This window comes from Macrosteles quadrilineatus, unplaced genomic scaffold, assembly GCF_028750875.1.
Source record: "Macrosteles quadrilineatus isolate MER2022 unplaced genomic scaffold, UCM_ALF_1.0 Scaffold_9__3_contigs__length_116548681, whole genome shotgun sequence".
Lineage (NCBI taxonomy): Eukaryota > Metazoa > Arthropoda > Insecta > Hemiptera > Cicadellidae > Macrosteles > Macrosteles quadrilineatus.
The window spans coordinates 105,664,313-105,909,252 of NW_026542602.1; the positions used below are offsets into that span (position 1 = coordinate 105,664,313).

General features: G+C 32.9%; 4 protein-coding genes and 1 pseudogene across 4 annotated transcripts; 3 read left to right on the forward strand and 2 right to left on the reverse strand.

The window, feature by feature from the left end:
- The first annotated feature begins 1,112 nt into the window (after positions 1–1,112).
- LOC129002212 (dnaJ homolog subfamily C member 2-like) lies at positions 1,113–33,412 on the forward strand. The gene is made up of 2 exons (XM_054429859.1): positions 1,113–1,226; positions 28,427–33,412. Exon 2 carries the CDS (start codon positions 28,433–28,435, stop codon positions 30,290–30,292), a length of 1,860 nt encoding a protein of 619 aa, XP_054285834.1. The 5' UTR covers positions 1,113–1,226; positions 28,427–28,432; the 3' UTR covers positions 30,293–33,412.
- LOC129003707 (cell division cycle 5-like protein) lies at positions 18,102–19,123 on the reverse strand (annotated as a pseudogene).
- Positions 33,413–40,726: 7,314 nt separating the features above from the next.
- LOC129004468 (uncharacterized) lies at positions 40,727–199,372 on the reverse strand. The gene is made up of 11 exons (XM_054433063.1): positions 199,328–199,372; positions 112,425–112,461; positions 67,774–67,869; positions 67,447–67,582; positions 64,127–64,266; positions 51,496–51,599; positions 50,605–50,766; positions 49,695–49,769; positions 48,848–48,898; positions 44,141–44,203; positions 40,727–41,086 (listed from the first exon to the last, which is right to left on the reverse strand). Exons 3-11 carry the CDS (start codon positions 67,817–67,819, stop codon positions 40,778–40,780), a joined length of 1,086 nt encoding a protein of 361 aa, XP_054289038.1. The 5' UTR covers positions 67,820–67,869; positions 112,425–112,461; positions 199,328–199,372; the 3' UTR covers positions 40,727–40,777.
- A 6,754-nt stretch (positions 199,373–206,126) lies between these two features.
- LOC129003196 (long-chain fatty acid transport protein 4-like) lies at positions 206,127–216,762 on the forward strand. Its single transcript, XM_054431478.1, has 10 exons — positions 206,127–206,199; positions 207,899–208,049; positions 209,935–210,172; positions 211,226–211,424; positions 211,769–211,970; positions 213,205–213,403; positions 214,423–214,563; positions 215,201–215,317; positions 215,805–215,871; positions 216,693–216,762. The coding sequence occupies exons 1-10, from the start codon at positions 206,144–206,146 to the stop codon at positions 216,706–216,708; spliced, it is 1,386 nt and encodes a 461-aa protein (XP_054287453.1). The 5' UTR covers positions 206,127–206,143; the 3' UTR covers positions 216,709–216,762.
- Positions 216,763–224,973: 8,211 nt separating this feature from the next.
- On the forward strand, positions 224,974–236,731 carry LOC129002825 (acyl-CoA-binding protein homolog). The gene is made up of 4 exons (XM_054430903.1): positions 224,974–225,276; positions 229,312–229,350; positions 235,019–235,133; positions 236,482–236,731. The coding sequence occupies exons 2-4, from the start codon at positions 229,336–229,338 to the stop codon at positions 236,619–236,621; spliced, it is 270 nt and encodes an 89-aa protein (XP_054286878.1). The 5' UTR covers positions 224,974–225,276; positions 229,312–229,335; the 3' UTR covers positions 236,622–236,731.
- The last annotated feature ends 8,209 nt before the right edge of the window (positions 236,732–244,940 follow it).

Consider the following 244,940-nt stretch of genomic DNA (forward strand, 5'->3'; position numbering starts at 1 on the left):
AACCTAGTTAACCGAAAAATTGGTTATCCGAAACGGTTCTTCCCCCATTATTTTGGTTAACCGGGTTTCTACTGTATTTTTAGCGAATTTCCCATAGGGAATAAGCTATTACCGTAGTACTCATGGTAAGACCTGGACCCGGGACCGATTTACTTTTTTGTTTTGAGGTCCCTAGAGGCCAAAAACACCATCCGTCCAAATTCATATGTATGTATATATATATATATATATATATATATATATATATATATATATATACTATTAATAAATGAAATAAATAATTATACATTTAGTACCCTTTTTTAAGTTATTACTTTATTGAATAAACTTACATGTTTCGGCTCTTAGGCCATGATCACAGTTATGAACAAATAGTAAATAAATATATATATATTTATATGTGTCCGTTAGTGCGATAACTCGCAAAAATCATCCGATTTTGATGAAATTTGGTACAAACGTGTAAACCTACGTTTATTCGAACGAGTTCGCGAACCAGCATGACCGGACCATGGGAACAGGGGTTTATAGGGGATTTTATGGGATAAAAATTGATTTTTCCCATTTTTGACCCTATAAACTAAAAATTTAGCAATTTCTTTTCAAACCATTTTGTAGAGCTTAAAAAAACAAATAATTTAGTATATTGAAGCGTTAATTATGCGCCTAATGGTTACGGAGAAAAATCTTAAAATCGGTCAATTTAAAATTCCCAAGTTAATCTTATGGGGAATAAGTAAACTGTTTTATTTTGCTTGTTTATGAACATATTTTGATCAAATTTTGAAAATGCATTCATTTCATACTAAACTATTAACATTTTACAAAAAACACCTTTTTACCCTCCCTGTTTGCAGCAAACCTAAGTACTCGTTAAACTAGTGTTATTTAAATAGGGAATAAAATGTGACATTTTAAAGGAGACATTTTAGTGTAAATCCAATCAGGCAAATGGAAATTTGCTTAGTCTGCAGGTTTGCTGCGGCGGGGGTATCTTATTTGCTTTTGGTCTGTTATTTCCTCCATGTATTTGTCTTCACTCTTCTCTTCACTTCTACTCACTCTTCTCTCTTCTGTCTTCTTCTGGTTTTATACTTTTTGGTGGCCGTGGCGGTATGGTGGTATCAATGTCCTTATCCAGAGCATTTGCAAGAATATCTCAGAACTAAGAAGTTTTTCACATTAATTTTTAGATTATAATCCATTTTTTAACTAAGCCAAAACAGGTAAAATACTGCTTTCCTAGTTGAACCTTGTTTGTTCTTATGTTATGACATTTTCTGTATCGTAGATTGTAATTCTATTCTTAATTTTAGGTTAGGTCTAAATCCCTTTAAATATATTTTAAAGCTTGTAAAATTCCGAGGGCATAATGGATAAAATATATTCAACACTCGTTTTTTTACACAAATACAACGGTTTTGATACAATAAAATCCATAATTTAAATTAACTAGGTTATGATTCTACAAGCAATAGGCATAAACTTACTTAAGTTAGGGCCTGGTGGCATTTTAACCTCTACAACATAAGTTCATTCATTTATTTATTCATTTTCAACGGTAAACACCATTTAACAAACAATACATTAATTTATTAAGTGCAGACATGGAAGTGAACTAACAAGCAGATAGTAGCAAAATTCTAAAGTAGGCCTAACTTATATCTATGAAAAGCAAACAGTAGTAGGCTAATATAAATAAACAAGAAAAGAGCTGAGCAATACTCAAAATTAAACAATAAAGTTCATGTAAGGTTAGGAAGTTGTGTCCCAGCATAAAATTGTTAAAACATAGGCCTATAAACATATTTTTAAACCCATCTTTGTTCTACTGCAGATTAGTGATGTGACGAGTCGAGTACTTTCCCTACTCGAGTCAATTCGACTCGATACCACAACTACTTGAGTCGGTACTCGAGTACTGGACTTGATTCTTACCTGTATAGCACCGAAGCTCTTTTGACTCGTAGCTGCCGTGCGAATACTGGAAATGGAACTTGTTTGACTCGGACTCGAGTCCCTTTACTCGAGTCGGACGGACTTGGCTCGGACTCGTTTTATACTCTGTGTAGATTTAAGATGAGAGCGAGATTTTTCTCACATTGAGTTGATAATTAATTATGGATTTTATTCGTCATTATAAAACTTAGATTAATAACAAACAGTGTCTTGACTCGAGTAAGCAAATTACTCGAGCGCTATGTACTCGTAGCGGATAGTTTTGAAACTATATCTTGAACATTCAGCAGTGTATTAATACGAACTGTCAGTGTCAAGCACACAAGCGCTGTCGACTCGTAGTGGCAAAATCTGGAACAACATCCGAGTCTCGACTCGAGTAGTAGACATGCACCATGCACCCAACCCAAGCGCTATGGACTCGTAGCGGCGTATCTAGTAAGCTTTAGTTCACGAGTAATAGTACTCGAGTATCGCCGATTCGGTATCGAGTCGACTCGATACTTCATTGGACTCGATACTCAACGAGTCAAGTACGGTACTCGACTCGTCACATCACTAACTGCAGATTCCTCTGTCAGTGCCTTCAAGATGGGAATGAGTATTGATAGGTTAACCATCGATGGTAGGCCTAATATTGGCACCTACCATCAATGTAGGACTACCGATAACATTAATGTGAAAACATGAACTTTTAGTGAAAATATCATGTAAGTTAATAAGTAGCCTAGGTGTTTTTCTGTGGCGGCGCTTCCATAAGGGCCAAGTAAGCCGGGCCCACCCAAAATAAACAGTAAAGTATATTTTTAAATACTTGTAGGTTATTTGGTTGATATTATTTGATAAACTGTGATATAAATTAATTTTGAACTTTCTACGGGTCATAGCTTTTGTTGAAATACAATACAATCATCTCGTAATACATTGGAGGGCCATGGAGTTCGGGCCCTTCTAGCCACCATAAAAAATGTAATGGACTAGGCAACGCCAGCCGGCGGCGCATGACTATCAGGGAACAATGCATTGGTATATAGAGCAGGGTGGGCCGATTTGAGCTGATCCACTGGACGTTCATTCTCAATATTCTCGCTGGGAGTGCTGAGCGCTAGAGTAGCTATGTTTACATCCTGCCATGTATTTTGTATGGGGGGCCACCAGTTGACCGACAAGATACTTGGTCGTCTTGCCACTAGACCGTCTTTTTTAATTAAATAGATAATTACTGAAAACCAGTACGTCGACAAGTTATTTCATCGTCAGTCCAGTTGACCGGCCTGTAAATCTAAATTATTATACACAAGAAACCAACTTGTCGTCAATCCTCCCGACCGACTTACCACTTGCTCGTCTTTTAGGTGGGGATGTGTTGAGCGGCAGTGCCAGCGGCGCGCGCAGCTGTGGAGGGCCCTGCAGGCGTACCAACTTCTGTATCTTGTAGCGGCGGTTTTCATTCCGACGATTTTCAGCTATCACAATGCAGCGGACTAGTGAGGTTTTTATTACGTGTAATTGTTTGTTTCTCAATCGATATTTTGTTATACACAGTACAGTGAATATAAATAGGCCTATATTAGTTTACTTCAATGAAATAAATGTTTTATTTAACTAAATAAATAAAAATACGCCGATTGAAAAAATAAAATTGTTACAGACAACAGGAAGTCCTTAATATGATCAAAAAGGTGTTTATCTTTATTAAAAAATTACTGAAATTTGTAAACTTACTGCTGGCGACAAGGGTGGTGCCATGCATAGGTTTATCAATAAATAAGATAAACATGGACAACCTTATGCAGCTATAAGTCAGGAAACATTTGTAGAAACATTAAAATGCAATACCAATTTATGAAATATGATAAAATATTTACAGGAAATGTTGATTACTGTATATACATCGTGAGTATCTCCAGCAGTTACACACTGGTGATCTTTGAGTTGACTCTTTTAAACTCATTGAATATTACTTTTTTTCGTTTTGAAATAAATTCTGTAATACTTTGAAATTGCTCGAATTTGAGCAACATGTACACGAGTTTGTATATTAAATTAACTAACATATTTATGTAATAGGAGGGTCAAATATTGTGAACAGTGGTGAGGTAACTACCGTTACATTTATTCAATTGAGAGATAAATACAAATTGATAATACCGGTTATTTAAAGCTTTGTTGTCTATTTTTCCCTCTCTTAAAAAAATAAAATAAAGAATGAATTTAGACTTTTGGTGACATTAGTTTGTACTATTTCTCCTTAAATGACACTGCTGTCTTTGTAAGCAATAGTTATCTCGGTAAACTATTTATTTGCTGAAGTGCACAGTGTGCTACTTAGCCTGAGAAACATCTTTTGTTTTATGATTTTGTTGTAGGCCTATTGAAAACCTTGTCTAGAAGGAATTCCCATTTCCTGTGTTACCGGGGAGAAGTTTTTCTTAGTAAAGTCTGTAGACGTCTTCGGTTTTACACAGAAACATGTAATTATAATTGAAGAAGTACATGTTTTATCCTCTCACGTTGTTGCATGGACAATACTATGGTGATTCAATTCTGTGTACTTCAATTGTCTAACTGGCCCTAACTGACGCATCCTTGTTCTTTTTTTTACTAAATAATGTAGTCTTTACTTCCGTAGATCTTTGCGTTTTATTGTGTAACTGTCCTCAAGTAAGTCTGTGTTCTGAGTAAGTACTTCAAATGCACGGCACTACTGTATATTCAGATTTTCTAATGAACTAATATAAGGATAAAAGGAGTATAGACATGTATGTATGACAGAGTATGTCTACTCCTTTTATCTATGGTACTATTTCCAAGTTCATCTGGACGACCCTGCAAATCGTTTCTAGTAAAAAAAAAATATTTGGTTTATGTTTATGAACTTGTATGAGTGTTGTTAACTAAAGCTAAATTCACATCAAATTAATTAATTTAATTTATTTTAATAGTTTTCTAATTAATTTCAGTTTTAAGAACATATAGTAAATAAATCCTTGTTGAAACGGCTGTACTATCCATGCACTTATTGTCAAACTATATGTTCAAAGATTCCTGGACGGCAATGTTATAATACTAGTTGGAGCAGAGGTACTGGATCTAGGGTTAATACAGTTTTGTGACGTAAGGTATATCATTGCAGAAGTAGTTAGCTCAAGAATTATGACGCGGATGACAAAGATTGGTAGTTTTTGCTATAATAATAAAAAAAAATATCAAACCCCAAGTACATAAAATAATTCACAGTTTTTTTCACAGTCTATTGAATAGCCTGCAGTTAAGTTCACTCTAATGAAGAATATAGACGTGGCCAGAGTTCCAAACTATTTAAGTAACAACTGTTTACATGAACTATCCTAGTGTGCAATGTACTTATTGAATTTTCATTAGTAATATATCATGGCTATATCGTTTATGTAAAAGTATCAAAAGATAGTAAAACGAAAACGAAACAATCAACCAAGACCAGTGACCGAAACAAGTGTCGAGCTGGCGGCGCCGCGCCTACCTCGGGATTCCCCGAGGGCATTAATTCATCTTTGAAGTAACACCGGTAACACTGACTCACTGGCCGACACGGATACCCGCCTACCACCCCGTTTGTGTCGTCACCCTATGACCACCGGTCGGTCAGCCACCCATCCAAGGAAACTCTAGACATCGGCGGCTCTTTGTCGTTCGTTGACCAGCGTATTTTCTAGAGTTGAATGTATACCCTCACTCACACCAGGGAATAAGTAAACTGTAGTAGTTTTCTTGTTTATGAAAATATTTGCATCAAATTAGAAAAAAATCATTTATTTATTTATAAAATGTTATTATTTTACACAAAAAAACACACTTTTACCCTCCCTGTTGCAGCAAACCTAAGTACTTGTTAAACTTATTCTATTTAAATATGGAATAACTGTGATATTTTCAAGAAGTCATTTTAGTGTAAATCCAATCAGGCAAATAGAAATTTGCTTAGTCTGCAGGTTTGTTGCGGTGGGGGTATATTTCGTCATAAACTCTTTTTCCACTTAAGAGTCTTCAATAGTAAAGTGGCAACTAAAACACGACTCCAGCGACCCAATTCTGGCGGCGCTCTAGAACTACCCGAAGGCCTTTTCCGGTATTACGCGTGCCGCATCACACAAGTAGTTTTCCCGCGCCCCTATTCAAACGCTTGTAGGCGAAGAAAAAGAAAGCGAGTTGACGACCGAGGCTAGGTCGACCCGATCGACTTCGACAGCTGTTTTACTCTCTCTCTCTCTCTCTCTCTCTCTCTCTGTCTTTGGATGTGTAGGGTTGGCGAGGGTTGTAAAATTGCTGAAAGTGAAAGGGACGTGGCTGGCGCTACGTTCCTAGTTTTTGGCCTCTTGATGCTAACACTGGGTCGGCTACTCGAGATCAAACAACAGCGTGTGTTTAGTACAAAATTGGGTCCACAGTCACATCTATCTATATCTATCTATCTATATATTAATAGGCAAGCATGTTTCTTTAAAACCTTTTTTCTCAGCTCGTGTACATCGCAGGAAAAAATCTACGCATGTTGTTAGAAAGATATTTTCCTGTAGATGTGCAGAATCCCTTTAAAAATTAAAATAGGCTCAGAAATAAGAACAAAATATTATTTTGAAATTTGAAAAAAATTAACATGGGCTTTATGGGTTGTCATGCTGGTAACGAAATAATAACGAAATGTAAACAGAAAATCAAAACAAATTGAAGAAACTCCAACCACATGTTTTATTTACAGTATGGGGTGAAAATAGATAAGTCTGTACATTACAAATTTTTGGTCGAGTTTCGACCACTGGACGACCTCTAGTACTTATTTAATACGCAAGCAGGATTTTTGTGACAATTACTCATCCGAAACTACTGAACCGATTGACATGTTTTTGGTGTCATTGGAAAGAGCGTAACGTGAAGTTGTGCAGGAAACTTTCTTTTTAGGTAAATAATTAGAGAGTGAGGCCCTGGGACCCTTTAAAGTTTCGTATTTCTCCATAAGATTAACATGGGAAACAAACATTGTTTTGAAACTCCAGCTGTTGTCAGGAATTAAATATTAATAATTAATTGCTCCCCATGGAAGCATGAGAGTTCTGTAGAGTTTAAAGTAGCCTACACCTTATTGTCTACAAATTGGCTAAATAACTTAGGTACAGTACATTATAAAAGCTGACAGACTTTTTATGTTGACTTAAATTGTAAGCTTACCATTTCCCGTCCATGGGCAGTTTGATAGTTAAAAAAATAACCCTTTAAACTGGAATAGGACTGTTATGTAAATTGTGAGTATTTCCATTAGTTAATAATCTTTTAGTTGACTCTTTTAAAATCATCGGAAATTATGACTGTTATTAGTTTTTTAACAAGTCATTTGTTTATATGTAACTCCTGTACTTCTTTGCAATTGCTCGATTTCGAGCAACATGTACACTAGTTAACCTATAATTTTATACAATAGCTAAAATATTCCACATTCCAACCAAATTTCTGGCCGAAAGTAGTTTTTAATTGCATTTTAATTGAATGATTTGTAACGAATCGAATTGAACCATAATTAATTGTGGTTAATACTAGGGACTAACAATTAAGGGACACTAGGTTCTAAATACTACAAGTGCAGAAGGGCACGGTACCCATTCGAGCCGTGTCCATATTTTGTTAAATTAATAGTAGTTTACAGCAACTGGATAAACATTTTACAATATTTATGTAGAAATATGTGCATGATTTAGAAAGTCATTAAGCTGGAAAACTGCAATATACTACAGACTTTTCAGAGAGGTTACGTTCATTCAGCTTAGTGAAAACATAATATAGATACGTATACAAATAAGAACTTGAACTCTTTGAGAGCCATTGAATGTTATTAGACGAAAAGGGTTGTGCATGTTTACTAGCGCTACTCAGCAACAAAAACCATTTAATTTATCTCTAAAATGTATATTATTAAAGTGCACTGAGCAGCAGCCTAAAAAATCTATGTAACTTACCTATATAGTTACAAAATACTCAAACTCGCATTGTGACATTATAATTCGGCTAATATTTCTCCAACAGATAATTCATCTACAGAGAAGAATTTTATTGTACTCTTACCGTGTCTAATAACATCCAAAGACAAAAACCTTGCCTAAAAATGGTACCTGTCTTAACAAATTATTTGCAGTGGCCTATATTACGGACCGTGGCTCACTGGTTGGTAACATTATTGAAAATAACACGACATTTTGGCTGTAAAAATGGCCCAATTAGTAAATACTATTTAAGCAGCTACTGTCATAACAGAAAGGTCATATTCCTTTTAAACTAGATCACATCATCCTTTATAAGATACGTTGATTAACAATGCATGTAAACGTCAATAAATTACGTAACAGCCAATTTATTTTTTTGCTTTTTGGAAATGCCAAATTTCTATGTAATTTCCATTATTTGTTGCCAATGAAGCCACACACCCATATAAATGAGGAGACCCCTAACAGTTCAAGAATAAAAGCTAACTTCACTTCAAGTATATTCCACTACACCTAACATTCCGTAGAGAGATTATATTGACATCTTTATGAAATTGATAAGGCTGAGACAATTAACTGACATCCCCCATGTCAAGGAATTCCAGTTTTAACAGTAACCCCACAACCAATTAATTTCTCCCACCAATACTATTTTAATACTATTTAAAGGTTCTTTCAAAGGAAGAGATACCAGATTAACATATTAATAAAAACTCCGATTACGTACAGTATGGGAAATATTTTATTCATTGAATGATCAACTATATTTGGCAACTAACGCAATTAATATCATTTTAGCGAATTTCCCCTATAGGGAATAAGCTATTACCGTAGTACTCATGGTAAGACCTGGACCCAGGACCGATTTACTTTTTCGTTTTGAGGTCCCTAGAGACCAAAAACACTATCCGTTCAAATGTATATATATATATAGATATATATATATATCTATACATAAATATACATATACATATTTATATATATATTTTTGGATTGGTTTTTCTATGATTATTCTAAAAAAACTCCCTCCAAAAAGTTAACATAAAACAATATAACGAATAGAGACTAATCACACTATAACACTGGAACAGTTCCAGAATTTGTGTAAAACTGGTTTACAAATTGTTATACTGTACTGTATATACAACTTTATTTTACTTGGGGTTTTCTACGAAATAAACTAAAACAAAACTATAATGCGACAAGATGGTAAGGTCATAAGAATACTAGAATGATAAAATCGTCCATAAAACAACTAAAAAAAAAAAACAAAAAAAAAAAAAACTAAAAACCCCGCCTATGCCGTTTGAGTTCCAGTAGGGGATGGGACTGGTTCTGAAGACTAGGAGTTTCCTTGTTTGTTAGGCATTTCTAGGAAGAGGCACTTTCTAGTTTACAGCCCCAATGTGCGGCTGTTTAGTTTGATCACATTGTTGCCGCCCTTTTCGGGACACTAAATCATAATATCCACAAAGGCAACACACAACACTACTAAACTTACCCATATTCGAAACAGATGGCTTTTAAAAACATTGGGCCCAATCAATAGATTTTAAAGTACAGAATTTAATTATGACATTTAATATGATTAAAATCTAATCTCTAATTAAATTTTAATTAGAGTACAGGTAAAATAAGCATCGCAACGTAAACAATGTCAAGCGTAAGTATTTTATGACGGTTTGCTAAAAAAATTTTAATTTAAATGTGTTAAAATTTTGGTAGCATGAACTAACGTTTCGGAATCCAGACAGATAACGCAAAACTTATACAGTACGGTATGACATAAATTATAAATTAAATGTAACATGACTGTAAAAAATAAGATGGGACAACAACGATAATTAAGTTGTAAATAGTGATTTTGTGTTGTCTTCACTTGATGTTGATGTTCATTATCTGACAAGGTCATTTGTTTCTGTTTAGTAATGTAAAATGTGACAATGTTTGATTAAAACACAAGTATCAGGAGACCAAGCTTGCTCGAGGTGTCAGGTTATTTCATAAGTAGCGATGCATATTTGGCTAAATACACTCTCGCCAATTCAGTCAATACAAAAAGACTATTTTAATGTCTATCGTATTTCGTATTCGTATTTCAGGAGAAGACCTCTCGTTCATCTTTACATGCAAACACTACGTAAAATACCTTCTGGGCCGTGACAGACAGACAGAAATTGAGATAAAACACTAAAAGCTTTTTAATGTATAAACGCAAAAATAACCGAAAATAAATAATTCTGAACAGTGTACAGACAAAACTCTAATTTTATTTGTGATCAACTACCGTACATTAAAGTAAACAAAAATCAGCTGTGTGTGGTTTCTAATGCTATTCTTATGGAGACAATGTTACGTTATATATAATTTTGTGTTGAAATTTGGGGAAATTAACTATTTTTCCCGCCATCACGGGATCGAGTCCTTTAATTTGAGCCCTCTCCCGTCCTTCTACGACTTCCCAGTCACCCACAATTTTGAGGTAAAGACCGCGGCTTACGTAATAACGTAATTAATATATAGATATGAGGAGTTTACTTGTATGGTATAATGTACCAATCGTAATAGATGAAATGATTGAATCCATTGCTAAACAGCTGCTTATTTGCTATAGCAGAATTGAAAACAAGCTCATTTTGATAGGTTATCTATACACAAAACCTTATTCGTTTTCTAGTTTAGTTTGTTAATTAATGATGCATATGACGAAAAATATAGTTCACCACACGGGCAATTTTCAACTCTCGCTCATTTACCGACCTCGGCTTTGCCTAGGTCGTAAAACTTGACCTCGGGTCAAAAAGAGTCACTTGAGGTCCTAGTGATTGAATATTCTAATAAGATAATTGTTTTTACGCTAATATGCAGTTTGTAACAACTGTAAAAAATAAAGATGTTTGAGTAGCCGACCCTGTAAGTCAACATAAAGTTTAAATGAGTGTTTTAAAGTTTGTTTGATATTTATGCCAATGTTAGTAATTAACAATGTTTAATATTTAGAAAATCATAAAAAAATCTTACTTTAATAAAAACAATTGTTATTGTAGGCGTACCACTATCACACACTGTACACTACTGCAATGTCTTGTTTGTGTTTTTATGCCATATATTTGGGTCTTTTGTCTTATATATCCTTTTGTGTTCCTTGTTCACTTATAATAAATCAACATTAACAATTCATTATAATTAACAAGGGAAATCTAATTTTTTAACACCTTTTACAACTAAAATTAAGTCTATTTGAATGATTAGCCAGCTGTACACTTTAATAACCCCAGTATTATGTATTCGATATTGTTACTTATGCATTGTAATTACATTTTAACGTTGGTCAATTTTAGGAAAGGGTTTGTCAATCATTAAATTTTAAGTTGTTATTTCATGACAACGTAATACGAAGTTGACGTACCACTTTAGCATTGCTCTGCATTTTACCCAGAACTGAAAGAGTAATATTTTTTTTATTACAATTAAATAATATCTCATGAACTGCCATGCTGTAATAGCTAGTTTCCGGCGTAGGGCTATGGGAGTAATAACACCCTGGATGCCCCAAACTCGTGCCGATTATTAAGTATTGTGTGAACCCAAATCAGCTATTATTATTTCTTTTTCTTCGCCTCCATACTAGGTACATGGCTAAAACCTTCTTTTGCCATGGTGTTAGCATCGCAACTACTGAGCCAGAAAATAATAAATAAGAACAGAAAATAATAAATATTCAGGCGTGAATAATATTCTAATTAATAACTATAAACTTTTTAAAACCTCATACCATCAAAAGAGTACTAGTTGGAGCAAGGTAATAAGAAAAAAAACCTATAGTTTACCCAAGAATTGAGAGTTTTAAAGCAGGAAAGAGCTAAAGACCACCTACAGTGACAGTTCCATGTGACGTCAGGCCTCTGCCAGACCATAGGACACTATACATACAACATACAACCATGATATGAGTCATGATGACATACTGTTTTTTTGGTCAGATATTGTAGAGATTTAAATCATATACATTGTATACTTATTACCATACTGATGGGTTGAGGCGTTCGAAAGTTATGGGACTTTGAAATCTCAAATTTAGACAACTTTCTTCACCCAGAAAATCATATTTTCAGTCTTACAGTATTTTCAATTAAATTCTCAACAGTTGATACAATTTGTCCTCTTGATTTAATGTTTAAAGGTATTTCAAACCTACATCCTTATTCCTTATAAAGTAAAATTCAGAGACATGCCGGGAGACAGCTATAGTGTAAGAGTTCCTTATCTATTATCAGGCTCATGTAACCTATATCCTTGTCCTTCTACTGTCTGTGCTGTAGTTTGACCAAGTTCATACAGCACAGGTCAGTTTCATACAGCACGGACAGGATATAGGAATATTCTCAAGTCATTAAACAAGCCAAGTACAGTTTAAAAAAAAAAATAAAATCGAAGATGCAGACGGAGACTCCAGAAAATTGCGGCACATCGTAAATAAGGTTGCAGGACGTCCAAGTAGGAAAGAAAAATTCCCAATAGAAGCATTCTGCGCGCACGATGGCACTGCCACCTCTGTCCAGATAATAATTGTATGCAATAATTTAGATTCAATTTAATTATTAATTAAATTAATTTAATTATTAATCATTCCCTAAGACTTTTGAAGCATGGCTTTGCATAATTCCATATTCACTTGACATTTCCCACCCTCCAACTTGCCTCCACTTCCTCTACGTCGTGGACCTGTTTCCATCATTCCTCAAGCCTTTTTAAGCATGGTGTTGTATATTTCCATAGTCACTTGATATTTCCCACACTCCAGACCTTTTGCCCTTGCAACTTGCCTCCACTTCCTCTACGTCGTGGACCTGTTTCCATCATTCCTCAAGCCTTTTTAAGCATGGTGTTGTATATTTCCATAGTCACTTTATATTCCCCACACTCCAGACCTTTTGCCCTTGCAACTTCCCTCCACTTCCTCTACGTCGTGGGCCTGTTTCCATCACTCCCTAAGCCTTTTTAAGCATGGTTTTGTATTATTCCATTGTCACTTGATATCTCCCACACTCCAGACCTTTTGCCCTTGCAACTTGCCTCCATTTCCTCTACGTCGCAGACCTGTTTCCATCATTCCCTAAGCCTTTTTAAGCATGGCGTTGTATAATTCCATCGTCACTTGACATGTCCCACACTCCAGACCTTTTGTCCTTGCAACTTACCTCCACTTCCTCTACGTCGTGAACCTGTTTCCATCATTCCTCAAGCCTTTTTAAGTATGGTGTTGTATATTTCCATAGTCACTTTATATTTCCCACACTCCAGACCTTTTGTCCTTGCAACTTCCCTCCACTTCCTCTACGTCGTGGGCCTGTTTCCATCACTCCCTAAGCATTTTTAAGCATGGTTTTGTATTATTCTATAGTCGCTTGGCATTTCCCACACTCCAGACCTTTTGCCTTTGCAACTTCCCTCCACTTCCTCTACGTCGTGGACCAGTTTCCACCACTCTGATACGTCTCAGGAAGCAAGTGATACAAAATATGCCACAGAACATGAACAAGACGCAAGTGATACAACTTACCACGAGAGAGCTCAATGACGAATCTGACGAAAAATCCAACGCAAAACCTGGTACATATATATATATGTATATATATGTATATACTAGCTGTTGTACCCGTGCTTTGCAACGGGAAGAAGACACAAAATACAAACATTTTGATCTTTACATTTGTTGTATAAAATAGTTACACATATAGGCTACCACTTTTAGAAACAAAATTTGGCTGCACTTTAGTATCTGTCCTACACTCATAACAATGAAAAATATCGATATAGGCTATGGATTATTCTATATATTCATTTAAATTAATAGTACTGTACCCTGTCAGTAAACTTTATCTATACTTATTTAATACGCAAGCACGATTTTTGTGACAATTACTCCTCCGAAACTACTGAACCGATTGACATGATTTTGGTGTCATTGGAAAGAGCGTAACGTGAAGTTGTGCAGGAAACCTTCTTTTTAAGGAAATAATTAGAGAGTGAGGTCCTGGGGCCCTTTAAAGTTTTGTATTTCTCCATAAGGATAACAAGGGAGATAATTTTTATTTACAGAAAAATATGTTTGTTACTTGAAAATAGTCAAAGTCTACTACATAATAATTGCTGTGTATTATGACTGTTAATGTATACTACATTTCAATCAAGGATTGTGTGCCTTAAACTTTACTCACAATGGATCTCACTACTTTATTTTAATGCTGGGAATAGTAAAATTTAGTTGAGAATAAGTTACCATATTTAGAAAATTTTACTATAATAATTGATGTATTTAAAATCACAAATCTTTGACATTATTAATTCATTAGAAACGAAACAGCTGATCGAGAAATCAAACAAATCATCTACTTCATGTGAATAATGTTTTTACACAAACATAGTTTTTTTTAACCAATAACATGATTATATTTTACTTGTGGGTATATTTTGAGTTTGCAGTTATGAAAGCACCAAGCCAAGTACCTTTCATCTAATTTTCTTTATAAACTAACAGTATTAATGAATTACTACATGAACTTTACAAGTTAGGTAATTAATTGTCAGTATGCCAAGGGGAAGAGTGGGTCCTCGAAAACAGTAGAAGGCAGAGGCACCCATCTAGAAAATCCAACTGAGTTTTTAAATATAGAGGTCAGTGGATTGCCAAGACACAGATTATACAAATAAAAGGAGGCAGTGGTTTTATTGATATTAATACATAAAAAAGGGCCTCATTAATGGCACAAGGCTTCATGTGATCAGAACGGTTAACAACAATGTAAAGTAGAATCTAAAGTCCTAACATGGAACAAGTGAGTAAGGACATATTTTGATTTCGAGGATAACATATTTGCCCGTCTGAAACAAAGTTACCTTTTAAAATGGAAAGATGCTAATTTCTGTTATCTTTGGCATTTGCAGCACAAGCACTTTAATGAAAGAGCAGCAATGTTCTTAGCCAGTCCAATTTCAGTCATGAGCAACTATATACTGTATATGTAGGCCTATATGTTGTTTTAATAGTAGGATAAGCATATTCATTACGGAAAATTCTGACCAGGGTAATATTCCTGAAGGTAACTTTAAGACTAAAATCGTAGTATTTATGGAAGTGCTTTTGTGAAAAAATATTGTTTTTAGTGTTTATTTTTAGAAGTGTTTTCTTCAACTAACATTTTATGACCCTCAAAATATGCTACATAGGTATATGCTACATTCACTGCCTATTGGTTTGATATGATAAAATGTTTTGTTAAATGTGTTTTTAGAAGTCTTAAAAAAATAACTACCCTGTAACATACTTGAACTTGAACACTTATTAATTTACTAAATATAATACGCATACAGCTAGAAAATGGCTGGATTGCTTCCCTTCTAATGCTTTATTATTACTGTATTTAATTTTCGACGAGTCAATATATAACACGATGAATTTGTTTTCTTAATTAATATGTTTTTGCGGGGCATTGAGCCGCACAGGTTCACTAGTAACTTGTTAATACGAATTTAATATCACAGAACCAACTTGTGTATTTGAAACAGCTGACGAAATTCTTTTATTCGTTTTAAATATTACTCATAAGGTTAACATGGGAAATTCCAGAGCCACTGGGGCGGAGCCCGAACGGACTTTTGAGATAAGAATGCGTCTATATGTTAATCGGGAATGTGAGCTATCATCACACCAAATTTCAGCCCAATCCGGCCAGTATTTTCTGCGTTTACTTGTCACAAACATACATCCATACATCCAAACTTTCTCATTTATAATATTAGTAGGATTAGTAGGATATATATATATATATATACCATAATACCATATAACCACACTACAAATTTAATTCTACAATATACGGTACGTAGTTTTATCCAAACAAACGATCAAAAACCCCGAATGAAATTTTTAATTGACTTAAAGTCAATGCATATAAGCGAGTCTTATCTTTCGATGCAGATTAAATAATACAAAGGCAGAGGAATGCGCGAGACCAAGGACAATGTCACGGCACGGTTGCTATAGAAACGACGCAACGAGAATTGCGCGCCAACGTCAACTTAACGCCAGACTGTGTAAACACGCCGCGTGTGTAGTGTTCGACGGAGCTATAGTACTTTCAGTTGGCAATACTGGCTTCTAGCCTCGAGTGAGGTGGTTCAACCATGAGAAGCGCCTCAAACTCCTGGGTAATCCCCGGTTAGCTCCTCCCACTCTGCCCCCTATCCCCACCTAAAAGACGAGCAAGTGGTAAGTCGGTCGGGAGGATTGACGACAAGTTGGTTTCTCGAATATAATAATTTAGTTTTACAGGCCGGTCAACTGGACTGACGATGAAATAACTTGTCGACGTACTGGTTTTCAGCATTTATCTATTTAATTAAAAAAGACGGTCTAGTGGCCAGACGACAAAGTATCTTGTCGGTCTACTGGTAGGCTCCCATTTTGTATACTAACTGGCAAACGGGTTGTAGTTGTAATATTTAATTAAATAATAATTTAACACCTTTAGTTAGTTTTGTAATTTTATTTTGTACAGATTTATTAGAGTAGCCATATTACGGTTTTAGTGATCATAAATTTAAAGGTGTGATAATGATGTTATTGTGAAGTGTGTTTGTGTTCCTGGTTGAAATGGGGTTAGGCCTACCTTACTTCAACGGTACTGCAATCTTCAGAATTAATTGTGAGTTAATTATAAAAAAATGCAGTTCTTGCCATGATTTCAATAGTAAAAAAAAAATAATACCAGAAAATAACGTACCATTTTTAACCAACAACCCAACTTCTAATCAGGTGCTTCAAATGATAAAAATTTAGGCCTACCTATGTAAAAAATTCAAAAAAACCTATTATCAAAATTCCATTACCCCCAAAAAAAACCCTGAAATGATCCCACCCCGCAATGTCCCACCAATGGCCCACCCTACTGTTCAGGTAAAGCGCCGCCACTGGTGTTTTTATTATAGGCCTATAGCCTTTTAAGTTAGTTGAAGATACTGACATTTCCACTTTTTCGAGAATCAAATTGTATTCTTACTTAGGCTAAATTATTTACCCTTCTCATTCATCCTACTTAATATTTAAAGATCCCCCACCGGTAGCGTCACCCAAAATAGTGTCAATTTCAACTCTTTTCCTCAAAATACTTTTCCAGTAACTTAAGTTTATGGCCTCTTCAAAAAATTTTTGAAATGCAATTTTCTATATCTTTAATAACATACATTTTATTTCATTTCCAGGATCTTCTTGAAGCCCTATACTTAGGGCAATTTTTTGTTACGTGAAATTGATATGATGAGTTATAGTATTGTACGTTAGTTGTAAAACACTGCATTTTTAAAGAATTATTGTTGATTTTTCCTTACGCTCAGTACTGACTCAATTGAAAAGTGCTGTCTTGAGGACCTTGGCCTCTCGAAACAATAGCTTAAGCCACAATTGATGAAATTACATGCCGGGTTATTTTAACTTTTGTACTTAATCCGTGTCTATACGAGGCTCCAGTTAGTAGGCAGGCAGGCTACTTTCCTCTATTGTATCTCTAGTGTGTCTCTAGCTTTGTCATATATATTTTCTGTAATATATTTAATTAGACCTAGGTAGCAGGGTTTAAGCTGCGGTAGCATTTTTAGCATTTTGCTAAACACAACTTGAAAACGCTACCGGTACATTTTTTTTCAGGCTATAGCAAATTTGCTACAAATAAAATTGAAGATGTAATGTTCAAACATGTAATATTACTAGACATTTTTAAAAAAATTCTTAAAGAAGGAATAATGTTTTTGCTACAGTTGTTGTTGTCGGTCAGTTTGTAGGATTTTTGCTAAAACAAATTTCATCCCATCCTATAGGCCTACCCTGCAGGTGGCCTACATTATAATAATATCAATAAACATGTTTTTTTTTATATACTGTGTAATGAATAGGCTATTATATTACTAACTAAAGAAATTTTTAACTAAAATAATATACAGAAAGAGCATTACAGTTGATCACCCTTTAGAAGATCACAACTAAATTCAAATAGCTCAGAAACATCAAATCACACATAAAAACTGTTAATGTGTGTACTAAAGATAAATAGCACAGTAAAGGAGTAGTTAAACTTATTTGCTTCCTTCATCTTTTAGCTTCAGTTCCTCCAATAGCTCCTGCAACTCGCCATACTTTTTATGAAGAGTTCTTTCTCGTTCCATTTGCCGACTAACATCATCAGTGAGAGACTCAATTCTGCGAGGTATGGCCGCCTCCTCCTGCTCCTTGAGGAACTTAAATGTGGACAGCTCCATGCGGGCTTGCTCTATCTGGTCATGTAAGCCCTGCAGCTGCTTGATCACTGCTGCCGCTCTCGTCTGATAGCCTCCTGTTATGATTTTGATTTTCCGTTCCATTTTTGCTGCTCTTTTAGCTTCTTTTGTCATGTGAGTTCTATTTTGCTCTAATCGCTTTTCTAAGGACTCCAATCCATCTTTCTTACTAGGCTAGCCAGATTAGCTCTGGTGTACCTATTTTGATTTGCAAGAAACAATAAAAATAACCAAAAACTGCATGATTCTAAGCAATGTACAGACAAAACTCTAATTTTATTTATATAGATTTTTTTTCTATTTTTCAGGTCACCAAGTACAGTACGGTCACACCTATTGTTATTAAAAAAAAAACAGTAAATATTGTTCAATAAAAAAAAAACAAACATATTGATGATTAGGAAATAACACTATTTCAACAGGTTTTATAGTTTTATAAGACTAAATGTTTGTTTTTTTCATGAAAAGTGGTTGATAAAGGTGAAATTAAATAGAAACTCCTCTTAAAAGTCAACAAAATCCAACATAGTTAATTAAATATTTTTACTTGTATTTGAGAAAAGTTCAGTGTCTGATATCAATTCCGAAGGACAACCCCGTCTTGCTGCAAATCTCCTGATCGCAAGAATTGCCGAGTCCGTATTGAGAGAAGCTGCAATCTCCAAGTGTACCGCTCGCACTGACAGACATGTGAACAACACTCCATATCGCTTTTCTCTTCTGCGACCTATAGTGACTTCCAGAGGCCCAAAATAATCCACAGCCACACAGGTGAATGGACGTCCATAAGGTTCTAATCTGTTTGCCGGAAGAGGAGCCATCTCAGGATTTTAAGGTGTGTTTCTGCGCAGCTGACACTTCTTACAATTTGCCCAACAGCCCTTAATTGCTCGCTTCAAACGGATTACCCAAAATCGTTGTCTCAAATTATTTGCCACAGTTTCTTGACCTTGATGAGCTGCCTGTTCATGTTCATGTTGGATCAATAGGACTGTAAGTCGATGTTTAAAATATAAAATTATGGGATTTTTCAAGTCTTGACTGATTTGGTTCCCATACTCAGTCCTTCCTCTCATTTTCAATAAGTTCCCTGACAAAATAGGGCTTAGCTTAAAAAGTCGACTTTCTCGAGGAACTGGCTTGTTCTCCTCAAGGTTCTTCATTTCTTTGGGAAATGATTCTAATTGTGCAAGTCTGAAGCAGATTTCTTCAGCTTGTTGAAGCTCTTCAACACCAAGACTCATATCCGTATTTCTCTCAGATTTACATCTAGTATTGGAAATGAAGCGTTACATCCATGCTACTGCTCTTATGAGCCTGGAGTATTTTGAAAATCTCTCCATATCGATAACATTTACCTTGTTATCAGGTAAAATTGCTAAGGCTACTTCATTGCAGTCTTCTTTTCTCGAAATGCTTTCAATTTTTGGCCATTCTTTTTCTTTTTTAAGTAAGAAGGCTGGACCTTGAAGCCAACGGCAACCGTTCGTTAATGGAGTTGATGATTCCCACATTTTCTGTCGTAGGTAACCACCTCCATTGATTTCTGTCTGAGTTTCTCAGTATTTTATCAACACGATTAGCAACGTAGGCTGACTTTTGCTTTTGAGTTGCTTGAATCCAGCACCACACAATTCTTGAGTCCGTCCAAAAGTATGTTTGGTCTATTTCCATTTTGTGAAACTGATAGATCAAAGATGCAATTTGACTGCCTAATACAGCTGCTTGCAGTTCAAGTTTAGGTATGGTGGACGACTTTAGGGGAGCAACACGTGATCTTGCCAGTACAAATGTAGCCTCAACTTGATCTCCTTTTCCCACTCTGAAATAGGCCACTGAACAAAATCCTTTTTCACTCGCATCACAAAATATATGTAGCTGCAAGGAGCAATTTGAAGTTAGGTTGTAGCAACGTTGTATTTTCAAGTTTTCTTGACTTCTATTTCCTTCAGCTTGGCTTCTTCTTGCACTTGAGCCAGTCTTTTGTCAGCCTCATCCTCAGCCATAGCCTTTTCAGCTAAAGCATTTGCTTGTGCATAAGAGATTATTACAGCTGTCTCCTCTTCCTGTATCTTTGTAAGCTCATCAACAACTTCTGTAACACTTCTATTTCTACTTTGACTTGAACTAGTTTTGTGAGATTTTGCTGTGTTAGGAACTGACTTACCACTTAATTTATCTTCACCATCTTGTTGTCTTACAAGTGACATTTTGGCTTTGGACCTTGTAACAATTCCTTGACATTTAGTTGATTCCTAAGGGTTTTCGGCACCAATGTTCAAAATGAATAGTTTAAATTAGTTAGCTAATAAAACTCATGTTCTTTTCATTACATTTATTTTTAAACCAATAATCCAGCTGATCAATATAATTATTAAATTATACCAAATAATTGTTCCAATGCATATTAATTCTGCACTAGTGGTCGTCCTGTGGTCGAAACTCGACCAAAAATAATTAATGTACAGACTTCTCTATTTTCTCCTCACACTGTAAATAAAACATGTGATTGGAATTTCTTACCTTTGTTTTGATTTTCTGTTTACATTTTGTTGTTATTTCGTCACCATTATGGCAACTCATATGGTCCATGTTAATTTTTTGAAGTTTTCAAATTCATTTTTTGTTCTTATTTGTTAGCCTATTTTAATTTTTAAAGGCATTCTGCACATCTACAGGAAAATATCTTTCTAACAGTATGCGTAGATTTTCCCTGCGATGCACACGAGCTGAGAAAAAAGGTTTTAAAGAAACATGCTTGCCTATTAATATATAGATAGATAGATTCAGCCCACTATAACACACTATAATAAAAAAACTATCTAACAGCTATTAAATATATATAACAAAGAACTAAAACGGAAACACATTCATACCTGGATATTTTGGAAACAAATTTCTCATAACAATTTAGTTTTTTTTAAACTATTTTTAGTTTATGTTTAATATTTGTGTTGTTAGTTAAATTTAGAATATCAAATAACATAATAAAATAAACGCAACCTGCGTTTATTATACATTTTGGCACTATATTACAGCCCGGTCACGGAAAAACAGCTCCGGTAACGTGACCGGACTGCTCGTGACCGGACTGCTCGTGACCGGACTGTAATCTTACTATATTACGAGTATTTATATAGCTCCTAGGCTAGTTGACGAGACTAGGCCTCATTTTCAGGATATGCTCTGTGCACAATTCTACAGCTAGTCCAACGTTTGATTTGCCAGTTTTATTGGAATATATCAGATTAGTGTGAGTGGCCTAACTGTAACATAATTAAGGTACGATGTGTTTCTTACCATCGGATTCCACTATAAACTGTAGGTCCCTTAGTTGCCATTAGCTGTATGGGTTATTAATTAACAGCTGTGTCTAAGGATTATGTCGGCCTTAGTCACTAACAAGACTACAAGATCGCGCCACTCATCCCACACTCATCTCCATTCATACTTGGTTTAAAATACCTACATTTGTATGGTCACCATTTCAAAGAAAAGTATAAAAAGTAAGTAAGTTGTTTTGATTATAATTTCTAAATCAACACTTCTTCTAGCGAAAACTTCAACTCACAGCAACTTTACAAAGGTACTCACAAGGCTGGGCTTGCCACGCTTTACAACTTTTTTTGCTGCATTGGCGGGCTACGTCATTCTCACAGTCCATATCTCGGTGGCATTTAGAGACTGACGTATTAGGTCGAAAAATCAATATTCCGACCAATTGAACGGGTCCGCTGAATAACGTTCCAAGCGACAAAATTTCTGAAATGAAGATATTCGGTGTACAAGGTTCTAAACGACATTCCCTACACGTAGGTATATTTAGCGTTGAAGATTTTCAATTTGGTAGCACTGATTTCGCCTCTCGAAATTGGCGGGATTTTTGTGTCTCGCCAGGGCGCGTGCAGACAACGTTCTAACCGCCCACCGATGGATGCCCCGCCTAGCGTGTCGCTGTCACCCGGTGACCAGAAACGGCTGAATAATGGGAAAAAAACGTAAACTTAATGTGTGCAGATGGAAAAACAAGATACGGAAGGAATCAAGGAACGCTGGATTGCCGTATACAACGAAAAAGAATAAACCCATTCCAGGAAAACTGCCACCAGGAGAGGTACGTTGAATAACGTTTTAAGCGCCACCTGTTGTAAAAATAAAATAAACGCTGTTATGTAATTTAGCATGTAAGATATGTAATTTATTTATAAGTGACCATAAATTTAAATGAACGACCTTTATATTTTATTAATTTTGAAAATTTAGATTTTAACAATCCATTTATTTTATAATATCTTCAAAATTCGTTATAAATTCGCAAACTGTTTTGCAATGCATAGTCTATAGCCTAGATTTTTGTTCACAATGCTAGTGTAGGTACCTAAATTGTTATATTCATACAGCTAGTTTATATTTTAATCACGTATTTATTTTTTTTCAGGAAAGAGTATGTTCCTGCCAGTTTGAATGTGGTAAACTAAGCTATGATGAGAAGAGGAAGCAGTTTGGTGAATTCTACAAGCTGGACTACAACGGCCAATCTACGTTCTTAGCCAAGGCTTGTATAAAGGTGGGAGGAATTAATCGGCGAAGGGTAAGTGAAGATATTTCCAAAAGACATTGTACCGTCCAGTACTTCATTCCACGGAAAGACAGCAACGTTCGTGTATGTAGAAAAACGTTATGTACAATTTTTAATGTCACGCCACGCCGTGTCCAGATACTTGTGGACAAGATCAAATTTGACAGAACTTTGTCTGATGGACGAGGTTTACATGGAAATCATCCTCACAAAGTAACAGATGAAACTAAGGACCTTATAAGGCAACACATTTCGTCTTTTCCATTGCAGGAAAACCATTACTCTCGCTCCCAGAGCAAAAAAAATTGCTTGAACCCTAACCTTAACATAAGAAGAATGTGGAAGCTCTTTGTTAACAACCATCCCGAGACGCAAGTAACTCTTCACATGTATAGAGATATTTTTAATTCGGATTTTAATTTAAGGTTTGGCGTGCCAAGGTCTGATACTTGCGCTTATTGCGATCGGCTCTACATCAAATTAGTAGCAGCTAACGATGAAACCGAAAGAAAAAAAGTCGAAAGAGAAAGTCAAGTTCACCACTCAAAGGCAGATCTTGCCTATAAGTCATTGGCAGAAGACACTACATTTGCTAAAGCTAACCCAAACACAATTGTGCTGTGTGTTGATCTTCAACAGGTTCTTTTTTGTCCAAACCTTACGCACAACAATGTCTTTTATCAAAGACAACTTTCATGTTACAATTTAGCCATACACAATGCAGGTACGAATAAGGCCATGATGTGTTTTTGGGATGAGACTGTTGGGAAAAGAGGTTCAGCCGAAGTTGCTTCATGTGTTTTAAAATACATAACTCTACATTTTTCTAAACTCAAGGAAGGTGAAATACGGAACTTGGTTATTTGGTCCGATAGATGCGTTGGCCAGAACAATAACTGGCGCATGATTGCTTTGCTACAACATCTCCTTGTAAATGAATATTTTTCGACTGTGGAACAAAAGTTTTTGACCACAGGCCACAGTTTCCTTCCTTGTGACCGAGACTTTGCAATGATCGAAAAAGCAAAAAAAGGGGAAAAAGTGTACATCCCCTTTCATTTTGTCGAAATCATTGCAAACGCTAAGGATTATTCCCGACCATTTGAAGTAAATGTTATGGATGGCGAGGACTTTAAAAATATGGATATAGTCTTGAATTCATTGTGTACAACTAAGTTTAACATAACAGACCACGTATGGTACCAGATCACCAAAGACGACCCAATTACACTACGTGCAAGACCATCACATAATGTCTTGCAACCATGGACGTCACACTGTTTGGGAAAGAAAATGAAAAACACCAAAAGGTTCTACCCCCCTGTAAAGGTAGCAGCGTTTACTAACTTGTATACCAGTTCCTTAGGAATAAAGCCTGCAAAGAAGAAGGATTTAGATGATATGTCCCGATATATGCCAGAAGAGTTTAAAGCTTTCTATGACAATATCAAGGTTGAATAGACTAATATGAATTAAGAGTCGGATTGAAACTCACACATGTTTTGAAGCTTAAGACAAGTTTGAAAACCATGACCCTTTGCTGACAATGTTTTTAAACAATATAGGCTGTTAAGATTTTTGACATATTTTTGTGTTAAAACAATATTTTAATATATTGTATTGGGCCTGGTTGTCACAGTGTTCTTTGAATATGTTTTAGGTTATTACGTATACCTCACGTTTAGGCCTTACAGAATATGTTTTGGATTTATGAATATTTTTATAATATGTTATTGTACTATAATAAATTAGATGATATGTCCCGATATATGCCAGAAGAGTTTAAAGCTTTCTATGACAGTATCAAGGTTGAATAGACTAATATGTATTAAGAGTCGGATTGAAAGTCACACATGTTTTGAAGCTAAGACAAGTTTTAAAACCACGACCCTTTGCTGACAATGTATTTAAACAATATAGGCTGTTAAGATTTTTTACATATTTTTGTGTTAAAACAATATTTTAATATATTGTATTGGGCCTGGTTGTCACAGTGTTCTTTGAATATGTTTTAGGTTATTACGTATAGGCTACCTCACGTTTAGGCCTTACAGAATATGTTTTGGATTTATGAATATTTTTATAATATGTTATTGTACTATAATAAATTAGATGATATGTCCCGATATATGCCAGAAGAGTTTAAAGCTTTCTATGACAGTATCAAGGTTGAATAGACTAATATGTATTAAGAGTCGGATTGAAAGTCACACATGTTTTGAAGCTAAGACAAGTTTTAAAACCACGACCCTTTGCTGACAATGTATTTAAACAATATAGGCTATTAAGATTTTTTACACATTAAAATATTGTATTGGGGCTGGTTGTCACTGTGTTCTTTGAATATGTTTTAGGTTATTACGTATTTCTCACGTTTAGGCCTTACAGAATATGTTTTGAATTTCACGAATATTTTTATACTATGTTATTACTATAATATGTGCTGACAAAAAATTTGATGGCTTAGTCATAAAACTTTTACTACTTTTATATATTTGTAATAATAAACATAATTTCATACAGTACAAGTTTTATTTAAGGTTCAATTCCTACTTTCCTGAACTTTTCAGTGATTATTTAGGTGACGTCCCTGGAACAACGTTTCAAACGACTGTCGTTTGGAACGTATTACCACACGAAAAAAGATAAAAAATGTTTTATGGTGTATAAAAGTTTGTTGAAGTATAATTTACTACTAAATAATGTTATTGTACATAAAAACACAACTTATTAAGTGCAAACAAATTTATAACCTTCAAAACTAAAAAAGACTTTGATTGCGACATTCTTAGGGTGGTTACTCAAAACTGCATATTTGTCGATTAGAACGTTATTCGGCGGACCCATTCAATTGTAACATTGAACAGATGACGTATTCGAATAATAAGTATTATGTATAACCTATATTCAAAGCTCTGTCGTGTTTTTAGAGTTTTTCCATATTTGACATCTCATTAGATGTTTAGGTTAGTGACCAGAGACAAGTGACCGGACTGTAAATATGCATCTGTAACCTATAAAACTTTTAAATTATGCATGTAGTTGCTAAAATAAAGGAATATATTATTGGGAAATAAGGTAAATAAGTAAGTACGGTACACACATTTAATTATTTTTTATTCAGTTTTATTTTTTATTCATACCTGAGACATAACTTATCCCATTCTGTGACATTGACCCTACTCAAAATGACGAACCTTAATTTATTGCTTAGTAAAATGTTTAAATTCTTTTTCTTATCGCTCCTATTCCATTATAATTATTGTTAATTGACCAGGATTGTTGCTGCTGTAATTAAACAAAATGTTTTTTAGTATATTATCGAGTGCAGGGTCGAGTGCCGATTGCCTAAACACTTTGACGAGGGTCATTTTACAGCCTGAGGCTTGGCGGGGCGAGTGCCGGCCAGGTATCAGTGACCGGTTCCACGGTGCAGCGGGTAGGGGAGTGGAAAGATCCATCAGGGGATGAGCAAAATTAGTTTTAGGGATGAAATTAAACTGTTATACCCTAACCTAACCTAACCAAACTTGCTGATAATGAAAAAAATTGGTTTACTAATCGAATCGATATTAATTTTCAATCGTACCCTGTCTCTGTGAAATCCTGCCCACTAAACCCCTTTTTGTTCATTTTTTTCTTAAATTTATTGTATAATAAAAAAAATTGTTTTCACTAAAAAGATTTTTAATTAAATTTCTTACTCTTCTAGAAAAAACATTTCTAGTACATATTGGTTAAAAATATAATATATAATTAATAAAATTATGTTTTTACGAAGATTAATTATGTTATCTGACAATCAAATATAGGCCTAACAATAACTGTCGTAATAATTGGCAGATATATCCAATTACCGTCCGCAGGGCCCAAAACGATAACGGGATATTTCCGTCTACCGTCCGCTATGCACAAAATGCTAGCAGATATATCCGCCTCTATAGTCCTGAAGGGTTAATAGGGAACTAGTAAGCGTATAACTCAGTGGTATTTCCATGCATTCTCTAAATTAAGTCGACATTGAGGTGTTCCGTCTCAATTATGTGTATGGATAATCAACAATTTTAAACAGATTACAAATTCATCTGTGGGGGTGAGAATTATGATCGGACCTCAAAATTAGTGTGACATGTTCAAAGCGATGCTAGTTTTCGGGCGGGCCTACAAGGACTGTTTTCCACAGCAGCACGAATTCTATCGAATGTTAGTTGTCAGGCGTCCGACCCGACTTTGGATGGCTTGTCTGCTTCTTTTTTAAAGCAGTAGCTGTTGTTCTAATTTGGTTTCCACCACATGATTGTGCTACGTAACGGATTCCACGTCACCCTAATTAAAAGAATGTTCGGAACTTCCCCCAAGTTGCAATGACTGAATAATTTTTTTTTAAATTAGACTCGAAAATAAACGTGCGTTGCTCAGGTGACCCTTGCTCTATGACCACAGATAATAAATGGCATCGTGTGGGCTTTCCAACGAGCCTAACCCCACCACTTTCAGACGACCTGTCGCTGAACAGTGTGCTGCAGAAAATAGATAGGTTTTTTTTTGTCGCACCCTGTAAAATGACTTGATTTCTATCAAAGACGCTAAATTTTTTACCCACCCAAAAACTGGTAGGACAACTTATTGTAAACTATAGCATCTTTTACGACATAATAATCTATCAAAGTATCAAAAATTGATACAGCTTTCCCTTAAAAGTGTTTGACTTCATGCTTCATTACAAAAATGCCACTGGCGTAGATACGAGCAAAAAAAAAAAAAAAAAACAAAAAAAAATTAAGGGAGAAAGTATGAATAATTATGACAGTAGCGCAGTCTATGAGTGGCTCTAACAATGTTCTTTTTTATGGAAAATAAGCTACTGGTGGTTCATTTAGATGGGATTTCATCTTCAGTTTCCAATAGGCCTATACAATGGTTATAGTTATTGAAATTCATATTTTTTACCCCTGGACTAAAAAAAATAGGCTTAACATATCCTTGTCAAAAAAGTACAACGGTTCAATTTCTGCCGGGACTAACAGAGGTTGACCATTTTACCATTGACCATTTTAGCCTCCATTCCTTTTCAAAATGGACTGGCTAATATATTTATTTAGGATATAGGCCTACTATAGAATTTCAGTGCACTAAACCTCCAGTTGTATGCTTATTGTAAGGCTGTGGCATTTAACATTTCCAAATCAGCCCACAGCTAAAGAATCTAGGCTATTCAAAACATACCAAAATCCGTGTTTTAAACTAACCAAATTGAACTCTTCCAGTAACTTATGACCTCTTCAATAAATACTCCTTAAATATAGGCCTACTGTACCGTAATTTGAATTGTTAATTAATTTTTAATATTAGTTATATAGATTAATTGTGAATATAATCTTAATTAGTAATTTAGCAATTAATATTAAATGCCAACTGTTTCAATAACTAAAGTTCTTACTTTTTTGGTTTAGTTAAATAAATGTTTAAAGCAAGGGTGTCCTTTTGCAGATTAACAGATGTTTAATAATTTTTTTTTATAAATGCATCGCTCATTCTGTTGCAGGTGACAATGGGGGAAAATAAAGAACCAGTCAACCCGGGCAGTGCAACTGATACTAGTATAAATGAAGAAAAAAAGAATATAGGAGAGTCAGACGAGAGGCAACTGGCTGTTAAGCTGCGTCGTGTGGAGTGTGTCGGACCTTGGTTCCTTCGATATATCCGTGAAAAAGATGCGGAACATCACCATTGTGAATCGCAAGAGGCAGATGAAGAGGAGTATGAAATTGAAAATGATGATACATACTTGAAGAGCCTTGATCCAAAATTGTGGAAAAATCAAGACCACTACGCAGTGTTGGGCTTAGCAAAGATAAGACACCGTGCACCTGACGCTCTCATTAGAAAGGCTTACAAACAAAAAGTGTTGCTGCACCACCCTGATAAAAGAGCAAATGCAGGAAAGATAGATATTAATAATGATTACTTTACTTGTATCACAAAGGCTTGGGAAATTCTTGGGTCAAAAGACAAGAGAAGAGCTTTTGATTCGGTTGATCCTGAATTTGACAATACAATACCTTATGATAATGAACATGTAAGAAAACATTTCTTTGAGGAATTTGGTCCAATCTTTGAGCGAAATGCTAGATGGAGTGATAAAAAGAATGTACCTAGACTGGGAGGTCCTGATGCCACTAAAGATGAAGTTGAGAGATTTTACAACTTCTGGTTTAATTTTGAATCATGGAGAGAGTTTTCTTATTGGGATTCAGAGGCCAAAGAATCCGGTCAAGATCGTGATGAAAGAAAATGGATAGAAAAACAAAATAAAGTTGACAGAGCAAAAAAGAAAAAGGATGAAATGGCTAGAATAAGAAGATTAATCGACTTGGCCTACAATCTAGATCCACGAATTGTGCAGTTTAGGAATGAAGAAAAAGAACGAAAATTGGCTATGAAGAAAGCAAAACAAGATGCTGCTAGAGAAAGAGCTGAAGAGTTGAAGCGAATTGAAAGAGAAGCTGAGGAGAAAGCGAGACGGGAAAAAGAGGAAGAAGAAGCCAAGGAAAAAGCAAAAGCTGAAGCATTAAAAGCAGAACGGGAAGCTGAAAAACGTATTGTGAAAAAAGAGAGGAAAAAGATTAGAGATATATGCAAGGCCAATAATTATTTTATATCGAATGATAATGAATTAGTACAAAATATGACAGCAATAGAAAAAGCACTTACTGTTTACAGTAAGACAGAATTGATAGAGCTAACCAAAACTTTAGAAACCAAGGGTAAGGATGGATTTATGGAGATGATGGCTTCAGTTGAAAAACAGTCTGAACAAGAGAGAAAACAAGATGAAAGTCTTATCAATAAACATAATACATCTCAATCAAATGACTCCAAGGGCACAGCTTGTTGGTCTAAGGAAGATGTTCAAATTCTCATTAGAGCTGTTAACCTCTTTCCAGCTGGCACAGTACAGCGATGGGAAGCCGTTACAAACTTCATAAATCAGCATTATAATGGACTGCCTGGAGTAAAAGTAGTCAGAAACAAAAAGGAGGTTTTATCAAAGGTCAAGGAGTTGCAAAATACCTCTGGAGATCAGTTGAAAGAAACCATCAATAAAAATGCTTATGAAAGTTTTGAAAAGGAGAAGAAGGCTTCGTTGGCTGTTGCATCAGAAGCATCTGAACGTGTTGACGCCGTAGCAGCAGCTACAAGTACAACACCGTGGACCTCGGAGGAGCAGAAACTTTTAGAGCAAGCCTTGAAGAGCTATCCCAACGGGACACCAGAACGATGGGACAGAATTTCTGAGTGTGTCAAGTCTAGGAGTAAGAAAGAGTGTATGCTCCGTTGCAAAGAACTGGCTGAAATAGTAAAAGCGAAAAAAGCTGCCCAAGCAACAAAAAGTGCTACTGGTAAATAACAAAGTACGTTTTTATAGTAATAAATTCATTTTTGTGCTTTACTGATACGATACGGTTTTAACTTCATAAAATGGTTTTGTGCTCTGGAATGTAAAAATTAAAGTCAAAGCAAAAATATAATTTAGATTTACATTGCTCATGTGGATTCCAGCTATAGGTCTCCCAATTTAACTATATGCCATTTGACGTTTGAGATAGTATTTTTTTCAGTTAGAAGCCTAATTTGTTGTTGTTAAGGTTGGTAACTTTTTCAGTTCGTAATAGTACCTACATTTTTAAAGATTAATGGCCATTTTATTGGTTTTATAAGCCATTAGGTCCTATAGTCTTAACTGCTTAAGTTTTTAATAGGATTGTTAAATTTTATTTGTTTTAATAGGCCTAAGTTGAAAGATTTTAAAGTTTTTTTATAATACACTACCGGTATTTAAAAAGTGAATAACTGAATTTTTTGTGTTTTAGAGAAAATCATGTGCGTTTTTGCAATGTTTAATGAAGACTATTAAGATATATTACACTCATTTCCTTACAATCTTGTTATGATGAAATCTTTAAAATCGTCAGTCCACAACTAAATGTATTTAAATCATTTTTTTGATGTCCTAAAATATTGAAACAACAGTGTAACTTAAATATTAAACCTTTACGCACCAGTCCATTGTCACCCTACTTCAGAGTACATGTATATCTGTTGGTATTAAGTTTTAAGTATTAAGATCTGCTGCACCCTGCAACTAACCCTTTTGTTGTTTAAAATATATTTTGAAATGTTGCTGACTGTTAACACTAAAATAATTTTCAAAAAGTGGCTGTTAACCAGTTTGTACAATATTTTTTTAAAGTCTTTAAACAACCAAACCATGGTTACCTAGAATACTGTACTAATATCACACTACAAGCATAATTTACTGAATGAGACTAATACAGCCCCTGATCAGAAGCTCAAAGTAGATTTCACATCCTGTTGCAAACCCTGAAGCCTGTTTTCCCCCAATTTCCCACGGAACAAGCTATTACGTAGGTCTCAGGGCAAGACGTGGATCCAAGCCCGCTTTTGTAAACGGGCCCAGGCTCAGGAGCGCAAGCAACAGAACATACTTTGAAAATATTTTAAGTCGTGCGAGAATAGAATGCTCTCCGCGGTTCTCGCTCATCACTCATCACTCCCACTGCTTGTATGTTACTACTTGTTCATCGACTTATCTTTATTTGTAATTTGTAATGTAATTCTTTCACTACTTACTAATTACAGTTCCTTTTGTTCAATTAAATTTTTATTTTATGAATCCTATCAAAGAAAAATGAGGGGGCGAAACTACCTCTCGAGCCCATAGCACGTCACATGCTAACTGCTGGCCTGCCTGGATACGGTATTGTTTTAATGTCCACAGATGCCAAAAACACTATCCATTTAAACTCATGTAATATGTAGGCATATATAAAAAAAATGTGTCCATTGATAAATCAAGTAAAAAGGATCTCATTTCGATGATATTCGGTACTAACAAGTAAACCTACATTTATTCAAACAAGTTCGCGAACCAGCATGATTGGACTATGGAAACTGGGTTTTATGTGGTAGAAATTTGTTTTATCCCAGTTTTGACCCTAAAAACATAAAATTTACCAATTTCTTGCTAAACAATTTTATTTAGCTTAAATAAATAGGCCTAATTAAATTGTATGAAGAAAACTCAAGAAATTATAAATTTCAATTCTGATGTTAGCCTGTTCTTATTGGGAATAAGTAAACTGTTGGCTTGTTTACGGATATATTTTGACCGAACTTGGCAAATTTGTATATTTTATACTGAGCTAACAACATAAAAATAAAATAATAAAAAAATACACTTTATAACCATCCATGTAGCAGCAAACCTAAGTATTTGTTAAAACTAAATATTTAAGTGAAAATCCAATGAGTTAAATGGAAATTTGCTTGGTCTGTAGGTTTGCTGGACAGGGTTATTATATGTTTTTTATGTCCGGTTTGTTTTGTGTGCATTGTGTCAAGAACAGTTCTTCTACTTTAGATTAATTTTTTTCTGCTTTTGTTGATAATTAATAATAACCTGGAGAAAACTGATGTACATATAACTTAGATTGACTTATTTGATCATTATAGAAATTGATCGAGTCTTTAGCTTAGTCGGTAGCATGACAAAGTTATGGTAGTGATGTTATGGGTGATTGTGTCTCGTGTCTCTCTTGCACTGTACAGGCTCAGCCTTTGCTTTTCTTGATAACTTTGACTAAGAACAAGAACCAAACATTCCTTCTCCTTGTTAAAGTCGTATCTAGTTTTTAAATAAAAATGGATGTAGGCCTAGATGGATAGAGCCATGTTGGAAGGAAAAACATAGGTGTAATGCTCCCGTCATAGGTTGACGTCACACAGATTGCAAACAGAAAATGGCCTGATTCTAACTAACATATAAGTATATGGTATATGTTTTGATTTGATTGTTATTGTTTTTATAAATTGTTTCTAAATAGCGAGATGGTGTTTGCAATCTGGGTGACGTCAGCATATGACGGGAATATCACACCTATGTTTTTTCCTTCCACTATGGGCTACAGCGGGTCCGTATGGGATGTCTAGTTTACTTCTGTATCTAAAAAAAGAAAAAGGAGCCTACTGTACTTAAAATAATAATGTAGTTTGTTGCCCCAAATATCACAATCTAAGTACTGTAGACTAAATTTCAACAGCTGTGTGTTGCCCCATTGTGCATAGTGCAGCATTATGGTGAGGGACATGTGCATGGCTCCATGTGTATAGTGCAGCATTATGGTTAGGGACATGTGCATTGCTATGTCCCTTACCAATGTTTGTTAATCTATGTATTGATCTTTCCCCTATCTTTTGATAGGCACTTCCATCTGCTATACATACACTAGGTATCCATGGTTCAGATATTGTGTTACTGTTTTCATGAGTTGTGATTATGTTATTGTTTGTTTTAATGTGATATAGGTTAATAGAGAATGAGGAGGAATGTGGCATAGACAACCAACATTGAAATATAAAAAAATATTTTTGTAACACTTGCAATATATGTAATGTAAATAACTCATGACATTTGTTTGTATCAATTGAAAATAAAATTTTAAACCAATCAGCTTTGAAATAATTTATTTTCCCTTAAATGTGTTTACCATATACCTAGTACCTATAGCCGAAGTCATCTTCATTATTTTATGTTAGGTTATTCAACCTTCCAAGTTTACCGACCTAGAGGAAGATCAATCACCGTGAATTGATGTTCGAACGCTGATCTTGTCTGTTGTTTTAGGCGCTGTATTTTCTGATTGTTTAAGTGCACTGCACAAGCATTTAAACATACCTACCTTCAAATCTCTTTGTCTCCGGTCCAGACTACACTGGTGTGAAAGAGGTAATATACACACAAATTGTGCTGTTTTTATATTAGTGCCTAATTTTTAAAACAGGAAGAAAAATACCACAATTAAACTCATATTATATTTCAAAATTTCATTTTTACACTCAACATTATACATCAGGGAAAATATCTGATATAGTATTTACAACAATATTTTTCAATATGGTCGTGAAGAGTAAAAAACTAGCTTCTATAGTGATAGGGTAAATGATATGATGGTTAACATAATTATATTTACAATCAGTAAATTAATTCGGCGAAAGTATTGTGGCAAATTGACATTCCATGTAAGATGCACACTGTACGTATAGTCAGTGGCGGTTCCAGGACCTTGTCAAGTGGGGGGTGTTCCACACCTACTAAGAAAGAGAATGGTCCAGGGGTTCTCCCCAGCAAAATTTGGTATTTTTAAGCGGTTCGATGGCTTTCTTTAGCCATTTTAACGTCTAAACTATGTTCAATAATCTCAGTTCATTTTTAGGACAATTTTGTATTTGATATCTATATTTTCCAGAATCCAATGGAGGGGCTTTAGACCCTTGGAACTGCCACTGTATGGTTACAGAATTTTTGGAAACTTTTGATTTAGTTTTTGCCAAATTTAATACACAAAAGAAGTAGTTTATGAAATAGTAGTACACTTATAAAGTTGTTAGGAACAGAATTACAACCCAACAATGAGATATATTATTGCTGAATTGATAATTTTTTTTACTAAATATACACTGCGGTTAAGTATAGATATTCTATTCCCTTGTTTTAAGTAGTAGCAATTTTTTTTGTAAAAAGAGCTTAATTCATTGAGCCACCAAAGAGTGTTCACCGTAAAACACAATTTTCTTTCTTTACTCCAAGATTTAAACCATGCGGAACTTAAAGCCGAACAGTTAGTAGTTATGTTTACTATAGCAGCATTCGTTTTTGAAGGAAAATAAATGTTATGTTCCATCTATGATAAATATTATTATTTAGCAGTCTCAATCCAAAAGATAAAAGAGAACTTCAATAGGAGTGAATTTAATGAAGGGCTCGTCCAACTATGGTCTCTTAGCAAAAAAAATGGCTATGGCTGGTCCATGTACAGTACAGTAGATGTTATGTATTCTTCAGTACCGGTATCCATAGACTATAATAATAGGTTCATAGAAATACATTAGTACAGAGTGTTATATTTTAATAATCTAAATGATCAATTTTCTTATTGTAAGAGTTAGGCACTAAAAAATGTGATGATCCATTTAAGTACTGTATTGTGTCAAATTAATCTAAAATTACCAGTGGAAATAAGTTATTGAAAGACAAAGTACATTCAACATTAGAAACAGTCCAATGCTTCAACTTTGCTTTGGTTGAACAATTTAAACCATACAATAAAATAGAGCGATGATCATCGTGTATCTCAGAAATTGACCTCAGATATGATGATGATTCAAACACAAATGTATTAGTTTATTCATAGTTTAAGGCGATAGTTATTGCATTGTAGAGGTTGTCTTAACATTTAGAATACTTTCAGTCTATTCTACCTGATAATGTTGGTAAATTTAAATGATTTAGATTTTTACTGTTTTTTATAAATTTTCTGATAACCAGCCAGTTGCCGATTTGCAGTGGAATGGAAATCCGGTACCTCTCTTTCGAAAAGATAAAAATATTGGAATAAATAAGTACATAAATACTAATTGATAAGTACATAGGTACTGATCACATTAAATACATTACAGTTCCGGCACCTTGTTTTTTTACAAACCGTGCTCTGCCGATCCCTATAGAAAATATCAATAGAAATCATTTTAGTTACAACTAAAAGAATAACAGTCGTTGACAACTCATGTTTGGTGTTACATTTGTTTTTAAGGCCAAGGACATCTTGAATACTTAGTGAATTCACACTTTAAAGCACTAAAGCTGAAATCAATTATATTCAGTCCAACAATACACTCTTTTATACTTAAGGATTTGTTCATGTAGAATAGACTGCATTGTCACAATCTAACATGTAAATATATTTATATTAAATAGTAAAAAGGCTGATTTCAGAATTTCAGCTTCTCTGTATAAATCGGTTTCGTACATCTATTGCGATTATATGATATCCACATGTAGAATACTACAACAATCACTCTACACACGAACAGTAATTCATATTGTTTGGTAGAAATTACATGTTGAAGTTACTATTCTAGTAGTTTTATAAGAATTTAAAATGTTTTGTGAAGTTTAGGTTTGTGACAAATGTTTGAGAAGTAAGACATTGTAAAGGCTTTCACATTATTTGAACACACAATGTTCTTTAGAACTCTTTAGATGCCAAAGTTGACAGTAAAAGTAAAGTTACCTGTATAAATGAAATAATGGGTTTAAAAAAGGTTAAGATTTTGTTGGATTGGTCTAGAGAAACTTTGAATGAGGAAATGGATTAATAACGATATACAAAATGCTAACACAAATTTTATCTATCAATAGAACTTTCAAACCCATCCAACCAGTTTTATATTTCAAAGATTTTAATTACAAAAATATTAGTTAACAAATACTTATTAGTAAAATAAATAGTTAACTTAATAAAACCTTCGTGCAAATTGTAAGTAATTTGTTTAGGAATAATTTATATTATACAGATTATCAAAAAAGGATAACAACTACATTAATAACAACAGTGTATCAAGAAAAGTTACAAAGTCGTTGTCAATATGCATTACACATGATCTTTAGGAATAATATATCGGTGTTTGATGTAAACATTCAATAGTAACTTCAATCAAACGCTTAAAGAGAAGAGTGAATACATAGTCTCTGTCTAAATACTAGGTTATTAAATAAATTGCACCTATCTACTTATGAATTGGGCCATAATTTCTGTCTCAAAGCTGTAAACTCAAAAATAATTTTCACCCTATTGGGCAAAATTTGCGTTTTCTGTTTATTTTTGCAAAATGATTAAACATATTGATTTATTGACTATTTTTTTTTGTATCAACTAATTGGTATTTCACTTTTTATTTTTTTACATTCTTGTTATTTCAAAATGACCATAACTTCTGAATAGTCATTCTGGTATTATATTGTTTGAGTTAAATCTATTGTATCATCAATTTAATTGGTTCAAACATTGTATTGAAATGATTAGACCAGGCATATGCTGAGACGCACGTGGCGCAACACAGGATTTCACAATTCAAATAGAGAAGTATTCAATTTTCATATCAGACCCAGAAGAGTTGCTTCTATCGTTGATCTTGGCGATTGTGTAGTGTGTGTGTTGCATGTGCTGCAGCCCAACATGAGGCATGTGCTAGTCACATTCGTGTGCTGTGTGGCTTACGTTGGGAAACTTGGCTTGTGTGTTGTGTCACTTGGGTCTCAACTTACGCCCTTCCTTAGAGCAGTCTATCAGTTAATAGGTTTTTAAGCGGTAAATAACATCACCATTTTAATAATTAAACAAATTTTAAATCAACTAGAGATGATTAGTACCGGCACCTTCATACCAAATAATATGAAACCATTGTTAATCCATCTCAAAAATTGTTACAATGATACTTCCTTCATATACTAATGTATAGGGAGAGAAAGTAAAAATTGTATTCTAAAAAGTATTTTTGTTCAATGCCTTGCAATGAATTAAGCTTCATGAAGTGCTAATTATTTTACCTACGACCGAATACTGAGTTTTAGCTAGCGAATTTCCCATAATAGGAATAAGCTATTACCGAAGGTCTCATGGTAAGACCTAGACCCGGGACCGATTTACTTTTTCGTTTTGAGGTCCCCAGAGGCAAAAAACACCATCCGTTCAAATTCATATATAGGTCTGTATAATATATATGTATGTGTCCGTTAGCACGATAACTTGAGCAAAAATAATCCGATTTTGATGAAATTTGGTACAAATGTGTAAACCTACGTTTATTTGAAGAAGTTCACGAACCAGCATAATTAGATTATGGGAACGGGGGTTTATAGGGGGTTTTATGGAGTAAAAATTGAGTTTTCCCATTTTTGACCCTTAAAACACAAAATTTCTTTTCAAACCATTTTGTAGAGCTTAAAAAAAGAAATAATTTTGTATATTGAAGCGTTGTTGTATGCCTAACGGTTACGGAGATAGTAAAAAAAATGTTAGTTTAAAATTCTCATGTTATTGTTATGGAAGAAAACATCATCTCTCTTAGTTTTGAGTTTTGAGTAGTGATTATTAGTAATTAAAAACCGGTCGTAGGTTAAGCAGTGTAGGCTACACAACTCTAGTGTTAACGACACTCATAAAAGTTAAATTTTCTACTCATGACACCACTATCCTTACTCGATCGTTGCGCAAACTACTAATTTACAATTATTCAAATTTGAGGATGTAGACTTGCTCATAACCATGTGTAGCAGACTGGATGACAATTTTTGGGATAAGAATATTGTTTGATTTTATTCTACAGGACGAACCAACCCACATTGGCTTTTTGATTACTTAACTGTGTTTAAAATATATCACTTTCTAAAATGTTTGGAGGGTGATATACATCTAAAAAAAAATACTTGTCTCCATTTATATTGTTGCAATGAAATAAATAAAATTTAATTGTGGTTTGAAAGTTATTAATATACAAATTTATGTTTGGTTTATCTTTTTAAAGAATTGTAGGCATATATTTATGAGGTAAACTATATTTGATGTCCAAATTACATTTATATTGGGGCTCTTATCTTTCTCTAACTTTGCCAAGTCATAAAATGAATTATTTGTAAAACTTCAGTTTCAGGTACTACAACAGTTTCAAAATCTACATTTAAGGTTGATTTAAAAATGTGGTACCTATTTATAGTAGTTTACGCAACGATTGCGTTAAGTTAGTCTTTACGACACGATTAGTAAATTTAAGGCACAAGCCTTGGCGAATGCCTTAAAAACTTCTATGAGTGTCGTAAAGACTATTAAGTTGCGTACACTACTTTACCTACGACCGTTTTTTAACTACTAAAAATTTGGTTTTTAATTACTAACAATCACTACTTATAACTTCTTAGAGGGGTTATGTTTTCGTTTATTGTCATTGGCACTGAAATTGATGCAACGACTTATTATATATAATCAGCTGATTGCATGTAATTACGTGTTTGTAAAACGTCGTTAAATAATGCGTTACTTTTTTCAGGGACTAGGTTCTGCCAGCAGCATTCTTACCATAAATACTGTATCAGGTACAATTAGGGAAATATTGCATCTTTTTTTGGACAACTGAGTAATATAGTGAAACAGTTAATTTACAGTTAGATCTTAGCATCGAATATGTAGTCCACAACGAGTTGGGTGAAAAAGTGGTTAAGAGGGTTTCAAAATAAACCAGAAGCACATTTTCATTTATCAATATAACCTTATTTTGTTTCGTCCATTTAATGAATTGCTGGTATGTAAATTCATACCTTTGTTTCGATTTTGGTGGCAAAAGATTAGCACAAACAGTTTGTGCTCTCATTTCCATCTCGTCAACTTCACTTTCACTAACTGGCATTTTTAAATCAGTTTAATCTACCTTCCTTTAACTTCCACGAACTTGGGTTAAGAATACGCGAGTATCAACAGGAACAAGTCGGATCAACAATTAAAATTGTCAACTGATCAGCTGACCAGCTGATTAGTTGACGAAGCATTACAATTTTACTTATTTTCTCTCAATCCTTGAACCTCATTGGTTACCCGTGTTGTTATGAGAAAAACTATGCTGTTATGAAATGAAACTATGCTGTTATGAAAGTAAACAGCTGTTAAGTGAAACTTTACAGAACTGAACTGAAATGGCCACTTTAAAAAACGGTCATAGGTAAAAATATTTAAGTTAAATTATGTTTTCTTCATAGGAAACACTTTTACGATAATATGATAGTAATATACTTTTGGCTAAATTGTGAAATGTAGGATCTCATTTTAGACATTGTACTTTAAAGGTATAAGATCTTGAAGAGCATCGATTGTATTTCAAGCTATTCAACCTGTTTCTTGAATTGTTATCTCTTGATCTTCAAACCGTAATTTCATTAAACTTGACAAAAAATAATGTGTTCTTCAGAATATTATGTGTGGTTGGCTTTAACTGAACTGAAGTTTTTTTTTTAAATATCTGTGCCTGTAATTATAACCATCATCTACAATCCATGAAAATCGTATTGGATATATCAAAACACAATTGAACTTAAATGGAACCAGTAACAGTTTAACTATGTATTTCTTAGTTTTTTGTAGACTAAAAAGTTTGTAAAACGTTGTTTAGTAACAAAAAATGTAAAAATAACTCAATATAAATAAAAAATGCAATAGAAACATATAACTTAAATCCTAAAAATATATATTACAGTTTTCCAGGATTCACAAATCCTATTTCTTAAATAACATTCTCCTTGATAGGTGTAGTTTGATTTTTACTGTACATTTATACAAAAAAACAACAGGTACTACATTGGAAACCATAGATATTATTCCGTTTCACCTTCTTAGCATAATGCATAGTACCACTAAATTATCACTTAAAAAATGGTTTACATGGTTTAAGTTTTAAAGTGGGAAAACAATATGTGGCTCTAGTACTTTATACAACTATTGATACGGTTTTTAATTGGCTTTAGTTTTCCTTAATACTTTATTTATCATAGTTGTAGTTTAGTTAAGTTGCCAGCAGAACACTAACAATAAGTAATGTAATTGGTTGTGGTTATCCAAGATACTAGTATAAAAAGAGACTGAAAATCACAAACAACGTTATCTTTTAATTTAATGTCAAAATCATATTTGAATGACGATTTGTTGATGCAAAACTTTTTTTATTTATTATTTACAAAGTTAAAATAATTTTTAACTGACAAAAACTAAAATATCTATGGGGAGAGATTTGTAACATCCTACTCTATTTACAAGGAATACATACATTCAAGTAAATTTTGGTTTTAAAATACTATAGTTTGGTCTTGATAATCTAAATGTCTTGATGTTTTACATGAATCAACAGGAAATCACATGAGCTAAGAAGTTGAAACTGGAACTATTAAAAAATTAATTAGTTGAGTTTTTCTACCACTCAATGTTGTAAGTTTCTACAAGTGTTGTTCAACAAAAGGTTTCTCCGAGGCTTCAGAGATGGAGAGGACGGGTAGTTCAAAACGATGTCCCGCAGGCTCAGAGTCTTGCCGCGTGAAGTCACAATCTCGGCTGTCATGGTCGCGCTCCCGTAAGTTACCCGCACTGACTGTGCGACGCATGGTGACTGCGTGCTCAGGCGGCACTAGAGGATCCCTCTCTGCTGACGAGTGCGCAATGTAAACGGCAGAGTTGATACGAGACCGAGACAATCGGGATCTCCAGCCTGGAACCGGGTCATCCATCCCGAAGTGATGGAGGTGTCTCTGTAAATTGAGGATCCTTTAATTTTTTCATCAGTTGGCTAGTGTTTATGCTTTGCTTATGACTGTATTTGAGTCTGCAGTGATCCTTTTTTACGTAAAAAAATCACACCCTGTTTCTGTGAAATGAGCAAAAATCCAAGTGGCAGCTAGTGAATTTAGAAAGAGGGCGAAAAATAGAAAAGAGGGACAGTGAAAAAGTACGTATTAGTCCACAACAAGTCCCTAAAGTAGTTTTTTAAATGAATTAAAATCATTTAATGATCATATGTACCGAAAGTTATTGCTAAAAATTAACTTTTATGATAATATTAACGAGTTTACAATAAATATTTAGGGAAAAAATCAAGAGTTGTGTAGTTACATCTTAGATAAAACAAGATTTGTTTAAATTCAAACTTTTTATAACTAAACCCATTTTACTTTTCTAAAATCTGCCCTTGGAAATAAAAATGTGATCCTATGTCAGTAAAAGTTAAAACTTATTGTACCTATTTAATTGACTTTTGTCATTTTTACTTTACTATGAACTCTTATAAATGATCAAAAATAAAAACAACCTGCATCGTTGTTATGTTGCAGATGTGTGTGTACAATCGTAAAAAGTCTATTTTTGTTTGATTATTCAATGAAAGGGGAAAGGGGCTGGGCCATATTTAGTTCCTAGATGCTCAAGCCATAGAGGCCCTTCTATGCTAATTTTTTGATGGCTGGATTGTAAGAGGTTTAGAAACAGAAATACACGTTGTAACGCTTCAACTGGATGAACTCCATCCTTCGTTAAACCGCTTTTTTCGATGATCTGATCAGGGAATGGACCTAGGAGGTTAGGGCACCTAATAATAAATAATTTTATTTTATTTTTCAATAATTTTTACGATCCAAATCTTCCGGAATCATCTTCTTTGATCGCGGTCGTGACAAAATCCTGGAACAATCGTGAAATTATGCTTGCAGCGAAATAGTGAACATTTTCCGTGATCACAAGGACAACTCTTATTGTCATGCACTGTGGATGCGATACTCCCTGGTGTGGATTAACGAGTGAGTACTACGACTATCCGCAGTACTATCCTGAAAATTAGACTAATTCGTATATACCAAGGCAAAAATGTGGTTCGGATTCCACTATAAACTGTAGGTCCCTTAGTTGCCATTAGCTGTATGGGCTATTAATTTTTCATTTATTTATTCATTTATTACATGCACGGCAAATGCCATTTTACAAGAGAGTTGAGTTGAGATTGATAAAAATTTATGTGACTTAAAGTGAAATAGTTATAGTGCGATCAATAATTAAATATCATAACAAATATGAAATGATAATAAATAATATGAAATATAATAATATGAAATACGATAACAGCACAGTTTTGATGAATAAATATACATGATTTACAAGACGTAACAGCTATACAGGCATTTTTTGCACGAAAAAATAGACAATTTAACAACAATAAACAATTATAAATTATATAAATTAACAGCTGTGTCTAATTAAGAAATAAGTCGGCATAAGTCACTAACAAGACTACAAGATCGCGCCACTCATCCTACACTCATCTCCATTCATACTTGGCTTAAAATACCTACTTTGCATGGTCGCCATTTCATTGAAATGTAATGTCTTTCAAAATCATGATCACAAAACCGAAATAGAAAATATTAATAAACGGCCTTGGTCACGACAAAATCGTAAACATCTCCTGCGGGGTCGCAACGAAGGTTAATCGTGGTTATCTTCTGCAATTGTGGAGGAAACCAGAACGTGTTCTACGTTCACGGCAAAAATATTAAACATTTTGAACCATCGTGAAGACATTACTCTCCCTTACAATCGTGGAAAAATTGTGAACATCTTCCACATTTGTGAGGACATCATCTTCGTCTCTCACGATAGTGAAAAAATCATGAACGTCTCTGTGGTCTTGTAGGAATCGTAAACAACTTCCATGATCACTGCAAGTCTTGATTATCGATCGTGCAATATCCGCAGATGCTTTCAGCGATCGTGGGAATATACTACTAAAACCGTACTTGTAAAATCATGCTAGGCTAGAAAATCGTATCCCCAAATGAACAGATTTTCAGCAAAAATCATTTTCCAAGAAGAACATTCTGTTGAGGTCCCGAGTGAGCACCATCCCCTTGGGCCCAAAGCGTGTCAAGTGCTAACTGCCGGCCTGGTTGCTATGGTTCTATGTATTTACCATACCATCTGGCTAGATCAATTCAATTTTATTTGTATTTGTTACAACTCTATAGTCCTGAAAACTATATAAGGACAGCATAGACATTCAAAAGATTCATTTACTAGCCTAACTAAACACCAAGACGATATATTTTTTGCAACAATACTTTCGGAGGAGAAGAGTCAACAAAAAGTAACTTGTGTTCTGGCTGACACTCATTAGTACCACTTGCATCTTGAATCACTGGTTAACTTGTTCACAGACTAACGCATTAGATCTTACATCTAGTGTAGACACTCAATATGGTCAATATGTACAATTGCTCATTTTTAAAGACAATATAATATTATACTTAAAAGGGTTTTTCAAAATGAAAATGTTTCTAGTACATTTGCAACACTAGTTATTGTTATTGATAAAAAATAAGTAAATTTAATTCGATTTATGAAATAAATCAAATGTAAAACTATATTGTTTGAAGGTCCTAAGACGTTTTGAAATGTTAATGAGTATGATCGTACCGAAGAAAAGGTTCAAAGAGCAGACACTAAGCAGAAATGTAGGCTTCATGCAAGATGATATAAAGAAGGTTAACAATCTAACATAACACACTGTTAGGGATTCCTCACGCAAACTATAAGCAAACAATTGATAGCAACCAGCAATAACAAGAAGTGTAATAAAAAAGCTAACACACAGAACAAGAATACACCAATAGTGAATCTAACCAATGTTACTTACTGCTACAAAGCATTAATAATGTGTTGTTTGATGTTTCTGCATATGAATAATAATGTCTTTGTGTCCTACTTACTATGAAAATGTTGTGGTAAATGTAAACGAGAGAGGTTCAAACATTATTTACCTGAGTGTCAAAAATATCTTGTTTTTCCTGAGGATTGGACCCCTCCTCTTGAACTGGGAATGGCTAAAAATTCATTAAACGTGTCACAGTTCATTAACTACTGGGTTTCAAAATGAAAAATCCTTGATTGAACTTTTTTTAATGAGTGTGAGTGTTCAAATTTATAATACTGGGCAGCAATGTGTGGTGTAAAATGTATCAATAATCTCACCCAATTCATGTCAATGTGCAGGTACCATATATATACAGTTCAACAATGGACAAACAGACCAGCACTACCACATGAAATTAATATTGTTTGTAATTACACCACAGCAACACCAATGTAACAACAACATGTGATCAACAACAATGCAACAACGAGTCAACGTGTCAGCGATGATAGCACATCCGGAGGTGAGCGAAGCCTGAAACTACAAGCAATGAAGCATTAGTTCACCTCGGTAGTGTATGGGATAGGGTAGGAGTTTGCGGATTCAGGTCAACCTTAGGACTTGTGAAACTACAACACCTTTCAACCAAGGATTAGGGGGAGACTTTCAAATTATAAATTATAACACAGTTTCATTAACATTATTTAAAAATAAGGCAGACTATGATACACACTTTAACGAGGTTATACAAGAACCAGGAGTAAACTTCTCAAACTATGAAACTCTTCAACGGGGGAGTTGTCAAACTACAATCATTTCTTATCCAAAGGTTAAGCTAAGCTTCGGTTGAGCTTTCTAAAACTAACACTCTTCAACCAAGAGTTATACCAAGTGGTACAAGAGCAATACTGAATACAAATGTATGGCTGACGATTCTAATCCGAAGCTAGAAGCCAAATAAGTGGATACCTAATACCTTTATTTAGTTTTGTTCAAAGAGGTTAAACTTAAAAGATATAAGCAATTTTTAACTTTATCCCTAACCAGTGTAAATAGCATTGGCACTAATAAAGATATACTTGAAGCTACATTAACATAAACACTAGTTTTGACTGAATTTAATAAGACAAACAATCACGTTAGACTTGACAATGTATTTTTTAATTTGTTAATAAATTTATGCCTTTTTATGGTTACATGGGAGTCAAGGTACTGCATTTTGACAATATCTTGATAAATTAACCAATACAATGTAGAATAATAATGCAATGCTTATAAATTGTTCGTTGTTTTGACTAAACGAATTTGATACAATAAAAATTTGCAAACAAGTAAAAAAACAGATTTTTGGAGTACATATCCCATTCTAAGCCTTCTTCCCATTGTTGGATTGGGCTTGTTTGCAAATTAATTTGAATAATCAGTGATTGTGACCTCTTGAATTTTTTTATAATGTAGAAATCCAAAACTAAAGATTTCTTAGCCTTACTTTTCTTTATTTAAAAAAAAAATCAAACCCTAAAACTAGTTTCAGATTTGTGCAAGCAGATTTCAGGAACCCAGAATTGAACCTTAGCGACACTTGGTAATACTGAACCAACAATCCTCCCAAGGGTTAGGTCAGGGTTAGGGTTAGGTTAAAGGACAACTACCTCGAGGTGATACATTATATGCTTACTGGGAGCTAGGGATCTCCGACTCGATGTAGGAGGGCGAAACGGCAGTTGCAGTCTCTTGAATGAGAAGTGGGAGGCGAATATTTGAAGCAGTGATCAAGCAAGCAGCAGCCCTGGAACAGTACACTCTGGGAATGGCCGTATCGTCAGCCGCAGACAATGAATACTTTAAAACCCATCTTTAAAGTATTAACTTTTTGTTTTAACGCCATTATAATTTTTTAATGTTTCAGTTAGGTAACAGTCCAAACCCTGGTGATGTTACTGTTACTCCTACTAAACTAGACCTCACATTAGACATCATCATTAATTGATAGCCTAATAAAAATGACATCTGGATACAGGATTAACCTCATTATGAGATTGAAACCAGCAACCTTCAGAATTCAAGATAGTTTATAGTTGTTTGAATAGTACTTGAATAATAGTAGTTTGTGATGACAGTTAACCTCCAAGTTAGATAGGTAACCTTCTATTTTGTTTTGTTAGTGTTTCATTTTGTATGAATCATCACACAACTTTCAAAGAAAGTGAACCAAATAATCTAAAATTTTGTGAGTTCAAGTTTTAATTTCACAATTGCACGTGAATTGCGATATTTTATTAGGATTGTTTGTTAGACATTTGTTCCCATAGGAAACAATTAGAAGAGTTTGAAATCTATATAATTAAAGCTAAAATTCTTGTGAATACAGTAGAGTCCCGCAAACTCAGCACTCGATAACCCGGCAGTCTGGATAACTCGGCCATCACCTGGCTCAGAAAATTAGTGATTTTTTGAGTCCGAGTTAAAAGTGGACTCAAGCCAGCGCTAGACAAATCATTCGCAACTCATACCAAGGATTTGTTGTACTAAATCTGATGACTTAATACTGACTTGTAATAAAAATATTAATAAAAAAGGCAGTTAAAAAGCTTAAAAATTGTATTGTTCTTATTTTTAACCCTAGTTCCTGATAACCCGGCATTTCACAAACTCGGCACCCTTCCAGTCCACATTACGCCGAGTTTGCGGGACTCTACTGTAAATATTTTAGGTTTTATTTGGCACACTTGAGTAATATGAAAAGCTTGTTGTAGTTTTACTTTATTTTTAAAATAAGATAACTATAATCAAAGATAACAATGAAATTGAGTTGCTATACAAATTTAAGTACCACCCCCATATACTATATTGATTTTTATTGAAAACCAATTGAATAAGTTATTGAACCATTCAATTTTTTTAAGTATAGCAAATCTGGCAAATGTATCACACAGTTAGAAGACTAAACTCTTAAAATCACTCTCGTTTTCAATAATTAAACTAAACAAATAAACAAAACAATTAAATATATGAGGCAACTGAAAAAAGTGTTTACATCAGAGTTTTTAAAATGTAAACCAAATTGAAGTACACCTGTAAAAAAAACTAAATATCACATTATGGCATATTACCAACATCGTACATTTTATGTTTATGATTAAGTATTAAAGTATTACCATAAGTATTAAATTCATAAAAGTATTCTTTATTTTTTCACTCTAAGTGGTCATACAATATTAAAATCATAAAAATAGTTATACACATATTACAGCCAACAATCTATGCTTAGATAACTACTACCTACATTTTTCGTGATAAGAATAGAGATTTAGGCTCGATGCATATTGAAATATTGTGCAACAACTTAACATTTTCTTTGTGACATCTATGGACACCAATATCTGCATTTTTGGAACATGCAGGAAGAAAACGTAAATATAGATGGATAGGTTTTGTTACAGAAACATTCACATGAAATGCAAACACCCATCTGCAAGCAACATAGGGTAAGACACTTGGTATTAAAATGTGGGTTTACTAACAGAAGTAGGGAAAATTTAATAAATATTTAAGTTTACTAGAGCTGAATTGATTACTAAAACTAATCTACGGATAGGTCAAAATTTCAGTTTACCATTATCTGGCTGGTAACCGCTATTGCTTATTACTTTTAGGAAGGTTTATTACACTATTGAAGGTTTTGGTAGTTTTATCAATATTCTTTTTAGGAAAATAATATAAAAATATGTACCTTATCTACTTTTATTTAAATAATTTCTACGTCTTTACTCTATTGCTATTAGGGTTGAAACTAAGATGTGTGAAAGAAAAGTATATAGTAATGTACATTTAAGTTTAATGTAGATGATGATGTTACTATTCAACAAAAAATTTAAGTGGTGCACTACCTAAGGGAATTTTCTGTATTGAATTCTAATTTTAGTTATTGAGTCATTCTTTAGATACAAAAACATTGTCCGGAAAACAGCCGTTTTTAGCTCTCTAAATCGTCCGCAAAATCATCGTTTTTGGGTAACTTCTAATAGGGAAAAGAAATAAGGGATATGGAATATAAAAAGGGATATGGTAATTCTGGTATATGGTTATCTCAAAGTTATGGCACATTATAAATGTAACACAAATTATAAAAATGCTGCTAATCTCACAACATTTTAAGTTATATTTATAAACAACAGAAATAATATGCAAACATATTGATGCCGACTTTGTATAACCTTAAAATTATTTCTATTTGGTCTAATTTTGTAACAATTAGCAGGTTATTTCCATGTAAAGTATGATGAAAATAGTTGTTCATCACACAAAGCGAAAGTATTTTTTGGTAAGTAATCGTATTTAAAAGCGAGGTGCACGATTGCGTACCAAAAAGAGCCACTTTTGCTCCCAGTGATGAAAAAAACTGTTTTGTAACATTTATTTAATTTCTTCATTTTAATTTAAAAGAGACTCCTAACCATAGACTGAATCTAGACTAAATCTCTTGAAATTTATAATGCTTTATTAATATCTTAACAGAAATTTTGTATGAAATCCACCTACAAGGTAATCCTAAAAATGTTCCTAAAAATCACTAGTTGAGTCATTTTAAAATCTACGAATCAATAATTATTTTAATAAAACACATTGTACTTTTAAAACTTACGGAACTTAGGTAATTCCTTGCATCATTTCTATGAAAATTGATATTGATTTCTTTTAATTTGTTAAATAGCAAAACTAAATATTAGCTTTAAATACTCTAGTGTGACTAAGCTATTACTATGAGTGGAGATGAAAAACTAATCTTTTCATTGGTTCTAATGTGGGGGTGTTGTGAAGATTAACATTTTACCTTTCCTCCGCAGCTAAATTTTCTTTTGCTGCAAATAGGGCACGAGCAAATCTGTTTGTGGAAAAATCATATTATGGGTTGAGGGATTTTGGTATTACCTGTTGTTAAGCTGACATGCCATAATTTGGAAAGCCTCTTTATTTAAATTGTAAAGCTTATAAACTGGAAATAGGTACAGAATGTTTTTACTATTATTTGTGATGAAATATTGACAAAATCAGCATATACAGTGTGTGGTAGAATGGAATAACACAGTTTGACTCAGGTAGTACTCTGGCTGACAGAGGAGATGGACAAAATTGGTCTTGTTGTCATCGGCCACTCATATCATTTCAGTTACCTTCATGGTTTGGACCAGACAGCAAAGACATTATGCTGCCCTCCCCTTCAAAAGCCAAAGTATTATGTGGATAAAACAACTTTGATCCGTTCTACCCCACCCTAGTAAGCAGAACTAACTTCTTTAAAAAGTGTGTTATATTAACTTTACAGATATATCAAGAAATGGGTTTTGACCAATATAGACCCTTGTTTTATGTCTTTATACACAGTTCATAGCAAAACCAGCGATGCAATAACTGAAGAATATGTTTTACTCATTTTTAGATTATTTTCTTGCTGCAAAAACCCACTTGTACTGTTTAGTTGATTAGTGCCACAGCTTTATTTTGACGCTTTCACCATACCATTGATGTTTAATGACAACAATTATTTATAAACATATAATTCTGTGAAATACCATTTTTTTTTTATTTGTAAGGACAGTCATATATAGTATGACATAATAGTTTAAGTTTTGGAACAATTTTCTTTCAAAATTGGAAGGATCAAAACGGTTATGTCTTACCTGTGAGCAACAGAAGGTGTTGCCTTGGGTGCTCTGGCATGCTTGGGCGGCAGCACAGGCTCCAGTACCCGGCACCTTCAAACACACTCATACAGTAAAGGTACAGGATGAATATGATAGTAGTGAATGGAAACATGATAATAGTAAGATTTCAGGATCAACAAGCAAAAACCAAATAATCACACAGGATCAATAAAACCTTCAAACAGACTAATGAAATTACCAGTCTAAAGGGGAATTGTAGCGGAAAAGATAGTTAAGTTATTAACCATTAACAGTAACTTAGAATAAAAGCCTTTAAAAGGTAATTATAGAGGAAGGGATTTACAGTGGCTGAAAATTTGCCTATAGTACTCATAAACGTTTTGGTTCCTAACCTAGGAAATTTTATAAGCTGTTTTGTGAAATTCTTCAGTATGGCTGTTACATTATGCAAATTCAGAAAAGATTTCCATAACAAATGTAACCAGGAGTGGTGATAAAAAGAGCTACAACTAATACTAGAATAAAATAACAGCACATAGATTGATACATTTTTAAACAGTCTTGATAATGACTACTAATACATTTTTTACACTATTTTAAAAGCTGCTAAGAAGAATTAAAAACCATATCCTAAAAATAATGTTCTTAATACATTTCTAAAAGCGTAGTATAACGATGGAATTTTTCTAAAAAAATTAATGTTTTCAAACGTCCAAAGCTAATGGTAGTGACTTGCAACATTGGTTCCAAGAAGAAAAATTGCTGGGCTAGATTATTTAGCATAACCTTTTTCATTATTTTTATGGGAGGAATCAACATACTGCAATATCAAATACTGTAATGTAAGCTTACTTATCTGTAACAGGATGAAAAATATACTGAATCTACTTTATTGTAAAGAAAGAGTAATGAAATGTTTAGGAACCTCTGATGCAGTCACCTTGGTCACCTTGAGTTGGGTCTCCTTGTAGTCTGGTTGATAAGGTAGCAGCATTCGGATCTTCCCCCAGCGGTTGAAGAACAAAATGATGGCTGCTACCCAGACCATCAATACTAGCACTACAATGCCCACCTCCACCCCACGCACCTGTAAGTAGAGGGATGTAAACTATGTCTTTCCTTCATCATTGGGTTTTTAATAAATTATCCTAACGAAACAGCTGATGTTAATCATTAATACAGCTGTTAGTCATTGAGACAGCTGATGTTAATCATAGGTAATCTCATCCCATTATCACTTGTCCTCTCATTCACCTTAAAATACAAGTACATTGCTTTTAATGTGAAGCAATTAAGTGGGTTAACCGGCAGCCAATAGCCAGTTTAAGACAGTGGATTATCGGATAGTTTCGCCCCAGTTTGAGCTTAAGAGTTGTGAGAGTAGCTGCCAGGTGCGCTAGTTACCCTGACATTGTCAACCCCTTATTAGAGGAAAAAATTAAAACTACCGCTTGTGAGGAAAAACTACAACAGCCTCTTTTGTCAGACGCTGTTATCTCTCTCACTGTCGTAGGTCTACTTACTACACACGGAACCAGCAGCTTAAAGAGGTGTTCAGTAAGTGCATCTAACTGTATAGAAGCTTATTGGTTATAACAATTTTGAAATATCTTGTTAAGGGTGCAACCATGTTTTATCACCTACATTCTGTCATTGTGTAATCACAAAAAATAACAGTGCAGTAAAAAAACTTGTCACATTTAGGCCTCTATTGTGTAGTAAAAAGCTAATTTCCATGAAACAGCTTCATTAGCAGAAGCCTAAGGTTATCTGTATAGTGTATATAATTATTATTGGGTTATGGATAAGAAGTTACCTGTATATAAGTTGGGGGCATGTTGGTAAGGGGGGGCACTCCTCGCGGGCCCCCCCCTCTGACCCCCGGGGGTGTGATTTGTACCTCGTTCGTTCTGGGTAACTCTGGAACAAACCAAAAATGAACAGTTAAAAAAATAAAAATAATAAGCTAAATTTATACTCACAGAATAAAATTTGGTATGTCATATGTAAAAAACAACAGAAATTCCTTGGGTTTTACTCTTTTTGTTCAGCAATAGTGTATAATGCATTATAGTGTAAATCTTATTATGCGGTTATAAAATATTCTACGATTTTGAACAGTTGTAATCATCTCATTGCTAAATAAAACACCCCAAGTGTATTAAATAACCAATGCTAATTGGTATTTTTGGGAATGACCTTTTCTTTTGTACTTTGTTTAGTAATTTGCCACTGTAATGTATATGATTTGGTATATGACAGTTCATTTATTTACATTTTCGTACATCGGTCAGTCATGGCTACCTAGCTTTCTAAAAGACCAATGTTAAAAATATTAAATTTTCATTTAAAGTTTTTAACGAAAACCGAATTTTCCCAGAACAGGGGCTAGCATGGATAAGTGTTTTTAGCCTGAAACTGATATTCCTAACATTTAAGAGGAAATCATAGGAGCCGTTTTTGAAATCATTTTGCGCAAATGTTACTCCTATTATAGTATAGTATAGATATAATTTAACAGCCATATCCTCTTCTTTAATCTGTTAAATACATAAATTATGGTATGTATTTTAGATGAGTAGGCCCCCTACTGATGTTTTCTCAGAAAATGGCAATGCTAACAATATGCATTGAGGATTGATTAGACTATACCAGCTTTGACAGAAATGCCATCCTAGATCAAAGTTGATGAGCTCGTGTCATTTTACTGAGCTGTATGATTATTGTACATAGCAATATACAGTTTTGATTCATGTAGCAGTATAAGAGCTTTTTCTGGTTATACCAAACCATTTGTTAAGGGAGGGAATTTGGGCAAGGAAATGGAAATGGATGGGGAATTTGGGGTAGAATTGTGAAGACAAATTAGTCTATTTACGTCAATACGAGAGTTCCAGGATTCATTTACAAATTGCTAAAGCACCAATGCAATCAATTTGTGGTTAGAAATCAATTAATTTAGGGGGACTGAAATGAACTGCATGTACGGTATTTAGCTACCAAACAGATGAATTTGTGCATGTCATATTCTCTCTCAGTAGAATGAAGGATAATATTTTTTGTACTGTACAAAAATATTATTTTTATTTCATTTTAAATTTTCTAAAATATTTTTTATTTATTTATGTATTTCCATTTGTGACTGCTATATACATATTTAGTGGATTTCTAATTACTGTTGTGTTGTATTTTTCAGAGTTACAAAATATTCAAGATTGTTAATTTACATTATGGCACCCAAAGAGAAATAAATATACTATTGAAACAAAGCTGCTGCAATCTAAGTGAATTTAGGGTTACTTAGTGAGTTTACACACTGGTTTATGACAAAAAAAAAGAGAATTTACACTTAAATCCGACCGACGGACCTTCCTTAAGCATATACAAAAAACACCAACTTGTTAAAAAAATATTTGTTCAAAAAGTCTTTAGGTTTGCTGCTTTAAACAACAGTTTTTTATTTAATTTTCAAAGCCAAATATAAAATAACAAAATTTGCTAAATTTTGAGAAAACATATTTAAATAAAGTAATCGGCATTACAGCAATCATTTATCTTTGAAGAATAACATGGAGGACAGTGTACAGAATTCAGCACTTTTAACATATCGGTATTGACATATAAAAAAAATTGTTTTTCTTTGCTGAATTGAATAGTGAAAAGAGTGTTTATGAAAAAAAAACACAGCGCTAATAAATTAATAATTGCTTGAGAGGTAAATGTTCTAAAATCACAAAACCCTTGAGGAACATCACAGTTGAAAACTATATCACAAATGTCAATTACAAATATCTAGATTACATTGCAAGATTGGCTTACATATCCATTAAAATAAAGACATAAAATTCCACTTTAAAGTTGACAAAGCATACAGTACTTAACATTTTACCTCAAGCAAAGACACAATGGAAGCTCCCACTGACCAGCTATAGCTTCTACCATTGACCATTGACTATATAACACTACTAGATTGAAGACTATGCGGGAGGACGCGTGAACAGGAAATTTCTACAATGTACTGTGTTGTGCACGGTGGATGCACGTAGTACTGACCCCTCTACTTAGATCGCAGCACCGTCACCACGAAGTTCATGGAACCGTCGCCTGGCGCGCTGCAGTTGCTGCCAACTGGACTGGACTGAGCTTAGCGGCGGACTAGACTAGACTAAACTGTTGGACTAGACTCGGCGATGCGGAGTGAACGATTGCCCGCGCTCGCGATGTACTCGGCAGCGGGCGGCGGCGCAGCTGTGTGAATGCGATGTAGGTCATTGCTCCTGATGTAGTAGGCTAGGCTACTGCTGCGCGCGCGATACCGCGTTTTGTTTACTCATAGTCATTTGCACGTACCGTTTGTATGCTTGGTACGGTACGAGTTTATTCAGGAGGGTATAGCAAATCTTTGACAACTTATTTTTAATTTCTCCCCATATTAATTAGTACATGGATAAAGTATTGTTTACCCCAACATTTTCGAGTATGAGTTTTGAGTGGATATATCCACTGAATTGATGTCTGAAATCACCGAACGATTTTGAAAAATAGTACTGTAGTATGTTGTAACCCTTTAAATTCAGAACAAAATAGTATAACTCCAATTTCTGTAAAAATTACGGTTAAAATTCCATTATAAATTATGGTATTTCAACAAAATATCCCTTAATACAAGAAACAAATCTTAATTTCTAAAAAAAAACATGTTTTGATTGAATTAAGTACTCGTATGTAATAATCCTTTTTATTCTTAACAACATCTAGTGCAGCCCCATATTCCGGTAAAAACTACGGTTCAAAAGTTCTTGAAACTTATGTTATTTTCCCATAAAACTATGACAAAACCGAGAAAAGGATTAAAAAAAAATTAATTCTGATTGATTGAAATTCTTCTGTGATGGTCCTTATAATTCTAAAGCAAATAGTGCAAAATGTATTCATTATAAAAATTGTCATCGTAAAAATCTTTAAAATTAACAACGCTTAGTGAAGGTTAGTAATTTCTTTACTCCAAACAAATAATCGAAAGATACATTAAATTAACAGAAAAATGATTTCTTATTTGCTTATGTACAGTACAAAGAAAACTTGTTGAGTCCAAACTGTTGTTTGGATCTCCCAGACTGTAAAAAACACCCCCGCTGCATAGTCAATGCCCACAGGTACGTGACCGCGAGGATATCTCGGCTTTTGTAAGCTGGGGTACGGTGAAAGTTTACGATCCCTCGTTTATGGTCCTATGATTTAGCAAATGAAGACCCCACATCGGCAGCTACAGACAACCCAATGTATAAAAATATAAAACACCCTGGTCAAAGATTTGGTTCTGCTGTATACAAATAAATGCTTGTTAAATGCGTTAAAAGAAAATATAGGCATACTCCTACATACGCTGGGGTTCTCGTTATCTGGTTTGAAAAATAATGTGACAAATCTGCATTGCAAAATAATTCAGGCATTTTGCATTACACTTTTTACAAAGTGATGTGATACTTAAATTGAAATAGTGTTAAATGAAATTTAAAAAATGTGTAAAAATAATATTTATTACGTATAACCATGAATATAATTAGTGTAAATAGTAGTGAAAAAGTCAAACATATGTAACATATGTATCAAACATATGTAAATATATTTAAGCATTAACTGAAAAGTTAACATTTAACAGATGCTACTTTTCTTGTACGGCAATAACAGTTGTGTTTCAAAGGTGTCTCCAGTAACTCAAGTATATACAACAACGGAAAGTGTTGTAATCATAAACAATACATCTGTGTTCTACTGGTGTTGAGGAATCAAATTAGGGTTATTTAATTGTATAGTACGTAAATACTTTTCAATAAATTAAAAAAATAAATGTTTGTATTTTAGTCTAAAAAATGCTAATAATTATCTTATTACTAAAATATAATATGATATATTGCTGTATTGGATTTAAGAGTAAAATGAAGACGTTATGTAGTGATAATCGTGTCTGTCTAGAGGTATCAAAACATGACATAGATGAACTATTGAGTCGTACTATCGAGTTCATTTCATTAATGTTAGTTGATACTGACTGCACAATATTTTTCGTAGTTGTCAGCTGATATGTTTCAATTTGTTAATATCGATATATCGAGAAAAAATCATCGATAATAATGAATGTTCCCTTTAACAGGAAAGTACCGTATGGGTACTGTTAATTGTCAAACTTATTTCGGTAATATCATTGACTATATAACACTACATTTTATATATGTAGTGTTATATAGTCAATGGTAATATGTTTTATTTTCTATTTTTTACAATATTCAGGTTTTACATTTAATTCGGTAATTTACAATATTCATTCAGCTAGGACCACTTGTCATTCAACTAGGGCTTTTAGCAGGGTAATAAAAGTTTCTCTTCTGTGAACGCTTCCCTCGCCAGTCCTTGGAAATTTGTAATCCCAATCTTGGGTGAGCGAGGTTTCTTTTTCAAAGCGTAAAAGATTAGCATGCAAGAATGATGCAAGTGTTTTATATTTTATTGTTATACGAACAATGGTTTAAAAAATAAAGAATTGTAAACTTTGTTCTGCTGTATGTACACAGTGGAGAAGTATACATGCGAAATGTCAATTCTATCTCTGAAATCACCAAACAAAGGATATTGTTTAGGTAATGAACTTCAATTATGTATGAAACACACTTGTGATATAGTAAATCACCATGTTGGGGGTGAAGGTCGTTTCGGATTTTTAATAGTTTGTAATATATTCCCGCTGTTAAAAATTTCAAATAACCATTTTGGTTATTTTTTCCCATTGATTTGTGAACATTTTTAACATCTAGTATTATAAAAGGCTGTGTATTTTGAAGGCTATTTCAATTATACGTTAAGCAGTGTAAATTTGATATCACAATATCAAAATCGTCCAAAACACAGAGACTTTGTACAGTTCCCTACTGCTTTCGTAAACAAATATTCACAAGACTATTGTTACACCATTATTATTATTTGAACTTCATCAATGTTTCTTGTGTTTTGGGATACTCAACGTTTCTGGAGTTGGATCAACTCCAACCGTTTAAAGTAATAATAATTAACAATTAGTTTGCAGTATTATTTCTTAAAGTCCAAATAATAATAGTTACATGTTTTAGAACCAAATTAATTATGATATTTTCCCCACTACACAGTTTTAATAGACTTTCCACGTACGAAATTTGTCCAAGTACCGGTAAGGGTAGTTAATAAACCTAAAACGTTCATAAGTCTTCATATTGACTACATCGGTTTAACATTTTTAGCGGTTGCAAAAAATGGATGTGATATAGTGGAGACAGACTGACTCTCACCACCACGTTTTATAATACTGTAGTATAGATACATATTTTTTAATGAGAAAGGATGGAGTTCTGGTCTCTGGGGACATCGAAACGAAAAAGTAAATCGATCACAGGCTGAGCCCCTATGGCGATAGTTTATTATAAATATAAAATTGGCTGATAACGGAACTAAAGAACATGTAACAGTTATATCACACTTCTAAATTAAAACTGAGGCTTACCATAGGCCTATCAAATATTTAACCCCGTTTTACAGCAGCAATGTCTCATATTACTGACACATCAACTGGTGCCTGTTTCCCTTTAGCAGACAGATGTTGTAAATCATAGTGTAGCCAAGGGGTTGTCGGGTATTGTGTGAAGGCAATGCCCTTATACCCGAACTGAACGAACGCTCTGCCACCCCCCATGTTCTGTCATTCCACTTTCTCTTTTCTCTGAGCACATTTTGCAGTTTTTATTTGCTTTGGGCGTTTTGTGTGGTCGTTATTTCAAGCTCGTTCACTAGTTTCAAAGTGTTAGGTGGATGTATTCTACTATACTTAATAGATTAAAATTTAATTGTGATATGTGGATAAATCAATTTATTTATTTATAAAATATCACACTTTCTTAATTCCAATTAAATCTTTTATTATAAATTCTTCCAACAAAACATTTACAACATGACGGGTTTGATTACGCAAATTTGTATTTAAGTTATTCTCATCGGCGTTTTAAATTTGATTAGATAGGAAATTGACACATATCTACAGGACATCTTTTTTATCAATCAAATTCACTAACCACTAAAATATCACGATAAATATTAGGATACGAGTCCCTGTCTAATATCTCAGATTCTTAGCGAAGCAGTTAAATTAATGATCAGTCGCGCTTCACTTCTAACAACACGAATTCGAGGCGAGCGGGGAGCGGATGTGCAGTTCCGGCAAGTCACGTGGGCGCGGGTAGCATGGCTCAGCTGTCGGCTGTCTGTACATTGCGTCGTAACAGCAGACAGCACTATGTTTTCATTGCCCGCCACATCGTGGCAGCACCTACTGGTCGGTGACGTCAGCGCTATGATCGCCCCTTCCCGCCAGAGTGTGCTGATTGCTTGTTCACAACCAAATGCATGGGGCTTTCAATCTATATAGTCAATGCTTCTACTGACCAAGTCTGACCACAACCTAGGTCGATGAAGAATACCTTATTGATCAACCGTCAGTAGTGGCATGTCTTCGCCATGTAATTTATTCATCGGTGCCACTTCGTTACGCCTGTCTGCCACTAGCTTATCTTTCAATTGGCCTTTCCTTTACTGTTGTAACACTACTAAACCCTCTAAATGCTTGAGATTCATTGGAATGTTAATTTGAGATTTTGAGAAAAGAATTTCCTTTGAACTTTTTGATAAATATGAGTTGCTACTATACAATTTTAATTGCATACATCACTCTCAGTGTAATTAGTTTATTTGTTTAATTATTGACTTAATTTACTGTGGAAAATATATTTTAAATTGTTGGATTGGATATGACGTCGCCTCGCCACTCATCTGAGTGTGTGATTTGGAGTGTTGTAGTGTTTTTGTGAGTGTTGCGGATGGGGTCCTCCTGCAGCCTATGAGGGCCTATAAGTTTTGTTTTTGTTGGCCGCAGGTAGGTCCCATCCCTGACCCCCTTTGTCATTTGAAAAAACCACGACCACCTTTAACTCCAGACCGCGGCCATTGTGGCAACATCGCAAGTAGTGTTGTAACAGCTGTTTTGTTTGGAGGAAGCTAATGGTTTGTGTACTTTTTAAGAACCAATACGAAAGCTTGGTTACTGGGCTATGCAAATATTGATTCCATTTTAATTGTACAGAAATAGATTTTCAATTTATATTGTTTTGGTTTTCAATTCTATATGTCTTATTTTCAATCGTTTGGTAAATGTATATTAATAAATTTGAATTTAAATAATTAATACGCTAATTAATGAGCTGGTGTCACCTGTCTACCATCTAATTTTTTGAGACGTTTAGTGCTAAGCAACACTACTTCCGACGTTGCCAATTCTACCAGGCTACGATATACATTCTCATAGTTTGTTACTATGACCGTGCTAAACTCCATGCGGATCGCTTCAGCCATTCAGGAGGGGCAATTAATTGTAGAACAAAAGCTGGAGTTTAATTTAAGAGCAATGCTCGATCTGCTCGATAATATTAATCAGGACAACAATTGAAACATATTTGTCGTAACATTATCCAAACACAATTTTTCCAAACAGGTGGCATGTAGTAACAAGTGAGATACGCAATAGCATTGATAAAAAAATTAAATAATACTTGTCCACTACGAAACTTTGGTTTAATAATCATCTCAAAACAACACAGTACTATGATTTCAACTGATTACTTAATAAAGGGTATGATAAAAAGTTAATTAATACGGTGGGCTAGTTACAGCATGTTGGTTTTATTCACAAACATTAGTATGAGCTCTTGCGTGTTGTCACATGATGGATAGCAACTCTCATGCTACCAAATGCAACAGGCTGGGCCAGGTGACATTTACCTGTTTACATTGAGCTGTGTGTGTTGTTAAAAATAAAAACAAAACCCAAATGATTTGATCATAGTGTTTAAATTATTAACTTTATATTTACAGTATATTTTGTTTTTAGAAACTAGTTTGACCCGTGCTTAGTGTTAGGTCGAATACAGAAAAATGAATAATATAGTTTTAAACTCTACAATTCATAACAGAATTTCATTTAACTCGCTTTTATAAGGATTAACTTAGTTCGCTTGATTTCAATCAGCTCTCTGACAGTATAAAACTAAAACTTACTAAATTTGGCAATACCAATGGGCAACATGGGAAAGTAATTGTTGTATTGATGACCATGATTGATTTTATACTTTCAGGTTGAAAAGGTTTCAGAGTCTTGGTTACTAAGATCTTCTAATTTTCTAGTTTAAACAATTTGCAAATACATGCTATCCTTTTGACTTTGTGCAACAGGTATTTTGGGGTTAACAGCTAGACCTATTTATTTAACTAAATTCAGTTATTTTATAAGTTCAATAACTTATTTATAAGTTTAATAAGTTTTAAAACTATGATTGACTAGCAATCCTTGTAAATTTCAAAGAAATTGAGATTTATAAGGATGGCCTTAAACTGTGGTCAGCTAAAACAGTCTTAAATTATATTTCAATTAAAAATAAAAATACATTAGCAACAGTGTTTTTTTCGACCCTTGCTCATTTTCCGAGCTCGGGTTGAAAAGAGTCACTTTACGCCCTAGTGATGATACTATTTTATCCAGATGGGTTTTACTGTATTCATGAGTTAATATTAATATAATATTAATATATATTAATATATATTAATATAATATTAATATTCATGAGTTAATACCTAGAATAGTCTTGCTGTGACCATATTGAGTATTGAGAAGAGATATATTATTTGCTGGTTTGTAAAAGGTACATGTTGACAGGCCATAAAGCGCATTAAATATAATAGCAATTATCGTTAAAATGGAATGGCTTTGAACAACAGAGCGTGTTATTTAACAACATGTGGTGATAATAGAGACTTTGCATGACTAGTTCCAATACACTGAAAATATGACCTTTATGCTTTGAACTGTTATTCATGTAAAACGTATCCAGAAAAGCTATATTTTGGCATCATGGGGTTGGTAGAGAACTCCTTATAAAATATCTCTCAATTTTGTATCCTTTATTAAAATATTACACCCACCCTTTCTCAATAATTTTTCATGTAACAGCTTAAACGTTTTTATAAAAACTTAAAGGTTATTGTTTGATAAGGAAACAAAAGGGATTGTAACTACCCAACTAAAATACTACTCAATAAAAAATACTCAAGTTATCGCATTCACTGACATATATATATATATATATAAATCGATAGTGCATATTTATATATTTATACAAATACTAGCTGTTGTACCCGTGCTTTGCAACGGGAAGAGGACACAAAATAGAAACATTTTAATCTTTACATCAGTTGCATATAGTAATTACACATCCGCCAAAGCTTTTAGAAACAAAATTAAACTTTTATGGCCTTAATAGAAAGGTTTAAGTTATGATTTTTAAATCTCGTAAGTAGTGGATACCACCATTTTGGTTTTGATTAATTTTAAATCTTGTGTAGGCTGATATGAGAAAAACTGACCAAATTTTCGAATTAAACTTTCACATACGATTTACCTTCATCTCCCTTAATTACATATCTTTTTATTTATAATTGGCATTTTAAATTTCAATTTTGAAGTTGCAAAAATACTTATTATTAAATTTAAATGGACATTTTTTTTTTAATTTCACTCTTCTTCATAATAAATAACAAATCCTTCAATCTTCAGTTTCTTCACTCACAATAAATCATTAGCAAAACTAAGTCAGCTGTTATAAACTTTAGAAATATTCTTGTGCCTTATCAATACAGTCTTTTGAAATATTAAAGAAACTATATATATACTATAAAAAATGTTAAACAAATAATTTAGCTCTAAAGACAGCAGACAAAACTAATATGATTATCAAAGCGTCGAGGACTAAAAATGTAATAGCAAATACAGTATATGTTTCATTGCATCTCTGATTCTACTCTACAAAAATATCAACAAACAACTTAATATACAAACCAGTTCTTTTAATCAGTTCCATCATCCATTGCCTTTAAATTTTCACACTTACCATTAAGTAAACATAGGTAGTAACAGATATTTTATTGATTTTATAAACAAAAGAACACTGTGTACTGCTTAGTTTTATGATACTTTCCTTGGTTTAATTTAATCAGTGGTGTGGCAAAACACAAATAATAAATTTATCAAATAAAGTAAATGTGAACTGAAAGCTATGTTAAGATAAATAAGAGTATTTTGTATTACCATTTGATAATTTAATATAGTTACACATATACAACAGATTTTAGAACACAAAATCAATGACGTACAATTTTGTTATTGATGATATTCTTTAGTTTAATTTAAGCATAGTTTTAGCAAAAAACAATAACTAAATTTACCTAAATATACATATAAAAAACCATGTGATGTGCAAGTTATGTTAAGTTAATCTAACACATGTAAAGCAGTTCAAATTTATTTAAAATAGCCTCCAAATTCATACAAAAAATCTATAGGGATTGTAATTTTCATACTGTATCCATGAAAACATATCAATAACATTATTTTCATAACTGAGACGAAAAATCCAAAGCAGAGCCGGAGTTGATACAGCAACGGTTATAGAATTTTTTTTCTATAATCATTGACAGTTTTAGAATAAATAATCCATGATAAAAGGTTAGATTAAAATAAACCTACCTCATAGTTATGGAAAATATTATATTTAACTTCTTTGTATCAGCTGTCTGAAATTGTGAAATATGCAATTTAGCAGTTCTTCTTGTTTACATTGAATTGAATCAAATGTAAACAAACATTGTTAGTGTTCTAATCGCAGTCATGGAGACCAATCAATATTTACTTTTAAAATCCTCACCTCAGAACTGTAAAAGCCAAAGGGGCAAAGCCTACGGTCAGTATCGAAATGTGAATAGTCCTATAATGGTCCTTGGTATGTTAGCTATATTTTTGTAAAATATAAGCTTAGTTGGTTCAGTAGTTTTTGTACCTATTAGTAATACACATACAGACAGACACCATTAGATTTTTATATAATAGTATAGATATAAATTTTAACGAATAGTGTTTTTGGCCTCTGGGGACATCAAAATGAAAAAGTAAATCGGTCCCGGGCCTAGGTCTTACCATGCCACGTACCGTTATAGCTACTTCCCTATAGGGAAATTCGCTAAAAGAGCTATATTACTTTTTCTAAAATTAAACAGCAACTAATTGGCAAGTGCTGAATTGATCCTTTGTAGGATAACTAACAACCTTAACCTTCAGATTTGAAGGCCAGACCTTTTCATCACTGTACTACTCAGTCAATATTTCACTCATCCAAACCTTTTAGTTAGAGATATTTTGATAAGTTATGAAGTCTTGAATGAAATATTTTGATATTTCATTCATTTAAACTTTATTTTAGAAATATTTTGAAAAGTATTAAAATATTAATATTAATGACTTGATTGGCCAAAGTTTGAATTGAAGTTTGGTAACTTAATTTGATTATTTACTAAGCTATCAACATTTCAATAAAAAAACATTAATCATTACCTTCCCTGTAGCAGCAAACCTAAGTACCTACTCATTAAAACAAATGTTATTGAAATAGGAAAAAATCTGACAATTTTAAGGGAATATTTTAGTAGAAATCCAGTCAGGTAAATGGAAATTCTTTTAGTCTACAGGTTTGCTGCGGCCGGGGTACTCCCATTTTTCATTGAAAATTAATGCAGAAATCAATAAACTGATTAGGTTGACAGCCCCTTTTAAGCTTGCATTGGCCCGTCCACATATGGCTGTAAAGCAAGGGATGATACTACAATACAAGGGTGAACTGTAGAGATAAAAAGTAGTGGCAGATACCAGGGTCGAGTACTAGGGAAGTTGAACGTAAATCCAATTTTCATACAAATCTGTGCTGTACCGGTTTGGGATGAATACACAGTTTACACTTTTTTACTATGAAATAATGAAATGAAATAATGAGTTTATTCCTTCAAAACAAATAAATACAAAATAATACATTCACTTGGAACTACGTTGCCACATTATCAAACAAAAAATTAAACAATTATATTTACAACTTGAGTCCAGTCTCTTCACTTGAAAAATACATGTTGCCGCTCTCTGTGGCATAATGATTTACTATCATTTATGGAATGATTTGTCGTCTGATAGTATCCAAGAGACAGCTATCTGACACATTTTTGGGTTAAAATACCCACCGAGGCGGTGTCCCCATTTAAATTAATAGAGATAATGACTTGCTGTAAAATTCAATCTACTCGGTTGGTACGTTTACGTTGTGCAGGTTGAAATACAAGTAAAAGATCTCTTTTTAATTTAATCTCCATTTTTAATCTCCACTGTATAATAAACCTGTGTGTAGCCTCAAAAACCCAAACACAAAACACACCAATGTAGCAAATACCCTTAGAAGAAATAAGAACAGTAGTTGGATATTAATGTAGTGCTGAAAGCTCACCTAACGTTCTGAACACTATGGGTCTGCTCTTGTACTTCTTGCCGTCGCGCACGGCCGTCACTGTGATCTGGTACTGCGTGTCGGCCATCAGACCACTCAGCGTGACGGAATCTGAGTTGCCTGCGACTACTGCCACTACCCTGTAACTGTTCAGAACCACCTGAAGAGGCTTGTTGTGGGACTGGATTAGAAACTGGGCTAGAGACTGGGTCAGAAACTGAAATAGAGGCTGGGTTGGAGACAGGATTAAAAACTGGGTTAAAGACTGGGTCAGAAACTTAGTTAAAAATTGAAATAGAGGGTGGGATGGAGACTGGGCCAGACTGGTTGAAATCTGAATTAGAGGCTGGTTTGAAGACTGGATTAGAAACTGGGTTAGGAATTGGGTTGGAAATTGTATAGAGTGTAGATTATACGTAGGCCTACATACTGAATAGTCTCTTACCAATCATAAATGTAGGACCAGGACACTGTCTGATTAAATAATAAGTTAACGTACACATCCAATTATTCAGTCAGGGTCAGCAACTTAGTTAGAAACTGAAATAGAGGCTGGGAGACTGGGTCAGAAAGTGATTGGAAACTGAATTAGAGGCTGGGGTGAAGACTGGATTAGAAACTGGGTTAGAGATTTGGTCAAGAACTTAGTTAGAAACTGAAATAGAGGCTGGAATGGAGACTGGATTAGAAACTGGTTTAGAGATTGGGTCAAGAACTTAGTTAGAAACTGAAATAGAGGCTGGGATGAAGACTGAATTAGAAACTGGGTTAGAGATTTAGCCAGGAACTTTGTTAGAAACTGAAATAGAGGCTATGGCTTGAAGACTGGATTAGAAACTGGGCTAGGAATAAATTGTGTACAGTGTAGATTATGTACATACTGAATAGTCTCTTACCAATCGTACACATGTGGGACTAGGGCACTGTCTGATTGAATAAAAACATACATAACCAATTACTGTATTGTAGTTACTGAACTTCAGAAGACTTGACCCACCTTACAATTGGCCTCAGTGCCCAATAAGTTTCTCTTCTTTTTGCTGGATTTTACCTTTTACATAACAAGCATAACATTGTTTTCTAATATGGAATTTATAGCTGTTTATTATCAATCAAGGACACCTGCGAGTAACCGATCAAAGAGTGTTGTGAAAAGATTTTTCTGTTAAAAAAATTTATATTTTATTCTGCCTTGCATGGCTTGCAGCTTGTAGTTTTTATTTTTTTCATTTTTAGTATGCATGCATTGGTTTTGCATGTTTTATATAAATGAGATCCTGCATGTGTTTATTTCTGCATTGTTATTGTTTGACTTAGCCTATTGTCTGTACAAACTGAATGGCCTAATAAATCATTTGAATCATTTGATTATGAGCTCACGGAAAACTGTAGTTTAATTGAAAGAGTTTAATACAATTGAACATAAGTTTGGCTAGCAACATTTTTATGTAGCTGCAGTGTCAGTCCAGAGGAGACCAGTTAGGTTGGTAGGCGCAATACGGGCACCCCGGGTAAATTTACTGTCTGTGTTATGAATGCTATACGATATTTTACTTATGTCAATATATTTGTTTATAGTATTTTTCAAATATGTACAGACAAATATAGTATGTTTTTTCTCTTTTTTGGTGAAAGAGTTATAACTGATTTGAAAGTAAGAGCATATATGTCGACAGAAAAGAAATAAAATATTCTTTACTAAATTATTCAATAGAAACAAATAAAAAGCTTGAGCCAAATGAACAAAAAACAAAAAAAACATAACCTAGCTTAAGTGGAATAAAGTTGACGGGGCAAGGAAACAGTTGTGGGACAAAGCTGTATTGTTTGTCTGGCTTTAACAGATTAGCAAAGTGCTCCATGAGATTATCTCATCCCTGCATTAGCTGAGTTGTTCTCTTTATCCTCGGCAAAATGGAAAATTTCTTTTATTCGGCTCAAAGCTTTATTGGAGCACAAAGAGAGAATTGTTAACCATAACTCTGTGTGGATTAGCAAACAATCCAAATGCAAAGGGGGAAAATAAATTAAAGTCTTGAATACCTATTTTAATACTTCTTTGATTAAATTATTGCAGAAAACGAGTTCACCAGTTAAATAAAAGCTTATAGCTAATAATTGAGCCTGTATTGGAAATAGCTTTAAAAGACTCAGTGTATATTGAAAAGTTATGAAATTTGAAGGATTATTTAGAACACATTTACATATAATTTATTCATTACCCATACCAAATTCCAACCATTCCCTATCTCTTAAAGGCATACTAGACTCAAATATGCGACTTACATGGCTCTATTCACAGAAAACATACTACTATAACATACATTTTCAAAGATGAAAAATTGATTTTGCTATTGCCAGTTTTGCAGTAGGTATATATAGCCTACAGCGTGTCCATAACAACGTTTCAGGACGTTTGGAAATGAAACCTCATACTAAAAAAAAAGAAGGTTTCTGTGAAGGTACGTCCGAAAATGCATATTTACCCAAGTCATCCGCCATTTTGTTTTTTGTACAAAAATATTTTTATATGTGAAGTTTTGCATTCGATGATTATGAAATTTGGTAACCATGTTAACATACACAAGACCTATAATAGAAAAAATAATACAGTTAGTTGTTCCGATTGTAAATTTCAAAATGGCGGCCGTTTGAATTTTTTTAACTTAAATAACTCAAAAATGGCTAACTCTATGAAAAAATGTTAAGAATACTTTTTTTAGCAATTTTAATGCCCTATCAAACGATTCCAAGATAAAAAAGTCGGACAAAATATAACTAAAAAAAAAAAGGTTTTGTGTAAAAATAAGGCAAAATTAAGGGTTTCCTGACTAACTTTGCCTTATTTTGACACAAAAACGTTATATATATTTTGACCGATCTCTTTGATCTTGGTATCGTTTGATAGAAAATTAAAAATGTTAAAAAAGTATATTCTTGAAATTTTTTCATAGAATTAGCCGTTTTTGAGTTACCGTATTTAAGTTAGAAAAAATTCAAACGGCCGCCATTTTGTTTGAAATTTACAATCGGAACAACTGTATTATTTTTTCTATTATAGGTCTTGTGTATGTTAACAAGGTTACCAATTTTCATAATCCTCGAATGAAAAACTTCACAGATAAAAATATTTTTGTATAAAAACAAAATGGCGGATAGCTGGGTAAATATCCATTTTCGGACATACCTTCACATAAATTTTTTTCTTGCTTTTAGTATGAGGATTCATTTCCCAAAGTCTTGAAACGTTTTTTATGGACACCCTGTATACTGTATAGTATATCAATAATCTTTTGTGTAACTGTATCAATGACACTGACCTGGCGTCTGTTGGCTTGTAGGTAACATCATACTTCTCTACATGGTCTATGGACGTGTGCCACGACACTTTGACTGACGTTGGACTGAGGAACATTATGGTTATATTTTCTGGTGATCCTGCTGATGGCATAGACCCTGCAACACATTTACAAGGAAATATAAGTGATGTATTACCTAGAGAAGTTTTGAAGTTATGTTGGTGATTGGTTTGAGTTATTTGTTTCGTAAAGTATGGAAAATAAAAGGTAGACAATTTATGGTAGAGATGGCGGGAGTCTCATTTGAGCAACCAGCTTTATTTGATAGCTCTGTTGAAACAAACTTACCAACAAAACTTGCTCCATTGATAAGGAACAGAGTGGCCCAAAGCATGTCTGGGGAGCTACCTCTCAGGCATTGCTACGAGGTCTCGGCCACCACCTCTGAAACAACAAATATACAGTATGAATATGAAAAATCATCTCAACTCAAAATTAAGGAAAACTTAATTCAATATTTGTTTTTGAGGTAATAGTTAGTTTAGGTATGTTATTTGAAAGTTCAAAGGTAATATAGCAAATATCATACATTACCAGCATTGTAAATGTTTGCAAAGTTTCGGTATCCGGAATGTTTTTGTTCCATTATCTCACATATACTCAGTCCATTATCTCACTACACAGACAGTATACATGGCTATGTATTTTAATATGTGATTCGACGACCTCCAGCTGATGAAGTGATCATGACATCCTTTGAAACCTAAAGATGACTTCTTGATAGGCCTAGTTAAAACTAGTTGTGACTTCGTAACAATTTGGATTAAATCATAGCAGGTATTTACTCCAATTGTTAGCTATGTTAAACGTAATCCGGAGCCCACATCAATATGAAAAATAGTTAAAAACTCATGAAGAGGGGTTTATCAACTTTATTACAATACAGTATCAGGAAATACCCCTGCCACAGGGAACCTGTAGACTAAGGGCATTTCCATTTGCCTTATTAGATTTCCAATTAAATCTATTTAAATAGCATTAGGTTTAACAAGTTACAGTACCTAGGTTTGCTGAAGGGAGGTTAATAAAGTGTGTCTTAAGTAAAATTAGCTTATTATAAAATAAATAAATATGCAACGTGAGATCAAAATATATCCATAAGAATTACATGTAAATTTTTAATTAATATTGTTTTTGAATTTTCTTTGTAACCAATAACCCTACAATATACAGTATTAAATTATTGCTTCAAAATGGTTTAGAGAGAAATCCGGAAATTTTATATTTTAAGGGGAAAAAATTAGAAAATTCCATTTTTACCCCATAAAACCCCGTTCCCATGACCCAATCTCGCTGGTTTACGAACTCATCCAAGTTTATCTTGCCATACATATTCAAATCAACTTTCATCAAAATCAGACCAAGATTACTCAAGATATGGTGTTCAATTATCAAGAAAGTTCCATTACAATCTGTCGAGCGGTTTCTGAGTCCATAAAGGACAAACAAACAAACATACATTGGATGTTATATAGATAGATATAACATATATTTTATATACATATATAACAGTTGAATGAATAGTGTTGTTTTTAGTCTCTGGGGACATCAAAATGAAATAGTAAATCTGTCCTGGGCCAAGGACTTACCGTGCCAAATACGGTAATATCTAATCTATACTTCCCTATAGGGAAATTCACTAAAAAGGACAAAAAATGTGTAGCCTATGGTATGGAATCATGAATTGTAATCAAACACTTTTTGCACCATTACACTCAGTAAATGATTCCAAAACTGATAAATTATTAATGGTGTTTGACATGGAGGATTTTGGTGTTAGACCACAGTGGGTAGCTGAATACTTTATGACTAAGGATAAACAGAGAATATTTTTACTATAAAAATGACTCCAAGAGTATGGAAATAAAATATGAGGATTCTATCATCATGAGAAAACCTTTTTTTAAAGAAAACCAAGTTTTAATAAGCTTAAGTAAAATTAAAAAAATATATATTATTTTATAATATGAATCATAAAACAAAAATCATCCAGTGTACCGTTGATCCTTAAATGATGATGTGAAGAATAACAGCTTAGAGTAACGCTATGACAATCAATTTCGAAATAGTGAAATGTTATAGTTAAAAAAATTACCTATTGTAATGATTAACTCAGTTCAATGCGTTTAAGTGCTCTCGTCTAAAAAAAGTAGTTTATTTGTTTGGAATAAAAATCATGATAAATGATTTTCTGGGAATAGACTGTGCAAGTAAAAAAGTCATGAAATAAGTTTCTTTTGAATAATCAGCAAATACAGATAAAATTATTGTGAAAGTTTTATAGGTAAACAAAACACTATTTTGAATGTTTCCAAACCATGTATTGCTAAAAAAATTGTGACATAACAACGGAGTAGAAATACCTCTATAGATCTAAAAAAAAAACATTCTTGATAGAATCAAAGTTCCTAGAAACAAGCTATTTAGCAAGAAGTTATATCAAAATTCTTTATTTTCTAAGTTTCTTGACATGACAACTAGAAGAATCCATTACTGCTTTTTGTTCATATAACAAAACGAGATGGAAAATGATGAGAATTAACTTATAAAGATGAACAATATGGAAGTGTTTTATTGCAAACTAGGGGGACTATAACACAAAATTTAGTTCATCACACATACCAAAAGGTCTTTTCGACCCTTGCACATTTTCTAACATAGGATTTGCCATGCTTGAGTGAGAGTCTTAAACCTTACTTTAGTCCATATAAACTACTAAAATCCACTAGCCAAAGTAATGTTTGGTAATGTTGTAAAATTATACAAATCAAAATTACCTTAAAAGTAAAGCAGTTAACTTAGCACCCACCGCTCAACATCCTAAGACGAAGCCCCGGTGGTTGGAAGTCTTACAACGGCAAATATTCACTTTTCCGCTTGGCCGGTATACAGTGGCAATTGCCGAAGCTAATGTGCGAACAACTTCAAACAATAGTTATGTTCCAATAAATTCAACAACATTGCATCAATCCTCAGTGGACCGTTTTCATTCAGTCACGTTCGGCAAGTCAAGTTGTTGAGCATAACATAACATTGGCAAAGGGCATAAAGAGCAATTTTCAGTTTTAAATCTAAACCCATGATCTCTGGACCATTTACAAATCTTTGAAGGGCCATTGACATTCATTAAGCTGCAACGTCTCTTCATCAAGAGTAGGCCTGGCTAGAACAATTTGGTAGTAATCTGCATACGAATGCATAGATCTACAAATTAATGTTGATCACTACGACACAGAAGTTAAACACTGCGTTTCACTCTGTTTGAAGCTTTTAATATGGATTATTACGTCCTTCACAGTTAAATAACAAATATCTGAATTAGACGTAAACTCAAGTTTTTCATCTACTTTTGGGAGTTTTGTAAATCAACATTCTTTCAATTATAATAAGATTTTAACACCAATAAGGGGAAAATAGTCATACGCACTTATTTACTACAAAAGGCAATCAATGAAATGATTTAACAGATTCTCTAGTAAGCTGTTCAATACAGAACCAGTGTTAGTACAGGTAAAATTATACTAAAAAACCATTAGAAAACATAAAAATTAGTCCATTCATGAAACTTGCAGGAAACGTAGTAATTACCATTAGGTTTTAAAATCTGAAGAGTCCCTAGTGATTGTGGGGGTGGAAGTACCATTTTATGGGGGTTAAAGTTTATGGGGGTAGTGATTTTGAGAAAATTTTTATTTACGGGATCCAAGCAAGTGAGGTGTCGTTTTCTATGTTTCTTAGGATGCAGAATCGAAAAAGAACATAATAAAAGCAATACAACCGACGGTTTATTAGAAAAAGACTAATTTATTAATGAAAAACTAAATATGACAAATTAATTAAGGTAAAATAACCCAGTTAATATCAATTATTACAAAACTGACCATGAGTCTGTGTCACATGTTAAAGTTGTGAGGAAAATTAACCAAGAAACTGGTAAAAAAAATTTTCTCAAAATCACTACCCCCATAAACTTTAACCCCCATAAAATGGTACCTCCACCCCCACAATCACTAGGGACTCTTCAGATTTCAAAACCTAATGGTAATTACTACGTTTCCTGCAAGTTTCATGAATGGACTAATTTTTATGTTTTCTTAGGTGAGTTTTACCTGTACTATGTTGATAAATCCAGATTGTTTCAGTGGTTTATTTATAAACAATGCTAACTGCTTCACACACAACTTCAAATTGAATGTGGCTTTAGAATGTGAACTTTGTAATTACAGTTGGGCAAAGTTGTTGACTGTCTGAATTATACCGGAGAAACAAATTAATCCACGTCCTAAATGTGAGGGGTTGATAAAATATTGTAAATCAAATTATAATATTCTTTATTCTGTCAAGTAAAAATGATTTTTAAAACATCACTTGAATTTCTTTTCAAAAATTTCAAACACCTGTTTTGCTGCATAACCAAATTGGTAACAGTGCTATGAAACCGTTCCATTTCAGTGTTTAAATGTTCGGTTGATTTAACAAACAGAAAGCCGCAAACAGAGTAGTAAATAGTGCGGTCGCTGCAAACAGAATTTGTAATTAGTCAGGTCAAAGTTTGGGCAAATGAGGTCAATTTACAGCTCAAAACATCGAGTACACTGTTCCAACCGATATTGTTACTGCACTTTAGGAAGAATAACCTAAATCATTCGTTTTGTTGAAAACTGATATTGCAAAACCTATCTGACTCAATTCTGTCCAGCCCTATTATAGAACACGTAAAACAAACCATAAATAATGCTATGAGAATAAAGCAAATTACTCAATCGGTTTTTGCACTTGCAATTAATTGCAATTGCAATCCACTCCAACGTATGAAGATGGATCATGTTTACATATAGCCTCCACGAACACCACGCCAAAACAATTTTTACCATTGGGGGTTTACGAGACGCAGTGTGTATAAAAAGAATCCTCTAGAAGTTCAACCGTCCAACTCCTCAAGTTTTAAAAACAGGGCTGACTTATCTGTTGCAAATGGTAATAATGCAACTCAAATATCGGGTCTTGTTTTTGCTCCAAATAGTCATAACAAAATCCATTTCAGTTCCACTTTCCATTGATGTAAGGGAGGGTTAAAGATTCTATATTCTTAAGATATACCACGTATTAAAGATATTCTGAAATAACACAGTTATATAAATTCAAATGTATTTTTTAAATTGAGAATTTACTGCACATTGACGTCTGCTGTAGAATAAATAATAATCCTACTAATATTATAAATGAGAAAGTTTGGATGTATGGAACCGTATGTTTGTGACAAGTAAACACGAAAAATACTGGTCGGATTGGGCTGAAATTTGGCATGATGATAGCTCACATTCCCGATTAACATATAGGCATATTCTTATCTCAAAAATCCTTTTGGGCTCCGCCCCAGTGGCTCTGCAGTTCCCCATGTTAACCTTATGAGTATTCATATTTGAAGGGGATTAAAGAATTTAGCCAGCTGTTTCAACTAAAAGAGTTGGTTCTATGATATGCAAAAAAAATTAAAAAATTAAAATATTTACCAACAGGGTGCAGCACTATTATTTTTTTTCATTATTTATGAAAACAGCTAATTTGAACAAAGCAGCAACAAAAAACTGTGATACACAATGAGAACTGTCAAAGTAGGATTGTTCACAATTATGTTTATGTTTTTAATTTCATGAATAATTTATGAAATTTTGCGAATTTTTAATAATCTATCTTTCTCTATTGTGTAGGTGAAGTAGTAGAACATTATGGCTATGGTAGATGTGTAATACTATCGCATACCGTAAATTTGAGGAAGCAAATTGTCTCAAACCGTGTTTTCTCACATCGCAAACGCAAAGATCGGGTATAACTGCAATAAGCATTTTATACTTATTTGCCAACCCCGTACGAAGGACGGGTACTCTGCTAGTATAACATAACAATTTTACAAGTTTGTCCAAACCTAATTTTGATGATTAATAATTAATATTAAATTTCAATATTTCAATTTTTCAATATTTGACGGTAAAAACATATACAGTTTGGTCTATTCTGGTTCCTCAACTGTAAGTGAACTCATTACAATGGTACGGTTAAGTACCATAGTTGTTTATCATACATAGTTGTGCAATTATGTACTATTACAATTCAAAAGGTTACTGATTTTCCATATACCCTTCAAATATGGTGCCATTGAGCCTTTGGGAAAATGTACATTATTGAAGATTTTACTTTACTAGACAGTACGAGTACAGGGTCATTTTGGTAACGTTTATGAAACCAAAAGAAGTTGATTTATTAAAGAAATAAGTGTAAAAACTTGCATGTAGTGTTCTGGAAAAAACTTTAACTCAAGATGAGCAAGACACGAAAAACAAGTTCAGAAGTATTTATATATTAAAGTATTACTATATTTTTCATAACGATGGACTAATATCGGTTACATTACAAAGATAATATAATGCACATTTAGTTCAGGCCGTGAACACGACCTTTTAGTTCGTGAACTAGCCGTTAAGTTCAGAGATATATTTAATTATGAATTACTATTCTTACAAGTTTCCTTTTGCGGTCTTTGTCTTTATACGAAACAGCATTATGTAACGACAATAGGGGCTTTATGTAAAGCTTGCTGGTTTACAAAGAATAATGTCACACGATTGATTGTATACGTATACACTTTTACGTGTATACTCAATGGTCACAAGTAAGGCCAACATATTAAAATATATTTTCCATAAATAATTTCAGTACAATATTGTTGACAAATTACTACGGTTGAACGTTCAATCCTTTTACCCTCGTCAAAAAATATTTGACTATGCTGCTACAAAAGATACAGAACACTATAGTAAAGTCACTATTATCGTATGAGTAAAGTTTCATAATTGTTGCAGTACATAATTGCGTCTGTAAAAGTTAATGATAAGAACATATCCAGTTCAAGGTTAGCTTCGGAAAACAAAGAAAGAGCATTCTACAATCTATAATCTTTGACTATTATCCAATTAGTCAATGCTATAATCTTCTTGCATTTTATGATCAAACAACATTGAAAGACGTACCTGCCATTTAGGTATAGGTTTTTAAGATTAAACTGTTTATATCTGAACATGTTCAAGTCTTTATTCGTGGAGATGGTTTTTACAATTTCACTCATTATTGATCTAGATACGTGAACAAATGCATAGGCCTAACAGATTTTTTATTAAATGGACAATTTTTAAATTTTATAATTTATAGAAACAAGTTTTCGCAGTCCTCCAAGCTCTGTTTAATACTCTTTTAGAAGTTATTAACGCAAAAATATGTAAATTTTCCATAAAATAGATAGTTGAGATACAAAACCTTGAAAGGTTTACTATAGATCTAGTCTACTTTTGTATTCCTAATTTGTATGTAACAATTATACCAACTAGATAGTTTCATCAGTGGCATTAATCAAGAGCTAATTATCAAATCAATCAGTCAGTTCCAGAGAAGGTTTCTTTGAAGCTTCAGCATTCTACATTGTCAGTTCTGAATATTGACAGTTTGACAAAGTGATGTATTGATTTTGTGTCAGCAATTATGAAGCTCAACTTTCAAGGGTCATTTTAATCTCAGTCTTCAAGAATAACACAGAATGTCAAGCTACAAGCAAAGAGATATAATCCATAAATAAATCAAATACCTATGTCTAAATGTATGTGCGTATCCACAGTGCATTAAAAAGCCAAAAGAAACTTTGTTCGAAACTTTTGTTGGAACTGAAAACGACATATTCCAGATTTTAAAATACAGTTTGGCTCTATTCACGTTGCTTTCAATGGTGGAATACTAATCTTGCGAGAAGGTTGGATTCTTTGAAAACCGTAGACAAATTTTGTGATTCATTTTTTTGCTTGTCGATTTGATTATATTTTCCAGATACATGTCATTCAACTCTGCTACATAGCTCATTAAAAGATTTAATAGGATCTGTTCAATTAATTAATGAATTGAAGTTTATCAATTCATTATTTGATGATATGGTTCTATTCATGGTCTTTAATAATCAATGATAATAAATATTTTGTAATGCTTTCCTGCATTGTTATTAAAAGACAATCTTTTTGCTCTAGATTCATTCTCCGTTGCCCTACACGGGTAAAACTACAAATATCAAACTACTGTATTTAGCTTTCAGTTATTTTCCTTTAACCAACCAAAAGTTTTACCATAAAGGAACTTTCATTACTTACTATGTTGAACATTGATCAACGAAATTTTAAACATGAAAAATATTTCATAAGTTTTCTAAGTAAAGCGTAAAGCAAAGAGAGACGACATAAAGTAAAGCAAAGCAGATTACGGCCGTGCTTTGTAGTTACATTAAACACACAGTCAAAGTTAAACATCTTCCTTTTACATATCAGCCTGGAAAACGGTAACATAAAGTTGTCTCTTGGTTTTGCATCACACATGACATATTGCTCGTCTCGGTATGGATAAGTTAATAGTTATATGTATTTTTGCAAGTAGACTTTACTATTGAAAACCCTTCGTATAAATCCCCAGTATGGTTTTTATTGGACTCAACACTCCCTAATAAGGCATTGACTAGATCTTATTTAATTATTTAATTTTATAATTCACAATAATTAATTATAATTGTTATATACAAATAATTATGCTTCATAACTCAATAAAATGTAGTACAATGTATCTATATTAGAACAACCTCAAAAGATTGGGAAGTCATAAAAAAAGTTAAGGTTGAATCAGGTTAAGATTTTCATCAACGATTTTACATTGTATGTGGACTACACTTCAGAAAATGATTATTTGGTACGATCATGCATACCATTTTTGAGCGATAGAGTGGATGATAAATTCAATTACTGTAATTTTAAGTTAACTCAACTAAATGTCATGCTCTGTCGGGATTATTTCAACATAAATTATGCTGTAGTAAATGCAAACGTTGATAACTTTGCAGAAATTGTTCCAACGAAAAAATACAAAAATTAAATTCTATAGGGATCGCACATTGACACATTACTCATGTTAATGTGTGATGGATGATGCATTAGACATTTGCATGTGTGTATGTGAATATACAAATGTGAGTGTGCAAACGTTCCATCACTGTTATGTACATTTCATTCGCTTTTAGGAAATTAAATAATGAACTAGTTAGCTATTATGATAAGTATAATAAAGATGTCAGTTCAATAACATACTTATAATATAGTTAGCAGATATTAGAATTTAAAGCACGTAGTTAGTTATCATCATACAAAGAAAATAATTGGGTTTTCTATCATTCTACACAATTCAAATATTTAGACGGATGTCAGAACGTTTAGATAGTGATTTATTAAATTTAAAATATTCACATACTGATTTGGTTGGCTAACTATGATAAAAAAAATAAAAATAGGCTTTTTCACCACCATAAGTACATAGTCTAAATTAAATAAAAAAGGCTGACTAGTTTGCTAGTTTTTAGGAAGCGCAACATCATCTAAGCCTTCAATACGTCAAAACGAATGACGTTGCAACAAAAATAATTCGCAGTTTGTTGAAACTACATTACATATGGAGGTAAAGAAGCAAATTCTGTGCTCTATAATAATGCCATTCAGTATACACATATAATGCATTGGTAATCAATTAGACTTTTTAGATACCAAGTTAGTAATTTATTAGAGTATAAGGATAATAACATAGTTAGTTTTTAACTACAAATAAATAATTTATTTAGCTAAAAGACAGTAAAATAATGACTTTTATTCAGCCATTATACTGTTACAATAATGAATTATAACGATCTGTCAATCCATTATCTAGACTAGTGTCCCTGTTGCTCGAATTCGAGCAATTCGTTATTTTAAAACGAATTTCAACCAAGTCAGCAAATATCTTTAGCAAACTTGTTAAATTAGCAAACTTATTGACTGTTTACAATTAACATATGCTCTTCTTCTCACTTTTGATTTCTGACAACAGCTGAAGTTTCATAACAATTTTTGTTTCCAATGTTAATCTTATGGAGAAATACGAAACTTTAAAGGGCTCCATGGCCTCACTCTCTCATTATTTCCCTAAACAGAAAGTTTCCTGCACAACTTCACGTTACGCTCTTTCCAATGACACCAAAAACATGACAATCGGTTCAGTAGTTTCGGAGGAGTAATTGTCACAAAAAATCTGCTTGCGTATTAAATAAGTACTAGTGTCCCTGTTGCTCGAACTCGAGCAATTGCTAAGTAAATATTTGTAGCAAACTGTTATAATACTATATTAGCAAACTTATTGACTGTTTAGGATTAACCTATGCTCTTCTTCTCACTTTTGATTTCTGACAACAGCTGGAGTGTTGTTTCATAACAATTTTTGTTTCCAATGTTAATCTTATGGAGAAATATGAAAATTTAAAGGGCTCCAGGGCCTCACTCTCTCATTATTTCCCTAAAAAGAAAGTTTCCTGCACAACTTCACGCTACGCTCTTTCCAATGACACCAAAAACATGACAATCGGTTCAGTAGTTTCGGAGGAGTAATTGTCACAAAAAATCTGCTTGCGTATTAAATAAGTATAGATAGATATATAGATTAGTCTTCTTTACTTCCTAATTATTGAGAACTATAATTTGCTTTGTTATTATTCTATTACGATAGTGATTTTTGCAGATAAAGGTATTAATAAGAAAAAATATACTGTTTTATGTTTATTCAAAGTTGACAATTGGCAATACTATTTACACGAAAGTTAGTAAGGAAAACTAATCTATATATACTATTATAAAAAAGAGGTGGTGTCTGTGTGTATGGGAAAAGTAAACGCGAAAACTACTGGTCGGATCGGGCTGAAATTCGGCATGATGATAGCTCATATTCCCGATTAACATATAGGCATATTTTTATCCCAAAAATCCTTCCGGGCTCCGCCCCAGTGGCTCTGGAGCAAAGGTTCCCATGTTAACCTTATGAGAAATGGAATTAATGAATCTTAACAGCTGTTTCAATTAAACAAGTTGGTTCTGTTCTATGATTTTCAATAGCATTAAAGTTACAAGGATTACCAACAGGGTGCAGCACTAGCATTATTTCTTTTACATTTATGACAACAGCTAATTTGCAACCAAAAGGTGAGTGAGCGTAGCGAACGAACTTCAACTTGGAGGCGAGTGAGCGTAGCGAACGAGCTAACCTGAAGGCAAGTGAGCGTAGCGAACGAGCTAACCTGAAGGAAAGTGAGCGCAGCGAACGAGCTCCAACCTAAAGGTGAGTGAGCGTAGCGAACGAACTTCAAAAAGAACCGAAATTTCTTAAACCATGTCCTCACTCATAACTGCTATAAGCATTTGATACTTATATGCCAACCCCGTACGAAGGACGGGTACTCTGCTAGTAAACAATAAATTTACATTGCATATTCTAAAAAAAGTTTTGAGTTTGAATAAACAATCAATCCAAACAACATTCCTCCCCAAACGCTATATTGAAATATGGCATTTCATTTCACAGCAAAGATCAACATTTTGCAGCAAAAATTACCAAGACCTTTAAATGTCAGAGCTACCTGACTGCCTTAATTATTTTAGTTTTCCGATACTTCGTGTGTCGTTGGAATACCAAAACTTCAATTTACACAATTATATTTGTAAAAAAATGGCCAGTTAAAAAATATGCATTTTCTTATAAATGATAACATTAAACTCACTTGACATTACTACGAGAGGCTTAACTTGTTACTAAAAAAACATCGATAATCAGCTTAAATAAACGATTAGTATTGCCTAATTATTTTAAACCCATTTATAAAAAAATTGTTATTAAAGGTTTACACATTTTAACGCATTATTGTTGTCTAGACGGATTATGTCAATTTATTTAGACTTTTACGTGACAAGGAATACGAGTTAAAGTTTACCTAAATTTCAGGATTATTTTTCGAAAAAGATAGAAACTAACATTTTTACCTTAAATCTAGATTCAGTGCTAATGTAATGTTAAGTTTAGTTTAGGCCTATAATACATATTTTAAATGTACAACAATAACATCTATTGAGAATGTTGTACTACATTTTGCTTTTTGTTAAGTTATACAACAAATAGTTTCATCAACCATAGAAAATACAATTATCTTATGGAGATAAAGCCATAACGCATGGCTTGTGTGGCTAGAAGCTCTGACAAAGTACGAAATAATTTTATTGTAAGTAATAGTTTGGACTGAAACAGAATACGCTAAGTATTTACATTACATATTATAAATTGTAATAATTTCTGTACGTTTTGTGATACATAAGTTACCTACTACTTACGTTTGATAATAAAAAATAATTTTATATAGACATATCAAGATAAACATTATAAATCTTTGTATTAATATTACAAAATGGTTTAGAGAAACTAAATAGCATTAAATGTATTAATGGAATCATCCAGTAAAAGAATCCATAAAAAACGTAAATTATTCAAGTAAATTGTTAAGTAAATTAATTAAGTAAATGGTTTTAGTTTGCTTGTTTATAAACATATTTTGATTAAATTTGGAAAATGCATTGATTTCTTACTAAACTATTAACATTTAAAAAAAAAAGACACACACTTACAATTATCTTAAACATCGACAAGCCTGTTGCAGCAAACCTAAGTCCTCGTTAAACTAATTCTATCTAAATAGGTAATAAATGGACACATTTTAGTTTAAATCCAATCAGGCAAAGGGAAATTGGTTTAATCTGCTGGTTTGCTGCGGCGGGGGTATTATATTATCTTTTAGAAATCGTTTAAATCATTAATGATACCAGTAACTGCTGTAAATGATATTAAAACATTTTATTGAAGTTGAATATCTTCTAAAATTACTTATAGAAAAAGATAGTAGGAACCGTATTTTAAATTTAAACTTTAGAAGAAAACAAAACAAGGAAAAGAAAAAAAATTAAATATTGAAAAATCAGGTAAAAAGATTGAAGTACATTTACTATCAAGTTCTTAAGTTGCTGTACCTATAGAAACTACCAACCAATCGGAAAATGTTTTTTTTAAAGTTCAATTAGTATCAAGCACAAGTAGTTTAGTTTACAAACTTTACAATTTTACCCATGAAGTTAAAATGTTTCGTAAGGGAGAGATGTGTAGGTGAAACATAACAAATCAATGTTTTGCTCTGTGCGGACCGAGCTCATCAAGGTCACAAACATTTGCACAATAATCAACAGACTTGTCTATGCTTTCTCACGATTTTGTGCATTTTCTATAGCATAAATAGCTCAACTACAATTTTCCCGAAAGTAAGAAGTCTTTTATCCAATAGTAAAATACGCAAAATCCAAATTAAGAATATGTGTTAAAATACCTTTACCCGTTCATTATGTTTATTGTTTAATCATGGCCGCTCTACTGCAATGCATTTGATTGAATTTTTTCAACATTTCATTTAAAATCTTTTTATTAACAATTTGAACAGTTATTAAAAATTATAAACATGGCAGTTTAATAATTTACACTCTAAGTGTATTCACGTAAAACTAAACAGTTCTCACAGTTTTAATTATTTCACAACCTTCATACGTCGAGTCGACGGTTTTTGAAAGTGGCATCACTTTTTTGTCAAGTAGGTTAATGCCAGGACATAAGATGTTTTTAAATTCGATTTTTAAGTTTTGTAGCTTCTTGTTTATTGAAATGTATTATAGTGCCGTGTTGGATAACTTGATTACGAACACACCACGGTAGGCCTAATACAACATTTTTCATTATATTTTTGATAAACATTTCTGGAATGAAATACTAATGATTGATTTCAAAGTAATGCTAAATATTGTATCTCCAAATAGGTCTTGATATGGCTTTATACATTAAAATAATTTTTAATTATGACCAATATGTTAATTCTTTTGGATTTAGTATTTTGTTCCAAAATGTGGGAGTACCATCATTTTTCAATGGTACCATGCAAGTCATCTCCGTATACCAAGGTATTGGATTTTACTAATGTGATCGAGAAAACATCGGGGGGGGGGGGACAAGTTCATGTAGACAAAGTAAATACGTAACTTGAAGGAGATCTAGTTTGAAAAATAAGACAATGATACAATAACAATCAATATCCAAAGAAGTGAATAACCAACTCGTTAGATTTTTCGTCATGGAGAGGGTTCTTGTCCCCAATATCCAGCAATGAAAATATTGTTCAGAAGATCTTTTTGTTTTAAACAAAAGTTTTCTAAAAGATCTTCACACTCCCAACAATAAACTTTATACTGTAACTTCCTAGTTTCACTTCCCCACGCCACTTTTACCAGTTTCAAGGCTAGAATTGCCCCAAGTCTTTGTGAACTTTACCATTTGCGTGAGGGAAACACTTTATTATCAAGCCACGATGATTTCCTGCTGTCTGTCCCTTCTCTCTTGAATATCGTTTTTACAATCTTCAATTTCATTCAACTTTCCCTAAGTAACTTTTGTTAAAAACTAAAACGTAAATATTTTCTAAATGGTTTTAAATATGTATCGCATACAATTCGTTGTGAATATAGAATTTTTTTAGATATGGTTTTGTGTAAGAACTTTTTAAGCATGTAGCATTTGGCAGCATATAATTTCGCTTTTATTGTAAAATGCTCATCCTATCGCTGAAGAAAAAAAAAAACTATTCTGTCAACGTATAAACCTTTAATAAACTTTGTATGAAATTCACGAATGTATACTCTTGTTATCCTTATTGGTAAGCCGGGTAAAATTTGAGACAATTTTGCCTGGTAATATGTATATTTTTCATGAATAGAATACATATAGTAATCCAACTTAACATACCTAAATTATGTAAGGCAGGATTTTCAAAAATATTGCCAAATGGAACTCAAAATGATGGAACATCAAAAGTAAAGTTTAAAATTAAATTCGTGCAATCTGTTAACGGACATTGGTTTCTGTTATATTAGTTTGTTAATGAAATCACTTAACGCTATTCAGTTAGACCATAATAGGTATACAATACACACCCTCAGTTTGTTACTTTCCTTCTGTGACCTTTTTTTAGCATAATCAATTGATCCTGTATTAAAATGACAATCGACACCTGGGTCCAGAGTCAACCTCTAGAACCCAGCCAAGTTCAAGTTGAAAGGCGAGCACTAAAACCACTTTATTAATGGCTACCCAGAAAAGCAACGTAAGCAATGTATATCATCGATAAGGGGGTTTTGACTTTGACTCGATACCGTAACTGTGATTTGATCTACTTTAAGAAAAACCAAGAATACGTAGGGATGTACAATAAGCAGTGCACCTGTTTGGTCTCTATTTACTCAAAAGCGCCCTGTAATAAAGATTACAGTTTCAGGGTTGTAACTGCTCAGTGTTGTTCGCATGTTACTCAGGAGTTACTCAGGATTTGCACGCCACGGCCATCTTGACATTGTAGACGCAGTGACCTTGATGATAAGCGGATCTCTTATCATTATAGCAACCCTTATTCCTGGTTTATGGCTTATTTCCGCTGCTAAAGTATAACCTTAGTTTCCTAAGGTGAATAAAGTCAAGTAAACGCTTACATGCTCTATACTTAAATGCTATTTGACTTAAACTAAGCATGGTTTGATTTTATTGTTAACCAATCTCTGATGATGGTTTATTTTTATTTACTGAATTATGTATTGACATAGCCTATTATGTAATGTTTAATGGCCAAATAAACAATTTGAATTTGAATTTGAATTACTTTTGTAAGCGTTTACTTGACTTTATTCACCTTAGGAAACTTAGTAAAGGATGAAAAAATAGTTAGTATATTAGGGGACTTTAAATTACGACTTTTTTAAAACAATTAAGTACTTAATTAAGTTGTTTTATGTGTCTAATTAGAGTCAAAAGTGCTATAAAAACCGCCGTAACTGGTTTAAAAGAGATGAGTTGAAAAAATACTGGAACGATGGTTTTGAATGGATTTTTAATAGTTGTAGGCTATACACCTGAAAGAGATAATAATTTTTACTTTCTTCTTCTACCGATTTATAGTTGGAGAAAAGTGATTAACTGTCGAATATAGACACTAAACGCATTAAAAGTTTGTAATTTATTTTTACAGATAATTTCAAACTTCAACATTTTGTCCAAACCTAAAAGGGTCACTTTTACCTATTCAACACTTCTCGTATGGACGCAAACCACTCTTGACAAATGCGTAACCAGCGAGCTAATAAAGATATCGCAGATAAAAGATTAGGTGTTGATAAAAGTCATTCATCACGCTGCCGTCAAAGGCCAACGGCGGAACGGTTCCTTTACAAGCCTTTGGTGTCGGCCTCATCAAAGTTGGATGTGTTTCGCGGAACGTTGCTTATGAATATGACGTCAGTCAATGGAGCTCTCTTAATAAACCAGTTTTAAGTAGTTTGAAAACTTCCGTTAATCTTACAATTGACTTTGAACACAGTGTATAGAATTTACTTCAATTTTCAATTATGGGCGCAGTAAAGTTTTAAAGTTAAATCCATTTTTCGATAAAAGTGTTTAAGGTTACCAGCTATTCATTGCTTTGTAAACCATCTACTAAAACCTGTAGACCATACTGTAAGTAGGCCTAGTCGTGTTGTTAAATTGTAATATAAATATCACGCATGTGTTTTGATGTTGAGTTTCAAGCGTGAGTGCAGAAGATTAAAAATGATCCTATTTTTAAGTAAAGTTTAAGTAGGCATTTAAATTCTTTCCTGAAAATATAATGTAAGCTATTTATTTTTCAGTGGCCAAACAAGGTATTCCTAAATATGAAAATTATAACTGATAAAAGAGCTATCTATTTTATCTACCTTGAAAATAAATTACCTAATTATTGTACCAAAGAAACAAAATTTGTTGCCTTTGAATAGAAAATCTGTTTTTCAATAAAGGTGGGTTGGTTTATACATAAATACATACATCCAAAATTTAAATATCGATTATAACAAATTCTGTTACTGATTCTCTAAAATCAAAAGTAGCATTTTTACTTTTTTTACTGAAAAATAATAATTTTTGTGTTGGGGGAAACATGTTACTGATTAAAGGCCTGATATTTTATCCTCCTCAAAAAAAGAAAGTGCTTCCAATTTTTACAACAAAATAAAAATTACTGTGCTTTGATAAAACTCTGAAAATTTAATCAGGAAAGGGCGGGGCCTCTGTTCGTTAGGTGGGTAAAAGCCCGATAATGGCAGATATCTACCCATGGACAAATAGCCTCCCGAAACTATAATTCAATCATCGCTATTTCTAATTCATATTAGGTTTACCAGATTTTCTGCTCGTAATAAAGATATTAAATATATTACATTAAAATAATTTAGTCTATACTGAGATTCTGTTTTTTCTTACAGAACACTATTTGATTTACTGTATAATGATTTAATATATGGTTAAATTAACTAAATATACTTTTAATCTTGAATAATTAGTAATTGTTTTTTATTACCTACTGTATTGCCGTACTGATTTTTACATGAGGTAGTTATGCAATATAGAATATGTTCTTACCTAAAAAAACCTGCAAGCCAACCTATTTTATTTCCTAGAAGGTAGACCTACGAATTCAGGTGACTTTCTATGTACATACGCTTGTCTTTGGAGGGGTTTAAAGCCAGGCTTTCAGTACAGAGGCTCTTGCTCTAACGCTTATCTAGTTGCCTGATGGTTATACCGTAATGAAGAAGTTTTATCTTGTTTCAAGGGAATAATGAGCCAATGCCCCCCATAATTCTTCATAAGAGAACGCAAACTATACACAAAAGTTATATCACTAACATAAGCTTAGAACAAAAATATGAAAACGTGTTTCATAAATAAAATATGAAAAAATATCATTTCAGTAAAGCGTAGCGGGCTATGCAGATACAGATTCTACATGCAAAAATAAGTAAAACAATGTTGAGTACATTTTTTCGATTTCGGCTTAGCCGTAATCCACCATTTTGTTTTTTTTTAATAATTTATAGCCTAAAAGCCTTTAAAGATATTTTATGAAACTTGGTATAAACTTTAAATCTACAGCTATAAACATTCTTCCAAAAAATATCTTTGATCAGGCTAATCAAATTTTAAAATGGCGGCCATTAACAATTTTTAAAGTTAAATTCGATGGAAACCAGCATTAAAGACGACAACATTTTGCAACACATTATTTAAAGTCCTTTCTTTTACAAATCGAATTACACTTTATTTGCAAAAATCGGTTTTAAAAGAAATAAAATACCCCCGCCACAGCAAACCTGCAGACTAAGCGAATTTCCATTTGCCTGATTGGATACTAAAATGTCTCCTTAAAAAATATCACATTATATTCCCTATTTAAATAACATTAGTTTAACGAGTACTTAGGTTTGCTGCAACAGGGAGGGTAGAATGTAAAAATAGTTACATACAAAATGTGGTGTTTATACAAAATGGTACGACAGTTGCTAAAGCTCTTAATAAGTCATTCTATAAGTTTGACTTGGTAGAAATTAACGTGTATTCGAGAGAAATTAGTCATTTAGACCAGCGCAATCTGTTGGTGGCCCACATCAACTACGACAAATTTGATTAAAACTGGCGACAACTTTAATATAGGGATGGAATATCTAGTTGTCAGTCAAAGCATAGATAAAACATACTCCATGTTTTATCTATGGTCAAAGGTACACACTTCTCTATTTTCATCCCACGCTGTAGAAAAAAAATGTGATTAGAATTTCTTCTATTTGTATTGATTTTCTGTTTATATTTAGTTGTTATTTCGTCACCAGCATGGCAACCCATAAAGCACATGTCCATTTTTTAAATTTCAAATGAATGTTTTGTGCTTATATTTGAGCCTATTTTAATTTTTAAAGAGATTCTGCACATCTACAGGAACATATCTTTTCAACAGTATGCTAGATTTTCCCTGCGATTCACACGAGCTGAGGAAAAATGTTTTAAAGAAACATGCTTGCCTATTAATATAAAGAAGATTATCAAAATGGTGGTCATTTTGAAATCACAAAGTTAATTTCAAATCAAATCAAATCATTTATTGCCAAAACAAATAATACATTGTATAGCAATGTCAAGGTAAAAGTTTAAAAACTATTTAAGGAACTTAGATGATCTAAAAATTCATCAACATTGTATACAGCTAAACTACATAACATTGATACTATGGTGTTCTTGAAAGACTTTGAATTCAGACATTTGATATTACTTGGCAACAAGTTAAAAGCTTTTTTTCCAAACTCACAAAAACTCCCAATTGTAGACTTAAAATTACACTGGTTTAATCTGAGAAAAGAGTGCTGCCTGGTGTTGTGGTAATGTACAGATTCGTTTGTAGGGAAATCATTCAAGTTATTTCTGATATACATTAAACAATCCAATATATACAAAGACACAACAGTTAATATTTTATGCTCCCTAAACAAAGGCTGACAATGAGTCCTAGATCTAACATTAAGCATCACTCTAACTGCTCTTTTCTGCACTTTTCCATAGAAACTAGTGACAAAAACATTATAAAAGTACCTAACATTTTTTTGATTAATTATCCGATTTTCGTAAATAAAGTGTCATTTGATTTGTAATAAAAATAAAATTAAATAATGTGTTGCAAAGTTCTGTTTTAATTGCTGGTTTTCATGGAATTTGACTTTACAAATCTTAAATGGCCACCATTTTGAAATTCGATGAGTGTGATCAAATATATTTTCGGAGAATGTTTCTAGCTGTAGACTTAAAGCTTAAAGTTTATACCAAGTTTCACAAAAATATCTCTAAGGGCTTTTGAGTTACCTATAAATTATAAAAAATGCAAAATGGCGGATTACGGCTAAACTAAGCCGAAATGGAAAAAAAGTTATTCTACATTTTCGACTTATTTTTATCTGCATAGTTATAAGGTCACTACGCTTTACTGAAACACCCTGTACAATTTTAAAGTTTCAAATCTGGTATATATCATAGTTAATTTTAGGTTATCTAACATTTTAAGGCTGAGCAACATTCCAAAGAACGCATTTTAGAGAACGCACACAACTATATAGTTATCACAGAAATATTGACAAACATATTATATAAAATACACATACCAAACATTTTTTTCATCAGTAATGTGAACACGTTAATATAACTCAAAGAATATATTTTAATTTAGTCAAGCTAAATATTTTATACATGTTAACATGTGTTACAAATATTGATGTGCTGTTCTATTTTGTTAATGTAGGACAGTTTTATTCCAATGTATTATTTACCGCACGCAACGCGGTCCCGCTGGCTGCCCTCAATAGGTCACTAGTCGCCACTGAGGCTGTATGAATGCCAATAAAATAAGTTTATGAGTGAATGAATTGCATTTACAACTTTATTGTAAGGCTGCCAAAATAGTAGTTTTCATCACTAGGGGCGTAAGTGTCTCTTTTTTAGCGAATTTCCTTATAGGGAAGTAGCTATTACCGTAGGTGGCACGGTAAGACCTAGACCCGGGACCGATTTACTTTTTCATTTTGATGTCCCCAGAGGCCAAAAACACCATTCGTTCAAATTTTTATATATGTATATATATATATATATATATATATAGACATATATACAGGGTGAGTTTTAATTGTCCCCCCCCCAACTTTTTTCTACATTTTTTCAAATATCAATCCCAGACCACTTCCAAACATTGTTGGGTAGTAAGTACTTCATTTTGACAAGGTGGCCATTTCCGGCCGCCATCTTGGATCCACCATATTGGATGCAAAATTTTTTTTCAAATGTAAAGGTGGGGTTGTGACCCATTATTTCGAACTAAATTTTTACCCTGATTACAATGCCGCAAACCGTTTAAAAAAATCTTGATTCATTCTAAAGTTATGAGGGCTTTTTAAAACTTTATTTTTAGCCCATTTTAACATTGTGCATTTACAAACTAAGACCATAATCTCAAAATAGTGCTAGATAAAGATAAGTATACACTACCAGTAATTGTCGACCTATTTTCACTTGGTTATGACTGATGTATTTTTTTCGGCCGCCATCTTGGATCCGCCATTTTGAAATGTGATAAATTATTTTAAATATGAAGGGGGCGTTGTGACCCATCATTTCGAACTACTTTTTTAAGCTGAACTTAATTCCATGATCCGTTTTTCATTTTCATTTTTTGATTTTGAAATATTGACATTTTTAACAAAAAAATTTCAATATTTCATAAATAAAACTTGATAACAAAAAATGGATTGCGGCATTGTCTTCAGCTTAAAAAAGTAGTTCGAAATGATGGGTCACAACACCCCCTTCATATTTAAAATAATTTATCACATTTCAAAATGGCGGATCCAAGATGGCGGCCGAAAAAAATACATCAGTCATAACCAAGTGAAAATAGGTCGACAATTACTGGTAGTGTATACTTATCTTTATCTAGCACTATTTTGAGATTATGGTCTTAGTTTGTAAATGCACAATGTTAAAATGGGCTAAAAATAAAGTTTTAAAAAGCCCTCATAACTTTAGAATGAATCAAGATTTTTTTTAACAATTTGCGGCATTGTAATCAGAGTAAAAATTTAGTTCGAAATAATGGGTCACAACCCCACCTTTACATTTGAAAAAAAAATTTTGCATCCAATATGGCGGATCCAAGATGGCGGCCGGAAATGGCCACCTTGTCAAAATGAAGTACTTACTACCCAACAATGTTTGGAAGTGGTCTGGGATTGATATTTGAAAAAATGTAGAAAAAAGTTGGGGGGGGGGGACAATTAAAACTCACCCTGTATATAGACATATATATATATATATATACGTCCGTGAACGCGATAACTTGAGTAATTTTTGTCCGATTTTGATGAAATTTGGTTTAAAGGTGTAAAGCGGGATAAACTTGAATGAGTTCGCGAACCAGCATGATTGGACCATGGGAACGGGGCTTTACGGGGGGTTTTATGGGGTAAAAATTGGTTTTTCTCACTTTTGACCCTCAAAACAAAAAAATTTCCGATTTATCTTTAGACCTTTTTAAAGAGCTTAAAAAAAACAAATAATTTAGTATATAAAAGTATTTTTGTTCAATTATTAGTAACGGAGAAAATTAAAAAAATTGTAAATTTAAAATTCCCATGTTATTCTTATGGAGAATATTGTCAAATGTTGTAGTTTGCTTGTTTATGGATATATTTCGATCAAACTTGGCAAATTTATTTATTTTGTACTAAGCTATCAATATTTTACTCAAAAACACACTTTATTAGTTTCCTTGTAGCAGCAAACCTAGGTACTCGTTAAACCTAATGTTACTAAAATATATTTAACTGAAAATCAATTTAGACAAATGGAAATTCGCTTAGTCGGCAGGTTTGCTGCGGCGGGGGTATCTTTCAAAAAGACACTTTTACTCAGTGTGATGAACAACTATTTTCATCATACTGTGGACATAACCTTCTAACCGTTGCAAAATAATACCACATAATTTAAGGTTACACAAATTCGTCACCAATGTTTAAATTTCTATTGTTTCACACATAAATTGAAATATAGTGTGATTAGTAGCGTATCAATAATGTACTAATACAATTTGCAGATTGGCAAACAGAAAGATTTACCTTTATGATTTTTTCTTATTTGAAGTTACCCGAAAACGATCATTTTTCAACGATTTAGAAAACGAATAACGGCTGTTTTTGACGACCAGTATGATGATTTTTTTCAACTTATTAGGCTTCTTTTGCTGTAACGGGCTCGGAAAAATCCCTGAAACAACACCCTCTTGTTGTATTTAACTTCAAACTATTGTTAAGTGAAATCATTAATTGATAGCCTAAAGACAAACCCCTTCTATACAATATAAAGAAGTAAAAATTAAACTTGGTGAGGGCACGATTGAAAATAAATAAGCCCTCATAATTAAAACAGTAGCTTTATTCATGCTTCTAACTAGCTGCATGCTATCCTAAAATTGATTTTACGAAGTCCTTGAAAACTGATACGAAAACAAGTGTTACAATATAAAATTTCGTATATGAGTGTTTTCTACGAATAATGCAATCACAATAGACGGATGAAAATTAGATTAATTTCGTATGACTTATGTATATGACCTAAGCGACAGTGGGAAGTAAACAGTTGAAAATGATTAAGGGAATTCTTAGAGAAAAAATAAGTCATAAGACTAACACGGTAACCCTGACAAACAGGGATACAGTGATATGAAGGGTTTTTAGATCTGTAATGAGACAGACTCTTTTTTAGACACAGAAAGGGCTCATATGAATTCCAAAATGGTATAAGTTGAAGACACACAAACATAAATTTTATAAAATGTACACCATTAAACAGATAACACAAAAATATTCTTCACAGACACATATATAAAAATTTGAACGGATAGTGTTTTTGGCCTCTCTGGGGATCCCAAAACGAAAAAGTAAATCGGTCTCGGGTCCAGGTCTTACCATGAGACCTACGGTAATAGCTTATTCCGTATATGCGCTAAAAAGAGTCGACTATTGAGACTTCTTGTGATCATTGTGATAATTTACAAAAGGACCAAACCTCGCTTTAACGCGTATTTAACATACCAGTAGGTCTACTAATATAATTTAAAAAATCTAAAACTAATACAATATCTATAACCTGATTAATAATAACCCAATAACCGGTTACTAATATGATACCGATGTTCATGAGGCATTTTATACGTAAACTACCCTGGTAGAAGCTGCCTCGTCATTATAAGGCAAAGGAATGGTAATTCAAACTTTATCAAAAAGCAAGGAAGGGAGGCAAGATAAGTTTGCGCAGGGTACGACATCACGCAACCCTGCAGCCCCCCTCAGCACCTACCCCCCCCCCCTGACCCCCTACAATAATGCTGATGAGACAAACTTGCGTGCACCGTGCAGGCATAATATACAACTAGTCAGAGGCGAAGCGGAGACTAGTTTGTATTCAAACTTAGATCGTAATTCCTAGCGTAGTTTGGTGATATAATGACTTTTCAAATATAAACCTCGGCTGACATATAACGATGGACATTTGCGGTAGCGGAAGGATTTAAAAACTTCTATTACATATCCAAATGAGTTTATTGTTTGTAATTTATTGCAGTAGGATGGGGTCAGCAGAAATTTCTTTCATTTTAACCGTTTTATGAACGATTATATATCGACAACTAAAATTGTGTAACTTAAATGTTTAATTTAAATTTAGTAAAAATTGCCAACAAAGCCATTTACATATGTAAAATTATTTTAGTTTTTTTGTACTTTTCATAAAGATTGAAGTAGATAATATATAAAGGGGGGTGAGTCATACTAATGGCAATATTCTTACTAGATTCCTAAATTAAAATGGTGTTTACCGTTTAGATTGAATAAATAAATAAATCAATTTGTATTGGGTTGACTCAATTAAAGACTACTAAAATTAGAACAAAAGAATAATGTCTAATTTACATTGTTGTGATTTTGATAGATTTTATAGTTCCAAGAATCAGAATAAAATGGCAAAACGCAAAATAACTATTGAATTATAAACTTATGGTTATACCAAAGGAAAAATTCGAATGAAACAACCGAATTTAATTACAATAATTAGTAAATACAGTAATACTACAATATATCAAATCAAAATCGATATATTGCCAAATAGATACTGTTGCTGGATGTTTTGCAAAGCGGCAAGAAAATGCAGTTCCATAAAATATGAATGATTTATATATTTAACTTAATACTTGCTAATTAATGTCCAAAGCCTCATTCTAGCCTCAATGCTCCATAAAAATGATAAGTGAAAAATGAAATTGATGCCTCCTTTCCTTATGATACCTTCCATCAAAAAATACCTTTGATTGTAAAATAAATAAATTAGCTTTCATTATGTTTCTTTTTACTAGGCAAACATGATCCTCATTTATTTTTATTTTCGCCATTTCCATAATAATTACATTTTTCCGTGCACAAAGGAACCTTCCAAGTGCTGACTGACTTCGACCTTTTGTTATACAGTTAGTATATTAATTAGTGACCCAATAACAAACGGCAACTGAATGCAGGACAGACACCGCAAAGGATTTAACCAGTAGGCCTAACCTCCATATATTAAGGTGATCGCTGTAACCACTGGTCAATACTTAACAAGAAGTTTAAGTACCAGATTTAAAAACAAATACCCCCGCCGCAGCAAACCTGCAGACTAAGCGAATTTCCATTTGACTGATTGGATTTACACTGAAATGTCTACTTAAAAATATAACATTTATTCCCGATTTAAATAGAATTAGTTTAACAAGTACTTAGGTTTGCTGCATCAGGGAGGGTAAAATTGTTTTTTTTTTGTAAAATTTTAATAGTTAGTAAGAAATAAAAACATTTTCCAAATTTGATCAAAATATGTTCATAAACAAGCAAACTACAACAGTTTACTTATTCTCCATAAGAATAACATGGGAATTTTAAATTTACAATTTTTTGGAATTTTCTCCGTAACCGTTAGGCGCATAATAACGCTTCAATATACTAAATTATTTGTTTTTTTTAAGCTCTACAAAATGGTTTGGAAATAAATTGCAAAATTTTAAGTTTTTTGGGTCAAAAATGGGAAAAACCTATTTTTACCCCATAAAACCCCCCGTAAACACCCGTTCCCATGGTCCGATCATGCTGGATCGCGAACTCGTTCGAATAAACGTAGGTTTACACGTTTGTACCAAATTTCATCAAAATCGGATCGTTTTTGCTTGAGTTATCGTGCTGACGGACACATATATATATATATAAATATATAAATATATAAATATATAAATATATAAATAAATAAATATATAAATAAATAAATATATAAATATATATATATATATATATATATATATATATATGAATTTGAACGGATGGTGTTTTTGGCCTCTAGGGACCTCAAAACGAAAAAAAAAAATCGGTCCCGCGTCCAGGTCTTACCATGAGTACTACGGTAATAGCTTATTCCCTATATGGGAAATTCGCTAAAAACAAAACTCAATTGACAACATTCACATAAACTCATAACTTATAAGCTGTCGCCGTTCCTGTCTACTTTACTTCATGGTTTCGTTCTTCTTTCTTTAAAAAATTTTAAATTGCATATAAATAGCTGATATTATAACAGAAACTGTAGGGATCATAATCATAAATAAATGGCATCACCGGCTCGAATGTAAACAAGTGATTCTAAAATCTGGTACAATTTATGCTACGGCTGTCCAACATTATTTCGTTCTAATCATAAACTTTGTTTTTAAAGCTAATGACGTCATTTGTTTATGTTTATGATCCCTACCGTTTCTGTTATAGTTTCCATGATACATAACATAAATCGTAAATCCTTACCTTACCAGTTATTAATATTAAGCAGACTGTTCTACCGGTCATAAAATACTCCGTCCTGAAACTTAAAAGCGGCAGTTTCAGACTAACAAAATTAAGATTGCTCTTATGGCGGACAAATACAAGGTGGCCGTTAGCTTCCCTTGGAGAACATTAAAAACTAAAAAGTACCTTTCTAGTCCCACAGTATATTAGATATTAAAATTATAATCACTTTGGTGTTTGAAAAAATATTTTTGGACAATAAATAAAATAACTGCGAAGTCCTAAGGAGAAGCTTTAGGAAGTAAATATCGTATTGACCAGTTAACGTATTAACAAAGGTAGAACTAAATTTTTACACTGGCTTTGTCTTTGTCATTTCAGAATCTATACACATTCCACTTTCAAGCATTAACTCATCCTTAACTGTTCCTTTAGTTTTTCAAGATAAAACACCCTTGATTATAGTGTCTATGTTATGTTAAATAATAAGTTATGATACTTAGCTGTTTCTAAAGCTACTTAAAAAAACTTTAGGGGATAAAATACTTGTATTCAATTTTAAAGCAATCGCTTTTCAGCCAGTCATGTTTTTATTTGTCTTTGCTCTGTCAGTGGAATGGAACGAATAATCTTTTTTAAGGTTGAATTCTCGAAAAGAAAAAGCAATTACACACTGAAACATTCTCGTTTGGTGCACTGCTTCTGCGAACAGTCATCAATAAACGAAATCCATCACACGGTGTGGTTGTCAAAGTAGACTCAACAACAAACATCTGGCTTTGAAGGGCAATACGGCTTGTATACAGATACATTGTTCTGTCATTGAGCTGGCAGAAATTTAAACAGAGGATAGTAAAATTCTGTTACTAACGATACTAGGCTACGATTACTATCACTACTCTCCACTAAATACAGGAAAAAACAAATAGGCAAAAACATCTAGAGTCAAAAATACTATTTTTAATGTCTAGAATCTAGACATTAAAAATAGTATTTTTGATATATTTTCAAATGTTGGCATACATCAGTATATCTTTACAACATCTTTGTAGACGATGGGAGCCGGATGGGCGCAACGGATCCATGCTAGCGATGTCGTGGGTTCGCTTCCAAATGCGGACACAAAAATATTAGATTGCAAAATTCCATTTGTTACTGAAGAAGTTACGAGCTGCAGTAAAAAATACATCTCAAAGCTTGAGTATCATCCGAACCATTTGGCCCTCAACCTCCTGGACAACAGTCAACATGTCTACAGACTAAAAAGAGAAAATGTTTTAGACCTACCGACTCGATTTGTACAGCAGCTCTGAAATTTATTTTTGTTGTTGTTTTTTTTTGTTAGTGATAAAGCTGTTTAGCTGCTAACTCATGCATTCCAATTTGTATTTTATTGTTAAAAATGCCAGCATATTTGCTTACTGTTTAATGCAAAATAGATTGTAAATAAAACTATGTTAAAAAAAAACAATTGGTTGTTGTAACCGACTAAGCTCTTGCTTTGACTTATATGCCCCACGCCCTGGCCCTTATTTGAGGGTCCATATTTATATGCCCCACGCCCTGGCCCTTATTTGAGGGCCCTTATTTATATGCCACATAGGCCTGAGACCCTTGAGGACAAAATGCAAGATTAAAAGAGGGTCTAAAAACAAGAAAAGTTTATTATTGAAGAGGAGTTTTTTCTGTAATCCCCATTTTCATAGTTTGAGCATAATGGTTCATAGGATTATTCAATTAGATGTTGGTTTACATGGGTGATTAAAATATCAACGAGGAGAATTTCACAAGATTTTTCATTTATTTACATGGACTATTAAGCAATAAAATGCAATTGCCCCATATTTTCTAACATGAACTATGGAGTTTCACATTTTTTCATTAAAATTTTATAACTAATGCAAATCAGCAAAATACCATCGTACATTTGGTTAAATTAAAGTAAACCTACTTGTATTTTGCTATTATTTGTCAGCATTTGCTTTCACATGTGGTCTGCTGGCGGTCTAATCTAAATCCGTCAATAAAATTATTTCCAAAGGGATTAAACATCAACGTGACCATAAATACAGAGTATATGAAATCGGTAATTTAGTGAAACATAGTTCGATTATCGATATATAAGTATTTCTCGATGGCATAATATACAGTAACAAGCTTGCAATCGAAATTAATTATATCCCACTAAAGCGCCAATGAAAACAAAATACAAAGCTTGGATAGCTTTTGATGCATATGATTAGCTGAACTGGGTTTATATGACAAACGATTAACATTACCATCATTTGACACATTTATCAGTCGAGATATTTTGCATTAATAGTTTAATACAACACCTGGATTTACACTAAAGCGTTATATCGATGGATGAATCGCGCATGGTTTGTTACGTATATTGCTCCATCTCCGACCTTGACTAAGCTATTTGTATGTTATAAATGTCTGCTTGTACGACCAGCCATTAGCAGTTAACGTAACGAAAGTGATAAAATTATAAACTACAAAATGAAAATTGATGAAAAATTAAGAAAGTTATGGCGTACTGACATAAAGACACTTTAGAAATAATAATATACAGGGTGATTGGTACTCAGTGTTACAAAACTTTTTTGGTGTAAGTACAAAGTAAATGAAGTGTGATGATGCATATAAGAAGTCCCAAGTCTAAAAATTGGCGTCCCTAAGAGTTATTTTAAGTTTTTCAAAAATAATCATGTTTTTAAACTTAAAACAGCAATTTCTTAATAACCTGTAAATGGATTTGAGTAGATAATATCATTTTCGTGTTCTACATTAAATTTTGAATAAGAATAATAGAAAACGATGGGGAATCAATAGTAAAAACCCCCATTGTAAATAGATCCAAAGATAAAAATTAACGTGTTTGATAAAAAATTAAAAAAAAATTGTCTATTACATTTGTTTACACCCTGTATACAAAAAGGTGTCCAAATATGTTAAAAACTGCGCCATTTTATAAGCTTTTCAACCATATGCTACACTATTGAGGTTTAAGATATAATTTTGTTTGTTTTAGTGGTTTGAATACTAGAAAACAGGGAACCTTTTACTGTTGTTAATGTTCGAACTGAAAGAAAAAAACAAGTTTTGCTTGATACATGCCAACTTTCTATATGTTAAATGTTAAAGACACCATGTTTTGTAGTCTTCAAACCACTAAAGCGTACACAAGCAGACCTAACGCTCAATAGTGTAGCATATGGTTGGAAAGCTTATAAAATGGCGCAGTTATTAACATATTTGGACACCTTCTTGTATACAAGGTGTAAACAAATGCAATAGGCCAATGTTTTTTTTTTAATTTTTATCAAACACCTTAATTTTTATCTTTGGATCTATTTACAATGGGGTTTTTACTATTGATCCTTCATAGTTTTATATTATTCTTATTTAACATTTAATGTAGAACACGAAAATGATATTATCTACTCAAATCCATTTACAGGTTATTGAGAAATTGTTGTGTTAGGTTTAAAAATATGATTATTTTTGAAAAACTTAAAATAATTTTTTGGTAATCCAATTTTTAGACTTGGTACTTCTTATATGCATCATCACACTTCATTTGTACTTACACCAAAAAAATGATGTCACACTGAGTACCAATCACCCTGTATAGACATTTTGTTAATATCGAGAAAGTTAAACAGTGTTGAAGTTATAGGTATGTCAGGATATAAAACAGACAACCTCATTAATATAAGAATGGAACATTATTGTAAATAATTGGCTGTAAATAATTGGTGTAAAAACCTAGACAAAATCAAACAATAATTATTTGAGGGCATTTTACTTATTGACCCTCTAATACCATATACCCAACCCAAATGCAAAATCTTTGTGTTGAAGATAAAATCTCAAGTTCAAAAAGTAAATTGAAGCGCTTTTAAGCGCTTTTAAGCCCCTAATGGGAGACAATTCAAACAAATTTTGAATTTATGTGGACTGTGACTGAAAAATGGCTGAAAATTGTAAAATTATTTCCCATTATCACATATTTTATACATAACATACTAGTTCCTAACAAAAGGATTTTATTTATGCAACCCACAATATTTAAAAACACATTTAATAAGTAAGTTTCTAGCAAAACGATAGTAATTTTTTGAAAATTCCAAAAAGAACACTTAGAGTATATATATTTTTTAAATCTCCCATGAAGAACTAAATAAACATTTGATCTTTAAAATAAAATAAAACAAAGGCTATATCTCTTATAGTTCTCTAGATATATAGCATACAGTTAACATTGTATACAATAGGCAGTCACAGTCCACTTAAAAACATCTATGTTATTCTTATAGAAAAAGGTAAATTGTTGTGTTTTCACTTTTGTGAACATATTTTGATGAAACTTAAACAAATTCGTTTATTTCATATTGCACTACATATTAATATTTCTCCAAAAATACTGTACATTCATTGTAGCAGCAAGTACCTGTTAAATTAATGTTATTTAAATAGTGAATAAATCTGGTATTTTAAGGGAACTTTTTAGTGAAAATATTATCAGGCAAACAGAAATTCGCTTAGGCTGCAGATCTGCTGCGGCGGGGGTATTTCTCGATCCAGCCTTGAGAGCTAAGGTGCATATTTTGTGCGTGCGTATGACAATCGATACCAAGATTGACACATACATTCATATTCCATTTCAGTTCCGACATTGAGCACGGTGGCGTCAAACTCTGACGACGCATAATGATTCCCACTTTAATTTCACTTTTATAAGAACTTCACTTCAAAGTTCCTTTGATTACTGGGGCACAGTTGTACACAACACAAATAATTTCTCTTCAATTTTACGTTAATGAACTCATGAAAATTAAACGTAAATAGAACACATCACATTCCAAACACACGTTTTAAAAATTGTGACAAAATTTCATCTGTAGATGTGACTTTCTATATTTCATTTCAATTTCACTTTTCAGATCCCAAGAGAGGACATATCTAGATAGGACAGGTATGTCGCACAATACTACATAATTTCATCTTTGAGAACTAAATTAAGGATGTGTTTGAATACACATATCTCATTCACATATCCTGTTCCAAATTGGACCTTTTAAAAAATGTCAAATACCGTCAACATTTTTATTTGAGAAACAAAGTTTCATTACAATGTCGCCTTTGGACAATAAGAATGTGTTTAAATATATTTCTTCTATGTATTTTTCGTAGATTTGCACATGACCGGTGGCGTTGTTTCACTTTCATTCTGTAAATCAACTATTGCTATGTAATATTGTAAAACAAAACATTACGCAAAACCCATATCCTACAACGAGGAACAGTATACATTGTTAAGGCCTGTTTCCCGAGTCGATATAACATATTTGTACAATGCTCGAACAATCTCAGTAATGAAATGAGAATGTACAAAATTAGCACATTTTGTACCTTTGTTTGTTATCTATTACGATGATACCCTATGTAGTATGTAGATGGACTTGCAAACATTTTGATTTGGCACTTGATGGTTTTTCATTTGCTAAGTGAATCATCCTTAGTTTTGTTGCGTCAACACTTTTAATGAACTAGAAGCTTTCAGAATCATTAGGTCTAGTAATTGGTCGTTGTTAGTTAATTAGGTTATAATTCCGAATAAACACACAAATTATCATTTCTCCACACTATACAGTAAGCGAATGGTTTCCGTACTATTTATAGGCGAATATGTCGTTTTACAGAAAACGTCTGGTTAAGTCAGCTAGAGCAGAGTTCGGAAATCACTCTCCCGAGCACATGACACGTTAAAAAAAAAAATTGAGTTTCTTTAGCGTACTTAACGAAGAATAAACAATAAATATATGACATGTTTGTCCAGAAACATTGCACTTTTACAAATAAATATTGGGGAAATTTTAGTACGATACATTAATTTGACGATTCTGATAAAATGACCACTCTCTTGCGAAAGCAGTAAAAACTGCTTAAACGATATGGCACTGAAAAAAAGGTGGATGCAAAGCAATGGGAGGTCGAAATGGGCAATGAAAGACGATATACCTGTGGTACGGAGTTTTAGACTACGAATCATCGTCAACAATCGTTTTTGACAGCAATTCCTCTTGTGGATTGCCCTGCTTCGAAGTACTTCTTTGGCTTGATTTTTTGTTGTTTGGCCTTATATATAGATTTAGCCTTGTGATTCTATTTCTTTGGTTTTAAATACAATTTTAAGAATAATTCACGCAAGTTCAAGGTATTAAAGATATTTTAAAATTTTAATCATCCCTAGCGACTGGGTCACGCCCAATAGAACGTTATTTGACTTTAAAATCGCCAGGCTTTAACAAGCGACGTTACTATTGGCCACAAACAGTATTTCAGGGAATGTATTTCAAGACAAATGTCAAGGGACACATAATGGCTGTGTATTTGCACTGCACGCAAAGGTAAAATTGAATCGTCAATTTGCTGCATTGTTTCCCTCGCTCAAAAGTGTAGTGGACAGAAAAACTCGTGGACGACAAAGTGAACGAAGTGCTGTTCTGGCGAGTCCCTATCCAATACTGATGTGTGAGTTCTGCTGTTGACAGTTTTGTAACTAAGAAATATTGCTTGATTTATTATCTACCTCTCTATTTATTTTGAGTTTTTTTTTACTGGGATTAAAAACAATAAGTAAAACAGTTGGTTTTATTTTCAACCTTGCTGTTTATAGGAATCTATCGCCAGGGAAAAACATAGTGTTTTTTTTTATATTTTACTGTATCTTTAGCTTTGACTGTACAAATTAGAGGACCTTCCACTACCATTTAGAGGTTGTCAGTTTTAGAATAAGAATTCGTGTATTTGACTTGATCCACTGGTAGTTTGCTGCAGTCACTTACTCAAACACATAGACTTTTTAAACGAGCCTAACTTCCTACAGTAACCTTTTAAATATTTTATGTGAAGTAAATAATAAAAGGATCTAAAATGAGAGAGAAACAGAACTCGACAGTACACTATCTGTAGATGGCCATTCAACTAAGTTATCTTATAGTAAAAAAACTGGTGAACGCTGGTTCATATAAATGGAATGTCTACAACTGTATTCAGTCAGGTGAAAAAACTATTACAAACATAGACTAACCAACACAAGTAGACTTTTCATCCCATTGTAAATTTTGAAGCTCGTTTTTGAATCTATTTCATGTTGGTGACACTGATCGATAGTGTTGACGAAATTATGTTTATATTATTTTAGCAATTTCATGATTTGTGCTTTACTGTTTGCTTGTATGCCTAGGGAATGAGTTAATGTTTATGATTAGATCGTTTTATTTGGTTAAGCGAGGTTTTAAATTACTTAAAAAACAAGAAACATATTGTAAACAAAACACGACCTCTGCAGTGCACCGGACGGAACTAACAATAAAACTGTTCAAGCTAATCCATAAGGATGAGAAATAAAAAATGAGTCCCCATCAACTTTCGCAGTATTAAAAATTAAATACATAGGTAACATACTATATAAATGCTCATTCAAGTATTTACATTTGATTTATAACGGTTGTAAAATGTATAATTTACAAGCATAACCTAGTAAAAATTAAACTTGATTTAAAAATCTTTGAGGAAAAAACAGTCCACAATTGACTCATACAGACGGCGTGTTATCCTTAACACTATCTTCAGCAAAACATACTTTCAAACTAGTTTTTCATGATAAACCAAAATCAACGTTATCACGCCTACTCAAAGTGTTAAATATTATTGAACGTAATGATGAACAACAATGTTTGACTGGTTAAGGATAGAGCCCGTGAAACCAACTGATTGATATCGATAGAAATTAATTAAAGTGGTAACACCACCACCGCCCCTCCCACAACAGTAGGAGGAGAGGGGAGGACATGATGACCTTTAACCTTCGCCCTCTTGAAAAGGAATGGTTTTGAATTATTATGTATTATTCAAATACAGCTGCATTTAACAGCACGCTGTGTGAGTTACTTGGACTGTATTTTTATGACCTTGATTTAGACGATGGTATTTATAAAATTACAACAATATTCAAGTTTTATGGCAATTGTTTGATGGTTGCACACATTTTTAGAGCTAAAACTTACAAATGTTTTTTACTTGGTATCGTTGTCGTACATTTGACGGGTATAAAAAAAATATAAATTTAAAATGTTCATGTTATTTTTATAGAGGTTAAATAAACTGCTGTAGTTTGCTTGTTCATGGATATACTTTGATTAAATTTCAAAATGATATTCATCCCATAAAAGCTATCAACAGCTCCATAAAAAACTGTATTACCTTCCCTCTAGCAGAAAACATGAGAACTCTATAAAACTAATGTCATTTAAATAGGGAATGAATCTGAATGCTTAAAAAAATATTTTATTAAAAATATAATCAGACAAATGCAAATTCGCCTAGTCTGTAAACACGGCGGGGGTTATTAAAGGTTGTCCACATTAATTGATGGATCTATTAAAGTTTTTGAATTTCTATAAACAACTATTTTTGAACTTAAAACGAGTTTTTAGGTGAGTATAACCCAAACGTAATTTCATGACGTTATTGTGTATTTCAGCTATTTAGGTTATATATAAATAGCATATCCAAAAATGCTATTTACTGTACTTTTCAATGAAAACTTATTAATTTGAATTTTTAAATGAGTAATAAACGTCAATAATAGTTAATAAGTAGTTAACCAGTAAGTTTGAACGTTTTTATCATTTTGTAAAGTAAACGGTATTCCTCAAGAGAAAATGAGCAAAGCTGACCGCAGACACCATTTTCCTTGTTATGAGGTAATAAATATTTATAGACGAGTTGAATTTAACACCATCCTCTACGGAAGGTGGCAACACCAGGTAATCGAGGTAAGAACCCTTGGACCTAGTAAATATCACTGTTATGTTTTCATCAAGTATGTTGTAACATTTATCAAGGAAGTTTTTTTTATCTCAGTTACTAAACCAACGGATCAACATGATTACCAATGGCGTCCATCACCAATTGGAGGAAAAACAACATGTTGATGGTGTGGTGAGGATAAAAAGTAAAACAAAAATTAAAATAATAAATAATTACACAAAGTTTGTCTAAAGAGCCTATTTTCTAACTGATGAAAGAAACAATTTCTTAGCATTCTAACATTTTACATAAACAGCATGCTTTTATACTTGAAAGGAATATCTTACAACGTAGGATATCATAAAATATCATCAAAAATGCGTCGATCATCAAAACTATTTTAAAGGTTTATGGTTATTATTTTTGTTCATTTTTATGTTCCTTTATTTCCATTTCATAGTTATCTTGTACAGGTTTTTTGGAAATCGCCTTATATTTTATAATTTATATTATTTTGTTATTTATTTTTATTTTATTTTATAATTTTGTATCGAGCAAGAATATAACTACAGTATTATTTATGGTTAGGTTATGTGTTTTCGTTTAGGCTATTTACATTTAACCACTTTCAGATTTTTATAACCCATAATGTTATGATGTTATTTTTCATTTCCTTTTTTCGTTTCATTCCAGTTGTTATGCATGTATAATATATATCTATTGCCTCGTATTTATATGAAACGTAATAGTATATTACATAACAAGAGTAGAAAGTGAGTCATTATGTACTTTTACTTGGGCTTCGAACGTTTCGTGTGTGTTTTGAACGTGTTTTGAACGTTACATTTCGATACACCACAAAGATAATTATCTTCTTAATTGAAACAGACATGGGATATTCCTTTATTACAGTTAGGAACAATATAAAACTCGTAGCATTTTTTAAGCTATGCCTTAGATTTAAAGTTAATATTTACATTGATTGTACAGTTTTGGTTGTTGTAAATTGAAACGGTTGACACAACAATAACAAAAATCTTGGTTTGTTTACGTAGGCAAAATCCAACAAGGATAGTAAACATTACTTTCGCATAGTAAACATTCTTTTTCCTTAGTATACAATGTCTTGATGATTTTTCGCAGGGGATAAACATGTTACGAAAACAGGTAATCTCACAATTAGTGTAACGAAAAAAGGGGGTTTCATACTGGATGGATACATATATAAATATAGTTTTGCTACTAAGCAGAATTTAGCTCGGAGTGCATAGACCATTAATTCTGTACCGAATAAAAGAACACACAAGAATCACAACAATCAATCAATGCAACACGTCGCACTTCTATCACAATGCCATGTACTCTTGTTTGTAGAGCTTGTTTGCATGGCGGATAGTTGCAAAAGCAAATTTACGTAGACAACTCATTTGCCGATTGTGGAAAACTATATTATTGAAATGTATCGTTGGTTTGCCTGAAAATCTTTTAAAGGAATAGTTACTGCATAAAGCTTACATGTTAAAATAATATTTTGTTCAGGATTAACAATGTTCTTTCTTTATTTTTTTATAAAACTAAAAGCGTTTATTTTCGGAAAGCTTGACCTTTCTTGAATTGCGATCTCGTGTCAACCTTTGTATTGATTTGTTATGTACTGTATTAAACGTTAATTTTGTAATACAGTAGCTGGAATAACTTGGATTATTAGTGTAAAATAGTTTATTAAGTGATGATATTTATTCACTCATACACTTTCCCCACAGTGATATATGATACAAAATTGCTAGTAGACATGTGTACAACGCTCGATCTGTAATGTTTACACTGCAGAAAGAAACATATTGACGTCCCAAAATTGTTTTGAAGACTTTAACGTAAAAACATATTGCTATAAAAATAACAAGTGATTAATAACTACGAATAAAATAATAGGAATTTAATGAGAACTGTAACATTCTATGTAGAAAACAGTTTATTCGCATTTTAAACATTGAGAAACGTCATATTGAACAATCAACGAGATTTAAATTAGCTGTTTCCAATTTACCTGTATGTATTGTCCAACTTGCAATGGGGGAGGACATAGTTTGATAAAATTTGGTTCTTTAAGTTTACAAATATGATATAGTAATATATCTACCATAGCCATAACGTTCTACCACTGCACATTAACAATAGACAAAAATGGATTATCAAACATTTGCACAATATCAAAAGTTATTCATTAAATTAAAAACATAAACATAACTGTAAGCAATCCTGCTTTGACAGTTCTACACCTTGTTGCTGCTTAGTTCAAATTGAAAAAAAGAAAAAAAACAGTGCTTCACCCTGTTGGTAAACCTTTTAACTTTTTAATCTATTGCATATCATAGAACCTACCTGACTAAATTCATTAATCTATCCATCTATCTTTTATATTATTGATACGCTACATAAAACTTAGTGAACAATAAGGCTTTTTAGTTTTAAGATCTACGAGGTGTTAGCCCGTCCTACGTACGGGAATTCAGTAGTCAGTTAAGTAAAACCGTGTACAATTCAGATCAGCTAGTTTACACAAAGACAAAGTTTCTTGCAGTTTTAATGAGAAAAATCATCTTGTAAACAAAATGTTGTGTGACCAAATATGTTTTTATTCCATCATATCATACGATATGTATTTTAAATCAGATAATTTTACAATAAAACAGCAATTCTGCAATTTTTACGAAGTTAAAACCGTTGAAGTGAGATTTGCAGCCGTTTCGCACAGACGCACACTGATTATAAGTAGCCTACAGTAGAGAGAGTAATAGTCAAATGAGAAGTGTATAGACCTAGTCAACGATACCACCTTCCATAGCATACCTGCCTCTTCCGTAATTATTATCACCACAATACAACTACTATACACAATTTCCAGTAGGTCTGAATAGAAACTACCTAAAATAAAACGATAATATCCAATAAAATTCACAGTACACATAATTTAACTTTGGTGTCCTAACATCAAAACTAATCGTCACACCTATCACTGCATTAATTGCTAAATAAATAAGCGTAAACAAAGAAAAGAAAAAACAATAACAGTTTGTTTTGAAACAGCTGTTTGGTTCAAATAACATCAATTGAAAAAATAACTGGTCACATGTAGCAGGAATATAAAAAGTAAACACGCTAGTAAAGCTAATGACGAAATTGTCAATGATTATTATCCATACCGTTATCAGTTCTATCCTTGATAATTACCCACCCTCATTGAATAAATGTACATCGTAATTAGTTAATTTAAACTACAATATATTCATCGTTGAAATAAAAGTGATATTTTCACGTTTGGGGGCGCTGATATAGGCGCCCCAAACGTAACCACAACTGAACACGATTTCATAAAAGGATGGTTTGTCTAATTGCAGTATCCTAGGTCAATGTTGACGTTGTGTTCAATCTATGTCATCCATCTATTTATCTTTGTATAAAACCCGGCTGAGGTTGTGGTGGTAATTTAAAATCGTGATTCCTGATTATTCTTGATCTTCTTTTTATGACATCAATATTTCCGCGCCTAATCCAAACAAAGTTAAACCAGACAAACATTAATTGTAAACAAAAAGCGTAGCAAAAGTGCTTGAAAAGTGTAGCAGTAAAATAATTTGCATTTATCATTTTTTATTAAGTGTACAGAGCCTCGATTTGTACTGTGGTTTAATTAATTTTTGTTAAAACTGTGGTCTAATTATCTCTACTAATCTTACTTATTTACTATAATCAATGACAAAATAAGAGTAAATAAAATAACCTCATAGTTCCATAGTTTATATTTAACCAGCTGTTAGTTAAAACAAATTATATTGCTCTTAAACAAATCGAAGATTACACAGATTGCTTTTAAATATAATTTGAACATCCTAGTATTTTACTATGTATATTTAATTAATCTGTCATCCTCTTACAGAAGAATTGAACGTATCAATGATTAGCATTACACATAGTATAAATAAGTCAACCCTAAGTATGTCTTTACATTTTTATCCAAATGCTGAATTTGTGACACAAAAGCTGAATGTTTACAGCTGTTATGTTAAGCAAATTATTTTATGCCAAAAGCTAGTTTAGAATCTTAGCGTCGGCTGCTAGACTTTTTAAAAATTAAAACTTAATTTCTAAAAATCTGGGGCCCTAAACTAAAATTATGGCTTCGACATTCCCTAGTTCTCAAAATTATCTTACTTTCAACACAAAAATCATGAAAATCCGTCGAGTGGTTGATTCAGAATCGTGAAATAAAAAAACACTGTTTCGTTTTAATATTATAGATAGATAGATTCCCTCATATTATATACCAAAATGTTCGGCTAGGTGTGTAGATTTGCAAACTGACCTTACATTTTTGAAAAAGTTCCTTGGGCACTACCCCAGTGGCTTTGAAAGTTCCCATGTTATCCTTATGAAGAACATACTTGTTTACATTATGATCAACTATATAATTTAATTGCTGTTAATATTTTAGTTACAATTGGAAACGTGTGCTATAAACATTACTGACTTGGTTGAAATGAAATATTTACCATTTGAATTTGGGTTGACGTAAATATTACAATAGAAAGAAGCGAGAAAGCCTGGACAGTTTGATACTCTAATTTTAAAATACCACCTGTAATACTTCGCAATTGCTCGAATTTGAGCAATAGGTACACTAGTTTCCTTTTAAATATGATACTCATAAGCTTTACATGGGGAACTACAGAGCCACTGGGGCGGAGCCCAAAAGGATTTTTGAGATAAGAATAGGCTTATATTGGGTTATTGAGCTATCACCATGCAAAATTTCAGCCCAATCCGTCCAGTAGTTGATGCGTGATTGAACTTCAAACAAACAAACACACAAACATTCACATTTATAATATAGTAAGATTTTATAAGCCATTATCATTTTTTTGCATTAGCATTTTTTTAGTTAGTAACATTTAAAAACGGGAAATTAACATTTTGTTTCATGGTGTAATTTACTACGGTAAATACAAAACTGCATGTAGATGCCCGTCTACACTTGAGCATGTAAATTATTCTATACAAATAAAAATATTATTTTTTACTATTAAGGGTCAAACCCACCAAGTTTCATCACAAGTTTTCAATCCTGTGCTCAATTCCATTCCGCCGCAATTATTTTTTACAGTAGAAATGAATAAACTTCGATATCGGTTGGTTGAGAGGCATTCGGCAGAAGGATGAAATAGGACTCCACGCTCAATTATTTTTCATCCTCTAGAGAATTTTCCCAGGATCTGGTACAAGGTGTACGTCCTATCACATAACTTGTGACTTCGTATTGACAAATAATATAATGTATTGTTATTAAAAACGGATAGTGTGATTGACATACTCAACAATATAATCCATACAGTTAATTGATCTTCTTTCAACATCACAGTAAAAATATCCAATTAAAGAATAAAAAATGCGATTCTTATGATTCAGGTGAAATGTATATTATACTTATATAGTGTACTTATTGACTTTGTGCTAATCAGACACTCATCATTATTCAAAGTTAGGGTAATCAACTTAAATTCTTTACACCATTCTCAACGAACTGTACAACAACTATTATGCCCTAACTATTTTCGTATCTTGGTCGAGAACATAAAATTTAAGTGGTAATACCCTATACAAATTTTCATAAGAAGTGACATAATAACCAGAGGCATTTTCCTTATTTTCAAAAAAAAAAAAAAAAAAATGGTATAAGCTATACCCTTGACGTTGATATTTTTCCTTAAATAAAGATTATGTTTTTCATTGATCTTTTAAACGTGATACAGCTAAAGTTCTAGTTGTCAGCAGTATTTAGAAGACCTTCTTTTGTATGAGTAATGCATTGTGTACACTGAAAATAATTGGTAGAAAAATGCCATACTTATTCTATCAACTCATAACAGGGGACATAGAAAGAACAACGAAGCTGGTCAACCAAAACCGCCTCAAAGCGTATAAAAAAATTAAAACCTGATTAACAAATTTAATTTAATAGGTTTTTGCAACTAGCCTACCTTGTGTATGGACCAAATTAAATTATCTATAATTAAAACTGAGGTCTCCCTGTAGATTGCAATTATCACTCGATATTATAATTGTTAAGTAATTAATTAAAATTTTTAAATTTTCTTACCTTTAACCCCGAGCATTTTAGTTTTTTTTTATTAATTTACACGATGTGTCAAAATATGACAAAATAATTGTCCTTCGCTTTAACAATAGGAGATATTTAGAAACAAAAACACTCACGAGATGTTTTTAATTAAGTAACTCTCATTATTAGTCAGCATTGAATGCACAGTTAAGGTTAATTTTAGGACAATAAGAAATATGTAAAGTTCAATAGGTTAACTTTTAACGTTTATACACTATCCGAGGCTCTTTTCTTTAAAATTTTGTGGTGGAATTTAGTAATTTACTAGTTTTATTTAATTAATTTCAAACTAAATAATATTTATAGCTATTCCACATTTTTTTTTAAAGAATCTTACATACAAATCCCAAAGGCAAAAACGTTCCTTCAAATTACAAATATTTAATCAACATTAAAGTATGATTAAAATAATTATATTCTTCTAAGTTATAGTCGCCCATCCGTGATCATTGTTATGAACAACAGAAGTGAATCAACCTTGTTTTTTTGTTTGAAGGAGGATCAGCAAGGGATGACATAGGACTCAACACTCAATTATTTTCAAACATCCAGGGACTTTTCTGAGGATTTTGTATGCAATGTCCAAATATAAACACAGACTAATGGTAGAGAAAATAAAAAGTCTACTCTTTATTCTATGATATTACTTAACCAGTCACATGTTATTCAATCTAGGTAGCGATATAATCGTAGTTAAAACAACAAGAGTTGGTCAAGTTATTTCGCTGCGTAAGCCTTATTGGCTATGTAAAATGTTGCATTATATTTTTCCTGTAAAACGGATATTTTTTTAAGGGAAATCTTTCATAGAAATAAAGCACGTAATATTCGTGGTTCATACCTACGAGATTATATTGTTTTTTTGGAACTACAAAAATACCCTTTCTAATGAAACAGCTGATCCTAGCCAGTAAGTTACATTAGTCTATGGTTACACAGAACATCTTACTCCTCTCTACACTCATCCTTCACTCATGAGGTCAATACGAACATACGAACATACGAACATACGAACATACGAACAATACGAACAATACGAACATAATATGTGGCGTCCCCATTTCAATTGATAATAATCATATATACAGGGTGATTGGTACTCAGTGTGACAAACCCAAATCTAAACATTAGCTTCCCAAAGAATGATTTTGTTTTTAAAAAATAACTATGTTTTTAAACTTAATACATCAATTTATCAATTACCTGTATATGGATTTGAGCAGATAATGCAATTTTCGTGTTCTACATTAAATTTTTAATAAGAATAATAGAAAATAACAAATTTTCGGCGGGTAATGCAAATGTCAACTGGTGTTGTAGTAGGTCTCTAGAAAACTGAAACTGTCTAATAAGCTGCTAGGTGTCAGTAGAAATAAAATTCGATTCATACTATACCATATCATCCCAGTAGTACTGTATGGTTCAGAAACTTAAGCCCTGACCATGGAACCGAAAAACCTTATCGCTGGGTTTGAGAATAGAGTGTGCCAGTGCCAAGGAAATATACAGATAACAGCGGTTGAGATACGAAAGCTAAGAGGAATGTGTAAACACCTAGGTGTGGGGGACATCAGACTAGTGTCTGTAAATCGACCAATTGCACTTCAAGGCTTTTGAAATCAACGCAATCTCTGTTTTATTGTAAAATTATCGGATCTAAAATGCATATCGTATAGGCCTATATTCAGATAAAAGAAATAGGTGGTCACGTGATTGTTTACAAAATGGTTTCCCTATTTAAACTGCCACAATTTTTCTCTATGCATGTAAACTAGCTGTTTGAATTAAATCACGTTTTAATTGACTACTGGATTCCCGTACATAGGACGGGCCAACAGCTAGTAATAATAATAATAATCATAATAATAATAATAATAATAATAATCAACTTTAAATGCTAAATAACCAGGCCAATGTGTTATCACAAAGAATTGGCTAATGGTGGGATATGGCCCTGGACATCTAGAACGGAATTCCTCATCTCTTACCATATAAGGTGCACTTATTCACTGTTTCAATAAACCAGTTCACCTGCCATAAAAATCTAATTGATAATAATAATGTGTTGTGATCAAAATAGCAAAACAATTGAAACAATTTTGATAGCGGCCTTCCCAGGTTATTGATTGACCTAATACTGCCACTGACGTCAATGACATAATTAGGTATTATGTTGTACAATGTTAGAAGATTAGCCTACTTCTCAATAATTAAAGCCAGTATTTCCTATATTTGTTGTCACAGTAGTTTTGGATTAAATGTTTGCCTTAAAGTTTCCCATATTGAAGAGTATAAGATATACGGTAGAATATTTCAAGTATGGTATTGAATACTAGTAGCTTTATCTTGATTTGAAACGGGGTGCGAGCATAAAAATATACATATGAGTAATTTAAAACCAAAACATGCAATGTCACCAATTGTACTGTAGACATTACTTATTTTCTACAATCAATTGTATCACCATAGAATACATTTTGTTAAAAGTGAAAATTTGACTAAGTATTGAATAATATAAATTTCAACAACTCGTGCGACGATATACAAAGCCAAAAGCTTTCGAAAATGTAGATAAGCGTATGAAACATTGTATGTCTCTCTGTTTGCTCGTCATAAAATGGTAAAATGTTAAAATTTAAGCGTAGAATAAATAACTCTTAAGTGATTTAATCATAGGTTCATTATTATCTTATATAAATAATGGGAAAATTAAACGTTTTGGATATGTTGTCCGAGTTAATGTTTCGATAACCAAGAGAAATTACCTAAGGATAACACGTGTAATATAAGTCATAGTAATAGTGCTGCAGTCGTCGAAATATCATCCAGAGGTAAAAAACGTTACTCAACGGAAATGCAAAGTTTAACATCAACTAGAGGATTTCAACTCTAGGGGATGCCGCGTCCGGATGTTGTACTCTTAAATTTACTTAGATTTTAAGCCCTTGCGCTTTAATTAGTTAAGTTCTTTATCATTTTATTGTTTTCACTATTGTTTAGGTTTTACATTTTTGAAATTACTGCATGAAGGGTAAGCCTAATTATGTGGGTTTACTTTAAAATTATATTTATGCTAAAGCACTTGTAAATTTGATGGTTAATTTCGATTGTTGATTTTTCTTTATATATCTAATACTGTGGATAGTTATTATAGTTAGTCAATTTAATTAACTGTCTGAATTTTTCATACTACGTTGAATGTTCTTCCAAAAAAATTTACATTGAAGCATAATTTTAGTCTTTTGAAAGAAATGTTAAGACATTCTTTATCGAGATTTGTTAGTTTCTACTTGAAACATACATTTTAGCCAGAATAGGTAAGGGAGTAGTATTTTACTAGACTAGTACTCTTCTTTTGTGTTTGATTCAATGCAATATTTTAGCTAAGTCAATATAAAAAAGGTTTCATAGAGATACATAATAGGTGATTCCATTGCTTTGTAATAAAAAAAAATGACAGTGACTCACAAAATGCACAGAATTGTTTTGGTGTGGTTTCATATTTATTTACCTTCTTGATCCTCTTTAATTCTTGATACTCTTGGTTGATCTTAAAAATAGCTGTATTGTTGATCAATATTACATTTACGCCAAAGAAAACCCAACGTATGCATCCATAAATATAACAACTAGCAAAATTTAACAATAATGTAAAACTAAATAGATTTACTTACAGAGAACGAAGCTCTCAACTCCTCGATGTTTAGAAATCTGGAAAAAAGAAATACATTAGAGAGACAAATTATCTGTACCCAACGGCAACGCTTAATTTTGCACTGTTTCATTTACCACCTTAAGCGAGTGGTTTATATTTTTACTGTACCAAATGACAGTTTAAAAAGGACTGTTTGGAACAAAATCATAAACACAATGTAAATTCTTATATGCCTAAATCTAACAGTTAAAAACATATGTAACCTCATACCTTAAAAGTAACTTTATTAATGAATAGGGCTTATATTTAATTCGATAAAATTAAGTGATTTACAATTTTTAATAGGATATTCCTCTTACCTACCAAGCAACACAGAATGAAAAAGTTCACACATTGTGTCCTAGATATATTCAGAACTCATTTTAACATCACTGATAATTGTCAATGCCATTCACAGCCTAGAGAACAAATTACCTCCACATTTGCAATCCATTTGCAAGTTGGCGTTCGTGGAATGCATTGGACTGCCATTCCTGATTAATGGATCCTCGGATGAGATTGGTGGATGTGACGATTAATATCACCATCTCTGACTTGATATTATCTCTCAGTTTCAGGCATCGTCGTCAAGCCTTAATCACATACTTGATTTAGTTGCAACTGTATACCACATTTAAGACTACTATTTATTTCTATTTGTATATTTTAATACTTGAATGGATGTGAAAACATCAACTAGGTTAGGTTAGGTTAGGTTAGGTTGATAAATTGTCCTGACTAATGAATCGGCTAGTTAAGACCAGTATTACAGCCAAACAATATTGCACTCTATTCTGCACTCATGCTTCACTTATATTCAGTACGACGCTTCATTGTGTTATTGTCTCCACATAATGATATAAACCCCATAGTTGCGTTCACTTTAGTCAGTTAAGAATAATATATTCAATTGTTTAATATAAAATTGTGTACCGTAATTTTTAATTATACAAAAAAATACTAACTATGTTTTGTCGTTTTTCTAGTCCACCCGAAAAGTCTGGAGATCTGTTCACAAATACACAACGAAAGACGAATTATTGTTTTCGGGAGACGAAAGCAATAAAAGATCCAAAAAATAGACTAAAAACTTTTGATATTTGAAAGGTTAATTTTATTTTACCGTTTAAAATTAAAAAAACCTTGAATGACTCTCTTCATATTTTTGGAATGAATGAGTCATCATCCCTAAGAAAGTCTCATACAAATACATTTTGAGAAACCTGATTTTTGTAAGACATTAAAATTAAATAGGCCCTAATAAATCTTATCATACGAAATATAATTTTCTTCAATCTCTGTTATTCAAACACTGTCCTTGTGAATAAACAATATGTACGGATTTAAAACGTACAACAAATAAATATACTAAAGTTTAACCAAACCTAACAGTAAACCTAGATTCAGCCTACCTCTACTTAAAAACAATATTGATGTATTTGGTGACTGCTTTTAAACATAGTTCTACAGCATTATATTGAGAAGTAAAGAGTAGGTAGTAAAATAATAAAAAGAAATAGTTATTTGTGTAACTAGTGGTGAAAGTGGCACTTTGCTGCACACGAGAGCAATGTTTACGCACGAGCCGCAGGCGAGTGCGGAATGATCTCGAGTGCAGCAAAGGCCTTTTTCACTCGTGTTACACATTATATTTTTCCTACAGTCACTATAAAGCATATAAATAATTAGTCTTTCAAACACTATACAACACGTTTTTAGGTTCAACTGGCAACACAAATGGTGCCCTAGAGAAAGTAGTACCCGCGGTTCGTATCACTCCGCTATTTTTCCTCGGCAAGAAATGTGCTCAGCGTTTTGAGAATATAGTTCCGTATGTTTTTGTAATTTGAAGTGGTTTCCACGCCTAAAAAAATGCTATAAAGGTATTTTCTTGTTTATTAAGATCGTAGGAATGTTTTAAAAACATTTAAAAGAAAAGTCCAGAAAGTTTAGAAATACCGAAACTATAAACACGAAATGACAGGTTAAATCGTAGTTATAATAGTCAATCAGCTGCTCATTGTATTATTATCTTTAAGTGTTGCCAACCTATTTACAAGCGTACACGGATTACGTGCATAATAGAACCACGCTGTTTTGTGTTGTTTCGTTGGAATCCTGATGTGCGGCAAAGTATAAACCGTACGACAAAGTATAAACCGTACGGCAAAGTATAAATATGCAGCAATTAGCAGCTTTCTGTACTATAAACAGTACAAGGAAGCCAACTTTGTCGGGTGACTGAAGGAAAAAATCGTTTCATATTATTTGACTCAGTATTTGTATTGAAAATGTCGGATCAGTCAATAAACACGTCGTTTAGATAATAAATACAAACTAGGAGTGTATTAGTTCTACCTAGTTAAGGTGCGATGTGAAAAGCGAGGTTTTAATCTCCAAAGATAAGTGCCTACTCGGATATCTGTCTAGAACAAGATGTATTATACATCCCTCCAGGTACCTAATTGACACGTGACCCAGCTTTAGATTATTCAAGTCTTCACTCCGAGCTGTCCAAAATGATCTTGTTTACGTAGAACTCCTTGATGACGTCGGAATATGGTAGAACCAATGCCAGTCCAGGGAAGTAGTGGAGAACTGCCGGTTTTACCTCACTTTAGACACGTTTTTCCCATGTTATTCTTATGGGGATCATTTTTTGGCCACCAATTCCAAAAATCCTGATCTTTGCCCAAATATCCCTATAAAATTGTCAAACCTTATTTCTTAGTTATTCCCTATAAATATATTCGATATTAAGCAAAAAATAAAAAAAAACTAATTATTTCATTTATTGACCCATGCATGTGTATATGTATAGTAGTATAGTTTGTCGCCGCCGTTTTTTGCGGCACGAGGTTTTTGGGCCAACTCCCCGCCCATGCCTAATTGCTAGTACATTTACCATTCCCCTTTCTAGTTGATGTATTATATTTCTGTCTTATCTTATCTATATATTAGACGTATGAGTTGTTTAATATTGTTAGTATAGTTTGTCGCCGCCGTTTTTTGAGGTTCGACATTTTTGGGCCAACTCCCCCCCCCCTCACCCCTCACCCCCTCACCACTCCCCTCTGCCCCATGCACAATTGCTAGTACATCTACCATTCCCCTTTCCAGTTGATATATTATATTTCTATTTCAAAATCATGTATGTGCGAACTCGGCTCATGGCGTGGGCGCGCTCCTGGTCGCGGGCATGCTCCCTTGGACATCCTTAGTGGAAATCCATGAATTCTGGCTACTTGGGAACCCAAGCCATTTGACATACAATAAATCACCTTTTCTCCTAATTACCTTTTCTACTAAATACATGTCTTTATATTTGGTCTTTAACAACTCCTCTGTATAGAAGCCTCCTCTGATTATATTACCATTTTCATCTTTCAAGATATAAGTCACAGGCTTTGTATTCTTAACTTCTGATATTGTAAATAGTTCCCCTGTCCAATTTGGGGTATATCCTTTACTAAAAACATGTTTATACTTGGAAATTCTCACGCTATCACCTACCTTATATCTTGGCTTTTTAACTTGCACTACTTTAGAAGTCCTTTCATGCAACCTCTCATGCACATATTTACTGTTCTTAATATTCACTTGGTTAGGCTTCATACCTATAGATCTATGCACTTTATTATTATATTTTCGAATTAACTTTGGGAGTAAATCCAACCATTTATAACTCCCCTGAGCACTAAATTCTCTATATAACCAATTCTTTAAAGTTCTCTGAAACCTCTCCACAATTGCAGCCTTAGTTGTAGAAAATGTGTGATAGTGATTAATATTTAATTTTTTCATTAGTTTGCTAAAATATTGATTAAAAAATTCTTTTCCATTGTCGGATTGAATGTTTTTAACCCCCTTTGGTAGAATGGTTTTAATGGCTTCTGTAACCACCAACCCTGTCTTATTCTTTAGTGGAGCAGCATAAGCTTTTTTAGAAAATGTATCTATTAAAGTTAAAATATATTTATTGCCAGAATTTTCTCTAGCATAGTTTTGCATATCAATTAAATCTATTTGTACAGTTTCATTTATACCCAATACTTTAAAAGACCTTCTAATGAAATTCTTTCTTGCAGGCTTATGAAGTTCGTATGCAATTTCATTCATTTTTTATAACATCATCCTTTCCTGTAACTCTAAATACATCACCATTAGCCCCAATCAATAGATTATCTTCCATTCTTTTAAATACATAGTTTTCTGGTATATATGGTCTATTATCTATATACTTAAATCCACTCAAAGATGTGGGGTCAGCAACTAATAAATCAGGATTATATTCCATCAAATTAAAATTTTTTTCTCCATATACAAATTTTGATCCATCGTAATGCATAGCTTGTGACATTAGACAAATATCATCCGAATGTTCTCCCTCTGGTAGATTCCTTATAAATTGTTTTTTGGCATCCCAACATTTTTCTTTTTTATCAAAAGTTATAGTCTGTTCTTTTATAACACAGTCAGTTTCATCAATGGCAGGTTTAACACGTACTAACCGTTTATTATAAAAACTCCAATAGCCTGCTTCCATTTTTGGAACTTGTGAAACATTCACAGCATCTTTACTATCTGTACCTTCCATCAAATTGCTAAGTTTCTGTTTCTTAGCATTCCAAACACCATTCTCTGATTCTAAAAATTCATAATTATTATCATCTTGTATAAATTTACCATCTTCTTTTCGTATTAAAGTCTGTTGTAAAGTGGGCACATCATCTAAACTCTCACCCTTTTCTACATTAGTAATTTTCCGTTTCTTAGCATTCCAAACACCATTCTCTGATTCTAAAAATTCATAATTTTTATTGTCTTGTACAAATGTACCACCATCTGTTCGTATTAAAGTCTGTTGTAAAGTGGGCACATCATCTAAACTTTCACCCTTTTCCACATTAGCAATTTTCTGTTTTTTAGCATTCCACTTTTTATTCTTAGATTCTAAAAACTCATATTTAGTTTTACCTTGTAAAAAGACATCACCTTTTCTAGTTAATGTCTGTCCTAAAGTTGATACATCATCTACAAACTCCCCATCTTTAACATTACCAATTTTACGGTTTAAACAATTCCAACTATCATCTTGTAAATTTAAAGTAGGTTCACTACTCATGGTTGCCGCCCTGGGTTCTGCAGGCTTATTATATGGATTATATAAACGATAAAATTTATCTATAAACATATTTTTATTTAATAAATAATTCCACTTTCTCTCAATTCCTCAATAATGGAATCTATTTCATTATCCACTCCTGAGTTACCGGCTTGGCGACTTAGCCAAAGAAGTCTTAACCTATCTACAAGCTCATTAGGATCATCCCAATAAATATAGTCTATTTTATTACCAGTCACTTGTCTCAAACCTTCACCAACAGATTTAAATAGAGGTTTAATTATATTAAGATATTTAGTATGTCTATTACTTGAAATTGGTGCACCATCTTTGTAACTCTTTAAATGTCCATTTGTAGCTTCCAAAATCTCTTTATAATTTTGCAAATCAGCCTGAGTATAGTTCTCAGGTTCTTTTAACGTTAACAATTCCCATAAACCTTTTGTCCCCTTGTAGGTTTTATTTGCAACTGTAACATCATCATTGCCAATATCAACTTCCTTATTTCCAATAAAAAATTTATTTGCTTCTCGTCTAATACCATATGTAGTGTCTGTCATACTAATTTTACTGAGGTAATTTCCTAAATAGTCTGATGCTAAAAGACCAAAATCTAATTTCTGTGGGGTGGATGGTTGTAATGGTTGTAATGGTTGTAATCTTGGTATCATTGATATTCTAGATGGAGTCATTGGGAGTATTCGAGGCCTCTCTGATGTGATTTTCTTTAATTCTTGTAATGGCTCTATTAAAGGTTGGAATGTTTGGAACCTCTCTTCAGCCTCTAGAAACTTGCCACGTTTTAAAGCTCTATATTTCTCTCGTATTTGATTTGCAGAGTCAACCAATTCTTGTTGAATGTTTTTCATCTTTTATTTACATTTTATTTATCTCATTTGACAAAGGATTGTACTCAAACACTTTATCATGTATTATCAAACAATATGCAGATGTATTTGCTGGCACATTTTCTGCAGTTTCAATCTCTAATTTAATATCAACAATTCCTTCTTTCACTGTTTCGTTCTGTCTAGAACAGTCTATTACAATTAGTGGATATTTCTTCATAAACTCAGCCCTACTAATCATAGGATCTGGGATAGTATTATAGTAAGTCTCTCTAAACCTCATAAACATCTCATAAGCTTTAGAGACATCTCCATTTTCAAAGTCAAGATTTAAATCACTATAAGGATAATATTCAGAGTTAAGAAATACTTTGAGATTTTTTAATTTACAGTGATCAAATTCATCAGTTCTTTTTCGTGCACTATTATCCCTAGCTGTTTGGAAACCAAATATAATATACCTAGGCTTCTCTAAACTTGAAGATGTCTTTACTGACCATGTATGTCTTGTGGTATTGGGATATGATGGAAGTTCATGCAGCTCTAAACTTCTAAATGCAATTTGCAAATTTTTATTTTGCAATAACATCTTTTGTAATTGTAACTTCTCTCCATCTGATGGTATTACATGTGGCATCACCCATTGAATTGAGTTAAGTGTAATTTTAGGAATCAAATCAGCAGTGCCACTGGCTGGAGCACTAGCGGTTGTTAATATACAATTCAAATCATTTTTGGATCTTTTCAACACCAATTCTTGTTTGACATTTACTAATACCTTATTAAAATCCTCAAATACACCCATTAACAGCTCTAATGGTAAACATGTACTAAACTTGCCACCTTTATGGAACTCTTTTAAATTCGTGTCAGAATCAAATGCTACATTTGACAATTTAGTTGTTTTATTGTAAGAGCTCAATATTTTCATAAGACTAGAAATTCCTGGGTTTCTTACAATATCTATTTCTTTACCTGCGACTTCGTATCTAATTTCATCAAATAAGAACGCAAATGCATTATTTATAAAATGACCTTTATCATGATTCTCAATTTCTCCCTTAATATACAGATAACTCCTACACGGGAGAGTTAGCAAATCTTGATTATTAATACATATTCGAATTTCATCAGAATTATTTATTGCTAAAGTATTGTGGGGAACATAGGAGTGATTTGTAATTTTAACCACACTATCGTCGAATTGGGATTTCCCTGTAACGTCTAGAAAATCTTCCATTTTTATTAATAGAAAATTTTAACTTTAGTCCTATTGACTTTAGGAACCTAGCATTTTGTACACTTATAGATAAATTCTTATAAATTCTCATATCTTTTTTATATGACAAGTAATTGTAGTTTCTTCTCCGTTAAAGTCAATTGCCTTGTCATGTTGATCGGCAAATGTAATACTGACAACATCTAAACTTCTCTTATTTACAGGAAAATATATAATATTTCTTGGAACTTCAATAATTTTGTAGCCAGGAGGAGCTTCTGGATAAAAGCTATGTATGGTGTGTGATTTGTTGCCATTTAAATAGGACCCGTTTGCAATATTACATTTTACTCTAATCACATTTACATTATTAATGTTTATTTTATTTGTAGATTCAAACTGAACACCAGGAGTAGAAACACCTTTAAATCCTAATAAAATAGACCCTAAACATGGTTTTGTAAAATCAAACACGTGGCTAGAAAGTAGTGTCGCTTTCATAGTTTTATTATTAGCTGTAAGGAAAAAGTCTGGGACTTGCTTTTGAATTTCCTTTGCAAGCTCAACCACCTCATATGTTCCTTCAGAAATTTCTATTGTAACTGGAGCATTGTGGTCATAATAGAAAACATCATCACCTTCACTAATGGTTAATTTTTTTCCTTTAAGTTGATTTAATTTTGGAATAAGCCCTTTGAATAAAAGTTTGGATTTAGTATTAATTAATGCTTCTCCATTTTTATCTATTATAACTTTAAGTTTACCATTTAATAACTGGTTTAAATCATCAACTGAGATCTCTCCCTTTGGTAATGTTTTTTTCTCTACTTTGTAATATGTTAAAGTATTTAGAGGTTTTTTAACATTAAATATAGAATTATAACTTTGAAAATCTACTAATCCAATTACATAATCATCATTTAATTCTATGGGAGGAAAGAACACTGACTTTAGCTCTGGCTCTGTACCCGAAAATGTTATAGTAAATGAATCCATTTTTATAAAGAAATATTTTTTATGAATGATAAACATAAAATTCCACAAATAGAACTATTTAAATCTTGTATTTGATCAGTTGTATAGAATATTTTATATCCCTCAAAATATTTAATTACTTCTTTTGGAGGTTGGATTCCAAATGGGTCAAAATAAATTACAATATCTTTATTTTTACGATATGCTGTCCAATGTGTGCCAGATGAGCTATCTAAATTAACTATTCCGCACTCTTTTACTCTTGGTGTTAGATTTTTTAGCTCGCTTTTTAGGTACACTCCCCTGAAGTGAGGCACGTCTTTTGCGGCCTCTAACAGCTGGTAGTTGTCCATCTTTTTTATTAAATTTTAATCCCATTCCCATCTTTGCTTTTGCCTTCATCAAATTTGTCACGGCATAAGCAGCAGCTTTTTCAGCAAGATTTGCATCATTGGCCGTTACTCTAGTCCAAGCTAAGTCTGCTAATCTCATGTCTGCTTTGTTCCGAGCAGCAGTATCGGGATTATTCATGTAGAATATGTCATGCTCTTTACAATAAGAGTCTAGTTTATTTTTTGGAGGTACATTTTTAGCTATATTTTCACGTATATTCGTTCCAGGTCCACAGTATTGATATGATGGTATGTGAAGTGGGAATGGAAGGTTATTTATAAGAGTATTCAATAACCCTCGACCCCTGTAAGGCTTTAGGAATAAACCTTTGCCCTTTTTACATGTTTTCTTATTATCATTTTTTACCATTTTTATTATATAAAAAATGTCTTTTATTCAACAAAAACATAAATTTAAAATAGTACATACTAAGGAAAATATACCAAAGAAGTTGGGTCTATTTCCTACCAATATTCGATGTGTTATTTGCGGTCCAAGTGGAAGTGGGAAGACGGTTGTAATTTACAATTTAATTGTAAGAAAGGAAGGATTAAAATTTACAAACTTATATTTAATATCCAAATCGTTAGAACAAGAAAAATATAAAAAAATAATTGAAATATTTAGTTTGTGTGATGAAGTGAAATTACACACGTTTACTGACTGTGAAATCACACCAAATGATGTAAAATCACAGTCAGTTGTTGTATTTGATGACATAAATAGTCCAAATATTACACAATTTTTCTCAATGGGTCGACATAAAAATATTAACTGTTTTTACTTGTGTCAATCTTACAGCAAAGTACACAAACATTTACGTGATAATGTAAATTTCCTAATATTATTCAAACAAGATGATTTAAATTTAAAACATGTATATCACAATCATGTTGGTAATGACTTTTCATTTGACCAATTTAAAAATCTCTGTCATCAATGTTGGGATCAAACTAAATATGGCTTTTTCGTAATAGACAAAGAAAGGTCAAAGAATAATGGCAAATATAGATTTATGTTTGACCAATTCTATCAAGAGGATGGTAAGGGTAAATAAATGAAAGATTTTTTTTAACATTTGCATTTATTATACATCTACACATTTTGAACATCGATTTTATAATGACCGAACGCAAGAGTATTGATGCCATCTTCTAGAATAAACCTCTTGTCATCGTCAAAGGATAGTACTTTTTTATTCATGGTTAAGGTTTGAAGATGATGATTTATAGATTTAATTCTTGTCACATTCTCATAGTAATCTTGCCCAGTTGCAAGACAGTTCAAATAATGTTGATGTCTAAGGAGATGTTTAACAGTGGCACCATCAGCTCCTTTAGCTTTCTTCACCTCTAAAGCTTGCTTGTCTTCTTCATATAACCATTTTAGAGGAATGTAAGAATATAACTTTGGTCTTAAACCACAATATTCATACATAATATGACCACCTAATTCATCTTTAAACTTTCCAGTGACTTTTTTATTTTTATCAGAGTATAAGAAATGGTCTTTACTATATCCAGAGGTATCAAAATAGTGTAAGTCACATTCTATTTCCTTGTAAAAGTCCTCTGTAACTATAGCATACATTAATGAATCTGTATCTGTCATTAGAAATCTTTTATTCTTAAATTTTGACATATAATTATAGTGGAAATCATACATTATTACTTTACTGATATCCAAAATCGTCATTCCTAAATATATTGGTTTATTAAACTTTACAACTAATTTATTTAAATGTATAGCATGTAAATTGTTATCAAACTTTTTGCTACAGTCAAACCTTGGATTAGTGACATATTTTGTTAATAGTGACTCATCCTTGAGATATATATCACGAAACTTGCGTTGATTCATGATTGTTCGACCAAAGAGACTATTATTTAACAATTTATAAAAGTCTTTTTCGAAATCAGTTTTAGCACATTTGCGTTTTTCAATATTAAAATTAATATAGGGCGCAAGCCATTTAGACTGTCTAAATTTTAAAATTCTATGGTATTTTGTTACAATCAAACCCAATTCCTCATATTTTTGTAATGCTTTATAATGTAAAATATATTTAGTTTTGTCATTTAAATTAGGTATTAATTTGCCATTCATTTTCTCTGGTGCTAATGGATAGTCATTATGTAAATCATGTAAGCTTTTATCATATTTTAAATCAACTTCTAAAATGTATCCAAACTCATCATTTTGATTATATTTGTAGTCTATCTCATTAGTCCAACTGAATCCATCCACAGGCAGTGGCTCGCACATTGCTGTAGAGTATAGTGAGTTACAATCTAAATATATTAAATAGACACTCTCTTGATTGGGATCATAGTGTTCACCCATATATCTATTATTTGCTTTAGCGTAACGTGTAGAAATCATACTGACTCCTCCTCTGATCGCACTTTCTATGAACAAATGCATGTCAACATCTTTGAATATTTGTAATTTTATTCCTGTCATTCTAAGACAGGCCTCCCATGTAAGTCCAGGAAGTGAATACATATGTACAGGGTCAAGTTTGTAATCCTTTAAACATAGGTCTCTAAATGTCTCGAACACATCAGCCAGTAGCAATACATCTATTTTAAGATATAAATCATGATATTCTTGTAAATTATTTATATTAAAATGGGTCCATACATTTTTAGCATGTTCATATTCATTGGGAGAGATATGTTCTTTAGTTATAGAACTGTAAAATGTTTCAATTGGGGGTAGAGACTCTGCAAACTTATCTGGTCCCGTCATATATTCATAGGGATATACACCTTTACGTTGTAGTAGTGGATTTTGTATGAATCTAAATGTGTTCAAATTGGAAGCCAATTTATATAATGGAAGGGACAGAAAGTTGTATGAATCTAAAAATACTAAATCATCAACAGAGAATGATATATATTTTTCCATATCTTTAGCTATACAATTAATTTTACGATTATTAAATTTTCCCAAATGTTGCATTATTATGTGACCATCATAATTTTTCAAGTTATGGAAGAATACTGGTATTTTCTTTGTTACTTTATAGTTTAAATTACAATCATTGTGGGCAGCTCCACGGTATTGTCCAGAGGAATGGCAATGATCTCTCACCCTATCAAAATATAGGGGCTTTTCACAAATGTGACAATGTGTTGAGTTTTGGAAAGATACCTCTTGCTCAGGGGTCATTTGAAGAGGAATATATATTGCCATTTGATTTTTAATATAATCATAAGCCTGAAATAATCTTTCAAAAAACACATCCATAACATTTGTGCCACTGTACAACTCTTCAGAAATAATTTTTGAATCTTTTACTACGACAAATGCAAATCCCGATGGAATATGTATATTAGAGTTTATAAAGCATTCAAAATCTGCATAAATTACATATGGGGCTTTAAGTTGATATTTATAGTTTTTAAATTGTAATGTATCTTGTTTAGACATTTCCACTCGTTGAGCATCAAAGTTTTTACAATATGTTACATGACGTTCTAATATATCATTAGTGTAAAAATGTTGTAAACACAACTTGCAAAAATGCTGCTTATGGCCATGTTTTGTAGAGTGGAACATTAACCTATCAAAATCACGAATTAAACAATAATGTGATTTACGACCTTCTTGTAATAATAATAAATCTATGTGAGTATTACTATTTAGTTTAGTCGTTCTTAATGGATATATAAATTTATCATATTCAACCCCAAATACATTAATACTTATATCATTCTGTGTTTCAAATTTATCTATATCAGATATTTTCACAGGATACTTTATGTTTGTCATATTCAACTGACTTTCATAGGGTACATAATTAGAAACCCTTTCAGCATTGTTTTCATACCTTGGATGTAAAGCTGCTAAAATCGACCAAAGAAAGCATCTATTGTCAGAATTCTTTATATTTAAAACAGCATGTTTTGATTGAATACTTTTTGGTGTGGGGATATATGACTTTGGAGTTAGGGGTTTATACTTGTAAACATGCAACTGCCAATATTTAGTATGGTCATATATCCATCCACTGCCTTGGGCTTGATATTTGTGTATGGAAGCATCAATCTTTGAAAGTGCATTTTCAATTTGAGGCTTTAAATCTCTCTTCTCAATAGTTAAGGTAGTAAGACTTCGAAAATCTGCTATACATTCTTTTTCATTAACTAATTTACCATTTTGATCCATTGAATATTTTATAAATTTGATTCTCCTAACTAAAGTCCATTTTATCGGTAGAGGACAAGACTTCAGAGTATTTTCAAGGTCAGTTCTAATCGATTCACCAACAAATTTAATCATTGTGTATGGACATTTCATGCAAGAATTAACATGTCTTTTAAAATGTCCAACAATATTCGTTTTACAGAAATTACAACTCTTGTGACTTTGTAATATATGCGATTTTAGAGCAATGTTACTATCACAGATTAAATTACAAACTTTGCACAGTTTCACCTTCATTTGATGAATTACCTTGTAGTGACGAATCATATTACTTTTGGTGGAGAGCGACACGGAGCAGTGTTGACAGGTGGGCCTCATTTTTATATATAACAAAAAAAATTTGTGTCACTTCTATTTATAGACTTTTCGAAAATTTCAAAATTTTGGAAATTTTAATAATTTTCAGCTAGAAATTAAAAATTTGTAAAAATTACTTCAACAGATCCAAGACTAGCAAGGAACAAGCCCAAGTGAGTGACGTTTTCACCACGTCACCACTAGAGGCAAGAAACAACCATGAGTCAGGATCGCGCCCACGCCATGAGCCGAGTTCGCACATACATGATTTTGAAATAGAAATATAATATATCAACTGGAAAGGGGAATGGTAGATGTACTAGCAATTGTGCATGGGGCAGAGGGGAGTGGTGAGGGGGTGAGGGGTGAGGGGGGGGGAGTTGGCCCAAAAATGTCGAACCTCAAAAAACGGCGGCGACAAACTATACTAACAATATTAAACAACTCATACGTCTAATATATAGATAAGATAAGACAGAAATATAATACATCAACTAGAAAGGGGAATGGTAAATGTACTAGCAATTAGGCATGGGCGGGGAGTTGGCCCAAAAACCTCGTGCCGCAAAAAACGGCGGCGACAAACTATACTACTATACATATACACATGCATGGGTCAATAAATGAAATAATTAGTTTTTTTTTATTTTTTGCTTAATATCGAATATATTTATAGGGAATAACTAAGAAATAAGGTTTGACAATTTTATAGGGATATTTGGGCAAAGATCAGGATTTTTGGAATTGGTGGCCAAAAAATGATCCCCATAAGAATAACATGGGAAAAACGTGTCTAAAGTGAGGTAAAACCGGCAGTTCTCCACTACTCAGGGACAAATTCTTTTTGTAAAAATCTATATTTATAAAAGAGGAAGTTTGTATGTTTGAACGTTATGAGCTCGGACACCGTTGGACCGATTGCCACGAAACTTGGAACATACGTATAGAATATCATGGAATAGGTTTATACACCATCAATTTCGTGATCCGTCCAATCGACTCCGCCCCAGTGGCTCTGGAATTTCCCCGTGTTAACCTTTTGAATACATTCAAATGGAATTAAATAATCTTAACAGCTGGTTTAACTAAACAATTTGATTCTGTGATGTTCAGTAGCATTAAAAAGTTAATAGGTTTACCAAAAGGGTGCAGCACTATAATTTTTTTTTTTTATTTATGACAACAGCTAATTTGTAACCATAAGGTGAGTGAGCGTAGCGAATGAGCTAAACCTGAAGGCAAGTGAGTGCAGCTACGAGCTCCAACCTAAAGGCGAGTAAGTTTAGCAAACAAATTTCATCCAGCACGTGATCGAACGATGCAAACGAGCTCATCTTGAAAATGAAGGAGCATTTGACATAAAACCACATTAGGACAGGACGACGTTTGTCGGGCCAGCTAGTGTTGTATATAATATGAAATGGTTTAGATAGGTAATTTGTCAGTTTAATAGAAACGCCAGTTTTATTTTCATTTGAGGACAGTTGAATGAACATTCTTCCACTAAAGATTTAATATTTAATTTGTATTTATAAATACTTATATTTCGCAGAATATATTTGATGGCCAAAGTTTAATTTGAATGCTAGAAAGATACTAAATGACAACAAGACGAGTAATTGTGGAGAATGTCGTTGAAACAAAGCCCAGACTTGGCACTTGACAGAGGTTGGACACTTCCTCAGGCGTCCTTCATTTAAAGGGGGTCTTATATGGTACTGGGAACCTTAAATGGGTGGGTTTGAAGTATAAAATTTGTATTCAGTTATCTAATTTGAATTTATATAATAATGATAATCATAAGAAATTATATTAAAGAAATTGGAAATTATATTATTAGCCTTAAATGCTTTTACAAAAAAAAACAGTTTTTTTCGTTTAAAGAGTGACCATAGACAATTATTGTTCTGTAATGCAGAAACCGTTAAATCTTTACATATTGATAATGTGTTTTCAATTCTCTTCATATTGACACTTAATACTGGTTTCTTATTATTCGTTTACCAGCAATTGTTAGTTATACTACAACAAAAAACACGCCAAATAAGCCTCTCATATACGGTACATCGTGCTTCTGTCAAACTATATTTTTCTCACTTAGTATTTCATACTATAAAAGTTGTTGGAGACATGACAGAAGCTATAGTTTACAATGATAAAAACCAGTTTGATTCAGTTAAATATTAATTGGAGGACAAGAAAATAAATGTATTTCAAGCAGCCCATTATGTCATTGGCTCAATTTAATGGGATTCTTTTTTATTCCATTGCTACAACTTTAACCATACAGTATATTGGATTTATACCTCACGTTTTGTGTAAGTGTGTTAAAGGTGTACCTACCTAAGTGTTATATATTTTTCCTTTCCTCCGTTACGAGATCTTTTTTGTATGGCTTAAACATTTTCAAAAATGTTTCTTGGTCAAATTAACAATACAAATTATATCCAGCTTATGAGTAGAATGATGAACCTTACTGAGTAGAAGCACAGAAAACATAGTATGTTTTCTGTGGTAGAAGGCTAACCCAAGCCAAACCATTGGCCATTCTTCATGTATTCAAATTTCAAGCACACCTAAGTTTTCCTAGATTTTCATAATTCAAATAATAAAATCTTAGGTTTCATGGCAGAGTATCTTTAGTTCAGGTTGCATGTAACAATATAGAGTATTTCCATTAACACGCAGCTCAAGATTAAGCAAAGTAGTGTCCATAAATAGTCGCCGAACGGTGATCGATTGCTTGATAAGTGTACCTCGTGATTTGGACATGTAGGTCAGAGAAGGCGTGTGTACACAGTTAACGCACAAATCGTTGGAAATGGAAATTTAAGTTTAAGTTTACTATAGTTGGAATCCTAAGAAGAAAATTACTAAATTAGCCTATACTCTTATATCTATCTTACTTACATCTTATATCAGCAATGTTTGCTTACATGCTGTACATGTAACATGCTTGTACGTTTGCACAAAGATCTCGTAACTTGTCTTGACGATTTTCTTCAAAAAAATTATTTCAAAAAACGAGGCAGTCAAAACTGCCAAAAAAATCTAATTACGTAAAACATGAAATTAAAACTCAAAATTGTTTAACATTGGCCTTATTGCCGTGTAACCATGTTGGTTGAACAAAATAACAAAGAAAAAGTAAACAAAAGACTTGTAACATGTGTTTATAACAAGCTATCCACGTATGTAACATGCTTTACGTTTGCACAAAGATCTCGTGACTTGTCTTAACGATTTTCTTCAAATAATTTATTTCAAAAAACTAGTTTAAGCAGTTAAAACTGCCAAAAAATCTAATTACGTAAAACATTAAATTGAAAGTCAAAATTGTTTGACATTGGCCTTATTGCCGTGTAACCATGTTGGTTGAACAAAATAACAAAGAAAAAGTAAACAAAAGACTTGTAACATGTGTTTATAACAAGCTATCCACAGTCTACTAGCAAACTAAAAAAATACAGTACAAAGGGGAAAACATCAGCTGTTACAATTGAGCAATTTTTACTCTGAAGATTAATCGATATAGGGGAAAATAGTTGAAAATACTACCGATCAAAATACTTATTATTTTACTTTGATCTCTCCTACCAAAACTTTTTCCCCTACCCCGAAGTACCGAGTCTTTTTTAGCGAATTTCCCATATAGGGAATAAGCTATTACCGTAGTACTCATGGTAAGATCTGGACCCGAGACCGATCTAATTTTTCATTTTGAGGTCCCTAGAGGCCAAAAACACCATCCGTTCAAATTCATATATATATATATATATTTATATATATATATATATATGTGTCCGTTAGCGCGATAACTCGAGCAAAAATGATCCGATTTTGATGAAATTTGGTACAAACGTGTAAACCTACGTTTATTCGAACGAGTTCGCGATCCAGCATAATCGGACCATGGGAACAGGGGTTTATGGGGGGTTTTATGGTGTAAAAATGTGTTTTTCCCATTCTTTACCCTAAAAACAAAAAATTTTGCAATTTCTTTCTGAACCGTTTTGTAGAGCTTAAAAAAAGAAATAATTTAGTATATTGAAGCGCTGTTGTATGCCTAACGGTCACGGAGAAAATTCAAAAATAGTTTAATTTAAAATTCCCATGTTATTCCTTATGGAGAAAATAAAAATGTTTGTAGTTTACTTGTTTATGGATATATATTGATAAAATTTGGCAAATTTATTTATTTATCCCATACTATTCACGTATGATCAAAAAACACTTTTTACCTTCCCCGTAGCAGCAAACCTAAGCACTTGTTAAATCTAATGTTATTTAAATAGGGAATAAATATGTCTTATTTATGGAAATATTTTAGTAAAAATGTAATCAGACAAGTTGAAATTCGCTTAGTCTGCAGGTTTGCTGCGGCGGGGGTATTTTGGCAAACTTTGGTTCTAACAGTGAAATAAATATTTATTAAAATTACAGTAGGCTATATTTATTTTATGTAAATAAACACAAATTTTCAATCAGCTGTTTTAATTTGAACAAACTGTCAAACCATGTTAATGCAAGTATAAGCTATGCTATTATAAACCATTGATTTTCACCATCGACTGTAAAATAAATTAATGTGTTTTAAGTTGCCAGGTTAAAATGTACATCATAATAAATTTAAATTCCACTGAAACGTAAATAACAAAAGCCAAAATTAGTTATAAATAAAAAGCAAGTTTCCTTTATATTGCTCTTAAAATGAAAATAAACTACACCAAGCCATTGCTTGGTCCCCAGGTACTAAATAGTTTAAGTATTAAAGAACTATAATTTTTAAAGTATAATTTCACATCTAGTCAACCGTTGGCAGTATTTAGCACAGAAAAAGAAACATTTATAAAACATTTGACGTGCTATTAATTACTTTATTTATATCTTATTAATGCTACGTGTTTGAACCCTGTGGGAAATTATTACTTGACCTTACCGGTTTATATGGAATTGACATTTGACATTGAGGTTGGCACGTATCAACTGCAGAATCTTTCTACTCAGTGAGGCAATAGGGGATTAGTAACTCATATAGTGTTTTACTGTCGATATAACATGAAACAGTTAAAAAAGTTGCTCTTTTAGTTTCAATGATTTAAATTTTAGGAACAACCCCATGTTCATAGTGACACACTTTTCTGGGGGACTAAATTGGGTAACATTATACATATTTTTTAATTGTCTACAGCTTTGTCACAAGGAAGAGATTTTTCCTTCCCAGAGTATCTGCAGCGTGTCTTCAGGTGTGTGTGTGTGTGTATTCCAAAAGAATAAATAAGACAAATGAAATGCCGATAGCCATGAGTCATTTTCTTTGCAGGTTACCATCCATATTATGAAATGTTTTGGTATTTTAATTAGCAACTGCTGCGTCTAGGAAGCAATTTCGAATGTGTTTTGCTCAGCTAAGAAAAAGTGTCGTAAGTAACGAAAAGTGGATTTTGAATAACTCAATTCAGTTCACTATATTGCTGAATATTTCCCTGTGGTCCTATTTTATTTTTATTTTTACCAGTTGGTAGATACATTCATGTAGAATAAATGTTGCAAGTTTATTTGAATGTTCTTGATATTAAATAAGTGAATAAAATGGTTGACAACTTATCACCTTGAATTCAAACACCGTGAAATTTAACAGGATATTAGAAGGAAGTAGGTCCACACTATATGACTCCACTAAAATAGTGGAGGACCCTCTGTTCTATTACCCTTTCTACAACTTCTTCTAACTACTTCCTAAATTCTTCTATGATACATAGATTATCCACAGTTGATGCATGCACAAATCGATAATTTAAATCTACGAGTGAGTGTAGTAAGTGTGAGGAGTGTAGGAGTTTTGCCAACGGGTATCAGGTAGAAAGGGTCCCCATCCATGAATTCCACATACTGCGGAGTTTTGCCAACGGTTGTGGGTTGCGCGAGAGGGGGAGGGGGAGAGAGAGAGATTACACGTGACCGTGAGGGTGGCTTCAGCTAGGGGTGGACAAACCAGGCAGGATGCTGACTGTGTTCAAAGTAATGGATTTATGTACCTCTGACTGTGAAAGGAAATGTATTGAATTTTTAACCTAACCTAACCTAACCTAACCTAACCTAACCTAACCCACTGCGACAAGCGCACAACTGCCAAGCGTAGACAACCCTGACAATCGCTCTCCCTCCCTCCGTCACACTCTTTCTCCCACCACCACCGTTGGCAAATCTCCGCACCAAGAGGTGGCCGAAGGCATCCCCCCCATCTACCTGACACCCGTTGGCAAAACTCCGGTTCCCAGTGTGAGAACTATTATACAATAAGGCAGCAATCGCGCGCATGGTTAGGCCTAGTTCTGGCTGAATGTTTGTGAGGCTTCGTCTCACGCAAGGCTTCTGTTGCCCGCACACCGAGTAACGTGAACAACTCTAGTGAACATAAAACCCGCCAATCGATATAAACCCACTCACTTTCCCTCCAAAATTACGTAGAATTATTGTATAGATGCAGGTTCAGTGTCGTCGTATTGGTTAATTAATGTATAACTATTCATATAAACTAGGTGTTTAATTCCTTCCGTAATGACGGTTAGTCGGTACATAGACAAAAGAATTAAATTTATTTTATATGTCTATGTTCAGTAGCACTATGACGTAGGGTCCAAGGCAGCGAAGTCAAAGATTCGGACCCTGGTAAATCCTACTTTTTATCAGTACAGTTCACGTTTATACTGTATCGGCTCATCCCCATGCTTTGCAGGAAACGTTCCGTGTACAGGACTCTGTGGCTCATGTGGACAGGAAAATGCAAGGTAAAAAGAGGGCGCCGACTTCTTTAAAATAAAAAAAAACCTTGTCTCTGTCCATGCTTGGTTCATGATGAGGTAGCATTTGACAATATCTGTAATAAGTTAACTTTAATATTATTGTGTTTTGTTTACAATCATTACACATCAGGTGTAGTAAGTAGCTTGTTGGATGCTGCTTGGTGTAGGTAGAGCATAGCTAATGCTAATCCCCTTGCCTCTGTCCATGCTTGTATGATGAGGTGGCACATTACAATATCTGTAATGCGTTGCCTTTAATATTATTGTGTTTTGTATACAATCATATACACATCAGGTGTAGTAAGTAGCTTGTTGGATGTTGGGTGATGTAGGTAGAGCATAGCTAATGCTAATCCCCTTGTCTCTGTCCATGCTTGCATGATGAGGTGGCACATTACAATATCTGTAATGCGTTGCCTTTAATATTATTGTGTTTTGTATACAATCATATATACATCAGGTGTAGTAAGTAGCTTGTTGGATGTTGGGTGATGTAGGTAGAGCATAGCTAATGCTAATCCCCTTGTCTCTGTCCATGCTTGCATGATGAGGTGGCACATTACAATATCTGTAATGCGTTGCCTTTAATATTATTGTGTTTTGTATACAATCATATACACATCAGGTGTAGTAAGTAGCTTGTTGGATGTTGGGTGATGTAGGTAGAGCATAGCTAATGCTAATCCCCTTGTCTCTGTCCATGCTTGCATGATGAGGTGGCGCATTACAATATCTGTAATGCGTTGCCTTTAATATTATTGTGTTTTGTATACAATCATATACACATCAGGTGTAGTATGTAGCTTGTTGGATGTTGGGTGATGTAGGTAGAGCATAGCTAATGCTAATCCCCTTGTCTCTGTCCGTGCTTGCATGATGAGGTGGCGCATTACAATATCTGTAATGCGTTGCCTTTAATATTATTGTGTTTTGTTTACAATCATTACACATCAGGTGTAGTAAGTAGCTTGTTGTATGCTGGTTGGTGTCCATGCTTGCATGATGAGGTGGCACATTACAATAACTGTAATGAGTTGCCTTTAATATAACTGTGTTTTGTATACAACCGTATATACATCAGGTGTAGTAATTAGCTTGTTGGATGTTGGGTGATGTAGGTAGAGCATAGCTAATGCTAATCCCCTTGTCTCTGTCCATGCTTGCATGATGAGGTGGCGCATTACAATATCTGTAATGCGTTGCCTTTAATATTATTGTGTTTTGTATACAATCATATACACATCAGGTGTAGTAAGTAGCTTGTTGGATGTTGGGTGATGTAGGTAGAGCATAGCTAATGCTAATGCCCTTGTCTCTGTCCGTGCTTGCATGATGAGGTGGCACATTACAATAACTGTAATGAGTTGCCTTTAATATAACTGTGTTTTGTATACAACCGTATATACATCAGGTGTAGTAATTAGCTTGTTGGATGTTGGGTGATGTAGGTAGAGCAGAGCTAATGCTAATCCCCTTGTCTCTGTCCATGCTTGCATGATGAGGTTGCACATTACAATACCTGTGAAACTTCATGCATAAAGCACAAGACAGTTTACTACTGTTTACCGAACATTATCGAATAACTGGATATTATATTTTTGTAGTTAAATGCGCAGCATATAAATTCAGGTAGCTTACGTAATCTTTTTTTATATTTTCGAAAATGTTTTGAGAAAGTTCCAGTAATTTTTTTCATAATCACTTTTTGAAACTTTAATATCAAATTTTTAGTGATTGAAATAGTTAATAAACAAATTTGACAAAAATAAAGTACACCAATCTAGGATTAGTCCTCAAACCGTATTACAAAGCACATTCACAGAAAACTATTACATCGTATCCCTTTTGTATGGTCTGCCTAAACGCATCTAAGATCACGGGATTTGTGTAAGTATTCAAGAGATTTTGAATTACAGTCCAAAATTAAAATAAATGTCAACAGAATTAAAATTAGTGATGCAGAGATTAACACAATAAAAACTTTTAAACAATATCGCATTGTTAAAGATAAAGAAGATTAATTGGCTTCTGCCAGTAACATTATTTAGTCAGTGACTAAGGAACCGCTAACGCACGTTTTATTGAGCTACTTTGCTATTCAATTATAACGAATGGAATTAAGCGAAATCATTTCAATCATCCAAATTAGATGCACAGGTAAAATTAATACAGACTATCAAGGGCATTTTCTTTACTATAAATCTATAAAATAATCTTTATACTTAATTTACTTACATGTTTTATCTGTGACATTTTACATCAATTTTCCAGCAGTCCTACTAGACCGATTTTCACGATTGAGGTGTCATTTTAAAGCTCATGATCCAGCGCGTTTGCAAAATGGTAAATAAAAGGTAATTTCCATGAGTTCAACTTCAAATATTCAGTGTGGTTGACAAACTTTTATAAATTGAAATCTAAAAGTCGATCCTTTAAATGAATAATTAACCACAGTCAAATTGAGTGCAGTGCCGAGTGCCGTTTGCCTAAACACTTTGACGAGGATCATTTTACAGCCTGAGGCTTGGCGGGGCGAGTGCCAGCCAGGTATCAGTGACCGTTTCCACGGTGTAGCGGGTATGGGGGTGGAAAGATCGAAAAGGGGGGGGCGATGAGCAACATTCGTTTTAGGGATAAAATAAAACCATTATAACCTAACCTAACCTATCCAAACTTGCTGATTACGAAAAATTTAATGAATTTTTAGTAATCGAATCGATATTAATTTTCAATCGATATTAGGGTAGCTCAGTTAAGAAACTGTACCCGGTCTTCGTTACATCCTGCCCACTACACCCCCTTCCACTAATATTCCTCCCCTGAATCACTCATACGCGCTGATGAGTCAATCGGCACTCGGGCCTATCTGACAGTGTTGGCAGTTTATAATCCCCACGGCAAAGAATAGAACGGCACTCACTCCGTTTCCTAGGCAAAATGTAAACAAGAGACAGCCGACAAAGTAAAAAATTTGAACCCTCTTTAAAAGGGGAATTGGCTCATGAGTCCCATTGTATTATTTATTAAATTCCAATTCACCCTGTTAAAAGAAAGTACTGTAAAAAATGTCATCATATTGAAAAATATACCTATACGAGCTAAAAAAAAAAAAACAACTTGTAAAAAGGGGACGTTAATTAAAAAATACCGGTTCATTTGGATTACTCTTTTGGGTTTTATTGTGATTTGGAATCCGGGTCTAGTTAATTAAATACGTATAACATTGAAGTATAAGAAATGCTAAATAGTCGTTGAGGAACTATTTAATTTATTAACAAAAAAAGCGAAGTCTGAAGTAGGCTCCAGAAATCAAATTCTACTATGGTAAATAAATATTTTTCTCATATATTTATAAGTTTTTTGTCTACCCGTTCTTCAGCGGACTTTGACCGTGAATGTTGCTGTAAAATGCCGAAAACCCCTTCAATAATGCTGTAATTTGCGTTTGCAATACTAAAATTGCAGAAAGATTACCTACTGGAAAGCAAATGGAGATTGTTATATCATTTTGAATTCGAATATGGTTGAAATTAAAATATCATTTTATACTGTGATTTCGATTTTATATTAAAACTAAAAAGTTATGTCAAATTATTATTTTTGTGAGCCGACGATGAAAACATTTTGTATGTTTTTATTTTAATGAAAATTAATATGATTTCGACCAACAATAAATCTATGTTTTGAACATCAGGGGATAATAATTTCTTATGTGTACACCATGGAATCCAAAATTGATTACACATTCGAACTTTATAAAATCTTCTGTATCCAATAGTCAATGATAAAATCTACCCAGGTATTCCGAAAAAAAAGGAAAACTGAGCAGTCAAAGTGGTTTTTAATTCTTGTAGATTTTTAAGAATGTAATTTATGTTTGCCTGTAAATAAAGTGTTTAATTTATTCTATATATATATACTTATTTAATACGCAAGCAGATTTTTTGTGACAATTACTCCTCCGAAACTACTGAACCGATTGTCATGTTTTTGGTGTCATTGGAAAGAGCGTAGCGTGAAGTTGTGCAGGAAACTTTCTTTTTGGGGAAATTATGAGAGAGTGAGGCCCTGGAGCCCTTTAAAGTTTCGTATTTCTCCATAAGATTAACATTGGAAACAAAAATTGTTATGAAACTGCAGCTATTGTCAGAAATCAAAAGTGAGAAGAAGAGCATAGGTTAATCCTAAACAGTCAATAAGTTTGCTAATATAACAGTTTGCTACAAATATTTGCTGACTTGGTTGAAATTCGTTTTAAAATAACGCCTGTAATACTTAGCAATTGCTCGAATTCGAGCAACAGGGGCACTAGTTTATATTTAATCTATGTTTTGTACAGTAAATGGGACTAAAATAGCTTTTCCTCGAAAATTTATTTTTTACATTAATCACGACATAATATTTAGCCTCTACTCATTGTGTTTTACATCAAGTAAAACCTTTTTAAATGGTCTAACTTTCGTTTGCTAATCGCAACAGTTTGAAAATATAACCACTTATAAGTTGCTAAAAATATTAATGTTTTATGTAGAATAAAATTAAAAAGTACTACTGTATTTGAATCTTTAGCGTGTTGTAGACGGCAGTTTATGACTTGGATGCCTCTTCATTCCACAAAATCCGCGTACGAAGCAAAAACACTACTTTATAAACTCAAAAAACACACCAACTTACCAAAAATGTAACACCATTGTAGACAAATATCACTTAAATTAAAATATAAGTTTTTCAGGTACACCAACACTGAACAACTATCAGAACAAACTCAAGCGTCGCACTGTTGTGTTGTGTTGACCAACCTGAGGGTGGTGCAGGGAGGCAAACTGTTGCCCGAAAAATATCGTTCCCTGTAATACCAACATAAAACAACCAAATGATGGTGCGGGTGAAATCTACCTGTTGGTTTGGAAGTTTAGGCTTAGACTGCATGAAAGTTCGCCGTTTTTTGTGTAGGATTTTATTTATTAAATTTAATCCCAATTCAATAAAAAAATAAGTAATTTTAGAGATAAATATTCATTATTACAATTTACAGTAATCCACACGTTGAATTTGGAATTATTCATCAAACTACTGCAACTACAAACGTGGGTTGAATGAATAGTGAATGATATTGACACTGATGTACTTTATTTGTTTACAATATTTTTTTTATTTTTTATTTTATCTTAAATACAGTGAAGTACCGCTTAAGGTACAATGATTAATAATAAGTAAGCGGTACCACAGTGAAGTGGTGGTCTTGAACCAGCATTCCACGGTCCATCAACCTACGACGCTATGCTACCATTGAGCGTGGCGACTGTCCAGTTAAACAGTGTACAAGCTGTAAAACTGTTGAACACTAATACAGTTGAAGCACATTACTTAAAAAAATTCAGAAATCTCAAAAAGTTCAAACTAAAAAAAAGAAAAAAAAACTATTAAGAGTGCAAAAACTAATTATTGTGCGATTGGTGTAAATTTATTTTCTTTGGGTGGTTTTAATATGACTTGAAGCTGTAAAACTGTTAAACACTAATACAGTTGAAACACATTACTTAAAAAAATTCAGAAATCTCTTAAGATGTAAAAAAAAAAACTATTAAGAGTGCAAAAACTAATTATTGTGCGATTGGTGTAAATTTATTTTGCTTGGGTGGTTTTAATATGACTAAAAAAAGAAAAAACTATTAAGAGTGCAAAAACTAATTATTGTGCGATTGATGTAAATTTATCTTCTTTGTGGTGGTTTTAATATGACTTGATATGTAGTAGAGTTTATACCAAAGCAACATAGATGAATACAATACATTTTATGATACATTTTTCATCTACCTTGTTTATTTATCCAGCGTGATGTGGATAAACTTGATCTTTAAAACCTAAAAGTGATTCTTACATTCTTTGAATGTAACATTTTGTAGCTTTCCCAGATAAAGGTTGTTTTTCATAAGAAATTAAATGCAGTGTATATCTCTTATTACTCAGTTTTATTATCCAGGTAAACCTTTTTATTTGACACTGTAGAACTCTGACAAGTTACAAGATCTAACCAAACAAATGCGAAAAGAGGAACACCTAGAAAAATTTGCTTAAACAACCACCCTTATCATCAGCTTCCTTTCAATTCTTTGATCCTAGTCTGATGATGGATACGGGTAGTTGTAGGCTGCGGGCAACTCTTAAGAGCACAAAGTTTCGAGCAACAGTGATCCAATGTTTATAGAATTTGGTATAAACGTGTAAACCTACATTTATTCGAATTAGTTCGTGAGCCAGCATGATCGAACTATGTGAAGAGGAGTTTATGGCGGATCTTTGTGGGGTGAAAATAATAGATTTCCCATTTTGAACCTAAAAACATAATAAAATCCGGCAATTTCTTTCTAAATCATTTTGTGTAGCTTAAAAACAAATAGCTAAGTATATTGAAGCGTTGTTTTTAGCTTACCGTAATAGCATAGATTAAAAGAAGTAGACATACTCCTTTTATCTATGGTAATAGTTCAAAATTCCAAAAAAACAGTAAATTTAAAAGTTCTATGTTATTCTTATGGAGAATAAAAGTAAACGGTTGTAGTTTGTTTGATTATGGACATATTTTGATCATATTTGGACATTTATACATCTCATACTAAACTTCCTTATAGCAGCAAACATAAGTACTCGTTAAACTAATGATATTAAAATAGAGAATAAGAAATCAAATTTTTAAGGAGATTTTTTAATGAAACCCCAATCAGGCAAATGGAAATTTGCTTATCCTGCAGGTTTGCTATGGCGTGGGTATTAATACTTATTACTGGGTGACATTTTTGGGTTGCTGGCCGCTTCACTTCTCAAGTCCCTAGTCAAGAAGTTCACTAATCCCCTCAACTAGAAAGGGTTTTAGTGGTTTGGTAGTGCCTTGACCAATTCAGAAACCTCCTTATAAGCTGTATATAAAGAGCTATTTACCCTCCACTTATGTTGATAGAGAAGTAACTCGGTCTATGAGAGTACTCTCTGCTTTGGAGGACTCCCTTCAATAAAAACTATTCAACAGTTAAATAGTGTATAGTATTCTCTTATGTCCACAAAGTTATGCAATAAGCTTGATATAACTCCAAGCAAACGAAATTTCAATTAAAATGCACTATCTACAACGGAAACGTCTTTGGATGCAATATTAATAATCCGGCATAAGACTGCAGCAATCAAAGCCAAAGCTAATGAAAACGCTGGTGGCTATTTATATCCAAGACTTGGATGTCTGGATAAATTGCTTGGTTATTTGTTTCTGCCATCAAAAGAATCCTTTGAGAAAGTTTGGAACGCAAAAAAAATCTGAATCCTCTGTTGTCATAAACATTTGTCTTGTTCAATTATCAATAATTTAATACAAGACCTGATTCTCAAATTACAATTTGTGTTGTTAAATACCGTAATAAATAAATTAGCAATTTGTTTCAAAAATATGATTAATTTATAAATTATCTTTTCTATGCCACCTTGTCTATTATTGTTGTAATACATTTTCAAGTTGTAAACTATGACATAGGCTACTCTTTAACCTTTCTTGATGAAAGGAAGTTAGGCGTTACCTAGTATACACATCTTTATGAATCAAGCTTAGGTGCGTTGTTTTAGGATCAGTTTGAGTTCTATTCAAGTCTTAATTCAATCGCCCTAATCCATAGTTTTGTGATGAACAATTTGGTTTTTGCTCAAATCGTCAAAAAAATTAGTATGTAACGGAAATCAGTGGGAGAAGGAATTAATTTTAATGAAAGCAAAGAACGAGAAGAGTTTTAATTATCATGAAAAATAACAATCCACATCAATGTAATGGGGATCTTCTGTATAAAAAGGACTTTAAGGACTTTAAAACAGTACAAATTATTTACTATTTATTTAGTTAAAATTTAATGTTAGTTGGGATATTGAACAAAGTTTTCCGTCACCCCACACTATAAAAATTGGGTGTTATTACAGACAAAGGAATTCCCCATGGTGTTATGGAATGGTGACCATAGAATACAATTTCATCAACAAGAGTTAAACAGAAAGCCTCCAATAGCAGCAAAGCTGGTGAATGACAATACTAATCTAATCACTAGAGCCTGTATGTACGCTCTGCGAATCCTTTGAACATAATGGAAAATCGCCTTTGTCTGCCATACAGGGGAGTAATTCCAGCCGTGCATAGTATGGTTTTATCGGGAAAGAATAGTTTCTACCTATAAATAATGAATCTATCTACGTTATAAATTGTATAATAACATACATTTAGGAGGCAGAGGATAAATGACGAAAGATAATAATCGTAATTGCACGTAAATTAGTAGGTTACAAAGGTGACATTTTCACACGAATGTATGACAAACAGTAGTTGAGATCGATGAATGATTGTTTGATGACTCTGTGGAGGAAATGTGTCACTATTATAGTTCATGTTGTTGATTGTAGATAGGCATCTAAATGTTTAAGCCATTTCATATTGAAAACTTTTCATAACAAATTAATTGTTTTAAAATAGGCAATATTAAGAATCGAAACAACAATTTCTCGAATAACTTTATTTCTTAGTTGTCAAGTGGCTGAATGTATCTATCACAGCAAACCTGCAGACTAACGGGATGTCTTGTAACTTATTGAGATTTAATTAATTCAAACGAAGATTTGGGCAGTAGTATTTTAATGAAATGGCCCGTGTTATTAATCATATTCTCCGTCATATTGCCTAATTAATTAATTAAAAAACCAACATAGAAAACGAAAATAGTTTTAATGTTAAGATAAAATCTCAAAAATAATTCCTGCTTTTGTTCAATTCCGCGGATGTTCTGCAGTTGTTTATAGTAAGTGAATTTATTTCGTTTATTTATCGCTTCAGTACTATCCATGTTATTTAAATAAAAAAATGACTGTTCATTATTTCAGATTGAACCAAGATTTTGCATCAGAGTTGAAAGAGGATAAAAATCAAGTTAATAATAACAAGAGGAAGAGCTCTCTTCAGTTCCCTACCTGCCAACTTTTTATTTAACGTAAATTTCTTTCTGTGAGTCTCGTTTAAATCTGGACCTTCCAAATAACCGAGTGAAGCCCTAAAATTTTCCAAGATTTGTATTTGGCAAAGTTTGTATAGGCGCCATGGTAAACATCTTGTTTTGAATCATTATAATTTCTTTTGGAATGATAATTGTCTAAAATCTTTAATATTTCTTCAAGTGAGTTTCTAGCAGTTTAATATACTAAACATTTTAATTGACTAAATGAAAAAGGTTAAGCCCTTGTTTGCTGCACATTAAATATATATCCTTGCTTTGAATCTATAACATTTACATAGAGAAGTCTTAGTATTACAAATTATTTAATCAATATACTATATTTGAATGGGTTAAAACCCCATCCAAACGAACAGCCAGTTTACAAGGTCTACATGATAACGGTGATCTACTCATATTAAATAACCGACAATGGTCATTTTAATTTAACAACCTCTGGACCTAAACCGTTTCATGCTTTTATTATTCCACTTGCTGAGTAACTGTACGTTTAAGACAGTTAGTTGCTTCATCATTAGTATATAATTTTATTGAATTAAACCGATTAACTGCCTAATATTAAGTCAGCTACTCTTTGTTAGATTTTAGTAATTTTGACTAATTTAACTAGGAGTTAAGTAAATTAAAAATATTCAGGTTAATTGTTTTTTCTCTTAGCTAATCATTCACCTGAGCGTTTGAACAATCGCACTAATCACTGGCATAGCTTGAGATAACGACTATTCCAGTGTCCCTGCCTCTGACCGCTCGTGTTGCCTTGTCATTGTAAACACATTACAATCCATATATAAAGCCCAAAGTGCCCATAAGCTTTTGAGAAAACTACAAGTCACACCCCCATAATTCATAAACCGTATTTAAGAGTTTTTCTTATACCATTCACGTTATAATATTTATCACAAACACAAAAACCCCTATTTCTTCGTTTTGTATTTTTTCCTTAGTGTCCTTAACCTGTGGCTCAGTACCACTGTGTGTTATAATGTCCAATGATTTCAATGATTGTATGACTTGTATTTGTCAGTCAGTAATATAGTGCTATCTGATTATTTGAAATCACATAAATGAAAACCTATGTTAAGCATATCTTTGGTGGTGTGTATTTTTAAAAAGTGATAAGATCACTTAGCAAAAAGAAATGCTACGCATCCCAACAGTTTATCTTTCGAGAGATAAACTGTTTTAAATGCCCTTATTATCAAACAAAACTTGATAAGAAAAATGTTCTATTGAATTTAGGAATCGAACATAACAGTAACTTTTTGGTTTCCACATGTTATTATGAGTAATGACGAAACAAAATGTTGTGGAGTATAAAATAAATCTTTAGAATACCTATAAATAACAATGCAATATTTACTCGGCCTATTAATTTAGTAGAAGCTATAAAGCCTGCTAGCATATACCATTTTCCATTAAGTTTGTCGTAATTGAGTTTGAAACCCCTTTAAATGCTATTAACGTTAACTGTATACACCTGAGCCATAACTTCAAAACCATTTAACCTTCGTATACTTCGAACTGTTTTTTTTACACAAAATGCCTTATCTGATTGATCAAGGTCACATGTATCATTCCTTGTAATAAAAAAAATAAAAAATAAACAATTGGGATAAAGAGTCCAAGACGAGTTTAACACTTAACTTTTGCTGGTTACAAATGCCCTGAGGCAATTAGGCACAACACTTCCAAAACGATACAAACATAACAATATGAGTTTAGAGTTACAAATATTTTCGACTGAATAAAGCAAAAATATATACGTCTAAAAACACTTGTAATAATATATTTACACTTATACAAGTGTTATTAGACGTATATATTTTTTTTCGGGTAGTTTAATAACACGTACGATGCTGATCAAGAAGCTAAATATTTTTGGTAAACTTTGGAAACCCGTTTGGCATTTTCAGGGATCAATTCGATAATTATTCAAATTAAAACTGTAGAAATCATTGAAATACGAATGAAGCCGTTAAATGTCCGTAAATTATATTTATTATGACGTTATGAAGAAATATTTAATATATAAAATAATATTTTTTAGCTTTAACTTAACATTTTGTATTAGAAATAATTCAACAATGCTCCTTCAAGGTATAAATATTTTTAAAAATCTAGTGCATATATTAGAACTGGTAGTGCATTTACCTTTTGCATTTCATATCCAGTATGCAAATTTTCCATATAGAAAGTAGGCTATTACCGTAGGTCTCATGGTAAACCCTAGACCCGGGCATTATATACGAATTCATATGAATTAATTACATATATTAAATGGGTTTTGTTATTGGCCTCCGGGGACATCAAAACGTAAAATTAAATCCTAAAAAAATTCAAGTCTTCTAATTATATATATGTGTGTGTTATTGATGTGTGTCCGTTAGCACGAAAATTCGAGTAAAATTCATTAGATTTTGATTAAATTTGCTATAAATGAAATACATTTAAAACTCCCATTTTTGTCTTTTGGCGAGAAAGTAAACTGTTTTAGTTAGCTGGTTTACGGATATGTGTTAATACAATTTGACAAATTTGTTTATTTCGTACTATACTACAGTATTAACATTTTAACAATAACACATTTTTTACCTTTCCTGTAGCAGCAAACCTAACTATTCATTACCATTATTGTTTTTAAATAGGGAACATTTCTGATATGCTAAAGGTAATATTAGAGTAAAAATCCAACCAGATAAAATGGGAATTTGCTTAGTCTGCAGGTTTGCTGAGGTGGGAGTATTTTGATCATTTTCAGAGTGGCTCATTTTCTTCAGTACATAAAGCTTCATGCAGCTAATTAATACTTAAAATTTAGGTCATATGTTTACTATAGGCTAAGTCTAAGGATCCTATAAGGTGAGCTAATAATCACTTAAATACGACGGGATCTCTTAATAAGTCAGCCAATATTGACTTGCAGAACGTTCTTCTACTTTACTCTTGGTTTTCATTTCGTTGTAATAACTATCTACTTCTCATATCCTCCTTTGCTAAATTATACCTGCCTGACATTACTGCATATTATTCTGATGCATTTCATAAAATATCGAAAGGAAAAGTCTATAACAATCACCTTGTCATCAAATAAATATTGTAATAAATGGCGGCCAAGATACATCGTGAACCGTAATGGTAATTTATTACATGTAAGTTTTTCCTAATTTATCTTTTACACAATAAACAGGAAAAAAGGATACTCCTGCAGTTTGGCTCTATTAAAAAGATGGTGGGTAAGGAAGAACGTAGTATTTTTAAGCTGCACTATTTGTTATTAGGTTCAATTGAATGGTTATACTCTATATGACTTGACACGTTTTATTATAGAATGGAATTCATGATGTTAAGTATTTATATCTATGGTATTTATTAGTTTTCTCTATTCAATTCAGTAACGATTCAATCAAAATGAATTAACCAATGTTTATGTTTACAGTTTATTGTAATTAAAGGTTAAATTACAATTATTCATTTTCAATATTAAAAATCATCATATGTTATTACTTCAAATTCTATTATATCACATATTATTATTATTATTATTATTATTATTATTATTATTATTATTATTATTAATATTATTATTATGAATATTCGTGTAAGCCTTTTAATTTACTGGAAAATAAATGTTCAACAGTTAAATTATTTGAATAAAAACATCTGTGACATGTGACTGTGAAGATCAGAAGGAAGCCAGAATGAATATCCTTTTTATGTGTACATACAATTTTATCAGTAAGAATACAGTAAACTTTTTCCTGAATTTAAAACTTTTATCATTATCTTTTTAGCCATAAACTTACCCAAACAAAATTATCACAACTTTATGACACATACATTACAGTAGTGTATCCCTTGATACACTTTTATTTATTTAGTAGTCATAACTACATACATTTTTAAGACACAATTTTTTACATGGCTGGCGAAAATATTTAATCCCATGCAGCATCATACGTTTTGTTTAGCTACATTTTGTTATTTTTATTTAGTTTGTGCATGTGCTGCGTTTTCGTGTGTAAGTGTTGGTTTAATATATTCATGCTCAAAAAAATATGTTTTTAATCTTCCGATTTAAAAACCGTCCATAAGTTTCACAGTATCATCTAAGACCCCTTTAAATGAAGGACGCCTGAGGAAGTGTGATACATCTGTCAAGTGCCAGGCTTTGTTTCAACGAGATTCTCCACAATTACTCTTCTTGTTGTTATTTAGCATCTTTCTAGCATTTTAATCAAACGGGACTCACTATAATATACACTGTGTTGTCGGATGGGAAGGCTTTCTGCCAACAATAGTTAGTCACCTAAAGTCACTTTAAAGGCCTACTATCTAGATACTATAATGGATCACACCATTTCGTTAAAACACGTTAGGTGCTATAACTAATAGTCCATTCAAAATGTCAAGAAAATAGGGGGATGCTGTGCAAAAGGTCGGGTAGTTTTGATTTTTGTATATGTTTTTAGTGTTGGCTCATAACATAAAATCAAAGTTATCCTCCTCGAGATACCAAGGCGTATCTTACTACTCTGGTATTTTACTGTATATATGTGGACAGGTTCATCATTATGCGGATGATCTTTGTGTACAAGGTCTCTCGAACTCTTGAGGCAAACCTTGGTGCTTTAAAAGAGCCTACTAACCAAATTTAAAGAATGAAAATACTTCTAACGAATTAAATCAGATCTACTGTCTATGATTGTCAAAATTGTAAAAAGAACAAAAGTGAGAGTTTTTCTATAGAGTGTTTTACAATGTACTCGTCGTTTAACAATGATTACCAGATAAGCTGGATAATACATTAAGCTTAAAATGCTCAATTAGTCTTTATGAGAGTCCGAGTATTAAAATGCGTGATAATACTTATTTAGTTTCCATTCAGTTTCTATTCAGTTTTCAAGTTTTGACTTTTGTTCCAAATTGTGATATATCTTGAAAAATAATACTCTTCATCGTCAATATAGTTTCAAAGTTACTGGAATATTTCGGATACTTTTATGTTGAATATTGAAGTGATAAAATCATATTGAAATATTAGGTTCGTTCCTTTATCCTCTTGTTTTTACTGATATAATTCCCAGAAACAATATACGAACTGAGTGATCTTGTAATTATGTGTGGTAGCAATTACAAGTAGTGTATTTCAAGTGCATCATTATTTCTACCTCCTTCCTCATTGTATACTCTTGCCATCGGTGTTTCTCTGATGCCTATACATTGTAAACTACACAAAAATTGAGCATAGTTTAACATTTTAAAACACTTGTTGTGTTCAAACATAGCAAGTTTAAATTAACAAAATAGTTTGCCACTGTAATATAGGGCAAAGACGTAATTGATAATAATCAAAATAATCTAAGCTCTGTAATAGTAGTTTACGCAACGATTGCGTTAAGTTAGTCTTTACGATACGAGTATAAAATTTAAAAACTTCTACGAGTGTCGTAAAGACTATTAACGCGAGTTGCGTACACTACTTTACCTACGACAGTTTTTAATTACAAACAATCTGGTTTTTAGTTACTGACAATCACTACTCATAACTTCTTAGAGAGGTTATGTTTTCGTTTATTGTCAGTGCCACTGAAAGTGATGCAACGACTTATTGTATAATCTGCTGATTTCATGTAATTACGTGTTTGTAAAACTTCGTTTAATAATAAGTTACCTTTTCACGGAATAGGTTCTGCTAGCAGCATTCTTACCATAAATACTGTATCAGGTACAATTAGGGAAATATTGCATTTAAATTTTTTTGACAACTGAATGATTATAGTGAAAGAGTTAATTTACAGTTAGATCTCAGCATCGAATATTATAGAATGTTATATAAGCAGTTTGTGCTCTCATTTCCATGTCGTCAACTTCACTTTCACTAACTGACATTTTTAAAACAGTTTAATCTACCTTCCTTTAACTTCCACCAACTTAGGTTAAGAATACGCGAGTATCAACAGGAACAAGTAAGATCAACAATTAAAATTGTCAACTGATCAGCTAATCAGCTGATTAGTTGACGTTCGAAGCATTACAATTTTACTTCTTTTCCCTCAATTCTTGAACCTCATTGGTCCGTTACCCGTGTTGTTATTGAGAAAAACTATGCTGTTATGAAAGTAAACAGCTGTTAAGTGAAACTTTTCAATTCTAAGAACTGAACTGAAATGTCTACTTTAAAAAACGGTCGTAGGTAAAAGTTTATAACACCACCGATCTTACTCGTATTCGTACGTCAAAAATCCAATACGTTAATTTAAAAGTATAAAGTATTTTAGTTAAGATATCATTACCGGTACTTAGAAGGTAACCAAATAGTTAACATGTTTTTCGTTTATACGGGTCATAGTTTGTATTCGAGTTACAGAAAACAGCAATCAATATTCCAAGCAGTTGAGATGCTATAAAAGTGTGGCCACTAAGGTCTCATACATAACATAGCAACATTTGTGACTGCTCTTCCGACCTATGAATACAAAAGTGTTACACTCTATGAAATACGGTTCACATAGGTATTCCATAAATAAAAATTCCAAAGGACATGAGGTGTGTTTATAATATAAACTTTCTAATAATAATACAACTAAGGAACATTTTTCAATAATAATCTGCTTGACTATTAATTAAATCTATATAGATTTCTTAGAATATAGACACATTCACTTAGAAAAACACATTGAGATAACGTCATCCTCCAAATTTTAAAATGCTAATTCTATAATAAAATCTCTCTGGAAACAACATTTATTGTATGGTATCCATTTTGGTAAATTCCTTGGTCTTTATTTGATTCTAGTACTATTTTAACATCATCTGGCCGTTTTACCCGGCTGAACGCAACATAAAGTTGACAATGGGTAAACACTGGGTTTTTCAAATAAATGCCAACTTTTGTGAAGGTTCGGCCTTGTGCTTTTTTATAGTAATAACGAAAACTAATCGCAATGGGAATCGAATCCTTGTATACTTAAACGGCATATTAGGATCTGTAGATATTAGTTTTATTTTAGGCATGAAAAATATGTTCCCATTGCCTACTTATGTAATTACTTCTACGTGGTGGTCTTCCAACATTATACACTAATAATTTCCTAAAGAACAATCCATTGTAAAGTATTAAGTTGAAAAATATCAAACTGTTTGTTCACTTTTTTGGTGCATGATTAAGAAAAGTGAATAATTTTCCCCAAAATTTCATGCTCAGACCATTAAAATGAGACCTCTCCCAGCTTTCTATGGCCCTCCCGTTTGCTCACAATTTCATTGTAAACTTTTGGGCTTACTGAATTAGATATATAGATGTACGAGCCATCGTATTTTATCTTTTTATAGACGTACTGGTAGCACAATTTTACAGAAATGTTGGTATGATATAGATGTTCTGTGGAGTCTAGATGTAGATATTAGTAAGTGAGTAAAAAATGTAGTCCCAATATTGTTATGTAGTCCCTGGACAGATCCCGTCAACCACATTGCCTTTACCAAATGAAAACTTCAGATTTGGGAAGTTAAAGCCCATTTAAAGCTTTAGGTTCCCCTATTTACATAGATAATTTTAGAAATGATCCCTGACGTGAGGAAAAAGCACCTTAAAGCCAACTAATGATTAATTAACATTGTTACAAAGCACCCCATAGGTTTGTCTGACCAACTCAACATTTGGTTGATATTCAAACACAAAGTAATCTTACTAATATTATAAATCTGAAAGTTTGTGAGTTTGTGTGTATGTTTGTGTGTGTGTTTGTGTGTGTGTTTGTTGCTCAAAACGTAAAATTAAATTTAAAAAAAAATTTAGTCTTCTAGTTCTATACATATTATGTGTGTTGGTATGTGTCCGTTAGCACGACAATTCGAGTAAAACTCATTTGATTTATATTAAATTTGGTACAAGTGTAATAAATTTTAAATTTCCATTTTTCTTTTGGAGAGAAAGTAATAAATTGTTGTAGTTTGCTTGTTTACGGATGTTTGTTAATAAAATGTAACAAATTTGTTAATTTCGTACTATGCTACAGTATTAACCTTTTAACAATATCACATTTTTACCTTTCCTGTAGCAGCAAACCTAACTATTAATTACCATTATTGTTTTTAAATAGATAACATTCCTGATATGATAAAGGTATTATTATAGTAAAAATCCAATTAGATAAAATGGGAATTTGCTAAGTCTGCAGGTTTGCTGAGGTGGGAGTATTTTGATCACTTTCAGAGTGGCTCTTTTTCTTCAGTACATAAAGATTCATGCAGCAAATTAATACTTAAAATTTAGGTCGTATGTTTACTATATGCTAAGTCTATGGATCCTATAAGGATGAGCTAATAATCACTTAAATACGACGAGATCTCTTAATAAGTCAGCCAATATTGACTTGCAGAACGTTCTTCTACTTTACTCTTGGTTTTCATTTCGTTGTAATAACTACCTACTTCTCATACCATCCTTTGCTCAATTATACCTGCCTGACATTACTGCATATTATTCTGATGCATTTAATAAAATATCGAAAGGAAAAGTCTATAACCATCACCTTATCATCAAATTAATATTGTATTAAATGGCGGCCAACATACATTGTAAACCGATCATTTATTACATGTAGGTTTTTCCTAACTTATCTTTTAAACAATAAAAAGGAAAAAAAGGATACTCCTGCAGTTTGGCTCTATTAAAAAGATGGTGGGTAAGGAAGAACGTAGTATTTTTAAGCTGCACTATTTGTTATTAGGTTCAATTGAATGGTTATACTCTATATGACTTGACACGTTTTATTATAGAATGGAATTCATTATGTTAAGTATTTATATCTATTGTGTTTATTAGTTTTCTCTATTCAATTCAGTAACGATTCAATCAAAATGAATTAACCAATGTTTATGTTTTCAGTTTATTGTAATTAAAGGTTAAATTACAATTATTCATTTTCAATATTAAAAATCATCATATGTTATTACTTCAAATTCTATTATATCACATATATAACTAAAAAATATTATTAAGATTAATGCAAGCCTTTTAATTTACTCGAAAATAAATGTTCAACAATTATTATTTGAAGAAAAAAAAAACATCTCTGACATGTGAAGAAAGCCAGAATGAACATTCTTTTATGTGTACATAAGTATCAGTAAAAATACAGTCCAATTTTTCCTGAATTAAAAACTTTTATCAAATTAAATGTTATCTTTTTAGCCATAAGCTTACCCAAAAAAAATTATCACAACTTTATGACACGTACTTTACAGTAGTGTATCCCTTGACAAACTTTTATTTATTTAGTAGTCATAACTACATACATTTTTAAGACACAATTTTTTGGCTGGCGAAAATATTTAATCCCATGCAGCATCATACGTTTTGTTTGGCTACATTTTGTTATTTAGTTTGTGCATGTGCTGCGTTTTCGTGTGTAAGTGTTGGTTTAATATATTCATGCTCAAAAAAATATGTTTTTAATCTTCCGATTTAAAAACCGTCCATAAGTTTCACAGTATCATCTAAGACCCCTTTAAATGAAGGACGCCTGAGGAAGTGTGATACATCTGTCAAGTGCCAGGCTTTGTTTCAACGAGATTCTCCACAATTACTCTTCTTGTTGTTATTTAGCATCTTTCTAGCATTTTAATCAAACGGGACTCACTATAATATACACTGTGTTGTCGGATGGGAAGGCTTTCTGCCAACAATAAGTTAGTCACCTAACAGGTGATAGTCACTTTATAGGCCTACTATCCAGATCACATCATTTCTTTAAAACACGTTAGGCGCTATAACTAATAGTCCATTCAAAATGTCAAGAAAATAGGGGGTTGCTGTACAAAAACGTCGAGTAGTTTTGATTTTTGCATATGTTTTTAGTGTTGGCTCATAACATAAAATCAAAGTTATCCACCTCGAGATACCAAGGCGTATCTTACTGCTCTGGTATTTTACTGTAAATATGTGGACAGGTTCATCATTATGCGGATGATCTTTGTGCACAAGGTCTCTCGAACTCTTGAAGCAAACATTATGTGTTTTATCTAAATGAGCCTACTTACCAAAGTTTAAGAATGAAAATACTTCTAACGAATTAAATCAGATAATTTTTTAAAAATTGCGAGAAACTTTGATAACAATAATTTATAAGCGAGAGTGTTTAGAGAAATATGATACTATTCTAGAAAATGCATAAGAATCTACATCGGGAGTTATGACAGAGGAAACGTTCCGAAAAAACAAAACAAATCGCTGGTTTTAGTTAGTATCAAAGGGGATCATCTCATAACTCCAAGGTTTCATAACTCCAAGTGATCATAACTCCAAGGTTTCATAAGTCCAAGAGATCATAACTCCAAATTATATTTAATCCAAAGTTTCAAAACTACAAGTACCCGAAAAGGGATAATTTCATTACTCCAAGAAGAATAAAAGTGCAAGTGATCATAACTCCAAAGTTTCATAAGTCCAAGATATCATAACTCCAAAGTTTCATAAGTCCAAGTAAAAATTAAACCAGAGTGTCATAACTCCAAAAGTTGAGTGGAGTCTCATATCTCCAAGTGGAATGCGTGGTACAGTCAGCGCCACAAGTTCCTGCGCTGTCCGCTCCGCTGTAATACTGTCAGCAGCCTTTGCCGCATCATTGTATCCATATGGGCTACCTACCGTCGCCTGTCAAACGATTATGTAATTTTGTTATATACTTACAGATTAATTAATTGCTATACTTCTTACTTCTATGCTAAAGGTACTTTAACCTTTAACTACTCGCGCGGGTTTTACTAACGTATGTACTCGCGTGGGGTGTTTTTGATACCCCGTTATTACATATTTGTTATAATTGTATTAACACTAATAATTGGTAAATAACATTTTTTGTTGTTATTTAAGTTTATTAAAACGTTTTTATTAGCTCGCTTGTCCGGTACAAATTTTGCAATCAATTTTATACTAACTTCCCGATGAGCTAGAGACTTGAAACTTGAAATATAGCTCATAAATGGAAGACAATGCAATATAATATCATTTAATTTTCATATTTCCCTTGGGCTACGCCCCATGGGCTTGTTTTTATTTTACTGTATACTGTTTCCAATATGAAAGAGTTATTTATTTTAAGTTATACAATGTAAATAATATATTTCTTTTACCAACTGCAGTTTGTGTGTGTATTTGGTCAAGTTTTGCATATAAACCATTTGTTGTATTAAAAAAATATGCATTTTGTCATTGAACTGTTTGATATTGAATAACTAGCATATGTACTACCCGGAAAATATATAATTTTTTAAAAGATTATATTATGTCTGTGAATGGTAAAGGTATTATTTTTCCCTAAAATGTACTACTAAAAAAACAGTTTTTGGGGGGGGGGGATCGTAATACACACAAGTTTTGTGCAAACAAATTTATTTATATGTCAAAAACACTTGTTTGTTATCGAAATAAATGTAAATAAAAATGACCTTTCATTACTTTTAGAGTCTTTCGCAAAAAGAACAACATTACCTTAGGAACTTGTACTTTTTACGAAACGTTAACACTCACGTGGGGAGTTGAAAACACCCTATACTTTGTAATACACATGTATTACCAAGTGAACACTAGAGATCGCACGGGGACTTTGGATGAGAAACGTTCCTGTGTTTCACAGTTTTAACTTTACATTTCAGGTAATTTACACTAAGTGTACAATGCAGTTGTCTGCTTGCAACATTGAGCAGATAGCAGACATAATAATCAAATAATTTCTAAAGTCAATGTTACATATGTTTCTCGTAAATGAAATGTATACTTGCAGTATCCAATCTCATTAGTATATATTTTGTTTCAAATGAATGCAATGTCTAATTTCGTTATTCAAAGTCAATTACAAGTCTGGTTCAATTAAATGTATTGTCTACCTCAAAGTATATATGTGTCATCTGGTTCTCATAAATTAAATGTATATTTGCAGTAGCAGTATCCTAAATCAATAGTACGCCAGCTTCACAAAAATGAGAAATTTACTTGCAGTATCCAATGTCAATGGTCCATTTGGTTCACATAAGAAGATGCCTATTTGCAGCATTCAAAGTCAATGATACGTCGGGTTCACTTAAACGAATTGTTTACTTGAAGTATACAAACTCAATGGTACATATCGTTCACATAAATAAATTGTCTACTTGCAGGATCCAAAGAAATGGTTAATTTGATTCCCATAAACGGAGTGCCGATTCGCAGTATATTAAGTCAATGTTACGTCTGGTGCACGTCAATGGAATGTCTACTTGCGGCATCTAAACTCAGTGGTATCTTCGGTTCATATTAATGGAAGTCCTAATTATTGCATTACCTATTCAAAGTCTGCATTATTTAATTGTAAGTCTAGTTCATTGAAATGGAAAGCCTACTTGGAATTGCAAGTTAAATGGAAATATAACTCAATGGTAGGATTATATTTGGTTAAAATGTAATGGATATTTAGATTATTTAAAGTCAAAGGTGTTTCAGCCTTATTCCGGCGACCATAATTATTGGTTGTTTTCATTTTGTAGTAAATTATGCTCAATGATATTAATCTTATTGTTCTTCCCTTTTTCTGTGTCCTATACGGTAATGTACTTTTTAAACGATTCTTTGACTAACATATGTGGCAACTCTTGTTTATCTTTTTAGTGTTATCTCGCAAATAAAGTCATAGCAACCAATGAACCCATAATGCCCATGTTAAATTTCAAAAAAAAAAATAAATAAATAAATTCACGTAGGGAAAAGCCCTGTGGTCCAATTTGTACCATTTAAGATTTATACATTCCCATGGTTGGTTACTATGATCGTGCTAAATTTCGTGTAGATCGCTTCAGCCGTTCAGGAGGTATTTGTAAAACAAAAAGAGGAGAGTAGTACAAGAGCTTCGCTTTGCGCCGTTCAATTACTAATGGTTGTTAATCCTCTATATATCGAAAACGGCTAATACGATTTCCTTCTATTTCGATTAATAATTTATATCTGGCCTAAAAACGTGTTTACTGCAGTTAAAACTGCTAGCAAAAAACTAACTACGCAACAAAATTGAATTGAAAGTCTATAATTTTTAACATTGGCCTCATTGGTTTCCAAGTAACCATGACCATAGACTAATACAGTAGAACTATTTTAAGTTGTAGTGTGTTGTTATGTTCAGCAAGGTTTTACGAGCAAATTAACGAATGCAGTACAAAGGGGAAAACACCAGTTGTTACTATTGAGCAAAGATTACACTGAAGATTACTCAATGTAGGGGTTCAATGGAAATAAACTAATACCACTACCCTGTCATGGCTTGGTTCCCAGGTACTACTACATAAAACCAGGGATACCGTCACCTCTAATTGAGACTTTTAACGAAATTCCCATAATAGGGAATAATCTATTACCGTAGATCTCATGGCAAGACCTAAACCCGGAACCGATTTTTATCTTCATTTTAAGAGCCCCAGAGGACAATACACACTTCGTTCAAACTCATATGCTGTACTGTATATAATATATGTGTGTGTAAATTTGGAATAAAGGTTAAATTTGAAATATGTAGATCTTGATGAGTTTAAGTTATAATTGGGCCTATTAGGCTATGCTGATTCAAAATATCCAATGACGATTTGTCCTTAAGTAGATGTATAATGCCGATTGATCGCCATGAGGAAGTATGAGGGGTATGATGGCTGATGTAACATGAGGTCAATCAGGGTTATCAGGCGGAGAGCGTATCAGTTGGAGAGTATCAGTTGGAGAGTATCAGTTGGACGAGAGTATCAGTTGGTCGTGAGTATCAGTTGGACGAGAGTTTTGGTTGGACGAGAGTATCGGTTGGACGAGAGTTTTGGTTGGGCGAGAGTAACAGTTGGACGAGAGTATCAGTTGGACGAGAGTATCAGTTGGTCGAGAGTATCAGTTGGACGAGAGTTTTGGTTGGACGAGAGTATCAGTTGGACGAGAGTTTTGGTTGGACGAGAGTATCAGTTGGAACGAGAGTATCATTTGGACGAGGGTATCAGTTGGACGAGAGTATCGTCAGTGATAGTTAGCTTAGATTAAATACAAACAATGAACGAAATGGGAAACGCTGCACCGACTGATCCTAGTCGCAAGTGTTGCCAACGTACGTTTCAAGCGTACACGGATTACGTGCATGATAAAATAAAATCATGTGATGATAATATACTTGACGTCAATCGGAGTTGCCGGGTGGAGAGGGTTGCTGATTGACCACCATGAGCTATAATACCCCCCCCCCCCCCCCCGCCACAGCATACCTGAAGACTAAGCAAATTTTGCATGGCTATAGTGCATTAGCCTATTTCTGGCAACCAAGATAAAATTGGTTATTAATTTTGTAGTAATCATTATGAATGATCAAACGATATTAATTTGATCATTCATAATGATTCTGGACTAATATGTGTTAGGGTCTAAGACTCTTTTTTGCTTTCCTTTTTTATTCATCTTGCAAATATTTATGGTAATCAATAAACCAAGGTCCATGTTAAATGTCTAATGATTACATTAGCGTAGTAATTTAATCATTTTAAAACACAAGCCACTCCAATTTTTACCATTTCAGATTTATATCTTCCAATAGATGGTTACCATGACTGAGCTAAATTTTGAGCGGATCGCTTTAGCCATTCAGAAGTTATTTGTAAAACAACGCGTAGTATAAGAGCTTTGCTTCCTTCGCTCAATAACATTGATTTCAAAGAGTACATAAGTTTATTGCAACAGAAAAGATAATGGGGTATTCTTTTATTGAACATTCAATGGTACATTTGGTACATGTGAATGGAATGTAATTTTGTAGTAAATATGCTCAATGAAGATGTAACTTGAACTCGTCAGATTATAATAAAACCATATGATAATAATATACATGACGTCAATCAGCGTTATCAGGTGAAGAGGTTATCAGTTAGACGGGAGTATCGTCAGTAATAGTTTTGTGCTTCTACTGGTAAGTATATACTAGAGTTAGCTTCTTTTATATTCCAAGTTCTAAATTAGATTATTGCTAGTATCAGCTAAGTTCAATTTTACACTATTAATAGTATCCAATAGTTGATGGTCCTATTTTACGGACTTTGTGAGTAACACATTATACGGAAATTATATTTCTCCTTCAGTTTTTATAAATCATATAAATAATATTAGTCTTTCAAACACTGTACTACACGTTTTTTTTTTTTTTTTTTTAGTTTAGGTTAAATATAAACATTGAAGGAAATGGGAAACCCTGTACTGGCTGATTATAGTACTCGTAATATCTTCAAGTGTTGCCAACTTATTTTCAAGCGTACACATCGTGCATAATAAAAGCTCTCTTTTTTGTGTTGTTAGTTTGAATACTGGTGTGCGCCAATTAAAAAAAAAATAATAAAATAAACTGTGCGCCAAATTAAGGCTGTATGTACTACAATCTGTGCAAGGAAGCCTACTTTTTTCGGGTGAATGTAGGAAGAATTTATTTGGCAGTTAGTTTTGCTTTTTTTATATTTTATAAAACTTTGTGGGTTTGTTATTTGTTACCATGGATATCATAAATAAATTTACCTTTACATATCTCACCTGAGCTTTTTGAAAGCCTACAGGGCAGAGTCTTAGAGTAATATCGAAGCGGGAATAGTTCAAATCAAAACATATGTTGACTACTTTTTACTATAAACTAAAAATTATTACAATTGTTCCAAACTTGCCTGTATTGTAATTGTATTCCTGTTTTCATTAAATATATCTAGGAAAATACTCTCATAAGCATAGTTCAAAATTTAGAATTACAGTATAGAAAAGGTTGATATGGCAACGGTTATAGAATTATTCTTATCTCCTACATCAATGAATATTTTCTTTTATTATTGACTTACCTTATTTAATGTGTTTGAATCAGCTGCGAGGAATTATAAGATAAAATACATTTGAAAGTTATGCTTGTTGACATTTAGACATCTCGAGTCTGCTCTTTGTTGCTTTGGGAAGTAATCAATATTGCCTTTTAAATCTCACCACTGTCACCTTGAATCCATTCGGCGTGGTAGAAATGGCATCACTGAAAGTGGTGCTGTTTAGTGCCAGATGTTTCATCAGCTAACATGACAGACAGGAGATGCCCTCTTATAAGATTGAAAATAAATAATACAGTGTTCTAAATTAAAATAAAATTAATTGAAAATATATTTCTATATATATAAAATTGAGTCGTTACTTTCAAAGCCCACTAACCAAGCGTTCGTATTCTTAACAAATACACAAATATTTTTAGAAATAGTTTTAAGTCTGGAAGCTTAGGGAAGTTTCAACCACGCTATGTATGGTCTTACCAAACGTTGCCACTAATGTAAATAATGAAAGATTTCAAGCAAGCATATTTGATAGTGTTGTGTAATCTATCTATACAATAATGGTCTGATAAGAATGAACTCTGTGTTTATATTGATAAGTATAAGTTTTTGTGTACAGTTACCACAACTACGGATGAAGTGATCTGTTGATTTCCTGAGTTTTTTTTTTATAAATGTGTGTGTGTGAGTGTGTTTGTGTGTGTTTTTTATAGCAAATAACTTAATTAAAGCGTATTAATTATTCATAGGCTGGTAGGACAGGACAGATGACATGTGGAACGCTATTATTTAATATAAACTATGGTACCTCCAGCAAAATACACACATGTTATCATACGAGAGTAATAGCGTTGGTTGTAATAATAATTGTTAGGCCCTGTATTCAAAAGGCCCTCAAAAGGCCAGTATTCATTAAATCATGGGCTATTTCCAAATATTAGTCTAATGCGCGAGCAGCCTTGCCGCTTTCTGCATACAATTTGAGAAAAAACTTTTGAACAAAACATTTTTCAGTCTAATACCTGTCACCTTTAATATTGAAGCAAGTGAATGATGTTTTCTTTAAAAATAAAACTAGAGTTTTCATGGTATCTTTTTAAATTTACTTATGTTTTTATAATGATAAAACAAGATTCTTAATAATGATTTAGCCTATTGTGTAAAAATAATTTATATCATCATTAAAATAAAGCTCATGTGGACAAAAAAAAATGGTATTTATCAAATAATTTTAGATGAACCTTATTTAACGGCGAAACGTATAAATAAGTGCGTGTATGCTGTCACATTAGCTACCTCCAAACAAAATGGCACTACTGACAGTGATACCACTTCGAATGTCGTGGTCTGGATTTAACTGGTATCGCGGTCTGTCTGGTGGTTGTATCAGAACTTTAAAAGCCCACGGCGCAGAATTCTAGTTCAGTATCGTGGCGGGAATGGTACTGTAAGTATCATCGGAGCTGAGCTTTATTAGTTATTAATTTGAGCCTAGTCTGATCAGTAACCTTTGCGTTTAGCGCGTACGAACGCACGCACAGACACACAGACACCGCCTCTTTTTTATAATAGTATAGATCGATTGTAAAAAATATACTATATATATATTTTTTGTTAATGCCTTTTTAATTTTATATTATAGATATATGAAATGGAGTCAATTAAGATCCTATGCTGTTTCTGTAAGAAGATCATTTCCAAATCAAATATATCCTATCATGAAAAAATATGTCGAAACAATCCGAAAAGAGCTAACACTCGATATAAAATGAAGGTGTGTGATGGTTGTAATAAATCAATCACGAGTCAACATTTCAAACGGCATTTGGAAACATGCATGAAACAGAAACAAACTTCAGATTTATCAAGACCTAGTACAAGTGGAATTGATGGTGTAAAACAAAAACGACCTTTATCTGGTGATGCTTCATCTGATGAAGCTAATATTAACATTCAAACTCCTAGAAAAAAGGCCAGTATTGACTATAAACGTAAATGTCCCCAGTGTGATAAATTGATAAGGAAATCAAACATGAGTTATCATTTAAAAATTCACACAGACACTAAACTAGTTACAAAGCGTGGTGGTGGTGTCATTGATGATGACGGGCCAACCCCTTCACGGCGACCACGGCTTGATATTCAACCAACGCAGGACAAAAGCTCAGTTTTTAATATATTACACGGCGCGGCTTTTTTAGCGATGAACACCATTGTTAACCTTGTAAAAGGACCGTCTACTGGTGCATCTATACCTCCACCTGAAGAAAAAGAAATAGAGCTTTCACGAACTGCGTTCAACGGGCGTTTAAATGTCTATACCATGGAAAATAAATATAATATGAAAGATCCGGGCCTGTTTTTGAATAGGTTAAAGCAAATTGTTGTTAAAAAAATCAAGGAACATCAGGATGAGGCCGAAGTTAAAACACGGATGGTATTGTATTTGGATTATAAAAAAGCAGAAGTAATTGAGGAGTTTAATTTTAAAACTAAATATTCACCAATCCTTTCGAGCACGGATGTATCAGGTTATTATGACTTTACTAAAGACATGCTATTAAAGGAAATGGAAGAATTTCAAGGCCGTGGTTCTGGGTGGACGCTACATAGCATCGATGAGTTGGAAATTCATATACACAGCTATAAGCCACTTCGTGGTGGTTCTAGTTATATACCCCTACCAAAAGAGATTGCAGAGAAGAAAGCTACAGTTAACGTAAAAAATACTGATCAAAAATGTTTTCTGTGGTCGATTCTAGCAGCGCTGCACCCTGTTAGTGATAGACATCCTCAAAGAGTCAGTAAGTATAAACAATACGAACATGAATTTGATGATGCATTGAAAGATATTCATTTCCCTGTCCCTGTATCGGCAAGTGTTTTATCAAAATTTGAAAAAAGATCTGCGGTATCTGTTAATATTTATGCTTGTGATTGCACGGGAGATATTAAAGAAAGAGCTGACTTTGAAGATTATCCAAAGAAACAGAGAAAAAACAAGATTAAAAATGTATATGATATTTACCCTTTATATATAACAAATAATGAAAAACAGGGGCGTCATGTAAATCTCTTATATTTGAAAGATGAAAATAAAAACACTCATTATTGTTGGATTAAAAGTATGAGCAGGTTAGTAGGTAGTCAGTTATCAAAACATGGACACAAAAAATTTATTTGTAATCGCTGCCAACAATCCTTTGGTACTGAAGATTTATTAAATGAACATAAAAATATCTGCAAAGAACCGAAAAATGACGAAATCAACTCTTTGATATGTAATCGTTGTTTGGCAGAATTTGAAAGTGAACCAACACTTATTAAACACCGAGAATACTGTATCAGTCATGAACCTGTTAAAATTGTAATGCCGCAAGAAAATGAACATGGGATCCCTCCGAGTGTATTTTTCAAAAATCAATATAGACAAATGAAAGTTCCGTTTGTGGGCTATGCGGATTTTGAGTGTATATTAAAACCGATATCAGATGAAGTGGAACATCCAAAGAAAATGTGTACTTATAAACCTTGCACAAAAAAATCCTGTGAATATCATAAGAAATCTTATACTAAAAAATACCAATCGCACGAGGTTGCTAGTTTTGCTTTATACATAACAACTGCGGATAGTTATGAAGTTCAGTTTGATTTATATCACGAGAGTTTAGGCCCTGATACATCGAAAGTTTTTGTGGAAACCGTTGTTAAAATGTCTAAAGACTTGCAGCACTTGTACAGTAAAGAAGCTGCTAAACCGATGGTATTAACAGAGGATGATATAACAGTGATTGAAAACAGTACTTGCTGTCATATTTGTGGAAAAGAGTTTAAAGAAAATAAAACGGATAAACGTGTTCTTGATCATAATCATTTATCCGGCAAATTCAGAGGTGTTGCGCATAATTCTTGTAATTTGAACTTTAAAAAGCCTCACTTTATACCTATATTTATTCACAACCTGAGCAACTATGATGCCCATCTGTTTATTAAACTATTAGGCTTTGAACAGGATAAAATTGCAGTCTTGGCCACAAATGAAGAACGCTACATATCCTTTGAACTCAAAGTAGAAAATGGCGTCAACTTGAGATTTTTGGACTCATTTAGATTCATGGCCTCAAGCCTAGATAGTTTGACAAAGAACCTCGCAAAAGAAAAGTTTACCCACACATCGAAATATTTTGATAAAGACAAATTAGACTTGGTTTTGAGAAAGGGAATTTTCCCCTATGATTTTATGGATAGTATGGACAAATTTGACCGTAAGACTCTACCTCCTAAGGAATCGTTTTATAATATATTGAATAAATCACATGTTGAAGATCAAGACTACGAGCATGCCTGTGAAGTGTGGGATAGTTTTAACATTCAAAGCATGAAAGAATATACATTATTATACAATAAAACCGACACTTTGTTATTAGCTGACGTTATGGAAAACTTTCGCGACGTTTGCATGAAGACTTATAAACTGGATCCTGCGTGGTATTTTACATCTCCCGGATTAGCTTGGGATGCCATGTTGAAAAAAACCGGTGTTAACCTTGAATTACTGACTGATACTGACATGGAACTGATGATCACAAAAGGGATTCGTGGTGGAATTTCTCAGTGCTCTCACAGATACGCCAAGGCAAATAATAAATATTTAAAATCTTATGACCCTGAAAAGCCTAATGAATACCTTATTTACCTAGATGTTAACAACCTATATGGTTGGGGAATGTCAAAGCGTATGCCTAAAAGCGGTTTTAAATGGTGTGATAGTGCACAATTGTGTCATATTGAAGAAGAAATAAAAAATAATAGCATGATAAGTGACGAGGCACATATTGGTTATATTTTTGAAGTCGATCTAGAGTATCCTAAGGAGCTACATGATACACATAAAGACCTTCCATTAGCACCAGAAAACATCTGTCCTCCTGGATCAAATCAGAAAAAGCTATTAACTACATTGTATGATAAAGAAAAGTACGTGGTACATTACCAAAATTTGCAGCTTTACCTTTCATTAGGAATGAAGCTCAAGAAGATACATCGAGGCATCGAGTTTTATCAGTCGGCGTGGTTAAAAGAGTATATAGATCTGAACACAGACATGCGAACGAAAGCCACCAATGAATTTGAGAAGGACTTTTATAAGCTCATGAATAACAGTGTTTTTGGAAAGACAATGGAAAACATACGTAAACACGTAGATATACGTCTGGCTACACATGATAAACAAATAGATAAACTCGTGGCGAGACCTAGCTTTAAATCGGTAACGATTTTTGCCGAACGATTGGCGGCTGTACATATGGCCAAGACGAGATTATACTTTAACAAACCAATTTATGTTGGTATGTCAATATTGGACATCTCCAAGATTGCTGTTTATGATTTCCACTACAATGTTATCCGACGTAAATATGGTGATAATGCAAGATTACAGTATGTAGACACGGACAGTCTTACATATAACATGAAGACAAATAATATATATGATGATATGAAAAACATGATTGATCATTTTGACACTAGTGACTACAAAGTGGACAATCCCTACGGAATGCCTCGTGTAAATAAAAAAGTTATTGGAAAATGGAAAGATGAACTGGCAGGTGTTGTTATGAGAGAATTTGTTGGGTTAAGATCAAAAATGTACGCATATGAAGACGAGGGGAATAAAACTGGGAAAAAATCCAAAGGAATAAAAAAATCTGTTGTCAAAAACGAACTCACAATTGATGATTACAAGAAATGCTTATTTGACCATGAAGAAAAATACAAAACAATGAATGTTATAAGAAGTAAACATCATGACTTATATTCAATCACCCAGTGCAAAAAGGCTCTATCTCCACACGATGATAAACGGTATATTTGTGAAGACGGTATAGAAACACTTCCGTGGGGACATTATAATGTACCAAAGAGGGAAGTTATAAACATTGAAATCAATGCAGCTTTGGATTTGGATTAAAAAAATGAATTATTTGCTTCTCTGTTTTAAATAACCAATATCACTTTTAAATCATCATTGATGATCATTGACATAAAAAATATTCTTATCATAAGGTCCCAATTTTGATGCTAAGTTATTTAACTTTTTAAATGTTTTTTATACAATCTCTTAGGGAGTGTATCTGGCAAGACAATAGAAAACATACGTAAACACGTAGATATACGTCTGGCTACACATGATAAACAAATTAATACTACTGATAAAACATATTTTCAAATTTAAACTCTTTTTGCCACATAATAATAGTAAAAGTATTTTGAACTTGTGCCTGTCAAATATATTTTTGAGTTTCCCCACTATATATGTGGCTTTACATTTTATTTTAAAAGCATAAGACATTTTATAACCAAGAAAGGGTTTTTAAAACATTTCATGAATATGAAAACTATCTCAACCTATATTGATTATGTCAAAAAAATTCAAGATACCCAAGAAGATTTCAGAGTGCATTATCATCAATATGTGTCAATATGTCACATAGTGTAGCATCAAAATGTAAAAATTGTTATGCTACTTATTTTATATTATTCTGGATTGCAAAAGAGCAGATTCTTATACACAATGTCCAATATGACAATAAACCAGAAATGACAATAAACCAGATATGACAATAAACCAGATATGAAAATAACTCAGAAATGGCGAACCAATAACAATGTTTGGTCAGATTGAAGTGGAAGTTTTGTCTAGAGATGCTGTTGATCATCAGTAAAGAATGTTTTTTTTTTATTTGTTGGTTGTTCGCCCCACTAGAGCGATTCAAGTGCCTATCTCTAATGGGGACTTCTCCAAAAAAAAAAAAAGAAGTACTCTGTTACAGGTGAGAACTTTGACGTAGTAACAGAGCTTTCCACTAATCCTCACCGGCACTTCTTAATTTATTTCTTTCAATCATTATATCCATAGGATGTATGTTTATGATCGTTTAAAAAACAGGTACTGACATTTTATAATCAAACTAGCTGACCCGGCGAACTTCGTATCGCCTAAGTTATAGGTTTCCCCTAAGACAGACCAATGGAAAGAAAGTACCGTTACGTTTAATTTTCAAGATGATCTCGTTCGCATCGCTCAATCACGTCCTGGTTGAAGTTCGTTCGCTACGCTCACTCACCTTTGGGTTGGAGCTCGTTCGCTACGCTCACTCACCTTTAGGTTGGAGCTCGTTCGCTGCGCTCACTTGCCTTCAGGTTAGCTCGTTCGCTACGCTAACTCGCCTCCAGGTTGAAGTTCGTTCGCTACGCTCACTCACCTTTTGGTTGCAAATTAGCTGTTGTCATAAATGTAAAATAAATAATAGTGCTGCACCCTGTTGGTAATCATTGTAACTTTAATGCTATTGAACATCATAGAACAGAATCAACTTGTTTAATTGAAACAGCTGTTAAGATTTATTAATTCCATTTCTCATAAGGTTAACATGGGAAACTCCAGAGCCACTGGGGCGGAGCCCTTTTAAGAATTTCGAAACGGGAAATAGTTTACGTCCGATTCGCATACCTACAGAATTTACACACCAAATTTCATAACGATCGGTGAAGTCGTTCCGGAGGAGTTTGCAGACAAACACTGTGACACGAGAATTTTATATTCAACAACTTTTATCATGGGTAAGCGGTGGGAGTTACTATGATAATTTTGTTGGAGAAAATCACAACAGTCGTAATAACTTTTGAACCATAATTGATACAGTAATAGAGGTTGAATTATTTTGTTTAGAATTATAAGGACCATAACACATTAAATTTAATCAAAACCAGGGTTTTTCCTAAATCAGATTTTTTTTAAATTTATAGGACTTTTATGGGAAAATAACATAAGTTACAATAACTTTTGAATCGTAATTTTTACGAAAATGGGATATGTACCTTTTTGTTCAAAATCTCAAGGACTATAACATACTAAATTTTTATCTTAATCGTTCGGGCTATTTTTGAGCAAATCTGTTTTTTCGTTATTTTATGGGATTTTATAGGAAAATCCCATTACAATTTCAAATTTTAAAAAATTTAAAAAGAAGCCTGGCGATACTATGGATTAGTACCTAATACCAAATATCATCAAAATCGGACTACAGGTGTGGTCTGTAGCTCTGTACACATCCACACAAACACACACAGACATCAATTCGAAAACTTCCTTTTTTGGTTTAGGGGGACCCATAATGGATATATCCACTCGAAAACTTTGACGAAAACAATCCTTTTTCCATATATTATGTATAAGGGGAGGAAGTAAAAATTTGACTATTGGAAATAACTATTAACTCTCTAACGATTGTCTCCTGTCATTAGTATTAAATATAGATTGTTTTCCATATGCGAGGAGTAAATCGTGTTAATTTTTTAGGTGGGAGTCAATCGAAAAACGAAATATTGGATAAATAATAGTCTATACACAGTATATAAACACAATAAATAACAGTTTAAAACTACTGTGTGATATTAAAAGTAGCAAATATTTGTGTTGTTTAAAAACAATGCTCAGGATAGACACATATTGTTTGATTGTATTTTATAAATACCAGTTAAACCATTTATACTTTAAGTACTATATAAAAATTGAATGTTAGCGCTGAGTGGATAGCAGCAGTTGTGGGCAAGACTTATCGTGGCGTCACAAAAAAAAAAAAAATGTGATAGAGATAGCTGTGCATCATCAATTAATTTGAGTCAGATAACAGTTTGGATATCTAATTTATATGTCAATTAGTGGTTTACAATCTGGAGCAAATTAAAGCGATTTAAGATGAAATTCTAATATAAGCATTTATATTTTGATCTATAAAAGCTGAACCAATGCTTGGATAATACATTTTTGATGGACAATTGTGAGTGCAAAACAACATTATTATCCTCAAATTTTGTACCTAAAGTTATTTTCTATCTCAAACGGTTTTCAAGTAAAATCTGTTTAGAGTCAAAACTGTAAAAAAGTACTTTTTCCTCACGTTAGCACCTTAAAACTAGACAGTTCCCTTTAAACCAAGTTTACCAAACGTTGTATTTTATTAAATGACAGCATATTTCAACAAACAAAAATACATAAATCAATTAAACATGGTTAAAAAATAGGTACGAACGCCTAAAGTACACACTTTATTACATTTTATGAGTCATTACATAAATGTTACTACAGTACTGCCAAAACACGTACTGAATTGAACCCATAACCTTATAAAACATTGGAAATGTTCAATTGTAACACTTTATTTTTTGTATTAGCCGTTACCGTTAGACTATCTGTTGTAAAAGAGGTAAAATGGTGAAAGCTTTCGTTAAAAGTTGATTAAGACAGGAATCAAAGCAAACCTGTGTACTAGTGTACTCATCCAATTCCCGGCAGATTTTGACCAAGAGAAGATTGTAACAGCCGATCAGATTTTCTTTTAGCTTATTTCAAAACAAAATATTATGTTTTTTCTTCGCAGTGGTGAGTTGCATCATTGACTATTGGTTAATGAAGAAGACATCCCGTTTATATGGACCTTTTTTAGAAAATTTCCCTACAGGGAAGTAGCTATTGCCATAGGTCTTATGGTAAGACCTGGGTCTGGGACCGATTTACTTTTTCATTTTGATGTCCCTAGAGGTTTTATATATGTATATAGATATAGATATACGTCCATGAACGTGATAACTTGTTAATATTTGTCCATTTTTTATGAAACTGGGCTTGAAGGTATTCTTGTGGAGAATAAGTAAATTGTTGTACTTTGATTGTTTACGGTTATGTATTTTGATCAAACTTGGCAAATTACCTCATTTTATACAGAGCTATTAATCTTATACTAAAAAAAAATAACTTTATTACCCTCCCTAAACAGAAAAGCTGGGTAATTTTTTTACATAATGTTATTTAAATAGATTTAATTGGAAATCCAATCAAGCAAATAGAAATTCGCTTAGTCTGCCGGTTTGCTGCGATAGAGGTATTTATTTTAAAAAAAAACGTAGCTGAGTGAGCCAGTCACAGAATGTGCTAGTGTCTCTATTGTTTAACTTTTTTTTTTTTGCTGACCAGGTTGATGGATTATAGCAGTTTCTATAGCTCACCATAACTAATATCCTTGGTTAGATTTGGTAAGAAAGTTTGTGGATTCGGGAGAATTTAGTAACTTAGATCAGCGCAATCTGTTAGTGGCTCACATTAACTACGACAATTTTGATAAACGATTTGGCTACAAATTTAACATGGGGATAGAATGTTTAAAGATTACATCCTTTTGCTAAAGTATCGTATAAAACGTACTAACTGAATCAGGCCTAATTAACTTGGTTTGCTAGTTTTTTTTTTTTACATAATTATTTTTGATAAGTTCGCTATATATTATGGAAAAATATAAAATTATTCTTTGCAATAACATTACTGAATAAAATATAATGACACATTGTTAAGATATGCTAAGAACCATCACAAGTTTAAATTTGGAATATACTTGTGATTTTGTTCATACTATAATCTTTATGAAAAATTGTATTTTTGTTTCCACACTGCAATGGTATGTCTGGTTATTTTTATGTCTGATGGACTCGTATTCGTCTTAATTTATGATTCGCTGTAATTTTTGTTAGAAACGCTTAAGAAGACAATTTTCACAATCTAGTTTCAGAAAATTACAACACTGATCAAGATTGAATATCTTGCCATATATCAACAAAAATGTAGTTCACGACCCCCTGGCTGGATCCACCACTAAATTAACCCCTTTTAGCGAATTTCCCTATAGGGAAGTATTAGCGAATTTCCCTATAGGGAAGTAGCTATTACCGTAGGTGGCACGATAAGACCTAGACCCGGGACCGATTTACTTTTTCATTTTGATGTCCCCAGAGGCCAAAAACACCATTCGTTCAAATTTTTATATATGTATATATATATATATATATATATATATAGACTTATATATATATATATATATATATATATATATACGTCCGTGAACGCGATAACTTGAGTAATTTTTGTCCGATTTTGATGAAATTTGGTTTAAAGGTGTAAAGCGGAATAAACTTGAATGAGTTCGCGAACCAGCACGATCGGACCATGGGAACGGGGCTTTACGGGGGGTTTTATGGGGTAAAAATTGGTTTTTCTCACTTTTGACCCTCAAAACACAAAATTTCCCGATTTCTCTTTAAACCTTTTTAAAGAGCTTAAAAAAACAAATAATTTAGTATATAAAAGTATTTTTGTTCGATTGTTAGTAACGGAGAAAATTAAAAAAATTGTAAATTTAAAATTCCCATGTTATTCTTATGGAGAATATTGTTAAATGTTGTAGTTTGCTTTTTTATGGATATATTTTTATCAAACTTGGCAAATTTATTTATTTTGTACTAAGCTATCAATATTTTACTCAAAAACACACTTTTAGCGAATTTCCCATATAGGGAACAAGCTATTACCATAGTACTCATGGTAAGACCTGGACCCGGGACCGATTTACTTTTTCATTTTGAGGTCCCTAGAGACCAAAAACACCATCCGTTCAAATTCATATATATATATTTATATATGTGTCCGTTAGCGCGATAACTCGAGCAAAAATGATCCGATTTTGTTGAAATTTGGTACAAACGTGTAAACCTAAGTTTATTTTAACGAGTTCGCGAATCAGCGTAATCGGACTATGGGAACAGGGGTCTATGGGGGGTTTTATGGGGTAAAAATTGGGTTTTCCCATTTTTGACCCTAAAAACACAAAATTTTGCAATTTCTTTCCTAACCAATTTGTAGAGCTTAAAAAAAAAACAAATAATTTAGTATATTGAAGCGTTATTATGCGCCTAATGGTTACGGAGAAAATTCCAAAAAACTGTAAATTTAAAATTCTTATGTTATTCTTATGGAGAATAAATAAACTGTTGTAGTTTGCTTGTTTATGAACATATTTTGATAAAATTTGGAAAATGCATTCATTTATTACTAAACTATTAATATTTTACAAAAAAAAAAAACCTTTTTACTCTCCCTGTTGCAGCAAACCTAAGTACTCGTTAAACCAATGCTATTAAAATAGGGAGTGATATTTTTAAGGAGACATTATAGTGTAAATCCAATCAGGCAAATGGAAATTCGCTTAGTCTGCAGGTTTGCTGCGGCGGGGGTATTTTATTTTACTACTACGACTACAGCTTAATTTTGTATTTTTATAAATGTTATATCTTATAAAGTTATATACATACTTGAATAATAATTTATCAATTAATCAATTATTATTTGAATCTACTCGTACTCCGTAACTAATAACCCTACAAAGACACTTCAATATACTAAATTTGATGTTTTTATAAGCTCTCTAAAAGCTATAATTCAAACAAGGTGACAAACTGAAGGAGATATACAATTAGATTGTAAGTACAACTAGAGACATAGGTACATCTACAATAAGATAATTAGTCAGAGTCGTTCTCAGAGCTTATAGAGCCTCTATTTGCCTAACCCTCGGCTCACAACCTTATTTGTCTCCATATTTCCGGACACCATAGGAAAAGGAGATGATTGATGAAGGTTTACTAAAAGAAATGATAGAAATGGCTGAAAGTAATATTCCCTATTTCAAGATGGTCACATCGTTGTTGATTAAGAGTAAAGCCGCACCCATACTAAAAGAACCAATTTGTACCAATATATTTTTTCAACTAGTTCAGAACTGACTGCTTAATACAGTAGTATCATAATTTTAAGAAATAATTCAATAAAAATGTGTCTATAGTATTTTTTTTACAATATAATATTTATAAATGTAATACCAAAATTTTTATTCTTTCACTGTCTGCAACAATAAAATCTGCAACAATGAAAATTGACCTATATCATTGGTAAACTAATTAGCGTCGTATTATGAGGGGCGGGATATCAGTGTTGACCTCTGGCTTTGCGAGATAGCAGGCTCTGGTGTGTTTGTTACAACTATTGATATGTTAAGGTATTGAGTTATAACTTCCGTTAAAAATTAATGGTTTAAGTGGAAAATAACTGTTTTGAAAATATTATGATGGAAAACTTATTTTTATGAGCATGTTTGAGAATGAGATCATGATATATAAAATTTTCTCGTGGGAAATCCTCACAATTCTTGGAAATCTTTAAACTCAACCTCTGAATTTAATTGAATTTAAACCTTATAGCAAATTTCCTTTATTGATAATAAGCTATTACCGTGTATCTCATGGTAAGAACTTGACCCGAGACAGATTTACTTTTTCGTTTTGAGGTCCCCAGAGAGTCAAAGTCACCATCCGTTCAAATTAATTTATATGTGTATATATGTGAGTAGTAGCGCAATAACTCGAGTAAAAATTATCGGATTTTGATTAAACTTGGTACAAACATAAATACCTACATTTTTTTCAATAGAGTTCATGAACCAGCATAATCGGACTTTGGGAACGAGGGTTTGTGGGGCTTTTATGGGTTAAAAATAGGTTTTTCCCATTTTTGACCAAAGTCACCATCCGTTCAAATTCGTTAATAAGTGTGTATATATGAGTAATAGCGCAATAACTCGAGTAAAAATTATCATATTTTGATTAAATTTCGTACAAACATAAATACCTACATTAATTCAAAAGAGTTCATGAACCAGCATAATCGGACTGTGAGAACAAGGGTTTGTGGGGCTTTTATAGGGTAAGAAATAGGTTTTCCATTTTTGACCCTAAAAAATGAAAAGTTTGAAAATTTTCAAACCACTTTGTTAAGCTTAAAAATGAGTTTTCTTGGTTATGGATATATTTCAACCAAACATGGCCATTTCGTTTATTTCATAATAAGCTACCAACATTTTAAATATAAAAAATGCCCCATTATCATTTTTGTACCAGCAAACTTAGCCTATGTACCTTACTCATTTAAATTAATGTTATTGAGCAGAGCGAGAGAAGCTCTTATACTACAATTTGTTTTAAAAATACTCCTTCTAAATGACTAAAGCAATCCACTCAAAATTTAGCACAGTCATGGTAACCATCTGATGGAAGATATAAATCTGAAATGGTACAAAGCTGAGTAAAGGGTTTTTGTTTTAAGATGTTTAAATTACCAAACAAATTTAAACCTTGAGAAATTTAACATAGACCTTAAGGGTTTAATGATCGCTATAACAATATTTGCAAAATACATAAAAAGGTAAACAAAAGAACCTTAGACTCTAATATATATTAGTCAAGAATCATCAAGAACGATCAAATTATTATAATTTAGAACAATTTACTACAAAATGAATAACCAATATCTTGGTTGCCGGAATTAGGCTAATGCACCCTCGACTTTAGTTAGGTACTCCAAATAGCCATTCTATTTATGTCAACAAAATATACCCTGACATTCCATTCCCATGTACCATGTGTACCATTGAGTTTGGATACTGCATGCAGACAATTCATGATTCAAATGCATCATTGAGTTTGGGTAATGCAAGTAGATTTCTCATTTATGTTAAACATATGTACCATTGACTTGACTTTGGAACAGTATTGCATTATTATGCTATCTCCGCTGAATATAAATCGGAAATATATCTGACAGTTTCAAGGGACTATTTTACTATAAATCCTGTCAGGTGAATGGTAATTTGCTTAGTCTTCAGGTATGCAAGATGAATAAAAAAGGAAAACAAAAAGAGTCTTAGACCCTAACATATATTAGTCCAGAATCATTATGAATGATCGAATTAATATCATTGAGAATAATTTACTACAAAATGAAAATACTTAAATACTTTTCTTTGAAATGGCGACCTTACAAAGTAGGTATTTTAAGCCAAGTATGAATGGAGATAAGAGTGTATGATGAGTGGCGCGATCTTGTAGTTTTGTTAGTGACTAAGGCCGACATATTCCTTAGACACAGCTGTTAATTAATAGCCCATACAGCTAATGGCGACGAAGGGACCTACAGTTTATAGTGGAATCCAAACCACTTTTTTTCCTTGGTATATACGAATTGGTTTAATTATCAGGATAGTACTGCGGATAGTCGTAGTACTCACCCGTGCGAACGCTACAAGTGGATGTCTCATTTGACGAGAAACAAATTGATTTACTACAAGTTTACATCCAATTTACGTTAACCAGGTATATCATTAATCCACATTAGGGAGTATCACATCCACAGTGCATGCCTATAAATATCCACATTTCGTATTATCTTGTGTATATATATATATATATATATATATAAAATAATCTTCGTATTATATATAAAAACCAATATTATCTTGGTTGCCAGAATTAGGCTTATGCACCATTGCCTTTAGTTAGGTACTCCAAATAGCCATGGAAAATTTGCTTAGTCTTCACTCTTCAGGTATGCTGTGGCGGGGGGGGGGGGGGGTATTATAGCTCATGGTGGTCAATCAGCAACCCTCTCCACCCGGCAACTCCGATTGACGTCAAGTATATTATCATCACATGATTTTATTTTATCATGCACGTAATCCGTGTACGCTTGAAACGTACGTTGGCAACACTTGCGACTAGGATCAGTCGGTGCAGCGTTTCCCATTTCGTTCATTGTTTGTATTTAATCTAAGCTAACTATCACTGACGATACTCTCGTCCAACTGATACCCTCGTCCAAATGATACTCTCGTTCCAACTGATACTCTCGTCCAACCAAAACTCTCGTCCAACTGATACTCTCGTCCAACCAAAACTCTCGTCCAACTGATACTCTCGACCAACTGATACTCTCGTCCAACTGATACTCTCGTCCAACTGTTACTCTCGCCCAACCAAAACTCTCGTCCAACCGATACTCTCGTCCAACCAAAACTCTCGTCCAACTGATACTCTCCAACTGATACTCTCCAACTGATACGCTCTCCGCCTGATAACCCTGATTGACCTCATGTTACATCAGCCATCATACCCCTCATACTTCCTCATGGCGATCAATCGGCATTATACATCTACTTCCTTAGTTAGTGATTTAAACGAGATGGATGATGGTTACCAATTTGGAGTATCTGTCTTCACCTTTGTACCACATGCAATAAATAAAATAGGGGTTGGTTAAAATTTGGTACTTTTCAAGGCACTTGTCCCTAATACTTTTGATTTAAAACAATTTAAAATTTAGATTGCACTTTGGGATGAATTTAATTTAAGTCAAGCACAATGTCCTATAAAGTGATGTTAACACTGCAAAGAGTTGGCAGGATCTGTGGAGAGGCAAGGGTTGAAGTTCTGGAAGTCCATGTCCATTGTTGAAATAATGTACAGCTGGTTAATTCACATAAATGACACTTGCCACAGTAATGTTGATTGTCTTTGGATTAATTTTGAAAAGTAATACTATATTTAAGATGTTATTATTATATTGCAATTTTCTTACAATTATAATAGTTAGATTATCACTTTAGAGAGCCACTGGTTTTCTTCCAACATTGACAAGAAAAACTGGTAGCCTACAACGTTGTGTTCACCACTGTGTAGGGTGGCAAAAAGAAAATGTCGCATATATACATATAAATAATAAATAGATATGTATATTCTTTTTTTTATGTGATGAGTTAAGCCTAATACTCGCCACTGTTCTGTGAGCTGCGGTCGTTATCACGATTACGCCTCCTGTCTATATGTGTTGTTGTCGTCACGTCGGAGGCATATAAAAGAAAAAAAACAACAAATAAACAAATTATAGCTACACAAAACAACGATAAATGTTACAATCGTGCTAACACGATCCGTCATAGCTACACAAAACAACGATAAATAAATACACAAATTTAAGATACTGTACAACCATACTAACAAAATCCGTCTTGGAGGTTATGTTTACACAAACTCAAATAGTAAATAAATGTACTCGATGGGTTTCATTGAATTGAAAAATAAATAACAGCAATTAAATTAAACAGCTGACCAAAATGTAAACAATTATGTTCTTCATAAGGATAACATGGGAACTTTCGAAGCCACTGGGGCAGAGCCCAAGGGACTTTTTCAAAAATGTAAGGCCAGTTTGCAAATCTACGCGACACGCTCTTTCCAATGAGATGTCAATGGATAAAATCGGTTAAGAAATGGCGGAGGAGTTCAACCGACAAAGTTTCATGTAGCGTATTAATTATATAGATTTTCGTAATGAGCGACATTTCCTACCTGTAGGCTAAACGAAACGTGATACGTATATCTATATAATTAATACGCGAACACGAAGTTTGTCGGTTGAACTCTTTCGTCATTTCTTAACCGATTTTATCCATTGACGTATCATTGGAAAGAGCGTGTCGCGTAGATTTGCAAACTGGCCTTGAACTGGATTTGAAAAAGTCTTGGGCTCTACCCCAGTGGCTTTGAAGGTTCCTATGTTATCCTTATGAAGATCATAATTGTTTAAATTTTGATCAGCTGTATAATTTAATTGCTGTCAATATTTAAACTGCATTTCAAAGAAAAGCGTCCTACAAAAATTAAATCTTTGAAAAATAAATCTTTGAAAGAACCCATTTGCAAATTATTGAAACATTAAAAGTCATAGAACGCCCCCTAGTAGAAGAAATAGAGATAATATTTTTTTAAAGAATTAACTATCGTCATTAGCCTGTATAATGAAGAACACCTACAAGATTCAGATTCCTACAAACTATGAACGAGGATGTTAGCCGAAGTGCTACAAATTTTATTAGGAAACATGGACTTAACTTTGTGATCATTGCAGAGGAAAGCCCTCTAAAGCCAAATAAATCTGGTACGTCAATGACATTAATCTATGTTTTCATAAAAGTCAAGCAATTTTAATAATAGCCTATGAAAATATCCAAGAGCCCCTTACCTGAAGGCTTTTAATTATTATTCATATAATGCTAAGGGAAACAAAAATCATCTGAACAACAGAAGGTCTTTAACTTTGCATTTTCTCAGGTAAATATAATTAACGTTATTGCAACTAAACAAAAAATACACCAATTGAACAAATAAAATTGTGACAGACAATTTGATGAAAAATAAGTACGAAAACGAATTTAACACAAACAAAAAACTAACATTTGGATTATTAGTTAAAATTCTGGTGACGCAATAACAACGATAAATATACAGAAAATCAAAACAAATTGAAGACTGGTAGGCCTACACAATCATCACATGTTTGATTTTCAGCGTGGGATGAATATAGATAAGTTCATATTTTATTAGGATTGTGGTCGAGTTTTGACCACTGGACGACATCAATTCTTATATTAAAGTACTTAACTCATTAAGGTACTTCAATAATACCTAAATGATAAATACCTTCTATTTAACTCAAATAAAACAATCTGGTATTAGGTATAGATGTATTTACTCAAAAACCTATTTCTATGATAATTTAGTCTCGAAATCCAAATGTTTAGACCTATCTATAGATTATATCCGCTTGTTTGGATCATACAAATCTAGATAGTATTTTTAAAATTTTAAATATGGTATTTTTTTATTAAAACCATTATGCACTACAGACATTTTGCGTACAATTTACTTTGCTAACATACACTCTCATATTTGTTACGGAATAAAGATTTATGAGGGAACAAGTAATTGTAACTGTAATCAAATTTTATATTTACAAATGAATGCTACAAGATGAAACCTTAACCTGGATTAATACTGTTTAATTTTTTTCCGAAAATAGGAGATGAAAAATAGTGGAAAAAAAAGGCACTACGACTTATTTGCGTTGTGCACCACGAATATTATGTAGAAAAAATTTCGAAATTTCGTACATACAGCTTAAGAAGTTAAGACTAAATATTTTTCATAGTTTAGAAATTTTAAAACGTGAACTAATACTGTATTTCCTTAATATTGTTGTTGGAAGACGGCAATTGCTAAAATACTGTGCGCGTAAACTAATTCATTCATACCTCTTGGTGGTCATCTAAGTCGATTATTGGACAAACTAAAAGTCTTACGAAAAGATGTTTGGAACAAAAATTGAAGAACATCTTATTATCTATACTTTTCTCGCTGAAAGTTTTCATCTGACCAAAAAATAAAAAAAATCCTCGCTCACTTACTTTTTCATGTTTGAATTGAACAACCTCTTCATATTTTCCATTATTAAACATTAATCATCTGCACGAACTAAATTGTATTTATATAGTATTAAACATCAGTTTACGCAGAATTTAAATATGTAAATTTCATCCTCTCACTATTTGTATTACAATTTAGACGAATGTGCAAAGCGACAGGGAACGCACCACTTCGAATAATCTCGCCAACATCGGAAACTCTCTTCCAGCTTGTGTGTGTGTAATGGGTGCGTGTGTGTGCGTACGTTATCGCTTCCTGCACGGACTGTACCCATTGTCACTTGGAGTTATGAAACTTGGTGTTATGAACCCTTGGAGTTATGATACTTGGACTTGTGGTCCTTGCAAATCTGTACGTTTGGAGTTATGAAATTTTGTATTTTAATTTACTTGGTTTTATTTTAACTTGGACTTATGAATCTTGGAGTTATGAACGCTTGGAGTTATGAAACTTGGTCTTATGATATTTTGGTTTTAATTTACTTGGACATAATTTTACTTGGAGTTATGAAATGTTGTATTTAAAAGTACTTGGAGTTATGAACCTCACCCTATCAAAGCTACATAGGGTCAACCCATACATACTCATACTCAACTAACAAAACGCAACTTCATTCTACTGTCTAGATTATATGATTGTCAACATTGTAAAAAGGACAGGAGTGAGAGTTTTATTTATAGAAGGGTTTAAAATATACTCGTCGTTTAACAATGATTACCAGATAAGCTGGATAATAAATGTAAAGGTTTACGTGAAGAACAAGCTTAACTTGAGTGATGTAGGTACTGTTCACCTAAAACCGTAAGCTTAAAATGCTCAATTAGTCTTTATGAGAGCCCGAGTATTAAAATGCGTGATAATACTTATTTAGTTTCCATTCAGTTTCTATTCAGTTTTCAAGTTTTGACTTTTTTCCAAATTGTGATATTGCTTGTAAAATCATCAATGCAGGTTCAAAGTTACTGGAATATTTCGGATTCAAATATTAGGTTCGTTCCTTCATTATGCTCTTGTTTTATAAAACGTTTTTATTAGCTCGCTTTCTTGTCCGGTACAAACTTTGCAATCAATTCTATACTAACTTCCCGATGAGCTAGAGACTTGAAACTTGAAACATAGCTCACAAATGGAAGACAATGCAATATTATATAATTTAATTTTCGTATTTCCCTTGGGCTACGCCCTATGGGCTTGTTTTTATTAACTCGCTTTCTTGCAAATTTTGATACTTCCCGATGAGCTAGAGACTTGAAACTTGAAACATAGCTCACAAATGGATGACAATGCAATAATTTAATTTTCATATTTCCCTTGGGCTACGCCCCATGGGATTGTTTTTTTGTTTTTATCAGCTCGCTTTCCTACAAATTTTGATATCAATTTTAAACGAAGTTCCCGATGAGCTAGAGACTTTAAATTTGAAACATAGCTCACAAATGGATGACAATGCAATATTATATCATTTAATTTTCATACTTCCCTTGGGCTACGCCCCACGGGCTTCCAAATTTTCCATGTTTACATTTTGAAAGAATGTTAATATCAATTAATTTAGGTCAGCTGTAAATACTTAAATTTGACAGTTCAAAGACGAGAGGGAGGTAGAGGTTAGTCTATGTTTATAGTTGGTAGGTAGGCCATACATTCAATCCAATACATAATTATATGAAAAGAAACTCAAATAATCCTTAGATTTCCCACATGCCTCTGTCTTAATCTGATATAGATGCGTGAAATAGATTTAACATCCGCAAACATTAAAAACTAAAAAGTAGAAAATAATTTATAAATAAAAAACTTTTTTAAAACAAACCGTTTTTAAATGCATTAAAAAGTAGAAAATAATTTTTAAATATGTGGATAGTATAAATACTTGTAAGATTTAAAACGAAAAACTTAGGGTGCATGCAATTGATAATAATACATTAGTTCAATAGGTTCAGTAATTGTAAATTATCAATTGCATGCACCCTGCGTTTTTCGTTTTAAATATTACAAGTATTTATACTCTCCACATATGTAACAATTATTTTCTACTTTTTAGTACATTTAAACACGTTTTGTTTTAAAACATTTTTTTATTTATAAATTATTTCTGATATAATTCCCAGAAACAATATAGGAACTGAGTTATAATCTTGTAATTCTGTGCGGTAGCAATTACAAGTAGTGTATTTCAAGTGCATCATTATTTCTGCCTCCTGCAACATTGTACTCTTGCCATCGGTGTTTCCCTGATGCCTATACATTGTGAACTACACCAAAATTGAGCATAGTTTGACATTTTAAAACACTTGTTGTGTTCAAACATAGCAAGTTTAAATTAACAAAATAGTTTGCCACTGTAATGTAGGGCAAAGACGTAATTGATAATAATCAAAATAATCTAAGCTCTGAAAGCTCTGTAAACACCGCCTATCTTACTCGTATTCGTACATAAAAAATCCAGTACGTTAATTTGATAAAGTATTTTAGTTAAGATATCATTACCGGTACTTAGACACCAAATAGTTTAAGTAAACATGTTTTTCGTTTATACGGGTCATAGTTTGTATTCGAGTTACAGAAAACAGCAAACAATATTCCAAACAGTTGAGATGGTATAAAAGGTGGTCACTAATATCTCATACATAACACAGCAACATTTGTGACTGCTCTTCAGATCTATGAATACAAAATTGTTACGCTCTTTGAAATACGGTTCACATAGGTTAATGTTTATTTACAAATTTGTACAAAACATATTTTCAATACATATGAGGCTTTATATTATGTCTTTGAAACTAATCATTATTATAAATTAAAAAGGTAGTACTAAGTTCACTTATTCAAAAAATAAAAAAATATTTTTACTCATCTATTTTAGCCATTAATTTCATGACAGAATACATTAGAGAATCTTTATCAGTCATTAGAAATCTTTTGTTCTTAAATTTTGACATTTAATCATCTCACTTGTGATATAGTGATTTTTCTTTATAACAATTGGGTATTATGCACGAAAGTCTAGTCGTATAGTACAATTTTATCAATAAAGTAGAGTTAAACAGAAAGCCTCCAATAGCAGCAAAGCTGGCGTATGACAATACTAATATAATCACTAGATCCTGTATGTACGTTATGTGGTTAATTTGAACATAATGGAATACCGCCTTTGTCTGTAAAACAGATGAAAAATTCAATTTTTGCATAGTATTGTTTTATCGAAAAACTCCTCTTGTTATTTAATGTTTTTATAATTGAGGTATTCAAATTTTAAACATACTAGTGGCCTGTAGGGGCAATAGCCCCCTATGTAATTCTAGTAATTATTTTGTACAAATTATTAGCCTCATGGGTTACCCTACCTTGAGTTGTCGTTTAACATTTTCGTATAATATAAAAGATATTTAGATAATAGTTATTACATACCTGCATAATGCTTTTTGGTGTCTGCTCTGTTTAAAATAGCAATTCCAAAGGACATGCGGTGTGTTTATAATATAATCTATCTAATCATAATACAACTAAGGGACATTTTTCAATAATGATCTTCATGACTATTAATTGAATCTATATAGATTTCTTTGAATGTAGACACATTCACCTAGACAAACACATTGAGATAATGTCATCCTCCAAATTGTAAAATGCTAATTCTATAACAACATGTCTCTGATATTTTAACATCATATGGCCGCTTTACCTGGCTGAACGCAACATAAAGTTGACCATGGGTAAACACTGGGTTTTTTTATTTCAAACAAATGCCAAATTTTGTGAAGATTCGGTCTTGCACTTTATTTATAGTAATAACGAAAGCTAATCGCAATGGGAATTGAATACTTGTAAACTTAAACGGCATATTAGGATCTGTAGATATTAGTTTTATTTTTGGCATGAAAAATATGTTCCCATTGCCTACCTAAGTAATTACTTCTACCTCTGCGTGGTGTTCTTCCGACATTAGACATTAATACTGTCCAAAAGAACAATCCATTGTAATGTATTAAGTTTAAAAATATTAAACTGTTTGTTCAAAAGATTTGTTTTGATTTGACACTTTGTGTTCTTTACTACTTCATTAATAATTTGACAAAAACAAAATAATGCACATTCAGGTGTGGTTTTAATATATTTCAATTTATATACTCACAGCTGTGTTTCCACAAAATAAAAAATTCATTACATTAGATTCCCATGCTATTTTTAATGTGAATTATTTTATTCCGTAACAACTTTTTGGTGCATAATTAAGAAAAATGAATAATTTTCCCCAACATTTCATGCTCAGACCTTTAAAATGAGACCTCTCCCAGCTTTCTACGGCCTCCCTCATGTTTGCTCACAATTTCATTGTAAGCTTTTGGGCTTACGTAATTAGTTTTTTAGCGAATTTCCCATATAGGGAATAAGCTATTACCGTAGTACTCATGGTAAGACCTGGACGCGGGACCGATTTTTTTTTCGTTTCGAGGTCCCTAGAGACCAAAAACACCATCCGTTCAAATTCATATATATATATATGTCCGTTAGCACGGTAACTCGAGCAAAAAGAATCCGATTTTGATGAAATTCGGTACAAACGTGTAAACCTACGTTTCTTCGAACGAGTTCGCGAACCAGCATGATCGGACCATAGGAACGGGGGTTTACGGGGGGTTTTATGGGGTAAAAATAGGTTTTTCGCATTTTTGACCCAAAAAACATAAAATTTAGCAATTTCTTTCCAAACCATTTTGTAGAGCTTAAAAAAACAAATAATTTAGTATATTGAAGCGTTATTATGCGCCTAATGGTTACGGAGAAAATTCCAAAAAATTGTAAATTTAAAATTCCCATGTTATTCTTATGGAGAATAAGTAAACTGTTGTAGTTTGCTTGTTTATGAACATATTTTGATCAAATTTGAAAAATGTTTTTATTTCTTACTAACTATTAACATAAAAAAAACAGTTTTACCTCCCTGATGCAGCAAACCTAAGTACTTGTTAAACTAATTCTATTTAAATCGGGAATAAATGTTATATTTTTAAGTAGACATTTCAGTGTAAATCAAATGGAAATTCGCTTAGTCTGCAGGTTTGCTGCGGCGGGGGTATTTATATTTTATCTTTTTAAAGACGTAGCACAATTTTACAGTAATTTTGGTATGATATAGATGTTCTATGGAGTCTAGATGTTAGTAAGTTAGTAAAAATGTAGTCCCACTATTGTTATGTAGTCCCTGGTCAGATCCCGTCGACCACATTGCCTTTAACAAAATGAAAACTTCAGATTTGGGAAGTTAAAGCCCATTTAAAGCTTTAGGTTCCTATCGTTACAAGCACTCCATAGGTTTGTCTGACCAACTTAACAATTGGTTGATACTCAAACAGGAATCCTACATACTATGTGCCATTTCTGTTGTAAGATTTTGCTAACAGTTTCTAATTTAAAATAACGCAAAAGAGTCATAAATATGCGCTATACATGAAGGGATTTCATATGACTTACTATATAGCTATATACATCCATGTTATCAAATATTTAATTCGTGAAAAAATTGTTATCCTCCTATCAATGAAAACATGTAAATCATATAAACATGTGAATCCGTTTTAATGCGCATGAAACATATGTACAATATTTGATATTAATTATAAAATAATCGCACAAAACTATCTTTGCTTCGGAATAAGTTGAATGCTTCTATCACAAAAACCCCGCAGAAGAAGGGAGCTTTATTGGGTTTGTATTTATTGAACCTAAGTGTAGGACAGCCAAACATCCTGCCTAATCTCAAAGGACCATAGGAGTGACAGAAAGAGTGGAGAGAAATATACGGCTGACGACATCCTACATAATATGAAACATGTGTTTTTCCTCCTTTAGGATAATAAATACCCCCGCCGCAGCAAACCTGCCGTCCAAGCGAATTTCCATTTGGCTGAATTGATTTTCAATTGATCTATTTAAATAACATTACGTTTAACGAGTACCTAGGTTTGCTGCTACAAGGAAACTAATAAAGTAGTGTTTTTTTTAGTAAAATATTGATAGCATACTATAAAATAAATAAATTTGCCAAGTTTGATCAAAATATATCCATAAACAAGAAAACTACAACATTTTACAATATTCTCCGTAAGAATAACAAGGGAATTTTAAATTTACCATTTTTTTAGTTTTTTCCGTAACCAATAACCGTACAAAAACACTTTAATATACTGAACTGTTTGTTTTTTTAAGCTCTTTAAGAAGGTTTAGAGAAAAATTGGGAAATTTTGTGTTTTGAGGGTCAAAAGTGAGAAAAACTAATTTTTACCCCATAAAACCCCCCATAAAACCCTGTTCCCATGGTCCGATCATGCTGGATCGCGAACTCATTCAAGTGTATCCCGCCTTACACCTTCAAACCAAATTTCATCAAAATCGGATAAAAATTACTTAAGTTATCGTGTTCACGGACATATATATATAAAAATTTGAAGGAATGGTGTTTTTGGCCTCTGGGGATATCAAAATGAAAAAGTAAATCGGTCCCGTGCCTAAGTCACACCATGAGACCTACAGTAATAGCTACTTCCCTATAGGGAAATTCGCTAAAAGACAAATATTTTTGGTCAAACATTTTTGTTCAAATTAATAACTAATTCGAGAAGAGTAAAAAAATAAAAATTAGAAATTAACTGTAGTATGTAAATGTTTGTTTACTGTGATTTTAAGGTAACTATAAAGATGGTAAAACCGAACCTTTTTACTTGTCTTAAAAAATGTGTATAAATGCTAACATTGTAAAACCCCTCTAAACCATAGACAGATCAGAATGTTACTGTTACGCAGACCTTCTCAAATAGGTATTGTTTAAAGGTTTAATTCAATTTAATTAATTAATAACTAAAATCTTATTAAAAGTTAGAGAAGGTTTTTAAGGATTTAGCGTCTACAAATACAACATAAAGATAACAGTGATGAATAATATAATAATTAGCTAAATTAAAATAGTTAAAAAACACTGAACCTCCCATATTTAAAAGATTAGTAATGAATTAATTAAAACTCTTATACAAAAGTTGCGAGAGATAGCTAGTTAATATTCGTTTGAGTGTCACATAAATAGTCAATTGCCAATTATAATCAAATAAAAATAAATAGTATCAATCATTGCGTAGTACTGTAAAATTTGTAATTATTCATTTCATTATAGTTGAAATCTGAAACCAAAATGTGAAAATTAATGTAACAGTTCAGCAATACTAGGAAAAGCGAATAAGAGTGGCATGCTGTTCATTATTTCATAGAACTACGATTTTTACGTCGGAGTTGTATAAAACGGACAAGGCAGCAAAATATAGGAAAGAAAAGAGAATAAAAGAAGCAAGTTAATAATAACCCGGGGAAGAGCTCTCTTCAGTTCCCTACCTGCCACTGTTACTTTTTATTTAACGTAAACCTCTTTGTTTGGGTCTCGTTTGAATCTGGAGTTTCCAATAAGAAATCAGTGAAATATTATAAAATCCTTCAAATTTAGATCATTAAGTATTGTATTTAGTGAAATCCCCTATAGACTATAACAACTATTTTAATATATTTGTTAACATATATTATTATTTAATGCAAGTTCTTTAAAAGCAACTAAAAAACGTATTTCTTAAAGTGAGGATTTTTTTTTTAATACATCAACATTTTTAATTAACTAGTTCAAAAAATTTTAAACTCCGTTTTGTTCATTAAATGTATATCATTATATCAAATTCATAAAATGTACATATTTAAACCATAATTTTTAAAAATTGTTACATGAGTATAATTTATAATTGATAATCTAATTAATTAGTACAAGATTAATTATTAACTAATACTACAGTAATTTATAATTGATTAGGCCTACATTCATACGAATTATTCCAGAAAATCCATTTTCTGAGTATTGTGTGCTGGTGCAAAGAGTCACGTTTAATATTATACATATTTTAATAACATTATTAAAGATCCTAATTTCACCGTATTGAAAAATAAATAATATGTTTTCGTTTACAAAAATGTTATTGTGTAACAAACATTGACCCGTGTTTCGTGTTTATTTTCTGTAAGCTTTAAACTATGGTAAATTAAGCTGAGACTTGAAATAGCTATAACTTCAAACGAATATATTTTTTACCACAAACATTTAAAGTGTGTTTAATCTTTGGATCCAGTTCAGAAATGAAAGGAAATTGAACAGTTAAACACAAACAAACATATACGCAGAATGGTATGTGTGCAAAGGCCAAATAAAGATTCCCGAACGTAAATATTTATCCGTCAAATCCTGATAACCACATCTCAACAGAAAACAACCCAATTGCTGAATTATGATGATAACAGAGTGGTTAATCTACTCATCTCCAATAACTGGCAATGACGCGTTGTCGAGATTATTTTATTACCTATAATCCAATATGAACTATCATTTAAAATGTTGAGTTACTAAGCACAGATGTTTAATTGACAGATTTAATTTTAAACTGCCGTGTATCAAATCAGTCGTAAATTTTAGTAATTTTCGAAATGTTAAAGAATTGTTACGTATTCTAAATTTGTTATTCTTAACGGATATTTTTGGTTTCTTAATGTTTGTCTGGTAGTTTAAATAATCACACACACACATAGCACTGAAATACCATAGCTTAAGACTATCCGAGTGTTTTGCCACTGCTCACATACGATTGACGTAGTATAAACGTTACTCGCCTTCGGCTCGAAGATCAGCATTTCGTAAAACTTTCAGATGCAAAAACCTGAATTGTAAAACATTCCCTATCATTTTATTGTTGATCAAATCCCCTGAACTTTTGAAAGTTTAAACATTCAACCGAAATATTCTTTAATCGATGATGTTACTTGATGCAAACACCATTGCTACATCCTCGTCAACTTATTTAAACGGGAGTAACCCTCCAGCAAACCATTCGTTTGTTTATAATAAACATTCATTTGAACATTAATGCAGTATATATATTATATAATATTTCAGATCATTGTGAGTAATAAATTTACCTATGATATTATTGATGTCATAGACGTATAGGCAACATGCACATGTGTATGTTATAATGTCTTTGACAGTTCACATAAGTATCGTTTCAAGTAGTTGAACGGCATATTTTTAGCCTGATTAATTCATGTTTAGGATATTCAAAAAGATTTATTTTACATCAAAACAGCAACTTTGTTATTTACTCAGAGTGACAGTAAAGATTATTTGAAACAACTAGAGTCCATTATGACTGTTTTAAATAGTTAATTGCGCTCATAACGCTTTTAAAGGACATTGTCGCTAATTGTATACACCTGCACTGAGCTGTAACTTCTAAATCCTAAAACCTGAGATATTTTAAACTGCTTCTTAACACAACATGCCTTATCTAACTGAGCAAGGCGATATATTTTAATTACTTACAATAAACACATTCTGAAATAAATTTGAAAAGACTAGCAAAACACTGCACAAATTAACTATTCGTTGATTACAAATCCCTCAAAGCAATTGATTATTTTCATTCTAATACCCACACATAACAATTATTCTAGAGTTATAAATATTTTTGGTAAAATCTATTTGGTATTATTAAAATTTAAAAAAAATATGAAAGACGAAAGTGACGGTACTATATTTATAGTATATTTATATTTATTCATCATACAATACATTTGATGATATTCACATAGATATGGGAGATAGCTTCAATATAAAAAAAATCAGCCATCATGCAATAAAAATATTATCTGTCACCCGGAAAAGGTATTTGGTTGTGCTTATAAATTTCAATCCCAAGTTAAGATCTGTCAAGTCGTATGAAGTTAAGATGATCAATTTAACCAATAACAAAAGGTCCTTCCATAAAATACCGCACACCAACTTTTTAATCAAGCCATGGATTCTTACTACTGCAAACCTTACCATACTTTATGTGTCCATCTAGGCCTATTAGTATTGGGTATTATAAGAAATAGAGCTCCAAAGGCATTCCATGAATAATATGTTTCTATGAATTATAGCATGCACATTATACTGTGCGATAGCTATTCAATAAGTCATTTATTGGGCCAAATTGACAATACTTGCATTAACCAAGTCAGTACAAGAAAAATAAATTTATTACATCTTAATAACAAAAATTCCTTAGGCCTACTGTAAAAATTCTATAACTAAATAACACATGACTTTGTGAATGACCACTAAAGTAGGTACAGTATTCACGAACGCTGTAAAATGATCTGTCTAACAACATGGACTTTAGACCTGTTCTAAACTTTTTTTGATCTTGTTCGGCCTTCAGTTGAGGTGGAAGTCTATTATATAGTTTTACGGAATTGTAATGGAAGTTTCTTTGAAAGAAAGAAGTGGAATGCCGGGGAATTGGTAGATTTAAAGTATTGCGCAATAGATACCTGGAATTTTTTGCTGATGAGAAAAAGGAAGTATTTTTGCTATGGAAAGATAGAGTTTCGAGGATGTAAATAGATGGGAAAGTTGAAATTTTAAATTCTCTGAAATAATCTCTGCATGATTGTTGTTTGGAGAAAACACAATTCGAATTGCCCTTCTCTGAAGCCTAAACAAGAACCTAGTCCTCTCACTTTCGCACCCCCAAACAGGAACCGCATAAGTCAGATGAGGGTAGACAAGCCCATAATAGGCTGATAATAGGACATCGGTGGTGGCTGATTGGCTGAGAACTCTCAGCATAAATATACCTACCGATACTTTCTTGCTGACATGCTCGATGTGGCTGTGGAATTTGAGGTTTTCATCAAGGACAAGACCGAGGAATTTTACTTCTGAAGAAGGGGAGATAGTGTTATCGTCGAGGAGAATGTTCAAGTAATAGTGGGACCGTTTTGACCGGTTAGAAATGGAAAATTGGACTATTTGGGTTTTTTGGGCGTTCAAGATTAGGTAATTTTCTTCACACACTGTCACACCACTTAAGAAGGAAGTTTAATTCCAGAAAGGTGGCAAGTTCCAGTTCCTCCATACTCGGTCTGGACACAGTTAGGGAAGTGTCGTCCTCCTTTACGCTAGATGGCAGGTCATTAATGAACAGAAGGAAAAGGATCGGCCCCAGGACGGACCCCTGTGGCACACCCCTCTTCACTACAGCCTCAGAAGATACATGGTTCCGTAGATGATTCAACCTTGTTCTTATAAAGTTCAATTATTTAATTGCCATAGCTCAACCGACTTCAGTACCCAAAGAGAGTGGGAACACATTATTTATACTTCATTGGATACATGTTCCAGGTGCTTTGTTTAATGTACATAAAAGAGTGTATTTAACCTAGTTTTGTTCTCTTTTTTCCAAATAACTTCTTGATTTTTTTTATAAAAGTCCGCCCATAAAGTTCCCAGTTTCATCTAAGTCCCCATTTAAATGAAGGACGCCTGAGGAAGTGTCCAACCTCTGTCAAGTGCCAAGTCTGGGCTTTGTTTCAACGACATTCTCCACAATTACTCGTCTTGTTGTCATTTAGTATCTGCATAGCAATAAATTATTATTATATCAAATAAGTATTTCTTGTCATTTAACGAAAAATGTTGTAATTTCTTTGTGATATATGTTGTAAGTATATACTAACGACTACTATTGTACCTACTACTAACTACTAGTTTATTGTAAATGTTTTATTTGTCAGTATAAATTATTTTAAAAGGAATTGCAACCGTGAATAAATTTCTTACCAGTTTGTTAATACAAGACCAACATTTTTGGGGAATGTTTCAACATGAATCCCTCTACATAACTGAACAGTATCCATGATGCTTATATGAATACAAAATTGTCCTTCTCATTGAATAGGAGATTTTTGATTCTGAAAGTTATACATAAGTTTTATCCATACTAAATATATTATGCCACTTCATAAATAATATTATATTTCAAACATTACTTTGAAACGAATTTGTGAAGAAACACGTAGTATACTAATTAAGAAAATACAACATATAAAGCAACGATGTCTCGCTCCTGACTATCATTTGATTAATGTTTGCTCTATTATATGAACTAGAGGTCGTCCAGTGGCCGAAAACTAGGCCAAAAATAATTAATTTACAGATTTCTCTATATCCACCCAAAAATGTAAATAATACATGTGATTTGAATTTCTTCCAATTGTTGTGATTTACTGTTTACATTTTGTTGTTATTTTGTCACCAAAATGGCAATGCATAAGGCCTTTAATTTAAAAAAATTAAAAATCTATTTTTCGTGTTTATTTTTTAGCCTATTTTAATTTATAAAGGGATTCTGCACATCTTCAGGAAAATGTATTTCTAACAGTATGCGTAGATTCTCTCTGTGATCCACACGAGCTGAGAAAAAAGGTTTTAAAGAAACATACATGCCTATTTATATATACGAAAATGCTATAAAATACGAATTTATGTTGATTCAATTTGAATGCAAAAATAAAAATAACAAGTTGTTTTAATGTTCAATAACAAGTTATTGCAAAGGCTAGAGTTTGTTGATAGCTAAATAGTTATAATGGTCGTCTATATCTTAGAGGGCCATTGGTTCAAACCTCAGAAACATTTTCTATGATAAAACTTTAACGAGCTCTCCACACGATTACTAGAAAATGCCGGTATGGATCATAAACATAAACAAATGACGTTTTTGGCCCGAAAATAAACATTATTTAACATTGCTTAAATGGAACTGCCAAAACATATGTTCAATGCTATTAGTATTATAGGGTTCGGGCCAACAACGTCATTTGTTTATGTTTATGATCCATACCGGCATTTTTCTAGTAATCGTGGCTCTCCATAATAAATTGGATCTTGCAAAAAACAGCTGATTTTAGTAAGTCAGAGCTACAATAAGCGTGTCCATAAACACACACACATAGCTTTAATGCCTTTCTGATAATCTAATATTAGTCTATCTTCTAATATATAAAATTCTCGTGTCACAGTGTTTGTCTGCAAACTCCTCCGGAACGACTTCACCGATCGTTATGAAATTTGGTGTGTAAATTCTGTAGGTATGCGAATCGGACGTAAACTATTTCCCGTTTCGAAATTCTTAAAAGGGCTCCGCCCCAGTGGCTCTGGAGTTCCCCATGTTAACCTTATGAGAAATGGAATTAATGAATCTTAACAGCTGTTTCAATTAAACAATTTGGTTCTGTTCTATGATGATCAATAGCATTAAAGTTACAAGGATTACCAACAGGGTGCAGCACTATTATTTCTTTTACATTTATGACAACAGCTAATTTGCAACCAAAAGGTGAGTGAGCGTAGCGAACGAACTTCAACCTGGAGGCGAGTGAGCGTAGCGAACGAGCTAACCTGAAGGCAAGTGAGCGCAGCGAACGAGCTCCAACCTAAAGGTGAGTGAGCGTAGCAAACGAGCTCCAACCCAAAGGTGAGTGAGCGTAGCGAACGAAATTCAACCAGGACGTGATTGAGCGATGCGAACGAGATCATCTTGAAAATTAAACGTAACGGTACTTTCTTTCCATCGGTCTGTCTTAGGGGAAACCTATAACTTTATTACCTATAACTTATAACCTATAACTTTAACTAAGGTCAGCTAGTACCTTTATAATATCCAACTTTGTGCGTCTTAAGAGGGTTCTACCCGGTCAAATCAAGATGGCGGCTAAACATGCCTCGACGGTACAAGCTCTCAACATTGTAAAACTATTTTTTTTCCAATGAATGTGTGCTTGGTCTAAGTTATCTTTACTTTACTTTACTTTACTTAACTTTTCTTTATCAAGTCGTGGATTGCAAGTGCATCATTATTTCAAGCTCGTTTCCATTCCAACCCGACCATTGCTGTTTTCCCGATACTACTACGTCACGCACTGTACAAACATTGGGTTTGATTTAAAAATTCGAAATGTTGGTTGTAACATTGCAAGCTCGAAGAAACACAATTGTTACCCTATACATCTAGAGTATGCATATATGCAATAATGTTAAATTGAGAATGTATTGTTAAACGTAAGTTAAATCGGAAAACCATTGCATCGGCCAAATTTACTTTTTCTTTACATCGGACACAATTTGTATTTGTATCACAAAAAAACCAGAAACTTAATAATATATCAAGTGTTGAGAGCTCAATGGAAGAGGGGTCACTAAAGGTCTCATACATAACACAGCAACATTAGTGACTCAGCCCTTCAGCATCTATGCAAATTTTACCCCAAGAAAATCTTAGCTTTGCCCATTTTTCGTTGAGTATAGTTTACCATTCCAGTTTACCATTATAGTAGACAGAAAAATGGTGCCTGGCGACCTATACTCGCCATTTGACCGCAAAAATAAACTTTTTTTATTTTTTATTTTTTTTGTATCCATAGGTTGCTATTTTCGAACTGTCAGGAAAATGGCGGGTGGCGACCTATACTCGCCATTTGACCGCAAAGGGCACTATAAATATCCATAGTATTACCCCGCATTAGTAGAACGCCAATTTGAATTGATTAAGAAGTGAGAAAATTCTGTTATTATTCACTAATGAACACCTGATATTTAAACGCGTATAGGTTGTTTTAAATAAGCAAAAGAAATTGAAATTAGTAAAGGAAACACAAAATAAAAGCAGTCACAGGTTATTAGAGGAGTGTCCGAGTAAATCTCAAAATTACTTAACACACTTTTGGGTGATAAGTAATTTTGAGGACCAATCAAAGCCAAAGTCAAAAGGACCAATTTATTTGAAGTCCCATGAATTACTGTAACAAAATGTAATCCCCAAAAAGATATGAGATTGCCAACATATTTAGTAGATCAATGGCTCCAATGGCATCATTAAAACAAACATACTTTTGGGTGATTGTTTTAATGATGTGGTATACACAACAATCTTACTCTAAATTTAAAGTCAATATTTTGATATTCGAGCCATTGATCTACTAAATATAATATTGTAAAAAGGTTAAAATACCTGTAACTGCCTCGTGATTCCTCTGTTCCTGTACTGGACTACGCGCGTTTCGATGTATTCACATCATCATCAGGTCACAAACTTGAAGAACTTAAACCATTCTTGAATTGGCTGAGTCGAGACTCGGCACCCGTCATGTGCACACCAGTGTCTGTAGGCCTACAGTTTTTGTCCCAGTTTTTTAAATGTTTAAATGTTTTGTGTATTTTTTGTAAACTTTGACGCGACCAATTCAAGAATGGTTTAAGTTCTTCAAGTTTGTGACCTGATGATGATGTGAATACATCGAAACGCGCGTAGTCCAGTACAGGAACAGAGGAATCACGAGGCAGTTACAGGTATTTTAACCTTTTTACAATATTATTGTCAACGTGATTCGGAATAAACAACACAACATGAAGTTATCAGCCAGCTACTAAATATGTTTGCAATCTCATATCTTTTTGCGGATTACATTTTGTTACAGTAATTCATGAGACTTCAAATAAATTGGTCCTTTTGTATTTGAAATATATTGCTTAACGGGCTTCAAAAACGAAGGAGCTCAAACAAATAGTTTATATTTGTGTATTAATAATAATGGTGACTATTCCAATGATAATCATTTTAGCGTTTTCTTGATAAGTTGTTTCATGGTTATGATACGTACTGTGTTGATAATGAATTTAGCATTGTTATAGTGTTGTAGCTAATTCAATATCCACAATATGTGTAGGTTAAACACATCATAGCCTATTGTAAACAGGGTAGCCAATCTCCCCGTAATAGATTCTATGCAGTACAATAATATCCCTTGGTAGGTATAGCTGCAGGTAATAATAATGTCATTGACTATAAGACAACAGGCCAAGATATTATTGGTAATGTGCCTGTGAACAGTTGAGAAGTAAATTTTAAACTGAAAATTGATTACTCTGTTTGCCAGGCCACCTCGAGCTCACTGATACAGAAACTTTACGTGAGCTATATATAAAGGGAGGGTTAATGACAAATAAACACATAAAATATTATACCTGTAAAACAATGAAGTACCATTGAAGCATGAAAGGTTCGACCACCGGCTATAGAATAATACTTGTCGTAAAATACAGTGACATGTTACGTAAAAGGTTTTGGGCAGCCGTTCTTCGTCTGTGTTTTGTTTGTTTATTCTATCTAAACACGTTTGTCCTCCAGTAATATACGTTTTACCTTCAGTGACATAAAAGCTTTTTTGCATTGATTTTAACACACTAAATAGCTAATTCCTGCACTGTTTCACAATTTCACTCTTGTTAGCGAATTTCTTAATAGGGAAGTAGAAGCATTAAGTTGAATCATACCGTAGGTGGTACGGCTAAACCTATTGTATTGTATTGGCCGATATACTTTTTGATTTTGATGTCCCTAGAGGCCAAACACACGACTCGTTCAAATTTATATACAGTATGTACATCCATGAACGCGATAATTTAAAACTTTTGCCCGATTTTGATGAAATGTATCTTGAAGATGCAGGGCGGGATAAGCTTGAATGAGTTTGCGAACCAGCATAGTTTATTGGCTACGTATGGAATGCAAAGGGTTGTAAATTAAGAATAAGTAAACTGTTAAGTGGATATATTTTAACTATTGTACGAATCTGTTATCTACACAATTAATTGTATTACAATTCTAAAGATAACAAATTTAATGAACATTGGTTCTTAAGTAAGGCAGATAACTTATTTTTAACAGACTGTGGAACAAACTATATCTATGGGCATTGGGTAAGATAAAAATCATTGCTAGTTATCAAAAACGTTCATCCGTTTCAACTGTTGGTTACCCAATAAGCGTAAATATTGATGTCCACCGCAAATCATTGAGTTATTGTAATTTGTTAACTCTTTACATTTAATTTTGACCAATCAATTGATTCAAATTGTAAATTAAAATACATGTAAAGGTGACTATAGTAACACCTCTAAATAGTTATCGGACGAACATACTACTAGACTTTTCCAAACTAAAATAGTATCACAACTATGAATTTTGTTTCAGTGCGTAGATAAAGAATGAAAAATGGCCAGGAAATGCATTACTGTATCATTTTTATTGTAACTGTAGGGGCACCACCAATTTTACAACGTAAAAAGAACCGTGCAAAAGATTACCTACAGGTTTAATTTTTTATAGAAGTAAGTTTTTCTGCTGTACACAATGGATTTTTAGTATATAAACTTAATACAATCTTTAAAAAAAAGATGTGATTGGTAGGATTGTGACTCTGGAAGTATTAATTAACTAACTACAAAAAACTGACGAGTTCATTAAAAGGCATCCCTTAAAGATACGTGATGGTCCTACATCACTTGTGATTAAATCATTACATAATAATATAGGTTGTTAATGTACCTAATCTGCTAAAAAATATGTAATGGCGAGGTATTTAGAGACATTTGTGATTTTTACGCCTCATCTAAATTATATGATGGATTAAACATAACCTTAGAAAATTATAATAATAATGCTAAAGGCAATCTCAGGGTACTTTAGTTTTGTAGCTTAACTGTATTGGAGTACTTTTAGGGAATTTTCCTAGAGGGAAGTATGTGGCACGGTAAGACCTAGACCGGGACCTTTTTTATCCTTTTTTTATTTTGATGTCCCCAAAAACCAAAAACACAATTCGTTCAAATTGTTATTATGTTGTTACAATAATAGTTATTAAATACATATACATAATTCAGTGAACGTGATAGCTCGAATAATTTTGGTCCGATTTTGATTAAATTCGGCTTGAAGGTTAGGGCTGGATGAGTTGCGAACCAGCAAGATCCGTATATTTTCGATAATGGGAAAGGGGTATTATTAAGTTGTGAAGGTTTCAAAAATTGGTGTTTTTCACATTTTTACCCTTAAAACATAATAATGCTCAATTTTCATTACACCCATCGTGCAGGGCTTAAAAACAAATAATGTTTACATTCAAGTGCCAATGTAGGAGAAAATTTCCAAAAAAACTGTACGTTCAAGATTACAATGATACCTTCCATTTATGTATGTTGATCAATTTTGGCAAATTATTTTTTAAATCCATTAAGCAATTATTTTTTTTATTATTTTTTTATTATCTCAACCATTTTGTGACTGATTGCATATCAGTGCTTGCTCTGGGTGCTTAGTAATTAGTAGGTAACCTAAAGACGTAATTAGAGTGTCATAAAGCCGTACATAGTGTGTTTAATGGTTTTATAATGGTAGTACTGAAGAGATTCCTTAAGACGTAATGTTTAATATAGCCATTAAGACCAAAACGTCCGCCTTAAGGCTGTAGTACACCCCTGGCACTTCGTGGATATGTGGAGCTTTCGTTTTAAACTGATAGAATACGCTGTATACAAGTTAAGATCAAACAAAGGTATCGATTGAAAGCTAAATAATTTATCCACCTTTGTCTGCTTTTAGATTTTCTCAAAATTACCAAGGGTCGTATGAAAAAAGATTCAAATTGTATGGAAATTGGTACTTTTAAAAGTAAAAAGAAGAGGTACAAACAACGTTTTTCTTTAATTTTCAAAATTAGAGAAAGGTAGATTCAAATGTGTTCCTCAACAATAAGTTTAATTTCCAATTCATTTTTAATAACCTAATAAATAAAAGAATTAGGAGTGTAAAACGAACCGTCTGCAAGCCCTAATTTTGCTGCCGTTTCGTGGTGTTCGTAGCGGCCAGACAGCGTAGGTCTTCCGGCTTGAAATGAAGTTTTGACTTTTCGTTACAACTGTGTTTGTGAATAATCGGAAAAAATGTTAATGTTATGTCTTAAGTTAAACTAGCTAGCTATGTACGGAAATCAAATAATCGATTAAAACTCGAAATCGAATATAATTCAAAACCATTGAGCACATAATATTATTTTATATTATGTGGTCGATGTTCAGAACAGCTAGTTTAAAGGCACAAAGAAATATTCTGGCAGTTAGGGAAAATCGTCAAACAAATATCAAATAGCAAATATCAAACAAATAGCGCTCTGAGTGGCGAACCTGGACATCGTTCTGAGATTTTCGAGCTGGTGTGTTCGAGCCTTACAAGACAAGATGTTGTAGACTTCTCATTCACTCCAGAAAGCATATTAATCTTCCCGTCTTTCTTGAGGTGAAGTTTCCAGAGCGTTGCTGCGGGCCATTAGTTGCCATTATTGTTCAGGATCGGTAATTGCAGCTTCAAAAGAGTTTGCCAATCGCTCAATACTCAGCCAGCGGCTTTTGAGTTCATTTTGCTTCGTTCAGTCGGAAGATTTTGTTATTTTGGGGTCAAAGTTTGAATCTCAATAACATTATTCGTATCGCCATTTTGTGGTTCATGTGAAGGAAACCACGTGATCACACGTGGGAAGCGGTCCAAACCTTTTTGCAATTTTCTTTTGTTTCGGGTTTTGAACTCGTTTGAGTGAAATATTAAGAAATGTAGGATTTAGACTAATTACACACTAACTAGAATCTATGCACAATTTACATGCACAATGTACATCTACATCTGCATCTAACATATAACTTTGGTTGAAAATAAGTAGGTTAGTTTTGGTATGTCTATGATGAAGATGAACTATTCAACTGGCAATTTAATCAGTTGCTATAAATATATGTTTCTGATATTTAAATGCGACTAATCAATGGTTCTTTTTTATCAGTGACGAAGAAAAATACTTAATTAAATGTACTTATCAATTCTAAGTATATACATAAATAGTAAACAAATGCCTGTGACAGAGAAGTAAGGAACATCATTACTTCTCTGTGTATATGTTTATTCATCTTTTTTACCATCACTTCTATCCACTCACCATAATACTTCTTTTGAATTTTTTTGTATTCGCGTTTTATTATAGACCTACGGCTTTGCTTTAAGAACTCTAAAACCGATTTTAAGCTCACGGGAATATTTTATTGATTTATTTCAATGGAAACATTACAAGCAACCGTGTTTACACCCCTAACGTTGTTTAATGTTTGTTACTATAAAAGGTGATTGATATCAGATAATGTTTTGTAAAACTATAAGGTAAGCATGTTTAATCCTAAGTGATTCTGTTTGTAACACCAGCTCATTTTTTGCCGTGTCGAAGGCGTCGTGTGTTATAAGGTGATTTTAGGTGTACAGCCAGATACAAATCAGGGTTAAAACTACCACTAATCCATAAAATAAAGAAAACTAGATCCAAACTAAAGGTAAACAAACTACTTTACCTGAAGACCATTGTAATAGAAAAGGTCAAGGCTGGCATGAATATGTTGGCAGCGAAATTGCTCTATGTCCCACGGTCCGAGTCAATATTTACTCTATGTGCGGAGTAGCCTTCAAGGCTTGTTTAGTTCGCACCAAACTTCCCTTGCACAACAAAAAATCATTGATAGAAATTACAAATATACCATAATTGACCATTAGAATAATAGAAAATCTAAAACTCTTATTGTATTCAATTTTTGTAAACTTGGTATTTTCTTCGTCAATTAATTGACATTATTATTAGAAAATTCCTTGACAATATTACTTTAATTTGGTTTGGTTTATTTGACATTTAAAATTTCAGCAAAAACAACTATCAGAGTTTTCTTTTATTCTTTTATAATGTTGATTAAAAATAGATTTTATTTCACATGTTACTTTACAGAAAATAGGATTACTTTCGGGCCTAGCGGGTAACATTACTTTTGGGTCTGCATTGTATACATTATAGTCATGCATTAAAATGCTAAAATCCTTCAAATAAATAAAAAAATTGTGAACAGCTTTTAAATAAAATATAAACTCACGCTAAATTTACTTCAATTGACGAAATCCGGTTCGAACCATTATTATTGTTGGGTTGGCCGATACTTCTAGGTGTTTTTTTCCAAAACTACTATATGTAAAGATAAAATGTTTTTATCGTTATTGAAATTTGGATTTTGAATAATCATTTCATAGAGTATCTTGGAAATATAGAGACTGGCCAATCCCCCCCTTCTTCAAAAGAATTCATATGTGTCCAATTCGTTTAACAAATCTGTATATTTTTATTTCAACTTCTTTGTATTACCCACTTATATTTATAATACCTTTTCTATTAACACGAACTTCGGTATTTTTAATTTAGGCCTAAATTACAGATTAAGTATTACCACAGAAAGAGTTATATTTCTCTCTATATTTACCTTTTTAGACAATTACGATTCACTATTGTTGATTTATGGTTACTTAGTGGCATTAGCGTGCAGAAAAACAACCTAATTGGATAATTGGTGGCTCACACGCAAAGAAGAAATAATTCCTGAGTATATATTGACTGAGTGGTAGGAATGCAATGGAAGTTCGTCCGTAATTTCCGCTTACGTTGAAATGCACTTTATTTAATTCATGTTTTGTACAATGATATGAAGATGATGGAAAACACATAAATTTAAAAAATTAGTTTTGATTATTCAAACACATTCACCTTCAAACTTAGGTAAAATCAAAACTTCAATTTTAACAATAACCTGAAAATAAAACATGACTTAACTAACTAGCTTTTCTTAATTTATTGTACCATCAAATCAATAAGACTCTCACATAATTAAATGTAGCTTGGTAACACTAAAGTGTTTTATCTATAGTGTTTTTTTTTTAGATACTTTGCTCACCAATTAAATTTGCTTCGTATTTTTGTGCGGTTTTCTATAAATGTATACAAATTAACATTAATACAATTTTATAATGTTCTTTGTGTTTTATTTTCGTGAAAACAGAATTTATTGCAACTAAGCAATATACACCAGCACACACACCAGTACACACCAGTACTGAAAGTCCCCAGTTAGTGTTTTTGTTAAGGTAAAGCAAACTAAATAGGAAGTTAGATACAATGTAGAAACAAAATTACCGTATAAAAAGCCGAAACACAATATGATATGGTGTGATCATTCATGTAAAAGTAATGAATGAAATATTTCTTGCTTACTGGAGAGGATAGCTGAAGACCCAGAATCATTAACAAAATCCGGTAAATTTCTTAACCTTACGCTTAAACACAAATAGATAAAGCAACATAATGCATATTTGGCATTAAATATCAACGAACTGATTTTCATTGAAATCTCTATTAATTAAATTCGTACATTTTTGCAAGAAATATATTTACGAAAAACAGGAGGTTTTCTTACTACAAGCTACTAGTAAATGGTGTTTATCTAAGCCACTATCAAGCATTCTGAAAGTATACTAATTCCCATTCAAACTACATACCTAAACTTGTCAAATAATCTATGTTCACGTTTCCTGGAAATCAATGAGTAATGAAGTGCGTGAGGATGAAAATTAGAAACCTGTGTTGTTTACATTTGGAAAAAAAATTAAGTAGTTTTCCTAAACTTCCCCCACTTGTTTGCTTCTGCTACAAGTATAAGCAATATTTATTTGAAGTTATCGAGTGCTTAATTTGGTCGAGCGATACATATAAATAACTGTATCTATATAGTTCTATATACTATAACTATATACTCATTATAAATGGTTAAAGAAAACACACACAATATAATAGGTGAGCTAGAGAACCATAGATTTAAATGTGTTATTCTTTGTTAAGTATGATTGTTTTACAGGAGGTATCCAGCCCAGATCGATTTTTATCGAGTGATAAGAACGACCAATTCAGATTATACGGCACCACAAGTTTGAATACCCCGTTAATATCAAACCTACTGTTGATAAAATAAAACATCAAAATTAAGAGGGTTATCGCTAATTGGCTGATGGAGATAGGCCTTGACAATACAGAGTCGCTTATCAGCCCAGAATATCTCGTTTAGACCTAACCAACTGATAACTGGACTATCTATTGTACCTTCTACAGCACTCTTACTTGACGGAATCTACGCCTCAGTAAAATTGGGAAGTAAAATTGGGAATTGAAAAAAAAGTTATTGAGTTGCACATTGTGTATGGTTATTAGGTTGTTATAATTATAATTGTATATTAAATTAAATTGTATGCTTATTTTACCAAGTTATTGTTTTTTTTTTTATTCTTTTTTTTATGTGTAGTGAAGTGTGAAGAACTTTTATTTTGATGAAGCAGCCAGTAAGGACTCTATCACGCACAGGTCATTGTGACCCATGTGATATTTTTATTTCTTAATGTATTTGCTGCAAAATAATGTGCATAAATAAAGAATTTCTCTCTCTCTAAGATACACATACCAATTATTTTTCAGCCAGCCAAAAGCCAAGTGTTTAAACTAATTGACAACCGGTGCAGGAAGTAATTCGCACTTTGATCAACAAACGCCGACTGGCGACTGGCGAAGAGCTGATAGGAGAGAAGGGTTGCCACTGCGATAAACTAAATTATCGTGTTTTACTGCCAACATAACGAAAAAAAATTGTCGTATTAGGGTAGTTGATTATTTTAGGATACGATTTTTATTGTTTTGTTCAAAGTTAAAAATTCAAATTTGAATAAATACCAAAGTCGGTCATGTTACCGAGTCTGATTCCTACCAACCGCTAATGAAAATGCATTTCGTTTGATATACTATCGTAAAAGATTGCCAAATTGCTTTTAGGAATGGTAGTTCTAGATTGTTTTTCTCATCTGAGTTTAGCAAACATAAGAAATTCAGTGGTCCTACAAATCTAAGTGTCGCACCATACAAACAACCAGATTTATTTGTATATGTTTAAGATCGCAGTGAATTGGAATCCGAGCTACCACGTCGCTATATACAACTCGCTATATAGGTAGAAGCACAGACAATAGACCACTATTATTGTATTTCTTTTGTCTATGGTAGAAGATATTGTTTATTTGCGGGAATTAGACCTGGACTTTCATGCAAGAAGTATCGCGGTTTAGCTTTAACCAAGCTGTTTTTTTTTTTTTTTTTTGTAAATAGGCTACGAGTGTTGCGGGTTTCCTTCACGCCATGAATGAAAATTAACAATATAATCATTAGCTTAAAAAGCTCCAAATCAAACTAACCAAAAAAACACATTTCAAAATCTACCAGAAAATAAGAGAGAAACATTCAATGGACAACAGCGCACTAAAACCAACAACGCAACTGTGAAACATACATGAAAACTAGTCTCATATTTTACAATTGTGTTTGCAAATGGTTTTATAAATACCCCCGCCGCAGCAAACCTGCCGACTAAGCGAATTTCCATTTGTCTGAATTGATTTTCAGTTAAATATATTTTAATAACATTAGGTTTAACGAGTACCTAGGTTTGCTGCTACAAGGAAACTAATAAAGTTTGTTTTTGAGTAAAATATTGATAGCTTAGTACAAAATAAAATAAATAAATTTGCCAAGTTCGATCAAAATATATCCATAAACAAGCAAACTACAACATTTGACAATATTTTCCATAAGAATAACATGGGAATTTTAAATTGACAATTTTTTTAATTTTCTCCGTTACTAATAATCAAACAAAAATACTTATATATACTTAATTATTTGTATTTTTTAGCTCTTTAAAAAGGTCTAAAGAGAAATCGGGAAATTTTGTGTTTTGAGGGTCAAAAGTGAGAAAAACCAATTTTTACCCCATAAAACCCCCCGTAAAGCCCCGATCCCATGGTCCGATCGTGCTGGTTCGCGAACTCATTCAAGTTTATCCCGCTTTACACCTTTAAACAAAATTTCATCAAAATCGGACAAAAATTACTCAAGTTATCGCGTTCACGGACGTATATATATATATATATATATATATATATATACATATATAAAAATTTGAACGAATGGTGTTTTTGGCCCTTGGGGACATCAAAATGAAAAAGTAAATCGGTCCCGGGTCTAGGTCTTACCGTGCCACCTACGGTAATAGCTATAGGGAAATTCGCTAAAAGGAAAAAATAAGTGTATGATATAAATGTAAATCTATTGTAAAGTCAGTTAGGCAAATGTATATCTTTAAATGGTTTAAAACCGGAAAATTATTCTGTAAATACATAATCATGTTTAGATTAAAACATTTGACTCTAAGTTTATTTAGTTTGTATCAATAAGTGTTTTAGAACCAAGGTAATTGATTGAACATTTTGAATTCTGTCAAAGTTTACTACAGCCATTGATTAAACAAACCTTCAATGATGCAGATTAGTTACCCCTTGCAATGAGCTAGCAGCGCCTTCCGATGTATGGCTGTGATTAAGGTGCTGTCTTCATGTTGCATTTTGGGATGTAAAGGCGCTTATACTTGTTTCGATTTTTGCTACTGTCCATTACGTAAGTAGATCAGCAGGTTACATTTTTGTGTTCTTATTAACTGATTATAATCGTAGGTTATACAATTTATTGAATATACTCTTTTTGAAATGTCCAGTCTGGCGTTCAAATTGAACATCCTTCTAATGTTCAAAACAATTTCCATAGTTAAAATCTAAGGCTTACCTTACCATCTATTGTATTTTTTTAGTGGATACCTAGGTTTCTACTTCGAAACGTTATCGTCAGTCTCTTGTCTCATAGATTAGCTAAAAGTTTTGTTTTCCTTCTCTTACTTGAGATATTTTCGATTTGATATAATTTGTACAAACATTGAACACATATAAATATTTACTAGGACATAAATTAAAACAACTCAGATACGGTACATGGCCATAGTCTTCTTTATCAATCCTAACCTCAGAAAATTATCATGGGTAAATGGCGGAACTTTCTATAGAGTTTTATGAGGAAAATTTTAAAATATGCAGGAGATTTTTTATTTTTTTATTTAAATATTTAATTCTTATATACCGGTATCCATAAACCCCATAAAATAATGGATAATAGGGTGTTTACAAAATAACAAACGTTCCTATTAAAAATTTAGTAAATAATGTTGGTCCTTCAAAATATTTACTAGGACATAAATTAAAACAACTTAGATACGGTACATGGCCATGGTCTTTTTTATCAATCCTAACCTCAGAAAATTATCATGGGTAAACGGCGGAACTTACTATAGAGTTTTATGAGGAACATTTTAAAATATGCAGGAGCTTTCTCATTTTTTTAAATTTCAATATTCAGTTCTTATTCATCCATAAACCCCATACAATAATGGAAAATAGGGTGTTTACAAAATAACAAACGTTCCTAGTAAAAATTTAGTAAATAATGTTAGTCCTTCATACGCTGAACAAAAAAGTACAACTCACAATGCTGCTTAAATTACAGTTCAAAAGCCATTGTAGCTTTGCGATTTAATCTATAAAGTGTCATTTTTACTCCCACTGTACATATTATAAGGGGCTTTGACATGCTAATGGGTGTGTGTCAGTTTGCTGATACAGTGTCTCTAGATCTTTCACAGCTGCTTTAAATGTCTGAGGAGAGGATACTGTTTGCTTATATAACTGTCCAGTATTAATTGGTCTGGTAATAGCATAATACCCCCTAGCACAGTGTCTGATTCAAACTAACTAAACCTCTGTTACATCATTACTGAGAAATAGAGAGACAATATGTTATTTAAAGAGTTTTAAGCGTTTTTATTAAATGAATAATTTCAATATTTTTTTGAATACCTTATTCAAGAACTGTAAAGTTAAATCCTTAGCAGATTCAGAAGTCAGGCCAGATGTATATTGTTCATAATGGGATGTGACAAACTTCAGGGGCTGATCGAACTAATCAATCTAAACAAAAAGTTCATAAAAACATGGGCCGAAAAAATCGTTTAACCGCCATTTTGTATTTTTTACAAAACAGTCTCAATAATTATTCAAGCTACGTAAACCAAACTTTGCACATATATTTATTGTGATAAGAGGCAAATTTAAATTACTAAAATATAGCTGATTTTATGAAAAATTTTAAGAAAACTTGTATTTAACATTTTTAATTCCCTATCTAGCAATACCAAGTTCAAAAAGATTGAATAAAAAATAACTTTAAAATGTCATGATTTTTTTTGTGTAAAATGAGGCAAACCTGACTATCTTAGCCTTATTCTACACCATTTTGCAACTAAAACTCGAGATATTTCAGATTTTTTTTATGATCTGTTTTAACGTGTTATTGTTTGATAGGGAACTCAAAATGCTAAATAAAAGGTGTTCTTGACATTTTTTCATAAAATCATCCATATTTGGGTAATTTAAGTTTAAAGTTTTTAAATGGCCGCCATTTCGTTCATGTAAAAGAAAATAACGTCATTTTTTAATTACCTCTTGACACAATAACCGTATGTGCAAAGTATGGTTTCTGAAGCTTGAATAGTTCTTGAGCAATAGATTTATTTGTAAAAAAATAAAAAAATAGTGGCTAAACAACATTTTTTTTATTTACTTTCAGAAAATTTTTTTGACCTGTGTGTTTATGTGAGATTTTTTAAGATTGATTAGTACTATCTGCCGCTGAAGTTTGTGACACCTCTTTATGAACACCCTGTGTAAATCTATTTCAACCACTGTTTGCCAACCTTCCATATAGTAATTGTTTAAAAATATTTCTGTCAAAACTGCTTAGTCTCATTTATGAAACCAAAGAAAAAGTATTTGTTAAAAAATTATACATCTTAAAATATAAGTAAGGATTAACTAGTGTTTTTTATTATAAGAACTAGATGCAACATAACCATAAACAATAATACCCCCGCCGCAGCAAACCTGCTGTCTTAGCGAATTTCCATTTGGCTGAATTGATTTTCAATTAATCTATTTAAATAACATTAGGTTTAACAAGTACCTAGGTTTGCTGCTATAAGGAAACTAATAAAGTGTGTGTTTTAAGTAAAATAATTAGTGCTTAGTATAAAATGAATATATTTGCCAAGTTTGATCAAAAGATATCCATAAACAAGCAAACTACAACATTTTACAATATTCTCCATAAGAATAACATGGAAATTTTAAATTGACCATTTTTTTAGTTTTCTCCGTAACCAATAACCGAACAAAAACACTTTGATATACTGAATTGTTTGTTTTTTTTTAAGCTCTTTAAGAAGGTTTAGAGGAAAATTGGGAAATTTTGTGTTTTGAGGGTCAAAAGTGAGAAAAACCAATTTTTACCCCATAAAACCCCCCATAAAACCCCCCATAAAACCCTGTTCCCATGGTCCGATCATGCTGGATCGCGAACTCATTCAAGTTTATCCCGCCTTACACCTTTAAACCAAATTTCATCAAAATCGGATAAAAATTACTCAAGTTATCGTGTTCACGGACACATACATATATATATATATATATATATATATATATATACATATATAAAAATTTGAACGAATGGTGTTTTTTGGCCTCTGGGGACATCGAAATGAAAAAGTAAATCGGTCCCGGGCCTAAGTGTTACCATGAGACCTACGGTAATAGCTACTTCCCTATAGGGAAATTCGCTAAAATGTGAACGGCAATATAACAATAATAAATCAACGCAATTACCCGACAGTAATTATAATTACTGTAAGATAGCTGTTAATATAAGGTTTTAAATACACAGTATTAATAATGCACAATACTATATATGTATATGTTTGCAACCGTAAAACATGTTCCAAAACTATTATTGATTCCTCTTACAATTTATTCAAAAACTATTTTGACATGTTTAAATAAACCAAATACAGTTTTTAAATTCATGAGTTCAAGGTACGAAATGATATACTACTCAATCATTTCCTGTGCAGTTTTTAGTAGCTTTTGATCAAACTTTCTCTTATAAAGTTTTCAAAGTTCCAACTTTGAAAACCTGATTGGATCTGTTTTGTAAGTAGAAAGCTCTTTGTTCTCAAGTTTCTCTTCACTAAGTCATCTTTAATCAGCTTGGCATATTCAGTATTAATTTATTAATCTATTTCTGATTCTTCCAACGATAATTAAAAGCTTATGCGCTTCCTAAACCAAATTTGTTGACAGTAAAAAAAGTAATTGTCCATAGTAAACAAATTCAACACTTTATGGGGAATATACTTTATGACTTTCTAAATCAATAGCAATTTTATATTTACGTATTTGACTTTTAACAAACAAGAGGGGTTAATTATTCTATGTTATTAGTTGTATTTTTTCGAAATTATATTTCATTAAGTTTATTAAATAAATCTGTAGTTGATATTTCGGTTAATCAGTGTATTTTCCACTTTTTATTACTGTGTATTTGTTGTACCGTACTTATCTTTTTACTGTGTATAGAATTACATTTCATTCCTATTCCGATGTTTAAGCTTTACGTAGTTGTAGAAAAAATGAATTTAGAGTCAGAATGCCTATTGTCAATTACTGGTTCCTATAAAATCAAAATATACTTTATTCATTTTATGCACTTGCACATAACATTGGGTCACTAAATTCTATACTACTGTTAAATTAAACTAATAACTACGACATTAAAAATAATAACAAGAATATAAACCACAATTCAATAGCCAATGTAATTAAATACAATCCTATAGTATTCAGATAATTACTTCAAAAGAGTAAATAAGAGTCCTTAAAAAAATCTTTTTGATTGTCTTTTAAATATAGTTCTGTTTCTTACTTTATTTTGTGTACGAAAATATTATATTATACCAAAAAATGGATTTTTGTAATTCGGGAAATATTGTACCAGAAAAAATGCTTTTTTAAAATTCTAATTTTGGCTTTTGTATATGTAAATATCTACTTTTGTTGGGTATTGGTGTCATGAGTTGTTTTTAGGTCTTAATATTTTCTTTGTCGGTCATAATGGTATAAAAAATGTGTTTCCCAACAACTATCCTATACATCAATTTTCTAGAACCCATACTGAAAGGACACCTATGGCTACTACAGCATCGTTTAAATCATACAGTACCAACAAACTTTCAACAATAACAAGAACTAATTAAACACGATTACATTGTGTGAGTGGTTCTCTGTAATCTCTGCTCTACTTGAACATAAAAATTGGCCGCAGCCGGTCGATTTGGATGTGGTGACTACCCAAGTATTTAAAATTCAATGGTGTAACGATCAGGTGCTTTTGCACATGTGTTTAATGAGTAATTAGACATTATTTTACAGAATGTACTTGGTCTATTAGCTCATTTACAATGGAACTTTTCACTGTACTCTTCATGGCACTCACCACTATTCCACGAGATCTTAAGTAAGTCAGTTTAACTGCTTCTTTTTACCAATGAATATTTATTCATACTATTGCTGCAGCAATAATTACAAATTTCGTAAATCCTATACAAGAAACCGTAGTTTAAAACCAGGTGAAGAATGAATACTTGAGCATAAAAGTAAAGTTCATTGAAGCCTAAAATAATTTGATTTTTATTTACATCATCAAGTTGTTACATAACAAACTATATTTTATAAACTCAACATAGCAAAAATGAAATTTGTAAGTGCAGTGGTCATAATTCGGAACAAATCGTAATACAAATTAAATTTCCAACGGTTAAAGAAAAAGTTGCCTAACAAAAAGGCGCTTTTTACATTCTATTGACTCATTTGCGTTTAGTTACAGAATATTTTCGCGATAAACCATTTCGCATGAATTCCAGATTAAATATTCATCACAGTTGCCTTAAAACATAATTGTTCGATAATATAGCTTTTAAAACTTTCCTGCTATGCTAGCACTACAAAAAGTAACAATTCATACATTTTGTTATATAGTTCTCAACTTTTGAGTTTAGTTATTTAAATTTATTGATTTAAGATTAGTTTGTTGTAGTAAAGTGGTTGCAGATATATTGTAGTTAATATAATAGTAATACACTAGGGTCTGTAATATACCATGCATGTTTTGTTACACGTACTAGCCTATTAGATAAATTTGTTGACACAAATGTTAACTTATGAATTTTAAATATAGGGAATAAGATATTATTATACTCTGTGGGTAAGACTGATCTTTTTCATTTTCATGTACCCAGTGGCAAAAAACCATTGATTCAAATACTTATACATTATTTCTTAGAACTGGATAAACTTGAGCTTGCAAATCAGCAACATCAAGTAACAAGAAAATGTTATGATGTTTTGATTTTTTTTTATAAATTTGTATTTTTAAATTTTTAACCTTATAGCATGCAAAGCCCAATTTTTCTTTCAGTCATCATGTAGAACTCAAACGAAAAAATATTATTATACACTGTAGCGTTGTTGTACAGTTAAAGGATACAAAGAAAATGAAAAAAAGGCTGTATTTTCGAAATGTCCATCTTATTCTAAATTCTTATGGAGAAAATATAAACTCTGTAGCTTGATTGTCAAATATATATTTTTATAACTGGTCAAGTTGATTTATTTGATACAATACTACATTTTACAAAAAAATACGTTTTCCCTCCCTCTGTAACAACCAAAGCACTTTTAAAACCTAATGTCTTGTAAATGGGGAATAAATCCGTCATGGTATTTGTTTAAGGCAAAATTATAGTTAAAATGAAATCAGACAAATAATTGAAATCCGCATCATCTGCTGCGGTGGGGGTATTTTCTTATTGGCTTAGGAAATTAGTTATTATGCTTTCTGGTAGGCTAACTATGCGGGAGAAGTCTGCTGTGTATTCATACGCAATGTATAAACATTGACTATTCACAGATGAATACACTTTATTCTGTGTATAGTCAATGGCATAAAGTGTCCTTACCCCATAGGAATTTCCATTTAAAATACAATATTCTAGCTTATTTTTAGACTTCATAATACTGATATGTTGTGTGTGTCCCCTCAAAAATTTTGGTTATGGTACGCCTATGCGTTACTGCGGCCAAGTATATATTCTACAAAAAAAATTGACTTCTTTGGATGGTACCCAAACATTACATTAAATCACTGTTTGGTTCAGAATGACCTATGACACAGCGGAGACGATGACCCGAGTCAACTATTGGTCGTGGAAAGATCGTACTGTGTTTCAACTGTTTGACGAAGTTGCAAAACATCAAAAGTACAACATTGCTTTCCGAAGAGGCTTTGACACTTGGTCTTTTCATATGGTAAGATTAAATAATAATTTCATTTTTTTTTTTGTTTTCAAACATTTGCAATTAATTGTACTAGCAATCTGACACATACTTTCTCCTATTAGGTTGTCAACAGCACAACATGGGTAAGCAGTGGGAGTAGAGTAACTATGTACACCCTATGTATGTTCCATTTTGGTTTACAGAATATATTAATTTATAATATAGCTTTTGTAGTAGGACTAGGGTTTGTAAGCCTTTTGGTTTAAGCCATGTGGTAAGTTAAAGGGTATTAATAGACAACTCCCAAATCAATATAGATGTAGCTTTATCAAACAAAAGAATAATTCCTCAACAAAATAACAATCCCTCTAAAATATAGTACCGGTAGCAAAACTAACTTAAATGGATAGATCTTACTTTTAATTCAGTAGGCTACATGGGATTGAATTGGCACAGCTAATGTAGGCTACCTTATTTCCACCAACAACTGGAACATGTCTGAAAATTTGGCAAAATAATTTGATTTTATGCCAACAATACTAAACTAAGATTTTATACAATTTACGGTTTGAGCATCCAAATTGATTCATGTCAAAAGCAAGTATTTACATGTTTTATTTAGTGCAAACAGTTTACATATTAGATAACATACATATTGACCAAGATTCATGAAAAGGATTTATTTCTTAGGTAAATACAAATCATTAAAGTTTACAAAAATATATTTAACTAGAGGTTGTCCAGTTGTAAAAAACTCGACCAAAAATATCTAATATACAAACCTCTCTATTTTCACCCCACGCTGTAAATAAAACATGTGATTGGAATTTATTCCATTTGTTTTGATTTTCTGTTTACATTTCGTCACCAGCATGTCAACCCATAAGGCCCATGTTATTTTTTTTTTAATTTTGATCTCAATTGTTGTGCTTATTTTTGAGCCTATTTTAATTTAAAAAGGGATTTCTGCACACCTACAGAAAAATATCTTTCTAACAGTAGGCCTATGCCTAGATTTTCCCTACGATGCACATGCTTGCCTATTAATATAACGATTCTATTTACTTACATTATTACGGGTTATAAAATTGTCAATGTGCCAACCCCTTACCTTACTGATTCTACTCCAATACCACGATTTTCCGGCTAGAACTTCTACAATCAATGAAACAACTTCAACAAAACAAAACTACTTCCATCTTAACTACATGTACAAATATAATATATATTCTTTTACAAACAAAATAATCGGTAGAACTATTATATGGGGAATATCACAAAATCTGCAAGTTTTTGAACCATAATTATTACAGCAATTAGGATTTTAACATTTTGTTAAGAGTTAAAAGAGCCACAAAATACTAAATTTAAAAAAAAATCTTTTGGAGTAGGTTTTAAAATTTAAATAAATTTGTTGTTATTTATTTAACATTATCACTTCAAAAACTACTTTTTTATGTTCAGGGTGATCCAAAATGGATATATCCACCCAAAACTCAAAACACGAAAATTTTGACGTAAACAATACTTTCTTCACACTATCTATATAGGGTGAGAAAGTAAAAACATCATCCAATCGCTGTAGTAATAATAGAGATCGATGCATCCAATAAGGTACTATATAATTTATATTTTGGTATCAGTAGGTAATAAAGTCCGGTAATGATATCTTTATGTTGGTAGTTGATCACACATTAACGTAGCTTCCTAGTTCCTACTTCCTAATTATATTTTTAGGTCCACTATTACTAGTTCAAGGTAGCCTCCTTCTTCCACCTCATATTTTTAGGTGCAAAATTACTTATTTAAGGTAGCTTATATTTTTAGATATGATTACTCATTCAAGGTAGCCTCCTACTTTCACCTTTATATTTTAAGTGCAGGATTATTCGTTTAAGGTAGCTTATGTTTTTAGGTGCAAGAATATTCATTCAAGGTAGCTTCCTACTTCCACCTCGCTGGACTGCAGCGTGGTGATGTAGTAGGCTTGGCAGGGGTGGAAGGACCGCAATCTGTAGCTCTATGGTTGGGTATCAGCAGACTAGGGGCCGTCACTGCTCTCCTACCCTCAGACCTCGCTCCTGCAGACATGGTACAGGCTGCCTCAAAAGTCTACAGCAAGGCCATCATCTGCACTCCTGAACTTGCCACAGGTATCTAATGTACTTGTTACTAAAGTTGTGCCACACTGCACTATACTATTTAATTTAGTATGTTGGCAACATGAATAGTTGGATGTGTATGTTTTGGAGATGGCCTGATCCAAATAATGCCATTAGATTGGTAGAGTTATTTTCATTCTCACCGGAAAATCGTTCAACAGTTAGTCCTTCATGAACGTGTCATTTCTCCTCTGGTCACTTTTCTGTGCCACTAAAATGCAGTTAATGATTTCAATACCCGTAAAAACTAATTTATAATAATTTGTAACAGATCAACAGGTCATGCCATTACTGAAAATTCCCAAATTATATCACTACCTACTAAAGTCACTAGATGAACTGAGATCTCTAGTGATTAATGTCACTAGATTCTCTAATGATACTACTTGATATTTATTTTTATTTTGAAAACTGAGTTTATTAATAAACTTTGCCTATTAGACACAGTAAAGAAAACTTATATTTATGATATAATACGTCTATTGACAGCACGACAGCACTATGTATCTAATGAATGGGTTTTTCACCAGGAGATCAACTCACCTAAGTTTTAATTCTACTTTACAAGTAAAAAAAGATAAGAGTCATATTGAAGGAGGATTTTCTCCGTGTATATATGCATACACAAAGATATGCATACAAAAATGAAAGCCTTACCATGGGTTTTTGTGGTTCATCTCTTCATTACAATAAAATATGGGTATATGCTTGGCACAAATATCCAAGCAGGGGGCTCAAAAGCCAGTTGCAAGAAGAATGGGGGGAAGAGATAAAAATGTCCAACAAAATTTTAGTTGCATGTGGATTTTCTTCTTCAGTTTTAAATAATTGAGACGTAACTATATATCTACTTTATGCTCTGAATAAAATAAATTTGACTTAATTCAAAACATACTCATTAGATTCAACTATTCTGGGATGATTAAATACTACATCTTAATCCTGTTATCGATGGAAGCTTTGTATATTTTATTTATATTGCTCTCCATGGTAGTTTATATGCTATGTACTCAGGATTAATGGAAGAAAATCATTCACATACAGGTTTGACACAGCAAAAACTACCCAATTACATGTCCATACTCTCCTTGGGACCAACACAAGACAAGAGTGTAAAAAATATCATTAGGGAAGTGGACGGATCATCATCAAAACCTTTGAAACACAATATGTCTGTAAATAATAAATTATTGTACCTCTTCTCACCAAAAACATTGATACCAAGACCTGTGACACACTATAGGTAAGTATACCTCTAGAGTCAGTTTTTTCTTCTATATTTTCAAACATAAGTTATCATATCAGCAAGTTAAATATGTGATGATATGATCAGTGGTGTAGTGGGCCCTTTCTGGATTTTTCTAAAAAAATATATTGGTAAGCAGCCTTTATTTTTCTGTGACTGTGAACACTGTAAATATTACGACTAAATCACTGGATATGATGCAAGTTAGATATACTTATAAAAATCAATGTTCCAATGGCGCTTTTCTAACTAGAAGTATTTTCAATTGCAAAAGTAAATATTTTCCAGTAAATTCAACAGCTAGTTTGGCCAACTTATACAAAATATATTCATTATTTCAGGTACATATACATAGCGACAAACATTCGCAAGAGTCTTGACTTCACTGCTAAGGATATTATTTACTCTCCAATGCCTCAGTCAACAGCTGATGGAAGCATTGTTGCGGCTGGTCAAACGATACTCTTCGGCAATCTGGTTGTCTCTGGAGGAAAACCAACAATCGACACATATTTCAAAGATTGTGACCACTACGGCGCAACGGTATAATCTCAGAGATATTTTATAGATAAATATTTGAAAGAATGAAATCTTAAGTCCTTAAGTGTTTATTACCAAGCAAGTGAAACGACTGACAATTTTACTTTATAGTCAATATGTTCAAAATTTGGCATAGCGGAAATAGCTAAGAATGTTTTGTTTTGTATCAGATAAATCCAAACAATAACATTAAATCAAGTACAAACTGTTTTCTTCTTGAACTGAAAGTAAGAAAATGAAAGTTTAAACAAAATTTATGAGTAATTTGTTTGTTGAGTAATTTAAAGAGATTTGTGTCTGTTACATACCTTAGGATGGCATACTTTGCTTATTTTGAGAGTATTTTGAGATATGGTCTTATCATTTGGGGAAACGGTATAGGCATTAATAGAGTTTTAATCATGCAGAAAAGAATTATTAGAATATTGGCAAATGAATCAAAGTCAGAACACTGCAGACCTTTGTTTTTACAAACTGGTATTTTAACTGTGATAAATCTGTATATATTTGAAGTCATTAGAAATTTAAGAAAAAATATTGATAATTTTAGATTAAGATGTGATGTTCATGAATATAATACTAGATTTAGGGACAAAATAGATATTACTAGATGTAGGTTAGGTAAGGCACAAAAATATCATGATTATTTGGCTGTGATATTATACAATAAATTACCAACTTGCCTAGTCAATTTAGAGTCTGATAAAATGTTTCTAACTAAATTTTACAAATGGCTACAGGAAAATCCCATGTACTCGGTGGATGAATACTTTGAGCGAGAAATTGTGATAGTTTAGGCTTGTTTTGTTATTTTGTTCTGAAATGTTTATTAATTGTTTTGTCTTTAAATTATTTGTATGATTCATGTTTGTTTAATAGTCCTTAATCCAATACCACACTGTACCTGACTCGCCATAATTTCTTAATTTCTTATTTTATGTAGCTAACTTATTAGGCCTATTTTTAAAATTGACAAGACCTATTGTATTTTGTATTTACTTAACGGTCAATAAAATGTCTTATTGTCTTATGATTTAGTTGTAAATGGAGGAAAATGTAATAAGTAATTTTCTTTATTGAGTATCTGAGCTGTGTTTAAAAACTATTCCGGGCAAGCGCATAGGCCTAAACGTAATTAAACGTTTCTCTCAGCACTCAGATAACTATTTCAATAATATTTTATATTTTCTGGTAGTTGTCGTCTGAAAGATTTTAATTCCATGATTTTTTGAAACAGATAGCCATGTATGATGCTGAAATCGTGAAGGGCTTGATGGCTTCTTCATCAACTGAGATGGACAAGCACCACAAAGTACGTCTACTTATGGGTAATGGTCTACAAAACCCGCAGACTTGGACGGAATTGAAGGAACGGTTTAATATCCGCCACATCGGGCAGTACCATATTATAGTGGATAGTGACGGAAGGAATTTGGGTAAATTTATGATAGAAAATTTTATTTAAATACATACATAGCTATACAGATATATTTATCATATACAGTAATTTTACAGGTTCAATTCCGAGAAATCCAGTAGTTTTTTGATTGTTTGAAAATCAAGCCAGATGACATGAATAGATTACAGTACATTTATAAAACTCCTACACGCCTGGGTGCATTTAAGTTGGAAGATCAAATTTTAAGAATAAGTGATTAGTTAAATGAATGAGATGATAGCCATATTACTGACAAAGATCAGCTATGGTTCTTTTCCCAGGACCATTTATTAAAAGCCCAAAAATTCACAACACATTGTTTCGAGCCATCAAACAAAACAAACAAAATATAGGTGTAGACTATTAACAGTGAACTCTGTTGGTTGGTAAATTGCAAAGTTATTTTCTATTATAAAAACGTATAACAGAACATATAAGAATATAACTTTTACTTCACAGAATTACTTTGTTAGGTACTCAAAGTAAAAATATAAAAACCTAATGTTAGGTTGAGTCGCAGAGAAGTAAGAAACAGAGGATACATTCGATGGTACACTTATGTGATGTCTAGCACCAGTCGATGGTGTCTAGAGAAAATTCTATTTGTTGTCCCCTTTCTCTCTCCTTTCTCCCTCGCCATCACGTGTACTACAGTGCTCATACCGTAGGAACACCTTTTGCAGCTGCTGTACAAATATCGCTATGTGACCATTGCTGTTCGGGATCTTCCTTGCTCGATACTAGTTAATTTCCGCCCCAACATACCAGAGCTACCTATTGGTGCATGGTTGTCACATACGCTTTGTATTCTCTGTAACTGTATCTTACTTCTCTGTGGTTGATTGTAGCATGGAAAAAAGCTCAGCAACTATATTCAATCATAAAACTTACAGTTGGTTAATTTTTTTTTTGTTAATTTTAACTTACATTTGGCCTTTTAGCCAGAGTATAATTTTTGGTTACCATTCATAAGCTATATTTTTATTAATTTTGAATCTAACATTTATACTTTCTCAGTAAATTCATACGGCAAACCTGGGGCTATTGGATTTGTTCCCTGGTACTTCTCTGGTCAAAAAGTAAAGTTGGTTGCTTTGGACCCAAACACCGGAGAAGTAGTTCGCAAACAGAACAGACTCTGTAAATCACCAGCCAAAGGTGGGTTTTAGGTTAAATATTAAAAAAAGGTGCATTATTGTGTGCAGCAATTGTAAACTATTTATGGAAACATTTCAGTATTGTTGTGAGAAGTTTACATAAAAAAGAACTGCATTATGGAACTACTCAATTAGATACTAAAAACAATTGTTCCCCGTGCTTGATTTGTGAAAATGAGGTGCTGGAACTGTAACCTATTTAATGTGATTTATGTACTGGTACCTATGCCAATATTTATATCTTTCCGAAAGAGAGGTATCAGAACCGTTCAGATGCGTTTCCCTCAAATTGCATGAACAATCTATGTTCAAATCTTGAACAAAAATATGTCTAAAACTTATCATTCAGACAAGATACTATATAATGCAGTGGCAAACTGGGTTTATTTCCCAGGGTTATAAGTTTTAATATTAAATTATCAAGTTTTTTAGAGAGGTTATAAACCTATTTATTTGCAAACAAAATATGCATTTCGCGTGCTCCATGTTTACTTCACATTTTATTTAACTTCTCATTGAAACCCACTCTATCAGTACCTATGCTGTCTTTTAGTATTCAAAATTGAAATATTCCAAAACATTACTTAAGAAAATAAGTAATTTATACAATAGTAATTACAATGATGTGATTTTCCCAGATCAGCCAGGGATTCTCATTGAAGAAATGCCCAAAGACTTTGCGCGAGTGCAATTTTCAAAGAATAAGAAGGTGATAAGTGATGTCTACAGGAAAGGGGACAAATATATTAACACTGGTAATAAACTTGTTGTTTAAAATACAAATAACATGTAAAAATAGAAACTTAAATAGAAACTCGAAAGGTCTGGTGCAAACCTCCAACTAATAATATGAAAACATCCTATTTGCCTATGAAACTTCTCAATGATAGTAACTATTTTTGGTGTAACTTTTAGCTTTCTTGATCTAGTAGATTTTTGTCATGGCTAGATAGATAGACAGACGTCTTTATATAATGTTATAGATTAACACTACTATTTTCACTAAGAAAATATCTTTTATTGTTCAAGAACGCTCTTTAGTACTCACCTGCCGTTTTTTCAACTCGTCTTGGACAGTGTATCAACAGCGTATTTTAATGGGGTCAATAGATCAACTAATGTGTAGGTTAAAAACTCAAAAGTTAAGTTAGCACTTATAGTGGCTTAAACTACTTTGTATGGCGCCATTTCATTGAAAAGTATTAAAGTGCCACTTAAATTAAATATGCAATGTTTTCACAGGAGAAATTTTGAAAAAAGATGAAAAGGGCTACTACTACTACATGGGCACCATCGAGGATTTTAAGGTGTAAGTAGTGCATACTATAAACTGATACTTTTTGTTTGGCTTGGTATTTAAACTGATATATGCCTATATTAACCATAACCCACAAAACAAATTTGGTAAAAGTCTGTCCACATCCACAGCAGCGCTTTCAAGGGGGAGGGGAAGGGTCTGGTCTATAGGGGCTAAAGCACCCATCCCCATTGGGCCCTGGAAAAATAATTAAGTCATATATTTTTCATAAAAATGTAACAGAGGTTTTTGGATACAGTTTCTGGACGTTCAAAATGGCTTTTAAAGTCACCAAACTTCTTTTTAAATTGCCCTGGACCCCCATCTGGTGTGGAACGTTCCCTTTAGCCCCTCCCTTGACAAGGTCCTAGAACCGCCACTGCATCCACACACACATACAGACAGACATCACTTTTTAAAAGTTTGTTTAACCACCCAAAACCCAAACTCAAAATTTTTGACAAAAATATGTCAATTAAAATTTTTTTAACAATCATAATGATTAATATGAAGAACATTCAGCCTAGAACCTGTGCATAGAATTGTTTATATTCATATTATCCCTGGTTCATGGCTAGAGGAACCTACAATAACCTCTCTAAACTCATACATTTTCTATCAATTGTAATATTAAATAATTATGAAATACCTTATATTACTTATTTTTAGGTTTAAGTTATGATTGAAAAATTTGTACGACATCTCATATTTTATACAGGTATTACAGTAGGCCTACAGTTTTTAATCTTTTGTCAATTATTTTGCTTTGTTACATTTTAGGTTTATTGCTTGTCCTAATATTTTAAAAATATTCACTAAACTTATGTTTTTAGGAAAACTCAGTCATAAATCAGTGGAACTTCCCAACCATGGACATTCAAGATCTGTCAAGTTAATGTTACTGTACTAAATGTCATAGTAAAACAGTGTGTATGCATTCAGCAAGTTATGCTCAAGTGTATGCTGAAGTTTCTCAAACTGAAATATTAATTTCAACCTTCTGTCCTTCTTTTTTTATTGTTTTCAAAGTAAATAGGTAATACATTTCTAGTTTTTTAAAGTTCGGATTTGGGGTTTGAATTGATATGATTGTATGAAAGTTAGCTATAACCAAGGCCCCATTAGAACCCCAAGGCCTACCCCATTAAGAAAACCCTTAGTGGGGTTAGTAGGGGTTTAACCCACAAGAAAAAAGTTTTTCTAGTGGGGCCTTGCTGCATGATAAGCATTATAACTTAATCAAAGTGGTTTAAATACCTATATTGTTGACAATCTAAGTTGTTACACAACCACTTGGATTGTCAACATTTCAGGTATTTAAACCACTTTAATTGTATCTCGATAATCCGGAGGCTACTCATTCAGAAACAAATGAAATTATAACATAAATATGGCCATTACATAATTAATTATGTTAACATAATGATAGTATAACACTATTTTTATGAGTAAATTTCAAGTGGGAAAACTCAATTTATTTTATCTTAATATTATCATAGACAAATAATTAAATATAGACCGATAGCAGTGCTGCGGTTAGCATAACTACTGGCATCCACCGCTAGGAGTGCCTAGTTATTTAAACCTGGAATTATTTCACTTTTGATTTTGGTTGAACGATTCTTTACAAATAGTCTAACTTATTAAACTCATTACAACCAACTGGTGAACTGAATAAACATTGACAAGAAGGTGAGGAATGCTATTAGGAGTAAACAATTATTGCGTACACTCATTTGTGCAACATGTGTTTCATAAGGAATTGTCTCATGTTTATATGTCTATTGTTTCATAGAAAAAGTTTGTTGAGCAGGATCAATTTTTATTGAGTAAGAAAGATAAGCCTAGAATTGGTATCTTAATTGTTGTTAAGCCTATATATAAATACTCCCGCTGCAGCAAACCTGCTGACTAAGCAAATTTACATCTATTTAAATAATTTGGTTTTTCTTTTCCGAGTTCAATGGCTCTTCTACCCGACCGATTTTCATGATTGGGGTCTCAAAATGAAGGTATGCATGCACAGATTTGTCATCAAGCATCGGCATGTCATTATCTATAGTCTCACTCGGTTTATTTGTAAACAAAATTTGCTCTTCATGTATTTCTTATGGGAGTTAAATTTGGTTTCTCTTTGCCGAATTCGTTTAGCTCTTCTACCCGACCGATTTTCATGATTGAGGTCTCAAGATGAAGGTATTTTATTTATTTATTTAAACATTGTCACATTACATCAATTATTTTGACAGGTGATTCGTCACAAAGTCTAATACTATACTACATTTTAAAATAAAATAGCTTACAAAAGAAATAAAGCAAATAATAAGCAACACACCTAATGGGAGAAGTAATTCTTTTCAAATATAGCCTACTCATCTTTCAGATATTCTTCTAACAAGTAAAATGCCTTCTCCAAAAGGAATTTTTTTTAAGATGGTTTAAATTTAGAGAATGAGGCAATGTTTTTAATCTCAGCGGGTAATTTATTGTAAATTTTTGGCCCCATATAACTGAGGGGATAAATGAAAGATTTTAAGCCTATGTTGAACTGGTTTTATAATATTTTTGAATCTTGTGTTATGTGGATGAGATTGTTGACAGTCCATGAATGTGTCGAAATCACTTTTAACCATTAATGCCAATTTGTAAATATAAGAGCTAAAAAAGGTTTAAATTTTAAAATGAATAAATAAATCTTATGGGACATGTATTTCTTGTATTCTTCATGTATTTAATGTATTTCTTCAATTTAGTTTCTTTTTTCCGAGTTCGTTTGGCTCTACTACCCGACCGATTTTCATGATTGAGGTCTCAAATTGAAGGCATGCACACAAAAATTTCACATCATTGCATCGGTATAATTTGATTAATTTTGAATTTAAGATTACTTTAATTTAAGATGTATTTCACCATCCTATATATTTTATTTTGGTCTATGAACCTGCGGTGAAATACCAGCTTCCTTTTAAGCTATTAGTTATTCAAATCGGTGTTTCAAGCAAACGCAAGGTGAACAACCAACATAAAAATTATTTTTTAAGGGGTTTAGATGAATACAAATCAAATAGCTCCAGTATTGTTCATGTTTTTTATATGTTTTAGACTCGAAATAATCAGTAAATTACAGGCGTTAATTTGAGCTTTTGATCGTTTAAATCAGTTAAGCTCAAGATACTATATTACTCAATCAAAAATCATAAATTTGATTATTTATCGGATAGTATATTTATTTTAACGCTGCGTAGCAGCATGGATCCTCTAGTTTGTCATTTCAATTTAATCTATTTAAATTATATTATGTTCAAATAGTACCTAGGTTTGCTGCTAGAAGGAAACTAATAAAGTGTGGTTTTAAGTAAAATATAAATAGCATAGTATAAAATAAATAAATTTGCCAATTTTGATCAAAATAGATCCATAAACAAGAAAACTGCAATATTTTACAATTTTCTCCATAAAAATAATTAATAGGGGAGTTTTAAATTTAAAATTTTTTGAAGTAATATTTGTCCGATGTTGATGAAATTTAGTTTAAATATGTAAGGCGGGATAAACTTGAATGAGTTCGGAAACCAGCATGATCGGACCATGGGAACGAGGTTTTACAGGGGGTTTTATGGGGTAAACATTGATTTTTCTCATTTTTAACCCTCAAAACACAAAATCTCTCTCTGCCGTTACCAGTAACTGTACAAAAACACTTTTATATACTAAATTATTTGTTTTTAAGCTCTAAAAAAATTCTAGGGAGATATTTAGTCTTTTGGGGGTCAAAAATGAGAAAAATCGATATTTACCCCATCTCCTGTAAAACCTCGTTCCCATGGTCCAATCATGCTGGTTTGGGAACTCATTCAAGTTTATCCCGCCTTACATCTTTAAACCAAATTTAATCAAGATCGGACAAATATTACTTGAGTTATCACGGATAGTTCACAGACACACTGTATTTATAAAAGTTTGAACATATTGTGTTTCTGGTCTCTACGGGGACATCAAAATGAAAAAATAAATCGGTCTCGGGTCTAATTCTTACCGGGCCACCTACGGTAATAGCTACTTCCCTATAGGGAAATTAGCTAAAAGGGTAATTGTGTAAACAAGGATGATCGTCTGTGCTATAGGTGATGCTATAATTAATTGTGTCAACATTTTCCAAATGTTTTGAACAATTATTCCTAAAAATATTGCTAGAGTTTCTACATAAAAATGACATACTTCCCACCAGTAAACAGTTTGGCTTCGTAAAAAACAGGTTGACAACAGAACAGACGCAGTTTATCACCTTGTATCAACTATGGTTAGCACATTGGATAGAGGTGAGAAAGCTTTTTCTTCGACCTGACCAAAGCATTTGGCACAGTGGTCCATGCCATTCTCAGACTGTTAAACTCTTATGGAATCAGAGGGCTGTCACCACAGTGGATTTCGTCTTACCTTGCCATCCGAAGTCAATATGTGGAGGCGAATAGCTCTGGATGTCTTCCCTCTCACAGATCCTCTACTGGCATGACCGTCAGTGGAGTCCCTTTAGGGGTCGGTTCTTTGGTAATTCCTCCTTTCCATCAACCACCTCTCATCAGAGTACGGTAGTTCAAAAGGATGAAATATGTCTTTTTGCTGACGACACCTTTCTCGCTGTCTCCAGGCCAAACCGACTTGAACTAGACATTAGTGCCTTTATACAAGCCAGTTAATATTTGCAGTGGTTCAATGAAAATCTCCCCAAAATCAATCCAACAAAATCTCAGCTTGTTGGAATTTTCAATTGGGAAAACCGAAAACTAACCAAATTTTATTTTGGACGAGACTAAAACTGAAAACACTGCTCAAGTAAAATTCCTGGGTTTGTTGTTGGAAGAGAACTTGTGTTTCAAACCCCACATTTATTCTGTCTGTAGAAAGATCGGTTCAGGAATTTGTAATCTGCGCCAACTAGCAAAATTTTCAAACAAAATAAGACGTACTTCTTACACTGCTTACTACGGTGTACTTTATCCACACGATATTATGCAGTTGCACTATGGGGTGGTAAGAACCCATTTCATTTTCCGCCTTCAAAGGAGAGCATCAGAATAATTCATGGCTTTCCCTACAATAATACTTGTAGAGCTGTATTTAAATCATCCGCAGTTTTAATTTTTCCCTGTATTTACATCCTGGTTCTTCAATACTTTTCTAAAGTCAAATTATTCTCATTTTCACACCGCAGCAACCACCCACTCATATCCGCTTCACAATAACCTAAATCTGAGAATCCCAGCCCATTCAACCACATTCATTGAAAGACATAACATATAATGTCATAGCTGTTTAATGGCCATCTTCAAATCAAGTCATCATCAGACTTGGAATGTTTCAAAAGGCAATTGAGATCATTTCTCCTTCTCGCGTCTGAGTCTTAGTTTATAAAGGGGCTTTATATCCGTCAATGGAGTCTGGTCAGGTTGCTTAGCATAAATACACAATTAACTGTATTTTTTGTGTTCATGCCAACTTTTCACATACATTTATAACACCCGAAAAATGGTAAACTATTTTGAAGAATGCCTGATAGCTTATGCCGTAACTTATGAGCAATTTTGTTTGTTACATTATTGTCGAACGCAAATGAAAACAAAATAATGTCACAAAAAGTAGGTTTATATTAATTCATTATACTACACAAATTTGTTAGTTTATACATATTGCAAGAAATTTGTCGGTTTATTACTACTGTTGGAATTTTTATTTTATTGAAGAATAACTCAGAAACTAATGAAAAATTAATAACATGTGCCAAAAAATTTCATACAAAATCTGTAAACTCATATTTACTCATATTTTCTCCATACTAATAACATTTTTCTTGGATCTCAATTTTTTATACCTTATACTGGCTTCTAGGGGAGGGGGTGGGGCAGCTGCCCCCTCTGCCCCTCTCTGGGTACACCCTCATGTCTGGATTGATTTTCAATGAATCTATTAAATTTGGTAGCATTTGTTTAACAAGTACCGGTACCTAGGTTTGCTGTTACAGGACAGGGACTAAAAAGGGTGTTTTTTATTAAAATATTAATAGCTTATTATAAAATAAATAAATCTGCCGAGTTTGATTAAAATATATATCCATAAACAAGCCAACTATATACAACATTTTACAATATTATCCATAAGAATAACATGAAAATTTTAAATGAAATTTTTTTTTAATTTTCTCCATAACCAATAACGTACAACAACACTTTGATATACTGTACTCAAATTATTTGTTTTTTAAGCTCTTTAAAAAGGCCTGGAGAAAAAATAAATGTTTGTGTTTTAAGGGGAAAAATTGTTAAGATCACGGAAAGTGTTGCCACTTTTGGAGATTTTTGCCAAATGGGGATTTTTCTAAGCTTTGGGGATTTTTTTTTGACGGATTGTGTCTGTTGGAGGATTTTTATTGGCGGATTAGGTCGATTCACACATATCAGTTCAGTCACAGTTCCGTTACAGTCCAGTAACAGTTCAGTCTCAGTTGCATCCGCAATTTCTCAGTCAATAGTCCGTCAGTTTGTTTCAGTCAGTCTTCCGTCTCTAAAATTCACAGTAATTTACAGTCAAAAGTTTTAAATTATAAACCTATATTCTATCAAGTTTTCATTGTCCATCTTGTTGATTGTTACAAACAATACTCAAAATATAAACACAACCATTTAAACAACAATAACACTATTTTCTACCCTTAAACCGGTCCGTCAGTCGTCCGAACAATCCAAAAGTATCGGTGGAAAGAAATCTGAAATTAACTGACGGATGCCGGTAGAGCGACTGACGGGACTGCAACGGATAAGTGTAGATAGCGCAATAGAAAATCCATAAAAGAATATTTTTGTTAACTGTGACGTGCCTGAAGTGACTGGACTGTGACGTTCCGTAACTGATGTGTGTGAATCGACCTTAAAGGTCGATTCACACACATCAGTTACGGCACGTCACAGTGAAGTCACTTCAGGCACGTCACAGTTAACAAAAATATTCTTTGATGGATTTTCTATTGCGCTATCTACACTCATCCGTTGCAGTCCCGTCAGTCACTCTGCTGGCATCCGTCAGTCAATTTCAGATTTCTTTCCAACGATACTTTTAGATTGTTCGGACGCCTGACGGAACTGTTTGAGGTTAGAAAATAGTGTTATTGCTATTTAAATGGTTGCATTTGTATTTTGAGTACTGTTTGTAACAATCAACAATATGGACAATGATAATTTGATAGAATTTAGGTTTATAACTTTAAAATTTTGACTATAAATTACTGTGAATTTTAGAGACGGAAGACTGACTGAAACCAAACGACGGACAATTGACTGAGAAATTGCGGATGCAACTGTGACTGGACTGTAACTGGACTGCAACTGGACTGTAACGGAACTGTGACTGGACTGATGTGTGTGAATCGACCTTTACTGGGATGTTACACAGATCACGCATGTCATATTTTTCGCTGACGTCGTCGTCATAGTCCTCAAAAAACCAAAATGTAAATCTTGTGGTTTTGTTAGACTAGGATTCACAAACATTCGGCCTCAAGAATAAACAACCAACCATACCGAAGCTAAGCAAAGCTTGTTTCGATCTTCGACCACCAATGGCCATCGAACCGAAGTAAATGCATTGGCAATTTTTCATTAACATTGACTGATTTGATGGCAAACCAAAGTAAGATCCGTAATTAAAATTGTGGTTTATTTCAGACAGATTACAGATATTCTCATTCCATATCTAACATGCATTACATGCAACTTTATATCACAAATGGTAACACTGAGATGAACTAAGAGCAAATAATAGTTTAGTCAGTATAACATGGCGTTGGTGTGTTGTGAAACTAGGCAACCTCGCACCGGCCAGCATGAATTTCCATGGTTATCATTATCAATGACAACAACAATCGTTTACACATTAACTTTGCACAGACAATCCATTATGAATTTTCGCAAACGCTGCTTTAGTGGGCCGGAACGGGACGCGCGGGGACCCGGGGATGTGGCATTGCCAGTGTTGCCACTTTTGTCTCACCGGTGGCGTAGCACTCGCAGCAGAGCAGCACCACCTTTAACTACAGGCCACGGCACGGCCGCCTTAACTCCAGGCCGCGACCTTCGAAGTGGCAACGTTGCAAGTGGTGTTGTAACAGCTGTTTTGTTTGGAAGCAGCTAATGGTATTTGTGTATACGAAAGTTTGGTTACTGGACTATGACAAAATTTGACTCCGCTTAAAATGTACAGATATAGATTTTTAATTCGTATTGTTTCGGTTTCAAATTCTGCATGTTTTATTTTCAATATTTTAATAAATTTATGTTCATAAATTTTAATTTTAATCAATAAAGTGCAAATTATTGAGCTATATGTTACCTGTTTGCAATGTGTCTTATGAGACTTCCGTTCCGGCGCTATACAACACCGCTTGCGAAGTTGCCAATTCTACAAGGCCGAGGCCTGTAGTTAAAGGTAAAAGGTTAAAGGTTAAATGCCGGGTAGAATTGGCATCGTCGCAAGTGGTGTTGTTTAATGACAGGCGTCCCATAAGATAACATGGCAGACAGGTGAAATCAGCTCATTAATTCGCACTTTATTGATTTAAATTTATGAACATAAATTTATTAATATATTGAAAAAAAAACATACAGAATTGAAAACCGAAACAATATGAATTAAAAATTTATATCTGTACATTTTTAAGCGGAGTCAATATTGTCATAGTCCAGTAACCAAACTTTCGTAAATACACAAATATACCATTAGCTGCTTCCAAACTAAACAGCTGTTACAACACCACTTGCAACGTTTCCACTTCGAAGGTCGCGGCCTGGGGCCCATTTCATAATAAAGTACAAACTAATATTATTAGTAAATCAGCTGATCGCCCAATGCAAATCTAATGGAAATTACAAGTTACAAGTTGTAACTTGTAACTTGTAGTTTATTATGAAATGGGCCCCTGGAGTAGGCGGCCGTGGCAGCATTCAGATGTTCGATAATTTTTGCGATACAATCCACAACTGCGATTACAAGAGTGCGATATTTTCGGACAGTCGATTGGACCAAAGTTTGTGAACAGGGATTAAGTTTGTTTTGTTGTGTTGTAAGTAAATTGTCAAGTTGCCCGAAGTTTGTTTGTTTGTTATTGCCTAATGCCTATTGGAAATTTTGTTATCATTCCATCCCATTCCCATTGGCCATTGGTCTCTAGTTGCGAGTTGTGAGTTGTGACGTGACGCTAGTGAGAACCGAAGAGGACGATTCGGTTTAATTAAATATCTGTTCTCTCTTGGCACTCGGCAAGTATTATCTATCTACCACTCACTCACTAGACCAAGTCACCAGTGACTAGTCACTACAGAGTACAGACAGCAGACACAGGATCGCACATTTCAACATTTTCTTGGACTGGTGAGTTTAGCCAAATTAGACCTACATTTATACCTAACTTAATAACATATTTAACTTAACTTAGGCCTGATAAATTAGGGAACTTGAATTTTTACTTTAGTTTGGATGTTTGACCAGTTAACGAATTTCCCATAAGCTAAGTAGGCCCATGGCCTAGGCTAGTGGGTCTCATGGTAGGCTTAAACCCTAGTCCACACATGGTTGATTTGTTTCCGCAAACATTGTCGGCCCACTGTCTCCACAAGTACCACCATTTCCAGCGATGTCTCCAGATACTTAATTGACCGAATGTTAACCGACTGTCGGCAGGCGAATTCCCGTGTTTTTAATGTCCTACACTCATTGGAATGAAAATATCGATCGATGGATTGATTATTCGATATATTGTTTGGTTAGCTAGGTAAGGTTAACCTAACCTATCCTAACAAAATGATATATCGAATAATCGATACCGGTACTTTCATTCCAATGAGTGTAGAACGTAAAGTAAAGTGCAGCAGTTTTCTGTTTCCCGTACAAATGGGAAACACGGAGACAAGATAGGCTATCAATTATTTAAGATGGAGACGCCACTAATTAACTAACGTGTACAAAGAAACCCAAATATGAGTGAAGGATGAGTGGCTCGATCTTGTAGTCGTGTTAGTGACTATGACCGATATGTTCCTTAGACACAGCTGTTAATTAATAACTCAGCCCATACAGCCAATGGCAAGTAAGCACAGAAAACATACTAGGTACTATAACCCAGAATGCCAACCGCATGGTAAAAAGCATTAGGTAGCCTTTGAAGTGTTTTGAGAGAGCTTTGCCTGTCAATCCGTAGGCAGCGCCACCAGCGTTGCCATGCACTCAGCATAGCAACGCTGGTGGCGCTGCCTACGAATTGACAGGCAAAGCTCTCTCAAAACACTTAATGCTTTTTACCATGTGCAGTTGGCATTCTGGGTTATAGTAATAGGCCTATGTTTTCTGTGAAGTAAGGGACCTACATTTTATAGTGGATTCCGAACCACATTTTTTCCTTGTTATTATCAAATTGGACTTATATTCTTATCCAGGATAGTACTGCGGATAGTTGTAAAAAAACTCACTCTTGCGGATGCGAAACTTTTGTGTGGACGTGTCTGGAGTGTGGAGACTGGATACAACCCGAAGGTGTTTTAACATTCAGCTCATTTAGTTGAGACTGCAAAGCAGTAGCCTAATATTTATCGAATTGTTCATCTCTAGAAGCTTGAAATCTTAGGCCCAACAAAGCCTATCAAAACTTCAAAACCTGTAGGAGTCAGCCTACTGAAATTCAGGTACCGTATTTCTGAACTTCCCCTACACTTTTCTTTTAAACTTTTCCTAAACCCTATTAAACGATAAAATAGGTACCTTACAAACATTTTCGAAGGCGCTGCAAATTTCAATTATAAAGCTACAGAACTTCTTTCTTAAGGCACATCGCGTGCCAAGAAACAAGGAGCGGAGTGATACTACACACATAATGTAACTTATAGAATTTGTACTGGGCCTATTTATTTCTAAGAATTTAAAGGAGGCTATAGCAATGACCGCTGGGATGTGGTAGCGCTCCCCCTCGGCTTCACAACAATAGCTATGTTTTTGACAACAGCGGATTAGGCCTGACTGGGGTGTACATGGACCTTTTCTCTCCTTACGTGGCTGGGACTGCGCAATCCTTCCTTTGTTAGCACAGTGGTGGATATAGAACAGTCACAAGGGGGGGGGGGGCGAACATTGGGCTCAGGGGGGTTTGGGGGCACCCCACCAAAAAATGTGTGTAGCCTAAGCTAAAGTCTCAAAAATGGCAGTTTTTATAGGTACCATTTCTTTGTCCAAAGTTAGTGTGACAAATTATTTTACGCAATGTGTATGCATTACTGTATAACATGCAGTAAAAAAATATATATATGTATGCCTGAGGGGGGGCGGTCGCCCCCCTCTAGATCCCCCACTGCGCCAGCGTCTGTCCGAAGTGCCTTAAGCTATTTAAAGTCATGGCAAAGGTAACTTTTAAAAGAAATTCCTTCTAAGTCAGTTTGAAAGGATTACAGACTATTGTGTAGGCCCTACAATGGCTTTTTGACCTAAGTCAGCTAACTCCGCTTGATAGCCTAGTGTAGGTGCCCAAGTGAGCTTACTAACAACCAATCCTGGACCCTGCTTATGTATTTCATTAACTTGATAAGTTACTGTAATAGAGTTTTCAGCATGGGTTTATGAGGTGACGTACGCCTAAAGGGTTTAATGAGTGTTAAAAACTGTAATGGATACAACAGAGCACTCTACTTTCCTTGGTAAAGATCCGAATAAAACTGATATAAGCCTAGACCTAAACCGTTTCCTGTTGGTAACCGATTCGACACAACATAAACCAAAGAAAAGATAAGAGGTGATGTTTGAAGATGGAATTCTAGAATACACATAGGATGGTTGGTTATGTCGAAATGAAGGCTATGTTGTAAATAGGCCTAAAGATATACATATACCCCTAAAAAGCTAAAGAATCCATCATGCGGTACCCTACTTACTTTTGAGTTGTTCTTGTTTAGACTTTGGTAAGTAATTCAGGTATTATCCGGAGGCCACCCTAATACAGCGCACTGCGGCGGTTATGTTAGGTTGGGTTATCATAAAATATGTTTGTAGGACTTCCCTCGTTTCAATATGAATCAAACAATACTACCATATGAGTCATACTTTTGCCTCCCATATCCCCTCCAAGTAGGCCAAGGTGCAGTCGTTGACCGGGGTGCGCGCATCACCTGTCATTGCCTGTATCTAGTGTGGCAGCTAGAGTAGAGGCGGCAACGCTTTCAACTCTATCCCCGCCGACATTGCTGCCTTCTGGGAGGCAGAACTCAAAGGCCGCTAATTGTAATCATGTCAAATTTGGACACTAAGTCAATTAAGGTAGGCTATGCTCTTTCCATTGATAACCCAACGTAACATAACCGCCACAGTGCACTGTATAAGAGTGGCCTCTGGATAATACCAAAGTACCTAGACTTCTTAAAAGTTTGAATAATCTGATTTTATCCCCGGGGGTTATTTATCATAGAAATCACAGATTCTAGCCTCTGTTGGTCGTCATGGATGAAGTATATAGACAAATTACTTGGATTTTAGAAGTAAATATTCGTTTGTTTTGATTAATTTAGGCTAATTGACATGTTTCAGCTGATCAATTAACGTAAATAAACACTTAGCCTAATTATTTGCAGAATCGTAAAATAGATCGATTTTACCTAAAATTACTGAAAAATGAGTGATTTGTTTATTTTTTCAATGTAGTGGGTAAAAAGAGCTTTAAAATGACGCCTCATTTATGAAAATTGACAAATAATTAAGGAAGTTATGGTGTAGGGCCTACTGGCAAAAAAAAAAAAAAAAACACTAGAAATTATAATTCAGTAGAACCTTGATAACAAGACTCTTTTAAGGGTATTATAAAATAAGACTTGCTATCAAGGTTGACTTCTTATCAAGGTTTATAATAACATGTGATTATGAGTAAAATAAATTCAAGGGGATAAGAAGATGACACTTGCTATCAAGGGTGACTTGTTATTGAGGGTCTTGTGATCGAAGTTCAACTGTAGGCCTATAGCTTATCTAATAATAGTCAATGCTAATAGATAGTGGAACAAAGCCAATGACTATACATTTTAAATTGTTCAGCCTGTAACACAATATTTTTGTGAATTGCCTTATAAAAACAGTTTGATGACTGTCAGAGCCCATTAAACAGTTTTAGAGACTAGGCCTATGGAAATTATCAAATCAAGGTAACCTGAGGTTTTTGCGGCTGTGCATTTAACTTAAAAACAAACAATGGTTTAGCAATGTGTAGCAATTAGGATTAGACCCTAATTAATGGGCATTGGATGACTCAAGGTCATGGTTGCAGAAGCCTTTTCCCTTGAAAAACCCATCTTATATATGTTGTGCTGTAAGCTCTACGATTAGACTACCTTTTTACCTGTACAAACCAAACTCTTATAATATCTGATCTTTTTCCAGGTTTCCTAACAAGCACAGAACAACATGTCACTTTCTGAGGTAACTATTCTCTTATTTAAGTAGCCTACTAAAGTGTGTTTTCTACATTATGTTTAAATAGTCTAATATAGTACAAGCTGTAGGTCTACATTTTAAAATTATTTAGGCCTACTTGCAATTTGGGAGGGTATAAATAATATTTTATCTGCTTCTACATTGTATAATACTACGCTCTTTAGTAATTTAATTCAATAACTTAGGTTAAATTTTATTTTATTTCACTTTTAATTTGCTGTCTAAATTTCAGGATGAGCTTAATCAAGCAATGTTGTGTAATTAATGCTTTTAAAATAGCCACATCCAAGCTTTTTAATTGCCATCAGTTGAATCATAATTGATTGGATTGATTTATTTTAAGGATTATTTTACATCTGATGTTAGGCTAGATCTAGGCTTATCTTTGTCAGCTTTCTACAAAACCTTGTCAACATGTTAATAGACATAACATCATATAAAATATAACTACTTATATAAATCATAATATAACTGTGTGATGGTTTGCTGGTATATGAGGGACAAACACTATGGAACACCAATGTAAAACGGGAAAACTGCATTGTTAAAGCTTACATACTTTCTAACTCTTTCCATATAATCCTATTCTGCCTTATTTTGAGCAATAGGCCTAATAACAACTAGTGGTCAAAAACCCGACCAAAAATATGTAATTTACAAGTATTGACTATTGAGAACTTACTGAAGTAGAAATCCCATTTATATGGACTAGCTGTTGCCATTATTTTTTTTAATAAAAAAACGTAGTTGTGTGAGCCAGTCACAGAATGTGTGTCTAAAATTATTTTCTACATTTTTTTGTTGCTGACAATGTTGATGGGTCAGAACAGTTGCTATAGCTCATAATAAGGCTGCGTTTACATTGGAAGCACGCTTGGGCAAGTTAAATGGTGGCGCACGCTTGCGCAAGCTTGCAGTTGCCGATAGTGTGGTTATACCAGAGCAGAGCAACCAAGAACAAGTGGTCGTCCCCACTAGTCACAGTAGCCCTACATCACAGATCAGTCAAAATTGAGATGTCAGATGATGCGGACATTGTGTTTGAAAATTAAGTTAAATTTGTATTATTAGACTCCGAACGTGTTGGGGGAACGGGAAACTGTAGAAGTAGATGTAATGTTTGTATAATTAGTTATTTTATAAAAAAAAACATAACTGTACCGACTAAAGCAGTATAATTTTAATAAGCCTAGAGGGGCTTAATTTTTTCATCATAGCATTATTACAGGTCTATTTTGATAGAAAAATAAAATTCAATATATTTTGATTAACAAGTTAAAATTAATTTGCAAATAGTGTACAGCAATGATAATGCTGTAACTGTAAAATAGTTATAAAAAAGAACTGTATCAATCAACGCCCCGGTATCCATTTTGAACAATTAAACAACTTATAACAACACTAAAATATAAAAAAACAACAGTTTTCAGATACACAACCTGTGCTACTTTGTCAGTGAACCACAGCAAACTGAGGCACGCGTGCTTCAAAAACAAATTTATTTGTTTCGAGATTTGAGAAGCGCAAGCTTGTCCCAGCGTGCGCTTGCTAGTGGCGAGCACTGTAACCATGACTAGACAAGTCGTCACCGGTTTACAGTAATCTGCTACAATTTTGTTTCAAAGGGCAAGCTTGGCCAAGCGAGTGCCACCATTTTACTTGCCCAAGCGTGCCTTCAATGTAAATGCAGCCTAAGTCATTCCATAAGTTTGACTTGATACAAACATCGTGTGTTTGACAGAAATTTGTCGTTTAGATCAGCGCAATCTTTTGATTGCTCACATCAACCACGACGGATTTAATTTAAAAACTGACGAGAACTTTAACATGGAGAGGGAATGTCTAGTTGTAAGTCTAAGGTACAGCCTTCTCTATTTTTACCCCACGCTGTAAATAAAACATGTGATTGTAATTTCTTTCATTTGTTTTGATTTTATGTCTATATTTTGTTGTTATTTTGTCACCAGCATGGCAACCAATAAAGCCCATGTTAGTTAAATTTAAAATTTTTTTTGTGCTTATATTTGAGCCTATTTAATTTTTAAAGGGATTCTGCACATCTACAGGAACAGTATGCGTAGAATTTCCCTGTGATGCACACGAGCTGAGAAAAAAAGGTTTTAAAGAAACATGCTTGCCTAATATATAGATTTTTGAACATTTTGGTTTTAAAATCCTATGATTACATGGGATGGAGCAGTGCTGGCGTATTGCACATTATTTTACTAACCTCTGTAGGTTTATTATTTCTGGACTGCCATTTTCACAGACATGTGGGTGGGTAGGTTTTTGTTTGGAGTAAAAAGTGGTTATGTTATAACTATGAACATTTGAATCAAAATCTTTGTGCTGTTTTTGAGAAATGTTAGTCAATCAGTTTAAATGGACAAACAAACAGACTAAGATGTTTCCTTGAATGTACTGTTATTATCTGTTAGCTATTTTTATACAAGGACATCAAAACACCGGTTGTTTTCCTGCAAGAGCAAGATTCAAGTTTGGTATGATTGGTGAAAGTTGAACAACAATCTCTTTGAGATTTCTGGAATATTTGTTAAAACCTATCGTTCAGAGGCTTAGAATTATTCCATCCAAGGATTTAACACAATTTAAATATTTAATCATTATTTTATTAGGTACTTATCTTATAACTTGGTGTTTAAGTTAGGTGCATTTAAAAAATCTGCCCTGACCAAAGTTTTAACAAATAAAACATTTGAGAACAAAATATGTTATAACTCCCATAAAGTAACAAGTTTTTTAATTGCCACGTTTAAACAAAGCCAACAAGAGTAGATAGTGAGTCATTACGTATTTAATGGTAACATATGTTTGAAGTGCGGCATTTATCAAGCACTTTAATTAAGTACAGTAAAGTTACTCGAACATAGTCGAGAATATGTAGACCCACTTTCACTCGTGTTTTGACGTTATTTATGCTACTCTACAAAGACTAATTTTTTTCTTAATTAAAACAGACATTGGATATGTCTTTAATACAGTTACGTTCGCTGCTACGGACGTTCCGGAACGTCAAACAGGCCACGGCACCAGGAGCTAGGAACGTTCCGGAACGTCGCCGTTCATTGTTGTTTAACGTTACCATGGATCAGCCAGCTCGTCACAAGCGTACTATATTTCTTTGCAGCTCGTGGGGATGTACGTTTCTGACAATAAAAAATATAGTTTCCCTTAATCACCACCAGGGTCGTTCAGAACAGGGCTTTATCCCACCTCTTTCCTGCTAGATAGCGACACTACTTTACCGACTGCAACCTGGGTAGTGCTGCTATCTATCAGAATCACTTTGTACTATGTTCAAAGCCAGTTTTATTGCGGAACATTGCCATCCCAGTATAACTACTGTTGTTTTTACTGTAATTCAGTGTATCGGCAGCAATGTTTACGCAGCGGCGAGCGTTAGTTCAGCTCCTGGCGCCGTCCCGGCATCTAGCGGTCAGCAGCGAACGTGTTAGGAACCCAAAACTTATACCGTTTTTTAGGTTAAGCCTTCAATGTAAAGTTTAAATTTACATTGATTGTACAGTTTTGGTTGTTGCAAATTGAAACAGTGGATGAAACAATAACAATACAAAATAAACGGTATCAGCAATCTGACACATACTTTCTCCCATAAGTTTGCCAACAACCTTTAAGCGGTGGAAGTAACCAGCTTTTTATGGTGTTTTTATGGGATAATAACAAGTTACAATAACTTTGGAACTGTAATTTTTACGGAAATGGAATTTGTACCATTTTGTTCAAAATATTAGGGACCATAACATACTTACTTTAATAAAAAACGGCCTTTTATCTAAAATGCAATTTTTTGTTTTTATGGGGTTTTATGTGAAAATAACATAAGTTAAAACAACTTTGGAACCGTAATTTTTACGGAAATGGAATTACTACCATTTTGTTCGGAAATTAAAGTACTATAACATACTAATTTTTGTAACAAAATTGTTCGGGCCGTTTTTGAACAAATCTGATTTTTCCGTTATTTTATGAGTTTTTATGGGAAAATCCCCAATAAAAATCAAAATTTCAAAAAAATTAAAGAAACGCCTGGAGATACCTACATACCAGATTAGTACCTACATACAAAATTTCATTAAAATCGGACTACAGGTGTGGTCTGTAGCTCTGTACACATTCATACACACAGACATCACTTCGAAAACCACTTTTTTGGGTTCAGGTGGACCCAAAATGGATATATCCAATTAAAACTCAAACGCAAAAATGTTGACGAAAACAATTCTTTCCTCATATCCTATGTATGAGAAAGAAAGAAAACAGACACCTTATTATCTATTGACTATGAGGTTGACAACAGAAAATAATTGTACAGAAAATATAGTACCTTAATATTGGGAATTACAACTTGCATCTATCTTTATGTCAAGGTCACTCGATAACCTTATAATCTAAATAACATTTTTAACCTTTTCTTTTTCAAATAAAATACAACTTAATTTTATTTTCTCTTACCTTTTAAAAATACATAGGCATAATTAACCAAATATTATTTAAGACATGATTTGTTTAATAGTTTTACTAGGGACTTATTCAATAAAACACAGACATTGTTGAACATTAACATTGTTGACATTAACATTAGAAAATATACATTTAGTCACCGGGCTGACAAAAAAATACAAACAAAAATGTATTTCATTTATCCCCACAATATATGGGACCCAAAATTTATAATAAGCTGCCTTCAACAATAAAAGAAATTGATTGCATATTGAAATTAAAAAAAAAAAAAAACACTTAAGCTTTGGCTTTTGGAGAAGGCAATTTTTCACTGGAAGATTTCCTAACAAATGTATAATTATTTTTAAGTATTCAATATTATGATTGTTGTTTTGTTACAATAGATTTTGTGATAATAAATAAAGATACCAAGTAAGTCATTGCCGTATCATGTCATTGAACGATTACTGGTAATTGTGATTAGAATTATAATACTTTTCATATCTGTGTAATTTTTGGAGGAATAAACATCATTATTTCAAGAACAAAGTTGGTATAACCAGTATAACCTACTTTTGTATTAGGTAGGCTATCTAAAGTTGAACAAATATTAAGTTTTTACTCTTCGTATAAAATTAATACGTTTTCAAAACAAATTTGTTTTTTATTATGAGTTGATTTAATACTTGATTTATAGGGCGTAATTATATACAATCTCAATCTTATTAGAATACCAATTTGTTGGTAATTTAAAGAATATAATTAGCCAGATAAAATGCTTTTGGGTATCTATACATTTCTGGGTTGCACTGTTTGTTCACATTCAATGTCAGTGCATTTAATGAATTAAGTTTGCTTCAAAAGAGTTACCCAGCAAAGACAGTTACAGTTTTTCCACTAAAATTCTCAAATCAACTTATCCAACTGTAGATATATTAAAAAGTGTTGGAATAGGAATAGATAAGTATAATTACATCAGTACAACAGCGCCTTCTTGTAAAATACTGTTTAAGTGTTACAATAGGTGGATCAAAACTTCAAAAGTTTTGATCTAATCAGAAGGACCACAAGATGCCATTTCAGTATTTCACTGCATAACTCAGAATTAAGCTCGAACCATAACTTAGTTAAATGTTTCCCCTCCCGTTTCTCATGATTTGATGGCTTTCAGCAATTTGACAAAGCTGCGAAGGACGTGAACAATTTGAAGGAGACTCCCCCACAGGATGATCTGCTTGAGATCTACGGTCTGTACAAACAAGCCACAACTGGTGACTGTTGTACTGGTGAGTAATAGAGATGAAGAATTAGAATAGCGATGGTAACAATAAAAACATTCAAGTCACTAGAATGTGAACTATTCGATTGTATTCTTCAATGGTTTAACTTTATAACTTAATTCTGTCCTGAATATGTAGGAAAGTCTTTTGAATTCTTTCAAAACAAGAAACAGAGTTTTTATATGACTAATTCCACCATGGAAAAACTACAAAACAGGATAAACTATATACTAGAGTGTCTTATGAGCTTTCTTCAATCACGATATTGACTCCCTTGTAGGTGAGGAACAATGTCAAAAGTCCCATTAGGTTTTTTATTTTTGCTTTGAACACTTGTTTTTAAGGTTTTGTTACAAAGTTAATAAAATAAAGTTCCTTTTATCTATGAATTGTTAAAATTGTTGTTTCTTGTATACATATTTTACTAAGAGTTAAACACTTCATAGGGTATATTGGTTATAATATACATCATACATACTCCTTATCCGTTACGAGTTTTATTCATTTTTCTTGTGTATTTAGTAAGTGGGCCTCAAAGTTTCATTTTCACAATAGGGGGTCCCCACAGTTAAAAAGGTTGGGAATCGCTGCTTTATGTCACTGCGCCTCCTATTTTAGGATACGGTAATGAAAGAATCTGGGCAAAGATTTCTGCAGATATGTGAAAACCTTGTCCTTTGATTTCTGAGCCTGCGCCTGTATCCCAAAATCATATTGGAAATGACTTTTGTCCCAACATTTTGAAAACTTAAACCCAATAAAATCAATACTATTTAAAGCACATTTTTAAATGTGCATAGTTTATAATTATTGTTTTTATTCTTGCCTGTGATACATTACTTGAATGCCATGGAATGAAGGAAATTCAATATTGTTCTTGATGTTCTTAAATTCTTAATCTCTTAATTTATTTTATTCTGTTTAATGATTTGCTAATGTTCCCTTGATTTTTTTAATTACACAATTTGGTTTCTGTTATATTTTCAGAACCTGTAGGATGTTGAGTTAAAATTTGATTGAAGAAAAACATTCTCTATTACTTTACACACTGTCTATTGCAGAGTCATATTTCCCTAAATGGCAATAAAGTATGATATGACCATGATTATCTCTGCTACTTTTAATTCTAAGAGGCTTATAGATAATTATGGACTTCATAATCAATGAACAATCACTTTTGTATTAATTTTCTATCATTGATTTTAGATTTCTGTAAATATTTAGATTCACTGCTTAGTCTATTGAGCTTTTTGTAATACAATAATAATTTTTAGTTCTTAGGAAGTCCCTTTAATTCTAACGCCCCTTATCTAATTATTTTTATGCTTTAATAAATCTGTGACTGTTTTTCCAGACCGACCTGGTATCTTTGACCAGAAGGGCCGCTACAAATGGGACGCCTGGAACGGTCGGAAGGGGATGAGCCAAGACGAAGCAAAAAAAGCTTACATTGCCAAAGTCGAAGCCCTAGCAGCATCGATCGGACTGAAGTAATCTATGCATTTAAAAAGCCAAAGCTTACAATTTGTTTTCTTCTTTTTAATTTTATATACAGGGTGCTAAGTGCTGTTAAATTTGCACAACTTATTATACTGTTGTTCTAATCCAGTTGTTTCTTTTCCCTCTGTCTTTTGATGTTGATGGAACCGTAGATTAAACTTCTTTCTTATAGGGATGTTTGTGTGGATAGCAGCCTCTTGGGCTCTTATTTCACACCTTTTACAGTCATCTTTGTATATTAGATTTATCAGCCTTATGGACCAGCTGAAGACTATTTTTTATATCTTCATGTCAAGTAATGTTGATGCCTTGTATTTATTTATGGATAATTTTTGGCCTACTTACTTACAAGTGTCATGGCTAAGTTAACCAATTTATTTAGTCAACTCCTGGTTTTTCTATGGTATTGTAACTGAATGTTGAAGCTCAGACTAAAGAAATTTACCCCAACAAATTCGCATAGCGTAATAAACCTAAATCAATATCAATGCTTTCAATACTTACCATACATGAAACATTTATCCAAAACAAGCTGAAGATTTTACAATGATATAAGATGTCTATTTGCAGCATTAACAAAAATACTTAACAAACTTCTACTAAAAAATCTATCATAATTGAAACCCAAGTAAGAGTGATAACTTATATTCATGCAGGTTGATAGGTAGTTGTTGCTTTTGGTTGTTGAACATTCTAATTTTGACTGTGACCTGAAACATTACTTGTTTTGTCTTGCGTTTGAAGATATTCACTCTTTAGGTAATGTGGTGAACACTTAGCTACCAATTTAAAATTAATTCCTTGTCCATAAATGTACATTGTCCAAATAATAGTTATTAAATAAATCAGAGTGACGTAATATTATAAATCACCAACATTCAAAAAAATCATTTATTAAAATGGAGAATATTTTACCTCTTATTATTGTTTTCAGAAGTTTAAAACATACAAGGTCAAATGCAAAGCGTTTCATAGCACAGCAGATTCTAGTTTCCTTATTTTCCTTAATTACTCTCATGTTAGTCACGCTTCAGTGGTTTGATTACCAATTAACAATGTATGTCTTAGTCATCTGGTTTCTGTGGAGGTTAAGATGTTAGACTCACAGCTGTACATCAAACTCTTTTCTTCATAATAAATAAACAATAAAAATAAATTCAAATTTTTTATCTTGAGAATTAGTTTTAATTGTCTTTCAACCGAATTTACTAAACTACCAAAATTATTAAGCTCAAAGCACTTAACAATGCTGATAAGATAAAAGTTTTTTCTTAAATATTATCATTATAGTGAATTTCCCATAATGAATAATCTATTACTGAAGGTCTCATCAAACTAGGACCTGGGACTGGGACCAATGGCTTTGAAGAATAATTTTGATAAGCCAATGAATAAATTAGCCAGTGGATTATATTTGTTAAGGTAATGTTTTTTTAGCGAGGGAATATGCTATTACCGTAGTACTCATGGTAAGACATGGACCCGGGACCGATTTACTTTTTTGTTTTGAGGTCCCTAGAGGCCAAAAACACCATCCGTTCAAATTCATATATATATATCTATATAATTAATACGCTACATGAAACTTTGTCGGTTGAACTCCTCCGCCATTTCTTCACCGATTTTATCCATTGACGTCTTATTGGAAAGAGCGTGTCGCGTAGATTTGCAAACTGACTTAAATTTTTTTTAAAAGTCCCTTGGGCTCTGCCCCAGTGGCTGTTAAAGTTCCCATGTTATGGGGGGGTTTTATGGGGTAAAAATTGGTTTTTCCTATTTTGACCCAAAAAAACATGAAATTTAATTTAGTAATTTCTTTCCAAATCAGCTAAAAAAAACACTAACAAAAGCAGCTGTAGAGCTTAAAAGAAGTACACATAATTTATTATATTGAAGCGTTATTATGCGCCTAAAGGTTACAGAGAAAATTCCAAAATATTGTAAATTTAAAATTTCCATGTTATTCTTATGGAGCAAGTTAACTGTTGTAGTTTGCTTGTTTTGATCAAATTTGGAAAACGCTTTTATTTCTTACTAAACTATTAACATTTTACAAAAAAAAAAAAAAAAAAACACTTTACCCTTCCTGTTGCAGTAAACCTTATACCACTTAAATATTCCTCATCTTAAGGATGCAATTTTAGGACATGATTTCACAACAAAGTTTTCTGTGGATTGACACACTCACAGTGACATCACATAATAAAAATAAGCAAAAATTATAAATATCTAAATTTAGGTGCATCTCATAAAGAATCCACCCTGTACCGCTTACTCTTTCACCTGAGTCATGTAGGTTATGTTGTTTGTTTTATGCGACAGACATGACAGACTGTGACAACCTTTAATATACAGTGTCGCCTACTGACCTGAGACAAAATACCTTAGACTGTCTGTCATAAATCAAACTAACAACGATGTTCAACACAAAGCCCAAACCTAGTAGTTAAAAGTTTACTCCCAGGACGCAGCACATGTCAGGTTGTTCTGGTTGAGATAGTTGTAAGTGGAAGTTTGGCTATATTCTTGTGTCCAACCTATTGTCCCTTTGCGTTCAAAGGGTCAAAACTAAAACTAAATTTAAATTTAAACACTGAACCGTGGTGGAATAAAATAAAACACATGATAGTGAACTGAATGTTTTTTAATTACCATCAAATGTTACAATAAGGAAACGGCCGAAATGATATGCAACCACATTCATCGGAGCTAATCTAGGCCCACATCACACAAACACTTAAACTGACCAAAAGTGAAACTACACAGGACTCCTGAATATATATCTGAAGTACGTACATTTTGAATTTTTATCAGAACAGAATAAAAGCGCAGTTTTGAATTTCTCCAGCAGGGCAAGACGGACCAGTCACAAAGTGAAAAAATATTGAAATAAAACAAAAGTAGTTTTAACAATGACAAGGCACAACAAGATTTAATCAATCATTGAAATGTTTGTAAACCATGCAATAACAAAAACAATAACAAAACTAAATAGGAAAATTGAAAAAAATAAATGGCATATTTGAATCTATCAACAATAGTTAGAAACCATGTAAGAGAGATGGACATGCAAGACGAAATTTGTAACTAGATCCGCTTACACCAGAAAATAATATAAAGGCGAAAACAAAGAGGGCTATGTAAAGGTGAACACTTTGAAAACTTATCCTATCTTATGTCTATGAGCACTATGTTTATCGTCTGTAAACAAGCCGATCTATTGTAACAAAAACATGTATAAAGTCTGTAAACAAATAACCATTTACCGGGGTGTGTTTAAACTACTGAATGTAGCTTAGTTTTGATTTGTACTTATTATGAAGGCAGCTGAACGAGGCACGGGAATATCTTGGATCATTTCCCTGGGCTCTTTTTCAATGACATTATGAGACTATTTTTGTAATAATAATCATTGTTTTGCTTGTCAATGGCTATATTTTTCAATAGATAATGGAAAGATGAGTCTAAGTATCTCAAACAATTTTAATAACAAAATATGATCTAAAGTTTCTCTAAGATAATATATTACCGATATTTCAAAGAAAATCATTGTATTGTAACAAAACTATAATTGAGTATTTTTTATTTCCATTACAATTACATCAGTTAGAAGTTATAAATAAATTATTATTTGTATTAAGATCATTAAAATGTCCAACTTTAGAGAAGCAAAGCCCAGACGTGTGAGTCCAACATTTCATCGTACAGAGCTGATATAAGAATATATTACTATCAAGGTATACATACAAATCATCGTTAATATCATTATTTCCAATAGGAAAATGCTTCACTATAATAATTAAAAATCCCTGAGAACTTAAGATTCTAAAATTAACAAATAATTAATATGTTATAATATAGTAAAAATAAAATACCTGAGAATTATACCTGAGAAGTTACAACAAATCCCTGAGTAATCTGAGGTAGAGGTAACCTATAAGAAACTGTAAGTATTTTCAACTGTAAATAATGCCTTACGTGTCTATTATTTTTTAAATGATTACTTACTATCAAAGGAAAAACAATGCTTAACTTAAAATAATAAAATAAACTATAGTTTAAAAGTATTTTTAAGCTAAGAGTTACAACTTATCTAAACTAACAAAGTTGCCTTGGAGGCAAAAATAAATTAATTGTATACAGAATAATACAAACAACAAAAACAATAGAAATTTTAAAGCAATATCCAATCAAAACAGTCTTGGAATACATTGGAAATGTACTTATAACTGTGACAGATGGACAGACATGATGAAGTTTCAGTCTTCAGTTTCACAGCACTTACTAGGCTATTACAAATTTTAACAAGCCAGTTGCAGTTTTATTGAATTCCTATCCAGTAGGAAACTTTCCATGATAATCGTAAATGAATATTGTTAAATAAATTCGCAAATTTGTTTCATCTCGTCGCCTGTCCACCTTCACTCAACATTACAACTAATTGTGGTTATTATTTTACAATATTATATTGATAAAACTACAAGTTATTAATGAGAGAAGATATTTCCCGTGCCTTTTGTGATAAAACGGTCCCCGTGCATCAACAGGGGCGACCGCTACAATACACAGATTTGTAAACAACTAGGCAACGTTGATATTACATTTACTCCCCAATCACGCCGCTTAGCCGTCCAAAAATCTTACGCTATATTACAGTAAACACTAAATAAATATGCAAGGTTGTATAGACTCGATAAAAAAAGCGTTATACCCAAAAAACCCTCGACCCTATAACTACTATGTGACCCTACTGTGATAATGCCAGAAGCAACTGGCTGATACTGTACAGCTAAGTACACAAAATAAATATCATTGTCAACAACTGCTTTAATGGAAACCGGTTGATAAAAATGGCTATAAAATATGTATCTGTCTATTTCTCTATTGTAACTTGTTCTATTGTAAAATTACGGACCAACAAACGTAACAACATGTTATCTGTGTTCGGTGTAAGAAAATAACATCGGCGTTGATATGAAAACAGCAAAAACTGACAAATAAACCTGCTAATAAGACTAATGCCACCGACCGGGCGTCAGAGGACGAATAACAACTGTAATATAACCTACGTCCTCCGACTCCAGTATGATCGCTAAACTATAGTAACGAGAGAACCAAAGTAACATTTCTAGACTCTGATATAGATAATGCGCCTATTATATAAACTCGTCTTGTCTATTATTATATACCGGTACTTATTTGCCATCATTGTACAAAAAATAAGCGTTTGTACTATTGCGTTGCAGTGACAGAAAATAAAAATCTACTTGTATAAATATATATCTATTGGTCCTTATCCGTGTATATAATATATTGTAACAGCATAAAATATTGTATAAAAATCAACAATAACAGGCAGACGTATTGGATGTAGCGCAATATTTTTTATACATGCTGGCAAATATCGTCTGTACTGCAATTGCGGGGTGGGGGAGTCGATTGCAATGTCGGCAGCTCTGTACTGATAAGAGAAAAGATAAGAGGAGAGTGGGAACACTGAGATAAGAAATGTTTGCTAACCTCGGACGGATACTTCAGTTTGAAAATTAAGTGAATAGAGAATATGAAAAATAAACTAACTACTTACCAAATGAATAAAGCTTTATAAATTAAAAACATAAGTAGTTGTTTGTGTTTAACGTAACTGTTGTTTGGCCTAGCAAGGAAATATTAAGTCTATAGTGAAACAGGATAAAGTAGAAATGTTTCGTCCAAAGTTAGCAACTACGGACATGCTACGGACTCATACAAATGACATAAATACACTTGATCTGTTCTATTGAGAACATATTCTAGCGATTGTTGTTCTAAAAACACAGTCTAAAAACATTCAGTCATTTGTACTTGTTTGATTTAGATCGGTACTAAAAAATAATTTTAATACTAGATGAAACTTATGCATACCACAGCACACGATAATCAAAATATTAGAAAATTTTAACTAGGCTTACCACTTACTTACTGGAAGAAATTTTAGTATAATTTATAAAATAGAAGATTTCCTCGATTGAATTTTAAGTGAAATACTTCTGAACTGCAGTAGTGATTGAATTTTGAATTTTAAGTGCAGTGCACTTTGTAATTTTGTTAATGACTAATTTTTACTCAACTACCAGCATCTATAAAAGGAGAATTCAAAAATAGACCTATTAGTTGAGCCAAACACTAATTTTTTAACTAGCCAGAAAAATATATATTTCTATAAATAGGCCTATTCTTGCCAAAATGTGGAAAAAATTCAATCGTGGAAAGCTCGGGTGGATAAAAATTAGATACTAAACTACGAGAGCCTCGCATCTTGGATGCGACTTACGACTCCTAACAGACGATGAGTGACCGACAACACTGAAAACGGAGCCGAACCTTAACGGCAAACCCTATTTACAAACTTGGCACATTCAGGAGAATAGGATATGTATCATTAAACATCATACTTCTTACAGCTGTACACACAATGACTTGGCCAATAAACATATAACTAACTATGCTATGTACAACAAGGAACATAACTTAATTTTAAATATAATAATTTAATTTAGTAAAATCACAGAAACTTTAAAAAAATCAATAACTTAACAATTAAAGATCAACACTTCCACAGAGGGGATAGGAATGATCTGTTGTGTAGACCACATTTTCATCCGTATAAACGGTCAATTACAATCATAACGGTTGAGATATGGCAAAACAACAAACTTAGAAAATATGAAAACAGTTCATTACTAAACATTCTGTAGAACTGTTGACCTAAAGCTATAAATAAACTCGGGTTAAGTAGTGGGGACCTTACTGTTGAAGTTAGGAACAGAAAACTGAACTTGGAGGATGTGTACAAACTATGGCAGACATTTAAATATGTAAAATCAAAGAGAAATAGAAGAATGGAAGGCCAAGTCACATAATACAGTTATGAGGCGAGTCAATGTAGTGTAATGTAGCGCCTCTACTGTCGCTCGCCCCTCACCCTACCTTGCCAACCACTCGTACAACCGTCGGGGAAATGCCAACACCGAGTAACTTAACATAACGAATAGTAATCACAGGTATATATAATCACAATAAAAAATGAAAACCAGAAACTCGACTCGATTTTGAAAAATCATCTATCGACATAAACTACAGTGATAGGCTAGAGTATTTACAGTGAACCCCTTCAGAACGCTTTGTCCTATTATAAATTTCTCGTTACGGAAACTGTCAAACGGACCTGAAAATTGACAGTAAGAAAATTTGTCTTGGAAGCTCTCAAGAATCGTACATAAATATAGAATCTTTCTGTTTCAAAACATATATATATATATGCCAAAACACCGAGACAGGCAAAGGTTTTAAAAACGCACAAAAGGACGCTAAAGTTGTACTGGAGGTGATCAAGACACTGTGATCAAAACGCTGATGATCTAGCTTATTATCTAGCTGATTGTACCTAGAATTACAGTGTTATTGTACACAAGCACAACCTACACACTGCTAGCAGTGCGCAACTGTGCGTCAGGCATCTTATATTGGATTGTATTGTGCTGTCCCACAGAAATGAATGGCTTAAGAGTGTTAGTGCTGAAATGTACACAGGCTTAGTTGGGTAAAACATGTACCTAATATAATCGTTATAAATGACCTAATAATATACAGGTTTCTTGTTTTATGAATGAAAGCCAATATGAAATACAGTATACAAATGAATTGTATTGTTGAGGCTAATGTGGAAAGTAATTCATGATACATGTAATGTGAAACTACAAAATGCACAATTCTGAACAATGGGTTTGATAGAGAGGTGCAAAACTCTAGCACCACTTGGAGCCACCTAACTTACAATAAATCACATTAACAAAATTAAATTTAATAAAATACCAGTTTTTAATAAATAAATCACATTTTAAATGCAAATTAAATTCTAAACATTTCCATAAAATTTAGTTTAATGTTCGATAAGGACTAGATTTGACAAATTTTACATCTGTGGATTTTATTTCTTATGTTGTTAGAGAGGGATACAGTACAATACACTTTTACTATAAAGATAATGAGGTATTTAAAAATCAAACCTTTCAAATTTATAGATTTCTGTAAGGCTAAAAAAAACTAAACTGGAATGGTAAAGCTATCAAAATTTTATAACCTATAAAAACATTCAAATAACATATTTAATAATAAAATACAAAAATATCACAAAAGTTTTCTATAAAGTGTAATGTACCATATCACAATCTATGTACGTTTTAACATGCGTATGGCCCAAAAATCATGTTTTGGGACTGACTGTACCTGTGAAACTGCTGACTGTTAACTGCTTACTAACTGACAATATCG

What these genes read in the sequence shown, in the direction of transcription:
- LOC129003196 (XM_054431478.1), top strand. Translation starts at nt 206,144, where the DNA reads ATGGAACTTTTCACTGTACTCTTCATGGCACTCACCACTATTCCACGA. An exon ending in ACACTTGGTCTTTTCATATG is followed by an intron (nt 208,050 to 209,934) that starts GTAAGATTAAAT and finishes TTATGTTTTTAG; the next exon opens with GTGCAAGAATATTCATTCAA. An exon ending in TAGTGACGGAAGGAATTTGG is followed by an intron (nt 213,404 to 214,422) that starts GTAAATTTATGA and finishes ATACTTTCTCAG; the next exon opens with TAAATTCATACGGCAAACCT.
- LOC129002825 (XM_054430903.1), top strand. An exon ending in AACTGGTGACTGTTGTACTG is followed by an intron (nt 235,134 to 236,481) that starts GTGAGTAATAGA and finishes CTGTTTTTCCAG; the next exon opens with ACCGACCTGGTATCTTTGAC.
- LOC129004468 (XM_054433063.1), bottom strand. Translation starts at nt 67,819, where the DNA reads ATGCTTTGGGCCACTCTGTTCCTTATCAATGGAGCAAGTTTTGTTG. An exon ending in CATAGTGTTCAGAACGTTAG is followed by an intron (nt 51,600 to 64,126) that starts GTGAGCTTTCAG and finishes GGTTTGTTCCAG; the next exon opens with AGTTACCCAGAACGAACGAG. An exon ending in TGCCCCCAACTTATATACAG is followed by an intron (nt 50,767 to 51,495) that starts GTAACTTCTTAT and finishes CTCTACTTACAG; the next exon opens with GTGCGTGGGGTGGAGGTGGG.
- LOC129002212 (XM_054429859.1), top strand. Translation starts at nt 28,433, where the DNA reads ATGGGGGAAAATAAAGAACCAGTCAACCCGGGCAGTGCAACTGATACT.